The sequence below is a fragment of the Narcine bancroftii genome, chromosome 13, assembly GCF_036971445.1.
Source record: "Narcine bancroftii isolate sNarBan1 chromosome 13, sNarBan1.hap1, whole genome shotgun sequence".
NCBI classification, from domain to species: domain Eukaryota; kingdom Metazoa; phylum Chordata; class Chondrichthyes; order Torpediniformes; family Narcinidae; genus Narcine; species Narcine bancroftii.
This window is the reverse complement of record NC_091481.1, coordinates 78,622,592-78,909,350: the sequence shown is the minus strand read 5'-3', so window position 1 is coordinate 78,909,350 and position 286,759 is coordinate 78,622,592. Positions and strand designations below refer to the sequence as shown.

Sequence of the window (286,759 nt, the reverse complement as noted above, 5' to 3'; positions counted from 1 at the left end):
AGGAGGTAAAGATATATCACTGCTGTTCTTGTCCTGAGCCCTAAGTTATAAGCAAAAAGAGAGAGAATGGTTCAGGAAGGAAGGTGTTAATTGGATTTGATAAGATGTGAGAATTAATTTTGACTCTGTGAAAGGAGTCAGAGGGGAAGGGGAGAGAAAGCAGGAGGAAGAAGAAGGGTATTTCATGGAAATCAGAGAAGATAATGCTAATGTCGTCTGGTCGGATGGTGCCCAGACAGAAGATTAGATGTTCCTCCAATTTGCGGGTGGTCTCAGTCTGGCCATGCATGAGACCATGGACAGATATGTCAGCAAGGGAATGGGATGGGGAATTGAAATGGGTGGCCGTTGGGAGATCCACGCTGTCATGGCGGACTGAGCCGGGGTGTTCAATGAAGCGATCTCCCAGGCTGCGCCCAGTCTCTCCGATGTAGAGGAGACCACAGCGGGAGCACCAGATGAAGTGGACAACCCCCTGCAGGTTCACAAGTGAAATGTTGCTTCACTTGGAAGGAGTTTGGGGCCCCGAGTGGTGGCGAGGGAAGAGGTGTGGGCACAAGTGGAGCATCTCCTGTGGTCACGGGTAGGTTCCAGGGGCATGATTGATGGGGAAGCAGGACTGGACAAGGGAGTCATGAGGGACCGGTCCCTACGGAAGGTGGAGTGGGGAATACGTATCTGGTGGCGGGATCATATGGGAGATGGTGAAGGAAGGCACAGTGGACATGGAGGCTGGTGGGGTGGTAGGTGAGGACAAGGGGAACTCTGTTCTTGTACATGGGGGGTGGAGGGGGCCAGGGCAGATGTTCATGGAAATGGAGGATATCCAGGTGAGGGTCGAGTTGGTGGCGGTAGAGGGAAGCCACGTTGTTTGAAGATCTGATGATCTGCCATGGAAGACCTTATTCCTGGGAGCAGATGCAACAGAGAGGAGGTAATTGAGAGAAGGAAATGGAATCCTTACAAGGGACAGGGTGTGTAATCTAGGTAGCTTTGGGAGTCGGAGGGTTTGCAGAAAATGTCCGTCGAGAGTTTGTCTCCCAATGTAGAGACGGAGAGATTGAGAAAAGGGAGAACCAGAGATGGGCCCAAGTGAATTTGACAGTTGAAGTTGGCAGCAAAATGGATGAAGTTGCTGAGCTCATCAGCACCAAAGTGTTCATCGATGTACTGGAGGAAGAGTTGAGGGGCGTTGCCTGCGTAAGCTTGCCACCTGGATTGCTCCATGGAGCCAATAAAATGGCAGGTATAGCTGGGGCCCTTTGTCTTGAAGAAAGTGGGATGCGCCAAAAGAGAAGTTATTGAGGGTGAGGACAAGCCGAAGTAGGGTGGTGGACTGGTCAGGTCTATTGTCGAGAAAGAAACAAAGGGCTTTGAGGTATGGGAGATGAAAATGTGTAGGGATTGAATGTCCATGGTAAACACGAGGTGATCGAGTTCAGGGAACTAGAAGTTGTTGCAGCGATGGAGCGCATGTGAAGTGTCGGTGGGCAGGGGCTGGAATTGGTAGGGGTGGGAGGGGGTGGTTTGGAGGGGTTTAGATCTGCTTTTTCTCAGCCTGTGACCCAGGTTCGAGCCTGACCTGCCCTTCTGTCAGTGTGGAGTTTACACGTCTTCCCCCAAGACCGCATTGGCTTCCTCCCGCCTCCCAAAGGAAGACGGGCGGGTTGCTGGGTTCCTCCACGCCATGTGGGTTGCTGGGTTAACTGCCTACTGGAAAATCAATGGGATGGGTTGGTGGTGGTGGTGGTGGAATTATTGGGCAAATATGAGAGCTGCAGTGAATTTTGAGAACAATGGGATTACGCTGAGGGACAGCATGAACTCAATGGGCCAAACAGCCTTCCTCCATTGTAAGAAAAGGTGAGGAGAAAATATGGACCCAGGGCAATTCGAAGCACACAGCAGACCAAGCAGCATCTGTGGGGAGAGAACCAAGGCTGATGTTACAGGTAAGAGACCCTTCGTCAGCACTCATACGTTTTTTGTAAATTCTCTGCAGTCGCTGCCTGACAACCTGAGTACTTTCTGATTTATGGAGCAGCGCATTTTCCCTGTGACTACATCAGTTTCCCCCTGCCCCAGAGACATGTAGGTTAATTGATTGACCCTGCTACAAAGCTGTGTGGGAAAACCTGGGGGCGGGGGGGAGTTGACGGGAATATGGGGAGAATTAAAATGGCTCTCTGTGGTGATTAGTGTAGGTGGGTGGATGGTGGTCAGCAGATGGGCTGAAGGGCCTGTTTCTGGGCTATATTTCTCTATGATTATGATCACCTGTCATGATGTGTTTAAGGTGAGCTGGGCGACGTTTAGGGGAAACGCAGAGAGTGGATACAATAGGGGCGTAGTTCGGCATGTGATGTACGAAAAACATTTTGTACTTACTGCAAGGGAGGGGCGGGCTCTATTGAAGGGGAGAAAGTTTATATAGGGTGAGCACTACACTGTGGGCTAAAGGGCCTGTGCCGTGCTGATCTATGTTGTATCACAACCCCTGCCACCTGTAACACAAGGGGAGCAAGAATGGTGTTCTCCAAACAAGTGGCGGCCTATCTATGGAAAACAGAGCCTATGGCAGGGGTGACCGACCTCTCGCAAGAGCTGGACTTGGTGGCTGCCATGTTGTACTTGACGAACGTTAAAACGGATACAGTGAATTTCCGACCGGCGTCCATTTCAAGATGCGACCAGCCGGCCGGAATGGAACACGGTCGTAAGTTGCAGACTCCTGCCTGCGTGGCTGAGTAGAGGAGGACAATTTGCCCGTATCTTCATCTGCATGAGGGCACACATTGGGCCCCAGCTTACCAGCTCAGCCAAGGGAACAGATGACCAAGGGCTCCCTTTGTCTCTGAGGCCTGTTCCGGACCTGAGGTGGCAGGGAGACTGAGCAGTGGGAGAGTGGTGGTGATGCCTGTTGATAATATTGACGAGGATCTGATCTGAACACCAACAGTGTCCTCCACCCTCAATACAGAGAGTGTGAAATCTAAGCTTTTGTTGGTTAACATCAAAGGACAACCATACCTGTTTCATCTCATGTGTATCTGCATAATTCACAGCTGTGAGTTCAATTGATAGCTCCTCGGATGCATTAAATACAGTAAACACACTAACGGTTACTTTCTGCTCCCCACCCCTCTCTCTGGGTCACTGGTCTTAGTGGTCTTCAGCAGCCATTCTTAAGGGCAAAAATCATTAATTTCTTTTGGTTTTTTAAGTAGTCAGAAGTACAGAAGAAACCAACTAAACTAAACTTGACTGTCTCACGGGGAATGGGCCCTGTAAACTTTGGCCATAGCCAAAAAAAAAAAGGATTGAGGATGGCTGACGCAGAGGAGAAAAGCAAGTCCCTTCATCCCACCTGGTCCATGACACTCAGGTTGCCCGCCTAACCTACCGTGATCTAATGTCCCAGCATTCAGCCCAAATCTCTCCAATCTTTCCTATCCATGGACCTGACTAAATGTCTTGGAACCAGAGAACAATTATAGTACAGAAATGCCCCTTCAGCCCTTCTAGTCTGTGCCCAACCATTTTTTTCCCTAGTCCCACTGACCTGCACTCAGCCCATAGCTCTCTCCATACTCCTCCCATCCATGTACTTGTCCAAATTCTTCCTAAATGTTAAAACTGAGCCCCCATTCACCACCTCAGCTGGAAACTCGTTCCACTCTCCCACCGCCCTCTGTGTGAAGAAATTCCCCCGAAACTTTTGTCCTTTCATCCTTAACCCATGTCCTCTGGTTTGTATCTCACCCACCCTCGGTAGAAAAAACCCAATCTACATTTACTCTGTCTGTCCCCCTCATAAATTTTAAATAGCTCTATCAAATCTCCCCTCATTCTTCTACACTCCAGGGAATAAAGCCTGAACTTGTTTAACCTTTCCCTGTAACTCAGTTCCTGAAGTCTGGGCAACATCCTAGTAAATCTCTGCCCTCTTTCCAACTTGCTGATAACTTTCCTGTAGTTTAGTGACCAAAACTCCAAATTTGGCCTCACCAATGTCTTGTGCAACTTTACCATAACGTCCCAACTCCTTCCTGTACTCAATGCTTTGATTAATGAAGGCCGTAGGAATGTTACAATCATTCCTGCCTCTACCATTTCCGTTGGCAGTTTGTTCCATGGACCCACCAGCCTGATGTCTTTTAAACTTTTCCCCCTCATTTTTCTAGATACCCCCCAGTTTTAGACTCCTCTATGTTTGGAACAAGACTTTGTTCCATATCTACATCCCTAGTGGCTTTCAGGGTTCTTTTTATAGTCACATCATAATACGTTAAAAAAATATAACTTTAAACTTATGCCTGACAAAGAGTCACATTGTCTGACACCCTTAACAGTACCAGAGAAAGAGAAGCAAACGAGAGTCCCTTCAGAGTCACCAAGTGCCTGGGGGGTGGGGGGGCGGGGTGGGGTTCACCTCCAGCACTGTAAGACGATGGAGGTGAATCCTACACTCCAGGGAGAAACATTTCAGACCATCCTTTACCTCCTCCACTCCAGGGAGGAAGAATCCAGTGGTTCTCAACCTTTTTCTTTCCACTCACATACCACTTTAAGACCCAACTGTCACTGAAGTATTTTGCTTTTGGAGAAAAATTGTCATTGGTCCATTTCCTTTGGAGTTCCGAAACATAATGTATCAATGATGTACAATCAAAAGAAAAAGTGTATATCATGGCTATTGTGATTTATGGTGTGAAAAATAAAAAATTTAAAAAAAAAAAAAAAGATGTACAATCAAAGCAGTGGTTTTCAAACTTTCTCTTCCCACCCACATCCCACCTTCAGCGATCCCTTACTAATCACAGAGCACCGATGGCATAGGGATTACTTAAAGTGGCACGCGAGCGGAAAGAGAAAGGTTGAGAACCGCTCTAGACTCTCCTCTCCAACCTCTGCTTTATAACTCAAGCAGTGCTGGCAACACGTGGTGAATCTCTCTGCACCCTCTGCAGCTTAACGACATGGCTCCTCTAGGTGGGCGGCCAGAAACTGTGCACAGTACCCCAGGTGTGATCTCATCAGCCTCTTGTGTAGCTTCTGCATTAGATCCCAACGTCTTTACTCAATGCCCTGGCTGACGAAGGCAAGTGAGCCCAAACGCCGCTTCCTCCACCTGCGTCATAAAATTAAAAACACAAGGCTGGAGAAACTCAGCAGGTCCAACCGTGCAGTTTATGTAGCAAAGATAAGATCCAGAACCAACATTTTGGGCCTGAGCCCTTCCTTTATCAAGCAGAGGACATCAGAAGCAGGAGCAGCATTCGGCCTGTCGAGCCTGCTCTGCCATTCAGTGAGTTCACAAGAGAAGTAGGCCACTAGGCCCATCGAGTCTGTTCCGTATTTCCAATCTCCAGGCTTTTCCCCATATCCTTTATGCCCTCACTGATGTCTGTTTCTTGTTTAAATACTCCCAGTGATCTGGCTTCCACTGCTGTATGCGGCAGAGAGTTCCACAGATCCACGACCCTCTGGCTAAACAAGTTCTCTCTAATATCTGTTTTAAATAGATAACCTCTAATTTTCAGACTATGACCCCTCGTCCTCGATTCACCCAACAAGGGAAACATCTTACCCGCACTCACCCTATCTAAACCTTTCAAAATACAAAATGCCTCTATGAGATCCCCTCTCATTCTCCTCTACTCCAAAGAATACAACCCAAGAGCTGCCAAATGCTCCTCATACGTTAGCCCTTGCATTCCGGGAATCATCCTAGTAAATCTCTGCGCCCTCTCCAACAACATAACATCCTTTCTAAGATAGGGGGCCCAAAACTGATGATTGGCTCATCTCCACCTACCTGACTTTTCCCCACATCCTTTAATTCCGCCTACTATGTAAAAATCTATCCAACTTTGTTTTAAATATTTTTACTGAGGTCGTCTCCACTGTTTAAATGGGTAACAAATTCCACAGATTCACCTCCCTCTGGGAGAAGCATCTCCTACCATGAATCTTGAAGCTTTATCCCCTGGTTCTAGTCTCCCCAACCAATGGGAAAACTTACCTACCTCTATCTTATCTATACCTTTCATAATTTGATGGGTTTCTATAAAATCCGCTCTCTTAAATTCCAGCGAGGACAGGTTCTAGACGACAATCTCTAAACTGGACATCTGTACAAAGTGAAGGAGGAAGATTTAGGGAAGACATCAGGGGTATTTTTTTTTACTAGAGGTGGAGGTGGGAACATTAGGGGCATTTAAGAGCCTCTTAGACAGGCACATGGATGAAAGAAAAATAGAGGGTCTGCTAAATAGAGGTTTCCCCGCTATTCAAAAGTAGAGAGTTCCCATGAAACTCTTTATAAGCCGAAATGGAGAAAAGCGAAGAAGCATTAATTTATGTGGGGAAATTTTGTTTGACTGTTCCCAGTCCAGTTTGATACTGGGCGTAACACCCTTACAAGCTCTCGTAGACTTTTCTGATACCTTAGGACACATCTTGCTAACGGATCCACAAAATGGAATTGAGATGAAGCACAGGAGCTCACAGGCGCAGTTCAAAGCTGTGGCGGCTCGATGCTGAGTGGAGTTCGGGTGGAAGGAGCCACTCTCACTGCTCGGGGTGTGCACCGCCTTTATAACGACTCGCTGCAAAGTAAACGCTGAATATGCTATTTTTGCTCATTTTTTTCATAAAAGCAAAAATCCGGATTTCTTTCGGCGAGCGTAAACAGGTACTAATGTAGGTCTTTCGTATATGTGAAGTGGCGCAAAGCAATCTTTCGAAAAGGTAAAGGTTCCGTTATTGTCAGGTAATACTACATTTAGAACGTAATGCACATGAAATTCTTTACCTTTGTCTAATGTAAGGAAGACAGAGAGTCGCCACTTTGTCCATTAATGAGGCCCCAGCGAGGATTGAACTTGTGACCGTTTACAAGGCCAGTGCTCTAACCACTGAGCTATCAGTGCCTCTAAAATAAGGATATCTGTATATTTAGGTCAGCAGAACATCATGGGCCAAAGGGCCTGTACTGTTTTGTAGTGTTCTACGAAACTCAGGCAATCACAGGAAGAATGCTCAAACTCTACACAGACAGCGCTTGAGGCGAGGAACAAACCCTATGAGTCGTCAACTCTAGGAGCAATGCCAGCTTTTGATCTTCAACACGATGAAACATGTGACCATCTCAGAGTTCATGATACATTGGGGAAGCTCCCACCACTGCCGTTGGGAGAGAACCCTATTTCCTTTCTCACCTTTTGGTGAAGAAATGCTTCCCAATTTCTCAAATTCTCTCAAAAATGGTCCAGAGTGAGTTAAGATTTAGTCACAGGATGGAGAGAGAGAGAGAGAGAGAGCAAGAGAAGGATGAGTCCTGCTTCTTTGCAGCAGGGGTACAGAAAATGACAATGAGGTGCAGGACATCCTGCGGGAGGCTGGGAGTGCAAAAGAGGTCATGATCTGCATCAAGACCAGTTGGGACTTGGAACTCGCACCACTGGCTCATTTATAATGGCCAACAATTTATGGCCTTGTGATGTAAGTAGTTGCATGCAAGCTCCCTCTATTCCTTTAAGTACTATCAGATGTTCTGGGAATAAAAGAGCTTAATTAAAGAGTGTCTGTATCTTCTCAAACATTTCCACTATAAGTGGCCTATCTTTCAATCAAAGACATGTCCAATTTTGCAATTGAATAAAGGGTTGTTTACACTTTGACCTCGTTGCTTGGAAACTGGCAATGAAATGTGATCTCTACCACATGATTTTAATCAGGGGATTTCTATCTGCTATTGTGTCTCAGTGGCCTGCCCTCTCAGCTATGGGTCCAAGTGCGTTCCAGCAGTAAATCTACGCTGCTGCGTCTGGTCTTGTCCAGTGGGAGAGCTGACTCTCAGTAGGACTAGCTTTCGGGCCACATGTTCTAGGGCCATTGGTCAAGTTCAAAGAAAAATGAATGGTCCCCCCTATGCTCTGGTCAATATTTGCTCTTGCATTGGGATCTTGCTGTGGCTACATTGGAACAGTGACGTTGCCTCGACTGTGAAACGTTCCAAGTTGTTTCACAGGATATCACTGTACATTTGAGATAAGGAGACTTAACTCTCTCTTGAGGGTCAGCTTGAAAGTGGAGGAAAAATTTAGGGGTGGAATCCCAGAATTCAGGAGCGAGATAACTGAAGTGAAACATCCATTTCAATTCCCCATCCCATTTCTTTGCTGACGTGAAGTAAAAGCACAGCACTGGAGAAACTCAGCTGGTCAAACAGTGAACTTTATACAGCAAAGATAAAGATACATCGGTGGTTCTCAAACTTTTTCTTTCCACTCACATCCCACCTTAAGTAATCCCTAGGCCATCAGTGCTCTGTGTAAGGGATCGCTGAAGGAGGGATGTAGAATAAGAATATTCTTCGCGTGTGAGCGAGGGAAGTGTGCACGTGTGTGAGAGATGGAGGAATTAAACCAGTGATGTTTAGAAATCGGGGAGGGATGTAGAACTGGAAGAGGTTCAAGGTTCCTTTATTGAAATGGAATTAGAAACGGTGCAATATTACACAGAATTTGCTTTTGTCCGCTGTAAGACAGACAGATTCGCCATTGGCAGAAACTGCCTGAAGCGCCTCTTTTACAGTCAGAGAAAGAGAAGCAAAGGAGAGATTCCCCCACCAGAGTCACCGAGTGACCTTGGATTCGCCTCACAGAGACCGATCCAAACCTAGGGTCCAGATCCAAAACTCCTGTTGCAGCCGTAACACATTAAAAGGCTTGTCCCACCCCAGCCGCACCCTCTTCACCGCGGACTCCACCCCCCACCCCCCAACTTCATGTCAGGAAGAAGATTCACAAGTGTGAGATCACTCATCCCCAGGCTCGAGGACAATTTCCTTCCTGCTGCTATCCGACTCCTGAGTGAACCTCCAGATGCTGTGACCAGGTCTCTCTCTGCAACTCTGCACTTGGTCCGTTTGTGCTGTGGACAAAGATGTGTCATCTACCTCAATGACATTCTGATTGCAAGCTGTGATCGGGCCGAACACACCGCTCACATCAGACAATTGTGCTACAGGTTGAGTGAGTTTGGCCTGACAATCCAGCAAAATGCCAGTTTGGCAAAGACTCAATTTTAGGTCACAGGATCGATTGCCACGGGACTGAACCACTACCCGACAAGGTAGAGGTCATTCGAGCATTCCCCAAGCCTACAACATTAAGGGGACTACAAGAGTTCACCGGAATGGTGAATATTTACTGTAGGTTTCTGCCAGGGCCGGATTGTTCCATGAAATCTTTATTCTCCCTTATGACCGGTACATAGAAGATGATTTTGTGGAACCAAGAGGCTTCCAATGCTTTCCAGACAACAAAAGACACCCTGGCTAGCACCGCCCTCTTGATACACCCTGAAGCTGATGCTCCCACCGCTCTCACAGTGGACATTTCTGACCCAGCAGGTGGGGGAGTCTTAAAGCAGTGGGTGGGTGCGTGGACACTGGCAACCCCTTGCATTTTTCAGAAGACATTTGCGGGTGCCTGAATGGAAATATAGTGCTTTTGACAGAGAACTCCTGGCATTGTACCTGGCAATCAGACATTTTAGATGCTTACGTGAGGGCAGAAAATTTCAAATTTTTATAGACCACAAGCCCCTCACCTTTGCCTTCACTAAGGTTTCTGACCCGGGGTCAGCCAGGGACAGAGGCACATTTCATATTTCAGGATTTTCTACTGATGTTCAGTATATTGCGGGAAAATCCAACATGGTGGCCGATGCCTTGTCACGTCCCACATTACAGGCGGTACACACCTCAACATCTAGCACTGACTATAAGGCTCTAACCCCCCCCCCTCTCAGAACCGCCACTGAACCCCTTCTCAGCACCACCGCTAACCCCCCTCCCAGCACCACCACTAACCCCCTCTCAGCACTGCCACTAACCCCCCCCCCTCAGCCCCGCCACTAACCCCCTTCTCAGGGCCACCACTCACCCCTTCTCTCCCCTACGAGGGTTGCTGGCCAGGTTAAGGAGTCATTTCTACTAACAATAACTATAGGGTCATTAAAATAAAGCAGCGATGAATAATCGACACAGTTGGAAAGTAACTGAGAAAAGAACTCCAAAGAGAAAGAAAGTTGAGATCCATTGCAGTCGCAGAACACCTAATTATTTTGAGAGCCTGACATGTCACCGCATCCGACATCCATTGAGTCTGAGTGGGAGGGACAGCATCTTCCCATCTCAGCAAAAATGGCCCTTCTAGCGACAAGGGAAGCAAAGACCACAACATGAGAGTCGGGGGCTGTTAAATCCATCGGCCCACTCATTCCAAAAATAGCAATGAAAAGCCTCGGAGCCAAATTAATATTAAGAGCTGATTTTGGGGTTTTCTTTTCGATGCTTCAGGGGGTGGTCTTTATCCCCTGAAATTACTCAGAGCAAGTCACTCATCGGCTGTGACCAGGTTTCGGACACACAGGGCCCTGTAACTGCCTTAATCTGCAGCAAAAACATTGTTTCCGGAACCCAGCAAGTCAAGGCTGCATTTGGGGACAAAGGGGCAGTCAATATTTTGCTTCAATAAATGGTTTAATTCATGATTATTTAATTATTTCCACAGTACAGAGTGATGGCCCCTTTTATTCAAACAAAACATTTATTTCAACAACATAACAAAACACAGAACTACATCTAAATTAGCTACTTGCATTAATGGGGGGGGGGCGGGGGGTGAAATTCGCATTAAGTAGTAAATCGATTCCGTCCCTCCGGTACATACACTTTACATTTTCAAATTCTTTGGCTTGGCTTCGCGGACGAAGATTTATGGAGGGGGTAAAAGGTCCACGTCAGCTGCAGGCTCGTTTGTGGCTGACAAGTCCGATGCGGGACAGGCAGACACGGTTGCAGCGGTTGCAAGGGAAAATTGGTTGGTTGGGGTTGGGTGTTGGGTTTTTCCTCCTTTGCCTTTTGTCAGTGAGGTGGGCTCTGCGGTCTTCTTCAAAGGAGGTTGCTGCCCGCCAAACTGTGAGGCGCCAAGATGCACGGTTTGAGGCGATATCAGCCCACTGGCGGTGGTCAATGTGGCAGGCACCAAGAGATTTCTTTAGGCAGTCCTTGTACCTTTTCTTTGGTGCACCTCTGTCACGGTGGCCAGTGGAGAGCTCGCCATATAACACGATCTTGGGAAGGCGATGGTCCTCCATTCTGGAGACGTGACCCATCCAGCGCAGCTGGATCTTCAGCAGCGTGGACTCGATGCTGTCGACCTCTGCCCCATTATTCTTATTGAGGACACACTCGATTCCCCTGAGGGCCTCACCGTTCCTGGAACCTGGCCACCGTCCCCTCACATCCCGTGTGCTGCCACGGAAGAGGCAGGCCGTTGGGTCGCCCCACACCCTCCACTGCCTGCCGCCTTGAGCTGTGAATAGCCAGCTTGGACAGACCCAGCAGCGATCCCACGTGGAGATCTACCCAACCCCGCCCCCCCACACATCGGGCGACGTAAATCAGGAGCGCGGGGGCTGAAATGCAGCCAGAACTTAAGGAGCTGCTCCTACAGGTCGGCGAAGTGGGGTTGCAGCCCCTCATGCTCCACGCACATGGGGCACACTGTCTCCTCGCGGCCACGGAAGAGACAGGGGTGATCCGACTCGGAAGCTGTTACACAGCACTGGTCAGTGCAGCATTCTCCACCCCAGGTCCCTGACGGAAAAGGGAGAGAACTCCCTCGTACAGAGCTGCCCCTCGCACAGAGTTACCGCCCCTCCTCCTGAGCTGTTGTGTCAGCCTGGATGGTGTCACTCCGGGAAGCAACGCTCCCACAAGCCGTTGACACAGATGTGTGAGTACTGCCCAATCAACACTGGGCACTCCTGATTGGTTATAAAACCAAATCAACATTGTGAATAAAGTGATCTCACACTTGGCCACTTCAGGAATGTAATGTCATGTAATTCGTCATATGTAAATTACATGACCTTGCCTGGCTGACCTGCTTTCACTGGCCGGCCTGTGACTCCTCCCACTGTCTTCCCCAAAAAGGCGATAAGGCCACAAGCCTGCCCCCCCATCTCGAGTTCGGGTCAGTGTGAGAGACCAACACGGAGATGCTGTCCGTCTCTTGCAAATAAAAACCTTCAGTTTCGGCAACTTTCTGTCTGTGTAATTGATTGCTATACAGTTACACTTAAAAAATAAATAAATGAGTGCAAAGAGAAGGTGGGGCAATGTCTGTGGTTCATTGTCCATTCAGAATTCTGATGGTGGCAGAGAAGAAGCTGTTTTTCTTCCATTGTGTGTTTGTCTTCAGGCTCCTGTACCTCCTTCCTCGTGGTAGCAGAGTGAAGAGGGCAGGGCCTGGGTGGTCGGGGTCCTTAAGGATAAATGCTGCTTTCTTAAGACTTCAAAGGAGTGAAGTCTGTGGCTGCAATGTTGCAAGCCGAGTTCACCACCCTCTGGAGTTTTTTGCGGCCCTGTGCATTGGTACCAGGGGGAAATGCAACCTGTCGGAATGCTCTCCATGGTACACCTGCGGAAATTTGCTAGCCTTCACTGATGTATCGGGTCTCCTCAAACTCCTCACCAAGTCTAGCAGCTGGCGGGCCTTCTTCAGGATGGCATCGACGTGGTGGCTCCGGGACAGATCCTTGGAGATGCTGACCCCCAGGAATTTGACCCTCACCGCTGCCGAGCCCTCGGTGAGGACTGGGTCGTGCTCCCCTGATTTCCTCCTGAAGTCCACAATCGGCTTCTTGGTTTTGCTATCGTTGAGAGCAAGGTAGTGGTTGTGACACCACTTGGCCAGCTGATCTATCTTTCTCCCATGGGCCTTTCAAAACAGCACTTGAAGCATTTACATACAAAAAAAAGTACCACAGGGCAAACACCAGACATGCACCCTTCCCTGCATCAGGAGCCGAGCATGCCCAGTAGAACACACACTTGGAATCCACCCCTGACCTGCTGATATACACCTTGGATTGTCTGACCTCGGAAGCTAAGCAGGCGCAGGCCCAGTCAATACTTGGAAGGGAGACTGCCAAGGAACACCAGGTTTCTGTGGGGGGGGGGCACTGGACAAAGTGGCAACTCTCTGTCTGCCTTACGGTAAAGTTAAAGAATTTAATGTACATTATTGTAACGTGACTGATTGCACTCAGAAACTTGCAAGGAGCACAAACGCGCTTTTAATCACTTACGATCAATACAAGTCTTCAGGTGAATCTGCGGTGCAACGGGAAAACCAGGGTTTATACTGGGGTAGGTGAGGGTGGAGGCAGGCATCTGAACAATGCATAGACAGTGAGTTCCTGTTCACAGCAGTCATATTCTAAATGTAGTATTACGTGGCAATAATGCAACCTTTACCTGACCCACACCCAGTGCATGAGGTGTGACGCTGAGATCAGAAAAGCTGGTGCCCGCCACTGCAGGCAGAAGCAAAGGTGAGGGTGCGGGAAAGAGGTGTTCCAGTGCATTCAGTGCTGTGTTGTCTCTAAGCTATGCGCGGGCAGGCGCACACATGCGTCTTGCAGCCAGCGCAGAAAGGAAATGAATATGCACACAAATTGAACAAAGTAACTTAAAGTATAGAGTAAAATCTTAACTAAACCCTTGTAAAATACGATCATACCTGTTTGATATTAAAACATGCCAGTACAGTTTTATTAGCCGTGAGAGATTGGCTGGTCCAAAATGATCTTGAAGCAGTTTCAAGTTTACATTTGCACAAGCATCCGGTGCACCCAGACTTTTGTCACAGGAAAAAAAATTGCACAACATAAGATTTTTGCGTGCACTGACGACTGAACATTAGAGGGAACCCTGGTGTTCAGTCTGTCCGTTTTGGTTCGACGAGACTGCGAGGTGGGTGAGGGTTTCTGGAGCATCTCGAGACTTGACTACTGGGAATGCCTCACCCTGAACCCTCCCTGTAATGCCTCCTCACCTGTATCCCAGGGACCTCCTGTGATTCTGAAGCACAAGGGAACACACCTGTGCCCATGACAGCAAACAAAACCTCGAATCTGTCACCTTTCCAAAATATCCTGTTGGTTTCCCAATCCCTTGGTGTCTTGACCCCAGCCCACTGCCCCGATCTGCTCTCTGGTCCCCTCACCCTTTCCATTCGGAAACCTCTGCTTTACACTGGACATTGACTCTCCCCTGCCCCACTTTCCCTGGCTCTTCCCATGGAATTCCCAATAAGTGCAGCTCTGGATTTCCGCACATCCCCCCCCCACCCACCAATTCATGCCTTCTTCCTTTCCAACAGTGACTTCAATTGTTGCCAATGGCAACTATCATCCAATCACAGGCCTTTAGATTACGCTTAGCCTGAATCCTATTCGGGCATGATTCCACAGAGGCTAGCTTTGCAGCAGTACCTCTTTAGCACGCCCGAGCCTGCAACTGCTCTCGTATTGAGGATTATTATTGCCATAGCAGATCATCAGTCAGGAAATCTAACCTGTAGCCTCAGTTAAACCAAGAGCAAGCCATGACTGATTTCATTAGTAGCTGCTTTCAGGTGGCCGGAGTATCAGACTGTAAAGCTGCCTATTCTACCCCAATGCGGCTAACGGGTGGAGAACCTGGCCAGGAGGAGCACTTACCTAATCCTCCTCCTGTAGGTACTATTCTCCGGCTTGGAGAATCTCCCGCTGCACCCAGAAGCAGTAGTGGGACTACGGCCACGGTCCACAGGAGCCGGCGTTCGCTCGGACGTGGCTCTCCTTCAGCTGGCGCGCTCGGGTGACGGAAAGGGGTCTACTCCGTGGTCACCTGAATGTCCCAGCTGCACTCCCCCAACCCCATCTGCTGGCGCATTATCCGCGTCCGAGCACCTGGAAGCGGTTAGTGATTGCCCTGCAATGAGTCTCCTTGAAGGTCACATAATTTTCATTCGAGATCCAAGGTCTCACGAACGAGGTCTGAAGCTTTTTGTGTAAGCAGGACACACAAAGAATCCTGTGAATGATGTCCACTGAGTGACCATCGATTGCTTAGGTGCCGTTCGAATGCAGCGCTTAATTATTAAACAGATTCTGCCAATTACCGCAGGACAGATACCGTTTCGGGTAGACAGCGAATGGCCTCATCAAGAAGAGAACGATGGAGCTGGTCGTTGATGCTTCCGAGTTCAGCCCAGATACTGAGAAGATAATCTGATTACTTTCGAAAGAACTCTGATTTAGTAGGCACGAGGGTTTCAATCTCACCTGCTTCAGAAGTTCATTCTGAGTGGTGCGCGCACATGGCGTAATGTTGAAGCTGCATCTCCAGGCAAGATTAAGTCGGTCGCTTGATTTAACCGCAGTTCTGTGGACTGGATTCAGAATTGCCTGGAAGTCAGTGACTAGTGGAAGTCTGCAGGCCCCTGCTTTGTGAATTTTTTATATAAACGACTGGCCAAAGATGTAGAGGGAAGGGTCAGTAGGTTTGCGGATGATGTGAAGGTTGGAGGAGGAGTGGATAGTCCTGAAGGTTGTCATAAGTTACTACAGTGATAGGCTTGATCAATTACTCCAAAGCTGTAGAGTGAGAAACGATAGGCTTCAGCTGGCCCGATTCTAAGTGCCCGGCTGAAGACGGAGAGGGAGGTCGACCTTTATTCCAGGGGTTACAAGGGGAAGAGTTACCAGGGAGCGAGTCGCCAGTGGTTGGACGGGCCACCTCCCCAATGACAGTCACGCCGATACCGGGACAGGGATGTTGGCCCTGCATTCTTGCCCCAGGTCACACAGAACCCGAAAGGAAATCGTCCAGAGCCTCACTGGGTTGCTGTTTTCTCGAGGCCAGGAGGTACCATGAGTAGACTTTGCTTACCCGCTGTCTGCGGAGGTTGTGGAGCTAGGCCGTGGCTACGGAGTAAGTCGTGCAGCCCCTGATTGCCAGGTACGCACGGCGGCCGACCCTCGCTCACAGTAACTTGAGTTCCTTCTCGTCCGAGTCCACAAAGTCCTCAGAAGCTTCCAGGAAGTTGGTGAAGCACTGCTCGTACACCTCTGGGGCTCCAGACGTCTGTGGGTCGAGGTCTAGTCTATTGGGTCATAGCAGTTTGTCCATCCCGTGAGGAAGACTTAAAGTATAATAAATGGATAGACTCTATCAATGACTCCAAAGCTGTAGAGCGAGGAATGATAGGCTTCAGACGTAGCTGGCCCGATTCCAAGTGCTCGACTGAGATCAGGGAGAGGGAGGTCAACCTTTATTCCAGGGTCACAAGGGGAGGCGTGACCAGGGAGCAAGTCACCAGTGAGGGACGGGCCAGCTACCCATTGGCAGTAACCACACACGGGATGTAGAAAGGATGCAGAGTTGGGCAGAAAAGTGGCAGATGGAGTTCAATCTGGTTAAGTGTGAGGTGATGCATTTTGGAAGGTTAATCCTGAAGGTGGAGTACAGGGCTACTGGTCGGGTACTTAACGGTGTAGAAGAACAGAGGGCCCTTGGGGTCCAAATCGATAGATCTCTCAAGGACACTGCACAGGTGGATAGGTGAGTTAAGAAGGCCGATGGTTATGTTAGGCTTCGTGAGGTGATTTTGCAGCTCTGTAAATCTCTGGTGAGACCACCTTCAGAGTGTTGTGTTCCATTCTGGTCCACCTCATTACAGGAAGGATGCAGAAGCTATGGAGAGGGGCCAGAGGAGATTCACCAGGGCATTGCCTGGATTGGAGAATGTACCTGATGAGGTGAGCTGAGCTGAGCTGGGACTTTTCTGTTTGGAGTGAAAAAGGATGAGTGGTGACTTAATGGAGGTCTACAAAGCAGCCATACCTGTGACACAGGTGTGATCGACCTTCCCAGGGCCTTTCTCAATAGGAATGTAGTGAACAAGGTCGAGAATGAGGAGACAATTGGAGGTCCTGCTGGCCTTCCCTTCCCCCCTTTTTTCCCCCCATGTATTTGTATACTGTTACATTTAGTCATTGATTTTCATGTCTTTATTGATGTTGATGCGGGAGAGAGGGGGAGAAAAGAGAGGATTCAATAAAGAATGACATATATAAGGGGAGGAGTGTTCCCTGACATGGATAACATGGGTCTGTAAAACTATAAATACAATTTTCAAAAAAAAAATCAAAAAGATTCTGAGAATCTTTCTCCCGGGGTGGGTATAGCCAACACCAGAAGACGTCTGTACAAAGTGAATGGAGGAACGTTTAAGGGTGACATTAGGGGTACGTTTATACACAGAGAGTTGTAGGTGCCTGGAATACCTTGCCCAGAGGTGATGGTGGAGGCTGAAACAATAGGGGCATTTAAGAGCCTTTCAGATGGGCACATGGAGGAAATTAAAATAGAGGGTTGTTTATCATTTATATTAATGATTTGGATGAGGGGGTGGTTAACTGGGTAAGCAAATATTCAGACGATACAAAGATAAGGGGAGTGGTGGATAGTGAGGAAGGTTTTCTTGAATTACAGAAGGATTTGGTTTGATTGAAAAAGTGGGCTGAAAGATGGCAGATGGAATTTAATGTAGACAAGTGCAAGGTGCTGCATTTCAGAAAAAATAAACCAAAATAGGACATATGCAGTTAAGGGGAGGGCATTGAGGAACGCAGAGGAACAGAGGGTTCTTGAGGTTATGGTACAGAGTTCCTTGAAAGTGGATTCCCATGTAGACAGACTGGTTAAGAAGGCATATGGTCTGCTGGCCTTCATAAATTATAGTGTAGAGTATAGGAGCTGGGAAGTGATGCTGTGACTGTTTAAGGCATTGGTGAGGCCTGGTTTGGAGTATTGAGCTCAGTTCTGGTCTCCAAATTATAGGAAGGATATAGATAAGGTGGAGAGGGTGCAGAGAAGGTTTACAAGGATATTGCCTGGCTTACAGCATCTAGAGTATGGAGAAAGATTAAGGAGACTGGGACTTTATTCATTGGAACCTAGATGGTTGAGAGGGGATTTGATAGAGGTATTTAAAATTATGAAGGGAATATATAGACTAAACGTGAATAGACTCTTTCCCCTGAGAGCAGGGGAGGTTGGAACAAGAGGGCATAAGTTAAGGTTAAGGGGGCAAAACTTTAGGAGAAATGTTAGAGGTGGCTTCTTCACTCAGAGAGTGGTGGCAGAATGGAATGATCTTCCAGAGGAGATACTTGCGGCAGGATCTTCTCTGTCATTTAAGAGAAGGTTGGAATGAGGGGTCTGGAGGGTTATGGGCGGAGAGTGAGGGGGGGAACTAGTGGAGTTGTTCAAGTGAACCGGCGCGGACTCATAGGGCCGATGTGGCCTGTTTCAGCACTGTTACGTGGTAAGGAGGGGTTTTACTTAGATGTATAGGTCAGCACAACGTCGTGTAACATTCTCTAAGATGTCTAAGTCACTAAAGTTTTCCAGGGGCAGAGTGACTTCTTCCTGCCCCTGTTTCATTTCCTTTCATTGGAGAATCCCCATCCTCGAATCCTTCTGCTTTGCTGTCGTTGCATAGACAGCGACCTGGTTTCCATAGAAGAAGCAGAATCTTGCTTGCAGAGATATAGATGTCTCCTTTTGTATTTGTTGGAGGATAGGGGGTCCCTCCCTCCCTCCCTTCCTTCTCTCTCCCCCCCTTTCTCTCCCCTCTGCTCCTATCTCGTCCTTTCCTCAGTCCTTCTCTCTGTCCCAGTTTGGTGATAGGGCACAGACTGCCACACCCAATGTCTGGCCCCAGTAGAAGTGGTGCAGGAGGAGCTGAGGCTGACCTGGATCAACCGTGACCGCATTGAATTGGGAGGCAGGCTCGAGGAGTCTGCAGGGTCCTAAGGGGACCACTGAGTGGCAGTTGTTTCCCAGTGACAGTGTGGGCACCTGAGGGAGAGCACTGGATGGTGGTTCTCCAGATGTGAACTGGATTCGACAAGAGCTGGGCAGGAGGAGCCAGAGGGTAGTGGTAGGTGACTGCTTCTCAGACTGGAGGCCTGTGTGACGAGTGGTGCGCCTCAGGGATCGGGGCTGGGACCATTGTTGTTTGTCATCTATATCAATGATCTGAATGATAATGTGGGAAATTGGATCAGTGAGTTTGCAGATGACACTAAGGTTGGAAGTGCTGTGGGCAGCAAGGAAGGCTTTCAAATTTTTCAGAGGGAGCTGGACCAGCTGGAGCAGACGGAATTTAATGCAGACAAGTGTGAGGGGTTGCAGTTTGGGAGGACAAACCAAGGAAAGATGTCCATGGTAAATGGTCGGGCACTGAGGAGGGCGGTAGAACAGAGGGATCTGGAAATACAGATACATAATTCCTTGAAAATGGTGGATAGGGAGCTTTTTGCATATTGGCCTTCATAAATCAAAATATTGAGTATAGGAGTTGGGATGTTATGGTAAAGTTGTGAAAGCCATTGGTGAGGCCAAATATGCAGTTTTGGTCACCCGACTACAGGAAAACTATCAATAAGATAGAAAGAGGACAGAGAAGATTTGCTAGGATGTTGCCCGGACTTCAGGAATTGAGTTTCAGGGAAAAGTTAAACAGGTTAGGACTTTATTCCCTGAAGCGTAGAAGAATAAGCAGAGATTTGATGGAAGTATTTACCTACATTATGAGGGTGTAGAACGCGTCGAAAGAATCAAAGGCTTGTTGATCCAAACCAAGGCTTTTATTATCTCTTCTTCTTTGGCTTGGCTTCGCGGACGAAGATTTATGGAGGGGGTAAAAAAGTCCACGTCAGCTGCAGGCTCGTTTGTGGCTGACAAGTCCGATGCGGGACAGGCAGACACGGTTGCAGCGGTTGCAGGGGAAAATTGGTTGGTTGGGGTTGGGTGTTGGGTTTTTCCTCCTTTGCCTTTTGTCAGTGAGGTGGGCTCTGCGGTCTTCTTCAAAGGAGGTTGCTGCCCGCCAAACTGTGAGGCGCCAAGATGCACGGTTTGAGGCGTTATCAGGCCAATGGCGGTGGTCAATGTGGCAGGCACCAAGAGATTTCTTTAGGCAGTCCTTGTACCTTTTCTTTGGTGCACCTCTGTCACGGTGGCCAGTGGAGAGCTCGCCATATAACACGATCTTGGGAAGGCGATGGTCCTCCATTCTGGAGACGTGACCCATCCAGCACAGCTGGATCTTCAGCAGCGTGGACTCGATGCTGTCGACCTCTGCCATCTCGAGCACCTCGACGCTAGGGATGAAAGCGCTCCAATGGATGTTGAGGATGGAGCGGAGACAACGCTGGTGGAAGCATTCTAGGAGCCGTAGGTGGTGCCGGTAGAGGACCCATGATTCGGAGCCGAACAGGAGTGTGGGTATGACAACGGCTCTGTATACGCTTATCTTTGTGAGGTTTTTCAGTTGGTTGTTTTTCCAGACTCTTTTGTGTAGTCTTCCAAAGGCGCTATTTGCCTTGGCGAGTCTGTTATCTATCTCATTGTCGATCCTTGCATCTGATGAAATGGTGCAGCCGATGCACCAGCGTTGGTGCAGGAGATGTGGGGGGGGCTGGTAGTCATGGTGGGGAGCTGGCTGATGGAGGACCTCAGTTTTCTTCAGGCTGACTTCCAGGCCAAACATTTTGGCAGTTTCCGCAAAGCAGGACGTCAAGCGCTGAAGAGCTGGCTCTGAATGGGCAACTAAAGCGGCATCGTCTGCAAAGAGTAGTTCACGGACAAGTTTCTCTTGTGTCTTGGTGTGAGCTTGCAGGCGCCTCAGATTGAAGAGACTGCCATCCGTGCGGTACCGGATGTAAACAGCATCTTCATTGTTGGGGTCTTTCATGGCTTGGTTCAGCATCATGCTGAAGAAGATTGAAAAGAGGGTTGGTGCGAGAACACAGCCTTGCTTCATGCCATTGTTAATGGAGAAGGGTTCAGAGAGCTCATTGCTGTATCTGACCCGACCTTGTAGGTCGACCAGTCCAGAATAACCTGGTCTGGCTAGGAGCAACCCTTTAAGACCTGCAAGTAGGCGTGGCTACACTCTCAGCCAATCACAGTCATCCTACACGACCATCTGTACATAGACACATTGGTGATAGAATCTGTACTATCACAGAGGGTAAATGTAGGGAGGCTTTTTCCACTGAGGGTAGGTGAGATACAAACCAGAGGACATGGGATAAGGGTGAAAGGGGAAACACTTTCAGGAAACATTTGGGGGAACTTCTTCACCCAGAGTGGTGGGAGTGTGGAATGAGCTGCCAGCTGAGGTGATGAATGCAGGCACAATTTTATTTAAGAAGAATTTGGACAGGTACATGGATAGGAGAGGTATGGAAGGCTACAGACTAGGTGCAGGTTAGGGGGACGACATAAAAAAAAGGTTCAGCACAGACTAGAAGGTCCAAAGGGGCCTATTTTTGTAATGCCCTATATTGCCCAGTGACAGTGTGTGGGGACCTGAGGGGGCACTGGCCCGTGGTCCTCCAGATGTTGCTCAGTGACAGTGTGAAGTTGAGGGGGCATTGGCCTGTGGTCCTCCAGATGTTGCCCAGTGACAGTGTGAAGTTGAGGGGGCACTAGTCCGTGGTCCTCCAGATGTTGCCCAGTGACAGTGTGAAGTTGAGGGGGCACTGGTCCGTGGTCCTCCAGATGTTGCCCAGTGACAGTGTGAAGTTGAGGGGGCATTGGCCTGTGGTCCTCCAGATGTTGCCCAGTGACAGTGTGAAGTTGAGGGGGCACTGGTCCGTGGTCCTCCAGATGTTGCCCAGTGACAGTGTGAAGTTGAGGGGGAACTGGTCCGTGGTCCTCCAGATGTTACCCAGTGTTCTGATGAAAGTGGAGAAATATTTCTAAATGATTTGTTCACACCACCGACGGTTTCTCATTTACTGCTATCTCCTGATTGCCCCATAATCTTAGAGACCGGGTGTGTCACCCAGGTTCTAGGGTTCAGACCTGAATGAATTTGCAAACTTTAGGAGATTCCAGCAGATTCTCGTTCACCAGTAGTGAGATGAGGTTTCCTTTTGGAAAATCGCCTGGATTTTTATTCAGTTCCTTGGACCTGCTACCTAGATGTGATTTGAACCTACATCCCTTGACCCTGTCTGCTTGACCAGGAAAGGAAGCATCAGTCTGCCCTGACTGCTTACCAGGGAACCATGGCTCCAGGCTCTGATGGTCCAGTTATTAGGGATGAGTTAATGGGGGGGGGGGGGGGAGGTTTGGGTGGGGATGAGCAAGAGGGATAACACTTTCTCTCATGTCCTGCTATCCTTTGTTCCAATCACCAGCACCTGCTGCCTCTTGGTTCTAACCCACTCCATGGACTCAGGGCTGGGAAGCACCAAATCAGTGACATGACACTGGACAGGAGCTATGGAGAGAGAGGAAGGGGAGAGAGGGAGGGAGAGAGAGAGAGGAAGGGGAAAGGGAGAAAGGTGAGAAAGAGAGGAAAGGGAAGAGAGAGAAAAGGGAAGATAGTAGAGGGGGAGGTGGAGGGAGAGAGGGAGAGGAAGGAGAGAGAAGGAAGGGAACGAGGAAGGGAAGAGGGAACAAGGAAGGGAAGAGGGAGAGGGGAAGGATAGAAAGAGGAAGGGGAGGGAGAGGAATGGGGAGGAGAGCAGCTGGAGACGTAATGCCTTCTGTAAATCACGCCTTTCTAAACGTGACCCCAGTTAACCTCAGAGGCACCATTCCTTTTGAAAGGCTTATTGCATCTAAACAAAAAAGTCATTTTGAAGGATTATGGAATTAAAACCTCAAAGATGAAGTAATCTGAAGGCAAAAGTAAAATCCCATTATTCCTACAGATCCCAAGCAAATTGCAGTTTAATATTAATCACTGACTCTGCATTGAAATCCAGGTTCAGTCAAGGGCCTGATCTGAATGAGCACAGAACGTAGAACAGGACAGCTCAGGGACAGGGATTTCAGCCCGCATACTCGCACTGAACATGATGTCCAAATCAAATTAAAACATTCACGGGCTGATGCACTCAAAGACCGAGGTTGAGAAACCAATAGGCTAAAGAACAAAGCCACGTCCAAACTGCTCGACTGTCCTGCGCTCAAGAGGGGGATGTGGAACAGTCATCTTTATACAGGAGGGGCCATAGGTACAATGGGTGTGCCCGACCAGACAAATACCTACCACGTGGGTCTATCTCGAAGCCTCTTAAATACCACTTTTGTATCTGCTTCCACCACTAGTCCTGGCAGCCCGTTTCACTTCCTGTGTAAAATATTTGCCCTGCACATCTCCCTTAAAATTCAACCTCTCGATCTAAACGCGTCCTCTGGTGTGTGAACTAGGTGACGTATTGAGAGAGATGTAACTACCTCTTTGATGAAGCTTTCAAAGTCCCAATATGTGGCTTGGCATTGTGTTCTGTCTGATCTCACCCTTGTGAAGCACCTTGTGCTAGTATAAATACTGTATGACCCCATAAAGCACACATGTCAAACTCAGGCCCGCGGGCCAAATTTGGCCCGTGATATAATTATATTTGGCCCGCAAGATCATATCAAATATGTATTAGAGCTGGCCCGCTGGCCGCTGCGCCAGTATAGCGCATGCACAGCTAATACTACAAATCCCAGAATGCTTTGCAAATGCATTGGCGCCGGCCCGTCAGCCTGCTAATCGCCCCCACCTCCTCTCTTTACTTTCATTAGGCATCTGCGACCTGTCACCTAACTCACATGTAATAAACCCCTTACGAAAAATGGCCAAATGAAAGACAGAAAACAGGACCTTTCAAGACAGGTGGGAGGGAGACTCTGACCCCAGAGTTTGATGAACTTGCATCTAAGAAGAGATGCCAAGTATCTGGTTTAGACCCAGGTGCATCAGAGTAAATCACAGTGGAGCAAGCTAAGCTTGGATTCATATTTTCTTTTGTTCACTTTGGACTGTTCATAGTTGAAAGATTGGATTTTCATTGAAGCAGGTTGTTATTTTTTTGACTTGTTGGCTTGGTTAAAAAAATACATTTAAAAGGAGCTTAAAGGCTATAGAGAAATATTATTTATTGAATATTTTATTTCTCATTTGTTAATCCTTCTTCTGGAAAGAGTTTAACCAAAACTATTATTAAGCATTTATTTTAATAAGAAAAAGTTTACCATTACATATGTTGAAAGAAGAGAAAACATGCAGAGGTTGTTGAAAATTTTCAATAAATATTTAGTTTGGCCTACGACTTAGTCCAAGATTTTAATTTTGGCCCTCTGTGAATTTGAGTTTGACACCCCTGCCATAAAGGGTCTTGTTTGATGGGTATCTATTATCCTTGGCAGCACGGTTTGCAAGTGACGGGGGGTCGAATCCGGCACTGTCTGTACGCTCTCCCCGTGTCTGCGTGGGTCTCCTCTGGGGATCTGGTTTCCTCCCACCGTTCAAAACATACGGAGGTTGTAAATTAATTGGGGTAGCCTGGGCTCATGCCTGGAAAGGCCTGTTATTCTACTGTATGTCTAAATTTAAATTTAAAAAAATAAGTTAACCATTTTTCAACCATTGCTATTGCTACTAACACACTTGTCTGGGCTTTCTCTGTCTTAAAGGGGAAAGTTGAGTCAGAGTGATTTGGGGATGGAATTCCGGAACTCGGGAAGTAATTCATTGCCCTTCCTAATCAGGGGCGTCGATCTCCATGACAACCACTCAATCACTGCATGCCAGAGAAGACGCTGTAGGTGAACTGGTTTAAGTCAGACCGCGATGCCAGGGCAAGATGGTGGCAAAGCAGGACAATTGCCAGACAAGTACGTCAGATGAAAGGGTGGAGTGGGGCGGTGCAGTGGGTAGTGCCACTGGCCCATGGCTCCAGTGGCCCAGGTTCGGCCTTGCGCTCAGGAGCTGTTCTCCCCCGAGATGCGTGGGATTCTTCCGGGTGCTCCAGTTTCCTCCCATATCCCAATGGAGAGAAGGTTGATAGGTTCAAATTTTCCCTGGTGTGACAGGTAGGTGGTAGAATCTTGGGGAGAGTTTACAGGGGAGATTAGAAGTGATATTTAGAATCATAGAACATTACAGCGCAGAATCAGGCCTGACAGGTTTGGGTAGAAATGGCAGCATTATGGTTCAGTGGTAACTGGACAACAAATTTTTATAAAATGTTTGCTTCCTGAAAAACAATTGGGGATTATGATAGACCACTTCAAGCTGAACACAAAGATAATTTCAGATTTTCTGTATCATTTAGGAAGTTGGAGAAACTTTAAATAAACCTAGCATGTTTAATTGCATAATCTTTTTTTCTCTTTGGCTTGGCTTCGCGGACGAAGATTTATGGAGGGGGTAAATGTCCACGTCAGCTGCATGCTCATTTGTGGCTGACAAAGCCGATGCGGGACAGGCAGATACGGTTGCAGCGGTTGCAGGGGAAATTGGTTGGTTGGGGTTGGCTGTTGGGTTTTTCCTCCTTTGCCTTTTGTCAGTGAGGTGGGCTCTGCGTTCTTCTTCAAAGGAGGTTGCTGCCCGCCAAACTGTGAGGCGCCAAGATGCACGGTTTGAGGCGATATCAGCCCACTGGCGGTGGTCAATGTGGCAGGCACCAAGAGATTTCTTTAGGCAGTCCTTGTACCTTTTCTTTGGTGCACCTCTGTTATGGTGGCCAGTGGAGAGCTCGCCATATAACACGATCTTGGGAAGGCGATGGTCCACCTAAAAATGTTTTCCTGCTGATTTTCATTTGTACTCAGCATCTGATGCCTCTCATGTCAGTGTCCAACAATAGTCGGCCGGCATTGGTGGATTCCAGCTGCCCCGGTCGCAATGTCCTGGTGAAACCATTCACCATGTTCATCACTGACGGCACAAAGATCAGGAGGGACGACGTCCAAGTGCGAATGCGGAAAAGGAATATTCAATGACATACTGCACTTTGTGATTTTGTTTGCTTGAAGTAGACTTAAAATATGACTGGAAATCACAAACACGGGTTATATCTAAAAAAGGGTACGTGATTGGAAAATTTGAGGTGATTTTCATGATCAGTAAAATATCCCCAAATTATTCAGGAAGCAAAATCTTCACTGCCCAATGTTATAGTTCTGTGGTAAGTGTTGGGGAGTAAGAGGTAGTGTTCTGGTTCTGTGGTAACCGGTAGTTTACGCTTTGTGTAGTAAATGGTAAGTCATGTTTTGGGTAATAGGAAGTAAATAATGCTTCATTCTGTCCTTCCCTGATTCTATAAAGTGACCTCAGAACTTTTGTGAAAATGGCGGCTTTTACTTTTGGCAAATTAACAGCAATTGCTGCTCTTTCTCGAACATCTTGCAAAATAAACTAAGTACTGAGTTCGTTACCTTTAATTGGCTTGTTGACATGCCAGGAACCAAAGGTTTTTTTTTCACTGTTGCAACTCGAAAAAGATTATATTAGAACAGCAGAGAACATGATGAGTGATGGATGTGCAGCCAGACCCCAGGGGGTTCCATCTCTTGTGTTATTTTTGCAATCATTTTACTTGTCATTTTGACTCTCATCTTTGAAACCTGGGCCCTGGGGCTCTTTCTTCCATCCCAGCTCCCTGGATGATTTCCTGCAGCTGGTGAATGCTTATGTGCCTCTCCGGAACCTGCCGATGAGTGTGCGGGTGACATTATCACCAGCTCGTGCAGATGTGCTGGTTCATCCGCACCCCATCGGGTGGCACAGTCGGTAGCCCGCTGCCTTGCCACTCAATCTGCTGCTGCTTTGTGAAGATCTTCTCCCCGTGACCATGCAGATTTCCTCCCAGTGGGGGCTGGTAAGTGGATTAGGCCCTGGAGTGCAGGAAAGGGGAAGAATCTTTGGTGGGCGAGGGAATGTGGGGAGAATAAAATAGGATGAGTGATGGTTTGTGAGGACTTATTGGGTCAAAGGTCCAAACATGGTTCCTGACTCAGTTCACCGCTCCCTGTGTAAGCACCGGTCACAACTCTTTGAACTTTAGAACAGTGCATCACAGAAAAAGGCCCTTCTACTATCATTCTGCCCAGTTCCACTGACCTGCACCCCATCCATATCTCTCCAATTCCACGTACCCTAACAAATTTCTCTTAAATGTTAAAATTGAGCCCGCATTCACCACTTCAGCTGGCAGCTTGCTCCACATGCTCCACCACTCTCAGCGTGAAGAAATTTCCCCCAATGCTCCCTCTAAACCTCTCCCCTTTTACCCTCTGGTTTGCATCTCATGTCTTTCTTTGGCTTGGCTTCGCGGACGAAGATTTATGGAGGGGGTAAATGTCCACGTCAGCTGCAGGCTCGATTGTGGCTGACAAGTCCGATGCGGGACATCTCATGTCACCTCAGTGGAAAAAGCCTATTTACATTTACTCGATCTAAACAAATCATAATTTTGTATAAATCTATCAAATCTCCCCTCATTCTTCTACCCTCAAGGGAATAAAGTCCTAACCTGTTTAGCCTTTCCCCACAACTCAGTTCCTCAAGTCCTGACAATGTCCTAGTAAATCTTCTCTGCGCTCTTTATTATTGACCTTACTGATATCTTTCCTATAGTCAGGTGACCAAAACTCCACACAATATTCCAAACTTCACCTCACCAATGTCTTACACAACTTCCCAACTCCTGTACTTAATACTTTGATTTATGAAGGTCAATGTGATAAAACCTTTCTTTACAACCCTATCCACCTGTGATACCAGTTTCAAGGAATTATTTATCGGTATGCCCAGATCCCTCTGTTCTGCCACTCTCCTCATGGCCTTGCCATTTACCATGTACGTCTTACCTTGGTTTGCCCTTCCAAAATGCAACACCTCACACTTAAATTCCAGCTGCCATTTTGCTGCCCATTTTTTCAGATGGTCCAGATCCCTCTGTAAGCTTTGAAAGCCTTCCTCGATGAACACTATACCTCCAATCTTTGTGACATCTGCAAACTTTGCTGAACCACTTTACCATATTATCATTCAGGAGTGACCAACCTTTTAAATTTTAATGCCCAATTTAGACACACAGCATGGTAACAGGCCATTTTGGCCCACGAGTATGTACTGAGGGTGTAGCTTAATTGGGTGGCATGGAATCGCGGGCTGAAATGGCCTGTTACTGTGTAGTATGTCTAAATTAAAAATTAAAAGCTTGGCTACCCTTGATAATATGGTGCATTGGATCAGCAAGTTTGCAGATTTCACTAAGATTAGAGGTATAGTGGAGAGCGAGGAAGGCTTTCAAAGCTTGCAGAGGGATTGGTTGACCACCCCTGATAGATCATTCATAGACAGACATAAGTAGTCCTTTTACACAGCACTTGAAAGCCAGGCTTTATCCGCCTTTTGAGCGCTGTGTAAAGCATCGAAGGCGGATTGTGGAGGGGGGGGGGGGTGGTTCTAGACTTGTCCAGCTTCGATCCATCCACATAGATAGTCTCAGCGGTGGAGCGTATTGGACTCGTGGAGCCGGATCTTCTCAGTTCTGTGTGAACAAACAGCCCGGCTTCCAGAGATGAATCATTTACGGCAATAACGCGGTCTTTCAGTGTGAAAATGGCTATAGATGACCCAGCCCCGACCCTTGAGACATACCACCAGTCACCACCCTCCAGTCGGAGCGGCAATCAGCCACCGCTCTCTGGTCTCCCGTAAAACTCTACACGATTGGTTAACCACGCACAAAACCATTCTTGCTAATTTCTCCCATCTTTATCCCCTACAAATCTGCTGATCCCATCACCATGTCCTGACTCATAGCCAAATGCTCGCCTTTGTGTCCCTGACAGCTAAACCTCTCTCCCCTCTGCCATTCCCAACCCACCCTTGCCTTGCAATTCTTGAACCTCTCGGCTCTTGGTCACCCCTGGAATTTATCACTTCCACCACTTGCTCCTAAGCTCTGAAATTCCTCCTCTAACCCTCTCTATCTCCCTCTTCCCTTCCGGATGCTTCCCCTTTTGGTGCACCTCTTCTAATATTGTGACATGTTTCAACTGTTGACAATTCACCGCAGAGTCAAATATGATATCTAACTCAGTCCACTGAACCCCTCAGGCTTCTCGATTTCGGACACCAAATCGAGAATGGTGACTGTAGTATAGGTGTTGCCTACGCTCTCAAGCACATCTGTTTACATAGAATATTACAGCACAGTACAGGCCCTTTAGCCCTCGATGTTGTGCCATCCTATATATTCCTACCAAAAAAAAACTAAACCCTTCCTACCTCACAACCCTCTTTTTCTTTCAACCATGTGCCTGTCGAAGAATCTCTTAAATGCCCCCTAATGTTCCAGCCTCCACCACCATCCCCTGGCAAGGCATTCCAGGCACCCTCCACTCTCTGGGTTAAAAACTTACCCCTAATGTCTCGCCTGAACTTTGCTCCCTTCACTTTGTCCAGATGTCCCCTGGTGTTTGCTACACCCACTCTGGGATAAAAGGCACTGTTTTTTTCCATGACTAGGGCATTGTTTTATACATTCACCAAATCATCTTGGTTTCATTTATAGGCAGCAAGCTGTTCACATAAAACTTAATGCAGCTATTAATTCTTAACGGATGCCTCTAGGATTGGGCGAGATGTCATAATTAGTGAGCCTCTGAGTACCACAAAGGGAGACATATTTTACTTCAGTTGCTTCTTCAGGCTCTCGTATACATGCCTTTGCTCTGCCGCATCTTGCACGCTGCCTCCCTGTGGCCATCAGGCCATTCCCCTTTCCTGCTGACCTCTTTGAGTCATCTCCTCTGTGATATTCGCGCCTACCTTCACAGCACTGGGCCGAAGCTCCTGCTCGCTGGTTCTGCTGCGTCATAAAGACACGTCCGCTGTGACCTGCCCCCCAGGGATATCACAAGGTTTTGCCTCCCTGTTGTACTGCCTTCCTTTCCTGAAGCAAACGACTCAGGATTCGGACCGATGAATCACCAACAGTTCGGCTTGCAGAGTCTGCCCCCTTGCCCAGAACTCGCCCAGTCTCAGCCTTTGCTACCGTCGTGTCCGTGGTACACACGATCGATATTTTACAGCTGCCCTGGGCTGAGTCTTTTGGTTCTTTCTGGATGCCAGTAATGGCATAGCTGTTCTTTTAAAACTCCTGGGAAGAGACACTCTCCTGCTGTTGAAATCTTGGCATCAAGGTTTCTAAAGCTGCTGAATTATGGTGACATTTTAGAGGTCAAGTCAAATTTATTGTCATCTGATTGCACAAGTAAAGCCTGACAAAACAGCATTTTCCGGTCCTCAAAACACACAGACATGACTCACACACAGGCAAATAATACATCTGCAAAGCATTATACAAATAAATATTGTTTTGAAAAAAGAGTTTCGGATGGTTAGTATGAGCAGTTCCTTTAGAAATATTTATTATCGAACAATAAAGATATATTATCAAAATGTCAGTAATCTATCTTTACCTCCCAGGGACGCTGTGAGACCGGCTGAGATCCTCCAGCATTTATTGTGTTTCTTTTTCCCCCACTACAATCACAGTGTCTGCAGTCTTTCGTGTTTCAAGCGGTCCCTTTGGCCATTCAGCGTTCTCACTGCCCGCGGGAAGAAGCTGTCCCTCAGCCTGGCGGCACTGGCCCTGATCCTCCTGGATCGCTTCCCCCACGGGAGCAGCTGGGAAATGCGCTGTGGAAGGGGTCCTCAACGATTTTGCGTGCCCTCCTCAGACGGCGACTTTTATCTGAGATCATCTTCGACTGAAACGTGCATCGCTTGGCTAGTTCACTCTTTGTCAGTCTGTCCCTCAACCTTTTGGTCAACCTTCTGCCCCAATTCTTGGCGGCCTCAGTGGTACATAACCGACCACTTATGGACATGGGGAGGAGGGCAGAATTGAAATTAAATGGGGATGGAGGGGAGCTCTGTGTGTGCAGGGCAGGAATAAGGGAGAGAGAGAGAGACAAGGGGAGCTCTCTCTCGTACCTTAACCCTTCATCACTTTTTCTCCAGCTCCCCTGCCCTATCCTATCCATCTCCACCTCGGGCCTCTTGGCTGTTGGCCTGTGCTCCTCCCCCCTGCCCCTTCCTCCCTCCACCCCCCCCCCCACCTTTGCCCCTTCCTCCCTCCACCCCCCCCCCCACCTTTCGATCATAGATGCCTGCCTCCTGACTGTTCACAACTTGACGAAGGGCTCAGGCCTGAAATGTCGGTTATATATCTTTGCCTCCTATGGACGCTGCGAGACCGGCTGTGTTCCTCCGGCGTTTTTGAGTGTTTACTACAATCACAGCATCTGCAGAGGTTCATATTTCACCTGTTAAATCCTTTGTGAAGTGGCTGCATAGCCAACCCTTAAAGATAAACAGCCCTGCCAAATCGTGGCTCGAGTGTGCTCTCCACTTCTCGTTAGGTATCTTTGCTGATATTATTCATCCTTACTGATGACCTATCTGCGGAAATATCACATTCAACTTTCAACTTCACCCCTTAGCCCACAATCATCTCTCCATTTGCTTAATGTGCAACAGCTGCAATGTTTGGCCAAACACCTGGCTTCATTCCTCTTGAGAAGGTCTCGTGTTTGACTGCCAAGCTCTCCTACCAGCTCGTGCCTCAGTTCTTCCTCAGATGGATGATACTGTCTGCAGTGCTAATGGCTCCTTACCCCTGTCTTCATGGATAAAGTCCATGTCACCGCACCCGTCTTCATGGATAGAGTCCATGTCACCACACCCATCTTCATGGATAGAGTCCATGTCACCATACCTGTCTTCATGGATAGAGTCTATGTCACCCCACCTGTCTTCATGGATAGAGTCTATGTCGCCGCATCTGTCTTCATGGATAGAGTCTATGTCGCCGCACCTGTCTTCATGGATAGAGTCTATGTCACTGCACCCATCTTCATGGATAGAGTCTACATCACCACACCTGTCTTCATGGATAAAGTCCATGTCACCGCACCCATCTTCATGGATAGAGTCCATGTCACCGCACCGGTCTTCATGGATAGAGTCCATGTCACCACACCTGTCTTCATGGATAAAGTCCATGTCACCGCACCCATCTTCATGGATAGAGTCCATGTCACCGACCGGTCTTCATGGATAGAGTCCATGTCACCATACCTGTCTTCATGGATAAAGTCCATGTCACTGCACCCATCTTCATGGATAGAGTCTACATCACCACACCTGTCTTCATGGATAAAGTCCATGTCACCGCACCCATCTTCATGGATAGAGTCCATGTCACCACACCGGTCTTCATGGATAGAGTCCATGTCACCATACCTGTCTTCATGGATAGAGTCTATGTCACCCCACCTGTCTTCATGGATAGAGTCTATGTCGCCGCACCTGTCTTCATGGATAGAGTCTATGTCACTGCACCCATCTTCATGGATAGAGTCTACATCACCACACCTGTCTTCATGGATAAAGTCCATGTCACCGCACCCATCTTCATGGATAGAGTCCATGTCACCGCACCGGTCTTCATGGATAGAGTCCATGTCACCACACCTGTCTTCATGGATAAAGTCCATGTCACCGCACCCATCTTCATGGATAGAGTCCATGTCACCGCACCGGTCTTCATGGATAGAGTCCATGTCACCATACCTGTCTTCATGGATAGAGTCTATGTCACCCCACCTGTCTTCATGGATAGAGTCTATGTCGCCGCACCTGTCTTCATGGATAGAGTCTATGTCACTGCACCCATCTTCATGGATAGAGTCTACATCACCACACCTGTCTTCATGGATAAAGTCCATGTCACCGCACCCGTCTTCATGGATAGAGTCCATGTCACCGCACCAGTCTTCATGGATAGAGTCCATGTCACCATACCTGTCTTCATAGATAGAGTCTATGTCACCGCACCTGTCTTCATGGATAGAGTCTATGTCGCCGCACCTGTCTTCATGGATAGAGTCTATGTCACTGCACCCATCTTCATGGATAGAGTCTACATCACCACACCTGTCTTCATGGATAAAGTCCATGTCACCGCACCCGTCTTCATGGATAGAGTCCATGTCACCGCACCGGTCTTCATGGATAGAGTCCATGTCACCATACCTGTCTTCATAGATAGAGTCTATGTAACCGCACCTGTCTTCATGGATAGAGTCTATGTCACCGCACTGTTCTTCATGGTTAGAGTCCATGTCACCATACCTGTCTTCATAGATAGAGTCTATGTCACCGCACCTGTCTTCATGGATAGAGTCCATGTCACCGCACCGGTCTTCATGGATAGAGTCCATGTCACCATACCTGTCTTCATAGATGGAGTCTATGTCACCCCACCTGTCTTCATGGATAGAGTCTATGTCGCCGCACCTGTCTTCATGGATAAAGTCTTTGTCATCACACCTGTCTTCATAGAAAGGCCCTGTTTTCCCCACACCTATCTTCATTAGGAGCAGAAATAGGCCATTCTGCCCATCAAGTCGTTGAACTATGAGCTGATCCATTTCAGCTCAGCCCCACTGCACGGCCTTCTCCCCATAACTTTGGCTAATCAATCTCTGCCTTAAATACACCCAATGACCCGGCCTCCACAACCACCAGTGGCAACGAATTCCACAGATTTACTCACCTCTGGCTGAAGAAATCCTGATACATCTCTGTTCTAAGTGGAAGCCCTTCAATCCTGAAGTCGTGCCCTCTTGTCCTAGACTCTCCCACCATGGGAAACAACCTTTCTATATCAACTGTCCACGCCTTTCAACATTTAAAATGTTTGAATGAGATCCCCCCCCATTCACCTAAATTCCAATTAATACTGGCCAAGAGTGGTCAAAACGCTCCTCATATGACAACCCCTTCATTCCCAGAATCATCCTAGTGAACCTCCTATGAACCCTCTCCAACATCAGCACATCCTTTCTTAAATGAGGAGCTAAAACTGCTCTCAAAACTCCAACTAAGTGCCTTATAAAGTCCCAACATCACATCCCTGCTCCTGTATTCTTTTCCTTTTGAAGCGAATGCCAGCATTACTTTGGCCTTCTTTATCTCAACATACAAGTGTCCCCACATCTGTCCTCACGGCTAGAGAATGTGACCCAAGCCCATCTGGGCTGCATGGGCTCCCCAAAAGGTGAGCAAATTCTGGATCTCACACTGTCCAATGCTAAGATCCTCCCAAAAAATACAGGTCCTCCCTCCAACTTGGGGAACATTTCAACAGAGGTGTGGCAGAAAGTCTGATGAAAAAGAGGGAGGGAGGGGAAGGAGAGAAGGAGGGGACATCGCGGCCCGACATGGAGACATCAATACCTTTAAGCGTAAAGCCCTGCAAAATATAGTGTGCACAGCCCAGGACATCCAGGCAAAATTCTTGCCACCTTCGAGAATGTCTACAGGGAACGCTGCTGTCAGAGGGCAGCAGCGATCATCAAAGACCCCCACCACCCAGCACACGCTCTGTTCTTGCTGCTGCCATCAGGAAAGGGTACAGTTTTTGGCACTACTGACAAGTAGAACTTCTGCTTGGCCCACAGGTAAAAGAATCCCAGGGGTATCTGTGATGTCATGTCTGCACGCTGAGAATAAATCTGAACTTGGAACTTTTAACTCAGTCTCACCTGTGTCCATGATCTCAGGTTCAACTCCACCCATCCTGTCTCCACTGGCAACCCATCCGTCCTACTCCACCAGACCAGCTTTGCTTGCAACGTCTCATTGGAGGTTTAGATAGTCCCCAGACCTACAGCAGAATCACATGTCTCATCTTGGAGAAGCCAAAGCATAAGGGTTTAATCAAGTCGAGTTTATTTGTCTTTATACCATAACCATTGCAGTGTACAGTGAAAACGAGATAAAGTTTCTCCGGACAATGGAGCTGTTTATTTACCTGGCTAAATTACATCAGAAACTTTTTAAAAATGGTTTCTAATGTAGTTTACCCATGCATGCAGGAAAGTGGTACAGAGGTAAAAGATCTCACTCACAGCAGGTGTCCTAGCTGGATGGACATGTAAAATCAGAGTAATGCCCTTCAGCCCATCTTCCCCATGCCTACCAGCACTTGGTTCATAGCCTCCTCTGGTGGTGCAGGTCATTCTTAGCCATCTGCCTCACCCCACCACCCCCCCTCGGCAAAGGGCTCGCAGGTGGTCCGCCAACTTATTGTGGCGGACATTCCAAAACAGGGTGGCTTGCAGTCTTCCTCCAGACCAATTTCCCACTGAGCCCACGCGCAGCCAAGGGACAGGTCACCCTGCCATCAGCACTCAGCAGTTGTTTACTCATCAGAATCGTGCCCTGGACATTTTTAGATGCCATCTGCTTACCAGAGGCTATTCAGCTCACTTAATGTCTGGAACATTAAATCCAGCCTATCAATGGTGAGGTCAGGCAGCATCAATGGAGAGAAATGGTCAGTTGGTGCTTGGGACCCTTTACTGAGTCTCTCTTCCCCCCCCCCACCCCCCCCCCCCACTCTCCCCTCCTCCTCTCACTGCTTCCCTCTCTCTTTTCCCTCTCCACCCCTCCATCGCACCCTCCCTTTCTCTTTCTCCTCCCTCCCTCTACCCCCTCTCTGCAGCCCCTTTCCTCTCCATTCACATCTCCTTGCTCTCCCTCCCCTACCTCTCTCTGTTGCGCCCTCCCTCCCTCTTTTGCTCCTCTCTCCCCTACCCCCACCTCTCTTTCCCCCTCTCTGCATTCCCTCTTCCCTCCCCTACCTCTCTCCATCGTGCCTTCCTACCCATTCCCCCCTCCCTCCTTTTTCCTCCCCTTCTCCCCTCTCCTACCTCTCTCTGTTTCTGTTCCCTCTCCCCTCTGTCCCCTCCCTCCCTCCCTCTTTTTCTCCTCCCCTTTCCCGCAGAACACTACAGCGCAGAAAGCATCATTCGGCCCTTCTAGTCTGCGCCTCCGCTGGTCCCACTGACCTGCAGCCAGTCCATAACCCTCTCCCATCCATGTATCCATCCCATTTATTCTTAAAATTGAGCCCACATTTACCAAATCAGGGCAACTCATTCCACACTCCCACCGCTCTCTGAGTGAAGAAGTCCCTCCTAAACCTTTCCCTTTCACTCCAGAGCCATTTATTTCTCCTAATCTAAGTGGAAAGAGCCTACTCGCACTTACTCTCTCTATACCCCTCAAAATTTTGTGAACTCCCCTCATTCTTCTTCACTCCAAGGAATAAAGACCCAACCTGTTTAATCTTCCCCTGTACCACAATTCCTGAAGATCATTCTCTGCCTTCTTTCAATCCTCCCTCCCTCTCTCCTTCCCCTCCCTTCTTTATTCCTCTCCCCCCCCCCCCTCCCTGGCTGGTCCTGATGCTTCCCTGGCGGTGTTGTTGAGCTTAGTCTCCGGGAGGCTGCAGCGAGCGGAGGATCGAATCCCAATCCCGCGTCTGGGGAGAAGGGACAGGGAGCAGGGAGTTCTTGTTTCAGTCCATGTGGAGTGGTTGGATTGCGCCAGGAGAGGGGTTCCTTTGAATCAATCTATTTCATGGTGTCTCTGGGGTGTAACTGGAGCAGGGGCGGCTTTGGGGCAGTTCCATTCTGGCCTGGGAGAATAGAATGGGTTGTGCGTTGTCCGGGACTGGGGTCGATTCGGCCAAATCCAGCTCAGAGGTGAACGGCTCGGCACCAGGACCAGCCGGCGGCTCGGCTCCGGCTTCAGCCCCGCCACCCTCCCTGTCCGAGGAGCAGAAGCAGCTCGTTCGAGAGTCCTGGGACGTTCTGCACCAGGACATCGCCAGGGTCGGGATCATCATGTTCATCAGGTGAGGACAGCCCCGACCGACCTGCCTCAACCCCCTCACCCTACCTCCTCTCAACTCCCCTCCCCTTATCCTCCCTCCCCTTAACCCTTACCTTCCATCCCCTCAACCTCACCCTCCCTCCCTTCACCCTCCTCCCATCAACCACCCCCTCCCCTAACCGCCCTCAACTTCCCACCATCAACCTACTCATCCTCCCTCAACCTCTTCCTCCCTCAACTTCCTTACCCTCCCTCAACCCACCAATCTCACCCTCAAGCCCCAACCTTTCCCTCTAACCTCTTCAACCTCCCCTTAACCCGCCAGCAACCCACCTCCCCTCAATACCTCCCTCACTCACCCTCAACCCCCCTCCCCTTGATGTTCTCCTCCCTCAACTTCCTTTGCAACCTCCCTCCATCAACTCCCTAACCTCACCCTCCACCCCCTTTATCTTCCCATCCCTTCAAACCACATCCCCTCACCCCACCTCCCTCAACCTCCCTATTCTCTTTCAATCTACCTCCTATCAACCTCTCCTTCACTCAACCTCAACCCCCTCCCCTCAACCTTCCTCTCCTCAACATCCCTCAACCCCCTGAATCTCACCCTCAACCTTGCCCTCCCTCAGTCCTCATCCCCTCAAACCCTACTGTCCTCAACCTCTTCCTCATTCTCCACCCACTCCCTCAATCTCCTCTTTCCTCAACCTTTCCCTCCCAACTCCTCCCTCAACTATCTCCTTTACCGCCCTCAACTCTGTCACCTTCCCTTGCTCTCTTCCACCCCTTCTCTCCCTAGCTTTTTCCCCTTCCATCTCTCCTACCCCTCTGCTTTTCTTTCTTCCTCCCTCCCCTCACCACCTAACCCCTTCCTTCTTTTCTACTCTCACCCCCTATCCCTGCACCCTTCCATCTCCCACATTCCCTGTCCCCTTCCTTCTTCCCCCTTTACCCATTTTTTCCCTCCCCATTCCCTTCCTACCTCTCCCCGATTCTCTGCCCGTCTCGCCCAATTTCCTGCCTATCCCCCACCTATCCGCCCCATCTCCTGCCCATCCCCCATTCCCTACCTATCCACCCCATCCCCTGCCTATCCTGCCCCCATTCCCTACCTATCCGCCCCTATCCCCTGCCTATCCCGCCCCAGTCACTTCCTATTCCACCCCATTCCCTGCCTAACCCACCCCAGCTCTTTCCCTTTCATTTAAACGGAAATAACAGGTTGAATGACAAATCCTCACCTCTGTGCTCCCTCACTCTCTCTCTCTCTCTCTCTCTCTCTCTCATCCCATCCTCACTGATCTCCAGGATATTGCTGAATGTTCGGGATTGTGATGCGAATCCTTGCACCTGCTGATCAGTATGGTGGGTTGTTTGGGTGAGGAGGGTAGTTATCCATCTGTGTTCCTGGGACAACATTTATAAGACCTTGATCCAAAACTGTTGTGGATCGCTTGTTGCTGTGCCTCTTCTTGGCCAGAGATCCCCCAGCAGTTTGTTTTCTATTAATAAGAGCTCTTTTAGTAAGTAGACAAGGTTCAAGGTGTCTCCCAAGCTTGTGTCAGAGGACCTGATGAAATGGCAAGTATGTAAAAGGATTCCATGGTTCCAGAGAGTTTGTCACCCAACCTGTCAACAAAGAGAGTTCTAAAAACATACAAAATGCTGGAGAAACTCAGCAGGTCAAACAATGCTTTTATGTCGCAATTATCAACGTTTCAGGCTCATAGCATCCACAGGAGGGAAAGATGTATAATCTCCTGGCCGACTGCATCACAGTGTGATACAGTTGCTGCAGACATATGGATCGGAGGTGAATCCACAGGTCCGTAAGAGTGGCAGAGAGGATCATTGGGGTCTCCCTCCCCCCCATCAACATGCATGGCCTACTGGGATCGTTATCTGGAGGGTGTGCAAAATCATTGAGGACCCCTTCTACCCTGCACACAGCATCTTCCAACTGCTCCCATCGGGGAGGAGATCCAGGAGGATCAGAGCCAGCACCACCAGCCTGAGGAACAGCTTCTTCCCACGGGCAGTGAGAACGCTGAACGACCAAAAGAACACCTCACACTGACCCTCTGAGACTCTCATATTCATGAAACAGTATTTGTATACATGTCCTGCACGTGTATTATTTGCCTGTATGTGTGTTATGTCTGGTTGATTTGCACCGAGGACTGAGAACACTGTTTCATCGGGATGTACGTACCATCAGATGACAATAAACTTGACTTGACGATTCAATGATTTGATGATTCGACTTGATGATTAAACTTGACTTGATTTGTCTTGACTTGATGACTGAGATTTCAGGTCTGAGACCTTCTTCAATAGACATGCTGAAGGAGCACAGCAGGTCTACAGTGTCCATCAGAGGTGAAGATATATGGCATTTTGGGCCTCCTTTACTCACACCTTGAAGAAGGACTCACGTGTGAAACATTATTTCTACGTATGTATCTCCAATGGGCGCTGCAAGCTCTGCCGAGCTCCCCCAGAATTTCTGTGTGTTTTTACTATCATCACAGGGTCTGTAGACTTTAGTGTTTTACATGATGGCTTTTTCCATTTGCAGCATCACTGAAGCTAAACAGGATCTAAGTAATTTATTCTGAATGACAAAGTGTTTCTGAAAGATTAAGTGTTTTGAGCTGCTCATTTTGAATGCAATTTGAATATAAACTACCACATTAAGCATGTTCAAGAAACCATATTTTTACCCCAGATGGCTTTGAAACTGCCAAAGATGGTTTGATCACCGTACTTAAGCGTTCTCTATGCAGTGATGTCTTCTTGTCGTGAGTGAAGGGGTGATAGGAACTGAGATCTTGGTGGCGTGCAGGGGAGGGGGTACATGTACAGGTCACTTTTCCCAATGTAGGTCTAGCTGGCAAGACCCTGTGAGGCAATCTCTCAACGTAGCTCAGCAGGCATGCCAGTAAGACTTACTGGCATTACAACACAGAGCGGGCCATTCAGCCTATCATTTACAGCAGCCAATTATCCCACCAACCTGCAAGTCTTTGTGGGAAGAGACTGGAGCAAGCGAGGGAACCCCCAGGAGAACATGCAAACTCCACACAGACGGCACCGGATTGCATGTGGCAGTAGCACTAGTCATCATGCTGTAACACGATTGGCAAACTTCTACCAGTGTTTGGTGGAAAGACTGCTGACTGGCTGCATCACGGTGCGGGTCACCAAAACCCCCGAGCATAAAGCCTTGCAAAAAGTAGTGGACACAGCCCAGGACATCACAGGCAAAACCCTCCTCACTGAGAACATCTACAGGGAACGTCACCAAAGACTCTCGAAAACTTCTACAGGTGCACTGTGGAGAGTATTCTGACTGGTACAGAGATGCTAATGGTCAGGACAGGAAAAAGCTCCAGAGAATTGTTAACTGGGTTGCGACATCACAGACACCAGTCTTCACTCCATCAAGGACATCCTAGTGGTTAACCACCAGGTTGGATCAGCAAATTGTAGCGGGTCCAGAACTTCACTTAGGTATGTGTTCATTCTGGCCATGACCAACCTCTCAAAGCATTTAATCAAAGTAGACTCGAGTGCTACTGGGCGATAATCTCTGAGGCAGCTCACGCCAGGATGGTTGATGCCCTTTCGAAGCAGGTGGGAACCTTCGACAGCAGCAGTGTGAGATTGAAAATGCCCGCAAACGTTTTAACTAGTTGGTCGGCACAGATTTTCCGGGTCCTGCTAAGTACGGCACAGGGCCCGATGCCTTGTGAGGGATCCCCCCCCCCCTCTTGAATGATGTTCTGACGTCGGCCTCAGAGACAGATATCACAGGGGTCCTCAGAGATTCTCGTAGGGCCTGTTGGGTTTCTCTTCTCAAAGAGAACATAGAAGGTGTTCAGCTCCTCAGGCAGTGAACCATCACAGCCATTTAGCTGTTCTCCACAGCTTTGGAGCATGTAGCGGCCTACACTCCCCATCATAGATGGCGAGTATCTGTCTCTGTCTCCAGTTTCCCGGGAATTGTTTCTTTGTTGCTGAGATCACCTCCCACAGGTTGCACCTAGAGAGGTAGAATCAGAATTTATTGTTATGAACAAGTCACAAAATATGTTGTTTTGTGGCAGCGTCACAGTGAAAAGTACCAAAATAAATAAAAATAGCGCCAGAAAAGCCCAAGTAAGGCAGTGATCATTCAGGAGGGGAAGAAGCTCTCCTTAGGCGCTGACTTTAGGCTCCTGTACCTTTTTCCCGATGGTAGCAGAGTGAAGAGGATGTGGCCTGGGTGGTGGGGTCTGTGAGGACAGAGGCTGCTTTATTTTTAAGACACCGCCTCATGTAGAAGTCCTCGATGGAGTGAAGTCTGGTGCCCGTGATGTCACAGGCCGAGTTAACCCCCCCACTGGAGTTTTCTTGTCCTGAGCGTTGGTGCCTCCATATCAGGCAGAATGCTTTTGAGCCCTGGATCACCAGCCTTAAACATCCTTGATCTCACCCTCAGTAGGTTGCGAATCTTCTGATTCACCCAGGGCTTCGGGTTGGGGAACTCCCAGTGTGTGCTGTGGGCACACAGTCTTCCACACAAGTCTTGATGATGTCAGTGACACGTTACATATTCCTTCAGGTCAAAGGGCGAGTCCTTGAATATGGTCCAGTCCACCGATTCAAAGCAGACGTGCAGATGCTCCTCTGCTTCCTTCAACCATACTTTCACTGTCTTTACCACTGGTGCTGTAGTCTTCAGTTTCTGGTTGTTCGCCTGGAGGAGAAGTACAGTCAGGTGATCAGACTTGCTGAAGAGCGGTCGTACGATAGCTCGGTAGGCATTCTTCATGGTGGTGTAGTTGTGGTCAAGTGCGTTGGCTCCTCTGGTATCGTAGGTGACGTGCTGGTGGTAGTTCGTTAGAGACTTCTTCAGGTTGGCCTGATTGAAGTTCCCTACGATGATCAGGAAGGCATCAGGTGTGATGTCTCGGCCACCCCAGTGCTAGTTTAGTGTTAGCCTGAGGCAGAATGTACACTATGACCAGGATGATGGCGCACTCCCTCGGCAAATAGAACGGGTGGTACCTGATCGTCAGATGTTCCAGGTTGGGGAACAGGACTGGGACATAACCGTCACGTCTGGGCACCACGTTGAAGTCGCTGGCCCCGTGTAGGGCCCAGGTCTTTCTGGCATATTTATGAAAAAGAAACAAGCTAGACCCCGTATAAAGCAAGAGTCCGCAAGAGGAGAGGGCAAGCCTCACATTGATTGAAGTAATTGCTATTCAATCCTCCTTAGAGTGCGCCATCCCACGCTCCCCACGTGAAGATGAGAGTCCGAGAGGCAAGCCCTTTATATGGGGGGATGAGAGATCAGAGGATGAACAGAAATCCCCGGATGCCTCATGAACTGGCTCCCTGGCGATCCCCCAAAGCCTCCCAAACTCCTCGAAGGTGAGGCAGAGGCTCCCAGGCCTTCGAGATACCATCGAAAAGTCATCGGCAACTGACCGTCGAGCTAATCAGTGATAAATCGGCTGTGGAGTCATCTCTTAACGAGCAAATTAGGTGAAAGGTAGAAGTTCCGCGGCGGAGTAAATCCACCCTGGCAAACTGCCAGCTAATTGCTCGAGCTGTGTGGTTGGAGACAGCAAGAGCTTTACTCACAAGCAGGAGATCTCTTCTGAATGAGAAGTCTGCCCAAGTACTCCCACACCACACACACAAAACCTCCTGGCTACTCAAAAGTTCATTCTGACTTCCATGGGGAAAATAATGAATACTTTGACGAAAAAGTTGTTGTTTAATTCTTTATAGTTTCCAAAGTAAATTAATTTATTTCCTTCCAGCCCCTGTCAGGGCAACACAATTAACCTTGCGTTTAGCGCAACACTGTTACAGCACTGACGATCAGGATCAGGGCTCGAATCAGGAGTTTGCACGTTCTCCCCACGTTCTCTCACCCTTCAAAATGTACCGGAGTTGGTGGGGGGGGGGGGGTGGTGGTTCTAAGTCAATTGGATGTAATATATATGTAAAAAGCTTTGTGGTTCTTGCTGCAAAATACAGGGCCTGCCATCTCCTGATTGGCATTTTACATCTCCCTACCCCAAATACCACAGGCTCAGGTGTATCCTTACACCTTCCTATCCACACGTTAAACAGGAAACAACATCAAGGGGGAAGACCTGTGGGAAGTACAGCGCAGGCAGTTTCGCCCATCTTGTCGATACTAGCACCTGCCGTCTCATATCACCCTCCGCTCCTTGTAACCCGCATTGACAAGTTTGTCCTTAATCGGGGGTCATAAAGCTCAGAAAGAGCCCCTTCCTCCCATCGTGCCCATCCCAAGCACTAACAAATGCAAGACATGGTGGATGGACAAGAACTGGAATATAAACGAAAATGCCCAGCAGGTCAGGCAGCACCTGTGATGAGCGTCTGTTCCTGTCCTTGTGAGAAAAGATGGACATAGTGTCAGGAAGAACTCGTTCCTCTGTACAGTTTAGAATGTAGACAGACCATTCAGCCCTCAACGTTGTGCAGACATATATATTCCTTCCCAAAAAAATACGAAACCCTCCCTACATTATAATCCTCTATTTTTCATGTGCCTGTCCATGCGTCCCTTAAATCCCGTTATTGTTCCAACCTCCGATGCATTCCAGGCATCCCCAACTCTGTTTCAAAAAAACTTACCCTTGTTGTCTCCCACAAACACTCCTCTCTTCATTTTGCACATAGGTCCTCTGGTGTTTGCTGTTCCCGCCCTGGGAGAAAGGTGCTGGCCGTCCACCCTATGTATGCCTCTCATACTCTTGTAGACCTCTAAGTCACCTCATCCTTCTTCTCGGCAACAAGTCCCAACTCTGCTCGCCTTGCCTCATAAGACATCATTCTCCAATCCAGGCAACATCCTGGTCAATCTCCCCTGCACCCTCCTCCTAGCTCCCCCATCCTTCCGGCAATGAGGTGACCAGAACTGGACACAACACTCAATACGTGAGAGAAGGGAGGAAGGTTTAAGAGAGAGATCAGGATGCTCTACATCAGTGGTTCTCAACCTTTTTCCTTTCCACTCACACCCACTTGAAGTAATCCCAATGCCATCGGTGCTCTGTTGTAAGGTGGTGTGTGGATGGAAAGAAAACCATTGTTTTAATCGTCCCTCATTGACTCGTTATGTGCACGGTTTCATAACTCTGAAGGAAATGGGCCAATGACAATATTTCTCAAGCAAAATATTTCAGTAACAATCGGGTCTAGAGCAGTGATTCTCAACTTTCCCATGCCACCTTAAGCCATCCCTTACCAATCATGGAGCACCGATGGCTGAGGGACTACTTAAGGTGGGATGTGGAGTGGAAAGAAAAAGGTTGAGAACCACTGCTCTAGACTTTCTACATACGATCAGCTTCTGTTGTCCCGAGTTCTCTCATTCACTCCTTCCTCAAGTGTCCCTGATGCCAATGTTGTGTCCCACATTGCCTTATCTTAAAGAGCTTGTGTTCCTGGACAGGAAACACTGATAAGAAGCAGGTCTTTGTATCATTACTGTGCAGACATCAGCGTTGATTACTCCCTGCTCTCAGCTAAGAACCACTCCATCAATCCAGTAAAGCTGTTGACTATGTTGATGTGACTGCCCTGACAAATCAGATTGTCTTGGAGTAAATGACACAACAAAAAACTTGCTGTACTTACCAGTTAAGAGACGGTTAAAAAAAGTCTGCAATACTTTTCTCCTCACAGACCTACTTCAAGGATGTATGCTTAGCCCACTGCTCTTCTCGCTCTACACCTACGACTATGAGGTGCAACTCTTCGCTTATTCCTTGAGGAAGGGCTCAGGCCCGAAACGTTGGTCACATACCTTTAACTCTTACGGGCGCTGCGAGAATTCCTCCAGCATTTACTGTGTGCTTTCACGATTCAAAAGCCATCTACAAGTTTGCCGATGACACCACGGCAGAATCACAGACGGCGATGAGGAAGTGTACAGGGGGTGGTGGGGTGGGGGGGGGGGGGGAGGAGTTAGATCAGTTGGTTGGGTGGTGTGACAACAATAACCGGCAGAACCAGGGAGGTGCAGGAGCCTGAAGACGGACACCCAGCGGCGCAAGGACAGCTTCTTCCCCTCCGCCATCAGATCCTGAATGAACAATGAACCACGGATTTTTATCTTATTTTTCCCTCATTTATTCTTAAAATGTAATTTATAGCAATATTTGCAGTGTGGCTGCCACAAAGCAATGAATTTAATGACATGTTCATGTCAGTAAATTCTGATTCTAAATATAAACCTGAGATAAGGCAGTACTGACAGTTGTGTTGTACCTCGGGTATCTGGGGCACACTGCCACTCCACCAGTCTCTTCCCCTTGAAATAAAACACACCACCTGGGCAGCTCACCCACACATACAGTCATTGTCGCCCAGAAACGGGCCCTTTGATCCAACTTAACCATGCTGACCAAGTTGTCCCATTTGCCTGCGGTTGGTATTCCCCGTCGGCAGTGCGGTTAGCGCAAAGCTGTTACCACGCCAGCAACTGGGGCTTGAATCTGGTGCTGTCCGTCAGGAGTTTGTACGTCCTCCCCGTGCCTGCGTGGTTTTTCCCCGGGGGCTATGGTTTTCTCCCACCCTTCAAAACGTACTGGGGGTGGTAAGTCATTTGGATGTAATTGATGCCAGGGGTAACAAACTGAATCTCAGCGTGGACAAGAAGAAGGTGATAATTGTGGACTTCAGAAGGACCGGGAATGATCACCCTCCACTACACATCAATAACTCTGTAGTGGAGAGCAACAAGGTACTTGAAGTTCACTTAACTAATGACCTATCCTGGACACACATCTCACTTGTCAGGATGGCGCAACAGCGACTGCACTCCCTTTAAAGACTGAAACATCATGTCAACCTTCTACAGGAGCTCTATCAAGTGCATCCTGGCTGGCTGCATCACATGGGGTATGGTTGCTGTGGAGAAATGGGTTGGAGGCCAATCCATAGGACCTAAAGAGTGGCCGAGAGAATCACTGGAGTTTCTCTCTCCCCCCACCCCCCCCCTCAACCATCAACGCAATCTATCAGGATCGTTGTCTGAAGAGGACACACATTCATGGAGGAGCCCTTCCATCCCGCTCGTAGCATCTTTCAGCATCTCCCGTCAGGAAAGAGATACAGGATGATCAGAGCCAGGCTGAGAAACAGCCTCTTCTCACAGGCAGTGAGAACGCTGAACGACCAAAGGAACTGCTCACACTGACCACCCGAGACTCTCATATTCATGAAACCTTATTCATTGATTCATTTGTATATATGAATACTCGTCCTGCATATGTACGATTTGCCGGTATGCGTGTTATGTCTGGTTGTGTGTCTGCATCTTTTGCACCGAGGACCAGAGAACATTTTCTCATCGGGTTGTTCTTGTACAATCAGATAACGATGAACTTGCCTTGACTTTGACAGCCATGTCTGAGAGATTACCTCCTAGGTTTGTCAGTGAAACTTGCTGAGGACACTGTGCCCAGGCCTGTCTCTTGCTTTGCATGAATAAAGATCTCAGGAAACCCTCCTGGCATTTACAAGAAATGATTGGAGACATTTACCTTCTCCATGGTTACACTGGAAGTGATCCAAGCTGACCGTAGAATTCCATTAGTCACCCAGCCCTAATTTCATATCACACATTACATAACGTTGTGCTTTACTTTCTCACTTTCTGTCATGGTGTTCCAGTCTTCCTTGACATTTGGTACTGTAATTTGGTATGTGAACAGTTCCCTTTGTACACAGTGTGTTTTTGTATCCCCCTTGGTCCAGAGAGACACTGTTTCGTCAGATTGTATGTGTACAGTCAGATGATGATGAACTTGAACTCCGGCTGTGTGGTGCACTGTTAGCCAGAATCAGGCACACACAAAGATAAAGACTGTACAACAGGCTTTAATCCACAAAGACTTCCACAGAGCCAGGCTGGCTGTGGCTGCACCAACTCTGAGTGAGGCCTCGGGAGGCCGGCGCAGGCTTATATCCCAGAGGGTGATTGACACCCGACTGGGTGGGGCTTGATCCTTTCAGGCCGACTGATTGACAGCCGGCCAGGTGTGGTCCTGTCCCCTTACACTCCTGCAGGTACCACCACAGGCTGTTATCAGTCTCCAGCTTCATTGCACAGTTTCTCCATTGTGTAGAAAATTTTCCCTCACCGAGCCAAAATCTATATTCCCCTTTCCGCTCGCCATGTCCAATTAGCACCTTTTGCGTGTTGGAGTGGACCAGGCCTGGTTTTAAGCCTATTTGACCAATTTGATCAAATTGGGCCCCGCGCCTCAAGGGGGCCCCGTGCACGTCTTTGAGCCCAGGCCTTGAGCAGAGACCACTGTGACGGACTTTGTTTAAACTGATAAGAAAATAATAATACAATAGGCCTTATAAACTGAGGGATTTGTCAGTGAACTCGTGAAGTTATTGCCCTTAATTGATTGTATTATCTCAGTGAAATACTTTTAAGAAATATGTCTTTGACTAAACTACTGGCTATAGGCCTCCTTTGTCTTCCCAGCCAAAAATTTAATGTTTCGTATTCATTTGACCCAGTAAGATAGATGTATTTCGGAGCTGATGAAGCATCTCTTATTATTATCAAGATCAAAACAGACTATAGGCTAATCAATAAGAGAACTTCTACATTAATATGAGATTAAGATAGCGTCATGGTAGCCTAAGGCCTAGCCTATAGCCTAGGCTTAAGAGTTAGCCTGAACGTAAAGAGCCTAGGCCTAAGCGTAGAATTTCTGACAATTATAGCAATTGTAGATGGAATTGGTGAAGATATTCGGGTCCCATAAAGATGAATAACCCCGAAGTTAGGTTAGTTTAAGTCGATCTTTACTAGGCTAGGTCACTGTGGCGGGGGGGGGGGGGGGGGGGGGGGAGGGTTATAGCCTACATCTTTATGAGCTGGTTTACAAGGTTATTCAGCTCTAGGGGCATGTACTGTACATCTCGGGGTTATTCATCTTTACAAGATCCGGATATTCTTAGCAAGCCTGTCCCTGTCACTGTTTCATAATTTTGCAGTGGTTTGATTTAGTATCAAAATAGTACTGGGCTACTGTTACTGCCAGGGCTTAATATAGCCTATTTCATATTTTTAGTGATTTGGAACAGGTGCAGTTTAGCTTGACCATGCAGAAATTGTTTTCTTCAGGGGCGAATTTCATCCATTACACGCATCAGTTTTTCCGCTGATTTTCTAGCCAAATATCTAGTGACAAACTAACGCTAGACATTTGACTAGAAAATCAGCTAAAAAAAAAAGGGCAAAATTAAAGTGCGTCCCCCCGTTCTGGAATGTAACCTAACCTAACCGACTAACCTAACCCAACTAACCTAAACATTACTTAAAAAAAAGGCAATTCTTACCTTATTTGAAGTTGTCTTCATTCAACAAATCCAGAATCGGTCGCTTGTTTTGCCGTTCGGTGGCGTTCACAAGTTGAGAGTTGGGTGCGTTGTTCCAAGGTCGGCAGCTGACGTGGGATTGACGTTGGTTTCTCACGTTGTCCCAACGACGATGACCACATTGTTCCACTGTTGAAACAACGTAGACATGTTATCGGGGATGTTGAGTCCAATTTTATAGCAAATTGCTAACGTCGTTTTTCATGTAATTTTAAGTCTAAACATTTTAAAATATACTTTTATCTTTTTTACCTTAAAAATATCGCCCAGAGAATTAGCAGCTTAAAATTTGTATGTCATTTTACATGGCAAGCACAAGCAGGGATAGAGACAAAGGGCGTAAGTATTTAAGTTAGAAAAGGATGTGAATCAAATTGAAGACGATCTCACTACATCCCAAGACAGTGTCAAAGCAAAAAGTCCACTTAGAGCCAAAAAAGACCAAGCCCAAACATCACGCAATGACGGATCATCCATGAGTACAGTTGTAATTAACATTTATGATGACCCAGCCAACTGGCCAGCATAAATAAATCAAAATGTTAGAGATTATTTAACAATTGAAGGTCCTCCTATTCCAGTGAACAACTTTCCACGAAATGAAAAGGGATTGTGTTTTTCAAAGTTTCTTCTTCTTTGGCTTGGCTTCGCGGACGAAGATTTACGGAGGGGTATGTCCACGTCTGCTGCAGGCTCGTTGGTGACTGACAAGACCGATCCAACCAATTTTCCCTTGCAACCGCTGCAATCGTGCCTGCCTGTCCTACATCGAACTTGTCAGTCACCAACGAGCCTGCAGCAAACGTGGACATACCCCTCCGTAAATCTTCGTCCGCGAAGCCAAGCCAAAGAAGAAGAAACTTTGAGAAACACAATCCCTTTTCATTTCGTGGAAAGTTGTTCATTGGAATGAAAAGGGATTGTGTTTTTCAAAGTTTCACTCTGAGGAAACTTCCAAATGGGGAGTGTGTTGAAAGACCTTGGATTATATACTCTCAGTCTGCCGATAGAATTTATTGCTTTTGTTGTAAACTTCTTAGTAAGAACACAACCAGGGCATTATCAACAAGTGGATTCAACAACTGGTCTGATCTTCATACAAGGTTGTGTGAGCATGAAAATTCTAAAAAAACAATTGGAAGCCACATGGAGCTTCTGGGAGTTACACCAAAGACTTTGTAGCGGACAGACAATTGACAAAGAACTTGAAATAATCGTCAATGAACATGCAAAGCACTGGCAGCAAGTATTCAAAAGGCTAGTAGTAATAGCCCAGTTTCTTGCTGAGAGAAATCTAGCATTTAGAGGAACAGTGGAAAAAGTTGGTAACGAGAGTGTACACAATGGAAACTCTTTAGGTCTTGTTGAGCTGTTTGGAAAGTTTGACCCTGTTCTTGAAGAACATTTGCGAAAAGTCAAAACCCACAAAATTCAAGATCACTATTTAGGAAAAGATACTCAGAATGAACTACTAGACATTATGGCTACAGCTGTTTTGAATGAGATACTGAAACGCGTAAAAGCAGCTCAGTACTACGCCATGATTTTAGACTGCACCCCTGATATGAATCACCAAGAGCAAATGTCTCTAACGATCAGGTATGTGTCTGATGGTAAGTTGGCTCCTTCAGGTGTTTATGAACATTTCATAAAGTGTATGCAGGTTGAAAGTAGCACAGGAGAAGATTTATATAAAACATTATTAAACACACTGAAGGAATTAAATTTAGAGGTGAAGGACATTCGAGCCCAAGGCTATGACAACGGTAGCAACATGGAAGGTCACGCATCTGGCGTACAAGCACGACTGTTGAAGGATAATTCAAGAGCTTTCTTTGTACCCTGTGCCTGTCAAATTATAACCTTTTACTCGGAGATGTAGCCAAGGGTTGTCCAGATGCTATAACGTTTTTTGGGATCTTGCAAAGGATCTACATATTGTTCTCTGCATCAACTAAGAGGTGGGCAGTTTTTACCAAACATGTACCCGGATTATCAGTGAAACCGTTGAGCGACACAAGGTGGGAGTGTTGGATTGATAGTGTTAAAGCTGTTCGTTATCAGGTTGGAGAAGTATATGATGCACTTGTGGAAATATCAGAGATAACAGATGAGCCCAAGGTAAAAGCAGAAGCTGAATCTTTAGCAAACCAGCTAAAAGACTACAGATGTTTAGTTTCTTTGGTATTTTGGTATGAAGTACTTTTTAAAGTTAACTATGCAAGCAAGGAACTACAAGGTGAAACAAAGGATATTGATGAAGCCATGGAGTCATTTGAAAAACTATTATCATGGCTAAGAATTTATAGAGAGGGCAGTTTTAATGATGTCCTAATAGGTGCAAATGAATTGGCTGAAGCTGTTGAATTACCATTGGAGTTTAGACAATTTCAAGAAAAAAAAATTACGTAGAAGGAAGAGAATGTTTTCATACACTCCACTGAGGACATTTACAAGAGGTGGTGTCTTAAGAAAGCAACCTCTATCCTCAAGGACCTCAATCACCCAGGCAACACCCTCTTCACTCTATGGTCATTAGAAAAAAGGTACAGGAGCCTGAAGGTGAACACTCAGTGGCACAACAACTTCTTCGCCTCTGCCATCACAAAACAAAAGACTCCATTGTTTAACCCCAACCAACTACAATAGAAGACAGCCGGAAAACCAAGATCATTTCCGAATGTGCAATTGTGCCCACCTACTGATGTCTTCAGACTGTTCTACAGATAACTATGTTTAGCTGGATTTTTCTGAAGAAATATTAGAGGTGGCTTTTTCACTCAGCGAGTGGTGGCAGAATGGAATGAGCTTCCGAATGAGCTAGTTGCGGCAGGATCCCTTCTGTCATTGAAGAGAAGGTTGGATGTGTACATGGAGGTGAGGGGGTCGGAGGGTTATTGGCAGAGAGTGGGAGGTTTGAGCTAGTGGAGCTGTTCTAGTGAACCGGTGCAGACTCGAAAGGCCGACATGGCCTGTTTCCGCTCCGTAAATGGTTATATGGTTACGTGAGGCAAAAGATCAGGGTTTAGATGATCCAAAAGAAGCATACAGAGTTCAGTGCTTCAGCTTAGTGCTAGACAAAGCTATTCAATCTTTAGAGTCGAGATTTAAGCAGCTTAAAAGCCATGTAAAATTATTTGGAATTTTAAATAACTTTCAGAGCTTACAAAAGGCGGAAATAAGGAAACACACAGCAGACCTTGAAGCAGCGTTAACCGACACTAGACTAAAACAGAGCACTGATGGAGGGGTAGTTACTGAAACAACTAAAGACGTGGATGGTTATCTGTTGGCCGAAGAACGTGAACTCTGAAAACTTTTCTTCCCTGCAGTGTTGCTAAGCCTCAAGCTCTGTTTGAAATCCTGGTCGAAAACAATCGATTCACGGCATTTCCTCATGTTTTTATTGCTTTGAGGATTTATTTATCAATGTCCGTAACAGTCGGATCGGGCGAAAGAAGTTTTTCAAAACTAAAACTGTTTAAAACATACTTACGGTCAACAATTTCACAAGAGAGACTAAACAATTTGGCGATGCTGTCTCTAGAAAATGACATTACTAAAACCACTGACTTCGAAATTATTTTGAAAGATTTTGCAACTAAAACAGGCAGAAAAGTCTGTTTCTAAAAGACCTGGACATAAAGAGTATGTCTGTAATTGTCTTGCATTAAAAAATTAAAATTTTCATATTGTCTTTCAATATTTAGTATATCAAGCATTTAATGCTTTTTGGCTAAGACTGGCATACTACACAAAATATATAACCATTTATGGAGCGGAAACAGGCCACGTTGCCTTTCAAAACATCAATTTCGACTTTTGTAGAGTAGAGGCCCCGCTATCAATTTTCTAATTGGGCCCCGCAATTCCTAGCACCGGCCCTGCTCCCCACCCCCCCCCCCCCAGCCTTTAATTCAGATGAACGATTTTTTTCACTCATTCTTTGAGGAAGGGCTCAGGCCCGAATATATCTTTACTTCCTATGGATGCTGCAAGACTGGCCGGGTTCCTCCAGCATCAGTGGGAGAGGAAGAATGGCCGGCATTTCGGGCTGAAATTCTTTCTGAAAATGCTGTCTTTATTTTGGTACATGTGTACGTGATTGACATCTACAGGTCCTGACTCAGAATCTGTGGGATAAACAGGGTGGACCATTCTGCCTTATCAATCACCTAAAGCATTGATATTACACTCACACAGCAGTCTGAATGTGAATGTAGAGGTAGAGATGTACGAACAAGAGGGAATCAGTAGGAGAAAGAGAGGTGTGCCGTGGAGAGCATTCTGACTGCTAGCGTTGTAGGGCACTACCAGTTGCCCCAATAATTATGGAGACAAAGATGAAGGGAACGATAGGCTTTATTATACATGAGATTGCTGGCTTGGGTCCAGGCTATGGAAAATGAGGAGAGGGAGAGGGGATTCGATTGGGGCACACCAGGGAGGAGACCAGGACAGGAAGTCACCAGGAGGGCGGGCCAGCCAGTACACACAACCTTATCACCACAAGCGTTTCAGCCTGGTATGGAGGAGCCAATGCACAGGACAGGAAAAGAGTGAAACACGATGGGCCACAGACGCTGTGATTGTAGTAAAGACAACGAAATACTGGAGGAACCTGCCCGGTCTTTTCAGCGTCTGTAGGAGACAAAGATACATCGCCGACAGTTCAGGCCTGAGGCCCTTCTTCAAGGAAAAATCAGAAGCAGGATATATCAGAAAGTCTCAGAATTCAAACCATGGGGGGAGGAATCCAGACCAACAAAAGGTGTTAATTGGATATGATAAGGGACTACGTGAGAATTTATCACATCTGTGAGAAAAGAGAGATGACTGGGGGTGGGGGGGGGGTGTGTGGGGGATGGTGTGCTGTCGTACAGAAAAGCAGACACAAAACACAAAGACTGATCAACAGGCTTTATTGCATTTAAAGTTCCTGCTACAGTTAGCTGTAACTCCCTGTGACTGACCTTGAGGGGGCCGGATGGATGTGGCTTATATCCCGGCGGATGATTGGCAGCCGACCGGATGGGGCTGGGTCCATTCAGGTCGGCTGATTGACAGTCAGCCAGATGTTGTCTTGCCCTCCAGTGCTCTTCCTGCAGGTACACAGGTCACCCCCCTTCATTTGGCTAGTGGTGTATCACCACAGGGGGGGTTTAACAAAAGCCATCCGGTTGGAAGATGAGGTGTTATTCCTCCAATTTACAGGTGGTCTCAGTTTGGCAGTGCATGTGGTCTCTACATCGGAGAGACTGGGCGCAGACTGGGAGATCACTCCATGGAGCACCTCGGCTCTGTCCGCCACAATCGCGCGGATCTCCCAGTGGCCACCCATTTCAATTCTCTTTTGCCGACATGTCCGTCCATGGTCTCGCGCACAGCCAGACTGAGACCGCACGCAAACTGGAGGAACAACACCTCATCTTCCGACTGGGCGCCTTCCAACCAGACAGCATTAATATCAACTTCTCTGACTTTCATTAAACTCCCCCCACCGCCTTTTTCCCCCCATCATCTCTCCATTCCCTCTTTCCTCTCGCACAGATATGATAAATCCTCACGTAGTCCCTTATCACATCCAGTTAACACCTTTTGTTGGTCTGGATTCCTTCCCCATGTTTTGAATTCTGAGACTTTTCTGAGACTTTCTGATATATCCCGCTTCTGCCTTTCCTGATTTTTCCTTGAAGGGCTCAGGCCTGAAACGTCGGCGACGTAGTTTTGTCTCCTATAGATGCTGAAAAGACCGGCTGAATTCCTCCAGGGTTGGGAATTCAGCCAGAACCATCATGGGCATTAGTCTTCACTCCCTTAAGGACATCTGCAAGAAGTAGAAACATAGAAAATAGATACGGAGTAGGCCATTTGGCCCTTCAAGCCTACACCACCATTCAATATGATCATGGCTGATCAGTACCCGGTTCCTGCCTTCTCCCCATACCCCCTGATACCCTTTAGCCACAAGGGCCAAATCTAACCTACTTTTAAATATTGACAAGGAACCGGCCTCAACTACTTCCTGTGGCAAAGAATTCCACAGATCCACCACCCTCTGAGAAAAGAACATTTTCCTCATCTCAGTCCTAAAAAACTTCTCCTTTATCCTTAAACTGTGACCCTGGGTTCTGGTTTTTTCCGGCATCTGTCTAAACCCTTAATAATTTTATATGTTTCTACAAGATCCCCCCTCAATCTTCTAAATTCCAGAGAATACAAGCCTAGTCTAACCAACCTTTCTTCATATGCAAGTTCTTCTATCAGCCTAGTGAACCTTCTCTGCACCCCCTTCATGGTGAGGATGTCCTTCCTCAGATAAGGAGACCAAAACTGCACACAGTACTCCAGATATGGTCTCACCAAGGCCCTGTACAGCTGGAGCAGGATCTCTGTACTCCTGGACTCAAATCCTCTCACTATGAACGCCAACCTAGCATTCGCCTTCCTCACTGCCTGCTACACCTGCACACCCACTTCAATGACTGATGCACAGCAACACCCAAGTCTCTCTCTGCATCTCCCCTTTTCCTAAATAGATATCAAGAAACCAGCATCTATCGGCAATGAACCCCACCACCCAGGCCATGCCCTCTTCACTCTGCTACCAGCGGGGAGGAGATACAGGAGCCTGAAGACGAACACCCAGCGGCACAAGGCCAGCTTCCTCCCCTCCGCCGTCAGATTCCTAAAGGGGCAACGAGCCACAGACACCTCCTCACTTTTCTTTTGCACACATTTAATGTAATTTATCGCAATTTTTCACATAATTCTGCTGCAAAACAATTAATTTTGTGACACACGTTCGTGACCGTAAATTCTGAGAAGGATAGGGAAAGAGGAAGGTGGAACAGACACTAAAAGACTGCTGCCCTCTTGCAGGCTGTTTGAAACACACCCCGAGTGCAAAGACGTTTTTTTCCTCTTCCGTGACATCGACGACCTTCAGCAGCTGAAGATGAACAAGGAGCTTCAATCGCACGGACTCCGGTGAGTGCATGACATTCGTGGCCTCCGCACACTCCCTCCTCTGCAGCTCAGAGGGGTGTGGATGGAGGAGAGAGGGGGAAGAAAAGCAAACTTTTCCTAAATCACAGAAGAAGTTTAGGCTCAGGCCCGGAACGTTGGTTACCCTTTGCTCCTATCTAGAGATGCTGCGTCTCCTGCTAATTTTTCTCCAGCCCTTTTGCATATTGCCTCACAATGGGGTATAAGAGCATGAGGAATAGGAGCAGGAGCCGGCCGTTTGGCCTGTCGAACCTGCTCCGCCGTTCAATGAGATCATGGCTGATCTGATGATGGGCTCGTCTCCCCCTCCCTGCCTTTTCCCCAGGTCCCTTTTCACTGTGCAAAAATCTATCCAATCTTGTCTTAAATATGGGGTCGCCTCCAATGCTTCAGTGGCCAGCAAATTCCATAGATTCCACATTGTTGGAAAAGAAGTTCCTCCTCATCTCTGTCGTAAATCTACTACCCTGAATCTTGAGGCTATGCCCCCTGCATCTTATCTGTGGGAAAGACTTACCTACCACTATCTTATCTATTCCTTTCATAATTTTATGTTTCTATAAGATTCCCTCTCAATCCTTCTAAAATCCAGTGTGTGCAGTCCCAGATGATTTAATCTCTCCTCCCTCCTCTCTGCAATCAACCTGGTGAACCCCCTCTGCACCACCTCCAAAGCCAGTAGATCCTTCCTCAAGTGAGGAGACCAGAACTGCACCCAGTTCTCCAGATGCGGCCTCACCAGGACCTTGTACGGTTACAGCAGAACTTCCCTGCTCCCAGACTCAATCCATCTAGCCGTGAAAGATGCCTGCTGCATCTGCAAACCAACCTTTTGCGATTCATTGGGCTGATGCTCCAATGACAGGTAAGTATTATTGGCCAACTTTAGAACTTTAGAACCCCTCTGCAATTCCCGCTACGGTCACCCCCTTTATCCACCAGCACTCCCCCACCACTGCATTGGGAGATAGCCTAGATTGGGTTCTGCCTGGAGTGACGTTGGTGAGAAAAACGCAATGGCTGCTCTCACAACGAGGAAGAAGGTGCTTCCTGTGGAGTTTGGACGTGCCGTCAGAAAAAGAAAATCACGCAATTCCTCAGACCTGCTCTCCCATCCAATAAGATGATGGAAGAGGAGATCATCCCACCCCTATCTTATCCCCCTCAAAAACCATTCAAAGATACTTTCTTTTCTGACCAAAATGTATTTATTGAGCATCTAAAACAACTTTGAACACATTATTTAATTGTGTATAATTGAATTCAGGAGTCGAGGGGTCATGTTGCAGCTCTACAAATCTCTAGTGAGACCACACTTAGAGTGTTGTGTTCAGTTCTGGTCACCTTGTTATAGGAAGGATGTGGAAGCTATGGACAGGGGGCAGAGGAGATTTACCAAGATGTTGCCTGGATTTGGGAAACAAGTCTTATGAGGCAAGGTTAGCAGAGCTGGGACTTTTCTCTTTGGAGCGTAGAAGGATGAGGGGAGACTTAATCGAGGCCTACAAGATTATGAGAGGCATAGATAGGGTGGACGGCCGGCACCCGTTTTCCCCAGGGCAGGATCCCCAGAGGACATGTGTACAAAGTCAAGGAAGGGAAGCTTAGGGGAGACATCAGGGGTAAGTTTTTTTTTATGCCGAGGGTCGTGGGTGCCAGGAATGTTTTTCTGGGGATGGTGGTGGAGGCTGTAACACAGGGGACATTTAAGAGATTCTTAGACACGTGGTTGAAAGGAAACTACAGGGTTAAGGGGTAGGGAGGGTTTAAAATCTTTTTTTTGGAAAGAATACATGGGTCGGCACAACATCGAGGGCCGAAGGGCCTGTACTGTGCTGTATTGTTCTATGTTCTATATAGATGTATATTAAGCTCCTATTTTCTTTTAAAACAGAAGAGCCAACATGCATACACACAAATGTTCACATACATCCTCCGGTTCACAGCCAAATCCTCACCCCCTGACCACCTTGGCATCTTTGCTGACTGCATCACCAGAATCTTACCAATTATACAGGTACAATTAGTTATTTACTCTGAAAGCACTCAGAGAAAAAAACACACAAAGGGCTGCCAACTGTGTATCTGATACCCTAAAATCCATTGTGTAGGAGAGGGATCCCTATCAGACATCCAGTGTAACAAGATTAGACGCTTAGCTAATAGGGACATAAATGCTCTTTCTCCAGGGAAGGGCCGGAGATTCCAAATATTTCAGTCAATGGCAGGGTTGCAAGTTGACTTTAAATACTTTGGATGATATGCTAACGTTTCCGCTCCAGATCCCTTGTATTTTGGGACACTGATAAAACACGTGACTTAGGTGGCAAGAGGAACCATTACACCGATTGCACTCCAAAGACGACTGTCATCACCCTTTGAACAAGAGGGTTCCAAAGGCAAACTTGTGCTCTGAGAGAAAAAACCTTGCCTCATCTCTGCCTTAAATATTCAACCCCTTAACCCCTTCATTATAAACAGTAATCCCCAGTTCCAGATTCATCTTCCCAAGGAAACATTCTTTTACATCCCTGCTGTCAGGACATCACGTGCGTTCTCCAGTCGATACAGCCTCGCCTGCCCAAAGTTTCCTCATTGGACCACCCAACTATTCCTAATGTTGGGGTGGCACGGTTAGTATTAAGGGTAGCGCAACACCGTTACAGCGCCGGCAACCCGGGATTGAATCCGACGCTGTCTGTTAGGAGTTTGTACGCTCTCCCCATATCTGCATGGGTTTGCTCTAGGTGCTCCATTTGCCTCCCACCCTCCAAAACCATATAATAGGTGTATTTGGGGGTCACGGGCTCATGGGTCAGAAGGGCCTGTTATCATGCTGTAAGCCTGTACGTCCAAATTATTCCAGCAAGCCTTCTTGGAATTGCTTCCAACACATCAATTATCAGGAAAGTGGGGATAAAATTTCTATGGGACACTGGTAAAGCAATATTATTTACTGGAAGCAAACATAATACAATGAAACCCCCAATATCCAGCACCTGTGGGAATTGATAGATGCCAGATAAGTGAATTTCTGGTTGCTTGAGATTGCTGTTGCATGGATTGGCGAACTGACTTTGAGGGGGGGGGGCAAGTTTTAAACTTTCATATTTTTAAAATATTTATTCTCCCCATGATCATAATACAAGCCAATAAATAATATTTTATCCCATATAACCCCCCCACCTCAACCCTATCCCACCTGCCCCTCCCAACACCCCTCTAAACTACCCTCAAAAAAGAATGGACTCGAGGGGCCAAATGGCCTCCTGCCCTATCTCATGCTTTTTTGTGCCCCTTTCAGTGTAATGTCCTTCATTGAGAAGAGTGTCGCAAGACTGGATCAGGAAGAGAAACTGGAACAGTTGGCCTTTGAGCTTGGCCGAAGCCATTGTCGATACAACGCCCCTCCCAAGTACTACAAGGTAAGTCATGGAACTGGTGTGAAACTGAAACCCAAACAAGCCTTCACAAGCAACACTTGTGTATCTATTGCATCCGGGACTCCCTTTGTGGCCTTCTCTACATCAGAGAAACTGGGCGCAGATTGGGAGGTCGCTACGCTAAGCACCTTCGCTCTGTCCGCATTAATGACGGGGATCTCCCAGTGGCTAACCATTTCAATTCCGTCCCTCCACTCCCACGCTCACGTGTCTGTCCATGCCCTGTTGTGCTATCCCACCAGTCCCGCCCATGGATTGGAGGAGCGGTACTTGGTTTTCCATCCGGACACGGGTGGCACTAACGTCGACTTCTCCGGTTTCTGCCGGCCCACTCCCCGTTCGCCCTCTCTCCCCGGTCCCTCCATCTCCTTTCCTCCAGCTCTCCGCCCATTCACAGACCCATCCCCCCTCCCCCTGTTTGCTGGTGTGCCCTCCCTCCCCTATCCACCTATTACTGCCTGTCTGTGCTCCTCTCCCCCACCATTTTGTTCGGACGCCTGCTTATATTTTGCTCATACCTCGAGGAAGGGCTCAAGACTGAAACGCCAGTTCTCTACTTTTATCTTTGCTACATAAAGTATCCTGTTTGACCTGCTGAGTTTCTCCAGCCTTGTGATTTTGTTTTAATTTGGGGGGTCTCCAAAGTGGTCGTCATCAAAGGGGTCGATAGAACCATCCAAGGAGTTGCTCCGTGTCCGCATGCGTTTTCCCCGGGGACTCTGGTTTCCTCCCACCCTTCAAAACATCCTGGGGGTGTAGGTGAATTGGGTATAAATTGGGCGGCATGGCTTGTTAGCATGCTGTATGGGGATACAATATAGCCGCTACACCCTCAAATGGAGGGCAAATTAAGGACTGAAAGGGCCCTTACCCGCTGAATGCAACATCCCGGGGTCCGCGGGGGGGGGGGGGGGAGGGAGGTGTTGGAGTCGATTTAAAACAGCACCTCCACACCCAGCACAAGTGGGTGGGGGAGGTTTACCTCCCATGAACCTTCGTGTGCTGCCATTGACCTGGGTTCAAATCCGGAGCTGCCTGTGAGGAGTTTGTACATTCTCCCCCTGTCTGTGTGGGTTTTCTCTGGGGGCTCCTAGTTTTCTCTCCCACCCTTGAAAAGGTAAAGCATGGTAACAGGCCATTTCAGCCCAATGCTGCCTAATTTACACCCCGTTAACCTACACCATTTTCAACCGCTACGCCAACCATGTCTAAAATTTTTTTAAACATCTGTTCTCCTCCCCTCCAATTGTACCCCATTTCTGACGGTGTTAAAGGCAGAGCTGATCTATAAAAAGCCTCCTCACATAGCTCCCCTGGTGTTCAAGGTGGGTCAGTGCAGTGTGGAGAGCAGTGGCAACCTGTCTTCCCTGTAGGCAAACTGATATGGATCAAAGGTGGGTGGGAGGCTGATTTTTAATTGTTGCAAGACCAGCCTCTCGAAGCCCTTCATGATGACTGGTGAAAGTGCTACCGGACGGTAGTCGTCAAGGCCGCTGATGACATTCTTCTTCGTCAGTGGCAGGTTTCAGGCAAGGCGGGATGATGGATTCAGACAGGGACAGGTTGAAGATCTTTGTGAAGACCTCGGGGAGGTGGTACACCCACTCCTTTAGCACCCTTCCTGCCGCGCCATCAGGGCCGGCGGCTTTCCTTCGATTTACCTGCGCAGTGAGAACATGGCTGTTGCGGAGGGTGTGGCGTTCGTTTCTGCTGCCTTTGCCTCACATCGAGCAGAGAAGCGGTGAAGATCCTCGGCCAGTGTGGTGTTGTCACCAACAGTCATACTATTGCTGGTTTTGTGATGGGTGAGATGTTGGATGCCCTGCCATACTCACCATGGATCGTTATTGACAAAGTGCTCCCCAATCCTCCTTTTAGAGGCTGCTTTAGCATCCCTGATGCCAGGTTGGCTCTAGCACCGCTAAATAGTGGCTCTATCACCAGACTTGAAGGCGGCATCATGGTCCTCGAGAAGAATTTTGACCACCTTTGTCATCCAGGGTTCCCAGTCCGATTACGTTTATTGACGCCGTTCTGAATGTAACCGAGAACAGCTGATGTGTTTATCTCCAAATCCTGATCTTCAAAAATGTCCCAATTAGTCCTTTCGAAACAATCCTGAAGTTGCATGGAAGTTCCTTCCAGCCATATCTTAACAGTCTTTAGAGTGGGTTGAGGGGAGTGTATGCTGGGATTAAGAGAATGGATAAGTGATCCGACTGGTCCAGCTGTGGTAGTGGTATTGGCCTAAAGCTGTTCTTAATGTTTGAAAAAACCTTTACCTAGTGTGTTTTACCCCGGTAGCACATTTAATATGCCGTTCAGATTTCGGGAAGACTCCCTTTATATCTGGGTGATTAAAATCTCCAGCGATAATGTAGTCTGCTTCAGGGTAGGAGCTCCATTCTAAATTAATAGAATTGAAAACAGCTGTAATTATGACAATAATAAGCTCCCATGGAAGATAAATAGGCCTGCATTTAACTGTCAGGTACGCCAGCTCAGGAGAGCAATGTGCTCAAAGCCTTCCTTTAGACCAAAGGTTCTCAACCTTTTTCTTTCCACTCACATCCTGCCTTAAGTAATCCCTACACCATTGGAGCTCTGGGATTGCTTAAGGTGAGATGTGTGTGCGAAGGGAAGGTTGATAATCACTGCTCTAAATCCAATTGTTACTGAAATATTTGGCTTGAGAAAAATTGTCATTGTCCTGTTTCCTTTGGAGCTCTGAAACCGTGCACATAATGAGTCAATGAGGTCTGATTAAAACAGTGGTTTTAAAACTTTTTCTCTGTCCGAGGAGCACTGGAGGGGTTTCACAAGGATGGCTCCAGGAATAGTTAGCTATCTGGACATTTCCATCATCTGGGGTGCTTCTCGATTTTTTTTTTAGTTTTTATGCACACAGGCCCTTCCAGCCCACCTGTCCGTTCTGCCCAATTGACCTACAGGACCCCGGTACGTTTTTGAAGGGTGGGAAGAAACCAGAGTGCCTGGAGGAAACAGGCACGGGGAGAAGGTACAAACTCCTTACAGAGCGCGGGACCCAAATCCCAGTCGCTGGTGCTGGAACAGCTTTGCATCAACTATGCCACTGCAGGAAAAAGCACTGAGAGTAAATGTGTTGAATGATGTCTACGTCTTTTGTTTTGCTGCAGTACGTTGGAGTGCAGTTCATGGCCGTGGTGAAACCAATACTGAAGGAGAAGTGGACTCCCGAGGTGGAAGAGGCATGGGAGGTAGGGCTCACTAGTACACAGGATGGAAGCAGCTGAGGCCATTCAGCCCCTCCATCTTTCTCCTCCATTTAGTGGATGATCTGATCCCAGTCTCTGCTCCACTTCACTGCATCTCTCACATTAAGCATGAGGCCTCGAGACCCCTGATCCCTAACTGCCTTTGGGAAGGTAGTCTTCCTGAACCACTGCTTCCATTGATGAAAGTTCTCTAATGGTGCTACCAGAGTGAGGAAATTCCTAGATGGACACGGACACCATGGAAGTCTGGCAAAATATTTCCCAGACAGGATGGGCAGGGGGTGGAGGGCGCAGGAAAGTAGGGTGGGGTTGGGAGTCAGAGGTCAATCTGCAGGTGGCCCCTTAGAGTTAGGGTAATGGTTTGGGTTCAGGTTAGGATTAAGTTTCGGGTAAGGGTTAGAGTTCAGTTCTCAATAAGCGGGCGGCGGGATAACCATCCCTCTTGTGTTCCCTTGGTTCCTTTTCCCAGAGATTTTGTGACACTGTAAACTTCCATTTTTTGTTGGCCTGTGCCTTCATTACCCTGAGCCTGTTCCTGGTTCTTCGTGGGAACAGAGCCATACTTCTTCTCCCTTGGTTGTGGTGTCTCCTGAAGAGGGAGACCCTATTTCTGCTCTTTAGTCAGTTCCTTCGTGGTTTAAGTTGTGTGCCCCTCCTGGAGGTGGGGAGTAATGGGGAAAGATATGCATGTCCGGTGGTAAGTCTCTGTTTCTCGTGAGTGATCCTTCCCATTTCAGGGGTCAGGGGTGTGGTTCGGATTGGGGGTCAGGTTTGGTTGGGGGGGGTTCAGTTTCGGGTTTGGCTTGGCGTTGAGGTTTGAGTTAGGCTCTCCTGCACCTGTGTCTGGAGCTAGAGGTGGTGGACTTGGGAGGTGGTTTCCAAGTTGGTCGAGAATAGACCTTCCACACTCGGGTGACGGTGTGTTGGGTGTGGAAAGAGGGAGTGTTTCATGGAGAAGGCAGTCAGTCTGCAGCAATCATGGCCTGATGAACCATCTCTCTGTGTAAGTGGCGGTGAAACCGTGGAGATGAGCAGTGGCAGTCGGAAGGAAGGTGATAAGAATAAAAACATAGACGCTGGATAAATTCAGCAAGTCAAACAACTTTCTTTATGCAGCAAAAGATAACTCGGATTTGAGCCATTCATCGAGGCATGGAGAAATGTTGGTAGGCGCCAAACAAAATGGTGGGGAGGGAGGGGCAGGAGGAGAAGCACAGTCCCACGGACAGGAGGTAATAGGCAAGAAGGGAGGGAGGCCCCACAGTGGAAAGGGGGGTATGATTCTATGAATGGAGAGGAAAGGGGGAGAAAGGGAGAATGGGGGAGTGGGCTAGCAGAAACTGGAGGTAGGAGAGCGCTCAGTTGGAATATTAGGTGCTACTCCTGCAATTTACGGGAGGCCTTGGTTTGACGGTACGAGGCCATGGACGGACACATTAGCGTGGGACGGGGTGGGAGTGGGGGGCGCAGAATTGAAACAGTTGGCCACTGGGACATCCCTGTCACCAGGAGTGTGAGGCAGGTGGACTAGGCAGAGAAGGGGGTCTTGAAGGAGTTGGGGGAGTGTGGCAGGTGCAGTGAAGGGGCAAGGGTGGATGGGATGGGGAAAGGGGTGCCAGGATAGGACTGGGGGTGATCGTGGACTAATCACAGCCTCTTTGCTCACAGTGCCATTTTGACTACCTGACCACAGTGATGAAGAGGGGTTACCAGGAGGCGGAGCTGAGAAACGGCCAGGCCAGCTATTCAATCCAGAGAACTGCACCCAGTAATACCAGTCAGAATGTCATCTAAAGGATGGGAGGCCAGATGGTTCACACCTGGGGCAGGTGGACAAGATCTGTCTGTTTGGTAATGGAGAGAGAAGTCAAATTAAAACGTGTTTCTGTCAAATTTCAGACAACCATAATGATTGTTCTTTTATTGGCATGTGACACTTTGCCTACCCCAACTTCAGATCCTCCCGACCCTCACCCCAACCTGACCTCTCAGCCCCTTGACTCACACACACACACACACACACACACACACACACACAACCACTAAGTCCAGACCCCAGACATAGAGGGAAGGGGCATGGAAAGGCTCTCGTTCCAATGCGGGGAGATGGGACCTGCCTCGGACAACTCCAGGTCAGGGACCTATTCTGACCTCAACATGAGTTTGGTGCTTAACTCTTCCCTGACTGTGGAGGAGTCAGACAAATGGAAAGGCTCTCGTTCCCAATGCGGGGAGATGGGACCTGCCTCGGGCAACTCCAGGTCAGGGACCTATTCTGACCTCAACATGAGTTTGGTGCTTAACTCTTCCCTGACTGTGGAGGAGTCAGACAGAGAGGGGATGGGGGGAAGGGGAAGTAAAAGGAGGGAGGGTTAGTATGGAGAGAAGGAGTGAAAAACATCATCCCAATTTTGCACAGAAATCATGGGGTCCAACAGCAAATGGCCTCCACAAGGACGTATGAGCACCCCGTTTCCTCAGGCAGCAACAAGTCAACATTATAGTCCCCCGGCTAAATATTCGACCCAGTGTATTCAAACTTTTGTTCCATGTGCAACAAACACTGGTGTGAGAAGGGTTAATTTGTGAAAGTGGGCCACACAGGTGGATTGTTTGCAGATTTGGCATAAAAAGAGTTTGCCTTAGTTGAGTTTCTTCTGAGTTGGAAGAGAGATCTTTCATGCCTCTCTGGGCCTGGATTCGAGGCTACTGGGTAGCCTTCTCTTTTGTAATGTTGGCTTTTTTTGATTACTTGAGCAGCTATTCCATTCCTCTATGGTCGCTGGTGGTGTCAAGAGTTACTGAAGACTCTAACTGTAAATTGTGTTGAACAGCATGCAATGGAAACAGGTTGTCTACATGAACAGGTCCCAAGTGCCATTGTTGGTCCACATATCTGACAACCCATATAAATGGGTTGTTTTAGGTGGGTAGATTGTTTCTCATTGGGTGTCAGTGCTGGAACCTCTGCCACTAAGTCACCAAATAAAATGTGCAACACTCATTGTGGAGGAAATGGACAAGCACTGGGTGCAGCTTTTACACGAGGAGGACCATCGCGCAGGACAGCACGGTTAGTGCAATACAGTTACAGCGCCAGCTGCCCGGGTTTGAATCGGTAAGGAATTTGTACGCTCTCCCTGCGTCTGCATGGGTTTCCTTCAGGTGCTCCAGTTTCCTCCCACCATTCGAAACATACGGGGGTTGGAGGTCAATTGGGCGGCACGGGCCAGAAGGACCTGTTACCATTCTGTGCGTCTACTTTTAATAATGTAAATTATCATTTTATTTGGTTGGAAAAGTGGAAGCAATGTTGATGTGCAAAGAGCTGATTTATTTCAAATGGTGAATTTGGGATGCAAATGTTTTATTGGGATGGGTTTACAAACAAAAATTAGTCTTGATGACTGACCCTGAGTTTTAAACAAGAACATAAAGTATAGACTGGCGTTTGTAAGCTAGTTAAGAAACGTGCCTCAGCAAAGAAGGAATAAATTAACTCAATGAATTGTTGCTACCATAGTTGATTGGAACTATATAATGGGGGGGGGGGGGGGAAGGAGGGGAGATGAGAGGGCATAACTTCACGATTGAAGGGCCTCCGCTTAGAACAGAGGGTAGTGAATCTGTGGAATTTGTTGCCACAGGCGGTGTGGAGGCCAGGTCATTGGGTGCATTGATTAGCCAGGACATCAAAGGTCATGGGCAGTGGGCCTGAGTGGGAAAATGGATCAATTCATGATTAAATGGCAGGGCAAACTTGATGGGCTGAATAGCCTATTTCTGCTCCTGTGCCTGACGAGAGGAGAGAGGATGGTCACTATGGCATTGCAGGTCTTTGGACTGATGACAAATACAATGTGCATGAAAAGAGAATTTGCAAAAATAACACACTAAAAACAATGATGAAATCATTTCGTAGTAGTCTTGCCTCTGGGGAGATACCATGACACACAACCAATATGTACTGGGCTCAAGAAACACCCACTCATATCAAATATTGACGATAGTACGAATCCAGTTATAAAGAAGCCAGGGAGTTGCCAAAGGAAAGAGTTTATTTTTTAGTTAAATTTCAACAGGAAACTCTCTATCTGCCTTCCGGTAGAGAAAAGTTAAAAGAATTTCACGTCTGCTACATTCTAAATGGAGGATCACTTGCCAATAATGGAACCTTTACCTTTACCTTTGACACCCAATTGACCCCCAACCCCGGGTACGTTTTTGAAGGGTGGGAGAAGCCCCCAGAGGAAACCCACGCAGGCATGGAGAGAACGCACAGACTCCTTATGAACAGCGCCGGATTTGAACCCCAGCCGCAGGTGCCCTAACAGCGTGGCGCCACCCATGCCGCTCTGAGGAGAATGGCGGAATCAGTAGGAGACCAGCATTGAATCAAACAAATATCAAATGACTAGAAGAATCCTGACAAAGGGTAGCTGAAGCTAAATTGCTTCTGGGGCATGTTTCTACATAATTAGATGTATGAATTTTAATACTGTCATAAATTATTACACAATGACCGAAAGACAAACAATTGAAGGCTGTAATTACCCTGGTGGATTACATGTACTTCCCTTCGGACATCCACCACTCTCCAGCAATGTGTCCTCCTTCTCTAAATTTTTTAATTTAGACGTACTGCACAGCCCACGAGCCCGCTCCACCCAATTCACCTACAACCCCTGGTCCATTTTGAAGGGTGGGGGGGAACCAGAGCACTCGGTCAAAACCCTCATAGACACAGGGAGAGTGTACAAACACCTTAACGGATGGCGCCGGATTCGAACCCCGGGCCGCTGGCACAGTGGTCGTGTTGTGCTAACCGTTAGGCTAGCTGTGCTGCCCCAATAAATAATGTAGAGTAAAAGTCCTCGAATCCAGTCTGCTCGGCCTGGTCTGGATTTTCCAGATTCTCGGAGGTGGTACTTTTAAGATTCAAAGAGGAATAAAGAAGAGATGAAAATGTCAATTTTGACAGTTTATTCACTGGCAAATACTGCACAGTTTATTTATCAAAATGAGCACTTTTAAAGAAAACAAAACAAACAATTGACAAAAATGTAAACCATGTTTTTTCTTGGAACAAATATAAGAGGGCTGAATATATATGAAATATATGGGTTTAGTAATATAGTAAGGTTTTTTTTCCCGGAAAGAGATGGCACCCAAAATGGCAATAAGTAAATGAGCTAAAGCCATTTTATTTTGTTTGGGGTAGTTTTTAGGGGGGGGGGGAGGGATGAAGAATAAACAGGTATATTTTCATAGTTGACCAACTAAACATTTTTCATATAAAATACAAAAAACCTGGATAACTCTTTTTTCTTACATTTCCGCAACTTCAGCGTGGTCGCCTGCTACCGCTGTGCATCTGCGCCGTAACCCATTCACCCACACAGAGTTTTCGAGGAGTCTAGATTCTTGGGTGGTCGGGATTTCCGGCTTCTGGATTTTCGAACTTTTAAAGCAATGACGTCACAGAGTTGCAAACATCCACGTTCCACAGTGTCCCAGGTCAAAAATTGTCCCTTCCTCACACACAGACTTTGTGTGTCTCATTTAACTGCATTTCCTTTCAAGCCCTCATTCCATTTGGAAATTAACTCAGCATCATCTGGCTGACCCTCATGTCATATTTCATATCTGAAGTGGGTCAAATTTGCAGCTGGCTCCAAATGGTAAAATAAGTTGACAGCGTTCTCCCAGAACCTCAGTGGAACAAGTTCTCCAATTAATTCTGGTCCCTGGCCTGGTTGTTTCCCCACAACCTGACTTTTATCAGATAAAATCAGAATCTATTGTTGTAGCATCACATTGCAAACATTCAAATAAACCACCTTACAAAATAAATACAAGTAGTGCAAGAAAAATCAAACTAAAGCAGTGTCTGTGGTTCATTGATTATTCAGGAATCTGATGGCGGAGGGGAAGAAGCTGTGCCACTGAGTGATCGTCTTCAGGCTCCTGGATCTCCTTCTCGATGGTCGCAGAGTGAAGAGGGTGTGGCCTGGGTGGTGGGGGCCCTTGAGGATACAGGCTGCTTTTATAAGACACCGCCTCTTGTCGATGCCCTCAATGGAGTGAACACTGGTGCCCGTGACACCGCGGGCCGAGTTAACAACCGTCTAAAGTTTTTTCTTGTCCTGAGCGTTGATGCCTCCGCACCAGACAGTGATGCAACCAGTCAGAAGGCTCTCCACGGTCCCCCTGTAGACGTTTTTGAGAGCCTTCGAAGTCCACAATCATCTCCTTGGTTTTGCTAACATTGAGTGCAAGTTTATTGATGTGACACCACTCAACGAGCTGATCTCTCTCCCTCCTGGGCGCTTCCTCATTGCCGCCTATGATTTCGCCGACAACCATGGTGTCATCGGCAAACTTGTAGATAGCATTAGAATTGTGCCTGGCCACTGTCGTGGTTGTAGAGTGAGTAGAGCAGGGGGCTAAACACAAATCCTTGAGGGTGTACCTGTGTTGAGGAGGAGCTATTGTTTCCAATTCATACTGAATGTGGTCTTCCGATGAACAAGTCAAGGATCCAGTTGCAGGGGCCCAGGGTTTGGAGCTTGTTGACTAAGGGAATAATGGTGTTAAAGGATGAGATGTAGTCGATGAAGAGTGGCCGTATGCATGAGCTGCTGTTGACTTGGTGACCGAGAGCTGAGTGGAGAGCCAGTGATCATTGCATCTGTGGAGCGATTGTGACGGTAGGCGAATTCCAGTGGATCCCAACCTTTGCTTAGGTACATGTTCACGCTGACCATGACAAAACCTCTCAAAGCATTTCATCATAGCAGATGTGGGTGCCACTGGGTGGCAGGCGTTGAGGAAGCTCACTCCTCGTGGTTAAAGTTGTACCTTGAAGGACCTTCAAGACTGGAAATGCGAGAAAACAACTGGGGTTTTCAAGTTGTGGAGAGGAAGAATAAGATAGCCAATTCTTTCTGGGTAGACAAGGACAAGAAATAGGAGGAGAAGCAGGCCACTCAGCCCATCAAGTCTGTACTACCACTAGGGGGGACTACAATTACCACCTTTTCAAAACTATTATGAAGCAGCTCAGTTAAAATTTATGAATAGGATGTTTGATACTGATCAACCTCTGATATGGGCTAAAGTGGAGATGGCCCAGCTTTTCGAACAAAATGTCGATCAACTGATTTATAAATGGAATCCTCGTCTCTTACAAAATAATCATCGGCCCGTGCTAAAACACTTAATGGAGATATGGTATAATAGAAATCAGATTGTTGGAACTAAAGGTAAAATTTCTGCCAGGACTCCATTGTACCAGAATAAATTGTTTTCTTTATCAATGAACAATCAATATTTGAAATCATGGGAACAGTAAGGTATCAAGTTGGTTCAAGACCATTATGAAACTGGTTCTTTTCTTTCATTCAATAGACTTAAAGAAAAATTTGGAATTATGTCACATAAATTGTTTGCATATTATCAAGTTCGGGTTTTGTTGTTAGATAATTTTGGACCTGAGTTAAAGTTACCTAAGTGAACAAATTTGAAACTTTACTTACAGATGGAGGCAAGAAAGGATTTATTTCAGAAATGTCCGCTTTATTACAACGTAAAATGAGGAAGTCAGATCTGTATAAATCGAGAATGAAATGGGAGAAAGACTTAGCTATTCCAATATCTCAGGAAGAATGGATAATTATGTGTGAAGACAGTATGACTAAATTAATAAATGTGCAATATCGACTGGTTCATTATAGCTTTCTTCACCAGCTGTATTTAACTCCTGAGAGGTTAAAGAAATATAAATTTAGTTCTACAGATTTATGTATTCGATGTGGTAAAGAGACCGGCTCTTTCCTACGCTCAGTTTGGCTGTGTGAAAAGGTGAAACCTTTTTGGTGTAGAATCTTGGAATTTTTGGAAGGTTTAAATTGGAACTTGACCCGATGTTGTTTTTGTTGGGATACAATGCAACATTGATTTTGGGGTTAAAATTGGAGAAGTCCCAACTTGTGCTTATTCGACTGGCTTTAGCGGTAGCCAGGAAGTGTATAGCTATTGGAAAAATGAAATTGAGTTGAATACTTAGAGATGCTGAGTTGCGATCGTGTATTCCATTGGAAAAGATAACTTACAACTTACATGATAATTATCCTTTTTATTAAGGTGTGGGACCCATATATGAAATATATGGGTTTAGTAATATAATAAGGTTTTTTTTCCCGGAAAGAGATGGCACCCAAAATGGCAATAAGTAAATGAGCATATATATGTTAATGCCATTTTATTTTATTTGGGGTAGTTTTTAGGGGGGGGAGGGTATGAGGGTATGTCAATCTCTGCCTTAAATGAACCCAACGACCTCACTTCCACAGCCGGCCGTGGCCACAAGCTCCACGGACTCGCCGCCTTGCATCTCCTGTCATTGAAGCCGGCAGAGAAGGGAACAGAGGAGCTCGCTGACCACCTGCCTGGGTTGACTCTGGGTCCTGAGGGCCAGTTTGATCTGATTCCAGATGCTGAATCATCTGTGGATCTGGATGGAAGATGGAGGCTCCCTGGGTTTTGGAACGAAGGAAAGGATCTGCCCTGCCTGGCGGGGGGATGGGATGGAACCAGGGTTTACCCTAGAAAGACTGATCATGTGACTCAACCATTAGAAATGCCCCCCCCCACCACATTAGACCTGTGGCTGGCCAAAGTCACCCCCACATCATTCACCCCTCAGCCCCAATGATCTTAACCCACACCTTAGAAACATTGAACAGTATCGCACTGAAACAGGCCCTTCAGCCCATCTAGTCTGCACTATACTATTTTTATACTTAGTCTCACAGCCCTCCATCCCCTCCCATTCATCCAGTATCTATTTAAAGATGTGCTGATGAGACTCTATGGGGCACTGGTGAGACCCCATTTGGAGTAACTGTGCGCAGTTTTGGGCCCCCTATCTTCGAAAGGATGTGATGTTGGAGAGGGTGCAGAGGAGATTTACTAGGATGATTCCCAGAATGCAAGGGCTAACGTACGAGGAGCATTTGACAGCTCTTGGGTTGTATTCATTGGAGTAGAGGAGAATGAGAGGGGATCTCAGAGATATTTCAAATATTGAAAGTTTTTGACAGAGTGAATGTGGATAAGATGTTTCCCTTGATGGGTGAATCGAGCACAAGGGGCCATAGTCTAAAAATTAGAAGTTATCCAATTAAAACAGAGAGGAGGAAGAACTTCTTTAGCCAGAGGGTCGTATATCTGTGGAACTCACTGCCGCATACAGCATTGGAAGCCAGATCACTAGGAGTATTTAAACAAGAAATAGACAAATATCTCATTAGTGAGGGATATGGGGAAAAGGCTGGAAATTGGAACTAGTGTAGAGTAGCTTTGTGTAGATTTATGGAACAGACACAATGGGCCGAGTGGTCTGCTTCCATCCCTTTGTCTTGTGATTTTGTGAAATCAAATCCACATCAACCGCCTCTTCTGGCAGTTCACCACCTTCTGAGTGATGACGTTCCCCTTAAATGTTTCACCTTTCACCCTTGACCCATGTCTTCTTATCTCACCCAAGGTCGGTGGAAAAAGCCTGCTTGCATTAACCCTTATCTGTAGTGACACACAGAAATGCTGGAGGAAGTCAGCAGATCTCGCTGTGTTTATTGGAGGTTATATACTTGATACATTGTTAATAATTCATGGATATGTACACAAAGATGATACTGACAATATTGAAATTAATACGCCTACTTGTGTAGAAACGTGCTCAGAAGCAATTTAGCTTCAGCTACCCTTTGCCAGAACTCTTCTAGTCTTTTGATATTTGCTTGGTTCATTGCTGGTCTCCTACTGATTCCACCATTCACACACTTATAATTTTAATTACCTCTATCCAATCTCTCCTCATTCTCAGGCGATCCAGGATTCCTGTTCCACAAACCCCCTCCATTGCCTCGCTCCTCTACTCTACATTCAACCATCCATCCCCCCCAGTCTCTACATTACCCCCAATTCCACCCTCTTGGCAGAATTATAGGCGGCAATGAGGACATGCACAGAAGGGAGATAGATCAACTCGTTGAGTGGTGTGTTATAGACTGACCTTTTGGATGGTCGCTTTAAAAAAATTGGATCTCTAATGAAGAACTGTGAAACTCAGGGTTGGGTTGCCAAGGACAAGCTGGGCAACCCTTGGGGGGTGTGGGGGGGTTGTGGACCACGCTGGGTGATGCCATCAGAGGGGGATATCACCAAAATGAATCACATGCTTTTGTCTCCACACATGATAAGCACACATGTTTGTCTGAAACGCTGGAGGGAGGGGAAGTGTGACGGCACGGCGGACTGAGGATGTCCACAGCAGGTATGGTACCCGCTCCACCCCCTCCGAGAGTTCTCGAATTACAGTTTGTGCCCCACCTTCTGCAGTTACCCTAAACCTCACCACCCCCCCCCCCCCCCCGATTAGAACTCTTCTGATGCCAACTCTGCACAGACATGACCTCATTTTATGCTATTTTCTTACGTTACTTAGATTTAAGATTTCAGATTTATTGTCATGCCGGGGGGACGGGTAAGGTCTGGGCCTGATATCCCGCTCACCCAGGGAAAGTGCACACATAATCCATCATCTCACCTTTCTTGGTGCGACGATTGCCGCGTGGCCACTGTCTGGCTTGGCCAGGCAGGAGGTCACTGAAAATGGCCATTCCTACATTACTGCATCCATAGCAACACCTTCTCGTCAGTGTCCCCGTTTCCACTGAGTTTTATACGTCATGAGCGACCAAGTGTCCAGCGGTATAAATGGAGGGTCGGCTGGGCTTGTTAGCTTGGTTGGCAGCTAGCCTAAGAGAAGGATGATTCTGATTTCAAACCCGGGCACATGGGGCGCGTTGGCCTCGTCAGGCCATCCATGTAGGAGAAGGGTCGCCAAACTTTTTAGACCATCGATCTCTTCATGGAATACTTGTGAAGCACTATCGAGCAGAAAAGCAGACACAAAACATTAAGACTGTTCAACAGGTTTTATTCCACATAAACTTCCACAGAGCTGGCTGTGAGAGTAGCTGTGCTGGCTCTGAGACTGACCTCGAGGGGCCGGATGTGGCTTATAACCCGGAGGGTGATTGGCAGCCATCCAGGTGGGCTGGGTCCATTCAGGTCAGGTGATTGACAGCTGGCCAGGTGTTGCCTTGTCCTCCAGTGCTCTTCCTGCAGGTACACAGGTCACCCCCTGCAGTCGGCTAGTGGTGTATCACCACAATACTTGATCCGTCATCAACCCCCAGGGCTTGGAATCCCAGTGCTGGATGGAGGGGATGTGGTAGTGGCACTGGACCGGGGGGAGGGGTGGCAGTGATGAAAGTGGGGGAGGGGGTGCTACCGAAGGTACACGGAACACGTACATCTTTCTTCCATGCTCAGTCCATCCTCCCGTTCGCTTGTAACCTATTCAAATACAACATGCGGTCACCATAGCCCACTCTCTCGCGAGAGGTTGGCCGCCTCTGCCACAGGTGCTATTTTCCACTGATCCGCTCCTGCTTTCACTGCAAAAGTTCAATCGACACCCCTCCCCTCCCACCCACCGCCCCAACATTTATCGACCCCTTGGATAGTCCCATCGACTTTGGAGGCCCCTGATCTCGGAGAAGGACGTCACACCGAGGACCTGTCTGCCCCAGCTTGCTCAGCCATGGCAGATAAACCCCCGGGGTTAAAGGGTGGGGGCCAGTACCGTGCGCCACCTGAAAAGATCCATTGCGCTGGCTCGAAGGGTATGCCCACGTCTACGATCCTTTCCTAAAAAGTCGTCGTCGGAGAAGCCGAGCCACGACATCATGCACAACCCCAAGATTCGTTGTCTGTCAGCGGACTTACTTGTAGGGCAAAACTCTGTCCAAAGTCGTCAAATTAAAAAAATGCAAACAAACTGACTGTGCAACAGAGAGAGAAAAGAATAAAGTACAAAAATAAGATCCTTAAACGAGTCTCAGATTTATTTATTTTTGAAATGTGGTTTTTATAGCTGCAAAACAGCGAATTTCGTGCATAATAAATCCGGATTCTGATCCTCCCATTGATGCCACCTGCCCATCTCTTCCTTGCCCCGCTCCCTCCAACTGGGGCAGGGGAGTAGAGGGGAGGGGGGGTGGGGGCAGGGGAGTAGAGGGGAGGGGGGGTGGGGGCAGGGGAGTAGAGGGGAGGGGGGGTGGGGGCAGGGGAGTAGAGGGGAGGGGGGGTGGGGGCAGGGGAGTAGAGGGGAGGGGGGGTGGGGGCAGGGGAGTAGAGGGGAGGGGGGGTGGGGGCAGGGGAGTAGAGGGGAGGGGGGGTGGGGGCAGGGGAGTAGAGGGGAGGGGGGGTGGGGGCAGGGGAGTAGAGGGGAGGGGGCGTGGGGGCAGGGGAGTAGAGGGGAGGGGGGGTGGGGGCAGGGGAGTAGAGGGGAGGGGGGGTGGGGGCAGGGGAGTAGAGGGGAGGGGGGGTGGGGGCAGGGGAGTAGAGGGGAGGGGGGTAGGGGCAGGGGAGTAGAGGGGAGGGGGGTGGGGGCAGGGGTGGGGGACGGGGGCAGGGGTGGGGGACGGGGACGGTGGTTGCTATTTTCGACCTCCGAATTTCTGCACGCTGTTCCCCAGTCAACTTCCTCCTCCAGATCGCGGAGAGGGAGTGTCCTCGGTGGGCGGGAAGCGGGCGGTACAAGAGTTTGCGGGGCTGGGGAAATTACCCCCCACCCCGACCACCACCACCACCACCCTAGCGTAGCCAGAGTTGTCCCCCCAACCCAGCCTCCCCCGGCTCCGGACACATGATCGCAGCCTGGCTGGATGCGGCGAGGGGTTGAATGAGTGTCCTTCCTCGCCGGAGGAGCCACGCCGAGGCGGGTCCAGTGTGAACGGCTGAGGGTAAGTCTCTGCCGCTCCGCCGACGGCTGCTCTACCTGCCCAGCGCTTCGTTGCGACGCGTCTGCGAAGAAGGTCCCGAGATCATTGCTCGAATTTCCAGTTCACGCCGCTGCCGAATCGACCGAAGTCCACAATATTCCCGCCCCGCGGCGCGTATCCTCCTCTCCGGCGACCGTTCGGCCTTCCCGCTGGGGACTAGCCCATCCCTCCCTCCCTTCCCGGCGTCCCATTCCGGCCACTCAATTCATGCTGGGTAGCCGGCGATGAGCTGCTTTGTGGACCCCGATTCTATCCCCCAGGTGCTCAGGACGATTCTAGAGAAAGACCCGTAAGACCTTGGAGCAGAAATAGGTGATTCAGCCCATCCACTCGACCTTGCCCTTTGATCACGAGCTGTCCCATTTCCCCACTTCCCATCAGCTTTTGCTGCCCTGGCAGGTCAAGAACCTAGCAATCAGTAGCCGCTTTCAGGTGGCCAGATTACCTGACTGTCTTCTTTCTTTGGCTTGGCTTCGCGGACGAAGATTTATGGAGGGGGTAAAAAGTCCACGTCAGCTGCAGGCTCGTTTGTGGCTGACCAGTCCGATGCGGGACAGGCAGACACGATTGCAGCGGTTGCAAGGGAAAATTGGTTGGTTGGGGTTGGGTGTTGGGTTTTTCCTCCTTTGCCTTTTGAGGGGGAGGACGTGGAGGGGGAGGACGTGGAGGGGGAGGACGTGGAGGGGGAGGACGTTGAGGGGGAGGACGTGGACCTGTCCTCGGGCCTGCGCAAAGGAGCTTTTAGGTGGAGTGCAGTGCGCGCAGTACTGGCCCCACCCTTTACACCCATGGTTCGTGTGCCATGGCCAAGCAAGCTGGGACGTGGCAGCGAGGTCCTTGGGTCGTAGGTTTTATATCGTTACCTGACTGTAAAGCCACCTATTCTACCCTGATGTGGCTGTCGGATGGAGATGGAGAACCCGGCCAGGAGGAGCACTGACCTGACCCTCCTCCCATAGGTATATTCCCCGGCTTGGAGAATCCCCCATTGCACCCGAAAGCAGCAGTGGGACAATGGCCGCAGTCCACAGGAGCCCGGCGCTCGCTTGGATGCGACACTCCTTCAGCTGGCCTGCTCAGTTGACAGAAAGGCATCTGCCGGTGCATTATCCGCGGCTGAGCACCTGAAAGTGGCTTCTGCCGTAAACGCACCCAACGACCCGGCCTTTATCACCGCCTGTGGCATCAAATTCCGCAGATTCACTGCCCTCAGGCAGAAGAAATTTCCTCTGCATTTTTTTTAAAAGATCAAGCGCGGCAACAGGCCATTTTGGCCCACGAGTCTGTGCCGGCCACTTTGCACCCCATTAACCCCCCCCCCCCCCACTCTGATATGTTTCAAACGGTGGGAGGAAACCTGAGCCCCCACACAGAACATACAAACTTTTTACAGAGACTCAAACCCTGTTCCCGATCGCTGGTGATAACCCACTACGCCAAACCTGCCACCAATTTCTGCTCTAACCAGATGCCCTTCACTCCTGAAGTGGTGCCCATTTGACCTAGATTCTCTCACCACGGGAAACTGCCTTTCTCCATCTACTCTGTCCATGCCTTTCAGCATTCGAAATGCTTCATTACTACCTCTCACCCCCCATTATTCTCCTAAATTCCAATAAGTAGGCCAAGTGCAATCACACACTCCTCATCTCATAACCCTTTCAATCCCGGAACCATCCTCAGTGAACCATCTCTGAACCGTCTCTCGTTTCAGCTCTCTGGCTGAAACAATCCCTCCATGTCCCTGTTCTAAGCGGACGCCCTCCCATTCTGCCAAGCACAAGTTGTGCCGAAGGGCCCGGATTGGATGACTCCGACCCGGGCAGAGCCATTTGGCCCATCATGACTGTGCTGGCAACTCCCACCTTGCACCCCTCGTTTCCGGAGACTGTGCAACGTTTTGGATCACCAGTCCCCTGGATGTTGGGATGCCACCCCTGCAGACTCTGAATTCCAAGCCATGCTCTGCCCTTGATTCCTTTCCACTCTCTGGACCTCAGCCCCACTCCCCACCAAATAGGACCTATCTCCCTTTCTCCACCCTGTCCGGGCCTCTCCTGGTTCTACATGTGCTTCCTGCCTCCCCTTGGCTCTCTCTCCTCCAAGGGACACTCTCCTCTCCCCTGATACCTGTATTTACTATATTGGGCCTCCTTTGGACCTTCTCCAATGTATCTAATGAAAGAACAAGAATTTTCACCTTTCTCATAATGTAGTAGGCCATTTAGCCCATTGAGGCTCTGCAATCCCACTTGAATTTTTTTTTAATTTAGACATACAGCACAGGAACAGGTCCTTTCAGCTTATGAGCCCATTCTGCCCAATTACACCCTACACCCCCAGAAGGTTTTGAATGGTGGGAGGAAGCCAGAGCGTCTGGAGGAAACCCATGCAGACATGGGGAGGACGTACAAGCTCCTTGTAGACAATGTGGGATTCGAACCCCCTGGTGCCAATCTCTGGCGCTATAAAAGTGCTGCGCTAACCACGACGCTAACCGTGCCACCCCATTTTGCCTGCCACATTTTCCTCATGCTCTAACAGCTCCCCCATCACCCGCACTAGGCAATTTTGGAGGATCTTGGATCACGCAATGGAAGATGGTGTAAATCAACCATTCTCAATGGGGGGGGGGGGGCGCGGCTACAGCTCCCCAGAGGAGCCACTGCATAAAAGCCTTGTTTTCTTTTCACCTCATGTAACCTAAATATTAGACAGACATAGGAGCAGAAATAGGCCATTCAGCCCATCGAGTTTGCCCTGCCTCTCAATCATGAGCTAATCCATTTTCCCACCCAGCTGCTCTTCCTGGCCTCCTCATAACCATTTATGCCCTGGCTAATCAAGAACCAATCAATCTCTACCTTTCCCCCCACCCCCCACAGTCGCCTATTGCAACAAATTCCATAGGTTCACCCTCGAGCTGAAGAAATTCCTCTGCATCTCTATTTTAAGTGGACGTCCTTCAATCCTGAAGTTGTGCCCTCTTGCCCTCAAGTCTAGGTGAATGGGGGGAGGAAAGGTTGCTCCAGACTCAGTTGTCTCTTAAATGTTTTGCTTGAGAAAAATTGTCATTGGGCCCATTTCCTGAAACTGTGCCCATAATGAGTCAGTGAGGTACGATTAAAGTGGTTTTCAAACTTTTTCTTTCCATTCACATCCCACTTTAAATAATCCCTTCCTTCAGTGCCTCCCTACTTACGATGGTCCGGCCTATGATTTTTTTTCAAAGTTACGATGGCTCGAATCTGTACTTTCAAATTCAATTTCTGATCTGTTCCCCGGACTTGCGATATGCGGTCCATTACTCTCTCACAATGCTGGGCCATGGCAGCATCGTACTGCGTACTCTATCATGTTAGTGGGATTTTTTCAGAGTGGATCGTCGGCTTAAAAAAAAACACAGGAGACAGGATAATTCATCTGAAGCAAACACTGAAGTGTTTTCTTGGGAAGATTCTTCCATGACGCCTTTTATATGGACGGTTCAGTGTAAAGAAATGATGCAGCGGGTCTTCCATTGCTGCTAGTCTTCGTCAGGTAAGTGTGTGAAAAGGCTATTGAGGAAGATGGACTTCTTTGTGAAACACAACTGGGGAAATTTTTAACTGGATCAGTAACTACATTCATTCCGTGGCAAATGTCTGAACTTGGCCAAATCTGCTGAGCGTTTCCTGTTACCATTTTCCACGAGTTACATGTCCAAGTGAGGCTGGACTTTCATATTATTGCTGATGATCCTGTCATTAGGATACAACTATTTGATACTGTGCCCAATGTTCCGAGGATCTGAGAGAACAAAAAGCAATTCCATCTGTCCCATTAAATGTAAATTAGAGGCGATGAGCGGAGAATGGTGAGTATATTTACTTGCTTGTGTATGCACCAGGTCTTTTAATCTGAAATTAATGGCTGGGGTTCCGCAATTTCCAAGTGCTCCCCAAAAGGGAGCTAAAATGTTTGGGAAGCCCTGGTCTAAAGCAGCCATCCTGAATGGGGGTCTAACAGCCCTCCTGGGGGGAGGGGGCACAGCACATTTAAGTAAAAGCCTTGTTCTCTTTTTGCATCATGTAACATAACTATTTTTAGATGTTTTTTAATGTCATTGGTAGGATATGGTCAGCGCAACGCTATTACTGCGCCTGTGACTGGGACCAGGGTTCGAATCCCATGCTGTCCGTTCTCCCCATGTCTGCGTGGGTTTTCCCTAGGGGCTCTAGTTTCTTCCCACCATTCAAAATGTACTAGGGTGTCGGTTAATTGGGTGTAAATTGGGCATCATGGGCGTGTGCTGAAGGGGTCTGTTTTGCATGGAAGGGGGCTCATAAACCTTGAGCAGAGTACTAAGGTTGGGGAGGGGGGCATAGCCAGACAACAGGTTGAGAATGGCTGCTGGAAAGGACCACTTTAGGAGGATTCTATAACTCCAGCTGATCTGCTTGGAGCTGTGAAATCACATCAAAATCTTGCTGGCCAAATCTGCTTGCAAGGCTTCGCAACCAAACCTGGAACCCTCGAAACCCAAGTAGTACCAGCGTACCCTGCCACTTTCAAGGAGAGACTATTATATGGGTGCACGGAACTGAGAAAAATTCAGTTGGGAAACTCTACGTGGAGTAAAACCCGTGGTATCCAGCACCTACGGGGATGGGTAGGTGCCAGATAAATGAGTTTTACGGTTGCGTGAACTAATGGCGAGGTGCACCACATATTTTGGTATCCATTTATATTTACGTGAAGTAATTTTGTGCACACATCGCCCTGGCTCGTCTGCTCCTGCAGCACGTTGCACAGCAACACTTTGGATTGTTGTTCCTCATCTTCCAACCTGCTTGGCGTGGAGGTTAGTGCGACGCTATTGCAGTGCCAGCGACCTGCATTCAAATCCAGCGCTGGCTTTACCTTCTCCCCGTGTCTGTGTGGGCTTTCCCCACCCTTCAAGAGGCATGGGGTTGTAGGTTAATTTAAGTGTAATTGGAAGGCATGGGTGGAATTGTATTCTTCTGTGCTGTGAGTAAAATTAAAAGAAAGAATATAAATCAATGCACAATGCTGGAGAAACTCAGCTGGTCCTTTAGATAGCGAAGATAGATACATAACCACCGTTTCAGGCCTTGAGCCCTTCACCAAAGTCGGTGGGACTAGAGGAGATCACTTAAATCGGTGCGGACTAGTGGGGCCAAGATGGCCTGTCTCCGTACTGTGATTGTTATACAGTAATATGTATCTTTACCTTTGCTATATATTTCTCCAGCTTTGTGTTTTTACTTCAGCCGTGGTGTCTGCAGACTTTTGTGTTTTACACTTGCAGAGCATGAAGTCTGGCTGGTTCGCTGTCGCCAATCGTTGGTTCTGTGTTCTGGCTTGCTTATCTCATGCTTTTTTTTCTCTCTGACTGAAGGGACAAAGTATTTCATAAAGCAAACTTCGATCAATGAGACATTAATATAAGTGAACAGGCATGTTTATTTTCCCTGGCTAGTATTTCTAGTGATTTTATCGACTCAATGCATCGTGACAGCTCCATCGCTGGCGTTCAGATTTCCATGCCTCCGACTGGAAGTAAAGGGGTGGTCGGTGGCTGTAAAGTCCAGTGGCTGAACGTAAATCACTCTCCCACGGCACACAGGCGACAGAGTTAACTCTAGTGCAAGATCTTGCTTGGCGGCTTGAGAGCTGGACTGCAGATGCTAGAATCTGAAGCCACAAGCAATCTGGAGCGATTCAGCTGATTAAGCAACATCAGGGAGTTGAAGAAGGTTGGCCACTGTTTGGAAGAAAAGTTCTTAAACAACTGGAAGAACTGTTAGTAATTCTCTTGCTTGTGTTTAGTAGAATGGCTGCTACTTTTGTCATGGCTTGCCATCGCACATTTTCTGTCTAAGCGTCTCTTGTTCAGTGGAAGCTATCGTTCAGTCCTTGGCAACATACTGCTGTTGCATGATGTGTATGGTGCCTGGAGTCAAACCAAGGTCCAGTAATCAATGTCAGCCATCTAAACAGTCTATCTCTTCTGCCTTACCCCCCTCGTCCTCTCCCGCGGTTCCCTGAGGGCCACACCCCCAACTCTGCTGCCACATGTTCTATGCTCTTTCTCAGCCGGAGTTCCTTCACGGCCGCTGATCTGAGCTTTGTTCCACCCTCCCTTTGTTCCTGATTACACCAAGAGAGAGACCACACTATTATTGATGTGGGATTGTAGGCAGAAGCCCTAATGGGCCGAATACGCCTGGGATTGTCTAATCTCGGAAGGTAAGCAGGCTCAGGCCTTGTCAGCACTTGGAGGGGAGACCGCCTGGGAACTCCAGGTGCTGTAGGTTTATGGTGGGGGGAGGGCACTGGACAAAGTGGTGACTCTCTGCCTACCTTACAGTAGACAAAAGTTAAAGAATTTCATGTGTATTACATTCTAAATGTAGTATTACATGACAATAATGGAACCTTTACCTTAGTTGAAGAGGGGTCTGGGAGTTGTACTTGTGGGTAAGGCTCGCAGTGGGCATATGTAGTGGTGCAGTGCTGCCAGACCTCACTGGAGCGCTGCTCCGGCACCTCATGGGGGCCACTCCGCTCTGGGCCCCGCCCCCAAGCACTATTCAGGCATACAAGGAACCTGTTTGTTCCACGACCAATATACCTGTCTCAAGTATACAATGCCAAACAGAACATGGCGGCCTCCAAGGCCAGGTTTCGTGAGGCCTCCTTGTCGCCATTTTTGGTGAACTCCGGCACTGTACCCCTGGGTGCATGGACCTGGTGTTGCATGTCCTGGTGGGCTATGGTGTGCGGTATATCTGCTGCGGTGCAGGGAAGGGGGCAAAGGAAGGGCCCATCCCCACTGCCAAACAATATCCTGTGGCCCCCAAAATGATGCTGGTGACTGCCATCGAGAGGCTTCTGCCACTTGAAATGTGAATAAACTATTAACTTAGACGACATGCAAGTATAATGCACTATTAGACGTTGAGTTGTACAGGACTGAAACAAGCCATTCAGCCCATCTGTAATAACTGATTCTATTTGCCTGCATTATCGCAAGATCACAGGATAAAGGAACAGAAGCAGGCCATTTGGCCTGTCGAGTCTGCTCCACAACTCCACCCTGAGCTAAACCGTTTTCACATCCAGATCCAAATTCCCCACCTCCCTTGATACGCTGACAAATTAGATACCTATCAATCTCCCCCTTCAGCTCCCTCTCGGAGGGTTAGTGCGAGCAGTTCCTTTGGTCGTTCAGTGTTCTCACGGCCCGCGGGAAGAAGCACTTCCTCAGCCTGGTGGGTGCTGGCTCTGATCCTCCTGTATTGCTTCCCCCAAGGGAGCAGCTGAAAGATGCTGCGCGCGGGGTGGAAGGGGTCCTCACTGATTTTGCGTGCCCTCTTCAGACAACGATACCAGTAGATCACGTCGATGGTGGGGGATGGGAGGGGTGGAAAGGAGACTCCAGTGATCCTCTCTGCCACTCTGCGGATTCCCTTCCGATCCTTTTCTCTGTAGCATCCATGCCACACTGTGATGCAGCCGGCCAGGGTGCTCTTGATAGACATAATGGTGGCCAGTAACCTTGCCTGCTCCATTCTTATCAGGAAGTGCAGTCACTCTGGTGCCTTCCTGACAAATGAGGAACTGTTGAATGTCAACCCTGAATTTGAAAACTCCTGTGTCATGGGGTCTGGGTGGGTGACGGGAGCAGTTTCAGGAATCGATCTGCTGGTTTAGTGAAAGGGGCAGAGACTAACAGAATGAGATGATTTTTCAGTAAGGGGAATGGAAGCAAAATGTTATTCGTTGCCTGTGAACTGAGAATTCTTAATGAATTGGAAGTAATAGCTTAATTTGCTCGTTGAAGGATTCAATACTGGGCTCTTCATTGTATTTGGCCTTTAAGATTTAAAAAAATCAATTATCAATGAATGTTAAAAGGTTATTTAAAACCAAATTAATTTAATATCAAATCATCTGTGCTGTTTTCTCATGGAAGCTTATTATAGCACAGAAACAGACCCTTCAGCCCTCTGTGTCCATTGTAGTGAATTTTATTTCTTTTAATTCACAACACGGTGGAAGCCGATTCCGGCCATTGACACTCGTGCCATCCAATTAACTTACAATCCCGTGTGTTTGGGAGGAATGCGGAATGCTCGGAAGAAACCGGGCAGACCTGGGGAGAACGTGGAAACTCCTAACTGACAGGGACAGATTCAAATTTAGGTCACCGGCGTTGTTACAGCATGGTGCTAACCACACCTCCCATCCCTTTCCTTGTCTTCCCGACACTCGTCCCCTCCACCCTAAAGCTGCCCGGCTTTTGTCTCCATATCCAAAGAGAAATGTACTGACTTGTGAGATTTAGAGCATGTCAGCACAGTACATGCCCTTTGGCCCTCGATGCTGTGCCGACCCATAAATTCCTTCCGAAAAAATAAAGTACTAAACCCGCCTTACCCCATAACCCTCTTTTTCTTTAATCCATGTGTCTATCTTGTGGTGATCTGCTAGTACACCACTAGGTCACCAGGGGCCACCACCTGACGACCTTGTATATATAAGCCGATCGGAGCGCATGCTCCTCCATTCTGACCTCGGCTTGCACGGAGGCAAGACCTAGCTGTATGTATTAGTCTATTAAAACTAGCATTTAACTATTAAATTGATGGCGACTAGCATCAATCACACGAGACAGAGGGCACATTAATGTGCTGGAGAAACTCAGCAGGTCAAACAGTGCCTTTATGTAGCAAAGGTGAAGGTACATCACCCACGCTTCGGGTTTGAGCCCCTCTTCAAGGTGTGGGGGAACAGAATTTTCAGTCATCTGTTGGGCACAATTAACTGTTACTAAGTGGAGAGATACGCACGTTTTTCAAGCCTATTCTAAAGAGACGGGAAATTCCGTGCATGGGAGTGTTGCCCTATTGGTATGACCCATAGATTCTTCTGGTGAACACAGTCTTTGAGAGAACCTTGAAGATTATATTGGAATTGAATGTTTTGCTCAGAATAGGTTGGACGGGTTCAAAGAGAGTGAAGGCTGGACATGTGTTATTAACAAACAGTGGTCTTTATTTATGCACAAGGAAATTCACAAAAATAATACATGCTCACACAGACTGACCTGGAATAATATACAAATAACTACACATCTGGTGTAAATAAATCATTGCTAAACATTCTCAACTCCCGATTGGAAATGCAAGGTTTATACACAACAACCACCACCCCTCTCTATCTCTAGCAGGCACAGCACCCTAATACGCAATAAATGAATTACAACTAACAAGAATATCAAATGAACCTGATCTCCAGCATTGCCCTTGGCTTTGGAGCCAGAATGGGTCCAGTGCAGTCAGCCCTCCGGAGCGGCTTGTGGCCTGCAGCCTGGAGTTCAGTGATGGTCTCCGTGCAGCAGCAAGGACCAGAGAAGCTCCACGTACTAGGGGCCGATGAGGACCAATCGTGTGCCAGCCTCAACTCTGTGCATATCTAACCATTTGATTTGGCACTTGGAAGACCAATCACACGTCAGCTGCAAGGGACCAAAAACGCACCAGCCTCACAGATGGGCAGATGTAACCCTTGATTGGCAGGTGAGGTGACTTCCGGCTACGTTCCAGCCTGAGAGGCCACCTGACCCTCTGCAATCTACATTCCAACCAGGTTCCAGCCAGTGAGATCATATGAACCCTCCACAATCCACCCTGCAGAAGGTCACAGCCGATAAAGCACTGAGCAGTGGACAGACGAGAGTATCAAAGATGTGGGTTTCTGGGTGGGCAGGATTGTGCAAGAGGGAAAGATCGAGTCAAGTAAGACAGAAAATGCTGGAGGCATTCATCCGATCAGTCTGCATCTGTGGGAGAAAGGGTCAGAGCCTCTGCATCTGAGCCAGTGGAGTGCTGCACCACTGGGGCTGTGTGATGCATGGCTGTTGCAGCAGGAAGCAGACACAAAACTTGAGAAAGACTGTACAACAGGCTTTATTCAGTTAAAAGTCTCGGCTACAGTGGTAGCTGTACCAGTGGCTCCAGAATGACTGGCTCAGGATGATATCCCAGGCGGTTGAGTGACAGTCGGCTGGGTGGAGTTTGGCCTATTCAGGTCGGCTGATTGACAGCTGGCCAGGTGTGGTCTGTCCTTCAGTGATCTGCAGTAGGCTAGTGGTGTATCACCACAAGCTGCTAGCTTGGTGAAAAGAGGGCCATTGTGTGCTCGATATTTTGAGCGCCTTTAACATTTGTTTCAGGATATCCCAAGGTAATTTAAAGATCATGAAGTATTTTAGGAGGTCAGAGGGGAGTTAAAGAAACCCCAGGAGCCAATGACCCCTCAACCAAACATGAAACGAGCAGTTATCACGCTCCTGAAGTAAACACATCAAGGCTGGAGAAACTCAGCAGGTCAAACCTTTATATGAAGGGAGGGGGACATTTATATAGCAAAGGTAAAAATACAGAACTGACATTTCGGGCTTGAGCCCTTCAAGGTATGGAAGATCGCGGACGACCCTCCAATTACGATGTAACAAACCGTATTAATAATAAAGGAACAACAATGAAAAGTTTGTAGATGCCATTTGAATGGTGCCTGGCCACACAGTCATGAGTGTAGAGTGAGTAGAGCAGTGGGCTAAGCTCGTATCCTTGAGGTACGCCCGGGTTGATCGTCTTGAATGGCGCCTACTTGACAACTTGCTGGGGTAGTGCTCAACCCATTTGGGAAACCGTGGCCTACCAGACAACAGCAATTCACCAGACAATGGTAAATTCAAAACAATTCACGAACGAACGACACTCACAAACGAGGTCAGGTTTATTAGGGCTCAAGCCCAACTTTTATATCGTTCCAGTTCCCGCCGTTTACCCCGATTACTGGCCTGACATTCTGCATGACACCCTTGCATGACAATACCTTCTTCCCCGCGCACTACCCCAGTCTGTACAGCGACGCCAGCACCATTTTACGGTCGCTGGCCCTTGAGGTTACTTTAGCCATTCGTCCGCCAGTTTGCTTGGTGGGGCCCGTGGCTTTAGCCGCAAGTCTTTATTAAACTATTAATAACATAACATTTCTTATACTTATTCCTAAATCAACTCTAATTTTAACCCCACTATGCGCAAATGTAAATGTGTGTGTGTGTATTGAAGTCAAAAACCATTACAGTTTAAGTTTGATTCTGAAAAAGTCCATTTTAAAGTCTAGTTTCAAGCTTCTTGTTGAACAAGATCTTTTTAAATTGTGGTTCAGACATAATTACGAAGCAAGCGTGAAGCACCCGATTTCTTTCAAACTCGCACATCTTTTGATGAGTTGTTATTCAGAGTTACATTCTTCTCACAAGTTTCCCCTTTTCTTGTTCGGGTTGTGGAACTGTCACAGTGAATTATTTTTTTAAACAGGAGTGACCATCTTCTGGGCACATAAGGCTGCCTCTCTTTTCTCAAAAGAGCAGTCGGAAGTGGTTTTACTTATTTACAAGCCACATGTTGTGCATCTCCTATAACAATAAGGATAATACAATTCAGACAGCGTCTCCCTCTCTTTTACAGATCACTGCCCTTGTCCTGTCTTTGCAGGAGCTCATGTTTCTTCTGTTTTTTTCAGTCTTCTGTCTTCAGTTTTCTGAGTCAAAATGTCTCTCTGCCTTCAGTATATAGTTCACTGACATCATGTAAAGTGACATCACCACAGTTTTAGTTTCATGTCTGCAAAACCTCTTGCCTTTTCCAAACTACTTACATCCATAAAAAACATCTGACCTAATCTTAGTCCAAGAGGCTTAAATTGTTTTGTTCCAGAAAGTCTAATGACCACAAGTAAAAAGCTGTTTTGTTACACAGATGGCCTCCATCAGCAGTTCTTCTTGAATACTTCAATTTTTAATAAAGCAAACACTTCATTGTTCTTGAATCTTGAATCAATTAAAATCCACCAATTTCATCAACTGTGTCCCCCTCCTCCACCTCCACCTCCCTTTCTCTCTCCCTTCATCTGTCTATCCCTCCTCCCCTTGGTCACTGCTGTCCCCCTCCTCCACCTCCCCCTCCCTTTCTCTCTCCCTTCATCTGTCTATCCCTCCTCCCCTTGGTCACTGCTGTCCCCCTCCTCCACCTCCCCACTCCCTTTCTCTGTCCCTTCATCTGTCTATCCCTCCTCCCCTTGGTCACTGCTATCCCCTTCCTCCACCTCACCCTCCCTTTCTCTCTCCCTTCATCTGTCTATCCCTCCTCCCCTTGGTCACTGCTGTCCCTCCACCTCCACCTCCCCCCTCCCTTTCTCTCTTCCTTCATCTGTCTAATCCTCCTCCCCTTGGTCACTGCTGTCCCCCTCCTCCACCTCCCCTCCCTTTCTCTCTCCCTTCATCTGTCTATCCCTCCTCCCCTTGGTCACTGCTGTCCCCCTCCTCCACCTCCCCCTCCCTTTCTCTCTCCCTTCATCTGTCTAATCCTCCTCCCCTTGGTCACTGCTGTCCCCCTCCTCCACCTCCCCCACCCTTTCTATCTCCCTTCATTTGTCTATCACTCCTCCCCTTGGTCACTGCTGTCCCCCTCCTCCACCTCCCCCCCTCCCTTTCTCTCTCCCTTCATCTGTCTATCCCTCCTCCCTTTGGTCACTGCTGTCCCCCTCCTCCACCTCCCCCTCCCTTTCTCCATCACTTCATCTGTCTATCTCTCCTCCCCTTGGTCACTGCTGTCCCTCCTCCTCCACCTCCCCTCTCCCTTTCTCTCTCCCTTCATCTGTCTATCCCTCCTCCCCTTGGTCACTGCTATCCCCCTCCTCCACCCCCCCCTTTCTCTCTCCCTTCATCTGTCTATCCCTCCCCTTGGTCACTGCTATCCCCCTCCTCCACCCCCCCCCCTCCCTTTCTCTCTCCCTTCATCTGTCTAATCCTCCTCCCCTTGGTCACTGCTGTCCCCCTCCTCCACCTCCCCCTCCCTTTCTCTCTCCCTTCATCTGACTATCCCTCCTCCCCTTGGTCACTGCTGTCCACCTCCTCCACCTCCCCCTCCCTTTATCTGTCTATCCCTCTTCCCCTTGGTCACTGCTGTCCCTCCTCCTCCACCTCCCCCCTCCCTTCCTCTCTCCCTTCATCTGTCTAAACCTCCTCCCCTTGGTCACTGCTGTCCCCCTCCTCCACCTCCCCCTCCCTTTCTCTCTCCCTTCATCTGTCTATCCCTCCTCCCCTTGGTCACTGCTGTCCCCCTCCTCCACCTCCCCCTCCCTTTCTCTCTCCCTTCATCTGTCTATCCCTCCTCCCCTTGGTCACTGCTGTCCCCCTCCTCCACCTCCCCCTCCCTTTCTCTCTCCCTTCATCTGTCTAATCCTCCTTCCCTTGGTCACTGCTGTCCCCCTCCTCCACCTCCCCCCTCCCTTTCTCTCTCCCTTCATCTGTCTAATCCTCCTCCCCTTGTTCACTGCTGTCCCCCTCCTCCACCTCCCCCCTCCCTTTCTCTCTCCCTTCATCTGTCTAATCCTCCTCCCCTTGGTCACTGCTGTCCCCCTCCTCCACCTCCCCCCTCCCTTTCTCTCTCCATCTGTCTATCCCTCCTCCCCTTGGTCACTGCTGTTCCTTTAATCCCTTCTCCATCTATCACCTGCTGGGTTTCTCCAGCATTGTGTTTTTCTTCAACCATGGTGTCCACAGATTTTCTATCATGTTCCTGAATCTCACTGTGGGCGGGTAGGCCACTGTTTCCCAAATGGGTTGACCTCCACCCCAGCAAGTTGTCAAGTAGATGCCATTCAAGTAGATGCAGATGAATTACACATCGCACCTCAAGGATTACGTGCTTAGCCCGCTGCTCTACTCACTGTCAAGGTGGAGCCCCACCGGTGGGGCGTGGGAATACTTTGGTGGGGCATGGGGCTTAAGAATATTTTAGTGGAGCGTAGGAATATTTTGGGAAATAATTAAAAAGTTGGGTTGAAAAAAATAAACTTGTTGGTGTGAAAGTTGTGACTTGACAACACTGTCAGGACAATTGTGGTCACTTCCAAGTAAAATCACTCTGTTTATTTTCATAGCGTGCTTTTGCTCTTCCGAGGTTTCTCTTATTTTAACTGTTGTTATCCTTGGTTGACATTATAATTATATTTTTTTCTGACCGGTCTTATTATCGTCCACTCCATTGGCAACGAGGATTCCAAATGAACTCCACAAGAAATTTCAGTCAATTCTATTAGTGAGGTAACTAATGCTGCTACAAACGACATTGTTGACCATTTGAAAATGTTGGTCACCGACTTCGATGATAGATTTTGTGATTTAAAGGCAGTGGATTTTCCCTCTTGGTTAACTCAGCCATTGCTGGTGGGCTTATCTTAAGTTCCAGTGCAATACCAAGAGGAGTTATCTGAGTGGCCTCATGATGAATCTGAGAAAACTCTGTTCCAAGTGAAAGGAACCACGATGTGGCCGTCTAATGAGATCGAAAAGAAAGACCCAAACTCGACTACTTTAGCAAGGGAACCACTAATACACTTTCCATCATCTTATTTAGTAGAATGTGGCTTCAGTGCTGTTAATGATTTGCAACAAGCGAAGAGAAAGCGACTGGAAATTACAAAACGTGGAGATTTAACAGAAACTAACAAAATTAGTCCCTCAAATCAAAAAAATCTGTACCTGGCGTCGGGGGCGAAGTTCCCACTGAAGTCACGACAATTGTTAAATGTGTGTTTGAGATGGTTGACATATTGAACCAGTGGTTGAATATGAAATGTGTGTTCCAGTGTATTCCTCACCTTAATTGCATTGAAATGCACTTGCAGTAAATGATTTAATTAAAACTTTTTTTGAATATATAACTCTTCATTGCTAATGGTGAGGGCGTACATTTTTAAATAAAATTAAAGTGGGGCCTAGGACAAAAAAGGCTGAGAACCCCTGCTCTACACTCATGACTGGGTGGCCAGGCACAATTCAAATGGCATCTACAAATTTTCTGATGACACCACAGTTGGCAGAATCACAGACATCAATAAGGAAGCGTACAGGAGGGAGATAGATCAGCTTGTTGAACAACAACCTTGTGCTCAATGTCAGCAAAATCAAGGAGATGATTGTGGACTTCAGGAGGGGGAAACCAGGAGAACACGAATCAGATCTCATCAAGATGTCACCAGTGGAGAGGGTCAAGAAGAACTTCAAATTTCTGGGTGTTAACATCTCTGAAGATCTGTCCTGGAGCCTCCACATTGATGCAATCATGAAGAAGGCTCACCAGCATCTGTACTTCATGAGGAGTTTAAGGAGATTTAGTGTGTCATCAAAGTCTCTTGAAAATTTCTACAGGTGTACCGTGGCGAGCATTCATCACTGTCTGGTACAGTGGTACCAATGCACAGGACAGGACAAAAAGCTTTAGAAGGTTGTTAACTCAGCCTGCGACATCACGTTTTCACTCACTCGAGGACATCTGCAAGAGGCGGTGTCTTAAGAAAACAGCCTCTATCCTCAAGGACCCCCACCACCCAGGCCATGCCCTCTTCACTCTGCTACCATTAGGAAGGAGGTTCACGATGCTACCTAGCTGCTCAGTCGAGGTTCCTCGCATCCATCTTTGAGGAGGGGGAACCACCTGCTTGGGTGCAAATGGGATTGCATGCAATGGGGAAGGGGGGTGAAAATGGCAAAAAAAATTCAAATACAAATGGGATGCTAAATTAATATGGAAAAAAACGGATAACCCCATACTGAAACATCTGGTTAAAATCTGGCATGAGATCAATGAACGTCTTGAGAGAAAGTGGGAATATCGCTAAAGACTTCACTGACTCAACAATAAATTGATGCCCATGAACATGGGTAATAAAATCCTGGAGATTTGGCCTCGGCAGGGGAGCTGATATATTGAGGACTGCTATGAGAGGAGACAGCTTATGTCCTTCGAGCAGCTAAAGGGTAAATAGGATTTGTCTTATGGGACCTTTCACTGTTCGCTCCAGTTAAGATCGTTTCTGAGGGACAGGTGGGGCCCTACAATGACCCCACCTACACCTAGGTTGAAGGGAAGCTTCGACTGGGAAACGCACCCAAATTTATTTCAAGAATGTACCCGGTACTCCAAGGTGAGAGCCCCAAGCAAGGGACTACACAGATCAAGAGAGAGATGGGAGCCAGACCTGGGCATCACAATTGACGAGAGATGCTGGTTGAACTGGTGTAGAGACAGTGTGACCACAGTTATTAATTCCGATACAGACTGGTTCAATACAACTTTCTGCACCAGCTCTACCTCACACCGCAAAAGATTCACAAGGCAAAACCGGAGGTGCCAGAGGCGTGTTTCAGGTGTGGAGTGGAGCCGGGAACATTAATTCACGCAACCTGGTCCTGCTCAAAGGTCACCCCATTTTGGCAGGATTTGGGCCACATACTAACCAAGATAACGAAGGTGATCTTCCCGCAGGATCCGACATTGTATCTGCTGGGGAATCTCATGGATGTAAGTTACAAATTAACCAAATTCCAAATTCAATTCATATTTATTTCTTTGTCCATAGCAAAAAAATTGTATAGCAATGACTTGGAAATCTGACTCTCCTCTTCTTATCAGTCAGTGGATGACCGAGATGCATAACTGTATCCCCATGGGAAAAACAATCATGTATAATCTTAGAAACCGACACAGGACCTTTGTTAAAATATGGCAGAATTATCTGATGTACACAGGAGTGCAGCTGTAGCCAAACCCTGACAAAAATTACCAATAGGTGGATTAATAATAGATAAGGGGACGGCTCCACGGCCTCCCCGTCAAAAGTGCCGACACCGCACCCAGCCTCTGTAGGTCTTTTCTCTCCCTTCTCTTTTTTTAAGGGGGTGGGAGAGGGAGGGGGAGAAACATGCATGCAGATTGTTTGGGGATCTCTGTGTATTTTGGAACAGACTGTGATGCTATCGCCTTGCTTTATTGATGGAAAACGAAAAAGGAAGGAGGGCCAGGAGCTTGGAGACGGACGCCCAGTGACACAATGACAGCTTCTTCCCCTCTGCCGTCAGGTTCATAAATGAACCTCAGACACGACCTGACTTTCTATTTGTTTCACTGCTTATTCATTTTGAAATGTAATTTATGGGAATTTTGTACTGTAATTGTGCCGCAAGATAACATACGTCATGACATGCTGAGTCAGATTCTTCTGTTTATGGTGTTGACCATTAAAGCAAAGTCTAATTAGACAAAGCAAGGGAAAGGGTCTATATACAAGGCCTTTACGTTGTATCCAATGTTGGAACGCAATATAGCACAGGTCCTTTGGCCCATGATCTGAGCTGAACATCATGCTCAAATCAGCTTGCACACGATACACATCCCTCTGTCCCCTGTCCATCTGGAAGCCTCTGTAATGTCCTCATCATGTCTGCTTCCACCTCTAGCCCTGGCAGTCTGTTCTAGGCAACTACCCTCTCGCGTGCCTGTGTGTAAAAGAACTTGCCCCACACAGGGGTGGCGCGGTCAGTGTTGCGGTCAGCGCAACGCTCTAACAGGTCTGAAGTTCGAATCCCGCGCTGTGTGTAAGGAGTCTGTGCACACTCCCCGTGTCTGCGTGGGTTTCCCCCGGGGGGGGCTCTGGTTTCCTCCCACCCTTCAAAAATCTACCGGAGGTTAGAGGCCAATTGGGTGGCACGGGCTCTCATGGACCAGAAGTCCCTGTTACTGTGCTGTAATTTAAAAATGCAATATTTAAATTTAACAATTTCATTTCAATCTCTATGCTGGTCTGCTTTTCAGAAGATGACAGTACTTGTGGGCACGAAAAGGCTGATTGGAGCAGCGGAACCCTTCCCCAGCTCACACCTGTGCTCATCGTACAGCTCAAGTGAGCCCAGACATGAGGAGCTGCTGCCAACTTCTGTGTGTTGTGATAGTGATGGTTTGTGGCAACGAGGGGTGTGTGGACCACGCCATCTTCGATCTGACTGCTCTACAGAAAATGGTGGTAAGATAGTTGGAGTCTTTGATTGATTGCTTTGAAACAGTCTACGTGTATTTCATTGTAATGTTGAGTATCTGGCAGAGAAAATAGGCCTCTTGGCCCAGCCAGCCTATACTGGCAGGTCTGCTTCCATCTTTCCCCAACTAAGTCAATTATTGTGTCCTTCTTCCCCTGTTTTTACTTGGGTGCCTCCAGACTCTTTGCCTCGAATGCTTCGGACATCCACTACTTCATTGTTATCCAAGGACAATTTATTTCTCAACTCCTCACTGGCCTTTCTGGTGACCATTTTGGATTGTTGACAGCCATTGGCTATGGTCTTTTCCATTAATGCAAACCTCTCTACATCTCCCTTGTAAGACCTGTCTTGGTCACCTCTCAGCCGCTTTTCCTCAAGGAAAGAACTGCAGAATTTTCATCCTTCCCTGATGTAAATCAGTGTCCCCTCTCCAAACGCTGCAATATTACTTCTAATAAGTGACCAGACTTGATGCATTACTCCCAGGAATTGAGGGTTGATGCAGATTTAACACAGCCTCTCTTTTTAATTCTATCCATTCTGATGTTCACGCCAGTGTGCCACCTGTGTGTTGTACTCCCTTTGCAACTAAGCCTGAGGGTTTGGGTCAGACTCCAGGAGCTAGAGAAATCAAATTGCCGCACACACACTGGAAATCTGTATAGAAACAGGGCAGCACGGTTGGTGTAGGGAGGCATGGTTAGTGTAGGGGTGGCACGTTTAGTGTAGGGGAGGCACGGTGGGTGTAGGGGAGGCACGGTGGGTGTAGGGGAGGCACGGTGGGTGTAGGGGAGGCACGGTGGGTGTAGGGGAGGCACGGTGGGTGTAGGGGAGGCACGGTGGGTGTAGGGGAGGCACGGTGGGTGTAGGGGAGGCACGGTTGGTGTAGGGGAGGCACGGTTGGTGTAGGGGAGGCACGGTTGGTGTAGGGGAGGCACGGTTGGTGTAGGGGAGGCACGGTTAGTATAGGGGAGGCACGGTTAGTGTAGGAGAAGCACGGTTAGTGTAGGGGAGGCACGGTTGGTTTAGGGGAGGCACGGTTAGCGTAGAGGAGGCACGGTTAGCGTAGGGGAGGCACGGTTAGCGTAGGGGAGGCACGGTTAGCGTAGGGGAGGCACGGTTAGCGTAGGGGAGGCACGGTTAGCGTAGGGGAGGCACGGTTAGCGTAGGGGAGGCACGGTTAGTGTAGGGGAGGCACGGTTAGAGTAGGGGAGGCACGGTTGGTGTAGGGGAGGCACGGTTGGTTTAGGGGAGGCACGGTTAGTGTAGGGGAGGCACGGTTAGTGTAGGGGAGGCACGGTTAGTGTAGGGGAGGCACAGTGGGTGTAGGGGAGGCACGGTTAGTGTAGGGGAGGCACGGTTAGTGTAGGAGAAGCACGGTTAGTGTAGGGGAGGCATGGTTAGTGTAGGGGAGGCACAGTGGGTGTAGGGGAGGCATGGTTAGAGTAAGGGAGGCTCGGTTAGTGTAGGGGAGGCACGGTTAGTGTAGGGGAGGCTCGGTTAGTGTAGGAGAAGCACAGTTAGTGTAGGCGAGGTACAGAGGTGTGGTGGTTAGTGAAACTCTATTACAGTGTCAGTGACCTGGGTTTTAATCCAGCGATGTCTGTAAGTAGTTTGTACATTCTCCCCATATCTGGTTGGATTTCCACCAGGGACTCCGGTCTCCTCCCACCATTCCAAAATGTACCGGGGGTTATAGGTTCATTGGGAGTAATTGGGCGGCATGGGCTCGTGAATGGGAAGGGCCTGTTACCGTGCAGTATGTTTAATTTTTTTTTAAAAAACAAGTGGAAATTCACAGCAGGTTGGGCAGCGACTGTGGGAAGAGTAAGAGCTACCGTTTCGTGTCCAACCATCTGATCTGTTTTTGCAGATGCTGCCTGGCTGACTGAGTGTTGTTCCAGAATTTTGTCTTGATATTCCAGAGTAAAGGGCAGAATCGAGACTGATGCTCTCTGGCCGCAGGGGATTGTTGCAGTCCCTCAGCATGGACAATGAATGGAAGTATAGACAGGCAACTGAGGCAGACAGCGTTTTCTCTTTCAAACCCTCATAACCTCAGGTCGAGGAAGTGGTTCTGAACTGCAGCTTGCAGGCACAATAACCTGTGCAGATCCAATGGCAGATGCTGAAAATCTACAATACCCCTGGACATGGGTTTGAATCCTGCGCATCTGTAAGGAGTTTGTCCGTTCCGAGTCTGAGTGGGTTTTCTCTGGCTTCTTCCCTCCTTTGAAAAAACTTACGGGGTGTACATTGGGCGCCACAAGGCTAATAGGGCCGAATTGGCCTGTTACAGTGTTGTCTATCTAAAATTATTTAAAAACATTTTTGAAAAGTCAGGGAATTGATGACTGGGGTACTAACACGGAAGAAGAGATGAGGCTTGGGACAGATCAGCCGCAATTATATGTGAAGGGCCGGAAAGGGTTTGAGGGCCAATCCTGTTGTCTGTTCTTGTTTTGGGCCTACGAGCTTTTGGTTAGCAACAAGGCCTGGATGTAACGTGACCAAGGGCTCAGACCCAGAACGTTGGTTAAATATCCTTTCCTCCTATGGACGCTGCAGGACCTGCTGAGTTTCTCCAGGTCTTTTGTGTTCAGTTAAAGTCCTAAAATCAGGACTGCTCGGCGATTAGGTCAGTCCAGATTTTTCTGGATTCTCGGGCAGTACTTTTAAAATTCTAATTTAAGGAGGAATAAAGTCAATTGTGACAGTTTATTCATTAGCCTAATACGGCGGCTTCATTTATCAAAATGAGCACTTTTAAAGAAAAATAAAGTCAGCTCTTGACAAAATTGTAAACATAAATTTTGTTTTACTGAAAAAAAAGGCATTGTAATGCTTGAAATTACAGCCATACCTCGACTTACGCCCGATCAAGTATCGTCCGATCACAGGTATGTCCGAGGTCACCATCAGGGCTTAATAAGATTTTAAGATTTATGCCGGACGCTAAGACACGCATCACGCATTCGACACATGGGCTCAAAAGCCAAAACAAAGTGATTGCCAGCTATATAATGGTGCACAGTATATACCTAACATCTAGTACAGCACATGTATGTAATTGAAATCTATAATATGTACCCTGTACTGTACATTAGAGGAGTACTGTACTGTCCCTACACTCTGCATCTGCCTTCACATCATACAACACTTCAACACCAGTCCTGTTATGTGAACTAAACAAACATTCATATTCTTATCATTATCTGTTTAAATACTGTACAGATTTACATTTTGTTAACTGTGGGTTTTAGACATGTGTATGCATAACATAGAGCAGTGATTCTCAACCTTTTTCTTTCCACTCACGTACCACTTTAAGTAATTGTTATGCCATCAGTGCTCTGTGATTAGTAAGGGATTGTGAGTGGGAAGGGAAGGTTGAGAATCGCTGCTCTAGACCCAATTGTTACTGAAATAGTTTGCTTGAGAAAAATGTTCATTGGCCCATTTCCTTTGGAGTTCTGAAACCGTGCACATGACGAGTCAATGAGGGACGATTAAAACAGTGGCTTTCAAACTTTTTCTTCCCACCCACATCCCACCTTAAGCAATCCTTTATCAATCACAGAGCACCAATGCACAGGGAATACTTAAAGAGGGATGTGAGTGGAAAGGAAAAGGTTGAGAACCACTCATATAGAGGTTTAGGTCAATATGTACTTGTGTCATGGAATCTTAAGTTGTACGGTATATTTCGCCCATAATGATCGACTTACGCCCAAATCGATTTGCGGCTCCACTTCCAGAACGTAACTCGGACGCAAGTCAATGCACGGCTGTATGTTTGAAATGAACATTGCAAAAGAAAAATATACAAATGAATTTCTTTGCGTTAAGATTACCTGCATTAAGCTTGGTCGTTTGTTGCCGCTGTGCATCTGTGGCGCTTACGTGCGCGTGCGCCCACACACAAATGTCTGCTAAATTTAAAAACTTTGAGAGGCAGGATTCTCGGAATTTCTGGAATACAAATTTTTGAACTGAAAAAAGGCATACAGGCGTTCATTAGCTGGGTTATAAAACATGAGCACATACCACGTAGCATTTGGACATGACTACTCTGACCTCTCAGTACAAAGATAGCTTCTTGAACATTTCCTCTCTTCAATTTAAAACCACCATATACAGTATACTCAAGTAAAAGTCAAATTTTGCAGACCATTTTTTCATGTTAAATTTATGGGGTGAACTATTACATGGACACTACTTATGAGGGGTGGAATTTCAAACTAGAATCCAAAATACTATATCAGTAGCAGAAGTCCAAATAATCTCTAAATCACACATGTCAAACTCAGGCCCGCGGGCCAAATTTGGCCCGTGATATAATTATATTTGGCCTGCAAGATCATATCAAATATGTATTAGAGCTGGCCCGCTGGCCACCGCGCCAGTATAGCGCATGCACAGCTAATACTACAAATCCCAGAATGCTTTGCAAATGCGTTGGCGCCGGCCCGTCAGCCTGCTAATCGCCCCCACCTCCTCTCTTTACTTTCATTAGGCGTCTGCAACCTGTCACCTAACTCACATGTAATAAACCCCTTACGAAAAATGGCCAAACGAAAGACAGAAAACGGGACCTTTCAAGACAAGTGGGAGGCAGACTATATGTTCATCATTTTTGTCATTGAAGCAAGTTGTTATTTTTTTGACTTGTTGGCTTGTGAAAAAAAATACATTTAAAAGGAGCTTAAAGGCTATAGAGAAATATATTTCTCATTTGTTAATGCTTCTTCTGGAAAGAGTTTAACCAAAACTATTATTAAACATTTATTTTAATAAGAAAAAGTTTAACATTACATATGTTGAAAGAAGAGAAAACATGCAGATGTTGTTGAAAATTTTCAATAAATATTTAGTTTGGCCCACGACTTAGTCCAAGTTTTTAATTTTGGCCCTCCGTGAATTTGAGCTTGACACCCCTGCTCTAAATGAATTTAAAAAAAAACAAAAACGCCATGAATTAAAATCATAACACAGAACCTGCGCATCAAAACACCCGTCCCACCACGGGGGAGGTCGGGACTGCAGCAAGTATCTGCGTCGTCGGAGGCATTGGGAACTCTGATGGGCGGGCGACCAGGGCTGAGGTGAAAGTCCGCGTTTGGACTGACGGGAGCTCCGATGGGGCCGAGGTTAAAAAAACTAGGGTCAACTTTTGCATGAGACAGATGGAAAATCTGGCCATAAATAGGGGGGTCGACCTCTGCACGAGTAGAACCTGTTAACTTGGTTTCTTTTCCAGTCTTCAACCTGAGTTGTTAACTTTATCTCTCTCGCCACAGATGCTGCCTCAGCTGCTGTTTCCGGCATTTTCTGTGTTTGTCGAAGTTTGAGAAATTATTCTAAAATGGTTAATATTCATGTCTTTCAGGAAAACTGGGGTGACATCCTTCTGTACTCCCCTGATCTGCAAGTTATTGAAGTAAGTCCTTGGGAACAGTTTGTGGGTCACATTGGCGCTTCTCTCCCCCACCAGACTCCATTTATTGCCCTTATATTTATTTTGCCACAGATTTGTTGGAAAGAGACGCTGGAATGCTTCAAGAGTGAGCTCAAAGTCTTGGATTTTGAATTTGATGGGGCGCAGAAGAAGAATGTATCTGATGTTGTACTCAAGCTAAATCTCATTTTTGAACAATTTCTTACCCACCTGGTAAGCATTACATCTGTCCATGAGCTCTTGTTGATATAAACCTCTGTTAAGATTTTGAAATCGTTCCAATAGTACCTGTAGAAACAAATGTAGCGAATCACTTTAAAACAGTCCTCTTAAATTCTGCAAAGAATTGATAAGGGTTTAGCAATATTCTTGAAATACACCGTGAAACCCTGCTATCCAGAAGTCAACCAGTAACGTCAAGCAACTGGCAAAAAAAAAGGTGAGGAAAATATATAAATAGATGGAAATAAATCAAAAGTTAAATGAATGTTTAAAATTATAAAAACCAAATGCTCTCTGAAGTAACACATGAAGATGAGCAGAGAGCCTTGGTCGTGGCAGGTGTTTGAATGAAGTCATGTGAAACAGCAATGCCATTGCCCAGGGAGCTGGTTGATGCCGCTCGCCGTTGGGGTGACTTTTTTAAAGTTTCTCCTTACCCCTGGTTAGTAAGAGTCTTTATCTTTATTACCAAATTATTAAGTATATTAGTAAGGCTTTATCTGTAAACTTGGGGCAGAGGGGGTTAATTATCTACAATGTTATTGTTCTTCTTTCAGGCTGCTCTGTGAAGGGGGAGGAACCTGCAGATGCACCGACAGCTAAATGTTTTCAAAGAATATGACTAAAAATAAAATAAAAATCTTAAAAGGTTTATATGTTAATGCAAGTGAAGTTTGTCCAGTATTCTTGTCTTTTAAACAGTTTATTCTTAATGCGAGTATATTAGTTAGGCCTTGTAAGAGTGAGTCTCAAGCAACCGGAAAACTTGGTTATCCACTATCTACTAATCCCCGTAGGTGCCAGAAACCAGGGGTTTACTGTATTATGCATTGTTTATCTGATTATCTGATTACAACTCCAGTGCTGTGTGTCTCTTCTGTCATTCTCGCATTTCAAGCTAAATTTCAAGAATGTGATATTATATAAAATGTCCTTTAGCCTACCGTTAGGCAGATAAATATTTGCCATTAGCGGAGGTTGTCTGGTGCCCCTTACAGCTGTTTCATCTTGTATTTGTATGTGTGAGTTCTTAGACAACACATGGATGAAGGAAAAGGTTCTTTACTTTAAAGTTGTTGTAAACAGCACCATGAGGTAGGCCATGAGGATGCAAGTCTCCATAACAGATCTGCATACTGTGTGTCTTCTGCTTGGTGTCAGCCCCTGGTGGCAGCCAAGTCTAATCAAACAGTCTTGCAACCACAGTCACTATCATTACATCTCCCTTTCTTAAAACAAAAGTAGCCATTTTTAACTAACATGCTTTCTTTGTATAAATCTGCAATTTTAACGTTAACACCAAGAACTTACATTTTCATTATTATCAACATTTTTAAAACTTGTTTTGTGTGTTCATATTTACATACACTAAAACTTGAAGAGCAAATAAGATAGCACTACTTCATTCTAGAACAAGAGTCTTTAAATTTGCTCAGTGAGTCTCTGAGGAGGATTCACATGTCTTGACGAGCTCCTGATTGATTGTCCTGGAATCTCTGAGTTGTTGCCTCAGTTGATGTCTTCTTAGTTGTGTACTCAGGTTGTCTAGCACCTTCATCTGTCTGAATGGTGTATAATCTTGGTTGGACAGTTCCCTTCTGAGTCCATAAGTTTGTTTTGTCTTTTAGCCTTACTTGGTCACCAGTGTAGAGTTCCGGTAGGTTTTTTGTTCCTCTGTCAAAGTAATACTTTTGCTTTTCTTTCCATTTTCTTTGAACTTTCTCACTTTCTCCCCCTCTTTTGTTTTTAGGATGTTCTCCTGAATGGGTAGGTTTGATCTTACGTCCCATATGGAGTTGTACTGGTGACAGACCACGCTCGAGCGGCATTATGCAGAATACTAGCATGTTCTGGTAGAAGTCTGTTCCACTGTCTTTTGCCTTGTTCATCATTCTTTTCAGTGTCTGTACTGATTTTTCCACTAGACCACTGGACTATGGAAAATGAAGACTTGACGTGGTGTGTACAAAGTCCCACACTTTGGTAAACTGTCGGAACATTAAATTGCAAAACTGGAGTTCAATGTCTGTGAAGACCTTGCTTGTCTGGAGAATATAGCTTTCATACCTGTTATTACAGCATCTGCAGTGGTGGTGTTCAGTTTACACACCTCTGGATACAGGAAATATTCGTCTGTGACTACCAGATAGACCTTCGAATAGGTCAGCGCCTACCTTCTGGTAAGGTCTGCGTGGTGCTGAGTGTGGCTTTAGTGGTTCTGTAGGATTGTTTTCTTGATATTTCTGGCAAATTGTACAGTTTGACACTTCATTTGTTATATCATTGTTGATCCTTGGTCAGTACCTCACCTCTCGTGCTCTTTTCTTACACTTTTCGATTCATGGATGTCCTCCTTGGATCCTTTTTAGCACCTCTTTTCTCAGACTCTTTGGGATGAGGATTTTTCTTCCTTTGTAGATAATGTCTTCAACCACTGATAGTTCCACCCTGCAGTTCCAGTATTCTGGAACATCAGGTGAGCAGTCCTGCTTCATGTTGGGCCATCCATCCAAGATGTTTTTTCTCAGTTGTCTCTGACCTTATGAGTTCCATTTTTGCATCTGATGTGGGCAGTGCACTTGTGAACATGTCCATGAAGGCATTTGCATCTTCATCCATTTTGGTGTTTGCAGGCTCTCCCATGTCAACAGCTCTAGACCACGTGTCTGCTGTGTACATTAGCTTACCCAGAGTTATGCCACATTCAGTGTAGAGCGTTGCAGCCTAATCATCATTCTTTGTATTCTAAGTGGACATTCATTTAATGGCTTTTGGAACAATGCAATCAAGGGCTTATGGTCAGTCTCTACAGTGATTGCTTGTCCAGACACAAACTGATGAAATCTTTCACAGGCGTATGTGACACTGAGCAGCTCCTTTTCAATTTCATGTCTCCGCGTCTGTCATTGAATGTGATAAAAACGCAATGGGTTGCCAGTCATCATATTTTTGCAGAAGAACTTCGCTACTCTGATGCATCTAAATGATGGGTCTCTCTGAGTTGTAAAACCCCAGAACTGGCTCCTCTGTGAGTAGTTTCGTTAGTTCGTTCCATGACTTTTCATGTTCATGATTCCACTCCCATTCAATGTTCTTTTCTGTTAGTCTCCTCAATGGAGCCATCTTTTCTGAGAGGTTGGATATGAATTCACCCATATAGTTGACCATTCCATTAAACCTCTGTATGTCCTTTTTGCATTGTGGCCTTGGCATGTTCCCAATGGCAGACACCTTTCTGGGATCTGGTCTGATGCCCGCACTGCCAATAATATCTCCCACAAATATTAGTTCTGTCACCCTGAGCTGACATTTCTCTCTATTTAGCTTCAGGTTTGCTTTCCTTGTTGCTTCCAGCACTTTCCTTAGTCTCTCATCATACTCCATTCTCATGGTTCCCCAGACTATGATGTCATTCATTGAGATATCAGCTCCATCCAGGTGCCCATAGACCATATGGATAGTTTTGTGATACACTTCAGGAGCTGAGGAAATTCCAAATGTTAACCTTAGGAATCTGTATCTTCCAACAGGACTATTGAACGGGCACAATCTTGAATTTGCTTCATCCAGATTTAACTGCCAAAATCCTTTTTTTAAAATCACTGCCTCCACCTCTTCCTCCGCCTCTCACCTTAAGCTGCTTCCCCCAGTTTCGGGGAGTCACGTGATGGAGTAGTGGCCAGACGGGAAAATCAGCCCTCTCTAGGAAAATAGAAAAAAAAGTCAGGAAAAAGCAAAGCAGAACAGAAATAAAGTACAAGAAATAGAAGATAAAGATACAGAGAAGAGAAAAAAGATGACTTCCAAGAAGGAGAAAGTACGAACAGCTGGAAAAAAGAAGTAAAAAAGTCGCCGGAGAAGAAGGAAGAAGACCTTACCTGCAGGAAGGAACAGGACGCTGTGGTGACGAGGAGTGCCCGACCCTCGAGATCAGTACCTGTCAAGACCCACCAGCCGGTGCACCAGAAAAATGGCTCTCGGAGCCAAACAAAAGTGTGCAATCAGAGGAGAAAGAGGACACCGGCGGGAGGGGGGGCTCAGCAGAGGAGCGGGCTGTCACAGACCGAGCTGCTGAGGGATGCCCGACACCAGGGCTCTCAGCTGGAGGATAAGGAAGACAGGAGAAGAGGAAGCAATGAAACAGACGTGGAAGACAGACACAGGGAAGATCGACAAGAAGACCAATGTCAGGAAGCACAACAGACGAGCAGCCCAAGAGGGGAGGAACATCAACAAGAGGCCCAGCAAGTAGAGGCCCGACGAAGATACAAGCAGCTCATCAGGAAAAACAGAAGAGACACAGACACAAAGAAGAGAAGAAGACCAAAATCTTCACAGAGAAATAGAAGGTAAAACTGATGGACAAAGAGAAATAAAAGGTATAACTGATGAATAGAATATAGATAAAGTTTTTTGAAGAACAAATGAGATCATTAAAAGAATGGTTGTCATTAGAATTTAATGCAATTAAAAGGAAAATGAAAAGAACAGAAGATAAAATGCAAAGGTTAGAACTGGTAATGACAGAAATAGGGAAAAGAGTAGAGAATGTGGAAGAGCGGGAAACGGCTGTAGAAATGAAAATAAACGACTTGAGAAAAATTGGAAGAAAGTGACAAAAAAATTAGAGACACAAGAGTTGTTATCTCAGAAAATTGATATGTTGGAAAATTATAGTAGGTGAAACAACATAAAATAGTGGGCCTGAAGGAGGGTGAAGAAGACACAGACATGAAGGAATTTATAAAAGGATGGATCCCGAAGGTCCTGGGAATGACAGAAATGCAGGAAGAAATGGAAATAGAAAGGGCACACAGAACATTAGCCCCGAAACCACAGGCACATCAAAAACCAAGATCCATCTTAGTAAAATTTTTAAGATATACGACAAGAGAGAATATACTGGAGTGGGCAAGGAATAAAGTTAGAGAAGACAATAAACCATTGGAATACAAGGGTCAAAAAATATTTTTTTACCCAGACATAAGTTTTGAACTCTTAAAGAAGAAGAAGGAATTTAATACAGTGAAATCAATTTTATGGAAAAAAAGATTACAAATTCATATTAAGACATCCAGCCGTGCTTAAAATATTTATACCCGGGGAGCAAAACAGACTGTTCTCGGATCCAGAAAAAGCGCAAGAAATTGCAGAATGTTTGCAAGACAGGAGAAGAGATGAAGAGATGTAACAAGAATGAAGAACGGCAATAAAGTATATATAAAGATGTAAAGACAATGTATATGTAACAAACTAAAGAGAAGGGAAGAAAGGGAGTAAGGGGGAAAAAAGGAGAGAGCTTTGTTATATGTGTTAAAAAAGTGTTTTCTGGAGAGGGCTGGGTGGAGGGGGAATAACCGTCAGTACAAAATCAGTTGACGCTGCGAACAAGATCGCAACCCAAATGAAAAGGGGAGTTGTGGTTGCCTGGCAACGGGTATGGGCCAACTCAGAGAGGGGGGGGAACTTTGGGGTTAAGGCATTAGTGGATGTGGGAACTGCGGGGGTACTTTATGTCTTAAATGTGTTATCGTATGTTAAGTGTAATAAGAGAAAAGAGAGATGAAAATGGGGAAAAGGGGGATGGAGGTGGCGAAGAAGTGGAAAAGAGATTATGCAACAACGGTTTGGGAAGAATTAAATCAGATACTAAATAAAATTACAAAAAATAACATGCCAAAAAATCCAGAGATATTTCTTTTAAGTAACATAAGAAGTAGAGAATTAGGCCTTAGCCTTAGCGATAGCAAAAAAAATGTATAATGTCAACTTGGAAAATGGAAGAGAGCCTGAGAATACAGCAATGGTACATGGAAATGAATAAATGTATTCCATTGGAAAAAATAACATATAACTTAAAAAATAAAGTCACAATGTATGAACTAATTTGGGAACCGTACATGGAACATATCAGAGAGAGCTTGCCTACAACCTCCATCCCCTAGAATGAGAATGAAAATGATAAGAAGACAAAACAACGAGATTCAGTGTGTAATAAATAGATGATGCACTTTTCTTGTTTGGTTTCCTTTGTGTGAAAATTTTGTTTTATGGTTTTATTGTATTGTATATATTGAATATTTATGGGTATTGGAGCGGGATGGGTAGAGGGGAGGGAGGGAAGGTGGGGGGGGGGGAAAGGGGAGAAAAGACCACTGTGTAAATTTAATGAGATGCTTTTGTACATATTTTGGTTGATATGGTTCAGAGTGTGAAAAATAAAAAATTATTTAAAAAAAAAAGCCGCTTCCCCCCAACTTGTCCACTCATCGAAGTGTAAACGAACACCGCTCTAGCTGCTAAAATCCTGATGATGCATTTAACTTGCTGAAAAGCTTTGCATTTGCAAACTGTGACATGATCCCTTCACGTGTCGGAAGTTTAAAGTGATCTCTCTTTATTGCTCTGTTTAGAGCTCTTGGATCCAGGCAAATTCTAAGCTTTCCATTCTTTTTTGTCCACAACAATCAAAAATCAATAAAAATATTGAAAAGGAAAGGGAGACCACTTGGAGAGCGACTTCACTAGCTTTTGTTAAACCCCCTCCCACTTCTTTTCCCGTTGCCTTCCCCCAGCTGTGTCTCTCCCTTCCTGGTCTCCTTTCGCACAGACTTGATGAATTCTCACCTCGACCCTTATCACATCCAATTTTTGTGGGTCTGGATTCTTCCCCCCAGCCACGACTGTCTGAGATTTCCTCCTTTTGGCTCATTCTATTTATTCCTTGAAGAAGGGCTCAGGCCCAAAACGTCGGCGACATCTCTTCGCTTTTTATGGACGCTGAAAAGACCGGCTGAGTTCCTCCAGCATTTCGAGATGGTTTTACTACCATCTGCAGACTTTAGTGTCTCACCCTCATTTCATCTCCAGTTCATTTTCATCTTTTCAGTCCAGGAACGTAACTTGTGATTTAAAAGAGTTGCATCACAGGGAAAGCATTAAATTGAAATGGATCTGACATCAAAGAGGTTCAGTTTGACCTGAGGCAATTTTGAAGACCTCAGATGGGGAAAATTAAACAGTCATATAATGACAAGGAACTGACAAGATGAAACTGAAATGGACAAGGAATGGGGGTGAGACACTAAAGTCTGCAGATGGTAGTAAAAATATCCCGAAATGCTGGAGGAACTCAGCGGTCTTTTCAGCGTCCATAAAAAGCGAAGAGATGTCGCCGACATTTTGGGCCTGAGCCCCTTCTTCAAGGAATAAGTAGAATGAGCCAGAAGGAGGAAATCTCAGACAGTCGTGGCTGGGGGAGGAGTCCAGACGCACAAAAATTGGATGTGATAAGGGTCGAGGTGAGAATTCATCATGTCTGTGCGAAAGGAGACCAGGAAGGGAGAGACACAGCTGGGGGAAGGCAACGGGAAAAGAAGTGGGAGGGGGTTTAACGAAAGCTAGTGAAGACACTCTCCCAGTGGTCTCCTTTTCCTTTTCAATATTTTTATTGATTTTTTGCAACAAATAGCAACTGTACGACTCTACGTTTTCTGGGCTGGGGGCCCTGAGTGCTTCTGGATGAACAAAATAAACTAATGAGGATGTTGATCACTAATAAGCTGAGGTTGATTCTGCCTTTTCTCCCAAGAACGTGTCCAGTGGTTGCCAACACTGTGAAATCTACAATGAGGAGTCTGCAAGTATATTTCTCCAGAATCTGCTAGTATTTCTGCAGTACCACCATCGGCACATTTGTCCTGGGCTGGATGTTTGACCAGCATGATGGATAGCGCTCCGTTCGCTTTGTAACTCCCTGAGGATGTGAGAGGTGCTACAAAAGTTGAGGTTCATCTTCTGTGAGAGGATAGATTTTCTGGGAAGGAGAAGGAGAAACTTTCAGGGACAGAGACGTCACTCTACACGTACTTGCTGAGTAAGTCCAAATAATTGCACCATATGTTCCGTTGAAAAACACTTGTGCTGAAATTGTCTTGCCCCCTGGACCTCTGCTTCCCTTCGGGAACAAATACCGTATGTACAGTGTAATAGTCAACCCTCCCCCCCCCTTTACTTTGGCCCAGAAATCACGTGTTTTGCGTATGACTCATGTTAAAGTCAACCCCTCTATTTTTGGCCCCGACCGTCTGCATCCCGATGCCCTGACTACAAACCCTCGCCTCGACCGGTACCCATCTGGGCTCCAGACACCACAACCATGGATTCTCGCCCCTGCCGCCTGTCCATCCCAGCTCACGGCCCCCCTAACTGCCTGCCTGTTTGAGTTCCCAAACCCCCTGACCACCCACCCGTCCAAGCTCCTGACGCCCACCCTGACCGCCTCCCCATCCGAGCTCCCAACTCCCCAACCGCGGATCCTCGCCCCGGGACGCTCACCCACCAGAGCTCCTGATGCTTCGGCCGCCCCGCCTGTCTGAGCTCCCGACGTCCTGACCGCCTGCCCGTCCAAACTCCGATGCCCCGACCGCAGATCCTCGCCCCACCCACCCAAACATTAGAGCACCCAATGCTCCAGCTACAGATTCACTCCCAGGCCCCAGCCCTCCCCCCAAGCCATTGAGCTCCTGATGCCCTGAATGCAGACTTACTACCCGATCCTGACACCATGAACGACACGGGTACTCAAATTTGACCTGAAAAATTGGTTCAAAATCTTAACTCAAGTATAAACAGTAATTGATTTCTAAGATTTGTATTAAATAGGAGAAAGGGAGGGGGCACTAGTGAGCGGTACATTTCAGAGCTCTCGCAAATACCATTAGTTTATGTTTAGCGGCACGTCGTAATTACAGGTGTTGATTTTGAAGAGCTGAGATGCCCAACAAGAAAGCAAGAAGTCCACGCAGTTGCCCCAGAAGCCTACCCCACAGACACAACCCTCAACCTTGCCTGATCCCAGTGGGACGTCCGACCAGGAAGAACCGGTTATTGTCATCGAGGTGTTAAAGTTCTGGCTGAACTTGGTAAAGACTATTAAAAGTGAGATGTGGCAAGGAAGTATCTGCAATTAAGGTTGAAGTTACTGTGGTGGAACACTATATAATACATGCATGTACTGGCTGGCCTGCCCTGATACTGTAACTCCTCCCCCTTGGGATTCCTAATAAAAGTGGTACCACCCGATTCCCCTCCCTCAGTACTGCCTTGGAATCAGGCCAACAGCATGTAAGATATTCCTGTCAGGTCTGTCGGGTTTAATTGATAGCACTACAGCAACAGGCCGTAAAATCACAACTCACTACTGATAAAGTGTCCACCGACATCCGACTGAAAGAAATTAAAGATACCGTCGGTGAAGATGGCTGTGCAAAATTAAATGCAAAAGAAAATTATAACTCTTAAATATGGGGAAAAAAGCCAGTGGTTCTCAACTTTTTTATTTCCACTCACATCCCACTTTAAGTAATCCCTGTGCCATCGGTGCTCTGTGATTAGTAAGGGATTGTTTAAGGTGGGATGTGAGTGGGAAGGGAACGTTGAGAATCACTGCTCTAGACCCAATTGTTCCTGAGATATTTTGCTTGAGTAAAATTGTCATTTGGCCCATTTCCTTTGGAGTTCTGAAACCGTGCACATAACGAGTCAATGAGGGACGATTAAAACAGTGGGTTTTCAACCTTTTTCTTCCCACCCACATAACCACCTTAAACAATCACAGAGCACCAATGGCATACTTAAAATGGTATGTGAGTGGAAAGAAAAAGGTTGAGAACCACTGCTCTACCTATTTGCCACAACCGGTGCTTCACTATAATCCCAATTCAGAGAAAATTGTAACCTGGTAACATAGACCAGGAAGTTCTGAATTAAAGAACAAACACAGTAGCCATCCATATGCAAACGTCAATCTTTAACCAGATTGGCCCCTTGCATTGAGAAATTCTTGGAAGTGTATGAGCCACTTCCTATTGATTAACCTCTGACTGTCAGGAATAAACCTTTCACATTGAAACATGTAACATTCTCAATTATCTTCCCAGGCTGAGAAGTCAAAAACTGTCTCAAAGTAAGTAATTGGCCGTTCAGTACGCGGCGGAGAAATCTCTTAACCCAGGGGATGGTAAGTCTGCATAATTCTCTGTCCAAGAAGTAGCCTCAGTGCTGGGGGTAGATTCAATGCGCTTTTAGATTGAGAGAATTGCACAAGAGTCACTGAAATATATCATGTTGAGCCATGAATGGCAAAACAGACCAAGGGTCCTAAGGAGTATTGTGTTGGGAAGGGTATCAGGTTCGACAGGTTCACAGAGAGACGAGTCTGGACACAAGTGTTACAATCATATAACTTTAATGAACACACAGGAGACAAACGGGGGAGAACGTCAAATAGAGCTCGATTACTATATTACTTAAGCAATGATATAGAGCAGGCTTTCCAAAACTGGGTTCCGTGGAACCTTGGGGTTCCATGGAGAGGCCTGGGGGATCCGTGGAAGAAATGGCAGGGATCTATCTGTTTTTCTTTGTTACTTTTTATCTCTTGTCTTTGTTTCCGGGTAGAAAGTCAAAACGAGTATTGAGTACCAGGAGCTGGGATGTTATGGTAAAGTGGTGAGGCCCACTTTGGAGTATTGTGTGCAATTTTGGTCATCTAACAATAGGAAAGATATCAATAAGATTGAAAGAGAGCAGAGAAGATTTTGCCCGGGGAGGAGTCACGTGATGGAGTAGTGGCCGGACGGTGAACTCCAGCCCTCTCCAGAAAAGTCGGGAAAAACAAGAGAAAATACAAAGGCACAGAAATACAAGTTAAAGAAAAGTGAGTATAAAGGTGGAAAGAAGATGGAGACAAAAGGAGAAAAATCAAAATCAACGGAAAGAAGAGAGGAAGAGAAGACAACGGAGGAAAAAGGTGAAGGCCTTACCTGTCCGAAGAGGCCCGCTGTGGAGAGAAGACCCCACTACCTCAGGTCGGTAGAAAGAGAACTACAACAATGGCTCACAGAGCCGAGTAAAAGTGCGCAACCGCGAGGAGTCGCGATGCGCATGAAAAAAAACACACCGACGGGAGGGGGGACCAGCTGGGGAGTCGATCTCCACAGCCGGCAACGACAGCTGCAGAACACCTGCAGCAAGAAGAGACCACAGAAGACAATGGAAACAAGAAAGAAGAGGAGGAAAGGGCAGCAAAGAAACAACAGATGGCCAACCCAGAGGAAGAAGAAGAGGAAGAATACAGTGAAATAGATAAAGGGAAAGGCAAGGTAAAGGATATACTTGCTCTTGTTAGAGGATACATGGAGTCATTTAAAGAATGGCAAACACAGGAATTCAATGATTTAAGAAGAAGAATAAACAACACAGAAGAGAAAATAAATAAAACGGATATGACCTTAACAGAAATGGGGAAAAAAATGGACAAGATGGAAGAACGGGCAATAGCAGCAGAAATGGAGGTAGAAGACTTAAAAAAGAAATTGGAGGAATCTAATAAAAAAACTAAAGAGACACAAGAATTACTAGCCCAAAAAATAGATATAATGGAAAATTATAACAGAAGAAATAACATAAAGATAGTGGGCCTTAAGGAAGATGTAGAAGGCAAGAATATGAGGGAGTTTATAAAAGAATGGATCCCTAAGGCCCTAGGATGTCCAGAACTACAGCAAGAAATGGAAATAGAAAGGGCACATAGAGCATTGGCCCCTAAACCACAACCACAACAAAAACCAAGATCTATTGTAGTAAAATTCCTAAGATATACTACAAGAGAAAAGGTACTGGAGAAGACAATGGAAAAAGTAAGAGAGGGCAACAAACCACTGGAGTATAAAGGGCAAAAAATCTTCATTTATCCAGATATAAGCTTTGAACTCCTAAAGAAGAGAAAAGAGTTCAATGCAGCAAAAGCGATTTTATGGAAGAAAGGATATAAATTTACACTGAAGCATCCTGCGGTATTGAAAATATTTATTCCAGGACAACAAAACAGACTATTCTCGGATCCAGAAGAAGCACGAAAATTTGCAGAACAATTACAAAAATAGACTGAGGGATGAAGACGGGTAATGAGAGCAAAAATTATCATGATTGATATGTATGTGGGTAAAGACAAAAATAGACTGAGGGATGAAGACGGGTAAGGAGGGTAAAAATGACCACGATTGATATGTATGCGGGTAAAGAGGTATAAGAGTGAATAGAGACAATGGGCATATGTGAAAGTATCTGTAATTAGAGGAAAACATAGAGAGTATAGACAAGAATTAATAAGGGAAGGTAATGGAATAGAGAGAATAAGGAGGGAATTAAAAGAGTGACCTTTGTGACATATAAAAAGCGAAATCTTTTCTGGGGGGGCTGGGTGGGGGAAAAGAGCGGTCACTGCAAAATCAGTTGACGCTTGCGAGTGGATTCGCAAATCCAAATGGAGAGGGGAGATGTGGTTGTCCGACAAGGGATAAAGGGCAACTCAGGAGGGGAAGGGGAGATTGGGGATAAAGAAGATAGAAATAGGAGAATAAGGAAAATGTTGGATGTTGTAGGAATGTTGTCTGGTAAAGAGTTGAAAATAAGAAAACAGAAATGGAAAAGGAGGAAAGGTAATGATGGAAAAACGGAAAGAGAAGATAAACAAAATATAAAATGGCTACGCTGAACTATATGACTCTAAATATTAATGGAATACATAACCAAATTAAAAGGAAGAAACTACTAAATTTACTGAAAAAGGAAAAAATAGATATAGCATTTGTCCAAGAAACACACTTAACTGAATTGGAGCACAAGAAATTAAAGAGAGATTGGGTAGGACATGTAACAGCAGCATCGTATAATTCAAAAGCAAGAGGAGTGGCTATATTAATTAGCAAAAATGTGCCATTTAAAATAGAAGAGGAAATAATAGATCCAGCAGGGAGATATGTTATGATAAAATGTCAGATATATTCAGAGCTTTGGAATCTACTTAATATATATTCACCTAACGAAGAAGATCAAAAGTTTATGCAAGATATCTTTTTGAAGGTAGCTAATACGCAAGGGAACATACTAATAGGAGGGGATTTCAATCTGAATTTGGATCCAAATATGGATAAAACGGGGAAAAAAATTAACAGGAAGAACAAAGTAACCAAATTTATAATTAAATCAATGCAAGAAATGAAACTTGTGGACATATGGAGGAAACAAAACCCAAAAGAAAAGGAATACTCATACTACTCGACTAGACATAAAACATACTCAAGGATAGACCTATTCCTGTTATCAGCCCACGTTCAAGGGAGAGTTAGGAAAACGGAATATAAAGCTAGACTATTATCGGACCACTCACCCCTGTTATTGGCAATAGAGCTAGAGGACATCCCTCCAAGAATGTATAGATGGAGATTAAACCCCATGCTACTTAAAAGACAGGATTTTAGAGAAGATTTTGCCCGGACTTTAAGAACTGAGTTACAGGGAAAGGTTAAACAGGTTAGGACTTTATTCCCTGGAGCATAGAAGAATGAGGGGAGATTTGATAGAGGTGTTTAAAATTATGAGGGAGATAGACAATGTAGGCAGGCTTTTTCCACTGAGGGTGGGTGAGATTCACACCAGAGTTCATGGGTTAAGGGTGCGAGGGGAAGATGTTTGAAACGTACCAGAGGTGGTGTTAATTGAGTGGCATGTGCTCATGGGCCGAAGTGGCCTGTTACGGTGTTGTACGTCTAAATTTTAAATTTAAATGTAAATAAATTTTTTTAAAGTTTAGGGGGAACATGAGGGGAACTTCTTCACACAGAGAGTGGTGGGAGTGCGGAATGAGTTGCCAGCTGAAGTGGTGAATGCGGTCTCAATTTTAATATTTAGCAAGAATTTGGATAGGTACATGGATGGGAGAGGGTATGGAGGGCGATGGACTGGGTGCAGGTCAGTGGGACGAGGAAGAATGATAGCTCAGCACAGACTAGAAGGGCCGAAGGGCCATTTTCTGTGCTGTGATGTTCTATAGTTCTCTGGCACATGGTACTGGTGACACATCTGTGTACCCTGATGGGATGTCAGAGCACAAACCAAAATGGCGATAAAGAGGTATTGCAAGGCCTGTCCTTGGTGGCCGCCATGTTGTATTTGCCATTGTATAATTGACAGCGAACTGCAGGACTACGGAGCAGGACGACAGGTCGTGGAAGAAACAGGTATATTCAGAATAGAGAACAGAGAATAGTGCTTAACAGGGTGGGGGTGGTGGGGGGGAGGATACCTGAGTGGCCCAGTGCTCCGGGAAATTCTGGCAACACTGCACCCCTGGGGCAAACTGATAATGGTGCAGAGAAAACAGTGGAGATTCTGCAACATGGCCATCAGGCACATCAGCTGGGTCTCGTTGACCAATGCAGTTCAAGGATAGAAAAAGGTGGAGATGCAAAGGGGACACGTCGTCAAAAGAGGAAGAATTAGAGAGGCAAAGAAATTCACAACTTTTCAGAAAGAGTCTACCATTCAGGATCTGAGGAAACAGCTTGGGTGCCAAACTGAATACAATTAGTTTAATTGTGGGGCATTTGTAAATCAAATCTTTGCTTGTGTTCAGGAAAGGAATGATCTTGGTTTGTGGTTCTTTTGAGAAATATTTTTATCCTTGGGGCAAATCTGGGCTTTTCATGTGGAGAACATTCCAGATTGTAAATTGTCCATGACCAAACATTTCTACTTTGTTGGGAGGTATCCATGAGCAACCATCAAGTTTGTTATTATCTGATTGCACAAACAACCTGAGGGTAGCAGTGTTCCCCAGTCCTCAGCGCAAAACACACAGGCATACAACCAGTTATAACACACATACAGACAGAGAGTACATATGCAGGACAAGTATTTCATCTACGTCTGTGGTTCTTAACCTTTTTCTTTCCACTTTAAGTAATTCCTATGCCATCAGTGCTCTGTGATTAGTAAGGGATTGCTTAAGGTGGTATGTGGGTGGAAAGAAAAAGTTTGAAAACCACTGTTTTAATCGTACCTAGTTGATTTGCTATGTGCACAGTTTCATAACCCCAAAGAAAGTTTCCTCAAGCAAAATATTTCAGTAATAATTGGGTCTAAAGCAGTGATTCTCAGCCTTCCCTTCCCACTCACATCCCACCTTAAGCGATCCCTTACTAATCACAGAGAACTGATGGCATAGGGATTACTGAAGGTGGGATGCAAGCAGAAAGAAAAAGGTTGAGAACCACTGGTCTATGCAAATAAATAAATATGGTTTCATGAATACGAGAGTCTCGGACGGTCAGTGTGAGCCATTCCTTTGGGTCATTCAGCGTTCTCGCTGCCCGTGGGAAGAAGCTGTTCCTCAGCCTGGCGGTGCTGGCTCTGATCCTCCTTCATCTCTCCCCCGACGGGAGCAGCTGAACGATGCTGTGTGTGGGAGGGCGGAAGGGGTTCTCCATGATTTTGCTAGGGCTACCCCACACCTCTCTGCAACTAGAAAGAACGAGGCCAGCAGCCACAGGGAAACACCACCAGCCCTTAGCCGCTCCCACAACTTGATGCGGGAAATATATTACTAATCCTTCTGTGAACACAATACAGGCTCTTCCGCCCACACAAAAAAAAACACCAAACCCTCCCTACCTCATAACTTTCCAATTTGATTTCATCCACATGCCTGTTTAATGGCCCTTTTATACTGACCATAAAAAACAGGAGTTGTATATTTATTATTGAAATGTAACTACTGGAAAGAGGTACTTTGTACTCTAATTCTTGATATCAATCTGACTCCAGACCCTTTTATTGCTATTTTTTGGAGTGAGTGGACCAATGGATTTAATTTTGACCCCATGTGTGCCCACCTTTGGTACCCTGATCACTAGACAGCTCATTCTGCTGTGGTGGAAATCTCCCCTGCAGATTATCAGATTTGATGGCCTCCCTCTCTCTGGAGAAACGTGGGTGCTAAATGACTATGACAAATATTACCTTTTCTTCTCTTTGGGGCTCTTTTGTCAACCATTTTGATCGATTATTATTGACCCTCAATTATTCCCCCCCCCCCCCACTTTCCCCTTTTTACTTTGAACCTATTGGTATCGAAATTAGTAGCTGATGTCTGACTTGGCCAGCAATCACTTAGGTGGGGGTTAGAAATTAGATTTGTAGTAATAGATGTGGTTTTTTTCCCTTTCTCTTTTTTCATCAGTAACATGGATCATATATTTATTATTTGTGATTCTATTTTAACTTTACTTGATCATTATATCATATGTATGAATGCAACCTGATAGATTTTTTTTTCAAAAAAAAGGGATTTAACCGCCTTTTAACCTGTGTGAACGTGACGAACGTGGGTGGGGGTATGTCATTTTCATCTCGGTGCTTGCTCAGCGAGGTAGGTAGTATCAGAGCCAAACCGTTTTGCGTCGAATCCTGTGCAAAAAGGCTTACCTGCCTTCCTGGGACGCCGAGGCTGTAATGCTGCAGGTCCCGCCTCCTTTTGCCTCCTGGGATGCCCCGGGTTCCTATGTAAATGGTGGCACTGACCTGGCTTTTCTTGGTTCAGTGTGAATGATCTGAGCTGGTTTCAAACAAGGGTCGTTCGCGTGCCAGTTAGATAGGATCGCTGTGTAAAAGGGGTATAAGAGTCTCTCTCCGGAGGCTCTGGTTTCCTCCACCGTTCAAAACCTACTGAAGTTTGTAGGTCATTTGGGTGTAAATTGGGCGGCATGGACTCATGATCCGATATGACTTGTTACCAGGCTGTGCGTGTAAATTTAAAATTTAAAAGCACGTTTCAGTTCAGTGGTAAAATGACCAAAATTTAAAGCTCAGAAACTATTGAAAGGTGAAATTAACTCCATCAGAGCCCAAAATAAACAATGATACATTGGAAAGGGAATTCTTGGAAACAGTCATCCTGCCTTATCAATGTTAGGCAAGTTCGTACAATAAGTAAATAATATGCTCTCTTAACACATATAATCTATACTTCTCAACGCCTGAATGCTTGCCAATTCTTACCTTCATTTCAGTGCTTGCCAACCTCTAATGCTACTTCAGTGAATCTCAATGAAACCTTGAGGATGGCAGCCTTCCCAGTGGGAAAAAAAACGCTTGTGATATCCTGCAGGTCGGACAGCATCTGTGGAGAGGTGAACAGTCAAAGACCTTTAATCAGAATTGGGAAAGCTAGAAAACAACCTTTTAGATGGAGGAAAACTGAGAGGTAACCTCGCCCCCCCCCCCACCCCCCGCGTCTACACCTACAACAGCACCATCTACAAATTCACTGACGACTCCATGGTTTTATAAAGGAAGGGGATGAGTCAGCGTACGGGAGGGAGATTGAAAACTTGGCTGAATGGTGCACTAACGACAACCTCGCACTCAATGTCACCAAACCCGAGGAGCTGATTGTTGACTTCAGGAAAGGAAACCAGAGATACGTGATTCAGTGATCATTGGGGGATCCGGGCTGGTGAGAAAATTTAAGTTCTTGGGAGTCACCATCTCAGAGGAACTTTCCCGGACCGAACACACCAATGGCATCATGAAGAAAGCACGTCAGGAGTTTTCACAGGTTAAGTATGACATATGGCACATTTTTACAGATGTGTGATAGAAAATGTGCTGACCACCTGCATTACAATTTGGTATGGGGACACTAACACCCTTGAGCGGAAAAATAGTGGGCCCAGCCCATGACCTCATAGGCAAAAGCCCTTCCCACTATCAAGAACATCTACAGGGAACGCTGCTGTCGGAGAGCAGCAGCAATCGACAAGGATCCACATCACCCAGCACACGTTGCCGCCATCAGTAAAGAGGTCTCAGTGTCACAAGACTCGCATCTCCAGGTTTGGGAACAGCTGCTCCCCCTCCACCATCAGACTCCTCAAGGACAAACTCAATCAGGGACTCATTATTGGTTTGTTTTTCTCTGTATCGCACAGTCAGTTTGCTTACATTTTGCAGAAACTGCCAAAATGTTTGGCCTGGAAGTCAGCCTGAAGAAAACTGAGGTCCTCCATCAGCCAGCTCCCCACCATGACCACCAGCCCCCCCACATTTCCATCGGGCACACTGAACTCAAAACGGTCAACCAGTTTACCTACCTCGGCTGCACCATTTCATCTGATGCAAGGATCGACAAAGAGATAGACAACAGACTCACCAAGGCAAATAGCGCCTTTGGAAGACTACACAAAAGAGTCTGGAAAAACAACCACCTGAAGAAACACACAAAGATCAGCGTGTACAGAGCCGTTGTCATCCGCACGCTCCTGTTCGGCTCCGAATCATGGGTCCTCTACCGGCATCACCTAGAACACTTCCATCAGCGCTGTTTCTGCTCCATCCTCAATATTCATTGGAATTACTTCATCACCAACATCGAAGTACTCGAGCTGGCAGAGTCCACAAGCATCCAGTCCATGCTGCTGAAGACCCAACTGCGCTGGGTGGGTCACGTCTCCAGAATGGAGGACCATCGCCTTCCCAAGATCGTGTTCTATGGCGAGCTCTCCACTGGCCACCGAGACAGAGGTGCACCAAAGAAGAGGTACAAGGACTGCCTAAAGAAATCTCTTTGTGCCTACCACATTGACCACCGCCAATGGGCTGATATCACCTACAACCGTGCATCTTGGCACCTCACAGTTCGGCAGACAGCAACCTCCTTTGAAGAAGACCGCAGAGCCCACCTCACTGACAAAAGACAAAGGAGGAAAAACCCAACACCCAACCCCAACCAACCAATTTTCCCTTGCAACCGCTGCAACCGTGCCTGCCTGTCCCGCATCGGACTTGTCAGTCACCAACGAGCCTGCAGAAGACGTGGACATACCCCTCCATAAATCTTCGTCCGCGAAGCCAAGCCAAAGGAAAAGGAACATTTAGAATGTAACATACGTGAAATTCTTTAACTGTCTACTGTAAGGCAGACAGCGCTGTGTACAGTTTTTTTTACTCTACCAGTAAGTGGTAATTTTCACCCACCCGCAGGAAGGAGAATCTCAGGGTTGTACGTGATGTCATGTATGTACTCTGACAATAAATCTGAACTTTGAATCTGAAGTTCAAGTTTATTATCACCTGATGGAAAAAGTATAACCTGACCAAACAGTGTTCTCTGGTCCTTGTTGTAAAAGCCTGCAAACACACAATGAGACATTATGCACCTACAAACAAGGGATACAAATGTAGTACCCAAATAAAAATAATTAAACAGTAGAGACTATGGTGGTACACCACCAGCCTACTGCAGGGGGCAACTTCTATATCTGCAACACTGTAAGGGGGAACAGGACTATACCTGGCCAGCTGTCAATCAGTCAACCTGAATGGATCAAGCCCCACCTGGTCAGGTGTCAATCACCCTCCGGGGTAAAAGCCTGCACCGGCCTCCGAGGTCTCAGTCCGAGTTACTGCAGCTACAGCCAGCCTGGCTCTGTGGAAGTCTTTGTGAATTAAAGCCTGTTGTACAGCCTTGACCTTGTGTGTGTCTGGTTCTGTCTAACAGCGCACCACAGAGACATGAAGGGATTGCATGTCATTCTGTTGCCCTTGGATAGAAGTTGTTCCTCAGCCTGGTGGTACTGACTCTGATACTCCTGTATCTCTTCTCGATGGGAGCAGCTGGAAGATGCTGTGTGTTGGGTGGAAGGGGTCCTTGATGATTTTGTGTGCCCTCTTTGGACAACGATCCCGGCAGATCACGTTGATGGTGAGGTAGGGGAAGGGTGGAAGGAGACTTTTCTGCTGCTCATATAGTCCTGTGGATTGACCTATGATCCAATGCTCTACAGCAATGGTTCCCAGACTTTATCGGGCTGCCACACCCCCCGCCCCCCCGGCCTCCAGGCCACATCCCAAGTGCCCCCCCCACTCCCATACAACGTTGCTGGTGGGGGGTAATGGCGAGGCTGAGCGGGTTGGGGGAGGTTAGTGGTGGTGCTGAGTGGGGATAGGGAATACTTAAAGGGGTAAGTGAGTGGAAAGAAAAAGGTTGAGAACCACTGGGTTAGAAATTGTTGGAGATGAATTTGTAGTGAAGAAAAAACTGAATCTGCTCTTCTGTAAAGTTCAAAAAAATCATTATCTGAGAAAGGTAGAATTGACTTGAAAAGAGATTGGGTAGGACATGTCATTGCATCATACTTTAATTCTAAGGCCAGGGGAGTAGCTATTTCAGTAAATAAAAAGTTACCTTTTATGTTGGAATTGTTCTCTGCCAATGCTGGTAGAGTGTTGATGGTTAACTGTAAAAAAAATTTCAGAAGCCTGGACTTTGATGAATGCTTATGCTTCGAATATAGACGATGAAGAATTTGTAACTGAAACATTTTTGAATTTGAATCAGGCCAATGAGAATATTTTAGTAGGCGGTGATTTCAATTGTTGTTTGGATCCTTTATTGGATAAATCTCCAAAAACTCTGAAGAAAACAATAATGGCTAAAACAATTGGCAGTATTAATGAAAGATTTGAATTTGGTCAAAATTTGGAGAAGATTGAATCTGACTGAGAAAGATTTTTCATTCTATTCGGCAAGACACTATTCATTTCCGAGAATTGATCTATTTTTAGTGTCAGCACAATGTCAAGGTAGAATTACTCACGCTGAATATAAAAGTAAGATTTTGTCCGATCATTTTTTAAAAAGTTTTTATTTTTCACACCATAAACCACATTGATCAAGATACATACATTTCCCTTTTCAAATATATACAGTGTCATTTTCTCCCCCCCCCTCTTCCCATCCCACCCTCCCTACCTCCCCTCCCATTCATTTAAAGTACAGAATCTAAGATACATTAAACCAGTCAAACAATGTTGTCACTCAATAAAAATAAACAAGAAATTCCACTGAGTCAATTCTTTTCATTTCCTTCTCCTTCTGTCATTTTAGGTGGTAGATGTCCCCGGTAGGTTTTCTCTATTGTGTTTCATGTATGGCTCCCATATTTGTTCAAATATTGTAATATTATTTCTTAAATTATATGTTATTTTTTTCTAATGGAATACATTTATTCATTTCTATATACCATTGTTGTATTCTCAAGTTATCTTCTAATTTCCAGGCTGACATAATACATTTTTTTGCTACAGCTAGGGCTATCCTAACAAATCTTTTTTGTGCACCATCCAAATCAAGTCCAAATTCTTTATTTTTTATGTTACTTAGGAGGAAGATCTCTGGGTTTTTTGGTATACTGTTTTCTGTAATTTTATTTAATATCTGGTTTAGATCTTCCCAAAACTTTTTCACTTTCTCACACGTCCAGATTGCATGAATTGTTGTTTCCATTTCTTTTTTACAACGAAAACATCTGTCAGATACTGTTGGGTCCCATTTATTTAACTTTTGAGGTGTAATGTATAGCCTGTGAATCCAGTTATATTGTATCGTACGTAACCTCGTGTTTATTGTATTTCTCATCGTTCCAGAGCATAACTTCTCCCATGTTTCCTTCTTTAACTTTATGTTTAAATCTTGTTCCCATTTTTTAGTTTTACCATTTGTTTCCTCGTTCTCCTTTTCTTGCAGTTTAATATACATATTTGTTATAAATCTTTTGATTATCATTGTGTCTGTAATCACATATTCAAAATTACTTCCCTCTGGTAACCTCAGACTGCTTCCCAATTTGTCCTTCAAGTAGGATCTCAGTTGGTAATATGCCAACACTGTATCTTGAGTTATATTATATTTATCCTTCATTTGTTCAAAGGATAGTAATTTATTTCCTGAAAAACAAATTTCTATTCTTTTGATCCCTTTTCTCTCCCATTCTCTAAAGGAAAGGTTATCTATTGTAAAAGGGATTAACTGATTTTGCGTCAGTAATAGTTTTGGTAATTGGTAATTTGTTTTATTCCTTTCTACATGAATCTTCTTCCAAATATTGAGCAGATGATGTAATACTGGAGAATTCCTACGTTGTACCAATTTTTCATCCCATTTATATAATATATGTTCAGGTATCTTCTCCCCTATTTTATCTAGTTCTAATCTAGTCCAATCTGGCTTTTCCCTTGTTTGATAAAAATCTGATAGGTATCTTAATTGTGCGGATCTATAATAATTTTTAAAGTTTGGCAGTTGTAAGCCTCCTTGTTTATACCATTCTGTTAATTTATCTAGTGCTATCCTCGGTTTACCCCATTTCCATAAGAATTTCCTTTTTTTTTAACTCCTTGAAGAATTTCTCCGTCAAGTGTATTGGCAATGCCTGAAATAGGTATTGTATCCTTGGGAAAATGTTCATTTTAATACAGTTTATCCTTCCTATCAGTGTTAGTGGTAAGTCTTTCCAATGCTCTAAGTCATCCTGTAATTTTTTCATTAGTGGATAATAATTGAGTTTATATAGATGGCCGAGGTTTTTATTTATTTGTATACCTAGGCATCGTATTGCTTGCATTTGCCATCTGAATGGTGATTCTTTCTTAAATTTTGAGAAATCCGCATTATTCATTGGCATTGCTTCACTTTTATTTGCGTTAATCTTGTAACTCGACACTTCTCCATATTCCTTCAATTTCTTATGTAATTCTTTTATTGATATTTCTGGTTCTGTTAAGTATACTATAACGTCATCTGCAAATAAACTGATTTTATATTCCTTGTCCTCTATTTTTATCCCTTTTATTTTATTTTCTGTTCTTATCAATTCTGCTAGTGGTTCTATAGCTAACACGAACAATAAGGGTGATAGTGGGCATCCTTGCCTTGTTGATCTGCTTAAGTTAAATTGCTTTGATATATATCCATTTACTGTCACTTTCGCCAATGGCCCCTTATATAATGCTTTAATCCAATTAATATACTTCTCCGGTAAACTGAATTTTTGTAATACTTTGAATAAATAATTCCATTCTACTCTGTCAAAGGCCTTCTCTGCATCTAAAGCAACTGCTACTGTTGGAGCTTTATTCCCTTCTACTGCATGAATTAAGTTAATAAATTTACAAATATTGTCTGTTGTTCGTCTTTTTTTAATAAATCCAGTTTGGTCCAGATTTACTATTTTAGGTACATAGTCGGCTAATCTGTTTGCTAATAGTTCAGCTATTATCTTATAATCTGTGTTAAGTAAAGATATTGGTCTATATGACGCTGGTGCGAGTGGATCTTTCCCTGTCTTTGGTATTACTGTAATTATTGCTGTTTTGCATGAATCTGGTAAGCTTTGTGTTTTATCAATCTGGTTGATTACATCCAGGAGGGGAGGAATTAATAAATCTTTAAATGTTTTATAGAATTCTATTGGGAATCCATCCTCTCCTGGTGTTTTATTATTTGTTCGTTTTTTTATTATCTCTTGTATTTCTACTATTTCAAATGGTTCTGTTAATTTATTTTGTTCTTCTATTTGTAATTTTGGTAGTTCAATTTTAGTTAAAAATTCATCTATTTTGTCTTCTTTCCCTTCGTTTTCAGTTTGGTATAATTGTTCGTAGAATTCTCTGAAGTTTTCATTAATCTCCGTTGGATTATATGTGATTTGTTTGTCTTTTTTCCTTGTTGCCAATACCATTTTCTTAGCTTGTTCTGTCTTAAGCTGCCATGCTAGAATTTTGTGCGTTTTTTCTCCTAGTTCATAATATTTCTGTTTTGTCTTCATTATGTTCTTCTCCACCTTATATGTTTGTAGTGTTTCATATTTTATTTTTTTATCCGCCAATTCTCTTCTTTTAGTTGTATCTTCCTTCATTGCTAATTCTTTTTGTATATTTACTATTTCCCTTTCCAACTGCTCTGTTTCCTGATTGTAGTCCTTCTTCATCTTGGTTACATAACTTATTATTTGCCCTCTGATGAACGCTTTCATTGCATCCCATAGTATAAACTTATCTTTCACTGATTCAGTATTTATTTCAAAGTACATTTTAATTTGTCTTTCAATGAATTCTCTAAAATCCTGCCTTTTAAGTAGCATGGAGTTTAATCTCCATCTATACATTCTTGGAGGAATGTCCTCTAACTCTATTGTCAATATCAGGGGTGAGTGGTCCGATAATATTCTAGCTTTATATTCTGTTTTTCTAACTCTGTCTTGCATACGAGCTGATAACAGGAATAGATCTATTCTTGAGTATGTTTTATGTCTACCTGAATAATATGAATATTCCTTTTCCTTTGGGTGTTGTTTCCTCCATATATCCAAAAGTTGCATTTCTTCCATCGATTTAATTATAAATTTGATTACTTTGTTCTTTCTGTTAATTTTTTCCCCAGTTTTATCCATGCTTGAATCCAAATTAAGGTTGAAATCCCCTCCTATTAGTATGTTCCCTTGCGTGTCTGCAATCTTCAAAAAAATATCTTGCATAAATTTTTGATCTTCTTCGTTAGGTGAATATACATTGAGTAAATTCCAAAACTCCGAATATATCTGACATTTTATCATTACATATCTCCCTGCTGGATCTATTATTTCCTCTTCTATTTTAATTGGTACGTTTTTACTGATTAATATAGCTACTCCTCTAGCTTTTGAATTATATGACGATGCTGTTACATGTCCTACCCAATTTCTCTTTAATTTCTTGTGCTCCATTTCAGTTCAATGTGTTTCTTGCACAAATGCTATTTCAATTTTTTCTTTTTTCAGTAAATTTAGCAGATTCTTCCTTTTGATTTGGTTATGTATTCCGTTAATATTTAAACTCATATAGTTCAACGTAGCCATTTCATACTTTGTTTATCTTCCCTTTCCGTTCCCTCATCATCACCTTTGTGAGAGATGGGAAAATTGATCTAAAATTATGAACATGGAAGAAACTAAAGTTCATCAGTAAAATGGCTGTAACCAGTTCAAACAGGATAAGCTTGGGGCTTAGGATGCAGGAAAGCAGAGTCAGCACGATTAACATAAGAATCTTCTAGTCTTTGTGACAAGACCATAGGACTAAGATAAGGAATGGTAAGGTACAATAGAATGTAGGAAGTGAGGTAGTCTGGATCAGATAAGGGTCTCCTAGCCCTGGACAGAAGTACCAAGTCATACATTTCTAATTAGCTAACCATACACAGATTTATACATATGAAATTAGCCAACCCTAGATAGAATGAGTCAACTCTGCATATCAAGAGACTGTAGCCCAGAGAATCAGGAAGGTGTGAATAAGGACAATGACATGATGGGGCACCCACAGGATACCCCCTGGTCCTCCAAGTGTACTGAAACTGCACGTAGGCAGGAAGAATTACCTATGCCAAACCCATCCAGGGGGCAGAAGAATGTAAGGGGGAGGGCATTCTGATACTGAAATTGACTGTATAAAAGTTGGGTGAGCCCCAGTATGTGTGTGTATTCCCAGGGTAAGGGGAAGCACCCAACTTTGCATTGTTGTAGTAATAAATGTTCTTTGTTCTCAATTTTTGTCTCGAGCAATTTCTTTAAAGGTACTTTAATTCCTAACAAATGGGGGCTCGTCCGGGATCACACTCCCTCCACTGACAGAGTACCCCGACGACGAGAGTAGGTGCACCCCGGCTGATTCAGCTGGACTCACGGGCGACGGGTGGCTGGTCAGTGGAAGAAGCGAGTGATATCCGAGAAGAGGCATTGAGAACAAACGGCGGAAGGACGCGCGCTAGAGCAGTACTGCCAGAACTCGGTAAGAGTATTTTACTTGTTCCTAAGCATGGGAATAGCGGGCAGTAGAGATGAGAGTCCTGACACAGGACGTGACCACCAGATAGCTACGTACAGCCCGCTTGGGTTGATGTTATCTGAGTGGGGCACAGGAAAGACCCGCGGTAAAGACAAACTGACGATGGTCAGGTATTGTTGTAATGAATGGGTTAAATACCCGGTTAAAGGGAGCTCCGTGTACTGGCCAAAATTCGGATCCGAGGATGAATGGATGTGTAAAGCTTTGAACCTATGGCTCTATCAAAACCAGAAAGACAATGTTGAGAGCAGGGAATATGCAGCCTGCTGGCTCAAGGGATCCATTGAACAGCTGGTTTTGAATGAGAAAGAATCCAGGGATAAGAGAGAGGAGGAACCTCTTGTCCCTGAATCACAGGGTTGGGATGTGTTACATTCCCTCCCTCCACCCTATGTTCCTCCTATGCCAGCTCCTATCTTTCCTTCCCCTCCTATGACCTACCCTTCTGCACCTTCCCCACCTCCCCCACCACTAGAGAAGAGAGAAGAGAGCAGGAGTGGTATGATAACTTGCTCACAAAGCACTCGATTACCACCTCTGTTGGCAGGAGAGAGAGGTAACTTTAATTCAGAACAGCGTGAGACTCTTCAGGAAGAAAGGGCAGAACCCTTTGATTCATTTCCCAGGGAGCAGGAACCCAGACCTAATAAGCCAGAAACCAATTGGATGAGACCACTGCGGGAAGTTCCCATGGGAGAGGGTCTCGGTTTCGTAAATGTGCCCCTGACCAGTACTGAAGTGTGTAACTTTAAGAAAGAACTGACCTCCCTGATAGAAGATCCCCAGGGATGTGCTGAACAGTTAGACCAATTTTTGGGACCATATATATACAATATGGGGGTCTCGACATAGAATCCCCAGCAGGGGAACAATTGGTACTAACAGGTTTTGTTACCAACTCAGCCCCAGACATTAAGAGAAAATTACAAAAGACAGAAAATTGGCATGAGCAGGGAATAACCCAGCTTCTACAGATCACACAAAAAGCATTTGTCCAGACATCTGAGGATAAGCAGAAAGCAAAGGCTAACATTTTGATGCAAGCAGTTAAAGGAATAGTAGATGAGTAACATGAAAAAAAGGCAGGGACTGTGTGCCAGCTCCTGAATGTTGGGAGAAGTGCAGGGAGTGGGAGAGTAGAGACCAGAGATAATTTCATAAATCACGACTTCCCACTTCAGTCACTGACCAATATTGATTAAAATTCATGCTAAAAATTAAATGTCATAAATGATCGTTTTTCAATACTGTAGAATTAGCGAATTTAACTACCAGTTAATTCCAATTTATGAAATAAATTGTATTTAAATGTGATTTTGCACAGGGAGTACCTGAGAGTTGAGTGATGTTATAACATTTGCAGGGAGAAATGTTTGCGCAAATAGGGTGAGTTCTATACATCTTAACTTTAAGTGTATGTGAGATAAAGAAAGGATCTGATGTGTAAAGTGGCTGGATCAGCCAGTTGAAGGGGGAGTGTGCATGTCCCTTTAAGTGCACTGTGGCACTTGAAATTGAGGCTTCAGGCTCTTGTCTTGCAGTTAGAGGTATGGAGCCCTATCAACACATTTAATACATTTCTTCTACACATTCAGCAGTCAAGGTCCGTGAGTTTAAAGATCACCCACCTCTGGAGAATAAAGATACCTCTGGGGATTCCTATGGGGATTCCTATAAGTTTAATCATTCATTTCTCTGGTGCATTTTCCTCTGGCGTGAAATTAATGCCTCAGCACAATTTCTCTGTATTGCCGCTGTTATTTAATTCATGATAACTTTCCCCATTCATCAGGTTTATATTTAAATCCGGTAGTGCGGAAGTTACATTGTAAATAATCACGGAGGTAAACCCTGCGCGACTGGATTCAGCTTCTTTTCTTTGGCTTGGCTTCGCGGACGAAGATTTATGGAGGGGGTAAAAAGTCCACGTCAGCTGCAGGCTCGTTTGTGGCTGACCAGTCCGATGCGGGACAGGCAGACACGATTGCAACGGTTGCAAGGGAAAATTGGTTGGTTGGGGTTGGGTGTTGGGTTTTTCCTCCTTTGCCTTTTGTCAGTGAGGTGGGCTCTGCGGTCTTCTTCAAAGGAGGCTGCTGCCCGCCAAACTGTGAGGTGCCAAGATGCACGGTTTGAGGCGTTATCAGCCCACTGGCGGTGGTCAATGTGGCAGGCACCAAGAGATTTCTTTAGGCAGTCCTTGTACCTTTTCTTTGGTGCACCTCTGTCACGGTGGCCAGTGGAGAGCTCGCCATATAATACGATCTTGGGAAGGCGATGGTCCTCCATTCTGGAGACGTGACCCATCCAGCGCAGCTGGATCTTCAGCAGCGTGGACTAATGGAGAAATAAACCTGCGAACTGGTCTATGGTGGTGTGTGAGTACTGCAATAGGTGGAATATGATTTACATTGGTGGCATCGTTCAGAACAATTGGGCGCATAGGAATAATAATAGCATTAATTACTCACAGATCTTGTACCTGATACTATTCACTACGTCCCGGCTTCAGGACTGGGAAATTGGCATGGTACAGAGAAATTGGCATGGCACCAATATTTCTTGATTCACTAATGACTCCACAAGCTCCAGGATTCATGCAGCTAAACTTTAAGTGCAATATTATAGAAACTAGCCGGTACTTAAATGATTGTGTGTGCAATCAACATTGGAAAAATATGAAAGGTAATACAGGTGCTCCCCTACTTATGATTTTACGATGACACAATAGCATGACTGTCATTTACTTTCATATAATGTGTTAAAGGTCATCACAAGCATCGTTGATTTTTCCAATAAACTTTAATAATTCCTCTAAGGTGAATTTTTTGTAGCCTCGTTGGTTAATCACATTTTCGGAAAGCTTACAGGGACTGTTGGGAGAGAGCAAGGTAGTGGGGTCCGTATGGGGACTGATACAGCGCTGTCGTTAGAGAGTGGGGCAGCGGGATCAGTATGAGGACTGATACAGTGCTGTCAATGTTAGACAAGGTACGTCTCCAATTAAGATTTTTTTCAACTTATGCTGGGTCTGCTGGAACGCAACCCTATCGTAAATTGAGGAGCACCTGTGATGTTCTTCCATCTAAAGCCAGCTTTAGATAAACTCTTATCATTCTGACAAATCCAGGTCTAAATCTAATTTTCCTCCAGTCTTTGAGCAAGCGCTTCCACTGCTGCATCTTACTGATCACCTCCTCACCAATGAATCAGAAGACCATGGTGTATGGCACTCACTGCACAAGCAGTCTGAAAATGTGTACAAGCCTGTTCAACTTCATTTTACAAAATCAACAATCAGTTCCAGGCTCCCCAATGCTCTCTGTGGAGAGAAAATTGCCAGATTTTTACCCTTTTAATGCCCTTGGTTATGTTACATGGATGTAAGGGGGTTGGAGGGTTATGGGCAGGGAGTAGGTAAGTGGAACTAGTTGGAGTTTCATGTAAATCAGTGCGGACTAGAAGGGCCAATATGGCCTGTTTCCGTACTGTTATTGCTATATGGTTATTATATGGAATATGGTTGTGAGCTGTGGCACAAGGCATTTTACTTAAGGCAGAACTAAAGGTTGAATATGTTTCAAGTTCTCTTGCAGAGGCTCTTGTGCTACAATGTCTGTTATGTACTCTAACAAATTGGAGGGTTGTGCCCCATACAGACAAGCAGCTCCAACTGCATTTTAAAAAGGTCTAACATATTCAAAACCCATGCAAATATGGTTTGTGTTTCATTTTACAATTTTTACACTAACACAAAGGAAAGTCAGATTGTTATTCATTTTATTAAAATCTAGTGATTGGTTATATGTAAAAGCATGGCAAGAGGATCAACTAAAACCTGCCTGGGATGGTCCCTGCTGTGTACTTTAATTACAGACACCGCAGTAAGAACAAGAGAGAAAGGCTGGACCCACATTCAAAGAATTAAACCAGCTTCTGAACCACAACATCATGACACACAGATTCAAACCCCAACCTGGCGTGCAGTTCCTCATCCATCAGACCTGAAACTTACACTGCGCCGTGACAAAGTGCCGTAATGTTACATTTTTTTCGTTTTTTTTAATGGTTTATACAGTTATTGTTGTATTCTTTATTGCCGTATTTTTATGGGTTTTACATTTATTTTCGTGCTTTAATGGTTTATTCAGTTATTGTTGTATTTTATTGCTGTTTTCAATGAGCTTTACATTTTTTGTGGTTTATTCAGTTATTGTTGTATTTTATTGCTGTTTTCAATGAGCTTTACATTTATTGTGGTTTATTCAGTTATTGTTGTATTTTATTGCTGTTTTCAATGAGCTTTACATTTTTTGTGGTTTATTCAGTTATTGTTGTATTTTATTGCTGCTTTCAATGGGTTTTACTTTCATTGTTGTTTACTCATTTTTTGGAATATTGTTCGTTAATGTTTTAAGTCCCCCTGGAATAGGGGCAGCAGAGGTTACAATTGTGCTCCTTTAGAATGTAGACAGGGCATAGATTTAATGTATAGTCATAGTGGGGTATGGGTTAACAAGGGATTCCAATACGGACCAGGGGAACTGAACAGCTTTAGTGGAGTACATCTAATTTGTATCTTAGCCTACACAGGTATTAAAGACAGGAGTTTTGAAGCGATAGCACAAAGGACATGGTGGGACAAAGACAGACAGAATGGTAGTCAGGATTGTACATGTAACAGAGAGAGAGAGAGTTAATACATATGCTAATGTACACAGACAGGCTGCAACTCACAAGTTCAATGATACATATGCTAATGTTAGCAGACAAGCTGCAACACACAGTTAAATCACAAGAAACAATCCCCCCCCAGCTTGGTCACTTTTCATCACCCCATGAAAGGGAGCACCAGTTACCAACAATGTGAGCTGCTTGACACTTTAATATCAGGCTCCAGACAGCCTTCGGAGATCGGTGGCCCTAGGGTTCGGGGCTGAAGAGGACATCAGATACGAGCCACAATTCAACGGAACCGCCTGACTACTGCTACTCGTTCGCTGCTGAAGGCAGCGTCTCTCACAGACTTCGTCGGGACAACACTTACAAAAGTCGTGTGCTTCAAAGACACTGCTTCAATATTTCAACGTATGGGATGGACTAGACTCTTTACTGAGAACTGGAGCCTGATACTCGAAACCCTAATAAGCAGCTGGACTCGCTACTCTGACCTTCATGGTGCTCCCCTACCTAAAGACTTTACACAGACATTACAATTCGGTTATTGACCAGCTGGGTAAAGCTACACCTTACACTTGAAAGATCAGTGTTACTGATCTAAAAGAAAAGTGAGGAAAGGGGGGGGGGGGGGGGGATCAGTCACACTGACACTAGTAACCAAAGATCAGTAACACTGATCATGGTGAAAGATCAGTATTACTGATCTAAAAGAAAAGTGAGGATTGTGAGAGATGGGAAAATTGATCTAAAATTATGAACATGGAAGAAACTAAAGTTCATCAGTAAAATGGCTGTAACCAGTTCAAACAGGATAAGCTTGGGGCTTAGGATGCAGGAAAGCAGAGTCAGCACGATTAACATAAAAATCTTCTAGTCTTTGTGACAAGACCATAGGACTAAGATAAGGAATGGTAAGGTACAATAGAATGTAGGAAGTGAGGTAGTCTGGATCAGATAAGGGTCTCCTAGCCCTGGACAGAAGTACCAAGTCATACATTTCTAATTAGCTAACCATACACAGATTTATACATATGAAATTAGCCAACCCTAGATAGAATGAGTCAACTCTGCATATCAAGAGACTGTAGCCCAGAGAATCAGGAAGGTGTGAATAAGGACAATGACATGATGGGGCACCCACAGGATACCCCCTGGTCCTCCAAGTGTACTGAAACTGCACGTAGGCAGGAAGAATTACCTATGCCAAACCCATCCAGGGGGCAGAAGAATGTAAGGGGGAGGGCATTCTGATACTGAAATTGACTGTATAAAAGTTGGGTGAGCCCCAGTATGTGTGTGTATTCCCAGGGTAAGGGGAAGCACCCAACTTTGCATTGTTGTAGTAATAAATGTTCTTTGTTCTCAATTTTTGTCTCGAGCAATTTCTTTAAAGGTACTTTAATTCCTAACACCTTTCCTTCTTATCCATTTCTGCTTTCTTGTTTTGAACACTTTATAAGACAACATTTCTAAAACATCAAACATTTCCCTTATTCTCCTATCTAAAATTTTTTTAACCCCATTATTCCCTCCCCTTCCTGTGTTGCCCTTTATCCCTTGTCGGGCAACCACATCTCTCCTCTCCATTTGGATTTGCAAATTCACTCGCAAGCGTCAACTGATTTCACAGTGACTGTAACTCCTCCACACCCAGCCCCCCCCCAGAAAAGATTTCAATTTTCATATATAACAAAGGTCACTCTTTTAATTCCCTCCTTACTTCCTCTCTTCCCTTTCATTCCCTTATTAATTCTTATCTATACTCTATATATTTTCCTTTAAATACGGATACACTCACGTACACACATATATACATTCACACCTATATATATATATATATATATATATATACCCATATACACACATACATATAGTTCGTGGTCATTTTTACTCTCGTTACATGTCTTCATCTCTCTGCCTGTTTTGTAGTTGTTCTGCAAATTTTCGTGCTTCCTCCAGATCCGAGAATAGTCTGTTTTGCTGCCCTGGAATAACCATTTTAAGTACCGCTGGGTACTTTAGCATAAATTTATATCCTTTTTTCCATAGGATCATTTTTGCCGTATTAAATTCCTTTCTCTTCTTCAGGAGTTCAAAACTTATGTCTGGATAGAAAAAAAATTTTTGACCTTAGTATTCCAGTGGCTTTTTGTCTTCTCTTATTTTCTTCATTGCTTTCTCCAATATATTTTCTCTTGTTGTATATCTTAAGAATTTTACTAAAATGGATCTTGGTTTTTGCTGTGGCTGTGGTTTCGGGGCTAATGTTCTATGTGCCCTCTCTATTTCCATTTCTTCCTGTAATTCTGGTCTTCCTAGGACCCTGGGGATCCATTCTTTTATAAATTCTCTCATATTCTTGCCTTCTTCATCTTCCTTAAGGCCCACTATCTTTATATTACTTCTTCTATTATAATTTTCCATTATATCCATCTTCTGAGCTAACAGCTCTTGTGTCTCTTTAACTTTTTTATTAGATTCTTCTAATTTCTCTTTTAAGTCCTCTACTTCCCTTTCTACGGCTGTTTCTCATTCTTCCACCTTGTCCACTCTTTTTCCTATATCTGACATGACCATCTCTATTCTATTCATTTTTTCTTCTGCACTTTTAATTCTTCCTTTTATTTCACTAAATTCTTGTAATTGCCATTCTTTTACTGATTCCATATATTCTTTAAAAAAAATATATCCATTGTCTTGCCTTTCCCTTCTTCTTCCATTTCTCTATGTTCTTCTTCTTCTTCCTCTGGGTTGGTCTTCTGTTGTTTCCTTGTTTTCTTTTTACTCTCTTCTTTCTTGTTCTCTTTATTTTCTATGTTCTCTTCCTGTTGTTGTGTTGCAGCTGTCATCCTCAGCTGTGGAGATCGACTCCTCAGCTGTTTCCCCCTCTCGTCAGTGTGTTTTTTTTCATGCGCGGTTGCGCACTTTTAATTGGCTCCGCGAGCCATTTTTGTAGTCCCGAGCTCGGGACTTCCACTGACCTGAGGGAGTGAGCTTCTCTCTCCGCGGCGGGCCTCCTCGGACAGGTAAGGCCTTCACCTTCTTCTTCCGACGTTCTTCTCTTCTTCCCGTTGCTTTCGACTTTTCTTTCTTCGCTGCCATTTTCTTCCCACCTTTACTTTTACTTTGTTTTAATTTTTATTCTTGTACCTTTGTGTTTTGTGTATTTTGTTTTCCGGAGAGGGCTGGAGTTCCCTGACCGGCCACTACTCCATCACGTGACTCCCCTGTCCGATCATTCTTTACGATTAATTTCTTGTGCGGGTTCGAAGGTGGTTGAAACCTCATACCGTTGGAGATTTAACAAGATGTTATTAAAAAAAACCTGAATTTATTCATTATGTTAGGGGTCACATTACATTTTTTTTTACCATCAAATGTGGATTCAGTACAAAGGAAGTTTATGAGATGCTTTAAAATCGTATTTAAGGGGTCAGATTATTAGGAAAGTTCAAAGATAACAGGAGCATGATCAGATAGCGCTATTCTCTTGATTTGGTCAATGAAATCAATTGATTATCTATTAAAAATAATCACTCTCTGCATTGTTACAATGCATGTTTGGGAAAAAAAATGGAATATTCTCTGTTGTTAGGATATAAAAAGTGCCAAATATCTGAAATAACAAAGTTTGCTTAAAGAGAATAATGAATTACAGCTGCAGATTTTCTGAGAGCACCGGGTTTAGAAGAAGAACGATCTCGAACAGTATTTAGCCAACAATTAAAGTGTCCTCCCCTGTCCCAATGCCAGTGAGTATTGACTTAAATCAGATAGGGCTGAAAATAAATATTTTCAAAGAATTCCAGCTTGGCAGAATTCACTTGATAGGGGTTATGAAATACAACTGAAATGTATTGATACATTAAAATGGAAACTCCCCTGATTTTAGCATCAGATGAACAATAGAGACATTGTCCTCTCGATTTGGAAAAGGGTCAATTTTTATCAGAATACCTGATATGGGTTCCTTGAAGAAAAACAATATCAGCCTTTAAGTAAAAGGAGAAGGGACTCAGCAGGTCGAACAGTGTCTGTCATGATAATGAATATGTATGAGAGAGAGAGATAAGAGCACAAGCAAGAGAACAAAGGGAAACGGGAAAATAAAGCCACTGAGAAGTTTACCTGATAAAACTTGTGTTTAATGTTTTATTAACTTCACATTTCGGGCCACAAATGTGACAGTGTCCTCTTTGTAGCAAAGGCAAGAGATGCAGAACTGACCTTTCGGGCTGGAGCCCTACCCCTGTCAGCAAACCCCGACCAGGCCAGCTCTGGAGGATCCAAGACATGCTTGCTACCAGCTCGAAAAATACATTTTAACCCTCACACTTCTACTGTACATCTTAATATAGCTCCTTATATTCAAAAAAGCACATCGGCCTAACGAGAGGTAATTGGAAATTCATACCCCTGATATTCCAAGATATAAGCTTTAATGAGAATTAATGCTACAAAAATGATCCAACTGTGTCCGCTGCCTTGAAACCACGCTGTAACACAAAATATGTAAACTATGAAACAAAAGTAACCTTGCAAATCCAATAAAAAGCCACACAAAAACCCTGACTAGCCAAGCTCTGGAGGATCCAAGTCACGTTTGCAACCAGCTCAAAAAATACATTTTAACCCTCGCACTTCCACTGTAAATCTTAATATAGCTCCTTATATTTCAAAAAAAAAATTAATCATTTCTTCCCCCCAATTCTATAGAAAGGAACTTTAACCCAAGTGAAAAATACAAAGTTAGTAGTAAAGATCGACAGTATATGCAGTAGAAACATGTGTCATTCCAAATATCAACTAAAATGAAAGAAAAACATTCGCAGAAGCGTTAACATAATCAAAAGTTTTAAACCTTAAACCTTCAGAATAATACCAAATCATGAAAAGACCAAACCCAAACGCAACATGGTGGCCACCCAGTCCCGCTCTCACGAGACATCCTTGTCGCCGTTTATTTTGATGCATGCAATCTAAATAATGCCATAGGCGCTGTCTTACGTAGATACAACCCTGGCCAGTTTTCTGCTTCCCCAACTCTGCAACCCCTTGTGGATGCTGCCCTACATGGGTGCCGCCATCTCGGGCCCGGAACCTGCGTTTGCAGGAATTAAAAATAAATCACAGTCAGCTCCTTTAACAGGGCCGTCTAATGCCTGCACAGAGCCAATGGCCGTCAGACTGGGCAGTTGGACCCCGCAGAGTAGCGACTTGCTCTTTGTGGGTTGGGACCCTCTGACAAGCCTAAAATGGGTGGGGCGGGATGGTGGGCTCGGAGATTTGAGATGAGAAGAGGTAATATTTTGAATTAATTGAATTCTTTGTCAAATCCTTGTGTTTGAAAAGTGCCCATTGAGAATAGATGATATTCGTCAAGAATACAGTAAATTGCCTGGAATAGTGATGGGAAATTGGGAGTAGGATAGAGATGCACCTGGAATCTCAATTATCCGTGCAGACTGAACAGAAGTGATTTGTAAAGCAGTCACCTGATCTAGGTGATCTACCATCCTCTATCACCTATTGCGTGATCCCACCACCAGAGATATATTCCCCTGCCCGTCCACCTTCAGTGGGATCCATTCTCTCCATGACTCCCTCATCCACTCCTCCCTCCCCACCAATTGTCCCCCGGCACCTTCCCCTGCGGCCGCAGGAAGGGCTACACTTGTGCCCACATCTCCTCCTTCGCCATCGTTCGGGGCCCCAAAACGGTCCTTCCAAGTGAAGTAACATTCCCCTTGTGAATCTGCAGGGGCCGTCTACTGCATCCGGTGGTAACGTCGCAGAGATCGGATGCATTGTTGAGCACCTTGGCTCTGCCCACCACGATAACATGGACCTCCCAGTGGCCATCAACTTTACTTCCCATCCCCATTTCCATGTCTGTCCATGCTGAGACCTCCTGCAAATTGGAGGAACCACACCTCATATTCCATTTTGGGGCCCACCAACCAGATGGAATTAACATCGACTGTCTGATTTCCAACATCAGAGAAATCACTCAACAACCTTGATCTTTCCCCAGTTGAGTTTTACAGTGGTAACAGACTCCAAGTCACCTTTATTTACCGTTCATAATGTAGTAAAGACGAGATAACATTTCTCCAGGACCATGAAGCATATTTACCTAAATATAAGTTAGAATAGAAGTTAAATACATTGAGATATTAAAATATTAAGACATTAACAGTAACAGCATAGCATTCTCCATAGTTTCTGTAAAGTCACTGAATATGAATTCTTCAGTATTTCAAATAAGATCTGTTTTAAAGTGTGAGTATGTATGTAACCTACTCTAATTTTACCAATTTGTCTCCCAAATACATCTACAAATATAACATAACAACATGTGTGGTGAATGTCTGCCAAGCTGCCTGTCTCCCCTCTGGCGAGCCTTGCTGTACTAACGTTGGCTGTGCATTATCTTGACTGTTAAGGACACTCCCCTTGGGTATAACTGTTTATGCATCTATTGTCTTTCATTATTGTACCATGAGTTTTTGCTAATAAAAGCCATGATTATTGTTTGACCACCTCGTCTTTGTCTACTTCATCAACTGGCACTTCAATTTTATTAACAGAAATGGATGCCGCACTCAAGCCAGAGCGGGTGATAATCGACCAGTCTGCCCCGAGGGCCAGAGATATTTTCAACCACTGGATTGCTTGTTTTGATTACTACATGGCTTGAAACAACGTGGTCGATGAGGCGATACAGTGGGGCCACCTGAACTCTCTGCTGGGTGAGGTCCCTTTCACCGTAACGCAAGGAGCTACCACTCTGGCTATAGCCCGGGAACGACTGACCGCTTACTATGCGGTGCCACGGAATGTGGTGCTTGCTCAACACCAGTTGCTGACTAGACACCAGAAACCTGGGGAAAGTGATGCGGCCTATGCACTTGGCCCTCGACTCGCTGGGAAATGAATGTGATGTCAGGGCAGTCAATGTGCAACAACACCACAATGCCTTGAAGCTGGACGCTTTAGTCAACGGGATTGACTCCAGTTACATCCGATAGAGGCTGCTGGAGACAGAGCCCTTAAACTACGACCAGGCAGTCACTCTAGCCAAAACACTGAGAAGTGCCATGCGGTCCAGTGAAATGCTAGGAATCGAAAAGGAAACATCCAGGAGTGCTGGAACCCCGAAGGAAAGAAAAGGGCGAAACCCTGAAAAATGCTACTTCTCTGATAAGAGCTGGCACCCCAGACAGAAGTGCCCGGCTCGATTTGCTATCTGAAGCTATTGTGGGAAACTCAGTGACTTCACTAAAGAGTGTAAGACGGAAAGTACTCCCACTGATAAGAAGAAGTAGAGAAGCACCAAGAAAATGTGTCCTGGAGCTGGAGGAATGGAAGACAACTGTGGAAAGGGGGAATCTTCAGACGAGCAGGCTGAATCGACTTCAAGTGACGGCAAGGTGAGATCCCCTGTGATAGCCCAATTGACTCCAAAGCTTGGGGGATGTTATGGACTGGAACAGTCAACTATGAAGGGGGAGGTGAATGGTGAGACTCTCGATTGTCTAATAGACTCGGGGAGTGCTGACAGCTAGTTGCCAGAGCCTTAAATTTGCAGAGATATCCAGCGAACTGAAAGATATCAATGGCTTGTAGTGAACTTACAAAAACTGTAAGGGACAAGTATAAAGTTACTTTAAATTTGCAGGGACATTGCCTGGCTGATGTGTGGCTCCTTATTATGCCAGAGCTCTGCGCCCTGTGTTACTGGGGTTAGATATTCAATCTCAGATGAACAGTGTAGTGTTAAATTTCGGTGGGCCATTACCCACACTTACCATCCCCCGTGCTAGTTACTGCGGTCTGTCCGCATTAAAGATCAAAGCTCCTTCCCTTTTCAGTGATTTATCCCCTGAGTGTCAGCCGATTGCCACTAAGAGCCATTCTTACAGCAAAGAGGATTGTGAGTTTATCAAAGGTGAGACCCAGAGACTGCTTAAAGAGGGAGTAATTGAACCTAGTAAGAGTCCATGATGGGCCCAAGTGGTAGTCGTGAAAAATCACACTAAGAGACGACTGGCTATTGACTACAGCCAGACAATCAACCGTTACACAAACCTAGATCCCTACCCCCTGCTACGCATCAACGAAATGATTAATCAGATAGCACAATACAAAGTGTACTCCACTATCGACCTCAAAGCAGCTGATCACCAAATCCCCATTAAGAAAAGGGAATGGCCCTATATGGCTTTTGAGGCTGATGGAGGGGGGTTATACCAGTTTAAAAGGGTACCTTTTGGGGTCACTAATGGTGTGTCCATGTTTCAGAGGGAAATGGATAAGATTGTTAGGACGTATGAGTTACAGGGTACGTTTCCCTATCTGGATAATGTCACTAACTGTGGGAAAACACAGGCTGAGCACGACAACAACTTAAAGAAATTTAACGAGGGCGAATGTGTGTTCAAAGCTACAGAGCTACCCATTCTGGGCTACATTGTCCGCAAGGGCGAAATCCACCCGATCGCGGAAAGAATGCCCCCCCCTTAAGAAGTTACCACCCCCCAAACTCAGCAAAAGCCCTTAAAAGGTGTATGGGATTCTTTTCCTACTACTGCAAATGGGTTCGGGACTACGCCACGAAGGCACGCCCTCTGTTTGACACTAAATTTTTTTCCTCTCTCTCCAATGGCCTGAAGGCTTTTGAGAGAATTAAAGCTGATATTGCCAAAGCTGCACTCTCGTCCATTGACGAGGGTGTCCCATTCCAAGTGGAAACTGGTGCCTCAGATTGTGCCTTGGGAGGAACCCTTAATCAAAAGGGCAGACCTGAGGCATTCTTCTCCCGCACGTTACGCGGACCTGAACTTAAACATCCTGCCATTGAAAAAGAAGCCCAGGCTATTATTGAAGCTGTTCACTACTGGAGACACTTTCTAGCCGGCAGAAAATTTATTCTTGTCACTGATCAGAAATCTGTACCCTACAAGTTCAGTACTAAACACAAAAGTAAAATCAAGATCGATAAGATGGCACACTGGGGAATAGAACACTCAACTTATAATTATGAGATCCAGTACAGACCGGGCAGGTTAAATGATCCCTCTGACGCATTGTCACGATCTGGTGCTCAGCTGGAGGGGCTAAAAGAGATCCATAGCCACCCAGGAGTCACGAGATTCTTCCACTACATAAGGGCTAACAACCTTACTTACTCTCTGGAAGAAGTCAGGAAACTGACTAAAAGCTGTCCTGTTTGCGCAGAATGCAAACCACAATACTTCAAAGCTTCGAAAGCCACTCCCATCAAGGCAACCTGACCTTTGGAGAGGATTAGCTTAGATTTTAAACTGCCGTTACCTTCCAACAACAAAAATGTATATTTCCTTTCTGTAATTGATGAATATTCCAGGTTTCCTTTTGCGATACCCTGCCCTGACGTCTCATCAGCGACTGACATTAACTCACTTGACAGAATTTTCAGTATTTTTGGTTTTCCCAATTACATTCATACCGACAGAGGCTCAACATTCATGAGCGCTGAACCGCGACGAGCCCTACTACGAAAGGGGATTGCCACCAGCCGTACCACGAGCTACAACCCACAGGGCAATGGGCAGGTTGAAAGGGCTAATGCTACAGTCTGGAAAACTGTTAATCTTGCTTTAAAAACACATGGTTACCCTGTTACCCGGTGGCAGGAGGTGCTGCCTGAGGCACTACATTCTATTCGGTCATTTTTGTGTATTCCAACAAATCAAACACCTCATGAACGTATGTTTGCCTTTCCTAGGAAATCAGGAACTGTGATGGACTGGCCAGCCTGTTTAGCTGAGCCTGGAACCGTGCTGCAGATTTATAGTGAAAACAGACCCCCTAGTCCAACCAGTTCATCTACTGCATACTCACCCCAACTACGCTCATGTTAAATTCCCAGACGGGAGTACTGACTCTGTACCCCTAAGAGATCTGGCCTCACTTGGTTCGCCCCTTCCTCGCACCCCTACTCAGAGGGAGCCTGAGAAGTTGGACTCACCTCCCCCCCACCCCAGCCTGTGACCCCTAGTAAGCTTTCAGATGGCCATGCTGAGGCTCCACTGCCTCATGTTGGCGATTCTGGAGCGGGTCTTGAAGCCAGTCCTTCCCACACTACAGACCCAGGACCTGTAGCAGTTCCCAAGGTTGCAAAGGAGCCACCTGTTTTGAGACGAAGCACCAAAATTTGTAAACAACCTGATAGGCTGACGTATTCATAAAACCTTTCATTATATTTTGATTGCTTGCTAGATACTAGCATATTTTGGCTGTTAGAGTATCTCAAGGCCAAACATGGTATCCATGTGTCGCTTGCTTCAGTTTTTCCTAGCAGCTGTCCTTTTGATTTTAACCCTTCTTCTGCCGGGGGAGACTGTGGTGAATGTCTGCCAAGCTGCCTGTCTCCCTCTGGTGAGCCTTACTGTGCATTATATCAACTGTTAAGGACACTCCCCTTGGATATAACTGTATACGCACCTATGGTCTTTCATTATTGTTCCATGAGTTTCTGCTAATAAAAGCCATGATTATTGTTTGACCACCTCGTCTTTGTCTACTTCATCAACTGGCACTTCAGCATGTCAACAGACCTTTCTGGCCCATCAGCCCATGCTGTCTGAAAGGTGGCAGGAAACCGGAACACCAGGTGGAAGCCTGACACTAATGCTGCCCTTGGCCTTGAGTATACTGAGTGACCAAGCACATAGCTTCCAGGGAGAGAATTCCAAAGATTCACAAGGCTCCGATTTTGATTTTTTAAATCCGATGATCTTGAGGTCAATTATATGCTTGTAACTGAGTTCTGTTTAACTGAGACATTTAAAAAAAAATGTAATCCAAATGAAGAAATTCAAATGTTTTCACTATTGCCTAATAACTGTAGGGCCTCTATTCAAAATGAAAACTGTGATAATGTAAGGCATTATTTATGATTTCTCCATGGTGGAGAAACATTTCTGTCATTCCCAAGCCAGGAATAATGTAATGTGAAAACAATGGTTAGTTAAGGCCAGCATATAAATTATAGAACCATAGATCAGTACACCACAAAAACAGGTCTCTTAGGCCCTTCTACTCTGTGCTGAACCATTTTTTTTGCCCAGTCCCACTAACCTGCACCCAGTCCATATCCTTCCATACCTCTACCATTCTCAACTAACCGGAAATTGCCATTGGCAGTCAGCGAGATAAGAATTACTCATTAGTTAGGGAAAGTGCAGTATAGCCCAGTGTTGGGCAGAAGGTGAAGAATGGGGGGGGGGGGGGGGGGGGGGCGATAGAACGAAGCTGATTGGCGGAAGACCAAAAAGTGATGTGATGAAAAAAATCGAAGCCCAAGTGTTTAGCGTCATTAGAATGTTAATCCCTGGAGAGGAAAGAGGTGTCGGTGCCACAAGACTCGCACCTCCAGGTTCAGGAACAGCTGGTCCCCCTCCACCATCAGACTCCTCAATGACAAACTCTTTCAGAGACTCATTTCAGGACTCTTACTTGTGCACTTTGTTGATTTTTTTTCCTCTGTATCGCACAATCAGTTTGTTTACTCACAGTTCGGCGGGCAGCAACTTCCTTTGAAGAAGACCGCAGAGCCCACCTCACTGACAAAAGACAAAGGAGGAAAAACCCAACACCCAACCAACCAATTTTCCCCTGCAACCGCTGCAACTGTGTCTGCCTGCCCCGCATTGGACTTGTCAGCCACAAACGAGCCTGCAGCTGACGTGGACATTTACCCCTCCATAAATCTTCGTCCGCGAAGCCAAGCCAAAGAAAGAATACTATCTCTAATTCTTGATATAAATCTCTCCCTGAATGAGCCCTTTTATTGTTATTTTAGGAATGAGTGGACCAATGGACTTAATTGTGACTCCATCTCAGTCCCACGTCGTCGCCTTTGCTTCCCTAGATGGCTAGATGGCTCATTCTGAAAGATGTTGACCCTCCCACACATACACAACAATTATCGGATTTGATGGCCTCCCTCTCTCTGAAGAAAATTAGGTGCTCAACGACTACGAGCAAAAACAAATTTTTCTCTTTGGAGTTTTTTCAATTGTTCAAAATTTATAGATCAATTATATTTGCTCATTATTAAAATATCTTTTCATTTTCTTTTTCTTCATTTTTTTTGAACTATTAGTATTGAAATCAGTAGTTGATACCTGGTTCAGAGAGTAATTGCTCAGATAATAGGTTGGGGTTAAAAATTAGATTAGTTATAAGATTTTATTTTATTTTTTTAATCGACAACATTGATCTTGTTTACTGCCTGTCATTTTAATTTACTGTTACCTGAACTTTACATCATGTGTATGTATGTATCTGAATGTGGCGATTCACCACTGTATACCGTTGGCACTGTGTATATGTTTGGTTCAGATGGATTGACTCCACCCGCCCCGGAATCCCCTAAAAAAGGCAGTTAAGCCAAGACCCTCCCTCAGTACGAGTCCTGGGTTCGGGCCAGAACAGGACCATGGTCCAAGTCTTATGGTATTAAAAGCCTGTTGTTCTGCACCTCTAGTCTTTTGGTATTATTAGATAGATTATTTTCTCCAAAATCAATAAAAAGATTGAAAAAGAAGCTTGTTTACATTTCTTTATTTGTTTACATGTGGGCATATCTTATTGAGTACAGTTTTTTTGTTGCACTACCCATAAGTGGTAATCCAGCCTGGCCCGCAGGAAAAAGAATCTCAAGGCGCTATGTTATGTCATGTATGTATTCTGACCTAAATCTTAACTCTTACTTGTGCACTTTGTTGATTTTTTTCCCCTCTTTGTATCGCAGTCAGTTTGTTTACATTTAAATATATTGTATACTATCTCTAATTCTTGATATAAATCTCTCCCTGAATGAGCCCTTTTATTGCTATTTTAGGAATGAGTGGACCAATGGACTTAATTGTGAATGAAGACTGAGTTGGTTGTAGCTTTCAAAAATAATTTGGACTAATATATAAGTAAAAATATACAGGGCTTGGGTACGAAGATGTGACAATAAAAAGTATCCTCTAATATCTTGTAAGTCCTAAAACCTCTAAGAATTGGTATTAATTATCCATTTCCACACACACACACACACACACACACACACACACACACACACACACACACACACACACACACACACACACACACACACACACACACACACACACACACAACATTTTTACACAGTTACAAAATAGTTCACATTATCCCGGCTATATAACATCCCTCCTTCTCAAGATAAATCTTTATCACTTTATTTCCAGTGCAACAAATAACTGAACTTGTTCACTAATTTATTTACACGTCTTTTTAAATAGTTCTTATCGATATTGCACTGGCGGCAGTATGTTCCTTCGCCGTCTTGTGGATTTGGCTGCGACTGTTGGGCTGTGTGTTGCTGGTCCACGTGACAACTGCTGTGTTGATGTTTCGGGATTAGTGGTTGTGTTCTCTTCACTTGATACCTCACTGGATATTGGTATTGCAGGCTTTACTGGTATTAAAGCTTTCTGCTTCATCACCTCTTGTGTCGGCCGGATGTGAATTCTGTTTCTCCTCAGCTGATGGCCAGAGTCTGTCTCAACAATGTATGATCTTGGTGTCTCAGCTTCTCTGATGACCTTTGCTGGGTCTTGAATACACACGTCCTGCCCTCTGAAGAGTTCTGGCCATGTTTGTGCCTGTTTGTCATAATGCTGGCGTCCTTCTTCTTGCGTGTCAGCCAGTCTTCTACTGGTTTCCTCCTGGTCTTTTGGAGGGTGTATTTTGCTCGACAGAGTTGTTTTATATCTCCTGCATTTAGAAGTTCTGCCGGGGACTTCATGTTATCCCTTAAAGGTGTTGCTCGTAATGATAGAAGAGCGAGGTCTGGGTCTTCTATTGTTTTGCGACACTTAACTATTGTGTCTTTCAATGAACCCATGACCTTTGGGGTAGCGTGGGGATGATGTAGTGATAACAAACTCATATTCTGCAGCCAGCTTTCTGAATTCTTGTAACTTGAACTGTGTTCCATTGTCACATATTTACTTGCTCAGGTATTCCTTGTTCAGCAAGGCGGGCTCTCATTTCTGAGGTGATCGTTGATGCTCTCGGGTCTTTCATCGTTTTGACGAATGGAAACTTAGAGTAGTAACGGGCTACTATTAAATACCACTCTTGATTCTCGGTGAACAAGTCAGCTCCCACTGTGTGCCGTGGCCTGGCAGGTACTTCTGTGGAAATCATTTCCTCTTTTTGTTGTGTGTTTCTGTTGATGCTTTTGGATATCTTCTTCATCTGGATCTCATGATTGACAGAGATCAACTGCAATTCCCAGCAGCTATCCAGACCTAGAATTGCCAGAACATACAGAGGACGTTCTTTCCCTTATGAAAGCCATTGATCTTGGCTCTCCCTAGCTGCTTGATCATGGGTCCACCTTAGCCATTAATGTGACATTTGCTGTTTCCAATACACTTTTATTATGTTTCTGGGACCAGCTGGAGGTAAAGTCTGAGTGGAAGAATGTTGCTTTGTTATCCAGTATCCAGCTTCACCTTTACTTTAAATATCGTAGGCTTGTTCTGGATTGTCCTCTGTATTTGGATCCTTGTGTGCAACTTGCTTCCATCTTTCATCTCACCCAACATCTCGTGAAGGTGTAGGGATTCAATGTCCAGTATCTGGGTGTCGGAGTCCTCATTATTGTTTCCTTTTATGTTGTGTATCTTCTCCTTGTCTTTTCTCTTCACTTGGCACATCTTCAGCTCAAGTGCTCTTCGAGCTGCAGAGCTCATTCTCGCCAGTCCCAGTCAGGGCATCAGGGAATCCAGTTCTGGAGGAAAGTGCATCCCCCTCCACCGTAGAGCCGGAGACCCCGCAAGCCACTCCTCCCTCACAAAAGGGACCAGGAGACCCAAGGCTCTCCTGTGCTTAGGCGTTCCACCAGAATCTCCAGATCCCTTAAATTTGTAAATAACTTAATTTTTTCAAATTTTTTTCTCAATCAGTTTTCTTTGTCTTCATCCACAGACCCTAAATTCTGCAGGAAGGGGTGAATGCAATGAACTGAGATTCACTGGTGATGTGTTGTACTGATGGCTGGCTCTGCCTCCCAGTTATGCTCCCATCTACCCATATATAACCCAGGTTTCCTGCCTAAACCCTGAGCCCTTCTGAAGACCATTCTAAGACTCTACTCAGTTATAAGCTAATAAAAGCGTATGTTCTCCTCCCAGTCCTGAGAGCTTATATTCACGCTACAATGCCCCACAGTGGTGCTCTACAATTACTACAGTATTCTCACGCGGTTCCAAAATAGTTCACATGATCCTGACTATATAACAGTGACCAAAGCGGTGGACCAGGGAGGGGCTCTGTGTCAGAAGATCACACAGAGGCGACTCCAGGTGAGGAATCCACGCAAGCTGCGGGCAGCTGGAGACTGCGGTAAAAGAATTTGCACCAGGCTGTGGATTGCTGGAGACTGGCTGAGGGGGTACCAGGCGCTGGAGCCGGGGTGCGAGAGGGCGCCGAGGGTGTTGCAGGGTTCCCGAATGTGTCAGAGGTCCAGATCTGGAGTTTGGGCTGCAGATGGTTTGGTCTGAAGGCTGTGGGGCTGCGGGCATTGAAACCACAGACACTCAGTATGCCTTTTCATAGATGGCCTCCGCATGGAGGCCGGCTTAAAAGCCGATTGAAAAAGTATTTCTTACCTTTTCATGCAGGCTGGAAAAGCCAGCTCCGATGTGCCCTTTCAGCTGGGGCGTTGATGCAGCTTTCAGGAGGTGCGACTACCGTACATACATGCCGTGTAATGGCCGACTTCGTTACCCATATCCCCCACACACCTGGATCAGCTCTGCGTTTCCCAGAACAGTTCCAGCTGTGTGGGGGATTATGGGTAAGATAGACAGCCATTGCTCTACTGCGTATTGAGGCGCTGGTGCTGAAGAGCGGCCCGGTGAGGTGCCGGAGGCCGGAGGGATTGTCACAGACCACCCCGGCCGCCCCTGCCCTGATTGCCGCCACTGGCTGAGGAGGTCACGGAGGGAGGGGGGGGGAGTGAGATGGGTCATGAGCTGACGGCTCACCCCGCCCCTAACCAGCCACTTGCAGTGGTACTGCATTCATGCTAGGCAGCAGAGTGCTGCGCTCTGCCAGTGACCTTTCCCCTGAGAGGGATTGCAGTCAACACCTTGGAGCCGGCCAGGGCGCGTTCTTGGAGGTAAGTCTCCCACTGTAAGGGCAGAGAATCTCCACCTTTACACCCAGGTTTTTGCCTGTAGGAAAGGGCCTAATTACTCTGGGGACTCTCTCTTGCTTCTCTCTCTCTCTGACTGTCAGAAGCATCCGGCAATTTCTGCTGATGGCGAATCCATCTGCTTTATAGGCAGATTAAAGGCAATTTTATGTAATATTGCACTGACAATAAAGGAATCTTGAATCTGATAAGGAAAAGACACATCGGCCAACTAAGATCAGTGGATGACACAATGACACCCGAAGCCGGAAAGGATAGTGTTTTCAGTGAGGGGCCGACCCAGCTACCAGTAGAAGCATCTCCACCACAGACACGGAGAAGGGCCGAGACCACCGATCGAGGAGATACCATCAAGAAGGGCAACTGAAAGCAGAGACCAGGCAAGCAGCACGCTGGGTCTTTGCACCCCAACTCCAAAAAGACCGCCAAGATCATCTTCTCCACCGCCCAGTTATATCCTGACTGTTGAACCGGAACATATCATACCTAGAGCTCTTTTACAGACACGGACCCCACCTTAAAAACTGTTACGGGGGAGGTTTTGGAAAGTGTAATGCTCACGTTAAGTACAAGGTGAAAGCACTAGCCAGGATGTATGTCTGGCGGCCTTCCATTGAGAATATAGTCAGGTGCAGTACGTGCCAGGAGACACAACTCAAAGCACCTCGGACAGAAGTAAACCCATGGAAATGGCCATCAGACAAATAGGATCTGATGCCATGGTAGCACCCCAACTCCGTAAAGACTGCCAAGATCATCTTCTCCACTGCCCAGTTATATCCTGACCGATGAACCGGAACAGATCGTACCTAGGGCTCCTTTACAACAACAACAAAGTGCCGCGACTGATAACATCCCTCTCCGTAGATCCAAACGAACCACACACCCACTGCGGAACGTTTTAAAGATTGTGTGTGCTGGGTGGGGCTGGATATGACACTATTACTTGTCCGCAATGACATGGGGAACAGATTTATACTGAATGCTCCGTATTAATGCTTGTAGTGTGACAGAGTATACAGAGGTGTTTGGGAGATAAATTGGGAAAGGTTTGATCGAGCAGGTCACACATAAACACTTTAAAACAGAATTTTTGCAGGAACTTTTGCAAGAGTGTTCAGACTCATGAGGACTGTCATTTGCAAACAGGGCAACAAATGTCACAAGAGGCAGTCGCAGCTTTGCCTGGAAAACAGAGCTTGCTGTCTGGAAGGCCATGTGATCTTTGCAGACAGAGAGGAGAAAACAACAGGCTTTGCTCTCAGAGAGTGAGAGAGAAGAGACGCAGACATCGGTTCCAGAGGGACAAGCTGGCAGGCTTTGGCCTGGTCAAAGGAGAGGACTGGCTGTCCAGTCTTTCCCTTGGAAGAGGAGAAACAGGAAGGGACTCTGCGATGACCTGAAACAAGAAACGCTCACTCTCTCTGAAGACCAACGAGAACCCCCCCCCCCCCCCCTCCCCGGAGCGGTGACCATTGCACCTGTTGAAGCCCCAAAGTCTGGTGACCTGTTAACTTCGGTGCACAGTACAAGAATTGCCTGCAACCAGTGAGATTGGACTGAACTTGCCCACACTTGGGCTGAGCATTAGAAGGGGGGGGGGGGGGGTCGAGAACGATAAGTTAAAGTTTGATTCTGTTTCCATGGGCAAAGATGATTAAAAGCAAGTGGTTTTGGGGTCCTCTGGTCTGGACTGAAGTTGTGGCTGGTGTTATTCTTGGGCTTTGCTTGTGGAAGGGGCTCAGTCCGAAACATCGGAGCGAACTTCCGCGTCTCGCCCCGGCCGACTTCCGCGTTTCGCCCCTGTGTGACGTCACCGCGTCGGGGCGGGGCGCCGCGATGACGCAGTCCAGCGCGCCGGTCGGGGGCAGCGAGCGTCGCCATGGTGGAGAAGGACGAAGCGGTGATCAGCGAGGAGGAGGCGGCCCAGTACGACCGCCAGATCCGCCTGTGGGGCCTGGAGGCCCAGAAACGGTGAATAGAGCAGTGGCGCCCGGGCTGGGGTTGGGCTGCGAATGGGGTCAGGGCGCCGCCGCCTTCCTTAAAGGCGCCGCCGCCTTCCTTAAAGGCGCCGCCGCCTTCCTTAAAGGCGCCGCCGCCTTCCTTAAAGGCGCCGCCGCCTTCCTTAAAGGCGCCGCCGCCTTCCTTAAAGGCGCCGCCGCCTTCCTTAAAGGCGCCGCCGCCTTCCTTAAAGGCGCCGCCGCCTTCCTTAAAGGCGCCGCCGCCTTCCTTAAAGGCGCCGCCGCCTTCCTTAAAGGCGCCGCCGCCTTCCTTAAAGGCGCCGCCGCCTTCCTTAAAGGCGCCGCCGCCTTCCTTAAAGGCGCCGCCGCCTTCCTTAAAGGCGCCGCCGCCTTCCTTAAAGGCGCCGCCGCCTTCCTTAAAGGCGCCGCCGCCTTCCTTAAAGGCGCCGCCGCCTTCCTTAAAGGCGCCGCCGCCTTCCTTAAAGGCGCCGCCGCCTTCCTTAAAGGCGCCGCCGCCTTCCTTAAAGGCGCCGCCGCCTTCCTTAAAGGCGCCGCCGCCTTCCTTAAAGGCGCCGCCGCCTTCCTTAAAGGCGCCGCCGCCTTCCTTAAAGGCGCCGCCGCCTTCCTTAAAGGCGCCGCCACCTGGGATGATGTTGGCGGCATCTTCCTCCCACTCAGAACGTGGAGTCATTGTATGTCCATGGGGCCGAGGTTGGTGTGTTTAATATACAGACAGAGCTGTACTGCAACCCAAGTGCATCACCAGTGGAATCTGTACTGCATCTCTATGCATTCCTTGCCTCCATTCATGTCCTCTTGCATTTCCTTTCACAACCATTCCCCAAATCTTTTAGAGCAATTAGGCCCTTTCAAGTGGTCTGAACACCCCACGGTAATCTTCCCCCCACCACCCTTGTGGCCAAAGACATACTCGCCTCAATGCAGCAGAAGTGCCTCCGAGGTGCCAATGCCAACCCTCCCCCTGGGAGGGATAATTGGCGGAGTGCCGCGCTCCGCCGACGCACTTGAATGTGAGCGGCTGCCGGGGGGGGTTGATAACTCAACCAGCCGACGACCCAATTCCCTGCTGCTTGACAGCTGCCCGCTGCCTGACAGCGCCCCACTGCCTGATATACCCTGCCCCATTACGACAGCCCGCCCCTCTGCCTGCCAGCCCAACCCACCCTGCTGCCTGACAGCCCACCCCACCCCGCTGCCTGATCGCCCACCCCACCCCGCTGCCTGACAGCACCCCCATCCCACTACCTGGCAAACCCTGCCCCACTGGGGAGGGGAGATCGGCGGGGGATGTTGGGCGGTGGAGGCTGTCACATTCCAGCTGGCCGCTCCTGCACTGGTGCTGCTCTCTGCGGCTCAAAATGCAGCATAGCAATGGCGGTCTTCACTACCCATAATTCCCCCACGCAGCTGGGACTGTTGTGGGAAACACAGAGCGGTTCTACCAACGTGGGGGATTATGGATATGGAAGATGGCCATTTCTACGCCACATATTTATTACAGTGGAGCTGTGGCACCAGTCGCCCCGCCACCATCAGATCCGGAGGTGCTACGAGGCACCTCTGGATATGAACAGGCAGGTGGACCAGGCGACGCTGCAGCAGCCTTTTAGGGCTGGCACCTGAAAGATGAGTCTGCAGGTTAAGATCAACTCCTGCTGCCGCCCTCAAGGTGGAGGGTCCATCTGAAAGGGCTTATTGATTGAATTTTAAAGATTTCTTGCCTGCATTCTTTATTGCCATGTAATAAAGGCAGAGCAATATCACACAGAATTTGTCTGGCGTAGGGCAGAAGACCAATTCTCCAATGGCAGAAATTGCCTGAAGTGCCTCTTACAGCCAGGGAAAGTGAAGCAAAAGAGAGACCCCAAATATCTGTGGATTCGTCTCCAGCGTTCCCGCTCTCACACAGACTCCAGTCCAAATCATCAGTAGACTGAGCTCTAGATCGGAACTTCCAACATGATCAGGAACCGTTCAGTGCTCTCGCATCCTGCTTCCGATACCTGGTAACCCTTGAGGCAGTCTCCAGCAGTCCGCAGCCTGATGTGAATCCCTCGATGCAGTCGGCAGAGGCCCACAGCCTCCGTGGGTTCCTCGCCTCGAGGTGCCCACAGCCCGCCGCCGCCTGTGAGTTCTTCAGCTTCAGAGCCCCTCACTAATCTTCTTGAGAGCCCCACAAGGTACTGGAAAATGCATTTTCTTTCACAACCAAAATCTTTTTGAGCAATTGTCTTCTAAAGATCCCTTGCCTGCATAACTGACTATTGTAAGGAAGACAGAGAGTCATCACTTTGTCCAGTGCCCCTCACAAAGCCCTCAGCAAGGGATGAACTTGTGATCCCTGGTTTACCAAACCAGTGCTCTAACCACTGAGCTATCAGAGCCTCAGAATCAGAATTTATTGTCATGAACATGTCATGAAATTTGTTGTTTTGTGGCAGCGTCACAGGGCAAAACATTTACGTGAACCACTTTACAAAATAGCTAAAAATAGTGTAAGAAAAAAAATCCAAATGAGGCATTATCTGTGGTCATTGTTCATTCAGGAATCTGATGACAGAGGGGAAGAAGCTGTCCTTGAGCCATTGAGTGTTCATCTTCACGCTCCTGTACCTCTTTCCTGATGGTAGCAGAGTGAAGAGGGCATGGTATGGATGGTGGGGGCTCTTGAGTATAGAGGCTGCTTCTTAAGACACCCCCTTTGGTCAATGTCCTCGATGGAGTGAAGACTAGTGATATCGCTGGCCGAGTTAACAACTTCCCTAGAGATTTTTCTTGTCCTGAGCATTGGTTCTTCCATAGACAGTGATGCAACCAGTCAGATTGCTCTCCACAGTACACCTGTGGAAGTTTTCAAGAGTCTTTGGTGACATGCCAAATCTCCTTATGAAGTCTAGCCACTGGAGAGCCTTCTTTGTGATTGCATTGACATGGAGGCCCCAGGACAGATCCTCAGAGATGTTGACACCCACGAATTTGAAGTTCTTGACATTCTCCACCACTGAACCCTCGATGAGGACTTCCTCCTGAAGGGTGCAATCATTTCCTTGGTTTTGATGATATTGAGTGCAAGGTTGATGGCGTGACACCTCTCAAAGAGCTGAGCCCTCCTGTATGCTTCCTTGTTCCTTTTTGTGATCCTGGCGGCAACCGTGGTGTTATTGGTAAACTTGTAGACAGCATTTGAATTGTCCCTGTCCGTACAGTCATGGATGAAGTAGAGCAGTGGGCTAATTTGATGGCAGTTTTCTTACCCACTGGACACATGCAATCGGTGCAAGAGAAGATTGCCTGCATGGTGTTCCCATATTTCATGCACACTGGTGCAACTTGAAAACCTATCGCTGCTTTTTTATTTTTGCAGAGACCAAATCCTGGAACTCCTTCCTCCAAGTACACCGTGGTTTTCAAACGTTTTCTTTCCACTCACATACCACCTTAAGTAATCCTTATGCCATAGGTGTTTTGTGATGAGTAAGGGGCCACAAGGTGGTATGTGAGTTGGGGGGGGGGGGGGAAGGTTGCGAACCACTGTTCTAGGCCAATTTGTTACTGAAATATTTTGCATGAGAAAAATTGTCATTGACCCATTTCCTTTGGAGTTATGTATCTGTGCACATATCGAGTTAATTAGGTACGATCAAAACAATGGCTTTCAGCCTTTATCTTCCCACTCACATACCATCTTAAGTAATCCCTTACTAATCACAGAGCACCGATGGCCTCTAGATTACTCCCTTGTCCACTCATCCCTTCTCTCTGATTGCCCCCTTGGTATCTACCCCTGTGACTGCAGGAAGGGCAACGCCAGTGCCCACACCTCCTCCCTCACCACCATTCGGGGCCCCAAGCAACATTTCCTTGTAGTTCACTTAACTAGTGACCATTTGTGGTCACACTTGTCACTCAAATGTCATGAACTGTGACTGCACTGCTTGAGAAGACTGAAGCGCCCAAGTCTACTGGCCACCATTACGTCAACCTTCACCAGGAGCTCTATTGAGAATGTCCTGGCCGGCTGCATCAAATTATGGTACAGTTGCTGCAGACAAAATGGATCGGAGTTCAATCAACAAGTGGCAGAGAGAATCACTGGAGTCTCCATCTACTCCCCATCAGCGTGATCTGTCGGGATTGTTGTCAGAAGGGGGCGCTCAAAATCATTAAGGATTTCTTCCATCCCGCACACAGCTTCGCTCAGCTGCTCCCGTCGGGGAAGAGATCCAGGAGGATCAGAGCCAGCACCACCAGGCTGAGGATCAGCTTCTTCCCACGGGCAGTGAGAACGCTGAACGACCAAAGGAACTGATCACACTGACCCTCCGAGACTCTCATATTCATGAAACAATATTTATTTATATGTATATATAAATACTTGTTCTGCATATGCATGGTTGGTCTGTGCATGTGCTATGTCTGGTGGTGTGTCTGTGCGTTTTTCACCGAAGACCAGAGAAAGCTGTTTCATCCGCTTGTTCTTGTGAAATCAGATGACAATAAACTTGGTCTGCAAATGCTGTGATTGTAGTAAAACACATCGAAATGCTGGAGGAACTCAAACGGTTTTTCCAGCATCCATAAAATGCAAAGATATATCGCCAACATTTTGGGCCTGAGCCCTTCTTCAAGGAATAAGCAGAATGAACCAAAAGCAGAAAATCTCAGAATTCACAGGTGTGGCTGAGGGAGGAATCTAGACTAACAAAAGGTATTAATTGGATATGATGAGGGGAGAGGTGAGAATTTATCATGTCTGTGCGAAAGAAGGGAGAAACAGAGCTGGGGAAGATGATGGGGGAAGAAGTTGGGGGGGGGGTGGAGGTTTAAATGAAAACCAGAAAAATCAACATTAATGCCATCCAGTTGGAGGTTGCCCAGTCAGAAGATGAGGTGGTGTTCCTCCAATTTGTGGGTGTCAGTGCATGAGACCATGAACAGATATGTCAGCAAGGGAATGGGACAGGGAATTGAAAAGGGTGGCCCCTGGGAGATCCACGCTATTGCAACAGACAGAGGTGAGGTGCTCAACAAAGTGACCTCCCAGTCTGTGTCCAGTCTCTCTGATCCAGAGGAGGCCACAACGAGAGCACCAGATGCAGTAGACGACCCCTGCAGATTCACAAATGAAATGTTGCTTCACTTGGAAGGACTGTTTGGGGCCCTGAATGGTGGTGAAGGTTCAAGTGTGTCCACAAATGGTCACTAGTTAAGTGAACTACAAGGAACTAATGTGTGCAGTCTAGTCCCAATAGTGTAACAAGAGGAAATGGAGCTTCTCCTGTGTTCACAGGTGTAGGTACAGAGGGGACAATTGGTGGGCAGGGAGGATTGGACAAGAGAGTCACGGAGGGACTGCGGTAGGCCGATAGGGAAGGACAGGGGAATGTGTGTCTGGTTCCTTACAGATTAGGTGCCCCACTGACCAAATGTGATGTCAAGAACAAATCTCGCCATCCAATAAAGTTTTCAAGAACATCATAATTTCCCGAATTTCTGATTGTTCACTTTCAAATTATTTTTTGTCATTTAATAAAACTCATCTTGACTACAGACTACGCCAGAGGATGCAAGATCTCAATTCCTCATTCCCGCTGGATCTGTGGGATGAAATCGGGCTGAAGCATCTTTGGAACGTGCACAGAACCCGAACCCAATGGTGGAGGTGAAAGTCGACACAGAAAACATCAATTGGGAGTAATTAGGCAGTACAGGCCTGTGGGTTAGGCCTGTTACCGAACTGAATATCTAAATTAAAAAAAAAAGATTTATAAGAAAAATTATTAAATTTATGAATGGTGCTTGGCCTGCAGGGCTTTCCTAGCATATTCTGCTTTTATTTCCGATTTTCAGCATCTGCGTTTGGCTTGCTGCCTGCTTATTTTGTTTCTGTGGTGTTTAAGCATTGTGGCTGTTAGTAACGAATGAAAGGTCAATATTTCACAGGCTTCGTGGCTCCCGTGTGCTGCTGGTGGGGATGAAGGGGCTTGGAGCTGAAGTGGCCAAAAATCTTATTCTGGCAGGCGTCAAAGCACTGACTCTACTCGACCATCAGCAGGTATTCCAGTGAAGTTTGTCACATTAATGTTTGGTACTCCTGCAACAACTGGCATCTGTGCAAGGCATGTTAAAAGACAAAATGATGCAAAGGCTCATTAGGATAAATGGCCAAAAGCTCGATTAAAGACGTAGGTTTTAAGGTTTGTTATAAGATGAAGAATAATTCCTCGTCTTCGTTCCTAAAAGGGGATGCATTAGAGGTCAGATCATTGATGGGAAGAGAAAAGGAGGGGCGAAGCTTTGTTGGATTCAGAAATAAAATTAATATACATAATTGAATTATAGAATGATGCAATGCAGAAAGCAGTTATCTGGCCCACTGATCCTGAGTTTTGACCCTTTGTACTCTGGCCATTTTTAACCTTTCATAATATATACTCCGGACTGTGTCCACGACAAAACTACACTATGAACAGCAGTACGAACCAGCTGGTGGTTGGGTATAAAAATGGTCCCAGAAAACGGGGACATGGGAGCATGTGCACTTGTTGGTAGTCCCTGCAAACAGGGACACGGAGTCCAAAAGGTTTAAAAAAAAATGCTGTAAGTCTGCTGATGTGATTCATTAAATGGAAGTCCTTCAGATGTTACAACCTGACAAAAAACAAAATGCTAAAAGTACTCAGTAGGTTAAACAGCATCAGTAGGGGTGAGAAAGAATTGATTTGGATTCAGGACCTTCGGTAGAACTATTTCTTTCCATACTGATGCTGACCAACCTGATGAGTATTTCCTGAATTTATGTGTTTCAGGGTTCCAACATCTGCAGCCCCTGTTATAATCTGTTAGCTTGGTACATGCTTTATCAGGTGTCATCCCTTGTTTCATTCTTTGGCTTGGCTTCGCGGACGAAGATTTATGGAGGGGGTAAAAAGTCCACGTCAGCTGCAGGCTCGTTTGTGGCTGACAAGTCCGATGCGGGACAGGCAGACACGATTGCAGCGGTTGCAAGGGAAAATTGGTTGGTTGGTTTGGGTTGGGTGTTGGGTTTTTCCTCCTTTGCCTTTTGTCAGTGAGGTGGGCTCTGCGGTCTTCTTCAAAGGAGGTTGCTGCCCGCCGAACTGTGAGGCGCCAAGATGCACGGTTGGAGGCGAGATCAGCCCACTGGCAGTGGTCAATGTGGCAGGCACCAAGAGATTTCTTTAGGCAGTCCTTGTACCTTTTCTTTGGTGCACCTCTGTCTCGGTGGCCAGTGGAGAGCTCGCCATATAACACGATCTTGGGAAGGCGATGGTCCTCCATTCTGGAGACGTGACCCATCCAGCGCAGCTGGATCTTCAGCAGCGAGGACTCGATGCTCGAGATGGCCCTTGTTTCATAGCAGTGAGTGAACTAACACTTGCTCTTTCATAAGAACCAGGGTCGGCGCCAGATTGAGTGTTAGAGGAGGCATTAGGGTAACCGGGTAGGGCACAGTCCGACAGCCGTCAACTCGCTCAGTGTGGGGGGGGGGGTGTTGCTGGCGGTGGCCTACCTGCTGAGTGGACGTAAGCTTCCTCCGTCCCTCTGACATAGCAGCCGAAAGCCCTGCTTTTATTGTGCGGAGCCAGTTAACGCTTGAGGCATGCTAGTGACACGGGCGGGGATGGGTCTGATGGCGAGGGATGGCCGTGAGCATAGTCCCACCTCCCCCACCCACTTTGGCGCCGACCTGGGAAAGTTTGGAATATGAAACATTCAGACATGTGAAGTACTCTCACCGTTAGCAGCACGAGGGAGTCAACTATTCATTAGCTGTGATTCATGGCAGTAGTTAAACAGCATCAAAACACTGCATGATCGGCATGTGCTACCAAACATGCTCATAAGGAAAACAAAACCTGGAGCAGGCCATTCAACTCCGATCTGCACAACTGTTTATTAGAGCTTCATCGTGTTTTTTATAATTTAGAGATACAGCACAGCAACAAGCCCTTTCGGCCCATGTGCACGTGCCAACCAAATACAGCCATGTGACCCAATTAGCCCATTCACTCCGCTGCAGTAAAAGTCGTAAAATCCAAACTGCGTGAGGATTGGGTCGGTCCAGACTTTTGGATTTTCCGGATTCAGGCAAAACATTTTGTTAACCCGAAAAAGCAAGCATGTGGAACAGTCACAGATCAGTTGAGATCTGAATGGTGAAACAGAGCTGATGGGCTGTATGGTCTCTCTGTTCCATTGTAAACTGAGGATTCCTTACAGATTAGGTGCCCCACTGACCAAATGTGATGTCAAGAACAAATCTAGCCATCCAATAAAGTTTTCAAGAACGTCATAATTTCCCGAATTTCTGATTGTTCACTTTCAAATTATTTTTGTCATTTAATAAAACTCATCTTGACTACAGACTACGCCAGAGGATGCAAGATCTCAATTCCTCATTCCCGCTGGTTCGGTGGGAAGAAATCGGGCTGAAGCGTCTTTGGAACGTGCACAGAACCTGAACCCAATGGTGGAGGTGAAAGTCGACACAGAAAACATCAAAGTCAAGCCTCAGGAATTCCTTGCCCAGTATGATGCAGTGAGTATCCTTTGATATTCTGTGTGTAGAGGGTCATTTTATCTTCCTTTGGCCTGGGCCAGTTTAGTTCTACCTTGCCTGAAACTTGCAGTGTCCAAAAACAAAACTAATCTGTGTCCTGACTGCTCCCATCATGGGACAGTTTGAGGAAAAAGCATTAAAATATTTCTCCTTGTAGTGGGGGTTGGGTGGGGGAAGGGGTGGGAGGGCGGGGCTTCACGTTCGAATTGTCCCTGTAATGCCGGCCAACCACGAGTCCAGGGGGCCTGCGCTGAGATGCCACTGGACCCCCTGCATCTCGGGAACGAAACCCACAGGCTGAGAAACACAGCGGGATCGTCATGACGTCACTTCCTGTTTTGGAATGGTTAAACCAGAAGTGACTTAAAAATGGTCTAAAAATGAGATTAAAACAGTTCTTTGCTGATTACAATGCGAGACAGTGTTTTCCTTTGCAGTTCTGCCTTAAAAGGCACCACACTCCCCTTCACCCCCCCACCCATCAATCTTTATTGACCATGGAAAGGGATTCCATGGTCTGTATATTCGTGTTTCTTGTCAAATCAATTTTTCTTTCTCTGAACCTTCACAGTGATGGTCTGCATAGAGACAAGCTAGATTCTATCTTGATAGTACAAGTTGTACCTCTCTTATCGGCGCTCTGTGGTCTGGTAACTCCCATGGTCCGGCATGGGAGTTAGCAGAATCTGCCGCTGTTAGTACAAACTCCTTACAGACAGTGTAGGACTTGAACCACAGTCCTGATCCCTGGTGCTGTAAAGGTTGAATCTGCCGCTCTTGGTACAAACTCCTTACAGAAAGCGTGGGACTCAAACCGAGGTTCAGATCATTGGTGCTGTAAAGGCATTCCGCTAACTGTGCTGGCCCACAATATTATTTCCTGTTTTAAGTTTTGTTCTGCCTTTGATTTGTTTACATAGTGGGTTCCCTTAGGGGTCAATTTCTGTTTTCTGGTAGTTTCTGTGGTCTGGCAATGGCCAGGTCACAACAGAAAAATATTCATTTTAATACAATTCACAACAGAAAAATATTCATTTTAATACAATTCACAACAGAAAAATATTCATTTTAATACAATTCACTCATCCTATTAACGTTATTGGTAAGTCTTTCCATCTTCTCAAATCTTCTTCCTACTTTTATAATAATGGCAAATAATTAAACAAATTATTAATATTTTTATTCCCAAATATTTAATTGCATCATTTTGCCATTTAAATTTTGTCAATCTTTTACACTGAGAATAATCCATATCCACCATAGGCATCACCTCACTTTTGTCAATATTGACTTTATTAACCTGATGCTAATCCATATTTTAATCTCTCGTTCAACTTACTTGACGATATTTCTGGTCTCATTAAATATACTCTTTACTTCATCTGCAAATAAACTAATTTTATGATTTTTATTACCTACTTCAAAACCTTTAATCTCTTTATCAGTTCTAATTATTTCTTCTAATGGCCTAATTGCTAATGCAAATAATAAAGGTGATAATGGATAACCTTGTCTAGAAGACCTTTCTAACAAAAAGGGTTTTGACATTTGTTTATTTGTAATCACTTTTGCTTTTGGCTGATCATATCCAATTTATAAAAGTATTTAGAATTCCAAAAGCATTGTGTTTCAAATAAAAAGTCCCATTTCAATCTATCTGCGTCTTTGTTTTTTTAAAATTTACAGCACAGAAAAAGCCAATTCCAGCCATTTAAACCTGTGCTGACCAATTCTTCTTTCTTTGGCTTGGCTTCGCGGACGAAGATTTATGGAGGGGGTAAATGTCCACGTCAGCTGCAGGCTCGTTTGTGGCTGACAAGTTCGATGCGGGACAGGCAGACACGGTTGCAGGGGAAAATTGGTTGGTTGGGGTTGGGTGTTGGGTTTTTCCTCCTTTGCCTTTTGTTAGTGAGGTGGGCTCTGCGGTCTTCTTCAAAGGAGGTTGCTGCCCGCCAAACTGTGAGGCGCCAAGATGCACGGTTTGAGGCGATATCAGCCCACTGGCGGTGGTCAATGTGGCAGGCACCAAGAGATTTCTTTAGGCAGTCCTTGTACCTTTTCTTTGGTGCACCTCTGTCACGGTGGCCAGTGGAGAGCTCGCCATATAACACGATCTTGGGAAGGCGATGGTCCTCCATTCTGGAGACGTGACCCACCCAGCGCAGCTGGATCTTCAGCAGCGTGGACTCAATTACACCCAAATTAACCTACAAACCACATGTTTTGGAGGGTGGGAGGGACCTGGGGAAACCCATGCAGACGTTGGGAGAAAGTACAAACTCCTTATCGATCTGATCAGGCCCAGGAGATTTGTTTCTGTTCATATGCGTTTGGACTTTCAGTCCCTCTTCATTCACGATACTGAATATTCTCAAGAATAGACCTCAAGTTCCTCAAACCTCGTGTCTTTCTCCACAGTAAAAGCAGAGAGGTACTTGTTGAGGACCTTGCCCATCCCCTGTGGCTCCATGTGGAGTTGACCACATTGATTCTATGGGTACCCATTTTTTTCACTGGTTATCCTTTTTTTTTTCTCTTTTTCCCTTTATGTACTCAGTGAACTGCAGAAAATTAAATTTTTTCAAGATATTCAAGCAAAGATGCTAGGATTTCAGTGACCTGATAGTGAAAACTCACTAACAATCCTGTAACAATCCTGTAACAATCCTTTCTTGTGCCTTCAGCCATCTTGGATCAAAGGATTGAAAATTATGATGGACACTTTGACCCTACTACTTTAATAAATGCTACTGTAACTCCTCTTTTCTGACCTTCTCTTCAATTACATTTCATTATTTTTGGTGTCTGAACATTTGTTGATCTGTGTATTGAATAAAATATGATTGGAATTCCTCCACTGAACTATATTTAAATTTTAGACATTCAGCACCGGGCCCTTTCGGCCGACGAGCCCTTGCTGCCCAATTACACCCAATTGACCTACACTCCCGCTATATTTTTGAACAGTGGTAGCAAACTGAAAGACACAGAGTAAACCCACACAGACACAGGGAGAATGTACAAGCTCCTTACAGAGCACGGGATTCAAACCCCGGTCCCGATAGGAAAAGTATTGCGCAAACCACTACACTAATTTTCGCCCGTCTCATTTGAACTTCTAAACCCTCTCTCTTTTTCTCTCATTCCTTTCTCTTCCTCACCATTGTTCCCTCTCATATCTTGCTCTTTCTTCTTCCTCTGTCTCTCTTTGTCCCTCTTCTCAACCTAATCCCCTGCAATTCTTCCCTTCAATTAAGAACTTGCATCTTTGTCCAAAATTTTGTCCAATATTTTATTTAATAATCACTAATGTTATTGGCTCTGGGGTGGTTAAACTGAATATTTCAGGGTCATTCAATAACTGTAAAGATGGGTTGGAATCGGGCAGATTTTTATTATCCATCAAGATTAGGTGAATGATTGCATGAAAGTTTGATTTCTTAAATTTTTGTGGCTCTTTTTCTTTTACTCACTGATGCGAAGTGAATCTAGGTAGGATGAGTTGGGGTTTAAATGTAAACTAATACTTCTGGGATAAGACTCCAATGTAATTTCTACTTGACCTTATTGTGTTGAGAGTATTTTGAGCTCTCTCAGATTGGGTGGAATGATTTGAAACAAAGAATTGTTTTGTGTAAAACTTGTCTTGCAGGCATTGATATTAGTTGAATATGTGGTGTTGGAATATGGACAATTCCAGCATTGAAGTTAGTAAATTCAGCTGGTGTATCGATTTAACTGAGTTTCTTCTTCAATCAACTTGTTGATAGAGGGCTCATGTTCAACCAGTAGGTATTTCATTGAAACATTTAAATTGTTGAAAAGCACGGACAGAATAGATGTAGAAAGATTGTTTCCCATGATGGGAGAGTCCAGGACTCTCTTCAGGGCACAACTTTCAGGATTGAAGGGCATAGAAAGGTTGTTTCCCATGATGGGAGAGTCCAGGACTCTCTTCAGGGCACAACTTTCAGGATTGAAGGGCATCTATTTAGAACAGAGATCCAGAGGGCGGAGGAATTTTTTTCAGCCAGAGGGATGTGAATCTGTGGAATTTGTTGGCACAGGCAGTTGTGGAGGCCAAGGTGTATTTGAGACAGTGATTGATCGGTTCTTGATTAGTCAGGGCATCAAAGGTTATGGGGAGAAGGCTAGGCAGCGGGGCTGAGTGGAAAAATGAATCAGCTCACGATTAAATAGTGGGGTAGACTTGATGGACTGAATAGACCATTTCTACTCCTATGTTTTATGGTATCTCAACCATGATCTAGTGACACAAGGTGGCAGGAGTAGTCTATTACATTAACCTCATGTAACACTGTCCTTCAGACATGACGAAACCAGAAGGAGATTGTACATGCTGGTGTGTCATAGTTATTTCTGTGTGATTAACTGCACAGAGGTAAGACCCAAATAAAATTTAAATTCATATTGGATTTTATTGGAGGTTGTTAATAAGTTGGTTAAAGGGCACACATGCGCAGATTACATTAAAGGCTGTTGTTTATTGACTTCAGCTCCGTGTTTAACACATTTCTGAGAGGCTGGTGGACAAACTGTCCTTGCTGGGCTTCAACACCCCTCTCTGCAAATGGATTCTGGACTTGCTTACGGAGTCTGTCCAAGTGGACAGCAAATCCTCAAGCTCGCTGCTGTTCACGCTCTTGACTCATGATGGCACTGCTCGATTCATTTTTAACAGACTCGTCAAATTTGCGGATGTTGGCCTCATCAGCAACAATGATGAGTTGGCTGACAGAGGGGAGATTGAAAGGCTCATAAAATGGAGCGAGAATGACAATCCGAGTCTCAACTTGGACAAGACAAAAGATTTGTGGATTTCTGGAGGTCGACGGTTGACCATTCTCCACTACACAGCAATGGTTCTCTCGTGGACAGCACAAAGTTCCTTGGCGTACCTATAAAGGATGACCTGTTCTGGACTCACGACCTCTCATTAGTCAGGAAGGTGCAGCAGTGCCTGCACTTGTTAGCTGCGAAACAGCAGACCGAAAGTCTGTACAGGATCATGTAATCAGCCGAGAGGATCACTGGGGTCTCTCTTTCTGGAGGTGTGGTCAAGAAATTAAACTCTTTCCATCCAATGCACAGTATCTCTGTAATCCATTAGATCAAGAAGGCAGTGCAGGATAATCAAAATCAGGGCCGCCAGCCTGTGAGATTGATGAACTGTATTCTGTAACCATCATTCCAAGTGTTTACAGTATATAAACTTATTTTTGTGTCTCTATGTGATCACTATGTACTGTGTATTTTATGTGTGCAACATGATCTGGAGAGATGCTGTTTTTGTCAGGTTATATAGGTACAATCAGATGATAATGATAAATCTAATTACTGTTCAGCTGAACTGTGGTTAGATTTGCCCGAGTCAAGAAATAGTCATAAATGGAATTCCAGTTTGCACTACAAAATGATTGAGTAATGCAGCAAATGATTATTCCATTTGTGATTTCAGTATCAAGTCTGGGGTATTAAGTGCTAGGAATAGTTCACTTCTATTAGTTAGTGATGGTACAATAGTTGTACTTTTTGTGTCAAGTAGAAAATTCTGCTTTTCCCTACCCTACCTACAAAACCCAGAACCCTAACTTGAGGTTCTGTGCTTTTTCACATTTCTGAAGCCTGGCTATGGTGTCGATACCTTCTAATGCAACTTGTTTTCTACCATAACTTTGTTGCATGTTCTACAATATTGGCACTCTTCCCATTGCGTGGTTTTTTTCAAAAGATTTCCTACCATTGTGTAAACACTGCAGCCATAGGAACAAATTGGCTTATCCCAGAAGTGATCAGAGATTGTTATATGAGAAAGACTTCTAAAAACGTTAACCCCTGGAGCACTGTTTATTTTTAGATGCCCCTCTTGTGCCTTTCAGACACTACTTTTTTGTTGTGTTAGATGATCAACTTGACATCTATTGTTGGGTACCAATTCAAGGAGAAAAATCAAAGTCTAAGTTGTTCAAATTCCCCTTTGCTCTTCAGGAGGGACCAAAGTATTTATGAAAAAAAGTTTTTGAGAGCTAGAAAGTGGAGAGCAAAAGGATGACACTTTGCGACTAATTCACTGACCTCTTCCCATGTTGTAACTATTTGGTGTTTTGCAGGTTGGACTTGGAAACTAGATGTACTTAGAACTAGGTGGGCAATCTGAGCTATGGGTACACTGGACAACAAAATTTGCTTCTTGAAAAATAGTTGGGGATTACGATAGAAACTTCAATCTGAACACAAAGATCATTTCAGATTTGCTGTGTCATGTCGGAAGTTGGAGAAACTTTAAATGAACTTTGATTGAATTTAGCCTGTTTAATCGCATAATGATCCTGACTCATTGCATTAGTTCAACTGACCTAAAATGTTTTCCCGCTGATTTTCATTTGTACTCACCACCTGATATCTCTTGTGTCCAACAATAGTCGGCCAGCATTGATAGATTCCATTTTGCCTTTCTTTGGTGGCAATGTCCCGGTGAAACCTTTCACCATGTTCATCACTGACTGCACCAAGATTAACAGGGAAGAGGTCCAAGGGCAAATGCGAAAATGAATTTAATGACATGTGGAATTTCATGGTTCAACTTACTATATTACAGAAAATCACAAAAATAGGTTTTAATAAAAAAAATGAAGGTCATGTCATAAAAATCTTATTTATTCAGACACAGGCTGTAGGTGTCATTGTCAAGCCCCAAGGTTTAGCGTGCATCCCTAATCACCTACAACTGCTCGATCAGTTCAAGAGTTAACCAGGTTATAGTTAATACAGGCCGACCATATCTTCCACGTGCGCAATGGTCTGTACTGATAATGTATGGGACAGGAAAATTTTAAGGGAATTTTCTTGAAGAGCTACCCAAAATCCATAAAATATTCCCAAAAGAGTTCAGGAAGCAAAATTTTCATTATCCTCTGTAGTGTTAGGTAAAACATCATGAGATGGGAATGTGCAGGGCTGTAACAAGATGTGAATGCATCCTTGTACTTACAAGATAAGAGAGACATTGATGGATTGAGAGGCAGGAAGCTAGCAGGGAAAGGATAGCAACAGTTTTAGTCATTGGACAAGTAATGATATGATGATGTTCTAAGCACATATCCAAGGGTATAAAAAATCACCATTTTGCTGATAACGGCAGAATGCATTCTCCGACTAACATGGTTAGTCGCAAGTGTTACAATCCGGTAATAAAGAACAAAGAACCCTGATTTCGACTCAGCCTGGTGTTTGTCTCACTCATTCATGAACAAAGCAGACCTAACAGTAGCCAATAGTCTGAATTGGAAACACTTTTTTCTTCATGATACATCACACGGCAACAGCACACCTCAAGGTGATGCTAGACAATTCATGGGCATGAACTTATGGCAGTGGGTAGTCCATAGGTTTATTATAGGTGGGCCACTTTAAGTAAAGGAGTATATAAGCAGGCCTGTGGGTGAAGAAAGGCTGAGAACCACTGGTTCTTGAAGGTTTTTTGTAATGTTCAGTGAAACCCCTGATATCCAGAATTCAAGCATCTGGCAAATAAAAAAATCAAGGAAAATAAATAGGTAAAAAAACGTGCGTTTAAAATCAGTGTATCTCACCATTAACTTGTCAATCCACGCAATCTCAAGCTTATACACTTATCTAGCATCTATCAGTCCCCATTGGTGCCAGGTAACCGGGGGGGGTTTCACTGAACAGAAAAAAAACACAATAAATTATTACTTTTAAGATTAATTTAAAACTGATTCAAGGTTATGATAAACATTAAATATATGCAGCTTTTACCAGATCACAGTTTCTAATAATGGGAAGGAACTAATCCTAAAGTATCATATTGAACTGTGAATCTTGTTTGTTTATCCAAAGGGCCAACAAAGGGTGAAGCTGGGTGTTCTGTGTGTTTTTGCTGTGGTGGCTGTGGCTCTTTCCATTGCCATTCTTATTTTTTTTTAAAATGGTTAGCTTGGGTGTAATGCTTGTTCAGATCAATTTAATTACATTCATAATCCAAACAAAAATGAAACAACATTTTGTAAATAAGGGTAGGTTTCTTGGGAATAAAATTGTTATGATTAAAATGTGAAACCGAAGTCACACTAAAGCTTGTAAAATGTTGCACAGTCTGAAGCTTTTAGTGTAATAACCAGTGGCGCAACTGTTTACTCTTTTGTCGTTGTTTATCAGTGCTCTGTTCTAATTAACTACATGGATGAATCTTTTGCTCAAATTGCGTGACTCGAGGTTGTATTATTTTTTAAAAAATAGCCTCAAGCAGTTTGAACACTGTAATCTTATGCTTGAGTTGAGTGTTTAAAAACTGCACAGTTTCACTCTTGGGGTTTGACATCTGAACACCTTGATACGAATAATGTTTGTATTTGCTCACACACATAAACTATAATAATGCTCTTGTGGGTTTTTTTCTTTTTCTTGGTAATGTAATACCTTTCTCTTCATGGACTCAGAATTAGAGTGTGATATAATGTTCCCCGGCCAAAAGTGGTAAAATTAACCCGGATTTCTGATCAAGAAAGTTTTGCTTTTCCGTAGTGCCTTGTACCTCCTTTTATTGGCTCTCTAGCGCTTACTAGGTGCAATGAAACCCCCGTTATCTGGAATTGAAGCAATCAGCAAAAAAATTTAGGAAAATGGCTTGCCTCACTCTTCGTTTGCCACCCAATCTCAAGCAACCGGAAAATACACTTATCCAGCATCTACCAATCCCCATAGGTGCCAGATACCAGGGGTTTTACTGTATTTGGAATATAGTTAATGTTATAATGTTGTTATGGAAACAGCATTGAGTTAGAGATGATATTGATTTAGGAAAACGGGCCGAATTCCCTTGAAAATAGCATTCTTTGGGGTGTTTAGGTGCTCGTGGAACTGGCAGGACCACCAAGGTTTTACCCAACCGATAGATCTCTAACAATGAGATGCAGACGCTCTATTATACTAAAGTGGCAGATGAGATTTTGCTTGTGAAATCTCTGGTAACTGATTGTAGTCGTTGGGATTGCATTGGCTGTGATGACTTCTGAAGTTGAATAACCCATCCTAGATATTCATGAAGATCAGCTGATTGAATGAGATTCACTCAATAAATTCCAACGGAAGACCAAGATATTCAGTTTCAACTTTATTGTCATCTGATTGTACATATAAACCTGACAAAACAGCAGATCTCTAGGTCATCTTTAGTGCATAGAAGCATGCAAACAGCATATATACTGTACATAGCGATGTAAATTAAATATTGTGACGTGCTCCCATTTTTCAGTTCATTTCCATATGTGTGTGACTGCCAGGAGAACAGATTGAACAAAAGCCTGCAGGTTTCAGAAAATGACTGTGAACTGACAGCAGGCTTTGAAGTATGTTCCTAAATGGATACATTTGTAGAGTGTGGAGAGAAGCTCTGAAAATCCCGGGTGCAGAGACTATGTGACCAGCATATTGAAGAAACAGTGCACAGTTTTGCTCAGGGGCTATTTTAAGGAGACAGTGCAGGAGCCAACAGCTCTCTGAAGAAGAAATACTGTGCTGGATTGGCCTCATATGTGGTTATAGTCAATCTGTTAGTTACAGAGGACAAAAGACCACTCTGTGGCCAAAAAGAATGAAGGTCACTTTTGTTCAACTGACCCACGAAAAGGGTTCTAGTTGCAGAACAAATACTGTGTTTGGGTGATGACTAGTTCGGCTGACCCACGAAAAGGGTTCTGGAAGCTTTGTGAGCATCACTTGCTTCGTATCCCCTACGCCAAAGAAGAGGGTTGGCTTGGTTTGCACTCGTCCAAAAAGAATATTTTGTTGGAAGCACCTCAACAAGGGTTTCTGACACTCCCAGTTAATTTAAATCCTGTATGTTGCATCCATCTAAGGCCTGGTGTCTGATCCATCGAAAGCCTCTGTGTCGCATTTAACTAAGGCCTGCGTGTCTTACCCATCTAAAGCCTGTGTGTCGCATCAATTTCAAGCCTACCTGTCATCGCTGAATTTCTGGAAATGAGCTTTGAACTTCTGAGAATTGGGCCTTGAGCAGTGGTGGCTTGGGGTACTCCACACACAAACCAGTATATTTGCACGTAGTTGGAGGTTGTTAGATAAGTGTAGATAAATTTATTTTAGTTTAGGTAAGTGAAAATAAATTAGATGGTGTTATATCATTGTTAGTTAATAATTAAAAATATTATTTTAAAAATAACACCATCTGGGCTCATTTCTATTGCTGCACCCTGGTACATAATTTCTTTTTTCTTTGGCTTGGCTTCGCAGACGAAGATTTATGGAGGGGTAAGTGTCCACGTCAGCTACAGGCTCGTTTGTGGCTGACAAGTCCGATGCGGGACAGGCAGACATGGTTGCAGCGGTTGCAGGGGAAAATTGGTGGGTTGGGGTTGGGTGTTGGGTTTTTCCTCCTTTGCCTTTTGTCAGTGAGGTGGGCTCTGCGGTCTTCTTCAAAGGAGGTTGCTGCCCGCCGAACTGTGAGGTGCCAAGATGCACGGTTTGAGGCGAGATCAGCCCACTGGCGGTGGTCAATGTGGCAGGCACCAAGAGATTTCTTTAGGCAGTCCTTGTACCTCTTCTTTGGTGCACCTCTGTCACGGTGGCCAGTGGAGAGCTCGCCATATAACACGATCTTGGGAAGGCGATGGTCCTCCATTCTGGAGATGTGACTTACCCAGCGCAGTTGGATCTTCAGCAGCGTGGATTCGATGCTGTCGGCCTCTGCCATCTCGAGTACTTCAAAATAATTTACGAGTTTCTATGGTACAGAGGATATGCAGAAAGTAGAATGCAGTACTTTATTATTTAAAAGAATTGAGTGACCTCGACACTTTATAGTACCTCGGGTTTATTGCCGTAACAAGTCACTTGCCTAAAAGTAAAGTGATAAATAATTTAGAGGAATAAGTGGACTGTGTGAATAGGAGGCTTTCACTTTTTGGCTGCAATAACAGCCAATTGGCAATATTGCCTTTGGCTTTTTACTGAAGAGCGAGGAGAGAAATCTTACCCATTGCAGCTTGGCAAATCTAGAATCAGGGTCCAAGGACACCTGACATCAAATTTGAGATGCACAAGAGATGAATGCTAACTACATTCTTTGACTTGCATTGGTTTTGCCACAGTTGTATAATAGTCCATTCACACCTGACTTTTAGAAGTTCAGTATTGCAATATCTTTGTTTTTATGGACTGATTGGAGGATTTCACCTTTTTCAATTTACAGTAAATGCTCCACTATGATAACCCTTCATTATTTAGTGTAACTGGCAAGGTATAAATCTCAGTTTCTGTTAGCCTCGTAATGCAATTCGATTTTCTGCACCACTCATCCCCATTGACTTAAATAATAATCAGACATTTAAATCAGGTTGAGAGACTACAGCCTTGGTTCTTTTCTCCAGTCTGGAGGATCTCAGCAGGGTCTCAACCCAAAACGTCGACTTTATTTTCCTCCTGAAATTAAAATTTAGGCGTACAGCACGGTAATAGGGCCTTCTGGCCTTCTGACCCACAAGCCCTTGCCACCCAATTGACCTTGTATGTTTTGAACAGTGGGGGGAAACCAAAGCTCTGGAGGAAACCCATGCAGACATGGGGAGAATGCACAAACTCCTTACAGACAATGTGGGGTCCAAACCCCGGTCGCTGGTGCTATGACAGAGTTGCCCTTGGTGCACCTCCTTGGTTTTGCTAACGTTGAGTGCAAGGTTGTATGGAGTATCGAATAGGTCATTCAAACATCATGATTGCACCGGCTCTTTTGACACCAACCAATCGAGCCAACGTGACTTGCACTGTTTCCCGCATCCATGCAATCCTTCTCTATATTATAGAAAGATGCTGCTTGACCCGCTGAGTTCTTCCAGCAATTTGTTCTTTCCTCCAGGTTCTAGCATCTGCAGTCTCTTGTGTTGGACATGGTTATTGCTTGCATTTTGTGATTGTTATTTACCACTTGTCAACCTTGCCCAAATCTCACTGCATTCAGATAAATGGCTGTTGGTCTTCTTCGCCTGTGCCTGTTCTGGGTTTTTAGTTGACCTCTGTTAATTGGCCCCACTTGCCCATTCCCCAAAGTTCTGCCATGACTCCTCTATTGTGTATCTGATGCGGATCCAGTTATCGGATACCTCTTTCTCCCTCCTCTTCCCTCTGTTCCCGCTCCTCACCTGCACGATCCAATTAAGCCTAGTTGTGTTTCAATTTTTGGATGTATTATTTCTCCAGCTAAATCTGTGATTTCTTCTTCTATGGCATTCAGCACTTGGCTCTGTCCCTGGTACTGGAACCAAGTAAAAGGAGGTTGTTGTTGAGTAATGTTTGATGGTATGAGTGATAATAGCTTCTGCTGTTACTTTGTTGATGACTGGCAGGAGACTAATGGAGCAGCAATTGCCTGCATTTTTATGGGTGATTGACTTACCTGAATGTTATATGTTCTTGTACAATTTTGTGAATTGCAGGCAAAATGGCATTGCTGCCCTAGAATATCTGGAAGGATAGGCAGTCCTTTAGTCCCTTTACATTTCCATGAACCCAATCCAAGAGTCTCCATTCGTCCATGTACTGGGTACTACTTCAAGTGGCCAATTTACCTTCCAACCTGCGCCTCTTTGGATGTGCGAGGAACATCCAGTGGAAACCCAGCAGTCAAACGAGGTACATGCCAACTCCACACTTGCAGTTGCCAGCAACTCTCCTGCAGAAAGCTCCGGTAAATTGGCCCAAAACAAAATCGTTCTTTCACAAAACAAAGAAGTCTTTCTATAATATAGAGAAGGATTGCATGGATGCGGGAAACAGTGCAAGTCACATTGGCTCGATTGGTTGGTGTCAAAAGAGCCGGTGCAATTCGATACTCCATTCAACCTTGAACTCATTGTTAGCAAAACCAAGGAGGTGCACCAAGGGCAGCGTGGTTAGCACACCAACGACCGGGGTTTGGATCCCTCGTTGAGCTTTGGTTTCCCCCCCCCACTGTTCAAAACATACAAGAGTCAATTGGGCGGCAAGGGCTTGTGGGCCAGAAGGGGCCCTGTTACTGTGCTGTACATCTAAATTTTAATTTCAAGAGGAAATCAGGAGAACACGACCCAGTCCTCAACAAGGGGCCAGCAGTGGAGAGGGTCAAAAACTTCAAATTACTGGGTGTCAACAGTCCTGGAACCTCCATGTTGATGCAATCATGAAGAAGACTTGCCAGAGGATATACTTTGTAAGGAGTTTGAGGAGATTCGATACGTCACCAAAGATTCCCGAAAGCTTCTACAGGTGTATCGTGGAGACCATTCTGTCTGGGTGTATCAGTCTCTGGTACGGAGGTAACAACACTCAAGACAATAAATAAACTCTAGTGGATTGTTAACTCAGCTTTGGACATCACCAGTCTTCACTCCATTGAGGCAGTGTCTTAAGAAAGCTGCCTCTATGCTCAAGCAAACCCACAAGCCACATGCGACCCTTTGACATATAATGTGTGGCTTGTGGAAGTACATTGGCTGATAGGAATTGTACTAGTCGGGGCTTCACAATGGTAGGTTTAGTGGGCTGGCTTGCGATCGCGTGATCGTGGCCCTCAAACATCTGAAGTTTATCGTATGTGGCTCTTATGTCAAGCAAGTTTGGCCACCCCTGACCTAGGCCATGCCCTCTTCACTCTGCTACCTTTGGGGGAGCACTTAGTGGTGCAAGGACAGGTTCTTCCCCTCTGTCATCAGAGTCGAACAATGAACCACAGACACTGCCTCACCTTGTTTTTTTCTTTTCCTTGCACTATTTTATTTATTTCAATTCATTTTATTTTAAAATGTGGTTTGCACTGTGATTCTGCATATTCATGACATTAAATTCTGATTCACATTTCTAATCACTAGCAGAATGTACTGTAATATTAATATCTTGTCTGTGGAGATATTGGTTGAAAGCAAAGTTTCCAGAATTTAAAATGACATCTTCTTTTGAGTCTTTATTGTTGTGACATTTCAACATGAATCTGCCCAGACTCTCTGTGAAAGGAGTTTAAATGCGGTGAGTCTGAGCTCTATCACCACTGCACACTTGCAAAATCCAGAGCAGACTAATCTCTTGACTTCTGGGTTTATAAATGTGGGATAGTTTCCCATAACAGCATGCTCCATCTGTTTCCTCAAAAGTCTAGAATGTGTTCACTACTCTCGACAAGTTGCAGACTTCAGATGTTATTTCCCCTCCCCCACCTGTCTAAGTATTTGACTTGAAAATAAAATACCATTAGGAACCAAATGCATAAAAATTCTGAGTTCCAAAATAAAAAATGTGCACAGGTATTTACAAAGCAACTTTCTCACTATTTTAATTTTCCTCGAGTTCCTTTGATATAAATCTCTGGCTAAATGCAGGAAGAAAACAAAGTTGGGAAAGAATAAGTGGTTGAACAAAAATCAGGAAAATGTAGCATTAAAAAAATTAGCTCAAAAATTAGTTGTTTCCCATGGCTGAGGGTCGAGGATAAGGGGGCACCTTTAGGAAACAAAGAGAGCTGCGGAGGAGAATTTCTGCAACCAGAGAGCGGTGAACCTCTGGAATCAGCCGCCATGGGTGAGTGTGGAGGCCAGGTTGTTGGGTGTATTTAAGGCGTGGATTGTTAGGTATCGAAATAGTTGGGGTATCAAATGTTATGGGAAGAATGGGGCCGAGAAGGAGAGTGGATCAGCTTATGATGGAATGGCAGGGCAGACTCAGTGGGCCGAATGGCCTACTTCTATATCTTATGGTCTTCTGATAATAGGGTCAAAATATCTTGACAAAATACTTACAATTGGGGAAGCCCTGCATTCTATCCGTTTTCAGTATGTTAGATAGCATGTGCTGCATCAAGTGGGAAGAAATGTAAATTTGAATATTCAGGTTATGAATGAAACCGGATAAGATATTAAAGTAAATTAAATTGAATTTTTATTGTCATGTGTACTGAAATGAAGTACAAAATGTTGCCTGCTATCTAGACACATCAGCTCAGACAGCAGGTAAAGCAATAATAACAAACAAATAAAATTACAGTGTAGAGTTGTGTTGGACAGTGGTTTTCGAACTTTTTCCTTTCCACTCACATTCCACCTTAAGTAATCTCTATGCCATAGGTGGTGCTCTGTGATTAGTAAGGGATTACTTAAGGTGGGATGTTAGTAGGAAGGGAAGGTTGAGAGCCACTGCTCTAAACCCAATTGTTACTGAAATATTTTGCTTGAGAAAAATGGTCATTGGCCCATTTCCTTTGGAGTTCTGAAACCATGCACATAATGAGTCCATGAGGTACAATTAAAACAGTGGTTTTCAAACTTTTTTTCACTCACATAGCACCTTAAGTAATCCCTTACTTATCACAGAGCACCACCTATGGCATAGGGATTACTTAAAGTGGTATGTGAGCAGAAAGAAAAAGTTTGAAAATCACTGGTGTAGGATATAGAGAAAAATATAGTTTAAAAAACACAGTTCAAGGGCATCATCTTTTGCCAATGTGAAATCCATTTAGGAGTCCGATATTTTCAGAATTTCTCATAATCAAAAGTGAGTTGCAGTTTAACTGTGATGGAGCCAATCGGTTTGTTTTCTGTTCCCTGGGGCATTCCCTCTCCTCTGCCCCAGATGAACTGACTTTTGGTTGACTGGTGTAAAGCAGTATTTCACATTGTGACGCCTCCCTTGTTTCTGAAAGTTAGGCTTGGATAGCCCCCTGCCTCCAAAGCAACAGGACCATACCAGATGTTGAATGTTAAATTTAAGGCAACTGTTTATTGAGATCCAAATGTCATCTGGATGTTGATAAATTGGCTCTGTGCTGTATTTCTGTTTGAGTTGATAGAAGGCACAAGGGACTTTGGAGAAAGAACACATCTCTTGTGCAATTTTTGAATTGTTCAGTTAAACAGCTTCAGGCAACTAAGTCAGTGAATTGGCCTTATTTCTCATGTTCTTGTTTTTTTAAAGACAAATTAAGAAGCTTGCAAGCATACAAAATATGGACTCCTTGTGTTACTTTAAGGACAAAAAAACTTTTCATTTGAGACTCGTTTGCTGATTGTTGAAGTGAATGTTTTTGAGCACTTGTGTGCCCCCCCTCTCCCCCCACCCCTCTTATGTGCAGGGATCCCAGCTTGAAAATGTGCAAGAGACTCTTCTCAGTGCGACCTCTTGCCTACTTGCCAAGCAACTCTTTTGTGAATGTTTAAATCAGTGGTGCTCAACCTTTTTCTTTCCACTCACATCCCACTTTAAATATTCCCGATGCCTTCGGTGCTCTGTGATTAGTAAGGGATTGCTTAAGGTGGGATGTGAACGGAAGGTTGAGAATCACTGCTCTGGACCCAATTGTCACTGAAATATTTTGCTTGAGAAAAATGGTCATTGGCCCATTTCCTTTGGAGTTATGAAATTGTACACATAATGAGTCCATTAGATACAATTAAAACAGTGGTTTTCAACCTTTTTCTTTCCACTCACTTACCACCTTAAGCAATCCCTTACTAATCACAGAGCACCTATGGCACAGGGAATACTTAAAGTGGTATGTGAGTGGAAAGAAAAAGGTTGAGAACCACTGGCTTAAATTGATTTGAAAAAAAAATTCAGTTAAATCAGGTGGCTGGTTTAAACGAATAAAAGGGTGATCTCATGGAAATGAGATGTGTCTTGGCAGAGTAGATGTCCGGCTGATATGTAGCAAGTACGGTTATAGCGGTTAGTACAACGCTGTTACAGCGCCAGCGATCTGTAAGGAGTTCGTACATTCTACCCGTGTCTACATGGGTTTTCCCCAAGGGCTCTGGTTTCTTCTCACCCTTCCAAGTGTACTGGCGCTGTAGGTCACTTGGGTGTAATTGGGCGGCATGGGCTCGTGGGCCAAAAGGGCATATTACTGTGCTTCGTCCGCGAAGCCAAGCCAAAGATGTCTAAATTTAATATTTTAAATTTAAATTTCCTCCAGTTGGAGTATCTAGAATCAGAGGTCACAGTTCCAAAATAAGAAATGGACTATTCAGGACTGAGGTAGAACATCAAACTGTACAGCACAGGAACAAGCAGGCCCTTTGGTTCCAATTCTGCATCCAACGATTCCCAATTTAAATATGAGAAGAAATTTTATGATCCTTGGAGACTCGTGCATTTTGTATATTCAAGAGAGAGTTTAATAAATATTTGGATATTTATGAATTCAAGGAGTAAGGGGTTTTTCCTGGAGGAGAACATTACTGAAAAAGATACACACCCAGCATTACAAAAAATTAGCTTCTTACCCTCCGCCATCAGTTTTCTGAACGGACGATGAACCTTAAGTCGCTACCTCACTGTTATCTCTTTTTTGCCCTAATTATTTATTTTTAAATATTGTATTTACAGAATTGTAATTTGTAGCAATAAGGGAGACAGGGAATGAAAATGAGAGATGGATTAAACATCATGGTTAGAAACAAGGGAGGCAACGACTACAATTTAGAGGGTCGGAGACCGTAATGGATGCAGAGACATGATTGCCTTTGCTGAACGGCAAGGTGCCTGATGAGAAATGAATGCACGATGCTGATTTTGCAAAACAACACATTTTGTGACACATGTCGTAACAATAAACCTGATTCTGATTCTAAAAATATTAGCTGTGACAGATCTGATGCAAGGATCGCACTCTTTCTTGCATTCATATCAGGTTTTGAATCCATATTAAGGAGCATGTGATCAAGTAAAACCCCGCATGAAATATTAAAGTTATAAAAATCTGGGCACATGAATGTGATGCCAGCGTTGAAGTAAAAGTTTTCAGCCTCTTTCTGTGTACCCGTGTGCAGGGTTCCTAAAATGAAACGGTCTTAAATGAGTTCCTACATCTTCACAATTGGGACCTTAAGTATGTTTTTGTGTAGTTATCTCATTTGAAAAACATGGTTTGAAATTAGGAAGGAAATGTCTGCTTTCCTGCATATTTAGCCTTCAGTATTGTGCAAGATCAATCTGGTTGCGAAGGGTGAAAGGGATCAACAATTAACTCAGGGTTGAACCTGGGTGGAGTTAAGACAGAATAGGAGAAGATCTAACATAGTCCAAGTTTAGAAAATCCTGACAAATATATGATAAAGCACTTACAGGGTTTGGGGAGAGTGGGGGGGGGTTGTTCCTCCTTACCTGCCACCTCAAAGAACCCCACTGAGAGATGGAGATCAGAAGTCATAACTGCTGGCTGTCTTGCTTGACCGATTGGAGTCCGTATCTCAGTTTTCCAGGACTGGTTTTATACTTTACTTCAGTACTGTAAAAGTTTGCCCATGGACCCAGTCTGGAGTATATTTCTTCTTTGGCTTGGCTTCGCGGACGAAGATTTATGGAGGGGGTAAAAAGTCCACGTCAGCTGCAGGCTCGTTTGTGGCTGACCAGTCCGATGCGGGACAGGCAGACACGATTGCAGCGGTTGCAAGGGAAAATTGGTTGGTTGGGGTTGGGTGTTGGGTTTTTCCTCCTTTGCCTTTTGTCAGTGAGGTGGGCTCTGCGGTCTTCTTCAAAGGAGGCTGCTGCCCGCCAAACTGTGAGGCGCCAAGATGCACGGTTTGAGGCGTTATCAGCCCACTGGCGGTGGTCAATGTGGCAGGCACCAAGAGATTTCTTTAGGCAGTCCTTGTACCTTTTCTTTGGTGCACCTCTGTCACGGTGGCCAGTGGAGAGCTCGCCATATAATACGATCTTGGGAAGGCGATGGTCCTCCATTCTGGAGACGTGACCCATCCAGCGCAGCTGGATCTTCAGCAGCGTGGACTCGATGCTGTCGACCTCTGCCATCTCGAGTACCTCGACGTTAGGGGTGTGAGCGCTCCAATGGATGTTGAGGATGGAGCGGAGACAACGCTGGTGGAAGCGTTCTAGGAGCCGTAGGTGGTGCCGGTAGAGGACCCATGATTCGGAGCCGAACAGGAGTGTGGGTATGACAACGGCTCTGTATACGCTTATCTTTGTGAGGTTTTTCAGTTGGTTGTTTTTCCAGACTCTTTTGTGTAGTCTTCCAAAGGCGCTATTTGCCTTGGCGAGTCTGTTGTCTATCTCATTGTCGATCCTTGCATCTGATGAAATGGTGCAGCCGAGATAGGTAAACTGGTTGACCGTTTTGAGTTTTGTGTGCCCGATGGAGATGTGGGGGGGCTGGTAGTCATGGTGGGGAGCTGGCTGATGGAGGACCTCAGTTTTCTTCAGGCTGACTTCCATGCCAAACATTTTGGCAGTTTCCGCAAAGCAGGACGTCAAGCGCTGAAGAGCTGGCTCTGAATGGGCAACTAAAGCGGCATCATCTGCAAAGAGTAGTTCACGGACAAGTTTCTCTTGTGTCTTGGTGTGAGCTTGCAGGCGCCTCAGATTGAAGAGACTGCCATCCGTGCGGTACCGGATGTAAACAGCGTCTTCATTGTTGGGGTCTTTCATGGCTTGGTTCAGCATCATGCTGAAGAAGATTGAAAAGAGGGTTGGTGCGAGAACACAGCCTTGCTTCACGCCATTGTTAATGGAGAAGGGTTCAGAGAGCTCATTGCTGTATCTGACCCGACCTTGTTGGTTTTCGTGCAGTTGGATAATCATGTTGAGGAACTTTGGGGGACATCCGATGCGCTCTAGTATTTGCCAAAGCCCTTTCCTGCTCACGGTGTCGAAGGCTTTGGTGAGGTCAACAAAGGTGATGTAGAGTCCTTTGTTTTGTTCTCTGCACTTTTCTTGGAGCTGTCTGAGGGCAAAGACCATGTCAGTGGTTCCTCTGTTTGCGCGAAAGCCGCACTGTGATTCTGGGAGAATATTCTCGGCGACACTAGGTATTATTCTATTTAGTAGAATCCTAGCGAAGATTTTGCCTGCAATGGAGAGCAACGTGATTCCCCTGTAGTTTGAGCAGTCTGATTTCTCGCCTTTGTTTTTGTACAGGGTGATGATGGTGGCATCACGAAGATCCTGAGGCAGTTTACCTTGGTCCCAACAAAGCTTGAAAAACTCATGCAGTTTGGCATGCAGAGTTTTGCCGCCAGCCTTCCAGACTTCTGGGGGGATTCCATCCATACCTGCTGCTTTGCCACTTTTCAGTTGTTCGATTGCCTTATATGTCTCATCCAGGGTGGGAACCTCATCCAGCTCTAGCCTTAGGGGCTGTTGAGGGAGCTGGAGCAGGGCGGAATCTTGGACTGAGCGGTTGGTACTGAAAAGAGATTGGAAGTGTTCTGACCATCGGTTGAGGATGGAGATCTTGTCGCTGAGGAGGACTTTGCCGTCTGAGCTGCGCAGCGGGCTTTGGACTTGGGGTGAGGGGCCGTACACAGCCTTTAGAGCCTCGTAGAAACCCCTGAAGTCGCCAATGTCCGCGCTGAGCTGTGTTCGTTTGGCGAGGCTAGTCCACCACTCATTTTGGATCTCCCGGAGTTTGCGCTGAAGATGGCTGCATGCGCGACGGAAGGCTTGTTTCTTCTCTGGACAGGACGGCTTTGTAAGGTGAGCCTGGTGGGCAGCTCGCTTCTTTGCCAGCAGCTCCTGGATTTCCTGGCTGTTTTCGTCAAACCAGTCCTTGTTTTTCCTGGAGGAGAAGCCTAGTACCTCTTCAGTGGATTGCAGTATGGTAGTCTTCAACTGATCCCAGAGGGTTTCAGGGGACGGGTCCGTGAGGCGGGTTGCAACGTCGAGCTTTGCTTTGAGGTTTGCCTGGAAGTTTCCTCTCGCTTCGTCTGACTGCAGTTTTCCAACATTGAACCTCTTTCTGGGGGCTTTATTGTTCCTGGGCTTTGGCTTGAAGTGAAGGTTGAGCTTGCAGCGAACCAGCCGGTGGTCAGTGTGGCATTCCGCGCTAGGCATGACCCTGGTGTGGAGCACATCTTGTTTGTCACTTTCTCGCACCAGGATGTAGTCCAGGAGGTGCCAGTGTTTGGATCGGGGATGCATCCAGGTGGTCTTAAGGCTGTCCCTCTGCTGAAAAAGGGTGTTTGTAATGACAAGCCGCTGTTCTGCGCAGAGCTCCAACAGGAGGCGCCCATTGTCGTTGCACTTGCCGACGCCATGCTTGCCCAGGATTCCTGGCCAGGTTTCTGAGTCTTTGCCGACACGAGCGTTGAAGTCGCCCAGGATGACAACCTTGTCGGCTGTAGGGGTACGTTGGATGAGGTTGCGCAGGTCGGTGTAGAACTTGTTCTTTTCTGCTGGTTCCGCCTGGAGGGTTGGAGCATAGACACTGATGAGGGTGATGTGACGCTTGTTTTGAAGTGGGAGTCGCATGGACATGATTCGGTCCGAGAGGCCTGTCGGAAGGTTTTCGAGTTTGGAGGCAATGAAGCTCTTGACCATGAAGCCTACACCAGATAGGCGTCGTTCATCTGAAGGCTTGCCAGACCAGTAGAGTGTGTAGCCCGCGCCGCGTTCTTGGAGGCTGCCTACATCTGCCAGGCGGACTTCACTGAGAGCGGCTATGTCGATGTCAAGTCTGAGGAGTTCATGTGCAATGAGGGCAGACCGACGTTCAGGTCGGTGGCTGTCAGTCTTGTCTAGCATGGTTCTGATGTTCCAGCATGCTAGCTTGAGTTTGTGAGCATCTTTTGAGGGGGAGGACGTGGAGGGGGAGGACGTTGAGGGGGAGGACGTGGACCTGTCCTCGGGCCTGCGCAAAAAAGCTCCTTTGGAGTATATACTGAATGATAAAATGATAAAAGGTTGAAAATGGCCAGTGTCCGAAGGGTTAATGTTGTTTGACATTTTCTCTTTGAAATGAATGGCAGCTTTCTGGAGTTTATGGCTTCCACCATTAAGAACTGTAGGAATTGCTATTTCTGAGAAACTTGTGCTACTTTATGATGGAGGGAACAGAGCATCAGGGTAGCTCAGAAAATGCAGTCCTTAGGATTGGTTTGCCATCCACTGTTTTAGATGCCTCGTATATAAAAATAATGTTTTTACTCATTTTGAACCATTTTCCCCTCTTCTTTTTTTCTCTTACTCAGACGTAGCATATACACTTCCAAATATACTTATCCTATCACTTACATCTACCAATCAAATAGAAGCTCATGTAACCTGCTATACACAACCAGCGCATCCTTCCATTTTTATTTTATGGACACAAATCTAGGTTTGGTAACTGATATGATTAAAATGTGGTCAGTGACTAGTCGGTAATAGGTCGAATGACCTACTCCTGCTCCTCTCTTCTATGTTTCTAATATTTATTCCCTCCTGAAGGTGTGCCTGACTTGTTGTCCACGGGACGTGATGATCCAGATTGATCAGTTCTGCCGAACGAACAATATCAAATTTTTTGCTGGCGATATCTTTGGCTATCATGGTTACATGTTTGCTGATTTGGGAGAACATGAATTTGTAGAGTAAGTACAAAGGATTAAATTCTGCACGCGTATATCTCATTGCTGCTTCAACAGATTTTCTTGGGTGTAAAGAATTACTAATGAGATATTTTGTTCCCTGCTTCCTCCCATTGGAAATAATATCTGTAGGATAATGTTCCACGATTGTTATCCATTGTCCCACAGTTTCTACCTTGTTGGCCTTTCTGCAGCTTTCACCACAACATGTTGGGCTATAGAAAGCAACAGAAGAAATACAGGGTGCTGCTCAACTTGCGATGGGGCTACGTCCCAGTAAGTTGAAAAAGAGTACACGTATCCCCTGTGTAACACCGACTGCTCTGCATCAGTCCCCACAACCCTTTATCATTCCCGACACTGATTCCACTGCCCCATTCTCCCCTGACAGTGCTGTATCAGTCCCTACACTGACCCGCTCTCTCCCGACAGCACTGAATCAATCCCCACACTGATCCCACTACCCTGCTCTCTCCCGACAGCACTGAATCAATCCCCACACTGATCCCACTGCCCTGCTCTCTCTCGACAGCACTGAATCAATCCCCAGACTGATCTCACTACCCAGCTCTCTCCCGACAGCACTGAATCAATCCCCACACTGATCTCACTACCCCGCTCTCTCCCGACAGCACTGAATCAATCCCCACACTGATCCCACTACCCCGCTCTCTCTCGACAGCACTGAATCAATCCCCACACTGATCCCACTGCCCCGCTCTCTCCCGACAGTGCCGTATCAGTCCCCACACTGATCCCACCGACATGCTCTCTCCTGACAGCACTGAATCAATCCCCACACTGATCCCACTACCCCACTCTCTCCCGACAGTACCCTATCAGCCCCCACACTGATCCCACTGCCCCGTTTTCTCCCAACAGCCCTGTATCAGTTCCTGCAAGCTTTCTGACTGAACTAAAAGAAGTGATTGACCAAGGAGGCTACAAAGAATTCACCTTAGAGAAATTATCAACATTTAATGGAAAAATCAACAATGCTTACGATTACTTTAACATATTACATAAAAGTAAATAACCATAGTCACACTACTGTACCATCGTAACTTCGAAAAATTGTAAGCTGGACCATCATAAGTAGGGGAGCACCTGTACAATAAAATCCCCATGATCCAGAATTCAATCAACTGGAAACCCAAACAACTGGCAAAAAAAAATATGGAGGAAATAAATAAATATTTAAAATGAATAAGAATAAATAAAAATTTAAATAGAAGTTTAAAATTGTAAATGTTCTCCGAAGCAACACAAACCCTTGGTGAAGATGGGAGCAGACATTCGTTCAGTGGAGCACCCTGGACATGCCCGACTTGCAGCAGCCATTTCAATCAAGTTCCAATAAAATTGTGCTTGAATAAAATGGCAGCGCCCCGGATGAAGAGCCGGCTGATGCTGCTCTGCTGGGACGACTTTCCCAAAGTGACTCCCTAATGCTGCCTAGTAAGAGTCGTTTCCTTTATTAGTATTAGGTACGTTAGTAAGGCTTTGTCTGTTAACTTGGGGAAAGGGGTTAATTATGGCAGTGGCATGGTTAGTGTAGCGGCTAGAGCAACACTATTACAGCGCCGGTGACTGGGGTATAAATTAAAATTATGTAAGTTATAGGTATTACCTAATTAAAGTTAACTTTACATTTTTAAATACTACAATACTGATTTTCAGATTTAAATTTTGCATGGTCTTTTGTCTTTTATATTAGTCAGGCATTGTAAGAGTGTGTCTCAGTCAACCAGAAAATTAGTATATGCGGCATCCACGATCTCTCCATAGGTGCTGGATACCGGGGATTCTTCTGAGGTTCGTGATCTTTGATGCAAGCTCATTGAGTTGAAACATTAACCCAGCTTATCTCTCCTCAGATACTGCTGAACCTTTTTGCTTTCAAATTTAAATTTTTAATTAAACAAAATTTAGACAAACAGGCCATTTCGGCCCATCAGCCCGTGCCACCCAATTACAGCTAATTAACCTACGACATCCAGTATGTTTCAAACGGTGGAAGGAAACAGGAACCCCTGGGGAAAACCCACGCAGACACGGGGAGAATGTACCAAGACATTACTGAGCGGGATTCGAACCAAGGTCCCGATCGCTGGTGCTGCAAAAGTGTTACACAAACTGCTGAGATAACATCCTGCCCCAAGTGCAGCTCCGTGTTATCGTCCTCACTTGGTTTTGCTGATTGTAGCCAGTGCATGTCAGGGAATCACCCTATTATGAATCCTCCATCCTCAAAACAAAATAGGCTTTGATTGAATTTTGTTTTCATAATGGTGGTCACATCATTGTGGTCTATTCCTGAAAAGAACTGCTTGGAATATTGGAGAAGTAAAGGTTGTTCTAAAGAAAATAATTCATCTGGTTTTGGACAGAGCCATGAATGCCTTGTGCATGTTGCTGTGGCAGAAGGTTGGAAATGTAACATGTAAAGTGACTTTAATCTGCAATTAAATTTTCAGAGAGAAACAAAAGGTGGTAAAACTTGAACCAGGTGAAGAGGAAGGATCTAAAGCTAAAAAAGTCAAGATCGATCCAAATGAAACCATCATGATCAAAAAGGTATGTAAACCGGCAGCCTTTTCCTAAAGCAGGGCTACTTTTTAACCCTTAAGGATCTGGCTGCAGAGAAATGGAACTACAGTATGTAACCCGTAGAGGCCAGGTGCTACTGGTTGCTGTTATTCTGCACTGCCTGGAAGTATGGAGAAATATCCTTTGCATAGCATATTGAGATTTATACTTTATAATTTACTTCAGTTAACCCTCAGAAAAGGTTACGACGCAAAACATTGACTAACCGTTTCTGTCCGTGGAAGGTATCTAACTCAGAGTCCCTCCCACTTCTCATGCTTGCTCAAGATTCCACAATCTGCACCTTATTCAATCGTTAATTTATTCATGAAAAAGGAGTCTTCTTTAAAGAGGAAATCAGTCATCTCCTCTTGTTTCTTCTGACCACTGGCTCATGTAAAGCAGTGGATTTCAAACTTTTTCTTTCCACTCACACACCACTGTTTTAATCGTACATAATTGACTTGTTATGTGCATAAAATAGCAATTTTTCTCAAGCAAAATATTTCGGTAACAATTGGGTTGAGAGCAGTGACTCTCAACCTTTTCTCCCCCACTCACATACCACCTTAAGCAATCCCTTACTATTTACAGAGCACCCGCTGGCATAGGAATTACTTAAGGTGGTATGTGAGTGGAAAGAAAAAGGTTGAAAACCACTGATGTAAAGGATCAACCGAATGCAGAACAGTTAGACCAACCATTCTCAACAGGATCCTACAGTTCCCCTGGGGGCAGCAGCAAAATTAAGAGGGGGGCCTCGGACTGAGATCATCAAATTTTTTTTGTTGCTTTTCATGTACTTGGTAGGAGAGAAGTATGGAAGAAACCAACTTGACATGACTGCTTCATGGGGAAGGAGCCCCATAAGCTTGAAGCAGAGTCTTAAGGGGGGGGCCAAGGCCAAAATAATTGAGAATGGTAGAATTAGACTGTTGTTCCCATAGATATAGCTGCACTTCATGAGTGATGTGCTCCTGTCTTGAAATGATGCACACCGCTCTTGCTGTCTGAAAAAAACTGTAAGAGATTAGAGAGAAAATATCAATTTGTTTTAAAAATTGCCATCCCACATAGCCTGTGAGCCATAGTTTTTCCATTACTCAGTACAGGTATGATTATTTGAAGTGAGAGATAAAGCAGGAAACAGACCCTTTAGGCCGTGCTGAGAATCAGACATCCACCTCACCCATTTTATTCTCTCCATTTTCCTGTCAATTGCCCCGAAAACACCCACTGGCAGAATTTAACACGTGTATGCATGAGGGTCAATTTGCAATGGCCCATTAGTCTGCATGCCTTTGGGGACATGGGAAAAAAAATCTGAGCTCTTGGGGCTGGGGGGTGATCAAAGGGAAAGCATGCAAATTCCACATCAATGCATTGGAAGTCAGGACTGAACCTGGGTCGCTGGAACTTTGTGCCAGGTGTTGCCTCACAGGTACACATTAGTGAAACAAAATGTGAATATTTGTGAGAAAAAAAACTATCCGTCTAGATCTTCACAGATAAGTTTGGTTTATGGGGGTGTAAAAATTGATTAAAACAAGCTGCACACAGCAGGATATCCCCAAGTTACAGGCAATCCCCAAGTTACTGACCACTTGATCAGCATCCAGGACAGGAAAGAGTGTTAATGCTCATAATTTCCACTGAGACAGCTTGGTAAGATGAGAGCTGTGGCTGTTCCAATATGACACAAGCGCTGTGACAGGTTTTGAGTTCTGAAATGGTGGGAGAGAATTATAATAATTGAGCTTAAGAAAAAGCAGCAGGAGTAGGTGGCAAGGCCTTTCAACCTTGTCTCGCGTGCAATAATATTGCAGAATAATGGGCAGAGTGTAGACAGTGCAGCCCAGCATCACCCTCTTCAACCCACAATGTCTGCGTCGAACGAGATGTCAAATTAGAGATCCCTGGTACTTGTACACAATACATATCCCCTTTTTCCTTACAAGTTTGGATTGTTGCCTCAACTTCACTTTTCCTCCATGATTCCCACAAGTCCTTGATTCAAAACGTCTATCAATTTCACCCTCGATGTATCTAGCAACTGAATATCTATAACTCTTTGGAGCACAGAATTGCAAAAATTCACCAACTTTTCTGTCAAGGAATTCCTCCTTATATCAATGGATGATCCTTCATTCTGAGCATAGACTAGTTCCGGACCTTTCAACATCTTCGCCATCAAGCCATGTGTTTTTGATATTTTAAGTCAGGATGTGTGTTCAGCTTGAGTGGAGGAGAATACTTTAAACATCAAAGATATGAATCTGGGTCGATGCAATTTAAATTGCTCGTTGCGGGACTTGCTTTGCCTTGCTTTCCTTTATAGCAGTCTTTCCTTAAATAGGGAGACCAAATCCTGATGTAGCAGGATTCACCTCCTTCAGAATTCCAACTCCTCGCAATGAAGGGTAATCGGGTATCTCTTGCAGTTAGGAATGTATGATGTAACTTCAAAATCTTCGATGCTTGAAGCACCTTCCACCAGTTCCCAATCAAGCACAATTCCTCACTTTAAAGTTCTTCTTTGGCTTGGCTTCGCGGACGAAGATTTATGGAGGGGGTAAATGCCCACGTCAGCTGCAGGCTCGTTTGTGGCTGACAAGACCGATGCGGGACAGGCAGACACGGTTGCAGGGGAAAATTGGTGGTTTGGGGTTGGGTGTTGGGTTTTTCCTCCTTTGCCTTTTGTCAGTGAGGTGGGCTCTGTTCAATTTTTCAATTTTTTAAAAATCCACTTACTTGGAGATGGTTTTTTTTAAACTTAACTGGACACTTGAGATCTTTTCATGAAATATTCTGATTAAAGTGTAGAGAATGTCTGATGGAGATTTAAATGAAAATTACTGTAAAATCACTATATGCATGCAGACCCATCCATGTACATTTAAGTATCAACTTGTATTCTAATAACTTTTTTGATGGTGTGTTTCCCAGAAGAACAAGGAAAAATGAGTAGAAGGAGGCCATTCAGTATGACCTGCTCCAGGGCTCGCCTCTTCGGTGGCAGTTTCCCCTGATTCCCAATTTCCTGATCAATCAGAAATTGATCTTCTTCAGCCCGGTTGGTGCAATACCTTTAGAGCGCCAGCGATCATGACGGGAGTTCGAATCCCATGCTGTCTGAAAGGAGTTTGTACGCTCTCCCTGTGTCTGCGTAGGTTTTCCCCAGGGGCTCTGGCTTCCTCCTCCTGTTCAAAATGTCCCGGGGTTGTAGGTTAATTGGGTGTAAATTGGGCACCACGGACTGGTGGGCCAAAATTTTTTTAAATCTAAAAACTTTTTAAAAAAGTTTCACCAATAATTAATGTGTTTTTACATAACTTTTAAAAAAAGCACATCGAATGCTTTAACTTTATTGGATCTGGATTTTGCACTGCATACTTTAATATTAATGGCTGTGGTCAATTTAACTCAATTTTTATAGGGAGATGTTCACTGGTTACAGGTAGTGATCAAGTTAGTTTCTTGTCCAGATCTGCTCTGTATATGGCCACATGTAGTCCATGTACCTTTCTCATCAAAGATCAGGATTATCGCTGTGCGCCAAATTTCAGAATCTTTGGTTATATAAGGCAAGCTGCCTCTAGTTATGTATTATGTATAAATTATAGTCATCAAGCTTCCATAACGTTAATAAATTCGGAATCTCATGTTTGTTTCTATGAACAGAAGAAATAGTTTCTTCTTTCCACATTTAGTAATTGATCTTTGTCATCAGCCATGTCCTTTGATACCATTCATTACAACAGTCCTGAGCTTTGTATAATATAGAGTGATTTTTGTGTGTTTTTCCAACTTAAAGAGAAAATAGTATTGGACATTTGTAAAACTGGATTGAACCAGAGACGGCGTGTTATCTCGCATCTTTTGTGCTGTTAGACTGATCAAAACCTCTGTGGTTTCCAGCAAGTTCAGCTTCAGGCGGTTTCTCAGGATTTTTTTTTTTTTTTTTGTAATTCTTTATTTATCGCACTATGAACCATATCAACCAATATATTTACAGATACATCTCTTTAAATATTCACAGTGGCATTTTCTCTTTTTTCCCCCCCCCATCCCTCCCTTCCCCCCTTCCCACCCCCCTCCAAAAACAGTAAATATTGAATGTATAAAATACATTAAAACAATATCTTTATACAAAAGGAATACAATCAAAAAAGACATCTACTTATTCACATTAAATCTGATCGTGTTTATCTTCTTATCATTTTAGGTGGTGGTGGTCCGAGACCTGCTTTCTGTTATGTTCCATATATGGTTCCCAGGTTTTTTCATATATTGTAACTTTCTCTTTTAAATTGTATGTGATTTTTTTTCCAATGGGATACACTTAAACTTGGTTATATATTCCGTTAATGTTTATAGTCATATAGTCCAATGTGGCCATCTTATATCTTTATTTTCACTTTTCCGCCTCTTCACCACCTCCATCCCCTTTTTTTCCATTACTGTTTTTTAAGTTTTCCTTTTTAATCTCAATATATGACAACACACTTAAGACATGAAATACCCCAACAATCCCCACGAACAATAACCCTTTAACCCCAAATGAACCTCCCCTCCTTGGATTGCCCCTTGTCCCTTGATGGCAACCACAACTCCCCTTTCCATTCGGTTTGCGAACTTACTCGCAAGTGTCAACCGATTTCGCAGTGACCATTATTCTCCCACCCCCAGCCCCACCCAGAGAACACTATTTTCCTATACTTATAACAAAGTTCTCTCTCTTTTTTTCCCTACATCCCCTTCTCTTATCCATCTTTAAATCTTTATATACACATTATCTTTACTTTATATTTTTACATATTTTTGTATATTTTCTTGCCAGTCATCCTTCTTGTCACTCCTCCTCCTTTCTTCTGTCCTGCAAATGTTCAGAAAATTCTTGGGCTTTCTTTGGGTCTGAGAACAGTCTATTCCATTCCCCAGGAATAAATACTTTGAGTACTGCTGGATGTCTTAATATAAAGTTATACCCTTTCTTCCATAAGATTGTTTTCGCCGTGTTGAATTCCTTCCTCTTCTTTAAAAGTTCAAAGCTTATGTCTGGGTAAAAAAATATTTTTTGTCCCTTATATTCGAACAGCTTATTGTCTTCTCTAACCTTCTTTCTTGCCTGCTCCAGTATGTTCTCTCTTGTCATATATCTTAGAAGTTTTACCAATATGGATCTCGGTTTTTGATGTGGTGGCGACTTCGGTACTAGCGCTCTATGCGCCCTTTCGATTTCTATTTCTTCATGTGAATCTATCGTTCCCAGCACCTTCGGGATCCATCCTTTTATAAATTCCTTCATATCTGACCCTTCTTTTCCTTCTTTCAGGCCCACTGTTTTTGGGGTTTCCAATTTGGGAACCGCAAGAATGGTTCACAGGTAGGACAGGGTGTGCCTGATGGGCTGGCCAGGTGGGTGGGTAATTTGTGATTGGTGCCCATCATCCTCAATGCTCCTTCTCTGCTTTCAGCAGGTTATACCCTGGAATCAGATGGCTTGTTGCCAGGAGGATTTGGGCACATCCTTGAATCTTTTCATTCGCCCTCCTGGTAATCTTTCCCCATGATGGAATTAGGAAAAGAATAAAGGTTCCTGGCCCAAACCATTTCTCTCCATGGATGCTGCATGACCCATCCAGCTTCTCTTTGTTTACTTAAAATTCCAGTATTAGCAGTCCCTATTTGTATTGAAAAGGAGATGTTTCAGCCTTCTATTCAAAAGAAAGTCAGTCACTTCTTTGTTTCTTCTGACTGCCAGATGATTTTAAGGCTACCTGGCCGCCAGATGATTTTAAGGCTACCTGGCCGCCAGATGATTTTAAGGCTACCTGGCCGCCAGATGATTTTAAGGCTACCTGGCCGCCAGATGATTTTAAGGCTACCTGGCCGCCAGATGATTTTAAGGCTACCTGGCCGCCAGATGATTTTAAGGCTACCTGGCCGCCAGATGATTTTAAGGCTACCTGGCCGCCAGATGATTTTAAGGCTACCTGGCCGCCAGATGATTTTAAGGCTACCTGGCCGCCAGATGATTTTAAGGCTACCTGGCCGCCAGATGATTTTAAGGCTACCTGGCCGCCAGATGATTTTAAGGCTACCTGGCCGCCAGATGATTTTAAGGCTACCTGGCCGCCAGATGATTTTAAGGCTACCTGGCCGCCAGATGATTTTAAGGCTACCTGGCCGCCAGATGATTTTAAGGCTACCTGGCCGCCAGATGATTTTAAGGCTACCTGGCCGCCAGATGATTTTAAGGCTACCTGGCCGCCAGATGATTTTAAGGCTACCTGGCCGCCAGATGATTTTAAGGCTACCTGGCCGCCAGATGATTTTAAGGCTACCTGGCCGCCAGATGATTTTAAGGCTACCTGGCCGCCAGATGATTTTAAGGCTACCTGGCCGCCAGATGATTTTAAGGCTACCTGGCCGCCAGATGATTTTAAGGCTACCTGGCCGCCAGATGATTTTAAGGCTACCTGGCCGCCAGATGATTTTAAGGCTACCTGGCCGCCAGATGATTTTAAGGCTACCTGGAGTGCTGTTGACCTCTTTGTTCATTCAAATTCCAGCACTTGCAGTTTCTTGCGTTTTCCCAGGAAAAGAAATGTCTTATCTGAGGAGCCAGATGTCGGTCATTCGATGACTCGGCCTGCCACCGGAGCTGGCCAAGCGTAATTAGGGGTCAGTGCACAGTTGCACCGTCAACCCATCTGACGAGGAGAGAACTGAGGGCTGGATCGAACCAAACCAACAGATGGCAGCTTTGCTTTATAATTCTGTCTGCCAGTCTGCCACTTTTACAATTCAGTTATCTTGTAATATTTTGTTTTTCTAAATGTGACCCATAAAAGGTTGAAAACGTCACTGCCTGTTTACCAAGTGCTTACTGTAATCTTGCAATGGATGGTGATTAGATTTGTACCTGACTGGCATCGTTGAGAGAAGGAGCAGCAGAGATAAAGAGCGATTGTGTTCAGCTGATTTGGTTGGCAATGTTTCTGCTCTCCCTCTCCTAAAGATCTGATCTAGCTCCAGTTGTTCTGAAGTTGCCATTGTAACTATATTTCTGGCCGTATGCCATCTTTTCTTCACCAACAGAATATTAACGGCTGAGCTTAGTTTTTGCTTCAGAGGAGGCTCTTCATGTTTGCCATTCAGGAACCTCTACAATATAAAAAAAATTGATGTGATGGTTTGAAAAGGTCACATGAGGCACGGTGCCTCTTTTCTCTTGAGAAAGAAAAGCTGAGGTGATCTAAATGAAGTGTTTGCATGTTTTTATGTGGGTTCAAGGTATTCAAGAAATCCAGTTGACAATTCTGACAAATTAAGCAGACTGGTGATCTTAACTTGCACAAGAGAGAGAGATTGAAACAAATAATATGGGTACCTTTATGGGATGTGGAAAAGCACTTAAAGGAGAAAGGGCACAGAGAGTTAAACAGATAGATTTAAATGCGGAAAGTCAGAAGGAGGCTCAAATTGTGTCAAAATGGGCTTTTGGGCCTGAGGCCCTGTTTCATTTCCATATCTCCTGGTAAATGCGAATGAAACGCTGATTGCATGGCTCCAGGTTGACTAGGCTAACACCTGGAAGTATCTACAGTTGAGGAACATATTTTTTAAAGGGGCTTTGGGAGCCAGACTCTTGTATCTCTGGAACCACAAACTTGGCTTGTGATGGTTGCACAAACCATCTCAAAATGCCTTAAATTATAAAATGGTATCCAAAACATTCCCACAATCTTAGGAAGATATCGTCTGTCCTAAATCAGGGTCTTAACTGGTAGCAATAACTCAAGTGCTAGGCATCAGTGTTACGGACATTCAAATGAATGGTACACTGGGTCATTCAATTATCCCATTGGATTCAGGAAAATCCCATCCCTTTGTTCATTATGTAAGATGAATTGGTCACAGGGAACCTGCTGTGTTTTGTCAGAAATTTGCATGGACCCCCTCCCCAACTCATTGATACCAGGTAAATACAGACATGATTAGAACTCTGAATTAAGAGTGCTTTAATCTTTCAAGGAGGGAGGATTCTCAAAATATGTAAAACAGGATTTTTTTTAATTTGCTTCTTTTACCATTGGGTGCAGAACATTGTGAGCTGCATGTAGTTTTACTGGAGTTTCTGTTCAAGCCTAGAACAATCGTTCTGTATTTGACGGCATACAAAATCCACTTTTTTCCCCAAAAAAATGGGCTCAAAAATATCCCCTGGGTCTTGTATGCCAAGTTGAAATTTCATTACCATGTCGCGGCTCCTGTCTTCCGGCCACAGTTGCCCGGCAGACCCTGTGGACAGCGGGCACTGGGCGCTGAGCATTGCTGGGGAGCAGCAGCGGCCTGACCCGGCCTGGAGGCAGATGAGCTGGTCGCTACACCTGGTCATGTATGCCATGTCCAGAGGTGTGGGCAGCGCTGTGGCTGCATTGCTGCTTCAGCAGAGAGGTAAGGAGCTGCAGGTGACCAAAGGAGCACGGTTGCAGCGAGGGCGCAGAGGGACCGCAGTGTTTTGCTGCTGGGCGATGCTCCATGTGGTATTAAAAGTGAAAACTACGATTCTGATCTGTTGTGTGAAATTAAACTGCTTTATTTTGAAGTGTTTTACAGTGGCTTGTGCAGGTGGGTTGAGGAATTGAGAGACATTTACCCATAAATACCGTATATACACTAAAAAAATACTTAATATTCCCTGCTGAAATGGAGGGTGGTCGTATATATCCGTGGGTCTTATATTGTCGTCAAATACGAAAATTGAATTTTTTAAATTAAGGTGTAGCACGGTTACCTTAGATCTTTGGGAGTGCCGTGCAATTACTGTGTCAGCAACCCAGGTTCATATCTGGCGCTGCCTGTAAAAAGTGTGTATGTTCTCTCTGCAACCTCCAGGTGCTCTGGTTTCCTTCCGGCCTCCAAACGTGAGAGGGATGTAGGTAGTTTGGGGTATTTGGGTTCACGGGCCAGAAGAGCCTGTTGCCGTGCTGTATGTCTAAATTTAAAATTGAAACGGAATTTTCATTTATTGAAAATTAATTGTTAATTGATATTTTAGTTATTCTAATCTTACTACAACAGATTATGGCAAGGTGACCACTGTTTTAGATGACATGGAAGGAGTTCCATTTTTTACTACTTTGGCATCATGCAAACATAAAACCAAAATGCACTTGAATTTGAGGAAGATGTTTCATCATCCCTTCTGACTTTAGTAAGGCCATATACAGAGAAGCTGGCTGCTGTTCCCTGGATTTTTCCATCCAGTGAATAGGACAGTTGCACGTAGTTAATTACTTCTGGTGCATGCTTGTTATGTGGATAGCAGAGTGTATAAGAGCAAACACTAATGAGATAAATTGGCTAAATGCCTCATCCAAATAAGGCCTTGGCAAGTAGGATTAAGGAAACCCCTAAAGTATTCTGTGCATATTGAACAGAATGATGACTAGAGTGAAGCTAAGGGTGAAGGAGGGAACTCGTGCCTGGAGGTACTAAAAGAATACTTTGCTTCCGTGCTCAACAGATTGAGGGACTTGGTAAATGTGAGGTCACCTTAGAAAAAGATTATGTGCGGGAGCATGTTGAGATTAAGAAGGAGAAAGTGCTGCAATCTTCTTAAAAACACTTGGATTGATAAGTCACCATGACTGGACGAGATATACCCCAGGTTTCTACAGGAAGCTTGGGAAGAGATTGCTGGAATGTTGGTAATGATCTGTGTGCCCTCTCTTGCCAGAAGAGGTACCAGAGGATTAGAGAATGGCAAATGTGATCCCCTTGTTTAAAAAAAATAATATGAGAGATCCTGAGAATTATAGACCAGTGAGTTCTACATCGGGCGGGGGAGGGGGGGAACACTTCTTAGGGACAGGATTTAGAGCAGTTAGAGAAGCATAGTCTTCTCAGGGATGGTCAGCATGGTTTTGTGAGGGGCAGGTTGTGCCTTGCAAGGTTAATTGAGTTTTTTGAGGAAGTAACAAAAGAAATTGATGAAGTTAGGGCAGTAGATATGGTGGATATAGATTTTAGTAAGCCACTTGACAAGGTCCTCATGGTAGACTCATTCAGAAAGTCTTAAGGAATGGGATCCATGAAACCATGGCTGGGCGGATTCAGAATTGACTTGCCTTCAGAAAGCCAAGGGTAGTACTAGATGGAATGTGTTCTGCCTGGGAGTCAGTGAGAAGTAGAGTTCCACAGGGATTTTTTCCGGGATGCAGGATCTTTCTGATTTTTATAAAGAACCTGGACGAAGAAGTAGAAGGATGCGTCTGTAAATCTGAAGATGACACAGTGGGAGGTGTTGTGGATAGTGTAGAAGGTCGTTGTAGGTTTTAACAGTATATAGGCAGGATCTGCCTGTCCCGCATCGGACTTGTCAGCCACAAAACGAGCCTGCAGCTGACGTGGACATTACCCCTCCATTAATCTTCGTGCGTGAAGCCAAGCCAAAGAAGAGTTGGGTGGAGAAGTGGCAGATGGATAAATGTAAAGTGATCCATTTTGGAAGATTGAACTTGAAGGTGGAGTACGTGGTTAATGGCAGAACACTTAACAGTGTGGAAGAATAGAGGGCCCATGGAGTCCAAGCCCACAGATCTCTCAGAGTTTCCGCGCAATAAATGCCAGAGAACATCTGTTTAAGGTGAGGGGAGGAAAATTTAGGGGAGATGTCAGGGTAAGTTTTATTTTATACAGAGCATAGGGAGTACCTGGAATGCATTGCCGGGGTGGTGGTAGTGGTGGAGGCTGGTACAATAGGAACATTTATACAGGCATATGGATGTAAAAAAAAATAGGTGTGGAAGGGAAGGTTTAGATTGTTGAGTAAGTTGAAAGGTCAGCACAACATCATGGGCTGAAGGGAATTCTGTGTGTTGGAATGTTCCATAGTTACAAGATGGAGTTGTGCAAGAGGCCAACTTGGTCAAGGTAATTTTTCAAACAGCTTATAACTACAAGATAAACACAATACTGTGTTAGAATTTTGATGATTCTACATTTTTCTGCTTGGATTTGACTAACAACAAAGTTTTTGTTCTTTATTTGCCTGACTCCAATCTTTTGTTGGCCTCTTTGAGTTTTGTTTACCTGTCAGGGTGATTGAATACAGCAGTAGGAAATTAGATGGACACGCTGATGTTGGCAATCAAACAATCAAAATGGTGGCGCTGCTGCTAATGTGGACCAACAGAGGGAGTGCAAAGAGATGAGACACAGCGCTCCTCCACAGGATTCTAGCGCCCAGTCCAACTTCCAGCGGCACCGTACAGGCTTTAAACGGCCCGCTGAAAGATGGTGGTTTATTTAAAATCCTGCCACCACAGGGTCTGAGATGGTGTTGCTTATGTTTAGCAGCGGCCACGAGGGGTTACAGACTCAAGGGAAGCAGAGGACTGGCACGGGGCGTCAGAACAAGGGGACACCACCAACCGTTTAGAAGTAGAAGAGGTGACCTGAGGGTGACCACAGCGCCCATCCATTGGGTAGCTGTGCGGCCGAAGAACACCGAGGCGGTGGTCTGTTGGCAACTGCTGTCAAAGGAGTTACACCAGGCTGCGGACTGCTGGAGTACGTCTCAAGACTGGTTGAAGTGGTACCAAATATCAGAACCAGGATGTGAGAGGGAGCTGAAAGCTTCCTTGCGTGTCAGAGGTTCAGCTCTGGATCTCAGGTTGCCGATGGTTTTGACCAAAGTCTTTGTGGTTCTGAGGGCTGTGGGAGCGTTGGAGGAGAATCCACGGACACTCAGTGACTCGGGGAAGGGGTGGGGGGGCGGGGGAACACTCCTTTGCTTCTCTTTCTCTGACTGTAAGAGTCGCCCAGCAATTTCTGCTGATGGCGAATGGCAGAATAAAGCAAATTTTATATAATCATCTTTCTTTACATCTGTTTTATTACATAACAAAGGAATCTTGATGTTAGTCGTCAGTGAAAGGCTGTCTAAAAATAAGATTAACAACAAAAGTTTACATCACTTTTCTCAGCTCATGTACCATTCAAGAACAGCAGTTTAGCAAAATCTGACCATAAAGCGCCAGCGATGATCTGATTCAACCAACAAAGGAAAGAACCAGTTCACTCACATGCATTATTGAAGATCTTTGACTTGCAGATCAGAGCAAGTAGAAGCTGACCTTTCACACACATAAGAGTTCTAGCTATTGCAACTGAGAGTACACAAACCACGAATAAAGACTCAAAAAATATGATGTTCTAATTATTAATTTTCTAAATTAAGCTGCCCTCCACTGCACTGAAAAATAAGCATAAGAAAAGTTCACTTGCCTGGTGGCAGCAGGTATTGTTCAGTGTACTTCAAAGACAAACTGACTACTGTGTCATAATTATACACTGCGTTTACAGGTCTTGGCAAGAGAGGAGATTCAGGGCATGGTTAGCGTAACGCTGTTACAGTGCCAGTGATCGGGACTGGGGTTTGATCCCTGCACTGTCTGTGTCTGCATGGGTTTTGCCCAGGGCTCCGGTTTCCTCCAACCCTTCAAAACGTACCGGGGGTTGTAGGTTAATTGGGCGGCACGGGTTTGTAGGGCAATGGGGTCTGTTACCTTGCTCTATGTCTGTTATTTTTTAAATTAATAGTTGAGGTTCCTGTGGGAGTTGGTGAGTTTGTAGATGATCTCTGTCAAGAGTTTGCCTCCCAAGGTGGAGACAGAGGTATCGAGAAAAGGGAGGGTGTTGCTAGAGATGGACCAAGTGAATTTGTGGTTGAGGTGGAAGTTGGCAGCAAAGTGGATGAAGTCGACGAACTCATCGTGAGTCCATGAGGCAGCACCAAAGTAGTCATCGATGTCGCGGAGAAAGAATTGCGAGGCTTTGCCTGTGTAGGCTCTTTGCTTATTCCTTGAAGAAGGGCTCAGGCCCAAAATGTCAGCAATATATCTTTCTCTCCTATGGACACTGCAGTTCCTCCAACATTTTGGTGTGTTTTTACAGGTCTTGGCATGTATGGATGTTTGATGGGGTTGGAGAGAGGAACGCTTAGCTCTGCGGGATTAGGAAAACTGAAAGTAAATTGGCAGCAGTTCTTTGTCCAGGATCATTGCCCTATCATCTTACTAGAAACTGTGAATGTAATCAGTGCTCTTCACAGTGGAATAGCCTGCTAACTAACACATGAATGGGCACTTATGAGGGTTTAATTAACCCACTTCCTTCCCCATTTGGAGTATTTTGAGCACTTTTGGTCTATATATTTAAAAAATTTAGACATACAACATGGTAACAGGCCATTTCAGCCCATGAGTCTGTGCTACCCATTTTACACCCCTGGTACATTTAAAACGATGGGAAACCGTAGCCCCTGGGAAAAACCCATGCAGACACGGAGAGAACATACCAACTCCTTGTGGGATTCGAACCCCAGTCCCGATCACTGGCGCTGTAAAGGTGTTGTGCTAACCGCTACGCCAACTGTGCCACCCAACTAACTACAGGAACGATATCAATAAGATCGAAAGAGTAGAGAGAAGATTTACTAGGATGTTGCCCAGTCTTCAGAAACAGTGGTCCGGTGTGAATGGCAAAAATGGCTTCTTTAGTTGATTCATTTACTGGTTAGCCAGTGTGAAAAGGGTTGAGTTACAGGGAATGGTTAAACTGGTTAGGACTTTATTCCCTGGGGTGTAAAAGAATGAGGGGAGATTTGATAGAGGTATTTAAAATTATGAGGGAGATAGAGTAAATGTAGATGGGCTTCTTCCACTGAGGGTAGGTGAGATACAAACCAGAGGACATGGGTTAAGGGTGAAAGGAGAAAAGTTTAGGGAAACTTCTTCACACAGAGAACGGAGGGAGTGTGGAACGAGTTGCCAGCTGAAGTGGTGAATGGGGGCTCAATTTTAACATTTAAGAGGAATTTGGGCAGGAATATGGATGGGAGGGGTCTGGTGGGCTATGGACTGGGAGCAGATCAGTGGGACCCAGGCAGACAAATGATTTTGAACAGACGAGAAGGGGCGAAGGGGCTTGTTTCTGTGCTGTACTGTTCTATGTAGCGTTATCTGGTAATTTGATATTTAGCCTTTTATTTTCATTCTGAGTGATTTGTGTAGAAGAGGATAATGAAAGTGAATCAAAAGTTTGAGTTGATGGTTTTTGAAACTTGTTAATCTGAATTTTTGAGTCCATAGCTATTTTCTGCAAAATGTTACCATGATCTGATTTGACTTTTAGAGTAGTGTTTAGGCTGAGAAAGCTAACAAAAATCCTGTGTGTGGGTTAGATTATTTTTGTTCTATTATCTAGTTTAAATAGACCAATAGAAGCCATGCTACAGTGTGGAATGGAATATCTTGTGGTATTGGTTCAAAGACTATTATTAGGTGTGTCCACAAGTGGCCACATTTTCCAGGAAATGTGGTTTTTGTGGATCATTCTCCTTTCAGAGAAGACTTCTGTATATGCTTATCTGAAAATCTAGTGAACTATATTTTTGTTCTCTTTCTCTCCAACTGCTTTATCTAATGTTACTTTATGTAAATCTTGTCAACTTTCTTTTCGGAACCATCCTAAAAGAATACTGCACTATAACATTTGTTAATGTGATACTGTCTTTAAATAGAATTCTCCAAAGATAAATTGGACAAAGATAGCCAGTATGGAACTGAATGGTTTGGAGAGCGCAGCTTTAGTATCTAAATGATTTAATAAGCTAACTAGAGTGACTTCTGGTGTCTGATATCTCCTTAGCTGTCTTAACCATTGGGCAGTTGAATAACAGGGTTCAAGCAATTAGTAAAGGATGTTCCGTACTTTGGAACAGCATAACATTAGAAGGCAATAATTGAGAACCATGTTAAATAACGTTTATATGAATACACCGTGATGGTAGAATCTGTAAAACATGTGGCAGTGTAATTCCTTTTGAGTAAGATTCCCCTTGGGAGAAGGGTGGATTGAAGATTCTTGGTAGCAGCAACCTCCTTTGAAGATGACCGCAGAGCCCACCTCACTGACAAAAGACAAAGGAGGAACAACCCAACACTCAACCCCAACCCACCAATTTTCCCGTGCAACCGCTGCAACCGTGTCTGCCTTTCCCGCATCGGACTTGTCAGTCACCAACGAGCCTGCAGCAGACGTGGACATTACCCCTCCATAAATCTTCGTCCGCGAAGCCAAGCCAAAGAAGGAAGGAAAACTGGCTCCAGGATGTTCAAAAGTAGCTCTTCCCTTTAATTAGTATTTTTATTCCCACAAAGAAAATGTCCAGTTTGTCATTTAATTTGAGGCACAGAAAGATAAAATGGTGCATTTGAACGGAAAAAAATAGTGGTGCCAACTTTCTCAAAATGCATTTTATGGCCTCAAAGAACATTGGAAATGCACTCATCAATGTAATGTACAAAATACATAGCAAGCTCCCCAGAACAGCGATATGAACAGGAATAGTGATATTATTGTGCCGTATGTCAAAAATATTTTTAAAAATTAAATAAGAATCATGGACTCACGATGAGTTCGTCGACTTCATCCACTTTGCTGCCCACTTCCACCTCAACCACAAATTCACTTGGTCCATCTCTAACAACACCCTCCCTTTCCTCGATACCTCTGTCTCCACCTTGGGAGGCAAACTCTCGACAGACAAACTCACCAACTCCCACAGCTACCTCAACTATTAATTTTAAAAATAACAGGCATAGAGCAAGGTAACAGACCCCATTGCCCTACAAACCCGTGCCGCCCAGTAATTTGTTTTACTGGTATTAAAATTTTCAAAAAATGTTTTTTGTTTTAATTAAGATCTGAAGGTATAAGACTCCACACATTTGTAAAAGTTATTTTTTAGTGGAAGAGAGCAATAACAAACATTTATCCCTGCTTTAAAATCTCAACCATTTTCTAGCACGTTTAGCAAGCACGTTCCAGCTTCATGTTTGTAGTCCCCTCTGCTAAGTCTCTTGCTGAACAACGCGACGGTTGTTCATTTCGTATAATCATTCATTACAATACTGAAGGCCATTCAGTTGATTGAGCCCATGTTATTTTTTTTGTCACGACAATTCTGTTAATCTCCTAGCTTGGTTCTTCCCCTGCAGTTATACAGTTTATTGTTATTCAGTAACTTGTCTGTGTGGTGAATCTTACTTTTGCACTTTATTGATTTTTTTTCTTCTCTGTATGGCGCAGTTCAGTTTGTTGACATTTTTTATTTGTTTAACGCCTCAAACCGTGCATCTTGGCGCCTCACAGTTTGGCGGGCAGCAGCCTCCTTTGAAGAAGACCGCAGAGCCCACCTCACTGACAAAAGGCAAAGGAGGAAAAACCCAACACCCAACCCCAACCAACCAATTTTCCCTTGCAACCGCTGCAATCGTGTCTGCCTGTCCCGCATCGGACTGGTCAGCCACAAACGAGCCTGCAGCTGACGTGGACTTTTTACCCCCTCCATAAATCTTCGTCTGCGAAGCCAAGCCAAAGAAAGAAGAAGACATGTACAGTTTTTTTTTTGCTTGACCAATAATGGTAATTCTGCCTTGCCCGCAGGAAAAAGAATCTCAGGGTTGTATAAGAGATAAATATTGACCTGATGCAAGTGAATTTCTCTACAGAGACCCGCTAGGCCACAGGCGCTGATGGTTTACACTTTTAGAGAATCAGGACCCTGGGTCGAGGAGAGCAGGCAGCCGAAACCAGGGATCTAGCTTGATGTCCTGAGGAGCCCCTGACACTGGAACAGATAGTGGGGGCGATGGAGGAGGTGTCGTGATCCTTGGCCACTCCCTGACTCTGAAGGGACGTTCTTTTTGTTTTTCGCAAGATGCCACTGGAGAACAGCATCTCTTTAAATGGCACCCTTAAGAGTTTTTCACTGTATAATGGTACTTCTTCACTAACCTTCTGAGTTGGAGGCAGAATGTAAAAGTAAACTGATATGGTCCACTGCTAAAAAAAAAAAGTGGCCAAATCTGCAAGAGAGGGAGGGCAAGGGGGAGCCACAGAAGAGTTGAGAGCAATTTTCTATTTTACCATTTACTGCTTGAAAATGAAGTCGAAGCAAATTCAGTATGATCCTCCAGAAAGAAAGGAGGTAAAAATTTGAAAAGGAAAATGTCGCCTCACAGACTATGAACAGGCTTGCACTAGGAGGAAATATCTGCGCGTGTCAAATACTTCATTACCAAATCACAGATATTTTTTCCCTGGTAAAATCTGGAGTAGGGCATTAAGTCACTCATGCTCATTTAGTTTGCAGTGTTCAGAGTAAGAATTTATTGTCATGAACAAGTCATGAGGCTCGGTGTTTGGCAACAGCGTCACAGTCATCTTCTAACCATCTTACAACATGACTATAAAAAAAATTAAAATAATCGTGCACGAAAAGTAAGGCCGTGTCTTTGGTTCATTGCTTATTCAGGAATCTGGTGGCAGCAGGAAAGAAGCTGTCCTTGTGCCGCTGAGTGCTCGTCTTTTGGTTCCTGTACCTTTTTCCCGACGATAGCAGAGTGAAGAGGGCACTTGGCACTTACATTACAAATTGGTCTGATTATCAATTTGCTATGTAAGTAAATTCACGGACTGAACAGTACAGAATCAAATCAATTAGGGCAAGTTGGATGGCAAATTCGACTGCACTTCCTGAGAAGACTGAATCGGGCAAGGCTACCAGCCACCATCCTATCAAATTTCTACAGGAGCTCTACAGAATCAATGGGGTCTTCCTCCCCCACCCCACCCCTCCCCCATCAACGCATAGGCGTATCTAGGGTATGGCAGCTGGGGCACAGAACAAGGGTGCCACTTGCAGGGGGTGCCACTGTCCTCACCTTACCAACCCAATATCTGAGTCCCTAGCCAAAGATGGGCCGCTTCAGGGCTATTCCAACATGCAAACGGTACCTGGCAGTGGTTCAATGCAGGATCAATGGGCAAAATGGCCATCTTCCCTACCCATAATCCTCCACTCAGCTGGAACCTCTCTGCTAGTGCCAGCCAGGGAAACACAGAGCGGTTCCAGCTGCATGGGGGATTATGGGTAGGGAAGATGGCCATTTTGCCCATTGAACCGCTGGTGCCGACGAGCGGCCCTGATGGCCCCACTGGCTGCCCCTGCCAATAGCCCCGACCCAGCCCCTGACCGCCTGCCCCGGCCTCACGCTGACTGCTCTGCCGACCGCCTGCCCTAGCCACGCGCTGACAGCCCCACCGACAGCCTGCCCCGGCCACCTGTGGAGATTTTCCAATTAAAACCTCACTAATCCCCCTGCAGCCTGCTCCATGTCCCACTCCCCAAACAAACTTATGACAGTCTTCCATTGCCGAAATGTGGGCTGGCGGAGGGAAGGGGTAAAGACAGATTGGCGTCTCGCAACCTATATCCATAACCTGTGTGTGGTGATGGTGAGGGGCACTTAAAATGAAAACTATGTCAGGCGGCAGCTGCACGGTTAGTGTGTGATGGGTTTTTTTTAAAACGGTGGGAGGTGACGATATCAATGGTGGCCCTAGGGTGCCACTTGACCTAGATACGTCACTGCTTCAACATGATTTACCAGGATCATTGTCTAACGAGGGCTCGCATAATTAGTGAAGGCCTCCACCGCACCGCGTGCAACATCTTCCAGCTATTTCTGTCAGGAGTATCAGAGCCACCACAGACTGAGAAACAACCTCTTCCCACGGGCATGAAGACTGCTCATACAAACCCTCTGCGATTAGTATTAATTTAAAATAATATTCATTTATTTGAATGGTTGTGTATACATATTGCATCATTTGTCTGTATGTGTGTTTGCAGCGTTTTACACCGGAAATGCTGTTTCGTCAGGATGCATTTTTTACAATCAGATGATAAATGAATTTGAACTAGAAACACTTGATTATTTCAATTTATTGAACTATTTTAATGAATTGTTTTTCCTGTATAGTAACTGGAAATAAATGTGTAAATAAGTCGTGATCTGTCTGACGTGCATAGATGTTATAAAGAAAGGTGAGAGTGTTATGGAAAATAATAGCTTCAAAATACGTGGGTATAACTTTAGAGTGACCAGTTTAACTGGATTTATTTGATGTGGCCACATCAAACTGCAAGCTGATGACAGGGGCTTTCAATTCAGTGTTAATATGAATAGAACTACATCGACCAATGCTCTTTGTACATAGGATGTTTTCAGTAATGTTTCCATAGCAGCAAAAAGTTGGAATGTGTTGTCACATTTTTTAAAAATCCATATAGAATCCCATAGCACAGAAGGCTACTCGGCCCATTGTGCTTGCACTGGGTTCTTAGAAAGTTTTTTCTGTTAGTCCCACTCTCTTCCCTCAAAATGCCACAAAAATCGTCAGAAGACAGTTACCAGAAGCTCGAAGGGCTCAACATATTGGACAGTATCCATGGGGAGGAATGGTCAGTGTTTTGGGTCAGGTCCATTGGCAAAACTAAAGTGAACATAGGAAGAAAGGGGGGGGGGGTAAAGTGGCGAAGAGCCATTACGTGATCGGATACTGGACAAATCAAGGTGGAGATAGGAAAATGGGAGGGGAGTTCAGGGAGGAAAAACTGAAGAGAGACAAGTAAGAGTGGGAGACTTCCCTCTCACCACTGTCCATCAAGATTCGACAGGGTTCGAATCCGGCACTGAAAGGAGTTTGTATGTTCCCTCCGCGTCTGCATGGCTTTCCTCCGGGTTCTCCCACCTTTGAAATCCTTCCAGGGTTAACTGGTGTATTTGGACACCAGTTGGAAGGGTGGTGTCTAAATAAAACTTTATCTTGCCAGAGAGGAGGCTTTTCCTCGACTCTGCCTTGAACATCTTGCTCGATTTTCTTTGCTCGAGAAGAGGGTAATCACGGTTTTTTTTTCTATCTGTCTATGACCTAGGTGCCAAACCTCATAATAATCTCTCCATGCCTCTCTCATGGGTTGTGATTTGGTAGCTGATAAAAGCTTTCTGTCAGCTCACCATTGCAGCCACTTCTGGCCTTGAATGGGTTGAACTATCTGGCTGAAGGGAACACCAGTCAACCTGGCTCTGTCCTTACCTGACTTCATACAGCACTTTTCTGTTCTGTGATGAGAAAGCGACCAATTGTACTTGCATAAATGGATTGCTTACCATGTCATTTTAATGAGCTTTATAAACTCTTGTCTCTCAAGTACAGTTTGGCATTGACACTGTAATTCACAGAGTTCCTGACAGAATTGAAAACAAAGAGCAACTGTTCATAAATCAAGTGTTAAGCTGGGGCCACTATGAACCAAAATCACGAGTTTATAAAGCTCATTAAAATGACATTGAACTCAAAGTGATAAACTACGCAGCTAAGCACTTGGTATCATTTGACTGGAATGCCACGATGGATCTGCACAGACATTCACTAAGACGTTGAGAAATAAAACGATTGCAGGGAGCCCACCCAGAATATGATAGGCCCCATATAATTTACAGGAGAATTACCGTATGCTTCTCCCTCAGGTGGAATAGAATTAGAGAAAATGCCAGCAACCAAGGTTCAAATCCAGTATTTCTACATTCTCGCTGCGTCCACATGGGTTTCTTCCAGTTGCTGCGTTTTCCCCTCACCTTCCAAAGGTGTAAGGTCATTTGGGTGGCAAGGGTTTGCTTATGGGCAGCAAGGGCTGATCATCGTATCGTAAATTAATATTTACCTTCAGAATTTAGCCTATTCAGAAGATTAAGAAAATACATTACAAGGTCTCAGTGATTGCATATTTGCTCTATCTGTCGATCTATCTCACTCATGTTTTTTACATAGAACTTACCTGATTTTTCCGTTCTGAAGTGTCTCCCTACCACCCAGGAGTGGCCATTCATACAGAAATCGCCTAAACTCCAAATAACCATCTCATACCCCAAGCTTAGACAGAATACCTGACGTGCGGTATTTAAGGAACCGTTGTTCAGGGATTGCCTGCGGTCGAAAGTAAACTGCAGGCAAGCGTTCCGGGAAATTGGGAATCATTTCCTGGAATGCAGTGGCTATGTAAAAAAAAAAACATACATTTCTCTCTCCCTCTCCATCCACCCCCTCTCTCTCTGCTCTTTTGTTAGCTCCCGGTCATAGTAATGATCCTTCTTTTGCATGGAGCTATTCACAAAAGTTCCACCTTCAAAAAGTTAAACCGTATAATTTCACTGGGAAAATGTGGCCTTGTGGGTTCAAATGCTGGAAACGTTTGGGATTTGGCATTTTACTGAATTTTCTGCTTCTATCATTTGACAGTGCTGCCATTTTCAATGTATAATCAAATTAACCTCTTATCTAAAACAACTGCCTCAACATTTTAATGACAAGTAAGCATGTACATTGTGAAAGATAGAGTAGCTGGCCTGAATCCTTCTAGATTAATATTTATGTTGGAATGAGTTAGTGCAGATTATTTAGTAAATTCCAGAACTTTGGATAATGCAAATAAAAAGATCCAATAGCAACCCCGGTGTTCCAGCCAGAGGTGAAAAGCAGAAAATGTCGGAAAGACTCAGCCAACCAGGAAGCACCTGTGGAAAGTGAAATAGGTCCATTAGCTGAAACAGGTCCTAGATTCTGTCTGATCGAGTGAGTCTTTTTTTTCTTCTAGATTTCTAGCATCTACGGGTTTTCATTTACTTATGAGGGAGATTGAAAACTTGCCTGAATGGTGCACCAACAACCTCACCCTCAATGTCACCAAAACCAAGAAGCTGATTGTTGACTTCAGGAAGGGAAAACCAGAGCAATATGATCCAGTGATCACTGGAGGATCAGGGATGGAAAGGGTGAGCAAGGTGGAGTCACTGACTTGGAGGATCTTTTCTGGACCCACTACATTAATGGCATCATGAAGAAAGTATGTCAGCGCCTCTACTGCCTCAGGAGTTCGTGGAGGTTTGGTATAAATTGGATTGAGACATACATGCTTCCAGCCCACAAGCCTGTGCCATCCAATCACACCCAATTCACCTACAACACCTGATACCAGGAGACCCCAGAGAAAATCCACACTGACACAGGGAGAACGTACAAACTCCTTTCAGATAGTGCCGGATTCGAAACCCCGGTCCCGATTGCTGCCTGCTTGTTGCAGCGTTGCAATAACCACTAAACTAACTGGGCCACATCAGAACCTCAGAAACCCTGGCAAATGTTGACATTTGTGTGGTGGAAAGCGTGCTGACCGGCTGTATCACGGTCTGGTATGGGGACACCAGAGCTCCTGAGTGCAAATCCCTGCAAAAGGTAGTGGGCACATGCCAGGACATCACAGGCAAAACCCTCCCCACCATTGAGATCATCTACAGGGAACGCTGGTGTTGGAGAGCAGCAGCAATCATCAAGGATCCACATCACCCATCACACGCTCTGTTCTCGCTGTTACCAGATAGAGGTGTCACAAGACATGCACCACCAGGTTCAGGATCAAATGCAACCCCTCCCACCAATAGACTCCTCAACAATAAACTCTTTTAAGCGCTTTATTGATTTTTTTTTTCTTTCTCCGTATTGCATAGTCGTTTTATTTACGTTCCTTTATTTGTTTACGTGAGTACATCAAGAACATTTTTTTTGCACTACCAATTAGTGATAATTTTGCCTCGCCGGGAGGAAAAAGAATCTCAGGGCAGCACGGTTGGTGTAACGGCTAGCACAATGCTTTTACAGCGCTAGCAATCGGGACCAGACTGGGGTTCAAATCCCACACTGTCTGCAAGGAGTTTGTACGTTTTCCCGATGTCTACATGAGTTTTCTCCGGGGGCTTCAGTTTCCTCCCACTGTTCAAAATGTACCGGGGATGTAGCTTAATAGGGTGTAAATTGGGCAGCATGGACTCGTGGGCTGAAATGGTCTGTTACTGTGCTGTATGTCTACATTTTTTTTAGTTTTAAATCAGGATTGCATGCGATGTCATGTATGTGGTGTGACAATAAATCTGAAATCTAAGGTGTAGTTATTGTTGCAGGGAATGTAACATGGCCAGGTAGTATTCCAGAATGAGTCTTGCCATTGCAGTCACCGAGCAAAATGCAGGGTCTGTGACATCCTTGAGGCGTCAGTCAGTGATGTGCTCTAATGGTTGGCAACTGTCAGGACCGAAAGATGCAGAAACAGGACTTGTCATTGTGCTTTGCTGCCACGTAATGTGAGGCTGAAGATTCTAATACTTAGGACTATATTAGCCGCAGATGTTGTGGGTATAAATCGCAGGGACGAGTAATGAAGCTTGCTTGGTATTAATTCTCCAAAGGCTCTCTTATTCAAAAAATCTATACTCACTAACCAGCTGGCTTCCAGCTTTAAAACTGATGCCATTGCTTGAAAATTCCTAACTCTTTTCCATATCTGTTTTTTCTTCTAGTCCTGCAATCACCATCTCCAGCTCCACTCTCTGTTCCTCCAGTTAGTGTCTCGCACATCCCTGAATTTAGTCGCTCCAACTAGACCTATGCTACCAAGGCCCCAAGCTCTGAAATTCCCCATCTCAACCTCTACTTTCTGCTTTTAATAAGGATCTTAAAATTTACCTCTCTGATTGTGTCCTGATATTTACAGCTTGATGGTGGAATTTTGATAATCATCCTCAAGCACTTTGGAGACATAGATGTTTGGAAATGTTACAGGACAAAATCACATCAGTTTATCTTCAGTCTACATTGCCCATTTGTTGATTTTTCAATACATTTTATGTCGGTGTATAAGATGGTATTTGAACCTTAAAAAAGCCACCCCAAAACAATAGGTTGTCTAATATGGCAAGTATAAAATCCAAACTTTAATAACCTGTGGTTTAGAGTGGTTTCCCCCCCCCCCCCCCCCCCTCACCCCCATGGCGATGGAGAACAACACAAAACACTTCCATAACTCCTCTGGTCCTACCATTAAAGATTTTTTTCCACTGGAACTTGCATTTGGAAAGCTGGATTAATAGTAATGTTATATTAAAACAATAAAAATGCATTATAAGCCTGTCTAACATACCTTAAAATAACAGCACAGCAAGCCAAGCTAACAGCATACACCAGTCGCCAACGTCTCAGCGCACCCCCATGGGGTCCATTCGCCCAGTCCGACTGCTGTCAGCTTGTACAGGCTTTAAATGGTAGTTTACTTTAAATGATGCTAATAAAATATAAACCTTTACTAGGTAAAATATTGTGACAACATCACACTGATGTTGATACGGTTGGTAAAGGTATATTGGAGCAGTAAACTCTCAGTCTTACACGGCGAGTATAGCTCAAAATCTACATTTTAAGTGGAAATTCTGGGGTTGTCTTATACGCTGACGTTAATGGTATTTCATGCTTGCAGTTAATTAAATGTGGTTGATGGATTTCTAATCCAAGAGCAGAATTTGCAGGCTGATATTAGACATAATCAGTTTCACCCATTATGTTTGATCAGATGAAGAGCACCGCACATTGGTGGAGCTTTGAAAATTAAAAACAGCATCCAAGATGTTAATATCAGGTGGAGGGGTCCTGAAGAATTCAGTAATATTGCACTCCTAATTTGTTAACAGTTTTGGTCATTGTAATTGTAGAGTGTAGATTTCAGCCAGTGTTGCACAACCGTAATGGGTGTGTATAATTTAACTTGTGTATAACTGCATTTATTTTGTACTGAAAAAGGAGCTCATTGATCCTTGCATTGTGTATGACTAGTATTGTACGGAAGGGCTCTAATGTGACCTTCTGTACAATACCTGTACTTCAGGTAATTTAGATTAATAACTTTTAAAGACATATTTCAAAGAAAATAAGTCCAAAGAATCAAACTGAAGGCGAAAGACTCTAGTGTTGAATACAGGACCCACTGAGATGGGTACAACACAATCTCTGATTGAGAGATTAAAACGATGACCTATATAGCAGACAGCAAAGCTCACAACAGCTATACGAGCTCAGATTTGGTTACAAGCTCATGGCCACTCCTTGGATTTCTGTTTAACACAAATGCTGACTTTAAATCTGAATTCTGTCCTAAATCTGTGTCTGTACACCTGCAGTAACTTTAGGTGTAATTTGTGTTTTCCATATTTTTTAACTGTTTTCGGAGACAGCAGGATTTCTTTGGAGAGTTCGGATAATGCTCCATGTACAAAGTGAGATTATGGCCTTGAGATTAATACTGTGTATTTCCTTTTTACTTTGTTTTTCTTCATGTTGGCAGAGGGAGATGCCAATAGCCAGTGCTCTCGATTTATATTCCAGGTCAGGTAACTAATGTAATCACATGGTGTTGGCGTAAGTGAGGTGTTCGAGCGGGTCAAAGTCTGCAGACTTCCGAAGAATGTTCAGTGTTGTCACTTTGCTCTGAGGTCAGCCAAGTGCTGTCCTTTGGCTCGTTTGGGTTGACCATCCCTGATTCTCTGCATGTAAGCATGGATGGTATCGTCAGTCCAGACCGAAGCCTCAGGTTTTCCTCGCCTTCACCTCCTAACCCTACCACCAGTTCCATACGTCACTGTCAGTCAGCTAATGCAGCAGAAACCCTGGGATGTTCCGGAGTGGTGTCTACAATCTCTGCCGGTTTCATTTTGAGATTTCAGGCCTCTTGGCTCCATTACTTAGTGGCACCTTCGATTGAGGGCTTTTGGTTTCATCCGTTCACGAAAGACTTCCTTGCTTCAATTCTTAGGGAGTGTGAGTGTGCGATGCAAATGTGCCCATAATTTATTATATTTGCAGCATTAAATAGGTAGAATTTTGCACATTTACATCTACCTGACTGCTTTGAAAGAGCAGGGAGCACATTTGTCCAAAATAACTTTGGCAATAAATCTTGTACATGTATAGCACATTTAACATGTTAAAAGTAATCACCAGAGATGCACAGGAGCATCATGAACTTGAGTCTGTTGATCAATGGTTGTGTGACATCATGTCTTGTTTTGATATGGAAAAGATTCGTTATTCAGTTAATAATTCAGATATAAGATTTCAGACACTGCGGGAGATCATTTCTGACTCACTTTCTTATTTTATAACTTCACTTCAGTTGTCTGACTTGTATCTCTTGCAGGTTCTTTTTCACATTTTTTTCTCTCCCTTCGTTTTTCCTTTAATGTTAATCATATATGACATTGGGCAATGCTGCAAGGGAGGGCTATTGAGCGTTTTCTTTTGTATCTCCTTTGTTATTTTCCTTTTTTCTTTTATTAGTTTGTCTTTTCAAAAAAAAATTATTTGGATTGTGAATTACGAATATTTTTTACAATTTATGTTTGCTTTTGATATACTGATTGTTTTATTAATTACGTGCAACTTTCCATTTTATTGTGTTGTATTAGAATTAAAAGCTCTTCATTAAAATAAATAAAAAATATTTTAAAAAGGAAGAGAAAAGAACTTGATGCTAGAGGGAAGTGACTAAGACCTTAGTCAAAGAGAAAGGTTATCTGGAGTATTTGGAAAGAAAAGATGGAAGCATGGAGATTCAGGGTCACGGTGGGGCTACCCACTAAGGGTGTAGTGAATTAAATTGGGGTATGCCAAAAGGAAAAGTTAGAGGAGGGCGATGCGATGTTCCAGAGGCAGGGAGGAGTGAGACCACAGGGAGATTTGAACAAAATTATGAAACTTTTAAAATTGTGGCTTGTTTTATGGGAGTCATTGATAATAACAGTAATGAATTTATTGTCATATACATTGTACAATGTACATATGCACTGAAATTCTAATTTTCTTTAGCTGAACAGGTACTTTGTTTAAAAAAAAACTATGGTAACGTTGATGAGTTTATTGTCATACACATTGTACAATGTGCATGTGCCCAAACTTCTTACTTGCTGCAGCCAAGCAAAAGAAAAACTATTATATAGTGAACTGATTGAATTAAAAGGTGATAAATAAATTAATAAGGCAGATAATAAATATTTTCAGTAATCTTAGTGCAAAAAAAGTAATGCAATAATGCAGTCCATGATTAGTGTAGCAAGGAGATACAAATGTCATGGTCTGAATTAAAAAGAGACAATAAATTAAAAAATTGATAAAGGTGCCTTTGCCACGTTAAACAATTAATGGGCATTTCTCCATTCCTACACAAATCAGTCTGATTTTCTACTACATCTCTTCAAACATGAGTCCAAAAAATAGACAAGTTGTGCTTTGTAGGCTGCTTTGTTCATATGAGATTTGAACGTATTTAACATGAATTAGTTGGACCTGATGTTCATCACCATTCTGGATATCTGGATTTAATTGGCATTCGCAGGACTGTACGAATTCTGCTTGTGGAAAATTCGAAAGTTATCTGTTTCAAGATTGGATCCTGCTTCGGGATTGCCACTAAGCAAAAATGGAGAAGCTTCTGCAAAATGATCATTTAAATAGAACATCACAAATTACACACTATAATGAAAAAGATTGCTCTCTAATTTATGCCCTAATTTAACTACGGCCTCTTCCTGTACTTCCTGCGCCCACGCTCATTCTCATTCCACCTCCTGACTTGTTTTAGATTCTAGATCCCATAAATTTAAAAATATTTTGACTCTTGATTTTCATGAATATCCACACTGTCAATGGAAGCCAGATTTCTAACTGTCTAGTTCACACCCATTAAATATCCTTCTTGATCTCCTCCATCTCTCCATCCACAGCTCCTTAAAACTCCACCTCTTTGGTCACTAACATCATTGCTCAGTGCCATTTTGCTGGTAACTCAGTGAGGAGACGAGACAATTTTCTGTGTCTTAAGTCTTGACGTAAAGTTTTTTGGCTGTGTTTAAAAATGTTGGAGGTGATATTTATATTGCATTTTGCGTTCTGCTGAAGTAGAGCATTAAACCTCTCCCCAGGTTACTGAATATCACAGTTTGTCCAGCTTTTTCATCCTTTTAACATTTGAATTTGAACTGCAGAAACATGACCATCTCGAAATTCAGTGCCTCCCTGACATATTGAAATGCGTGTTTTGGCTAAGTTGGTTAGATAATTGAAAGTTCAAGATAACTTTGCAGTTGGTTGATAATTACCTGCCATTTCAGTTTTTCACATACATGGTTCTAGCAGGAATTTACAAGATATCGTATCTTGGTGACATTGCAGATGTTGATAGAATCAGCCAATTAGGCTGGGAGAGTTCTTTTGAGTTGATCAGGTGTCTTAATAGAGGAATATGTCCACATGGATTGTGCGTGATTTGGTTATCTAATCTCATCCCACACTTTATTTCAATCATCTCTTGGTCAAAGAGCGGGTTAATCGGCCCATGGATATTATTGAGTATATTTAAACAGATTAGACTTGAATAATGCAAAACAAATCAATGCTATATTTCAGGTAAGTTAAATAGATTCTTGCAGCTTTTTATTTCTAATGATGCTTGCACAGATCACTTGTCCTGCTCCTCATATCCTAAACTGATTTCTGGGATGCCTTCCTTAAACAGGATTTTACATTGTACAAATCAACTCCTGCCAATTTTACAGATTCTTTACATTTTAAATTTGGACATACACTCTCTTTTATTTTTTTGTTTACCTTATGCAAGCAGAAAAGTTGTATTTAAAGATGAATAACAAAGCTCTTAAATAATTCTCAAATTTCCGTAGGCTTCAAATCTTCAAATGTACATTTCTTATGTGCAACTTAATTTTGCTATGAATCAAGATTACAAACGTGTGTCTTTGTTGGTACAGGGCATTCGCATTATCTCAGATTTTGAAGTACATTTTAATAAGGCTTCATCTGTTTTTCCTGACTTTCCTTACCTGATCTTATTTTCATTTGGGATGTTTGTGCTAGCAGCCGGCCAGGGCACTTCTGCACAATTCAGTTTAATAGCCCTGCTGTTGTGTTTAACCAGCATTAAATAGCTCATTTCAAATTTGTGACTTGATACACCTGCAGAAATCTGTAAGATTGGAACTCAAAATGCTTATTCTGTATTTCTACATGACCTTAAGTAACGTTCATTTAATTCTTGGCTAGCATGGTGAGACTGATGACCAGATATTGGGGGGCTAATAAGGTACAATAGATACCGCTTTCCCTGGTGGAGTCCAGGACTTGGAAAACTCTGCCTAAAAGTTACCATGCAGGAATGTTTGGAAACAATTCTGCACTGAAAGCGGCAGACAGTTGGCACTTTGTTCTGTAAACAATTGTTTCTGGGTAAGTTGCTCATTTTATATCTGAAATTGGTAGATTTATTTTTTTAAGTGTTACAGGGCAAAATTAGTTAGTTGGAGATGAGGCTAGAATCTGTTACAGTGTCATTGAAAGGTGGAACCAGCTCGGGGATAAGTCGACCCCATTTGCTTATATGTCTTTGATATAGATGTTTTTGAATTCCCTCACCTCTCCGATTGGTTGATTGGTGCTATTAATTTGTTTCATTCTGTTCACGGGCTTGATTTCTGCTTTCCTGCTCTTTCCTCGTGCAGACGGTGAATTTTTGCCACCTCAAAGAGGCTTTAGAAGTGGACTGGAGCAACGAGAAAGCTTCCTCTCTGAAACGGACTCCAAGCGATTATTTCCTCCTTCAAGGTAAAAAAAAATAGCTCGTGCAGTGTGTAGCTGGACAGAAAGTTTATTTTAACCATCCCGTTGCAGAATAGAATGTGTTTGCTTTGAACCCTTTTCTGTACTTTGCAGTTTGATACCTAATTTTTTTTTTTCTGCAGCTGCATATTTATCCCTTAATTCTAGGGTTCGAACAAACCGGCAAAAGTGTGGTTGCCTGGCCGAATGATTTCTGTTGCCCTTTTTACACAGAGATCCCGCAATACTGCATCAAGGAGAGCCGTCATTAAGTCAGCGTTGCTTTTTTACACATAACGCGATTCGGAGCTGTGACTTACCCCTGGTGCTGCTCAAAGGTGGGACTACAATGTTCGTACCTTTTACACAGAATGCCACAATAAAGGCACCATATTCTCACCTTGAGGCTGTGTAAAAGGGGCTCATGATGTGTCAATCTTAATGCAGCACCGAAGTCACATATAGTGGCACTGAATGGTAATGGCTGGATGAGAAATTAGGTTTGACTGAGAAACCATTCAAGGTGATCTGCCCATGTTGGCTGCCATGATGTGCCATGGAAAACCTTGGGCAAGGTGTGGGAGGCTGCCCACCACATGGTTAACCTATACGCACAGAGTCAGTGGGCCTCACAATGGAATGAAGAGAGAAAGTAGATTACCATCTTTTGGTGTGAAATTAATAGGTTGGATCTACTTAAAGCACATTGGAAGTAAAACACAATGCTGGAGAAACTCAGCAGATCAAACAGTGCACTTCATGTAGCAAAGATCAATATACATAACCAACGTTTTGGGCACAAGTATTTACAAAATGTAGGCAGGCGCCCGAACAAAATGGTGGTGAGGTTGGGATAAGGGGAGGAGCACAGGCCCTCAGGCAGGAGTTAATAGGTGGATAAGGGAGGGAAGGCACAGCAGAGGGGATGGCTCTGTGAATGGAGAGGGAAGAGGAGGGAGAGCTGGTGGAAAGAAGACAGAGAGATGGGGAAGAGAGAGGAAGAACAGGGAGTAGACAAGCAGAAACCGGAGAAGTTGATCTTAATGCCATCAGGTGGGAGAGTGCTAAGATGGAAAATTGGGTATTGCTCCTCCGATTTACGGGTGGTGTTGGTTTGACCGACTTGTCAGCCATGGACAGACACGTCAGCGCAGGAGTGGGGCACCGAATTGAAATGGTTGGCTATTGGGAAATCCCTGTCGCTGATGCGGACAGAGCAAAAGTGCGCAACGAAGTGATCTCTCAGTCTCCATCAGTCTCTGTAATGCACAGAAAGCACATTGGGAGCACCGGAGGCAGTAGATGACACTTGTGGATACACGTGAAGTGTTGCTTCACTTGGAAGCATTGTTTCACTTGTTCAAGCCCCAAACGCTGGTATGTATCTATCTTTACTTCATAAAGTACACTGAGTTTTTCCTGCTTTGTGTTTTTACTTAAAGCAATTTGGAACTTGATTATCATTAATGAATGGATAATTAGAAAAGGGGGTTGAAGATTGTTGGCCTTGCTGCGATTTGGATTAAAAGGAGCTTTCAATCTGGTCTCTGGGCTATTGATTGTAATGGAGATAGCTGTAGCTGAGCTAAAGTCATTGAAATTATACTATGTCTGGCCTGCAACATTTCTACGTTCCCAGTCTGAATGCATCAGGGTAAAACAGCACCATGAATAACTGAAATGCTTCATTTAATTTAAGATTTTAATTGTGTGTCTGGTCAGCAAGTTTCTTTGGATCCATAAAGCATTTTTACATCTGTCTTTATTTTCCCTGCTATCTTCTAACTAAGTGTGTATGTAAGGAAAGTAATTAATGTCCACAATATTTTGTTTTAGATGTATATGCATACATAAAATATTACAACACAGTACAGGCATGTTGGTTTATTTTCAGTTCTAGCTCTAAGAATTAATTATAAATAACTGAAGCCCAGTTTCCTGCTGTAGCATTTAGTTTTCCATTGTCATGTGCTGCTTGGTTGTTCAGCTGTACAGAGACGGCAGTCAGCAATCCCGCCATCCCACCTGCCTCGCCACAACTTTGCTGCTTCCTTCCATAGAAATACTTCCAAATGACCAAAACACCACCTGTATTAAAAATAAAGGATCTCCGAAGTTTCACAAAAAACAACACTTAACAACACCTCAGCCTGATATTTTTGTTGAGTTTACACAGCTGCTTTCCTTCTTGCAATATCTTGCGTGACTGTCAATGAACATTGTGCTTTTCCTGGGCGTGTGCCCTTAATGGCTTCCACTGAGCTGGAAAGATGCAAATTGTCCAGTAGTTGGTTGAAAATAATTTTTTACATTTCCTTCATCTCCTTTCTTGCTATCCCTGCCTCCCTTGCATTTTTATTTCCTCAGCATTTCGCTTTTTGCCTGTCACTCTTCTCCTCTACTCATTTTGTCTTATTTTTGGTTCCTCTTCCTCTCCAGTCTTTGATAAAGATATATTCATATTTTTTTTTAACCTTCGTTTTCCTTTTAATACTAGTCATGTTGTTGTTGTCGTATGTAGCATCTGGTAATGTGGTTAGGTAAGGGGTTTGAGTTATTCTCCTCAAATATTTTCTTTCCTCTTTTTGTTGTATTATAGGTTTTTTTCCCTAAAAAGGTATATATCATTTAGAATATGAATTATGGATATGATTTGCAATTTATGTATGTTAGAATATCTTTTTGTTTGTATGTTCTTTATTAAAATTAATTAAAATATTTTAAAAAGAAAATAAAGTAAAAACTCAGGGCTGGAGAATCTCAGCAGATCAAACAGTGTACTTCATATAGCAAAGTTTCGGGCTAGAGCCCTTCATCGAGGTTTGAGCAAAATGTAGGCAAGTGTCCGAACAAAATGGTGAGGGTGGGGCGGGGTAGGGGGAGGAGCACTGTCCCACAGGCAGGAGGTGATAGGTGGATAAGGGAGGGAGGGCACACCAGCAAACGGGGAGGGGCAATGGCTCTGTGAATGGAGAGAACAGGGGATGGAGAGCTGGATGAAAGGCGGAGGGATGGGGAACGGTGAAGGGGCCAGCAGAAACCAGAGAATTCATTGTTCATTTGGGCTTGTCAATCAATGGAGTGGTGTTTTGAAGACCCTCCTACATTCTACTGCACAGGGCATCTCCTGGCATTGCAGAGAGAGTGGAAGGAGCGAGACCGAGAGGGGATCTCACAGGAGGTTGGGTGATTCAGAAAGAGTGCAATGTCACGCAGATGATGCAAGAGGGGATTGCACGGGGGACGGGATAGGGTTTGTTTGAGGATATTGTCCGTGAAGGGGAGAGATCTGGGCTGATAAGTAATGAAGAAGCTGAGTGGGGTGGAGACTTTACACCAACATTAGTTAAAACATGTTTGAATCTGAATATCATGCAGCTTGTGGCTAGACGGAGTGGAAGGATATTTTGTGATGTCAAGCAAGCAACGTACGCACAGCAGATTTGTCCAACTGCAGCACTGGTGCATGAGTTGAGAATATTTTTAGTTCACTGCATTCTGCTGTGACTAAAACTTGCCCTCCAAGCCCATAGGTTTGACTTCCAATAGTTTAAAACAAGTGAGGTAACTTGTCTCAGTATGGCCTAGAATGCGAGTACAGTAAAACCCCTGGTGTCCGGCACCTATGTGGATTAGTAGATGCCGGATAATTAAATTTTCAGTTGCTTGAGATGGCATGTTACATGAACTCACAGCAAGGCATGCCAATTTTAAACCTATTTTGTACCTATTTATTTTCTCCTGGTTACTTGAGGCTGCCGGTGGCTTGAATTCTGGATAACAGGGTTTTATTGTATTACATTTGGCATGAGAGCAGAGTGTCAGCATTCTAACACAGTGGTTGTGCAGGAAGTGAGAAAATCCAATTATGGAACTTGTAATATCTCACTGAAAACATGCGACTCAGAAGAAATTGTTCAGGTTTTTGTGACTGCTCTAAACTACGTACACATTGATATTTTTTGACCAATTAGATGAACGGTCAATTAGATTCTGGTGGTTTTCCGAGATGGGCATAGATCAGGTGATGGTTGCCCTCAATCATCTCTCTGGGGTCCTGAACCATTGACAGCTCTCTGTTAATATTATATAAATTTTAAATTTAGACGTACAGCACAGTAACAGACCATTCGGCCCATGAGTCTGCGCCGTGCAATTTACACCCCATTAATCTACACCCCAGTACATTTTTTTGAAGGCTGGGAGGAAACCGGAACCCCCAGAGAAAACCCACGCAGACACGGGGAGAACGTATAAGCTCCTTACAGACACCGTGGAACTCGAACCCCAGTCAAGTCCCAACCACTGGCGCTAACCGTGCTTCTGACTTAGCCCAGATTAGGTAGTCAAGACTGGCAGAGAGTTTTGAAACCACATTGCTCTGAAGCGAAGGATAGATTGTGAGCCAAGCTGATTGACATTACAAAAAAAAGTGCCTCTGAGTCTTTGTTGAACAAATATAATCTGATCCAAGCTGTAAGTGGTTTAAATATATCAAGTATATTGATCTTGGGCATTGTGTGCGCCACCAGGGCACAAAGAACATTGTGTCATCCATCAGGATTCTAGTATTCCCTCAGTTGTCTTATTGCCAGCGCCCAACCGAATAAAAAGACATAATAATGCCTCAGTCACATCAAGCTGTCATTGGATTTCTTGCCCAGACATGTGAGGCAGGGACCCAGCCAGGAGCAAGGACAGATAGTAGCACAAAAGACCAGATGGACTGACTATTGAAAGACTCTGTGTGTCGTGATATGGACCAAAGCAAAACTAATGGCTTTGAGCCAAGCTATATAGACAAAACTTGTACTGATAGCCCGCTCTGTACAATATACAGGCCAGTACAGAACACTTGTGTTGTAAGCACAGCTTCTCATTTCTTTCAAGAGGTGGTATGAATACTTTGGATTATGTTTCGGTGGGTGTAATTTGAGAAAACTTTTTTTGTATGTAAAATCACTATAGGGTTGAGGCATGTCAATGGATTTTAACTTTCTTTTTCTTTGGGGTGCTTTTCTCAATTACTGTCAAAACTTGTAGATTATTGGTCTTTTTTTTTAATCCCATTGCTATTATAGGTAGTGGACTTGGCCAGCAACCCTCATAAGGTTGGGTTTGATTCTTCGTTTAGAAATATGTGGGGTTTTTCTCTCTCTTTCCAGTTAATAACATAGGTTCTCTTTTTAACTGCTTCATTTGGTAATATTAATTTGTTCACTGTTATTTGATATTTGTAACTAATTATTAATTTACTGCATCAATATTATCATACCTATATATTTAGCATATGTTAAAACCAATAAAAAAGATCGAAAAAGAAGGATGGACACCTGAAAACCAAGAGGTTGCAGTTGATTCCTGGCCTGCATTGGGTCAGCTCAGCAGGTACTGATTTCCCCCCCCCCCCCCCCCCGACTCATTATGATATAGTGACTTCTTAAAAGGTTTCATGTGGAGACAAGCAGTATCCCATTATTTTCAAGAAAGGAGAATTTTTAAGGAATTTCTATTTCATGTTAAAGTTGCCACAATAATACTTGAGAATCCTCACTGATATCCTGGGCAATATTGTGTTTAATCCCTGCAGTTTAGATTAGAAACAAGGAAAAGTTAAATAAACTGCGGGTGTTAGAAATCTGAAATGAAAACAGAACTGCTTGAAATAGTCTGATAGTCGGGTAGCATTTGTGAAGAGAAAACGCACGCTTCACTGCTCCTGCTCCATAATCTTTCATCTTTGGAGATGTTAGAAATTGACATATATCTTACATTGGAGGGACGAGGGAAGCAGCGGAGAAAACAAAGGGAGTGTCAGTGATGAGGTGAGGACCAAGAGAATATGAATGACAAATCATGGTGGTTTCAGTTGACTGAGAGTGGTGAAGCCTTGTTAGTTGCAGCCAATCCGTCTGGAGGAGGTGCAAATAGAAAGGAGATGAATGAGTGTAGAAGAGAGAGAAAGAAAACAGGCAGTAAATAGGTAACAAAATGCTGCAAACATTTCCAGCTGAAATCAAAAGAGTGCTTTAAATACCTTGATGGTGAACACAACTTGTGGGTGATACTTCATCAGAACTAGCTAGCCTGGATACAAGCTACAAAGACTATCTGAAATTGTTGAATCCCAAGGTTGAATGTATCAAGCTGGAAAGGGAGGTGTTGCTGCTTGAGTTTACATTCAGTTTCATTGGAACTGCTCAAGAGACCAAAGACAGAAAGGTCAGATATCACTTTAATTCTCCATCCTGTCCCACTGGGACCTCTAGCCTTTGGCCCTTTTCAGTTTCAGATAACCACTCTGGCTCATTCTGATGAAATGTCATCACTTGCAATGCTGCCTGACCTGCTGTGTATTTCCAGCCACGGCAATATTTTGTCCCTCAAGAGTTCCAGTACTTTTTCTCTCCTTTCTGTATTCTCATTCATCTCGAAGTTACACCTCCTTTCAACTACTCCCTCAGCTGACACCACCACTCCCTGTGTCGTTCTCTCTCTCTTGGCCTCCATCTTTTTTCTTCTGTCCACTCCTCCTTCACCCCACACTCCTCTCTCCAACACATCTCTCTTCACTTTAAAATACTTTTCCTAATACTCAGGTACCTCACTCTACATTTGGGGCAAGAGGTAGGAAGTTTATAGGGGATCTTTTTCAATCCAGAGGATGCTCACTTTGCCTGAGGAGCTGGTGGAGTTAGTGACTGTCACAATAGTCTAGATGAGCACTTAAATTGCTAATGCCTCAAAGGGCACAGAAAAAATGCAGGTAAACAGGTCATATTGATGTTCAACATAGACCTGAAAAAACACACAAATGCTGGAGAAACTCATCAGGTCAAACACTGCCTTTATGTAGCAAAGGTTAAGATACAGAACCGACGTTTTGGGCTTGAGCCCCTCATCAAAGCACTGTTTGACCTGCTTTCTCCAGCATTTGTGTGTGTTTTTCAGGTCTATGTTGAACATCAATATGACCTATTTACCTGTCAACAAAATCTTTCAACATAGACATGGTGGGCTGAAGGGCCTTTTTTTTTTGCACTGTACGATTGTACGACTGTGAAACACAAAAGTCTGCAGATGCTGCGTTTGTAGTAAAAGCACCAAAAAGCCGGAGGAACTCAGCCGGTCTTGCAGCGTCCATATTGACATATTGCCAAGACTGTGGCCTGAACCGTTCTTCAAGGGATAAGCAAAATTATAGGAAACCTCAGAATAAAGGCAGTGCTGGTTGGGGGAGGAGTCTAGACCAAGTTAATTGGATATGGTAAGGGGAGAGGTGAGAACTGACTTTGTCTGTGTGAAAGGAGATAAGAGTTTGATTGTGTTGACTGCGTTTGATTTCTAGCTGTTCCTTATTCTGATGGATCCTGGCCTACGGATATTTCTAGTGTTATCTTTTTAATGATCATCTGGCCTTTGTGGCTGTCACTGGAAGCTTGCTACGTGCAAATTTATAAGTGATTGTACAAATGAAGAAAAACAAACTCGGGATCTTCGTGGTAATATTGGGAAATCGCTTTTTTTTCCACTGATCTTTTTGAGATTTCATCAGCTTAAATGCTACTTCAGATCCAAAGAGAATCGACAACTATAAGCAATTAAATATTTTTGGGCACGTTGTTAGAAAGTAGAGGATAAATTCCAATGCGTACTCTTTGCCTATCCAAGGATATTTTTGACAGATGGTAGAGACAACATTGGAATATAAATACCAATAATGAGGTGCGGACTCTTTCGTTAACCAGTTTTGTCCTGAGATGAATTGAAGTGCAAATGGTAGCCCTATTATTTAAAAAATATCGGTTCGGTAATGATGAAGCAGTAACCCACTGTTGTTTGTAAGTTGTCCTGTGGAAAAAGCTGTGGGTGTTGCAGCTAACAGCTTCAAGGTTGAAATGCACAGCCATCAAGCAGCCTGGAGGAAACCAACCTAGATTAGGTGAGGTATAATTTGGAAGCTGATTGGGGCAGCAGTATAGTGATTGACATCTAAAGACAACTCTCTGGCTCATGTCATTGTTCCATGATGTTACTGTTTAACCCTGTGCACACCTACAAAAAGAAATAGCTTGCTGATCAGAATCAGGATTTATTGTCTTGAACAAGATTCATGGGGCAGATTGAAGCCAATGCAATGAACCAGATTATTGTTTGGGTTCCAGTGCTGGAACTGTGTAAGAAATTCAGGAGTCTTTCTTTTGAAGAATCCAAAAAGAACATGAACAATTTTTAGGGTTGTGTTCAGCTGGTATTCATTTCTGTCTTCAGATTTTCGTGTTTCACTGGACAACCGATGAAACAGCCACATTCTGTCTTGTAACCATTCTGTGGATTTTGCTTGGAGGGTATTGGTTATATCTTGTTACATTGTCCTTCCGTTAAAAACACGGGGTGGAAGGTCTTGATGGGGTTGCTATGTGCTCATTCTGTCATTTACATTGGGATAAATAAAATTACTGATGGGCTATCAATAACTCCAGAAGTTACCTGACTGATCGGCTTTTATTACCATAAACAGAAGGCATGGCTCATGTTGCTGACCCGAGACCTGAGCTTGTTCTGGAGTAGGGGTTATGGTGTAGCCGCCTTTATTAGGGGAACTAACGGGGAGGAGCCAGAGGTACAATTAGCAAGGGGCGGGCCAGCCATACACATACAAACAGTAGGTGCTTTTCAACTGCCCTGCAAAATGGGGTTAACCGGGCAATTATCCGGTTAGCTCCCCATTTACAAGGCAGCTTAGGGGTCTGACCTGGTCAGCGTCGTCCAAAGTCAACCAGGTCTCTGCCCTACCTCGGAAGTAGTCAGGGAACCCAGTTAAACGGACCAAAGACGCCTGAACAGCAAAATGGCCGACCCGGTTACCCCTGTGATGATAGCGCTTACGCGCTGGCGTCACAGGGAGACCCCAGCTGAAGTGTCTGCGGTGATCGGAGGGGAGAGAGGGGTCGCAGCCAGGACCCCAGGGTGGAGAAGTGGGGGAATGAGAGGTCGCTGCCATGTGGCAGAGGTTGATGTCGCAGGTTGGGTGGGGGGCAGAGGGATCGCTGCTGCAGGGGAGTGAGGAGAGGGGTTGTTGCCGCAAGGGAGAGAGGAGAGGGATTGGCTGCCGTGGGTTGGGAGGAGCATGATTTATGGTGGGAGGAAGACTGACAGCCGGTGGGGGAGATGGGGGAGACTAGTTTGTGTGACGCATCACCGTGTCATCATGGGGGTGGGATTCCCCCTGCAATTTACTGGGCTATTCTTCCTCAGCTTAAAAGATGCTGGAGCCACCTTTGCCCCACTAATCACACCTGGGTCCCAGGAGGGCTACCGAGATGCTGCAGTTTAATAGCACCCAGTTCCACCACACATGGAATCTGTGTTCTGATGAGTACTCCTCAATTTTATGTGATCAAGGGCAAGGAGCTCACAGAGGCCAGTGCTGATGTTTCACTTTTTCAAACAGGTTTTGAAAATACATTTATACCACTGGTATAGGTACCTATGGAGATTGGTAGATGCCGGATAAACAAATTTTACAGTTGCTTGAAGTAGAGTGTGATTGGTGAACTAATGGTGAGGGTTGCCAATTTTAAACACGCATATTTTTTACCTATATATGCAATGTTTTGCCAGTTGCTTGAATTCCACATACAGGGGTTTTACTGTATCTTTCAGAATCCCTTTATCCACCTTGGGGGAACTCAAGACAGCTTGTCTGTTTCTATTGTCAAGCATGGTGAACAACATTGAAATGCCCTTTGGTGCTAATGAGTATAATTAATCCTGGAAGACACTTTGCGTGGTGCTAGATCACTTATTCTTGCCACTGGATTTGGAAGATTTTATAGAATCCGTGTTGGTGTATAATGTGGTGATCTGTGATGTACACTGTAAGTAAGCATTGAAGGGTTCACTGCTGCCTGATAGACCATTGGCTTTGTATTAAGTTTGCTGTCTTGGTCTTCAAACATTCTCAGATGGCCAAAGGCGCTCTGTGTTTAGTTTTCAAACATCTGAGGAAAGGAACGTCTGAAGACCAAGTCCTCGAACTCAGCATGTGGCTGTTGGTAAATTTCATCTTCAGTTCTTTGACGAATTAAGATTTGGGAAGCAGTCCATTTTCCAGGGTCTTGTCATGAACCTATTGGAGAGATAGGTTGTTTTTGCAGGGCCAGACAGGTTGGTGAAGGACTTGCATTTTGCAGATGTAGAAGGTAAGGCCAATTCTCTTATACACGTCATTGATATACACAGGCAACATCTTCTACTCTATTGACATTAGTTGAGCAGTTTTCCATTTATCCTGTTGATTTGCAGTTATGCTTATTGGAAGTGAGGTGAGATGCTGCAACAAAAATATTGGGATAGTAATGCAGCCTTGCTTAACTGGCATGGATGAATTGGGCTAAAGTTAATGGGGCCATTAAAAAAAAACAATTCAAAATTTTAGACATACAGCATGGTAAAAGGCCTATTCAGCCCTCCAAGTCCGTGTCGCCCAGTTTCCACCCCATTAAATTACAGCCCCGGTTCATTTTTTGAATGGTGGGAGGAAACGGAGCCCCCAGAGAAAACCCATGCAGACATGGGGAGAATGTACAAACTCCTTCCAGGCTGCGCGGGATTGAACACAGGCCCACCCCGATCACTGGCTCTGCAAAGGCATTGCACTATCCACTACGCCAACCGTGCCACCCTTTTTGAAACAGAAAACCAGGAACTAAAATTAGTTTCTGTGTAGCTTTTTGAGCTTACACCAGACTTACAAAACTGCTTGGTTCACATTTCCACATTGTAAGAGAAGTTCTACGGAGAGTATATACATCCCTGAGATTCTATTTTACTGTGAGTGCGGTAGAATTACCACAAAGTGGTAGTGCAAAAAATTAACATGTAAGCAAACTGACTGCAATACAGAGAGAGCAAATTGAAAATCAATAAAGTACAAAAGTAGGAGTCCTTAAATGAGTCCCTGGTTGAGTTTGTTGTTGAGGAGTCCGATGGTGGAGGGGGAGCAGCTGTTCCTGAACCTGGTGGGTGCGAGTCTTGTGGCAACGATGCCTCTTTCCTGATGGCAGCAGTGAGAACAGAGCGTGTGCTGGTCTGGTGAGGATCTTTGATGATTGATGCTGATCTCCGACGGCAGATGTGCTCAGTTGTGAGGAGCATTTTGCCTGTGATGTTCTGGGCTGCGTCCACTACCTTTTGGATGGCTTTACGCTGGGGTGTTTCCATACCAGATCATGATGCATCCGGTCAGCACACTCTTCCACACATCTATAGAAATTTGACAGGGTTTCTGATGTCATACCAAACCTCTGCAAACTCTTGAGGAAGTAGAGGAGTTGACGGGCTTTCTTCAGAATGCCATTGTCACGATGTCAATAATTTATTGTCCATGAATTGATGAGATAGTTAACCAATCCGAAATGACCCCAGCCAGGATGGTAGATTTAATCTCCTGAAGAATGTTAATAAACCAGGTGTATTGTTACAACAATTTGGTAGTAACACAGTGATTTACAGTTGAGAGAATAACATTGATTCAGTTCATAGGAAGTTTGATAAGTGAATGCAGCAGGAAGGAATTGGTGTGTATGTGGTAGGAGATGGTGAAGTGGATTCGGAGGAAGTATGTAGACCAGAAACAGCATGTGATTGTTGGACTGAAGGGCTAGGTTTAGGGCTCAGGATCTCAGAGGAGCTCTGGGTATACAGGAATAGGAAGCATTATAAGGATAGAAAGAAAAGCATACCTTTTACAGCCTTGCGGTCCCAAGGTAATGATGCATTATCATTATTGTAATGTAGAGAATGGAGCAGCCAATTTTGACCTATCAAGCTCCCACATTCAATGAATGACCAAATACTCTGGTTATTTTAAATGATAATTATTGAAAAATGAATTGGCCAGAACATTGGGGAGAACTTGCTTGGTCTTTGAACTAATAGGGCAGGATCTATAATGCCAAACTCTGAAGGCAATAGAGTCTCCGCTTAACATCTCATCCAAAAGAGCACTGCCCAGTGGAGCACAGGGAGTATGTATCCTGTGGTTCTGTCTCAGATAAAGTAGTTGAATTCATGATTGTTTGAGCATGTATGCAGTAGCTCTTGATCAACTCAGAAGGGTGATTCATCGCACAGTGTCTTTGGAGCCATGCCATAACGAACATTTTTTTTTTCTCTTCTTGGCTGTCTCTTCAGATTGTTTTATTTGTCCCAAAGTCCAGGGAGTCGATTGTTCTGTACGAGCGCAAGTCATAAGGAAGTAAAGGTAGAAGTACTTTGTGGATGGGTAGAACAGACGCATGGGATATCTTGTACTTTCAAGAGATTAAATTCTGACCACATGGGATATCTTGTACTTTCAAGAGATTAAATTCTGACCGCAGCTTTTAAAAAAAAATACTGTTTTTCAAAGTGCTGAACACCTAAAGCCGCAGATCTCGAGATCTAAGCTGAGTTTGATTGGCTGATCTGTACACTGAAATGTGCCTTGCTGAAACCGCAGGCGCTTGGAGAGGAAGAACACACACACATCCGAACAGAGGGGAAAAGCAAGGATGACAAAGCAGGCTTGGGGCAGGCTTGGTTTCTTCCTGTTGCTGATGTTCTTCTATTCCCTGACAAGAATGGTGCCAAACCCGCCTTTCATGAAATAATATTGTTAAAATCCTCCTTTAATTAGGTTGTCAATGTAAAACAGTTCTTCTAATGTTTAGTCATAACAGCAGGTTGCAATAAATGCAAAACATCAAGCTGTGATTGCAAACTGTTGCTTAATGTATATTCTGATTGTAGCTGCCTGATGAGAGCACTAGACTAGAAACCTAGCACTGGGAGTTATGGACGATAATGCAAAGGCATTTAAATATGCCGTGACGTACAGTAAAATCCCTGGTATCTGGAATTCAAGCAACTGACAACACAACCAACCAGCAAAAAAAATTCTTGAAAATAAATAAATGTAAATTAAGACAGCTGAGAATAAATAAAAATGCTGTTAAAAGTTTAAAATTGTAAAAGTAAATGTTCTCCGAAGTAGCGCGCAACCCCTTGGTGAAGATGGGAGCAAACAAGCAGCAGTGGAACGCCCCGGTCGTGCCCTGCCCGCAGCCGCTGTCTCAATAAGGTTTCTATGAAGTTATGTTTAAATAAAATGGCGGTCCCCAGGATGAAGAGCTGGCTGATGCCACTCACCACTAGGGCGACTCTCGCAAAATGTCTGCCTAATAAGAGCCTTTATCTTCATGAGTATTAAGTATTTTAGTAAGGCTTTCTCTAAGTTTTTTGGGGGGGGGGGCACGGTTAGCGCAACGCTGTTGCAGCACCAGCCGCCAGGGTTCGAATTCAAATTGAAATTTTGTAAGTTATGGGAATTACCTGATTAAAGTGAACTTTGCATAATTAAGGACTACAATACTGATTTGTTTCAAATTGCTTTACATTTTGCACTCTTTTAAACTATGTGTTCTTAATGCAGGTGTATTTGTTAGGCTTATAGAAAGATAGAAAATAGGTGCAGGAGGAGGCCATTTGGCCCTTCAACCCTACACCACCATTCTCCCCATACCCCCTAATCCCCTTGGTCACAAGGGCCAAATCTAACCTACACTTAAATATTGACAGGAACCGGCCTCAACTACTTCCTGTGGCAAAGAATTCCACACATTTACCACTCTCAACCATTAGGCTGAGGAACAGCTTTTTCCCATGGGCTGTGAAAATGCTGAATGACGAAAGGAACTGCTCACACTGACCATCCAAAGCTCTCATTGGCACAGTCAATATTTATTTATTTTTATAGATAAAATACGTTCTGCATCTGTATTATTTGTCTGTATGTGTTATGTCTGGTGGTGTGTCTTTATCTTTTGCACCGAGGACCAGAAAATGCTGTTTCATCGGGTTGTACTTGTGCAATCAGATGACAATAAACTTGACTAAAGATACACATTACCAACGTTTTAGGTCTGAACCCTTTTTCCTTGAAGAAGGGCTCAGGTCCAAAACGTCGGTCCTCTATCTTTACTTCCTATGGACGCTGCAAGTCCGGCTGAGATCCTCCAGCCTTTACTGTGTGTTTTTAACCCATGACCCCACCTATTATCACATTGAATTGAAACGTTTCAGCCCAACCTGCTCTCTTGCATCCACGTTGAAATATGCCTAAGGGAGATCACTTGAAAGAAATTTGTATTTGATGATTGGCTACATGTACAACTTGAGTATCTGCCATCAGCCATGCTCATCTCCACAGGTTCTGTGCCATTGACTTCAGTCATTAGGAGACATTATCTCCTGTCAAATCAAATTTGTAACAGTTATAAGAGACAGCTGATGCTGTCAACCAAAGATTAATTTCTGCCCCTTATAATTTAGTTAGTGAAATGATGTGCACTTGGGACAGATTCCATTGCAACTGACCTCTTCACTTAACCAAAGAATCCGAGCACAAGTCATCTCCGTTTGTTTCCCTGCAATTATTTCATTTGCTTAGATTCCAGAGCAGTTCAGAGTTCTCTTATACGTAAGTGGACGAGGGCCCCTATCCATTTAAGTCTGCCAAGTTCACTGGTAAGAATGCTGATGCGCACAGGTGTCTGACTGCTAACTGGTAGATTTAGCTGTGGTTTTTCGGTTTATATATTGCCCAAACATGCAATGGGAAATTTTCACTAAAGCCAAAAACATTTAATATGTGTAATGTTTTTGTCGTGTAAGGAACTTGATTCATCATCTCAGATTGCATCCCTCGTGCATAAGAGTTGTGCAGCCACCACATTTGAAGGTGATCCATGCAATTTCTCGAACTGGCCTACATTTGGAAGACAGAGCTTGAAACTTTATCTTATGACCATCTCAAGCACCCACAATGAAATCTTCAGATTTCAGATTTATTGTCAGAGTACAACCCTGAGATTCTTTTTCCTGTAGGCGAGGCAGAATTACCACTTATTGATAATGCAAAAAAACTGTACACAACGTACACGTGTAAGCAAATAAAGAAATGTAAACTGACTGTGCAATAGTGATTTTTTAAAAATTCTCTCTATAAAAAGTGCAAAAGAAAGAGTCCTTAAATGAGTCCCCAATTGAATTTGTGGTTCAGGAGTCTGATGGTGGATGTTGGAAAGAGAGTGTGGAGTATAATCGCTGTTCCTGAACCTGGTGGTGCGAGTCTTGTGGCACTGAGACCTCTCTCCTGATGGCAGCAGCGAGAACAGAGTATATGCTGGCTGTAGAGGGTCTTTGATGATCGCTGCTGCTCTCTGATGGCAGCGATCCCTGTAGATGATCTCGATGGCGGTGATGACCTAGGCTGTGTCCACTACCTTTTGGTGGGCTTTACACTCAGAGGTATTGGTGCCCCCATACCAGACCATGGTGCACCCGGTCAGCACACTTTCCACCACACAACTGTAGAAATTTGCTAGGTTTCCGGTGTCATGTCTAACCTCTGCAAACTCCTGAATAAGTAGAGGTGCTGATGTGCCTTACCATCTTACCAAGTCATTTTTTGACTCCTCCGGTCAAATATATACTCAGAGAATTTTCTTAGTCAAATTGGGTTTTATTGCCACATGCACCAAGATATAGTGAGGAAAGTTTGTTTTGTGAGCAGTCCAGCTAGTCGTCACATTGTATAATACAGTAAGTAGTACTTAGCACTGAAATGCAAACTTAGAGAGATCAGTTAGAACAGAGGTCTTGCACACCACTGCCCACATGTCCTTCTCATACCTCTCTTTCCCTCTGTTCTCCATATTATATGCCTTTACTCACCCTCCATGCAGTGCCTGAGTACATCTCATTCCAAGCATAGGTTCTGTTCCATTTATTCATCTAACTTCTCCATCAAAGCATCGTGCTATTCACTTGAACCACTCCCTGCGAGCGAGAGTTCTGTTCTCTCACCAAATTCAGATCATGTTCAAAATTCAGAAAGTGTGCCATGTTCAGTTCAAATCTCCACTTATTGTACAAAAGAAAGTGCAGAAAAGATATACTGATTTGGTGCAGGAACTGAGCAGATGTTTGTATTTTTTTAAAAAGAAGCTGAGGCTCTTTTCCCTGGTGACCTAAAGGAGGCCGCAAATAAAACTGTGTGGTAGGAAAATATAAAGACAGCGTTTCTATTTGACAGTGAGGTTCAAAACTAGAAAATGGAAATAATAAGATGGTTATGAAAATTCAGGAGAAATCTTTTACCCAGAGACAATGACCCATAGGTTTATTCCCTTGGGATTCTTCAAGTGAACAATGCCAATGTTTATATAGGGAAAATGGAATGGAATAGAAAGGGATGTTGGAAAGAGAGTGTGGAGTATAATCGTTGATACAAGCCAATTCAGTTGAAGGACCAGTTTCTGTGCTGTGGAATCCTTGATTTTAATACACAAGGTTGCATTTTAAAATATCGAGGCACTCATTTTTGTGAACAGGTCAAAAGGTTCCATTCCTTTTCTTCTGTGGATTATTTGATACCAGCTAGTCCAGAAGCCAATATTTTAATTTATTTTGCCCAATGTTTGGCCCATAATCCCATAAGCAAGCTCAATGTCTGATGGTACCTGCTGGAAAATACATTTTGCATGGGTGTCAAGAGAGGAAGCAGTAGATTCCAGCGTGCTGCCTGTTTGTGTCAAATAGTCGACTATTATACATTCTATATTTGATGGTCAGGTGGAGAGTTCAATGGAATTTTGAAGAGAATTCTGTTTTACTTTGCTGTGAAATTTCCTTCCTATATGTTGTAGCTGTAATTTTGAGACCTCTGTTTTTGAATTCTTCGCCAGAAATTTATCAAATCCATTAAATGAGATTGTCCTTCAAGGGAATAAAAGCCATTTTTATTTAACCCTCTGAGCCCCAGTATCATTTTGCTGACAACACTGTACAGGAGTAAACCTGAATGAAGTCTTCCCCATATTGTTTGACTGTGGGTGAAGACAACTTCCTTTTGGTATGTAACTCGAACCTCCTGAGAGATTGGCCAACATCCCATCTTCCTTTGGATTACCTTTTTTTTTTCACTCAGCACACGCTCTGTTCTCGCTGCTGCCATCAGGAAAGAGCTATCGGTGCCACAAGACTCGCACCACCAGGTTCAGGAACAGCCGCTCCCCCTCCACCATCAGACTCCTCAACGACAAACTCAATCAGGGACTCATTTAAGGACTCATATTTGTGCACTTTATTGATACTCTTTTTGTTCTCTCTGTATTGCACAGTCAGTTTGTTTATGTTTGTTATATGTTTACAGTTCTTTATTTTTTTTAACACGTTTACACTGTGTACATTTTTTTGCACTACCAAATAGTGGTAATTCTGTCACACCTGCAGGAAAAAGGAATCTCAGGGTCGTATGTGAGGTCATGATGTACTCTGACAATAAATCTGAAATAAGTTAATAAAATGAAGTTTCTGCTCACTTTGTTTTCATGGACATTTATTTATCTATCTTTTCATATGTATTGTTTTGTCTGTGACAATTTAATTTTTGCTTTTATAGTTGGTATACATATGTCGTTGTGTGGCAAGAATGAATCTTGTAAGAATTTTGGTACATTGTCCTTCGGTATATGACAATCAACTCTCATTTCATCTCATCTAAATTTCTGACCAGTGGCAGTCACTAGATTCTTGACCTTTAGAAAAATACTCCAGTTTGTCTCGGTACAGACTCACGACATCCCGCTGGCCATTTCTGGCGTGGATGCTGCCTTAACTGCCCAACTCCTCCAACTCCAGTTTGTCTTTCCTGGATCTAAAGTGGGTGATGTCAGATTTGTTCAATTTAAACTTCTCTGCCTTGATATTCCCCATTCTGAAATCTGATGTCTCCATACATTTATCTTTTTTTAAAAATGCTAATTTAAATTCTAGTCATGTTTTTGTTCCTTAGTAAGAAATGAGAAATTTGGATCCAGCACTTAAAAACATTTAAAACATTTGTGATCTTTGATGAAAAGTACACCATGAGAATGTGGAGAATTTCGGTAGCAGCTTTCACATCTCCCCACCCTCCATCCAGTATCCTTTTTCTTGGGAATGAAGGAAGCTGCTCAGCCCTGGCTCTTTGCAGTCCCACGAGTCTCACTTCCCCTCCCGTGACCCTGAGGTAACTCACATTAGTCAGTCAACCTACTGGCATGTCCTTGGGCTGAGGCAAAAAAAACCCAGTACCACTTGAACCCTGTGAAGTGGCAACTATATTTTCTCTATATCCTAAACCAGTGGTTTTCAATCTGCCTCCACCCCCAGCCCCCCCCCCTCACATTTCGCCTTAAGCAATCCCTATGCCATAAGAGCTCTGTGATTAGTAAGGGATTACCTAAGGTGGTATGTGAGGGGAAAGAAAGTTTGAAAAACACTGTTTCAATCATACCTCATGGACTCGTTATGTGCATGGTTTCAGATCTCCAAAGGAAATGGGCCAGTGACCATTTTTCTCAAGCAGAATATCTCAGCAACAATTGGGTCTAGAGCAGTGGTTCTCGACCTTTTTTCCCCACTTACATCCCACTTTAAGTAATCTCTTACTATTCACAGAGGACCTATGGCCTAGGGATTACTTAAGGTGGAATGTGAGTTTGGGGGGGCAGTTTGAAACCATCCTCTCTCTGTAAGTGGAATAATGTCTTGTAATGTAGGAAACCAAGCAGCCAATTTGTGCACAGTAAATCCTTGCAATCAGCATCCTGATGTTGACGTGACAAAGTCAAAATACAGAGATTAATTACGCGTGGAGAAAAGAGGTTCAATGACCTTTCACCAGGACTCTCCGTAAAGTCTGCTTGCAACTCATGGATCTGAGCATTAATTCTGTTTTATCTCCTTACATGCTCGAGGATTTCTAGCATTTTCCGGGATTTCTTTTTGTTCAAATTTCCAGCATTTTCAATATTATAATTTTCAGACTGATTGATGGGCAATGCAATGAAGTTATAAGATACTAATCCTGAACCATATGGTCTTGTTTTGTCATGGGAGACGGAGTGCAGCTCCAAAATAATGAACAATGGAGTAATTTTACTGCCCCAAAACCAGCTTTTCATCATTCTTAATTATTTATTTCCTATTTAAATAAGATGCAAATGAGATTGTAATTCTTATTGACATGTGATCCTACTCCACAGACAGCTCTGTTAACAAACAAAATCTGACCATTGAAAATTAGCCCACCCTTCCTCCCATGAACACTAAACACTCCTATTTGTATTCTGTCTCATCACAAAGACTGCAGTCTTAAAAAATCTTCTGCTGATCGTTGTCAGGCTTTGTTATGTTTGGGCTTCTGCAGCACATGGACCGTCATGCTTCCACCTCGTGCTGTCTGCTGACGGCGCAGTCTGGCCAAACCTCCGTATCCATTGTAATCCACTTCTTTATCAGGCCGAATCGGAGCACAAGAGACAGCGCTTCATCCCACTGTGCTTCTGCACCCTGCCCTTTGTCTTCTAACACTACATTCTGCGGTTTTGTTTAATTATTGCACTACTTGCTGTATTTAAGTACGAGTTGACTTGCCTGGATAGCACGCAAACAAAGCTTTTCACTGTATCTCGGTACTTGAGACAATGAACAATTCAAATGTTAGAGTTATGGCATTTATCTTTGCAAGCCACGTTAAAGCCCTGTTAGAGACCTTTATGATTGAGATCTCCCATCTTGATTCTGGGGACATTTAATACAGTTAACTAGCTGGTGTTGACAGATCATACCCTCTGATCCTTTATAAGCTGTACTCAGCAGCACATGATCGACAATACATTGAGAAGTGGCTTAATTGGAATCTGGACATCCAACACAAAGCATGTATTTGTCTTTCACAGTTGCTTATGGACCTGTTTTTTCAACATTTTCCATTTTTATTTCACTCAGCAGTTCCCAATACTTTATAGACCTTTGATGTTTTAAAAAAAAACCTGCAGTTTCCTTTGCCACACCAATGAGTTTAGTAGCAGGTGCCTCCTGTAAATACTTGCATGTTCATTTATGATTGCATGAATTCAAAAATTGCTTTGGAAAATCCATTGTTCTAAAATGGTAAATTGCTTTCTAATAGAGAAGGGGGACAGTCTGCATACTTCGATGAAGGGCTCAAGCCCAAAGCATTGGTTATGCATATAGAACAGGCCCCTTCGGCCCTTCCCGTCTGTGCCAAACCTAGTCCCACTGACCTGCACCCAGTCCATAACCCTCCATGCACCTCCCATCTATGTACCTCTCCAAATTCTTCTTCAGTGTTGAAATTGAGCCCGCATTCACCACTTCAGCTGGCAGCTCGTTCCACACTCCCACCGCTTTGGGTGAAGATGTTCCCCCTAGACTTTCCCCCTTTCAACCTTTACCCATGACCTCTGGTTTGTATCTTACCTACCCTTGGTGGAAAAAAGGCTGCCCACATTTACTCTGTATAGACCCCTCACAATTGTAAATTCCTCCCCTCATTCTTCTACGCTCCAGGGAATAAAGTCCTAAACTGTTTAACCTTTCCCTGTAACTCAGTTCCTGAAGTCTGGGCAGCATCCTAGTAAATGTTCTCCACACTCTTTCAATCTTATTGATGGCTTTGCTGTAGTTAGGTGACCAAAACCGCGCACGGTACGCCAAATTTGGCCTCACCAATGTCTTGAACCTTATGAAATGTTGATGATGTATCTTTATCTGTGTAATATAAAGTACACTGTTTGATCTGCTGAGTTTCTCCAGTGTTGTTTTTAACGTGTCCGCAGGCTTTGGTGTTTTACTACAGCCTGCATCACTTCTTTTTAATCCAAAATTGCCTCTGACTAGAAGGCTCTATAGGGAATACGCGAGAGTGTTCAACCTCTTTCAAATTATCTTGTTTTCAAATTAAGAAAATTAAATTACTAAAAATTGTGCAACAATCTTGTTTGTCACAGGCTCGGTTTGATAAAACAAATGGCATTTGAACCTATTCCCATCCCTTTAATGCAATTAGCAAAACCAGTATTGGCTTATTTGATGCTAATCCAGCCTTCCCCTAAACCCAGATGAGTATTTCCACATTTTCACCACTCTCTGAGCTTTATTCCTTAGTTCCCTATCTGAAATCTTGGTCCGTTTCTCATCTTTTTAGTCACGTTTCGCTTCCGCAGTTCTGTCAGAGCTTTCCTTAAATGCGAAAACCTCTAATTTCTCCTTTTAACCAGGATCCAACTTGCTGCTGGTCATCAGCTGAAGGCCATAACCTCAGATTTAGTGAGCCCTTTTTTTGCACCCAAAGGTTCTGAAAGAGACAGTATAAGTAAGTGCTAGCTGAAAATCGTCAGCTGGAGGAACTCAGCAAGTCTCACAGCGACCATAGGAGGTAAAGGTTTTATGATCACACCATGAAGAAAAGTTCAAAACATATTTAAGCCCATTCCTTGAAGAAGGGCTCAGGCCTGAAATGTATTTAATCCTTTCCTCCGCTCTGCATTCACAGTGACACCTCGTCACCCATCAGTTCTCAATGGTGCACCTTCAGGCTGTATGCTCAGGGCTGCTCTTGACCCAGGTCAAGAGCTGCCACTGACCCAAGTCTGCAAGATCCAGCTCCAACAACAGAGTCATGTTTGTAGATGATGTTGACAGTAGATGGCTTCATCATTAGTAACATTGTTGAGTTGCACTGCAGAGGTGGAAAATCTTGAGAAAAGCTGCAAAAATTACAACCTGAGTCTCAATGTGGACAAGACGAAGGAGATGATTGTGGATTCCAGGAGGACCAGGAACAACCAGCCTCGGTAGTGGAGAAAGTACATAGCTCCAAGTTCCTTGGAGTCCACTTAAGAAATGACCTATCCTGGACACAAATCATCTCATTACTTGTTGGGAGGGCACAACAATGACTGCTCCCTAAGACTAAAGTAGGCACCATCATGTCAACTTTGTACAGGAGCTCTACTGAGAGCATCCTATCTTACTACGTCACAGTGTGGTACAGTTGCTTTAGAGCATCAGATCAGAGGTCAATCCACAGGACCATAAGAGCGGCAGAGAGGATCTCCATCCCCCTCATCAATGGGATTTACCGGAATTATTGTCTGAATAGGGCTCATAAAATCACCAAGGACTCCAACCACCCCACAAAGAGCATCTTTCAGCTACTCCCATTGGGAAAGAGATACAATAGCCAGAACTACCAAACTGAGACGCAGCTTCTTATGGCCAGTCTGGCCGCTGAACGACTGATGAACTACTCATACAAACAATTTATTAAGAATAATATTTGAGTACAAGTACTGTGCATATGTATTGTTTGTCTATATGTGCGTTTATAGTGTGTTGCACTGTCAGGTCATTCGTCAGAGTGCTACTGGTACCATGTAACCTGTTGCGTGGTAGGGTGGTCGGTGACTAAACCGGCTCCCCCACCAGGCTTGCCTGGTGCGGAGGGTGGCTAGACAGCCTGCAGGATGAAAAACAAGGCCTGTCAAAGGGCAGACGAACCCTCTTGTAGGGTCAAAGGGCATCCCTTGCATCAAAGCTTGGTCTGGCCATTCACTGCAACGGAACTTCCCCCAGCTGTCTTGGACCTCACTATACCGCTGGATTCAGGAGGGTGGGTCTGGACCTATGTAACTCCCTACTCACCTAAATCCATTCACGACACTCTTCCTTTCTGAGGAGTGACGTATCCTCATATCAAACCCCACAAACTGACTGAAAGGAAACATCAGCCTATGGAATGGAGAGGCAAAAGTATGTTGCACCAAGGACTGGAGAACGCTATTTTATCGGGTTGTATTTGTACAATTAGATGATAAGCAAACTTGAGCCTTTCCTCTCCTGTCATATCCATGTCCAATTACACTGGACAACAATTTTTTTCAAAAGGTTTGCTTTCTGAAAAAAAATTGATGATTATGAAAGACAACTTCAAGCTGAACACAAAGATCATTTAATATCACGTAGGAAGTTTGGAAAACATTAAATTAACTTTTATCGAATTCAGCATTAAGCATTTACTCGCCACAAATGGAACAGAATGTATCGCAGGAGTTGTGACATTGACGAGAGATTTCTGCTGCACTGAATCTTCCTGAAGACAATTGATGCTGTTGCCTGAAGAACATGTGCATCAACATGCATTCAATCTAAGATCAATGTAATGCACAGCATCGGTATATGTGAGCTGCTTTGATAGCCTGTCTGCATCTATCCTGATGAAGCATACCCAGGCCTAAGACAACATTGGCATAGCACCTGCACTGAGCCCAAGGCATGTTTGGATGGACCAAAACTGCTTGCATTTTGGGCAATATGCTAGCGGACTTAAAATTTGACAAGAAATCACAAAATAGGTTATATTGTTTTAAATGGTACGTAATAGGAACGTTTTACTGTAATGTTTTTGATTAGCCCACCCAAAATCCATAAAATACACCCGAATGTGTTCAGGAAGCAAAATCTTTGTTGTCCAGTGTTATTGCTCTTTTTTTCCTGTTGGCCTGTGCTCCTCCCACGGCCCTTTCTATCCTTCCTCCCAACCCTTTTTATTCAGGTGCCTGCCCGCTCTTTGCTCATACCTTGACGAAGGGCTCAGGCCCGAAGCATATTTAAGATTATATATATCTTTACCTCCTATGGACACTGCGAGACTTGCAGAGTTTCTCCCACGTTCATGGTTTTTTACTTCAATCCCTGCCAACTTTCTTATTTCACTCCCAAATCAGATTGTTAGTTGTTTGTTTTTCTGCTAAAAAAGAAAGCGTAGCACGATGAAATCGTCCACTCCTCTCTACGTAATGCCATAGAATCCCAAAGGATGAGATAGGTAGGCATCAGTTTAACGTTTTGCATTCCTGCAGTAATATTTTGGTGGAATTATCAATCTGAATGGAGATTGAACCCATTTTATGAGGATCGAATATCAGAAAACAAATATTCTTGAAATCTAAAACACAAATACCGGAAATAAAGCAGCAGGTCAAACAACATCTTTGGAGAAAGAAATTTAACGTTTGGGTTTTATCCAAGTCTACCTTTCTATGTTTCAATGCCCCTAGGGACATTGTTAATCACTTTGTATATTATCAAAAGTTTTGTAGCAAGGTAAGAGGCTATTCAGCTCATTGAGGCCATGCCAACTCCCAGACCAATTACACCACACCTACTTATTTCTCTGTCAACTGTTTTCCCTCATTTCAGATTTCAGGTTTATTGTCAGTGTACGTACATGGCATCACGTACAACCCTGAGATTCTTTTTTTCCTGCGGGCCAGGCAGTATGACCAAAAAAAACTGCACTCAAGAAGATGCCCACACATGCAAACAAATAAAGAAATGTAAACAAGCTGTGCAATACAGAGAGAAGAAAAATCAATGTAGTGCCAAAGTAAGTGTCCTTAAATGAGTCCCTGATTGAGGGTTGTTGAGAAGTCTGATGGTGGAGGGGGAGCAGCTGTTCCTGAACCTGGTGGGTGCGAGTCTTGTGGCACCGAGACCTCTTTCCTGATGGCAGCACTGAGAACAGAGCGTGTGCTGGGAAGTGTGGATCCTTGATGATTGCCCTGGTTCCCTCCATACTTTTGGCAGCCATCCCCCTTAAGCATTCATTCCTTCCAACCCCTGTGCCTGCTGGTTACAGTAAGTTCCATCTTTAAATCCTGTCACCTACCCAGGCTACTTCCACAACACCTCACAAGTCCCTGCTCCATACAAGGGCAGCAGGTGCATAAGAGCACCAGCTTTTCTCTTCCGGAGCATCCAGAAGAAACCTGCGCAGGCACAGGGAGAAATGTACAAACTCCTTCCAGACAGCGCTGGATTCACACCCCGGACTCTGGTCCTGTAGCAGCATTTTGCTAACCTCTACACTAAGCGTGCTGCCTGGATTTTGAAACTTCCCTGCAAATGTCAATTAATGTGTCAGTTGTTCATTTTAAATACGACGTTGATGAGATTCTGTTGTCTAAAGGTTTTAAGGGATGTCGGGCGAAGGGGGTAGGGTCTTGAAGTTAGGTCAGCAATGATCTCAGTGAATGGCAGGAAATGCTCAAGGGATGAAATGATTTCCTCCTTCCAATGCTCCTGTCCCCACAATACAAAACAGAAGTTTACAAGGAACGTCCTTGAATCAATATTCAATGTAAAGGAAACTGCGCTGATAACTAAATATTTATTCAACCTTGGGCAGCATGCTTGTTTGCTCTGCAATAATTTAATCCTGTTTCTTACTTGAAATTCTCCAAATAACTTTAAGTGTGTTGCTGCAGTGTGCCATAAAAGAAACAGAAGGTTTATTCTATATCCTCTGAAGAGCCAAAGTTGGACTCCCAAGGTTAATGTTCCCAATTACAATAAGTGAATGAATATTGGGGAAAGATTAAGTAGAATGTATCTTCTTCCAATGGGAGTCTGTTGATTCTTATTTACGCCAACTCTTTGCAAGAGCTATCTTTCTAAGTATTTCATTATAATTTTTTTTAATGTCCTTCTCTCCACTTACCTTTTCCCAAGATTAGAAGAAAAATCCCCTGAAGCCTAATTCTTATTGCGAGCTCCAATTGACTTTGACACCACTGCATTTTTTTTCTCCAGATCACAACAATTCCATGTGAATTTTCATGTTGCCTGTATCTTTTGGAGTTGCTTAAATCTGTGGTACCATATAACACATTTTCTTTCTTTTTATCAACCCATTCAAATTTCCACATAAAATTTAATACGTTGCCTGTATCTTTTGGAGGTGCTTAAATCTGTAGTACCGTATAACACATTTTCTTTCTTTTTATCAACCCTTTCAAAATTCCACGTAAAATTTAATACGTTGCCTGTATCTTTTGCATGTGCTTAAACCTGTGGTACCATATAACACATTTTCTTTCTTTTTATCAACCCGCTCAAAATTCCACATAAAATTTAAATTTATAAATGAAGGCGTACAGGACGGTAACAGGCCCTATTAGCCTGCGAATCCGTGCCACCCATTTAACCTACAATCCCGGTACATTTTGGAGGGTGGGGGAAAGAAACCAGAGTACCCAGACAAAAACCACACAGACGCGAGGAGAACGTACAAGCTCCTGACAGACAGTGCCGGATTTGAACCCTGGTCGCTGGCACTGTCAGAGCATTGCGCTAGATGCTACACCAGCCATGCCACCCACTTTGACGTTGAGGGCCTTTCCTCTGATCCCAGCCAAGTTATTCCCTGCATCTCGTTTCCTGGTTTGGAAATCCAAGCTCAAGCTTGCTGGGTGGAAACCTCAACCTGGGATCTACCCAGTATTTCATTAAGGTTTGGGATCCCTTGGTTAGTTTCAGCTTTGAGATCTAGTTGGCATCTTATAATCTAAACCCTGCCTGTAACTAGACACCTATTGGCTGGGATGACCCCTGAATTGCATTATCATCGAGAGCAACAACATCACTTTTTGTAGCTTTTCAGGGACCCCTTCCGAGAAGTTTGTAAATGCAGCCATAGAGAACACAGTGGGTTTACAAGATCTGTTGTCGGGGAGGGAGTACAGATCAGTGCCCGAGTACGAATACTCTGGTATTTTAAATATATCCCGAGGAATGGAATTATTAGATGGTAATTTCATTCTGATGATGTTCAATATGAACATACTTTATAAACGTATCTGCTCAAAATTCTAAGCGCAAGTTCATTCAATCGAATGTATTAATCCAATAAATATTTTGTAAATGTTAAAAATATATATCTTTGGCAGTGAGCCTGCATTTGTCTGCAGCTGATGAGACTAAAATATGATGTACATTTTCCAGACGTTGTATTTTGCTGGTTTTGTTTATAAGGATTAAAAATCTTTTCAGCTCTACCAAAGCCTCCCTATCCATGTGACCTTTTAACAGTTAGTAAAGGTCAATGTTTGCAGAACCATCATATTAGCTCAGAACAGCTTAGAACAGCTTAATCTGCAGCCTGAACAGGCACAGATCTAATTCAGCTGAAAACATTTCAAAATAGTTTTCCATTCCGTCCGGTTGGTGGTTCAGCAATCACAGACTAAATCACTACATCACGCAAATGATCTCGCAGCAAATGTCAGGGATGGGGGGGGCGGGGGGTGGTGAGGCTGGAATGTGGAGCCAGATGTGAATACGGTTTATCTCAGGGTGGAGTTGTGGAGCAGACTCGATGGGATGAATGGCCTGCTTCTGTTCCTTTATCTTGTGAAATGTCATAGATGTAATCCAACACCCCATAATGCACATCCATGCTCCCCCTGAATCCTCAGTATACTAAGAATGGTGGTTAATCTTTTTCACTAACCCATTTAGATGTTATTCCCATGTTCAAATTGAATCAATTTTTTCCCCTTCTTAAAGTGCTAAATATACAGACAGTTCAATCCAGCTGTAAAGGATCATTTATTAATTGAGGGGGTGGGGGGGGGGAGTTGGTTACACTTATTTTAGGCCACATTTCAGACGGAATGGTGGAAGAATATTGACCTTGAGTTCATTGGGTCTTGTTGACCACCCTAAGTCCAACATTGGCATTTTATTTTGAAATAAAATTCCTTTCTTTCACAAATACAGAACTGGTCATTTCAAACATATTCGTAGATTTCTGTCCCGCTACTCACTTTCTAATGCAGTGCTTCCCAAACTGGGTTCTGCGAAAAGTTGCAGGAGTTTCGCAGAAGAAATGGGGAGTAATAACTAAAACTTGTAATAACTGTTTTTATTTAACTTAAATTTAAAATACCTGTTGCGTGCATTTCTAAACAGTTGCCTCAACGCTAACAAAACAAAATGGCATCTTGAAGCCTGACATCAGACTTGGATTTCTTTTGGCGTGAGGCTGACCACATTTTAAAAAATTAACTGCCTCTCCACCACCTTCTGAGGTTAGTCAGCATGGGCGCCAGAATGGTGTAGACCTGCATCGACAGAGGTGTCGGGGGCTATGGTGTGTTTGTAGTTGGGGTCACCAGCAGAGGCGACATTGGGTCCAGCACCTGGTCGGTGGGGACAGGGGGTAGCAATGGAGGTGCTGGAAGCTTTGGGCTGTGGGCAGCAGGGCCTGGGATGCAAACCCACATCGGAGACATCAGGAGCTCCACCTGCAGGCAAGGTGAATACCTGCATCAGAGGCATTCGGAGATCCAGCCCGTGGGCAGCTGGGGACAGGTTGGAAAACCCACTTCTGGAAGGTTAGGTAGGCATCTGGGGTCCGGCAGGTCAGTGATATTTATATTTGCAATTTGGTTAATATTCAGTTGACACAAAATAATCAAATTCTGAAGAAATGGGATTTTGCAACCACAGCCTCAGAACGCTTACTGTTTAAGAAAAATAATTTAATTTAGATTAGACTTAACCACACTCAAACCAGAAATTGACCCCGTTCTACTTCTGATCGGCTTCCAGTTCATAACTCTGGGGTTCCGCGATTTCCAAGTGCTCCATTCTGCGAGCTAAAAAGATTGGGAAGCCCTGCTCTAATGTATTTGAGCACATTCTAGCTGGAGGCTCAACAAGAATCAGACTCAGGTACAATAAAGCTTGAATTATGGTCTGAATTCTGTTGTCCATCTCTGAACATATTAAGCCAATAGTTCCTTTCCTATAGCACTGTAAGGGGGGGGGGGGGGGGGTCATCGAGGCGGTAGTTAGCCTTTTACATCATTGTACGCTCAGAATTCAGTCACACAGCAGCAGCAGGTGATGGGATAATTGAACCTAGGTGGGATTGGATGGTGTGGGGGTGAGGGGTAAGTAAATTAATAAAACCAGGAGGCTGTAATACAGATGTCGGATAAGGTTATGTGAGCCTGATAGGCAGCATGAGAAACTATAGCTCTGTATCCACAAAATGGTTTAATGGATTCCGATCTGTAGAAAAATTAATGTAAATACAAACTTCACTTTTCTAACCTTGTCAAATTTTGAGCAGAATTGGAAGTACAGATAGTATCCGACTTACGATGGTCTGACATAGATTTTTTGAAGTTACGATGCTTCGAATCCAGAGAATTTTGGCTCGGCTCTGACGTTCAGTGTCTCCCGACAGCGCTGCATCGGTCCCCACACAGATCCCACTGCCCCACTCTCTCCCGACAGCCGTGTGTCGATCCCCACACTGATTCCTCAGCCCCCTGCCGGTCCCCACACTGATCCCACTGCCCTTTTGCGACTTACGACTTTTTTCAACTTACGATGGAAATGCCAGAACGTAACCCCATCGTAGGTTCAGGCGGTTAACAGGGGCACTGTAAATGAGGTATCAAAGACCATGTCCAAGGTTGGTTAATAGATTGGTGATTCATTAATCTATCTAAAAAGCAGCACCATGGCTTAGAAGTAGCTCCACCATGCCGGGTTCAATTTAGACCTCTGGTGCTGTGAGTGAGGAGTTCTCCCTCTAACACTGTGGATTTCTCCAGATGTTCTCATTTCCTCCCATATCCCAAAAGTGTGCTGGAAATTTAATGGGCTGCTGGAAATTAAATCAAAATTAATTTTCGTGAAGATGTTTTGCGGCAGAATCGCAGGGCAAACATTTAGAGAAACCACCTACAAAATAAATAAAAATAGTGCAGGAAAAGTCAAAGTAAAGCAGGGTCTGGGGTTCATTGATCATTCAGGAATCTGATGGCGGAGGGGAAGAAGCCGTCCTTGTGCCGCTGAGGGCTCATCTTCAATCTCCTGTACCTTTTTCCCGAGGGCAGCAGAGTGAAGAGGGCATGGCCTGGGTGGTGTGGATCCTCTTTTAGATGTCCTCGATGGACTGAAGACTAATTCCCGTGATGTCGCAGGTCAAGTTAACAACCCTCTGGAGGTTTTTCTTGTCCTGAACATTGGCACCTCCATACCAGACAGTGATGCAACCAGCCAGAATGCTCTCCGTGGTCCACCTGTAGACATTTTCAAGAGTCCTCAGTGGCATATCAAATCTCTTCAAACTCCTCACAAAATTGCCCCTTGTTTGTAGTTAAGAAGTAGAATCTGGGAGAGATGGGTAGGTTGATAGATGTGTGAGAGGGAATAGGTCACAGGGAAATGTGGAGTTATAGGACTCATGGGATTGCTCCAGGAAGTGGTTTAGACTATAGACTCAAAGTAAAATGGCTTCTCTCAAAGTCATGAGAAAACTTAGAGACTTCTTGGCATTCTCTTTTCCTAATGTTCAAAGTTGCACTGAATTGCCCAGAAGAATGCAGATAAATGTGAGTCCTACTTTTCTATTTCCTTCTAGTTTTGTCTAAAGTCCTGTCACCAACTTGATTTAATATTCTCATCATCCTTGTTTTTCATGCCTCTTCATTCCCTTGCCCCTCCCTATCTTGCCAAGTTCTCAGGGCCTCTTCAGATTCTGGCCATTGGCTCTTCCCTCCTTTATTTACTCCATTGATTGTGGAGGCCATGCCTTCAGCATCTGGAGCTCTATAGTTTCCTCTTTCTTTAAACTAACACCATCAAGAAGCTTCTTGGGGATAAGGTGGAGCACTACAGCAAGAGCAATTATGAAAGGTGTTCGAGTCATTGCTTGAGACCACACTGCATTCAGATTGTGTCTGTTGTGGATCAGCAGGTTCCATAGCAAGATCCTGGAAAACATGCACGGCTTCCAGATCTTGGGATCCACCTGTCAAATAAGACAGACGCCTCAGAATCCAGAGATCCCGAGTGGAAACAAGTCATCCATGATCCTGAGGGATTGCCCCTGGTTTACTTTACTGGGGTAAAATGTGAGACAATTGTTAATTGAAGATGTAAATCTCAATAGATGAAAAGGCCAACCTCGTTCCTAGTTTGATGTGAAGTTTTAAAATGAATGTGAGTTTGACTTCTGCAGAAGCAGTCCTTCAGATTAGTTTGTCCTGTGTCCACAGGGGTCTCATTTTACTTTCTAGTCTCTCCTCTACCCGAGAGAGAAAAGATATTTTTCTTATTTAGGATCTTTTCACTTAATCTCTGTAGATTTTACCAAAAAGATCACATTTTAACCAGAGGAAATTGAACAAAATACTTGCAAATGGTCTGAGAAGAGTTTAAGTACAGAAAGTCATAAACAACGAAGAGAAAAACAAGTGAGCAGTTAAGTTGCAGCAGGAATGTACAGGCATCACAGATCATCTATAACACTGGGCAACAAATATTTTCTAAAGGTGGGTTTCTTCCTGAAAAAAAATTGCGAATTCAAGCTGAACACAAAGATCATTTCAGATTCGCTGGATCACGTAGGAAGTTGGAGAAACATCGAATTAACTTTTATTGAGTTTAGCAGGTTTAATTGCATAATGACGCTGAGCCAAGGTTTCAGTTTGACTGCACGTGTTGCACAACAGATGTGAGGGTTTGTCTTGGGCAGCAATTTTAAAACCAAAGTAGATCTCTTAGGCTTCTTAATGAGTGCAGTCATGCAGCATCTTTGAGCCTTAAGCGAATACTCGGCACAAATGTAACAGAATGTAGAGCAGCTGTTGTGACTTTGACGAGACATTTCTGCTGTATTGAATCTTCCTGAAGACACTAAATACTATTGTTAAGTACACTCACTCTGCTATTGCCTGAAGACCGTGCATCAAATCAACATGCATTCAATCTATATTAATGTAATGCACAGCATCTGTATATATGAGCTGCTTTTATAGCCTGTCTGCATCTATCCTGACTAAGAATGTCTGACAATATTTGCAAATATTACAACTATATTGTACTGAGTGTATGCCCAGGCATTCTTGGACTGACCAAAACAGTTTGCTTTGTGGACAATATACTAGTAGATTTAAAATATAACAGGAAATCACAAAAATAGGTTATAGCGGAAAAAGATACGTGATAGGAAAATATTAAGTGATGTTAGGCAATCCAAAATCCATAAAATACACCCAAGTGTTCAAGGATTAAAATCTTCATTGTCCAGAGTAATTAACCTGGAACTGAAGCGACTCTGTGGACAATTCAAAGCCGCCTTATTGCTGAGAGTCTGCATTCCAAAGTCACCTTCAGATTCAGGTTTCCTTTTAATGGTCACTGAGATTGACAACGTTGCAGACCCCAGGGGAACAGCAGACCAGCACAGGGCCAGCAACAAGAAAATCTACCATTGAGACGGAAATCCATGAGACAACTCTATAAGGAAGGCGACCATGGCAGTGGACCAGCGAGGGCTCAACAGCTGAAAGACCCACGCAGGCTGCGGGTGTTTGGTGACTTGCCGTTGAAAGACTCGCACAGGCTGACGGCAGCTTGCAGCCAAAGTACCCATATGGGCTGTGGGCTGCTAAAGACTGACATGTGAGTCAGGTATCAGAACCAGGACGAGAAGTGCTCCTGACGGGCCTCGGGAGCTGAAGGCTTCCTGATACTACAGGTGCACTATCCTTTATCCAGACATCTAAAATCTGGAAAGCTCCAAAATCCAGCAAGTGAGGAGAGAGACGGCAGCACGAGTCAGGGAGGGGGGAGAGACCGGCAGCGCAAGTCGAGGGGGTGCGAGGGGGAGAGACCGGCAACGCAGCTTGGGCGTGGGAGAGACCAGCAGCGCAACTCGGGCGGACGAGGGAGGAAGATTGGCAGCGCGAGTCGGGCGGGCGAAGGCCGAGAGACTGGCAGCATCACTCGGGCGGGTGTTGGGGGGGGGCGCGGAGATGGTAGCGTGACTGGAGGGGGGTGGGGGTGGATTCGAGTGGGCTTAAATCTGGCTTTCCGAAATCTGGAAAAATCCAAAATTCGGAACACACTCTCCCCCAAGGGTTCCGGATAAAGGATCATGTACCTGTAATGACATAGTGAAGAAAGCACGTCAGCGCCTCTACTTCCTCAGGAGGTTGCAGAGGCTCGGTATGACATCAGAAACCTTGTGAAACTTCTGCAAGATAGTGCAGTAAAGGACAAAAGTCTGCAGATACCATGGTTGAAATAAAGACATGATGCTGGAGATGAAGGGCTCATGCCCAAAACATTGGTCATGTGTCTTTATCTTTGCTATATACACTGTTTGACCTGCTGAGTTTGTCCAGCAATGTGTTTTTTCTTCAGATGTGTAGTGGAAAATGTGCTAAATGGCTGCATCACAGTCTGGTTATTGGAGTACCAGTACCTCTGAGAGGAAGTTAGTGAACACAATCCAGTACATCACAGGCAAAACTCCCTATCATTAAGAAAATCTACATGGAACATTGCCATCAGAGAGTAGCAGCAATTAGCAAGGATCCACACCACCCAAACCGTGCTCTGTTCTTGCTGCTGCCATCGCGAGAGAGGTGTCACAAGACTCATGACACCAGGTTCAGGAACAGTTGTTACCCCTCCACCATCAGACTCTTAAACCACAGGTTCAACTTGAGACTCATTTAAGGACTTTTGCTTTGTGCATTATTTATTACTGAATATTTATTTTTATGTTGTAGCAGCTCACCCGAGGTTTAATCGAACCGGCTTGGGAAGTTCCGAATGACGTCGTGACGTCACAGTGCGATGACGTCATTTGGAGCGCGCGGGGTTTTCTAAAGCTGCGTTTCACTGTTTGAGTAAACGACTTTCACTGAACTTCAACTCGACTGCGTCTGATCATTTTCTCGTTCTTCATTTCACACTGCGACACAGTTGCTACATTGGTGACCCCAACTGGCCCAAATGGATTTTGCACCCAACATGGACAACGTAGTGGTTTCGCTCAAACTGCCTGTCTTTTTGACCAAACTGAACTTCGGTTCAGGCAGGCTGAGGTGCAGTTCCACATTCTCAAGATAGAAGTGGACGCCATGTGGTAATCGACCTCGACCAGGACACAGCTGATTGAGTAGAGGATTTCTTTCGGGACCCACCAGCTCTCGGCAAGTACGAAACCCTAAAACCTAAAAGCCGTCCTCCGGATTTACGGTCTCTCACGATGCGAGCGAGCTGCACAGCTGCTCCATATCGACAACCTGGACGGCTGTGCCCCTTTGGAGCTAATGAATGACATATTGGCACTGGCAGACACCTATAGGCCTTGCTTGCTCTTCGAGCAGTTGTTTTTAGGCCATATGCCAGAAGACATCCGCCTCATGTTGGCTGACGAGGACTTTGATAACTCTCAAACAGTGGCTGCCCATGCAGGAATTCTATGGTGTGCAAAACAGCAAGGCACAAGGCCCACAGAAATTAGTGCTGCGTCACACCAAAAAGCCCAGATTCCATGTGTACCAGCAATGAGGACGCATGTTTCCCCCAGACAAGCATGACTCCGTGACAATGTCTACGGCGGCTGACCACTGTAAAAGCCCACTCTACAACTGGGAAGACGTGCACGGACTGTCATTCTGCAAAAGTCCAAAGGCACATGAAGGTGTCACTTCAACCTTTCCAGCCACCTCAGTGCCGATTCGTCCATGTGCATGTCGACATTGTTGGCCTGCTTCCGGTGTCACGAGGGTCTAGGTACTTGACAGATTCACTAGATGGCCAGAGGCAGTTCCTATGACGGACTCATCAACCAATTCATGCGCCAGAGCTTTTATTTCTGCCTGGGTATCTTGGTTCAGCCCACACACATCACCTCTGACAGAAGTCCACAGTTTACCTCCGCACTCTGGGACGTGCTGGGAACGCAGCTCCACCACACCACAGTCGAATGGCCTGGTGGAGAGATTCCATAGGCAGATGAAAGCTTCACTGATGGCCAACCTCCAGAGACCTGATTGGGTGGACGAGCTGCCCTTGATCCTCCTAGGAATAAACAGCACCCAAGGAGGATCTCAACTCCTCATTGCAGAGATAGTTTATGATAGTCTATCATGGCACCTGGGGAGTTGGTGCTCACAGCACGCGGACAGGAGGTGCCACCGACTGAAGTCTTAGGCAGACTGCGGGAGTGTCTTGGAAAATTGGCCCCTGTTCCCATGTCAAGGCATGGAATGTCACCCTTCATCCCAAAAGTACTCCGGGTCTGTGAGTTTGTGTTTATGCGTAGAGGTACACACGGGCCACTATTACAGAGGCCGTTTAAGGGCCCCTTTAGAGTGCTATAAAACAATTGTACAACTTGTGTACTGGACATTGGCATCCAGAGACATTTACGATTGACCGTCTAAAGCCCGCTCATCTCGACCTTGATCAGCCCTTGCCACGATCCCAATGCAAAGGCATGAACGATCGCCCAAGAGCGGTGGACGGTAATGGAACCAGAGGTTTAACCTGTTATCGCCGGTTCTGGGGGGGAGGGGGGGGTGCGGAGTGGGCATGTAGCATCTCATTGGAGGCTTAATCGAACTGACTCGGGAGGTTTCGAGAGACGTCAGGACGTCACAATGCAGTGACGTCATTTGGAACGCATGGGGTTTTAAAATGCTGTGTCTGACTAAGTAACTAAGACTTTTACTGAACTTTGGCTCAACTACCTGATCATTTTCTTGTTCTTCATTTTGCACTGCAACACAGTTGCTATGTCTTGCACAGTTGGTTTGTTTACATTTCTCTCTTGTATACGCAGAATTTTCCTGAGTATCTTTTACAGTTACTGATAAGAAAAAAATCCAGCCTGGCCAGCAGGAAAAGGAATCTCAGGGTTGTATGTGACGTCATGTTTGAACTCTGGACAAAAAGTTTGAACTTTTAAGTTTTGGACCCAGATCTCGGGTTACCGATGGTTTGAACAGGAGTCTGTGCCACTGCAAAAGCTGCGGGGGCACTGGAGGCAAATCCTTGAGCACTGTGTTTCTGAAGGGACTCTTTTGCTTCTCTTTCTCCGATTGCTAAGGGCGCCAGGCAATACTAACGGTGGCTCTTTGTTTGCCTTATAGCAGATAAACATTGCGATAGGGCTGCAGGCGCTGTGATTGTAGTAAACACACCGAAATGTTAGAGGAACTCAGCATTTATAGGAAATAAAGATATATTGCTGACATTTTGGGCCTGCGTCTTTCTGGAAGAGATCATAAGCTGGCTGGCAGTGACTCCTTCCTCCTTACCGCCAGACATTTGTATTCTACTCAATTCCCTTCTTTGACAGAATTTCGTAAAGCTTCGACTTGGATTCACCTTCACTGGGGGAATAAAAACATTTCTTGTGCATCACTCTGCATGGATCTTAAGATTTCTCACGGAAGGTGCTGACTAGGGCTGGATGAGTTTTTGCTGCATTCAGTCATTCCACTGGAACTTGAAGCACTGTAGCATGTCACGTGACATTATGCATATCGTTGTGTACTAGAGCACAGTTGGCATAGCGATTAGCGCCACACCTTTACAGCACTAGTGATGGGGACCGGCCTGAGGTTTGAATCCCACGCTGCCTGTAAGGAGTATGCACGTTCTCCCCGTGTCTGTGGGTTATCTCTGGGAGCTCTGATCCCTCCCACTGTTCAAAAAACGACCCAGAGGTGTAGGTTAATGGGGTGTAAATTGGGTGGCACGGACTCATGGGCCAAAATGGCCTGTTACAATGCTGTATGTCTAAATTTAAATTTTTTTAAAATTATTTTGCTGGCAGTGTGTGATTTTGTTGAGCGTATTCTCCTTTGTGTACACAATAGGATATGTATTACATGTTTTCAATAAAAAAGTTTGTTCATACCTTCTTCCACATTCTGCCAAAGTGAACTTTGTAAGTTTTCTTAATTTATGGGTTAGAAAGAAGAACCCACCTCTCTTGTGTCTTTCAAATCCTTCCAGGACATACCATAGTGCTTTACCCGAAACATTTAATCCTCACGTTGGAAACAACGCAAGTTTTTTGCACCATTACAAACAATCAGTGTGATTCTGATAAGCAATCTGTAATGATCGTGAACTTAGTGTCGTAATACAGACACCGAAAATCTTGCTGCCACCAAACGGGTACTTTGTAAAGAAATAACTGCAATACAGCTATATTTAATTTAATTAAAAAGAGACAGTAAATGATAATAATCAATAATCTCAGTGCAAAAACCATGACTTTGCATAGATCAGACAGTCCTTTTGTGGAGTCGGAGTAGTCCATGATTAGTGTAACAAGAGCCTGCTAGCTGTTGGAAAGAAAGGGTCTTGCTGGTTTTTGTAGATTCTGCATGAAAGTCGCAGTGAGAAGAGGTTGTCACCAGGGTAACTGGGGTCCTTTATGGCGTTGGCTGCTTTCTTGAGGCAGCGCCTCAACTGGATCATATTGAGTGCACATAAATGTTGACCAGTCTACTATTTTCCATTTCATGGAGCTGAAAGCAAGGAAGCAGGAGCTTCAGCCCACCTTGTCCATGCCGACCAATTTGCTTGTCTGAATTAGTCCCATTTGCCTGTGTTCATCCCTTTGAACCTTTCCTATCCACATGTGTGTCTAAATGTCTTTGAAACATTGTCATTGTGTCCTCCTCTGGCAGCTCATTCCAAATATTTACCACCATTTGTGTAAAGAAGTTTCCCCTCAAGTCACTTTTAACTCTTTCCCCTCTCACCTTACACCTGTGCCCTGGGAATAAGATGATCAGTGTTCATCTTATCTACGCCCCACAAGGTTTTATAAGTCATTTTTTAGGTCATCCCTCGCTCCGATGCGCCAGGGAATAGCTCAGGAGGAAACAGTCACGGCCTACCCTTATAACAGAAGCCCTCTATTCCCTGAAACATCCTTAAGAATCTTTTCTGCTGGTTTTTGTAGATTCTGCATGAAAGTCGCAGTGAGAAGAGGTTGTCACCAGGGTAACTGTGGTCCTTTATGGCGTTGGCCGCTTTCTTGAGGCAGCTATATGTTTTATAGCTGGGTGACCAGAACTGCACACAGGATTCCAAATGTGGCCATGTTCATCTGCACCATAATGTCTCAACTCCTGTACTCAGAGCCTTTACCAATGAAGTTAAACATCTTCACTGTCCTGTGTTGCCACTTTTGGGGAAACATGACCTGATAGCTTAGGACTCTTTATTCTGCAACCCCCCCCAGGCCCTACCATTTACTGTGTAAACCCTACCCTATTTTGACATTAAATCCAACACCTTACACTTATCCAAATCAAACTCCATCTGCCATTCCATGGTCCACTGCTTAAGATCCCATTGTAATCTTGGATAACTTAATTTGCTGTCCACCATTCCACCAATTTTAGAGTCATCTGTAAACGCACTAGTTGTGCCACCTGTATCTTCAGCCAGTTAATTGATATGGATGATAAACAGCAGTGGGCCTAGCACCAATCCCTGTGGTACACCACTGCTCACAGATCTCCAGACTGAAAAACAATCCTCCACTACCACCCTCTGAACTCCTCCCTCCACCAGTTTTGTATTTCATTTATAGTCCTAGTAATTACATCTTTAAGTCTCTACTCAAGAGACGGAATCATAGGACTCATGGTCATCTAAGAATAAACATAGAACCTAGAACAAAGCAGCATAATATGGGCCCTTCAGACCACAATGTTGTGCCGGCCTGTACAACCCTACTCCACATCAATGTAACCCTTCCCTCCCTCCCTCACAGCCGAAAACTCGCTCCTTGTTGGATTTGGTGTTGTGAATGTGGGAAGATGGCCTACAGTGTCTCCTGAAATGCAGATGGAATAGGTGCACGGTGAAAATCAAGGCAATCACGAATCGCCTAACCCACTGTTGTGCCCACTTAACTTGTGTGCTGTGACTGGAACTGCGACTACGACACGGTAAAATATATTAACTGAGCCACTGGCAAGTCCTAGTGGTGAATTGTCAGAGAGTGAAGAGTGTGAGGGATGATGTGTGGACTAAACCTCTCATACCTCCTTTTCCAATCATTTGCCTGATGGAGAAAATATATTATTGGGAATGGCAAAAAAGCTGACATTAAACGAACTAGAACAGATTCTACTGGTTGGTGGCAGAATGAAACACTGAATAACCTGGACAGGAAATTAGTATTGATGGTACTGATGTGTAAAACTTTCCTAAACCTTGCTGTTGATTGAACTGATAACCATTTTGTTTCCATGATTGAAAAGTGAGCAAATCTAGCAAACGGAGTCACAGGAAATAGTTGCAGAAAATAAAAGTTATCAAGGTTTGTTGGGTCTGTACTTGTGCAGCTGTCTAGCAGTAGAGCAATGAGAAATGAATAACTTGTCTAACATTAGATGATGCAGTTTATTGTTGCCAAAGAGTGACGATTAACAGTAATCATGAGTTAGATTTACAACAAGGAAATTTTGTTCTTCGTTGAGAAGAGGAATTCTCATGTAAGCAGTTAAAGCTGCTCGGGGCCTGAATCTATAAAGACAAAATGGGTCTTTGCATAATTCTGGCAGGCTTTTTTTTTTGCATATCCTATAACAGCAATGTTCTCATTAAAGTGTGCTCCAATCCCAAAAATGTGAAAGTAGCCCAACGTCTTGCATTAAGCAAAACCTGTGAAGCTTTCCTTGCATTGAAATTGAAGATACGGGTCACGGTCACATGCCACTACTCAAGACTGGCTAATTTAGCACTTAATCTAATCATATATCTTGAATCTTGTTCTTGCTTTGTGGCTGTTTTGTAGAGTATTTTAAAACAATATTTAATCCGTTCAATTTATTTCTGTTTGTAAATTCTAGTACTTTAGAGGTCTAAGTGGAATGCTGTCAGTGGATTTTTGTTTATGGGGAAGAAATTATGCTGGGCATAAATTAGGTATCATTTACAGTGCAACTCCGATTATCTGAAATCGGATTCTACAAAATCCATAAATGTCCAGCCACTGCAAGCGGCTGGCTAGGGGCGGGCTGATGACACCGTCAGCCCGTGACCCAGGATAGCTTAGTGAACGTATTATGCCAGATTATCGCAGAATAGTCACCATCGGTGTGGCCGCCGCTGCTACCCCCCGGGGCCCCAGACTTGCCGCTCCACTCCCTCGTCCTTCTCAATCTACTGGTTGCGGTGGGTCAGGATGATGAAGCCAGGGACCCGAAGGTGCTGCAGCGGGTGGTGGCGGCGGCGGCCATCCCGATGATGACTATTTTCACTGATGATTTGCAATATCCAGAACCAAGAAACTCACAGGTGAGTGAGAGTGAAATATAAACACTGTAAAAATGATCAATGGCCGACTTCTTTGCCCATAATCCCACACGCAGCTGGATCCGCTCTGCGTTTCCCAGAGTGGCTCCGGCTGCTTGGGGAATTATGGGTATCAAAGTCGACCATTCTGTGACGGTATTTATTACGGGGGGGGGTGCCGCGGCTACGGCTCCGTACAACGCACCGAGGCACCGCTCCACATTAAAGCCTTTTAGGGCTGCTCTCCAGAAAGGTAAATTAAAATTTTTCTCCAAGGATGGAGCTGGCCTTGAAGTGGAGGCCCTCCATAAAAACGCCTTGAAAGAGTCACCCCAACGGGTGAGTGGTATCAACCAACTCTTCATCCTGGGCGATGCCATTGCTATGTCACACAACTTTACTCAAACAGCTGCTACGAGCAAAGCACCACCCAAGGCTCTTCACTGGCTGAATATTGCTCCCATCTTCACCAAAGGTTCTTGTGTTACTTCAGAAAACATTTACTATTTTAAACAGCATGTTTTTACCTATTTATTTTATTCTTGTTTATTTTAATTTTCCTCAATTAATTTTTTTTTGGCCAGGTGCTTGAATTCCAAAATACAGAATAAGAGGTGAGCTCTCAATGAATTTGTATGAGAAAACGATAACCATAAGCAAAAAATATGAAACGAACCGTAAATTTTGTCAATGATCTGATTTTCAGGAAAATTGTGATTTTTCTAAGACCTCCCCCCCCCACCCCCCCCCCCCCCCCCCCCCCCGAACCCTCTAACATTGAGTGTATTGAACTAAGTCGTTTTAGGCCAAACACCCACAGGAGGCGGAAGACGTTGGAATCTAAAGCCAAGCACAATCTGCTGAACCAAATTCAGTTCTGGAGAAGAATTTTGGCACCAAGCCTTGACCCTTCTTTTTCTGCCACTGACGGACCCTCCCAACAGCTTCTGTAAATTTGGACTAAAATGGGCAGAGCATTGACAGATGATACTTTTTTTAATATACAACATAGTAAAAGCCGATTCTGGCCATTGATCTGTCCGTCCAATTACACCCAATTTAACTACAAGCCCATATGTGTTTGAGGGTGGGAGGAAACCGAGCCCCTGGGAAAACCCAAATGGGTAAAGGGGAAATCGTACAAACTACTTACAGGCAGCGTCACATTTGAACCCGCTTCGCTGCTGAAGTAATAGCGTTGCGCTAACCGTGCCACCCAACCTAATCCTGTTGAGCATGAAGTGATACATTTGGAGGGACTAATAAAGATAGGATGTGAACAAATGAATGGCAATCTCTTCAGAGTACAGTACAGAGGAATAGACGGACTATTATATACAAGCCCAAGGACCCCTGAAGGTGTCAACACAAGTGTATAGTGAATAAGGCATGCAGAATACTTGCCTTAATTATCCTGGGTATTATGTAAAGCAGGAGTGGCCAACCTTTTAGTTTTTAATTTAGATATACAGCACGGTAACAGGCCATTTTGGCCCACGAGTCCGTGCCACCCAATGAAGTTAAACCCCCGCCCCGGTACATATTTGTAAAGCATTGGCTAGGCCACAGATGGAATACTGTGCAGTTCTGATCACACTATTGGAAGGGATTGATGATACTAGAAAGGATGCAGAGGAGATCCACCAAGGAACGGTGTATTTCAGTGTTTAAAGTGAGACTGGAGAGGCCTGGTTTTTGTGGATTTGTTTTTCTTGGAGTGGAGTGGCCTGTTAAATGTGTTCGTAGAGTTGATATTAAGAAAATGTTCCCTAGAGTAGAAGGTTTGGGTTTAAAATAAGGAGTAAGCAGTTGAGGAAGTGCGAGGAGTAATGTTTTTACCCAGAGGGGTGGTTAAAACATGGAATGTACTGCCTGAGAGGATGGTGGAGGCTGAGTCCTTTACAACATTTAAGAAGTATCCAGGCAAGCACTTGACTCACTAAGACATAGAGGGCTTCAGGACTTTAGCATTTTTTGGTCTCCAATTGGTATCATTGAACAAGTCTGCCATTTTATTCATTTAATGTGCAATGAAAAACTCATTGAACATAGAACTTTACAGCACAGTACAGGCCATTCAGCCCATGATGTTGTGCCGACCCATATATACCTACCAAGAAAAAAAACTAAACTCTCCCTACCTCATAACCCTCTGTTTTTCTTTCATTCCTGCAGCTGTCTGAGAGTCTCTTAAATTCCCCTATTGTCCCAGCCTCCACCACCACCCCTGGCAATGCTTTCCAGGCACCCACAACACCCTTATGTCTCCCCTAAACCTTCCTCCCTTCACTTTGTACAACGACCACTAGTGTTTGCTACTTCTGCCCTGGGAAAAAGGTGCTGAAAGATTAATGATTGTGCCGTGATACGTATTTGACATGTATTGTCTATGTAATCCTCACATGAGAATCCTCAGTACAGATTTCTTTCTTTTCCTCTTTGGCTTGGCTTCGCGGACGAAGATTTATGAAGGGGTAATGTCCACGTCAGCTGCAGGCTCGTTTGTGGCTGACAAGTCCGATGCGGGACAGGCAGACACGGTTGCAGCGGTTGCAAGGGAAAATTGGTGGGTTGGGGTTGGGTGTTGGGTTTTTCCTCCTTTGTCTTTTGTCAGTGAGATAGGCTCTGCGGTCTTCTTCAAAGGAGGTTGCTGCCCGCCGAACTGTGAGGTGCCAAGATGCACGGTTTGAGTCGAGATCAGCCCACTGGCGGTGGTCAATGGGGCAGGCACCAAGAGATTGCTTTAGGCAGTCCTCTTCTTTGGTGCACCTCTGTCACGTTGGCCAGTGGAGAACACGATCTTGGGAAGGCGATGGTCCTCCATTCTGGAGATGTGACCCACCCAGCGCAGTTGGGTCTGCAGCAGCGTGGATTCGATGCTGTCGGCCTCTGCTATCTTGAGTACTTCGATGTTGGGGATGAAGTCGCTCCAATGAATGTTGAGGATGGAGCGGAGACAGCGCTAGTGAAAGCGTTCTAGGAGCCGGAGGTGATGCTGGTAGAGGACCCATGATTCGGAGCCGAACAGGAGCGTGGGTACAGATTAATCTTTTTGCTATTGGATGTTTCCTGGGTTGCTAACAGGGATCCTATACTCTTGCATGGGTGAAAGGGTACGTTGGACAAGATCAACACCCTGCTGAATGGATATCCATGAGGATGGTTGAAGCTTGGCAACTCTTTCTAAGAGGCATTCCACTCGAGCACGTTGATATCAAGAAGTAGATGTTGTGACTCTTGAACGACAAACTAGGAAATTATAGTTATAGTTTGGATCTCCCAGTGGCCACCCACTTCAATTCCCCATCCCATTCCCTTGCTGACATGTATGTCCATGGTCTTAGGCTCCTCTCGACTGAGGCCACCCGCAAATTGGATGAACAACACCTCATCCTCCAACTGAGCACCCTCCAATCAGATTGCATTAAAATCGATTTCTCTGGCTTTCGTCAAACCCTCCACCCTTGCCTTCCCCCAGCTCTGACTCTCTCTCTCTCTCTCCTTTTTTTCCCTTTGTCTCCTTTCACACCGACAAAATCAATTCTCATATCTCACCTTATCATATCCAATGGACACCTTTTGTTGGTCTGGAATCCTCCCCTAGCCACCACCATCTCTGTTCTGAGATTTCCAGGTTTTTTTTTACTTGTTCCTTAAAGAAGGGCTCAGGCCAGCCTGAAATGTCGGCATTATATCTTTATCTCCTATGGATGCTGTAAGACCGGCTGAGTTCCTCCAGCATTTCTGTGTTTTTAGTCAGAAATTATAGGCCAGTGGGCCATATAACAGTGGTAGGCAAATTATTGGGAAAAGATTCTTAAGTAGACCCTATCCCTAAGAATATTCTCCCAATAATTTGTATTGAAAAGTGTGGAATTATTAACGATAGTTGCTGTGATTTTCTTAGGGAAGGTGTTGAAGAGATGACACAGATGATATTTTAGGGTAGGACAGTGGATGTTTAATTTAATTTAGGCATACAGCATGGTAACAAAGCACTTCCAGCTCATGAGCCTGTGCCACCCAAATGCCCCAATCAACCTACAACCCCTGCAAGTTTTGAAGGGTGGAAGGAAACCCACGCAGACACGGGAAGAACATACAAACTTCTTACAGACAGTGTCGGATTCGAACCCAGGTCATTGGTGCTGCTCAAACATGGTGTATACATGGACTTCAGTAAACCTTTTGACAAGATTCTTCATGGTTGACTGATCCTGCATATTAAGGCTCATGGGATTTATGGAGAATTGGTAGATTGTCTTCTATGACTAAGCCATTTTAAATCCAATGAAGGAGGGGTGTTATTCTGACTAGACGTCTGTGACCACTATTGTTCAGCAGGCATCAGTACTGGGATCCCTGTTGTTTGTAATATATATAGCATATATTGTTATATGTAGGTGGGCTGATTAGTTGTAAATCACAAAATCTGTAGACACAGTGGTTGAAGTAAAAACTACAGGCTAATAAATCACTGGGAGAAGATGGATTTCCACCTGAGTTTTGTAGACACTTCAAAGAATTACTAATGCCCCTGTAAATGGATGTCCTGGACCAGTCAGTGGAAACACAGGCCCTCCCAGCATCATTCTCAACCACAATTATTACAGTTACGAAAAAGGATAGGAACCCACTAAAAACTTTGTCTTACGGACCAATATCCCTGTTAAATGCTGATCATAAAATACTCGCGAAAGCATTGGCTAATAGGTTAGGACAATACTTGCCAAAACTGATACATACAGATCAAGGAGGATTTGCTAAAGGGAGGCATTCCTCAAATAGTCTGGGAAGATTATTTAATATAATGCACATGGCAGAATCTGAAGGAAAGCCCAGTATTACAATCTCCCTAGACACGGAAAAACTATTTGACCTTTTGGAATTTCCCTTTTTATTTAAAACTGGAAAAATTTGGTATAAGCAGAATATTTATAAATTGGGTAAAAACTTTATACCATAAACCACAAGCTAAAACAATAACAAATAATCCGATGTCAGCGGTGTTCCCCTTGAGTAGATCGAGTAGACAAGGATGCTCTCTGTCCCCAGCACTTTTTATTTTAGCGATTGAACCACTGGCAGAGATAATAAGAAGAGATTTGGATATAAAGAGCTTTAAAGTCAGGCAAGAAGAAAACAAAATCAGTCTATTCGCTGATTATGTGCTATTGTACCTATCAGACCTGGCTAAATCTTTGGAAAAATTATAAGGAACGCTAGAAAAATATGGAAGAATATCAGGCTACAAAATATATATAGATAAAAGTGAGATAATACCATTAACAAATTTTGAATATGAAAGATACCAAAAAATTTAAATGGAAGCCAGATGGAATAAAATATCTTGGAACAGCAACTGACAATACCTCGCAAAATCTGTACAAACTAAATGATCTTCCTCTTCTTGGAAAGATCGAAAGAGACCTACAGAAATGGAGAGACTTGCCGATTACTTTAGTGGGAAGGGTTAACTGCATCAAAATGAAAGTGATGCCAAGACTGCAATACCATTTTTTAATCGCTGCCTATTCCATTACCTAAAAAATATTAAGCTACTAAACAACCATATCAGACAGTTCCTATGGAATAATAAGGTACCAATAAGGTACCATTGGAACAACTGAGATGGGACTACAGGCTGGGAGGACTTAGACTTCTAGATTTCAAAAAATATTACCTAGCTGCACAGGTTAAACTTCTCGCAGCCTTCTTCACTGAAGATAACTCCCCGTCTTGGGTTCAAATGGGGATGTACTCAATGGAGGAGGGGGAAGCAAAGGATTTTATCTATAAATGGAGTGTCAAAGAACTAAAGAAAAAGACGGATAACCTTATTTTAATACATATGATTAGAACATGACAAGAAATCAATGAATGTAGAGGGAAAAAAAGCAGGGATATCAATAAAAGCACCATTGTGTAAAAATGTGTTATTGCCTATGAACATGGGCAATGGAATATTAAATTCATGGTCTAACAAAGGTACAACATATATTAAGGACTGTTACATAGAAGGAACTCTTGTGTCCTTTGAATAAATAAAACATATATACGGAGTGGCCAGTGGGACCTTCAATTTTCTCCAGCTTAGATCATTCTTAGAAAGATGGTGACCCCACCTAAAAATTAGTGAAACTGAACAAACGGTCTGAATGGGGAATACACCCAAATTTATAACAAAGATGTACTATGCTCTCCAGAGCAAAAGTGCAAAACCAAGGAAAGGATGGGAGTCGGACTTGGGGGGTGGTGATTTCAGAAATAAGCTCATCAGGTTGATGTAAGGACATCAGTTATAAATGCAAAATATCGATTGGTTCAGTATAATTTTTTACACCAATTTTATCTTACCCGTAAAAGTTACACCGATCAAAAGCCGAAATTTCAGAGATGTGTTTCAGATGTGGGACTGAAACAGGAGCTTTTCTTACATGCCATGTGGTCATGAGTGAAGGTGAGGCCATTTTGGCAAGAAATCGCAGGAAAATTAACCAGGATAACAGGAGTGACCTTCATAGGCGACCTGTAGCTACTAGGTAATTTCTTGGAAATAAGTGACAAATTGACCAAATATCAAATCTCATTTATAAAAATAGTACTGGTGGGAGCCAAAAAATGTATTGTGATCACTTGGAAGTCCGACTCCCCTCTACTTATTCACGATGGACTGTGGAAATGAACAGCTGTAAACCTACGGAAAAAATCACATACAACTTAAAGAACAAATATGACACTTTTGTAAAGGTCTGGCAGCCACACCCGGACCACATAGGGGCCCAAATACAGTAATAAAAAAGGGGGAAAAAGATATAAAAGTAACTATTATATATGCAAAAATGTAGTTTCCCCAACTCTATCCTATATACTTAAAATATATGTAAGTTCTGACAGTGAACAGATCAGTATGTATGGAAGGGGGAGAGAGGGAGGCACTTGTAAGAAAATGTTTAATGTATATCAACTTTCCCACCATGTTTAAAAATTGTCCGCTATTGCTATTTATTGCTAGCATTTTCCCACAGTCCCTTATAAAGATTTATATAGGTCAACATAACAACAGAGGCTGAAAGGCTCCTACTGTATTGCACATAAAGGTTAACCGTGTTATAATTAGGCATGATTAATTTTGTTCAAATATAAGATCATAATACATTGATCAGAATTTAGGGGAGGTCACCAGTAGAAGGTAGAACAGTCCTAATCCCGGGGATGGCTCCTCGCAAGTGTGAGAGCGTTCAGCGTCCCAATTAGGACTGGTCATGTGTGAAAAGCCAAACCCCCATTCCTATCCCGGGACACTGAACGGCCAATTTAGTGGGACACAAGTGTAAAAGGGGTTCAAATTATGATTAAGGAAAGGATGTAGAAGAGATTACCCAGGATGTTGCCTGGATTAGAGAGCATTAGCTAAGAGGAGAGATTGGACAAATTTGGATTGTTTTCTAGCGTTAAAGGCTGCTAGTTAATAAGCTTATGAGAGGCAGAGCAATTGGGTCGAAAGTCGGTCTTTTTCCCAAGGTGGAAATGTCAAATGCCAGAGGCCACGTGAGATGGGTGAAAGTTTAGAGGAGAGTAAAAGCAAGGTAAGCAATTTGTTGCACAGGTTGGTAGGTGCCTGGAATACACTGCCCAGGAAAGTGGTGGAAGCAGATACATTTCCAATATGTAAGAGGCATGGAATGGAAGACTATAGACTATGTGCGGCAGGTGGAATGAGCTTCAATTGGCATCGTAGTTAACCTCGTCATGATGGACCAAATGTGTTCTTCCTGTGCTGTGTTGTCTGGTCATTTCTATCATTACTTTTGGTCTAGATTAGATTTAATCCCTTTCTAACCACAGAGCACCTATTGCTTAAGGTGGGATGTGAGTGGGAGAAAACGAAAGGTTGAGAACCACTGCTCTGGACCCAATTGTGACTGAAATATTTTGCTTGAGAAAAATAGTCATCGGCCCACTTCCTGTGGAGTTCTGAAACCATGCACATAACGAGTCAATGAGGTACGATTAAAACAGTGGTTTTCAAACTTTTTACTTTCCGCTCACACACTACTAATCACAGAGCCCCTATACTTAAGGTGGTATGCGAGTGGGAAAAAAAAGTTTGAAAACCACTGGCTAGATCCTTGTCAGTAACTCTGGCAAATAAAAAAAAATAACTTGAGGAATATGGCAGTGTTTGAATCATCCACAGTAATTAGTCAGGTCATGCAAACTTGCGTAATCTGTAGTTGCATCTGCATTGAATGCAAGGGTTGTGTAACTCCAGGTCGCGTGTAATGCCAGTCACTTTGGGCTCAAAGTGAACTCTTGTTCTTTCGTCTCCTAATGACTTGAATCCTCCCACCAGACTAGAGGAGATGGAGAGACGAGATAAAGGACAACAAGAGACGCGGTTGGCTGGAGGAGTAACAGTGAAACTGTCATTTTTGCATGATGTTTGTACTCAACATTAATAGCTGTCCTTGTGTTCGCAAGAATGCAACCACCTACATGTACAATATACATTTGGAGTGTTGGAGATTATTTTTAACATAAAAGTCTTGAGGGGGAAGTAACAGACCTCTAAATATTACAGCTACTGTGGATCATTAAAAAAATTAGGTATATCTGATTCAGGCCTTGTGGGAGTTTGTTAATTTGCTGTCTGGATTTGAGTAGGAGTACACTTGGGGTTTGTGAGAATGAAAGCTTGACTGAAAGGTTGGAGCGCCTGGCTGGTGGCAAGTGGAACAAGGTAGCCTCACTCACATTGCAAATCTAAAGGGCAGAACTTCCAAACAAGCAAAAAATACTTGCAGTAAAAGACCCACTGGTTCATCTGTCCCCAATAAAATGGAAAAATATAACTTTACATGAAATTTCTTTTTAGTCTACTGTAAGGCAAAGATTTGCCATCAGCAGAAATTGCCCAGATCCCCTTATGGTCAGAGAAAGAAGCAACAAAGAGTCTCTCTCCCCCCACCCCTGGAATGTCCATGGCTTCGCCTCCAGCCTCCACAGCCAGACAATCAATCCTAAACACTTTGTTCCATGCCCAATCTCATTGTTGTACACTCTCTGTGAAAGGAAAAAAAGTAAGCTCCTTGGCCAAATAAGGCTAAAAAAAACTGTCTACAAATATTTCTCAATCTCCTCTCTGGTATGGGCATACAGTTGTGTGCAAAGGGGCAGCCTTTCTTGTGATATGATTGATCCCTGTCCCAGTAAATGGTATTGCAGATAGGCTGGGATCTAGTGACTTGCCACTATTCTGTAACCTTTATGCAGTAAAACACCTCGTATCTGGCACCTATGGGGATTGATAGATGCTGGATAAGTGTATTTTTCAGTTGCTTGAGTCGTACTCTTAGAATGCCTATTACACCTGCATTAAGAATAAATAAAAGATGAAAATACTAGACTGTACTTACAGTGAACAAACTTCACTTGCATGAATATATAAACAAAGCATTTAACTTTATTTTCAGTCACATTCTTTGAAAACATTTAACCGTCACTGCATCTGCAGGTTCCTCCCCCTCCACGGAGCTGCCCAAAAGGTGAACAATAACATTATAGATAATTCCCCCCCCCCCCAAAAAAAAGTTTAGAGATAAAGCGACCAGGGCGACGCTTACTAAGCAGGGATAAGGAGACACTTTAGAATGATCCCAACGGCGAGCAGTTCTTCATCCTGTGTGACGCCAAAGCCGTTTGAACTTTATTGAAACAGCTGCTATGAGCAAAGCACAATCAAGGCACTCACTCCGCTGGCTAAATATTTGCTCCTATCTTCACCAAAGGTTTATGTGTTACTTCATAAAACATCTACAATTATAAACTTAAGTATATTTTTAATCTATTTTATTTTTTAAAATCTTATTTATTTTCCTCAATTTTTTTGGTGGTTGCTTGAATTCCGGATACCAGGGGTTTTACTCCATGGGTTCTTGACAGCTCTTTTATTTTGAGGAACTGGGAGACTATGAGTAAATTCTATGGAGTGGGCTGCAGTTACTATGAAGGGAAAGAAACTTTGTTCCGGGAGTGTATTGATTCCATAATGGAACCTCCACCACCCTAGCTGTCTATTTCTAAATCTTGGTACAGTATAAGGGTATTAAAGGTTACGGAGAGAAGGCGGGGACGGGGTACTGAACTTTAAGATCAGCCATGATCTCGTTGAATGGCGGAGCAGGCTCGAAGGGTCGAATGACCTACTCCTGCTCCTCTCTTCTATGTTTAAACACTGATTTAACGTGATGAGTCATTGGACTTGGGTGTTGGGTCCCGGCAGGAGCAGGGGACATTGGGCTCCCAGCAGGAGCGGGGGTTGGGGGGGCCGTCGGGCTCCTGGCAGGAGCAGGGATGTCGGGCAGTTCCAAACACAGACGCAAACATGTTTATACTTCATACACAAGTACTGGATCATAATGGTTTACTAAAAATTAATTTGTGTTTTAATTTCCACTGTGTAACAACAGGTAGAGCAGGAGGTTAAAAAGGCAAATGGTAGGTGGGCCTTCATATCAAGAGGGTTTGAGTCTAGGAACAAGGATACCTTACTGCAGCTGTACAGGGCCTTGGTGAGACCCCACCTGGAGTATTGTGTGCAGTTTTGGTCACCTGATCTAAGGAAGGATGTTCTTGCAATGGAAGGAGTGCAGAGGCGATTCACCAGGCTGATACCTGGAATTGCAGGAATGACTTATGAGGAGAGATTGCGCAAATTGGGATTGTACTCGCTGGAGTTCAGAAGATTGAGAGGGGATCTCATAGAGACCTATAAAATTCTGGCAGGACTGGACAGAATGGATGCAGACGGGATGTTTCCAATGGTTTCCTGGAGCCATGGTTCGAGGATAATAGGCAAACCATTTAGGACCGAGATGAGGAGGAATTTCTTTACCCAGAGGGTGGTGAATCTGTGGAATTCATTGCCACAGAGGGCAGTAGAGGTAGGTTCATTGAATATATATATATATATATATGAGGGAATTAGATGTATTTCTTCAGTATAAGGGAATTAGGGGTTACGGAGAGAAGGCGGGGACGGGGTACTGAACTTTAAGCCAGCCATGATCTCATTGAATGGCGGAGGAGGCTCGAAGGGCCGAATGACCTACTCCTGCTCCTATCTTCTATGTTTCTAACAGCAATTTATTGTTTAGCGTGACCCTGCTTTTTCCACAGTGAGATTTTATGGACCCCAATGATCATGTTATAACGGAGCCATTGATCTCTGGGAATATCATCGAGCAAAGTTAAGCATCTCAATTTGTAGTTTAATGACCCATGATTCTTTTCAACAAAGGAATAGATATTCCAGTTGAAACAATCCATCCATAACATTTTTAATTTCACCTTTCCCCTGGATCATGACTCATCCATGTGCACACATTGTATCATGAATAATCTTTAAGTGGTTGTACATGAATGATGATTCAAAGGTGTAGTTCCATTGCTTTTTAAATAAAAATATTTTCTGAGGGTGTAAAAACACGATGTTGGAGAACCTCAGCGGGTCAAACTGTGTCCTTTATATAGCAAAGATAAAGATAGGTAACCAACATTTCAGGCTTGAGCCCTTCATCAACTTATGAGCAAAATGTAATTGGGTGCCTGAATAAAATGGTGGAGGGGAGGGGCAGGGGGTGGAGCACAGGCAGGAGATAATAGGTGGACAATGGTTAGAGTACACACCAGCAAACTGGGAAGGGGAGGTGGCTCTGTGAATGGAGAAAGAAGGGGGTGGAGATCTGATCCCCCCCCCTTCCCCCTCCCCCTGTTTGCTGGTGTGCCCTCCCTCCCTTATCCACCTATTACTTCCTGCCTCTGGGACTCTGCTCCTCCCCCCCACCACCACCACTGTTCATTCAGGTGCCTGGCCACAGTTTGCTCATATCCTGATGAAGGGGCTCAAGGCCAAAACGTCGGCTATGAATCTTTTATCTTTGCTATAATAATGTTCAACCTGCTGACTTTCTCCAGGATTTTGCTTTTACCTCAATCACGGTGTCTACAGACTTGCGTGTTTTACTCCTGCTTTTCTGGGGATGGGCCTCGTGGCTGGGAGAGAGTGGCAGTTTAACAATCGTGAAGAATTCTTTCCCTTTCCCTCCTGTCGGCCCACATTCCCCCGAAGCCATTTTTTGGGCAGCCTGCGCGAGTGGTGGCTTTCATCAGAGCTTGTGTCACTTTCTCTTGTCAGTTCTGCTGAAATTCCGAAGCGTGAACGCCCGCGACCCATCGCCCGACAGCTACGGAGATGATTCTAGTCTGCTGCTTCAGCTGCGGGACCACCTGCTGGATTCCTTGGGAGTGAAGAGCCATCTGCTCACAGATGAGTTCACCAGGTGAGTTGGGGCCCCTCTGTGGGTTGATCCTTTACATGGGCCTCAGTTTGAACACTGCACCGGGAGGGATGTTCCATCCTTTTCTAGTTCTGACCCTGGACAGAGGATACAATAAAACCTCTGGTATCCAGCACCTATGGAGATTGGTAGACGCCGGATAAGTGAATTTCCCACTTGCTCGAGATTATCTTTTGCGTGAATGGAGAACTAACCTTTTTTTTGGTGGCGGGGGCAATTTTACACCTTCCTGTTATTTACCCCCACAATTTTTTGGGGGCCGGTTACTTGAATTCCGGAAAACGGGGATTTTACTGCATCCCTGATATTATAAGGCTCTTTCCATGTCAGGATCCAGAATTAACATCAACACTCATAAAGGAAGCGCACTGATGTTTTTCTCTTTCCCCCATCAGAATTGCAATAAGTGGACAAATAAATAAATTTCCCATCTGAGGAACGAGTAACTAATGGAGAGGATTACTTGGGGTGATCATGTTGAGGGGTGGGAAGACAAAACTCGGGAGGAAGCCATTTGTAGCAGATTGAGAAGCCCTATTCAGAAACGAGGGTTCAGAAAGTATGAAGCCTGTCAGCCTTGCGTCAATAGATAATGTTGCAGTTCATTATTAAGGAAATAGAAGCAGGACAATCAGTAGATCATATTTCAGTCAAGTATAATTTTGTGAAAGGAAATGGTGTTTGACAAATTTATTTGTGCTCTTTGATGATGTAATGTTGGGTGTCAATAGTGTATTTGCATTTCCAAAAGGCATTTAATAAGGTGACCTCAGTGATTACTGCTTAAATGATCATGGCATTGAGGGAAAGAATTGCAGCTGTATCACCTCTGTCACATGCGGGCCACTGGCGAAAGGCTTAGCTGTGACAAAGCTGCAAAACCTCTGAATACAGGTTCGCACATTAAGATTAGTAAAGAATTCCTGATAGCTTTGAAATCTCAGGACGTCATCAAAACTGACAAGAAGAAAAATCAACCTTCTTTTTTTTTAGTTATTTCCACGACTAGGCAATCCCTCTGCATTATATTTATCAACCTTATCTCTGCTTCCCCCTTAGCTCCTGTTTCTCCGAGTTGGCGCCGGTGTGTGCTGTTGTGGGCGGAGTGCTCAGCCAGGAAATTGTAAAGGTACGCTGGTCATTTATCTCACACACACGGGGCTCGCAATGGTAATGGATGTAGCCATGGCAAGTTTGGATGTATTTAAGAAAAAGTGAAATAGGCAGGAGGAAGATCAAGTGAGGTGCAAAGATGAACTGTTGTCTGCAATGACCTGGTGTGAGGTGTTCTCAAGCCTCTGGATTTCGCTCATCAAGTAGTTGGTTGTGCACTTGCCCACAATAAATATATGCTGCTTGGCAGAATGATAGAATCATAGCTGGTACAGTTTGGAAGCATCCATGCTGACCAGAGGGCACTCTTCCATATTACTCCCATCAACCCGTGCTTGGTTCACAGCCCTCTGTGCCCAAGTGTTTCAAGTACTCATCTGAACCCTTCTTGGGTGCTGTCAGTGGCAACCACTCTCTCTCTCTCTCTCTCTCTCTCTCTCTCTCCCTCTCTCAAAATGTATTTCAGATACTCCCATTCTGGAGTGGAAGAAGGTCCCCCACATGACCCCTCTAAATCTCTTTGCTCTTACCTGAAACCTGTGACCTCCAGTTTTATCGACCTCTGATGTGGGGGAAAGTTCCCTTCATTCTACCCCAGTGCTTCTCAACCATTTTTTTTCCCCACTCACACACAACTTTAAGTGCTCTGTAAGGGATTACTCAAGGTGGTGTGTGAGTGGGAAGGGGGAAAAAAAGTTGAGAACCATTGGTCTACTCTATCTCTACATCATTTTATATTCATGATTAATGACCCAAAGCTTGAGTTAATTTTCTAACCCAGCTGGTCGATGTGGAATCTGCCATTTTATGAACTGGGAGATAAGTGACCATTAAAGCAATCAGGTTTTTGTAAGAACTTCTGCCAATAGCCTACACACATTTAGTGGCCAGAACACAGCTTAAATCCCCAAAATGATGTACTTGACCCTCAATTGCATTTTAAATTTAAATTTAGACATACAGCACAGAACAGGCCATTTCGGCCCACGAGTTCGTGCCGCCCAATTTATACCCAATTCACCTTCACCTCCGAATCATTTTGAATGGTGGGAAGAAACCGGAGCCCCCGGGGGAAAACCCACGCAGGTACGGGGAGAACATGCAAACTCCTTGCAGACAGCGCAGAGTTCGAACCCAGGTCCCGATCGCTGGCGCTGTAAAGGCGTGGTGCTGCCTGTGCCACCCAAACCGTATGTTTTGCATAGCTAATGGAGAGAAGATCAGATACTTCAAAGATGTATTTTTGTGCTAGACCGAGTTGCCTTCAGGCATTACTTATTTGGGGCGTTACTTCATTTAGTCCCTGAATTGCAGGTTTTTACCTTTCCATAGTCACTGTCCATTAATTTGACCAAGAATACAGTCTTCCTGAATTACTCAGTTGGTGGTTCTGCATCTGGTATCTTTTTGGTTGTGGGTAAGAAGAGAAAGAAATGTTGGAGAGAGAAGCAGATGATTTCTGGAGTTAGGTTCTTCCCCAGGAGCTGCATTGTATCCTAACAATAATGTGAAGCAATAATGTTCCATCCAACAAGGAGCTGTAATTCTAGACTAAGCTAAGATCTCCAAATCCAAATCCAGTCACCATGGTCTGGCACCTATGGGGACTGTAGATACCGCATATGCAAATTTTCCGGTTGACTGATACAATGCCTAACTAATATACCCGCATTAAGAATACACAGTTTAAAAAAAAAAAATAGTGTATATCATGGCTAATGTGATTTATGGTGTGAAAAAATAAATAAAAAATAAAAAAAAAAGAATACACAGTTTAAAAGACACATTGTAATTTGGAAAAAAAAGTGTTGTGGTATTTAATTGTATAAAGTTCACTTTAATCAGGTAATTCCCATAACTAAACAAAATTTAAATTTGATCCCTGGTTGCTAGCGCTGCAACAACATGGCGCTAACCGTGCCACCGTCATAATGAACCCCCTCCCCCACGTTTACGGATTCTTTGGCTTGGCTTCGCGGACGAAGATTTATGGAGGGGTAATGTCCACGTCAGCTGCAGGCTCGTTGGTGGCTGACAAGTCCGATGCGGGACAGGCAGACACGGTTGCAGCGGTTGCAAGGGAAAATTGGTTGGTTGGGGTTGGGTTTTTCCTCCTTCGTCTTTTGTCAGTGAGGTGGGCTCTGCGGTCTTCTTCAAAGGAGGTTGCTGCCCGCCAAACTGCGAGGCGCCAAGATGCACGGTTTGAGGCGAGATCAGCCCACTGGCGGTGGTCAATGTGGCAGGCACCAAGAGATTTCTTTAGGCAGTCCTTGTACCACTTCTTTGGTGCACCTCTGTCTCAGTGGCCAGTGGAGAGCTTGCCTTGCTAATATACCTAATACGAATAAAGATAAAGATTCTTACTCGGCAGGGATAGGGAGACACGTTGAGAGAGTCGCCCCAGCGGGGAGTGGAATCAACTGGCCCTTCATCCTGGACGACACCATTTTATTCAAGCACAACTTTATTGAAACTATTCAAACAGCTGCTGCAGACGGGACACGAATATTTGCTCCCATCTTCAACTCGGAGAATATTTATTTTACAATTTTAAACTTTTATTTAAAATTTTATATTTTCTTATTTTAAATGTTATTTATTTAGTTATTTGTGTTTCTGGATGATTGAATTCCGGATAATAGGGATTCTACTGTACTTAAAGAGTAGTAATCTCTTCTGTGTGATGCCATTGAATATATCTGGTAAAGCTTAGTTCTGTGCTATTGTGCGAGGCCAGGGGTGGCCAAACTTGCTAATGTATGAGCCACATAGGATAAACTTAAAGTTGTATGAGTGCTGCAACAATCACACAATTGTAAACAGCAGCTTGTACATTTCCTGTCTCAGACAACACACCTTCTGTTCCGGGGTATAGGACGACTCTGTAAAGGATGATCCCCAGAAATTCCACCCAGAATGTGGTTTTGAGCGATACCCTTTGTATAAGTCGCCCCCCATAAAAATAAAATATGGCACTTACCACTAACCAGTGGATGCTGTTAAAAGCAAATCACAATTTATCATTTAAAGGTTTAAATTTTATTTGGAAATTTTAAAATAAACCACTGTCGGCTCCTATAGAGGCTGTTTAAAGCCTGTACAGACAGGGTCGGCGTCAGAAAAGTCTTAGCTGTGGGGGGGCATTAGGGTTGCCACAGGGGGCACAATCTGACGTTCGAAAACTCACTCGGGGGTGGAAGTGGTGCTGTCTACCATAAACTTTCCCCCTCCTTCCCATTTAACAGACAAATGCTCTGCTTATATTGTGTGGAGGTTAGTGACGCTAGTGGTGGGGGGGGTAGGTCACAATACCTCGTTTGGGGGTCAATCCCCCTCTTGACGCCAACCCTGTTTACCGGGACTTTGCGAATAACTAATAGGACGTGCGCAATATTGTATCGGAGCCGGCAGGAAGATGGCGGCAGTGTTGCGACTTCGTCATCAAGGTACGGAGTTTAGACCCTTTATATGGGACGACCACAATTTTAAGGTGAAAATATTAGTTTGAATTATCCTACACAATCCAATATATGGTATTGCGCACATTATATCTCAGAGAGCCACATGTGACTCGAGAGCCAGAGTTTACCCACCCCTGTACTAGGCTATGACATCAGTTAAACCTTAAAAGTTTGAGTCAGCCATGGTTGCCTCCTTTTGCCCACTGCTGGATTTGTGGTGTAGTAAATGGAGAGCAGTGCAGACCCTCTCTGGAGCATCATAAGTTTCAGAGGAAGGTTGTGACTGGAAATGTGACTCCAATTTGCTACTCTTTCTGCTGTTGCAAGTACAGAGGGAATAGCTCACAGTGAATGTGTGTGTTCTTTGCAGGCCTTATCCCGGCGAGACCCTCCTCACAACAACTTCTTCTTCTTCGATGGGCTCAAAAGTAATGGGATTGTGGACTGCATTGGGCCTAAATGAGGAAGATCAGATGCGAATAGGGTGCCCTAGTCTTCACGGCCAATAAAAGTAACCGCCTGCAAGCAGCGATGCTTAGAACAACCAATCCATGTTACCATGTAAAAGAAAGTGACATCATTTAGACAAATTGGATCATAAATATCCAAGCAAATGCAGCTGTATGGGTTTTCACAGATACAGTTTATCAGTGAAACCTGTCCCTCATGTAGATCTACTTCAGAACAATCTATCTGGTCACGTTCCTGTTGCTTGAAATTAGATAATTTCAGTGTCCCTATAAAGGTCACATACCTACCCCTTGATATCCATGCTAGAAAATACCCATCTACATCACTGAGGCCTACAGCGTGGCAAGCTATTTACTGATGTTTACCATTCCAGCTGTAGAGTAATTAATCTTAGTGCATTGATTAATATTAAGCAGTAAACTCGTCATCTCACCTTTTTCCTAGCCCATGCTCCCTATTCTTTGCAGGATCATGCTTTTGACATTCGTATTTGATTAAATACCACCTCGAACAACAAGACTGCCAGTCCCTTTGTTTTCCTTAAAACGCCAAGGCATCAATGAGCAGCTCTGCTGAAGTCCGTTTGGGTCCATCCGACCTCAGTCCTCCAGTGTGCCAACTCCTTCAGCTGTCATTGCTGGCTGCAACTCATTCAGACCTTTTTTTTCACCTCAGAGTCAACTTCAAGTTCCATTCCAGCGACTCAACCAAATGTATAGACTGCATTCCCCAGTGCCTAGGGAGAACTGAACTGTCAGAGATGATCATTTTTCCAATGCTCATGTGCTGATTATAATAATAGCCCCATGGTTTAAATATCTTTTTTTAAAAATTGTATTTAAACATACAACACGGTAACAGGCCCTTTTGGCCCATGAGCCTGTGCCGCCCAATTACACCCAATTGACCTCCAACCCTGGTACATTTTGGTGGGAGGAAACAGAGCATCTGGAGGAAACCCACTCAGACACAGGGAGAGCATTGACACCCCGGTCCAAATTGCTGGCACTGTAACAGCATTGTGCTGACCGCTACTCTAACCGTGCCGCCCTCTCTCTCTTGAACTTCTAAAACTTCTCTCTCTGGTTAGCAACCATCAAAAGTTCTTTGCCTCTTGTCAGTTCAGCCCTCCATGCACAGGGTTGTTTCAAGGCTAACACATCCTAGGTGTGAACTGGCTTAGGATTGGAAGAATACGAGGCTGGAAATGTTCAGATGATGAGTCCCAGGAACATGAATTTATGATTTGCATAATTACCAACGGATGATGGTCATACTTGAGGCCTGAAGCATGCCACACAGCTGGTTTCCTTTCGGAGGTATTCTCGCAGGAGTCGCCATCTTTGCAGAGAGGAAGGTTATTCGCGATGTCCATTTGTCTTAATGAAAAAAAAATCACATCTCCAGCAGAAATATTAGGAAATTATTGTTGCACCTGAAGCAGTGTTGTTCAGGATTCTGGATTGCTTTCAAATAAATAATTGAAATGATGGTTAACTCAGGATTCCAGACACTTCAAGCAAGCCTGATGGCCTTGGAAAACCCATAGTGGAGTCGAGAGACTGCAGGAATTTGGGCCAGCAAAGTAACAAGTTAAACAGGATAGTCTCCAGATGACGGGATTATAGCGTACACAGAAAAACTCAGCAGATCACGCAACATCTACGGGAGGCAAAGGGTGACCATCATTTTGGGCCTGAGCCCTTCTCCGAAACATTGTTTCTATCGATGCTGTGTGACCTGCTGAGTTTCTCCTGCCTTTTTGAGCATTGCCAGCAAAGTAATATCAATATTTTTTTTTACTGTTGGATCCCTTTTGAGAACTTGGCAATTATGCAATTGTCACTGAACAAGCCAGTGTGTGACATTGAAAGAACTCTGTCCTCATTCCAATGAACTTCATTGATGACCGGAGGTGAGAGGATTGTTGTGACAAAGGCTGCCAGGAGAATTTTCTGCAAAACCAGTTCTTCACCCTGTAATAGCTGAAAGATCACATAATTGTACCACACAACCAGGTAATGATTATATTGCTTATTTAAAGAAGAGAGGCCTTGGGAAATTCTGTCTTTCTTGGGTACCATAATGAACTCTGTGCTTATGGTCTTGATCAACTTGATAGTTGTATCATTCTCTGAGAACAGTTTGTTAAACTTTTGTCTAAAAACATATTTCTCAGGTATTTCCAGGCTTTGCAATGAACTCTGGGCTAAAGGTGTTACTGTTTAGTCACATTGTCAGTTATGAAATACATGGTTGGCATTCACAGTACAATGCACACATAAGGGAATGTTATGTAACAGTGCCTGTCTTTCAAAAGATAGATCTCAATATGCGAAGAGATTTTTTTTTCCCCCCCAAAATGACCCTCAACTCTTCAGCATTCAGTCCATGCACAAGTTGTTTCTTCAGTCAGGTTTGAATGCAGTAATAACTTTGTGAGAGTCTTCTGCGTTTTGCAGTTTCTTGAAAGTTTTGTAATATTGCAGGGCAGTTTTTGCTCCATAAATAAAGTTGAACTTTTTTTTTATTAAAAGTGCCTTTTCTTACCTTGACCTGAGCCTAAGCACAGAGATTGGGATGTACAGGAGTGAATCTCAGTGCTGTCCCATGCTTATTGTTTCCATAAAATTACGACTGGAACGCTACTATTAACTTGTTACACTGGATGTGTACTGGAACTTAAGAAATGGGAGAGACATTGAAACATGCCGTCCCACAATCTGGCTCCACCGTTTAATAAGACTATGCCTTGATCTGATCATGTCTCAGTAACATGTTCCTTATTGTCTCTTGTAACCTTGTAGACAAAAAAACCTATCTCAGCATGAATATATTCTGTGACTCAATTTCCACAGTTCTCAAATTCAAGTATATTTGTCTTCCGATTGCACCAATACAACCCGACGAAACAGCGATCTCTGGTCTACAGTGCAAAACTTGAGTACAGGTAAAGACTTTGCAACTGAGAGGAGAAATTCCTTTTGCCCTACTCTGAAACTGCTCCTGGTTGGTTCTTAATTTCTTCTGAGGGAAAAGAAACATCCTCTCAGCATCCCCCTTGTCAAGCCAACTCAGAAATATACGTATGATTCAATAAGAACGTTTCTCATTCTTCAAGACTCCGGTGAGTATCAGTGCAACCTGCTGAATTTTCCTCATAAGTCAATCCCTTCATTCCAGGCATCAACCTTGTAATCGTTTGCTGAACTGCCTCCCAATGTATCCATGGCCCTTCTTAAGTGAGAAAAAAATGAACAGTGTGATTTTCATTTAATTTGTACATTGTTTTGGGAAAGTATCGGGTTTGGTGGATTCACAGAGAGACAAGTAGACAAAAGTCTCACAATCAAGGGTAACTTTACACATGAGAATGAAACAGGGGAAGACATCAAATGGTACTTAATCACTCAACTAATAACTACTGGTATATAGGTATTCACTTCGGATCCAGGTGGGACTTCTCTACTGGTGGCCGCCTACCCTCTACACGGTACTAGACTTAAATTCTATAATGGTGTAAGCGGGCACAAGGGTCTTCGACACCAGCAGCTACTTACCCTACCTCACTCTCCCACACATGTACAGACTCACATGTAGGGACTTCCAAACAGTCTCCCGATTCCCTGTACTAATGAGGGTGCGGCTCTCTGCAGGCACTGATCTATTGCAGTTCCACTAAGTGTGGTGCACACCTTACTCATGACTCCGCAGTAGTGACCCGACGTGGGGTGCTGTTTGTGGCTTGGACCAAGAGGCGGAGAGAGCATTTGTTATAATTTATATGCCTCTGAGCTGGGTGTCTGACCCATGATGACACTACATCATTCAAACGAACCAGCGGAAAGATGTATTCTTAATGGGTGGGAAGAGTCCAACCTTGTGGCAGGTGATGCGACCTCCGACTAGGTTCCAGACAGGGAGGTCATTTGGTCCTCCGCAATCCAGACATACAACACGGTAACACCCATGAGCCCATGCCACCCAATTGACCTATAGCCCCAGTATATTTCGAACAGTGGGAGGAAACCAGAGCACCCTGATGAAACCCACACAGACGTGGGGAGAACGTACAATCTTACAGACACCGCAGGATTTGAACCCTGGTCCCGATCGCTGACGCTGTAATGGCGTTGTGCTAAACACTACTCTAACTGTGCCGCCCTGATTCAGATCACGTTGCAGTTACGGCAAAACAGATTCAGTGGGCGAGGTTCCTTTATTATGTACTACATGAAATAGTTCAACGTTGCCTGCCATAAAGGCAGACAAAGAGGCTCCGCTAGCATTGCCAGACACACCCAACAATAAGAGAGAGACTTACTCTAAGGTCTCCAGCTCTGATATCATGCCAACTCCCAATGAAACTCTGAAGCAAAGGTCACAGGATAAGGCACCATCTTTCATATGTTGTGAAACCATGGCTCATCTGGTCTCCAGGTGCACCTGTGTGAGTTTTTTTTAAATTAAATTTAGACATACAGCACTGTTACAGACCAATTCAGCCCACAAGCCCCTGCTGCCCATTTACGCCCAACCTACACCCCCACTCCGGTATGTTTTGAACGGTGAGGAAACCAAAGCCCCCGGGGAAAACCCACACAGACACGGGGAGAATATACAAACTCCTTGCAGACAGCGTGGGATTCAAACCCAGGTCTGGTTCCGATCGATGCCCTGGAGCTATCTCTGGTTGAGGACACTTCTGCTCAGGGTGCACGGTTAGTGCAACGCTAATATGTAGCCAGCAACCCCAGTTCGAATCCAGCGCTGACTGTAAGGAGTTTGTACGATCTCCCCATGTCTGCGTGGGTTTCTGGTTTCCTCCCACCATTCAGAATCTATCGGGGGTTGTAATTGGGGGCATCATGAGCTTGTTGACTGAAAGGGCCTATTCCCAAGGTCAATTTTAAAATTCAATTAAATTATGTCAGTGCTGTTTGAGAGTTTGCGATGAACATTAAGACTGATTATGTTTCAAAAGTATTTCACTGGCTTGAAAGCATTTTGGAATATCTTAAGGTCATGAAAGGATATAGGTACAGGAGTTATGGTTTCACCATCTTGTGGTTTACACCAGTGCGCTTTCAGAAAATTATGCTTTTTTTTTTAAATCACACAGCACTTCCTTGTAGGAATTTATTTTAAAACGGGTTTTATATTTTGCTGGGTGTTCCTCTGCACTGAAACCTGCTTTGGTTCCAGACATTGCGTTCATTGCTGTTGCCATGAGATAGTCCAAACACTGAGGCAGGCTTGTGGCTTGCCTGCAAAGTAAACAACTGTTAGAAACAAAAGTGCTCTCTCCACGTGCCCTCGCTCTGTTTACCGATCAGAATCAGAATTTACCAGAATTCATGGGCATGAGCATGTCGTGAAATTTATTGTGCAAACATTTATATAAACCACATTTCAAAATAATTTTTAAAATGCAAGTAAAAGACATGGTGAGGCAGTGTCTGTGGTTCATTGTTCATTCAGGAATCTGATGATGGAAAGGAAGAAGCTGTCCTTGTGGCTTCAGACTCCTGGACCTTTCCCCAAGAGTGAAGAGGGCACGGGCTGGGTGGTGGTGGGGGGGGGGGTCCTTGAGGATAGAGGCTGCTTTCTTGAGACACTGCCTCTTGTAGATGTCCTTGATGGAGTGGTGCCCATGATCTCACAGACCGAGTTAACGACGGAGTGAAGAGGGCACGGGCTGAGTGGTGGTGGGGGGGGGGTCCTTGAGGATAGAGGCTGCTTTCTTGAGACACTGCCTCTTGTAGATGTCCTTGATGGAGTGGTGCCCATGATCTCACAGACCGAGTTAACGACCCTTTGGAGTTTTTGCCCTGAGCATTGGGACCTCCGTGACGCAACCAGCAGAATGCTCTCCAGGGCCCACCAATAGAGGTTTTTGAGAGTCGTTGGTGATGTACCGAATCTTCAAGCTCCTCACAAAGTAAAGCCGCTGGCCAGCCTTCTTTGTGATCGCATCGATATGCGGGCTGGTTCTTCTGTATTCCTAGCAGCCAGTCAGACTTAACCCCTTTGCTGCCTTGATGCATCAGGATCTCCCCTGCCAGTTGTCAGGATTTCTGCTTTTTGACATTTTTAGCACCGAACCAGGCCACTAAAAGCTGCAGGGAAGATAGAGTGCCAATAAGTGCTAGGTGTACTGAGGACGGGTGATGAGTGACAGGCAGAGACCATAAGACATTGCAGAGACCTGAAAACAGCTAAGGCCATCACACATACCAACTCCCCCCCCCCCCCCCCACTGCCCATCAACTCTGCCTTTGCCTCCCACTGTCTCAGAAAAGCTGCCACCCTAATCCCAAACAAACTCGTCTCTAAATTTCGAGATTGTAGGCATCGCCATTCCCTTCTGTAACTGGATCCCCGATTTCCTGCCCTATGAAGGTACGAGGAGAGAGATGGCTGCAGTTGAATGGAGGGTCTGCGCAGTCATGGATGTATGTCGCAATCGGGAATTGGTGACAAAGCCTTCCCAATAATACTCAATGCCGGTCCCTGTAAGGCTGCATGTTTTGCCCCTTGCCATAGCCCCTGTATGTTCGTGGCCAAACATTTGCTTGAGCTCCATCTAGAAATTTGCAGATCTCAAACAATGAGCTGGGAGAATAGGAAAAAGGCAGAGACTGGTGACATGGTGTCAAGTGCACGGCCTCTCCCTGAATATCAGCAAAATAAGGGCACTGATCATAACTTCAGAAAAACAGGGAGGAGCACACAACTCCCTGGGCACATCAACGGTGCTGAGGTGGGGAGCTTCAAATTCTTAATAGCGACAGCGTGCCCTGGCCTAACTGCATCAGCAACGGATGTGGGAATCTTCCAGTGGTGGATCTTTTGTGCCCACCAAAGAGATTGTGGTTTATTGTCAGAGTAACGTGCGTGTCACCTTGTGGTGGAGAAGCTTGTGTGGTCCTGAGATCCCGAGAACGATGCCGTCTGGAGCTATGCTCCTGGTCGGGTCACCCATGGCGGTAAGGTCGAGGGTGAGGTCCCTGACAAAGAACACTCCAGCCACGTCCTCAATGGTGGGGCAGGCTCTGAACTCAACAGCTGTGAAGGTGGACGAAGCCTTCAAAGAACCTACCATCTCCATTCATTGTGGTTTTCCTGCCATTGGAACTAGTTAGATAGTTCATGAAGTATCGTGCGCTTCTTGGAGCGCAACATCAAGTACACGTTAAACAAATACACGCACTGGCGTCTTCGCTCTGTGAATCAATGGAACGAAGGCCATCATCCTCGACCATGAAGGATAGTCATGATGAGATACGTGACATCACATCCAACTTTGAGATCCTTTCTCCTGCAGTCCAGGCAGAATGATCACTTACTGGCAGAGCAACAAAACTGGACTCAATGTTTACATGTAAACAGATAAAGAAATGTAACCAAACTGACTGTGCAATACGGAGAAAAAGTCAAGAGTCCGTAAACGAGCCCCTGATTGAGTTGGTCGTTGAGGAGTCTGACAGTGGAGGGGGAGCAGCTGTTCCTGAACCTGGTGGGTGGGAGTCTTGTGGCACCGAGACCTCTTTCCTGATGGCAGCCACGAGAACAGAGCGTGTGCTGGAGGGTGTGGAGCCTTGATGGCCGCTGCTGCCCTCTGACGTGCAGCGTTCCCTGGAGATGCTCTCGTTGCTGGGGAGGGTTTTGCCGGTTGACGTTTTGCCTGGGCCGTGCAGATTCTTCAATGCAGTTTCCCAATCAACTGCAGCCAACTCTTTCCTCGTACCTTCATAGTATTTGTTTATATATCGCCCAGATTCGGATTGAACGGTGTCACCTAAATTGCAATTATGTGCCCAATGTTTGCTGCCCAATGCTTATTCAGAATTCCACCCAAATGAGTTTGAATTCTAGATCTTGATCTGTTGAACCACTTCTGTACGGATTGGCAGTTATTATTAATCAAGCAACCTCGTCGCCCTTTCTCATTTACTTGTTTTTCCTCAATGTCAAATGATCCTCATCTTTCAAACTTGCATCCATCAATTTCCTTGGTATCCTATCTAGCCTTAATATAGTCAGCATTTCACCAGCCATCATCTCTAGGGTAAAAGAATTCTGAAGATTTCTAAGCAAAGTTTCTCATTTCACTTTTAATTGCACGGCCCCTTATCCTGTGAGCATGTCCTCAAGCTCCAAACTTTACAGCTAGAGGAAACCATCTCCCCGCATCGGCCCCATTCAATCCTCTCAGCAGGAGCTTGGAAATATAACCACCTGCAGGTTTCCCTTCAGAGTCTCAAGTCATCCTGGCTTGGAAATTTATCACCATTCCTTCACCATCACCAAATGTCAGTGGTGTGTAAACTATTGGAGAGGATAGGATTTATAACCATTTGGAGAAGTACAGTCTACTCAGGGATAGTCAGCATGGCTTTGTGAGGGGAAGGTTGTGCCTCATGAGCCTAATGGGCATTTTGAGGAGGTAACAAAAGAAATTGGAGGGTAGGGTGGTAGAAGTGGTTTATGTGGATTTTAGTAAGGCATTTGACAATGTCCTCCATGGGAGACATTCAGAAAACCATGGGATCCTTGGAACCTTGGGTCTGCAGATTAAAAATTGGCTGGCATGTCGAAAGCAGAGAGTGGTAGTGGATGGAAAGTATTCTGCCTGGACGTGAATGTCTCATGGAATTTTGCAGGGTTCTGTTCTGGGACCCCTGCTCTTAATTTATTTTTAAATAAATGACCTAGATGAAGAAGCGGAAGTATGGGTAAGTAACTTTGCGGATGATATGAAGATTGGAGGGGTTATGGGTAGAGCTGAAGGTTCCCGTAGTTTACAAAATGATATAGACAAGATGCAGAGAAAAATGACAGATGGATCTCAATCTGGATAAGTGTGAGGTGATGCACTTTGGAAGGTCAAGCCAGAAGGCTGAGTACAAGGTTACTTAAGAGTGTGGATGAACAGAGGGACCTTAGGGCCCAAATCCACACATCTCTCAAGATTTCCGTGCAGGTTGATAGGATAGTTTAAAAGGCCTATGGGATACTGGACTTTATTTAATAAGGGGATTGAGTTCAATAGTCAAGGGATCACGTTGCAACTCTACAAATCTATGGTGAGGTCATAGTAATGTGTTCAGTTCTGGTCACCTCATTAGAGGAAGGATGTAGAAGCTATGGAGAGGGTACTGAGCAGATTTACCAGAATGTTACCTGGATTTGAAAATAAGTCTTGTGAGGCAAGGTTAGCAGAGCTGGGACTTTTTGGAGCAAAGAAGGATGAGAGGTGATCTAATAGAGGTCAACAAGATTCTGAGAGGCATAGATAGGGTAGACGGCCAGCACTTGTTTCCCAGGACAGGAGTGGCAAACACCAGATGAAATCTGTACAAAGTGAAGGGAGGAAATTTTAGGGGAGACGTCAGGGGTAAGTTCTTTTTTACACAGAGAGTTGTGAGGGCCTGGAATTCATTGCCGGGGTGGTGGTGGAGGCTGGAACAATAGAGGCATTTAAGAGATTCTTAGACAGGCACACAGATGAAAGAAAAATAGAGGGTTATGAGGCAGGAAGGGTTTAGTAATTTTTGGTAGGAATATATAGGTCGGCCCAACATCGAGGGCTAAAGGGCCTGTACTATGTAATGTTTTACGTAATGTAAGTGGTGGGGAGCCAAAACATGGAAATGCTGGAGGAGCTCAGCTGGTCTCATGGCGTCCATAGGAGGTTAAGATATAGAACTGATATTTTGAACCTGAGCCCTTCTTTAAGGTACGAGTTTAAAAAAACACAGGCAGAATTGAGGGCTGAGGAGAGCAAGGGGGAAGAATGGGAGGGGGAGGAGTCCAGACCAACAGGCAAAATCTGATAAGAGGAAAGGTGAGAATTAATTTTGGCTCCGTGAAAGGAGACAGAGGGAAAAGGAAGAGAGAGATAGAGGACGTTTAACTGGTCCTTTACAGACTGTATGGAGCCATGGGCAGGCGGATTAGGCAGTAAGACCTCGCAGGGGAGCACTATGTCTCCATTCCCCACTCTCCCTGGGACTGCACCAGTGGTAGCCCCACCTTTTCTTAAATTCTCATCAAATCCCTTCATATTAACCCTTCTTGTGTCTCTCCAATCTCCCACAAACTTCAACCCTCTTTGCTCTCTTCCCATTCCGGCCTCTTAACTGTACTCAAATTTGACATTTTTTCCCCCATTCTCCACAGTGTCTTCGGCAGCTTGGCACAGGGTTCTGGAATTCCCCTTCCTAACCTGTCTCCTTCAGGGCGCTTCTGCACCTCGGAGCTTTTGGGATTGGTACAGTGGCACAACGAATAAAGCTGCTGCCACACAGCTCCGGGGTCCCTGGGTTAAATCCTGACTCTCGGTGCTGTTAATGTGGAGTTCACATGTTCTCCCGATGTTTTCTGCCGTGCTCTAGTTTCCTCCAACATGCTGAAGACACACAGGTTGTTTATTGGCTCTTGTATGTTGGTTGTGTGGCAGAATCTGAGGGGAGATGAATAGAATATGGGAAATACAATTTTGGAAGAAGAAATAAATGGGCAGATTATTATTTGGATCAGAAGAAAATTCAAAATTCAGAAGTGCAAAGGGGGTCCTCATGCAGAATACCCTAGAGGTTAACCACCAGGTTGGATCGGCAGTAAAGAAGCATTTATTTGGCATTTATTTCAAGAGGAATAGTGTATAAGGGTAAAGAGGTGTTGAAGACACTGCATTTGGAGAACTGTGTGCAGTTTTTGGCCCCCTTATCTTAAAAGGACTGTACTGATTTTGGAGAGAATTCAGAGAAGATTTTCCAGGATGATTCCTGGAATGGAAGGGCTGACGTATGAGGAACATTTATCGGCTCTTGGACTCTATTCATTGGAGAGTAGAAGAATGAAAAGGGATTTCAGAAACATTTCGAATGCTGAAAGGATTGGACAGAATAGATGTGAATAAGATGTTTCCTTTGGTGGGTGAGTCCAGGACAAGAGGGCACAGTCTGAGAATTAGAAGATTCCCATTTAGAACAGAGATGAAGAGAAATTTCTTTAACCAGAGGGTTGTGGATTTGTGGAATTTGTTGCCACGGACAGCTGTAGTGGCCAGATCATTGGGGGAGTTTAAGGAGGAGATTGATAGGTATCTAATTAGTCAGGGGATCAAGGGATAGGGGGACAAGGCCAGAAATTGGTACTAGAGGTGAGAATGGTTTGGCTCATGTTGGAGTGGTGGAGCAGATACAATGGGCTGAATGGTCTGCTTCTGTTCCTTAATCATGAATAAAATAGTTGGGGGTGGGATGAGTATAAAAAGAGTTGCTGGATGTCAGTGTGGGCTGAGAGTCTGCTTCGGACCTGCACCTACCCTCCTCCCTCTCTCTTCCTCTTTCACCCACTGTTGTGTCGGAACTTTTAATCATCTGACCTAATACTTTCTCATGTGGCTTTGCATCAGATTTTATTTGATGCCAACCACTCTGGGTTACTTAACAAATAAGAACGGGAGTTGCTGATGTTGTCTTTGGCTGGCAAGGTACTCACTAAAATGAACCTGCCCCCAGCGTGTGACCCTTCCCATTGTTGGAATTGGCAGAGTGTTACGGAGTCCAGAGGACCCCAAAAAACCAGCAGGAATAGATATGCACCACAACACAGGGTTACTTAAATAAAAGTAGTTTTTAATTATATTTGAACAAGAAAACAGAATTAAACTCTAACCTATTACCTAACCTACTTAATTCCCCCCCTCTAATACTAAGTGCAGGTGTGTGTAATATGTATAGAAGCTTAGAAAATTTCTTTGGATCACAGTTCAATCTCACTGGTTACAGGCAATTCTTGTACTGTGCACAGAAGTTAGCATTAACAAAGTTCACCAGTCTTTGGTGCTTAACAGGTAAATGGTTACCACTCAGGAGGGTTCTTGTTGGTTTTCAGAGAGAGGGAGAATCCTTTTGTTCCAGGACATCCACACCTGATTCCTGTTTAATCAGTCTTGCTGACGAAACCAGCCCCCTTCAGGGTTCTCCAGATGATCCTCCTTCTTTCAGGTCACCTTTCAGACAGTCAGTCTTCTCCTTTGACCAGACAGTCTTCCAAAAGTCTGCCAGCTTTGTCCTGGAACTGTTTTCTGTCTCTTCTCTCTCTGAGAGCAAAACTGTTCTGTCAACCTGCAAAAATCACATGCTCTGCCGGTCCAGCTGTGTGCTGCAACTTTGTTGCTCTTTTTGCAAAAAGCACTCTGCAACAGTCCTGCAACTATTCTGTGTTTTAAAAGGTGTGTGTGCAACCTGCTCTACTAATCCTTCCCAAAACCACTGTAAGTACTCTGTCACACAGAGGAACTTCTTTTGTTTTGCAAGGATAAAGTGAAGGTCCCCAATTTTCACAGATTCAGTCACACTATTGGGTGGTTACAATTTGTTGTGTGTACCTTCAAGAATTACTACAGTTTTGATTGCGTGTGGTATGCTTGCATCTGAGTGTGAGAGGTCAAGGAGAGTAAAGTTCGGACCAATTTAATTATCATTGCCGTCTGTTGACCACAAGTGCTGGAGGGATATCAAGGAAAGAACAGGTGGTGTACACCTGAGATACCTAAAGACCTGCCTTTTTCTAAAGCATCTTTTACATCTCGGGGTTCTGAAGGATAGATTAAATGGACGGCCAGCACCTTTTTCCCAGGCTTCAGTATAAATACTAGAGGACATCCATGCAAAGTAAAGGGAGGAAAGTTTATGGGAGACAGTGGGGGGGGGGCGTTCTTTTTACACGGGGAGTAGTGGATGCCTGGAATGCATTGCCGGGGTGCTGGTGGTGTCTGGTACAATAGGGACATTTAAAAGAGACGGGCACATAGCTGCAAGAAAAAAAGAGGGAGATGGGAGTGAGGAAGGGAAGGTTCCAATTGCTGAGTCAGCTTTTAAGAGTCAGAACAACAGCAGAGGCCGAATGGCCTGTACTGTGCTGTAACCTTCCAGGCTTGCGACCATTGTGGGGAGTATGGCTCTCAGTGTGCGGTCAGCAAGCGTCCTCCTGAAGCCTAGGAGCAATAGAAAAGAGCAGCAGCATCTGGTGGGGAGAGGAGTCACGGCTCTCCCGCCCACGGGGTCCAATGCCCAGGCTGACGGCTGTCAGCTCTGCACAGGCTTTAAACGGCCCGTTAAAGGACCTGACGGTGGTTTATTTCAAAGTCCCGCAACCATGGGGGTGGGTCTGGGCCCAAGGTTACGGCGTCTGTAATCGGCAGTGGCCTCGAGGAGCAGCACACTGCAGGGAGGCGGAGGACTGCCCCACCAGAAAATCAGGACACCCACCCCCCCCCCCCCCCCCCTGAACTGTTTGAGAAGGAGAAGACCCACGGGACGGTGACCGCAGCGACGGGCCTGCAAGGGGCTGAAGAACACACAAGCTGCGGGACTGTTGGCCACTCGAGGTGATTAACCCACACGGCCTGTGGGCTGCTGGCGACTGCGGTCGAGGGGCTCGCACCAGGCTGGAGACTGGCTGAATGGGTGCGAAGGGGCACTGAGAACTTTCTGATCGTGACAGAGGTGTGCATCGGGTTGCCCTGAAGGCTGTGCAGCCGCTCAGGTTGCAGAAGCACTGGAGGCGAATCCGCGGACACTCAGTGACTCTGGGGGATTCTCCTTTGCTTCTCTTTCTCGGGCTGTAAGGGGTGCTGGGTAATTTCTGCCGATAGCGAATCTTACGGCGGGTAGACGAAAGCAAATTTCGTGTCACATCACAATTTCTGTTTTATTACACGACAAAAAAATAATCTTGAATTATCTATTTCAGTGATAAATGTTAACCAGGGCACAAAGAAAGGCCGCCTGCTCTTCATGAGGCAACAGTTTAATGTCTCATCTGAGCAACAGAATTTCTGGCCGTGCCGATCTCTCAGGGTTTTTTACACAGAGAAGCCGTCTCATTCCCCAACTCACGATCCATGCAAAAGGGGAACCAGAAAGGTGGATTCAGTGTTCACGCTGAAAGGGGATCGCTGAGTCCTTTCACATCTCAAACATAAATCTGATGATATTAAATTAAATCTTTTTAATTTTTTGAGGAGTTAAATATAATTGATATAAAAAAATTGTACCAATCTATATCTCGCATTAATAATTTTGGTCATATTATCTTTACATAACATTCTCCAATCATTTTTTAAAATTTATTGGCACATGTAGAAAATGTATACATCGCCAAATGCTATGTCAAAATTAACACATACTATTTTATCATTTTTTCTCCCACCCCCCCCCCCATAGAAAAGCCCCAAAGAAAGGAAAGAAAGTGAAAAAGATTAATTATATAAATGATACTGGATGTTATCTTATAATTGAATTGTAACCTAATCATATTATCCTCTACAACTATGAATATATCTACTGGAGATAAGATATGCAGGTACACAATCTGGAACCCGTGGGGGACAGTGTGTTCCGAATTTTGGATTTTTCCAGATTTCAGAACAAAACCCAGCTGCCCCAGATTTCAGCCCACCCGAATTGTGCTGCTGTATCCACCCCCTTCCAGTCGTGTTGCCATCTCTCTCTCTCTCTCTCTCTCTCTCTCTCTCTCCGACCCGCCCACCCGAGTCGCACTGTCCTCTCTCTCTCTCTCTCTCTCTCTCTCTCTCTCTCTCTCTCTCTCTCTCTCTCTATCTCTCTCTATCTATCTATCTCTCTCTATCTCACCACAAAGTGGTGACTCTCTGCCTGCCTTACGGTAGCCACCCGAGTCGCACTGGCATCTCTCTCCCCCCGCCCCGCCCACCCGAGTCACGCTGCTGTCTCCCCCCCCGCCCAAGTTGCGCTGCCATATCTCTCTCTGTCTCTATCTCTCTCTATCTCTCTCTCTCTCCCTCTCTGCTGTACCAGCACCAGGAAAAAAATGCCGGTTTTTAGAGCTTTCCGGATAAAGGATTGTGTACCTGTATAATAAACAAAAGCGCAACCATATAATATATACTACTTGATCAAATTCATATAAAAGAATATTATAAATAATTTAGCAATAATAAAATAAGAGCTTGAGATAAGGTGAGGCCGGCGAATGACGTGCTCGAGCTCAACACTACCAATTAACTTAGTGTAGATCTTTATAAAGTTATAACACCAATCTGTTGCATCCAAATTCTCAAAAAAATTATCATATTTGTTCTTTAAATTATATGTCATCTTTTCCAAAGGTATACAACTTTACATTTCACCATACCATCTATCTAATACTAAGTCAGTGTCCATTTTTCAAATCATTTTCATCTGTCTAATATTTCATCTAATTCAAACTGTCTTGGTAATCTTAAATATCAATTGGAAAAGCTTTAACCTGATAGTAACAAAATAAAGTATTATTCGGGACGTTATATTTTCCCTTCGTTCGTTGCGATAGGTGGGGAGGGAATGAGTGCACGAGGGAATCATGGAGGGAGCGGTCCCCGCGGAAGGCCAAGAGTAGAAAAGAAGGAAAAATCGGTCTGGTGGGGGGGTCATGTAATAAGTGCTGGAAATTCCGGCAAATGAGGCGTTAGATGTGGAGGCTGGTGGGGTGGTAGGTGAAGATGAGATTCAATGTTATTTGTATCTGGGGGCAGAGAAGGCCAGAGAAGATGGGTGGGAAATGGAGGAGATGCAGGTGAGGACTGAGTTATGGTGGGTGGAAGGGAAGCCATGTTTGTGGAAGAAGGCAGACATTTTGGAAGATCTGGACTGGAAGACCTCATCTTGGGAACAGATGCAGTGGAGTCGGAGAAATTGAGAGAAGGGGGTGGAATCCTTGCAGGGTGACAGGGTGTGAGGAGGTGTAGTTGTTGGAGTTGGTGGGTTTGTAATATATGTCAATGGAAAGCTTGTCTCCCGAGATAGAGACAGAGAGATCCAGGAAGGAGAGAGTGTTATCGGAGGTGGACCAGATGAATTTGAGATCGGGGTGGAAGTTGGCCGCAAAGTGAGTGAAGTTGACAAGCTCATCGCGGGTGCATGAGGCAGCCCCAATGTTGTCATCGATGTACTGGAAGAAGAGTTGGGGGGGTCTTCCTGTGTAGGCTTGCAGCATGGATTGCTTCACAAAGCCCACAAAGAGGCAGGTGTAGATGGAACCCATGCAGGTACCCATGGCTACTCCTTTAATTTGGAGAAAGTGGGATGAATTAAGGGAGAAGTTATTTAGAGTGAGGACAAGTTCTGCCAGGTGGAGGAGGGTGGTGATAGAGGGTAACTGGTCGGGTCTTTGGTCCAGGAAGAAGCGAAGTTTGTTCAGACCTTCTGCGGTCGTGTCTTTGGTTCAATCTGAACCAGTGCTGTCTGTGTGGAGTTTGCATGCTCTTCCCAATGCAGAAGCATGAGAGTGTCTGATCTCGGAAGCTAAGCAGGCTCAGGCCTGGCCAGAACTTGGAGGAGAGGCTGCCTGGGAACACCAGGTGCTGTAGGTTTCTGCGAGGGGAGCTGGACAAAGTGGTGACTCTCTGCCTGCCTTACGGTAGACAAAAGTTCAAAGAATTTCATGTATGTTCCATGAAACATGATTGTTCCTGACAATCATGGAACCTTTACCTTTTAGGTTTCCCCACATTCCAAAGTGTGGGTTGGTGGGTCAATTATAACTGTTGTAAATGGCCTCCAGTGTGGGGGTAAGGGGTAGAACCTTGAGGCAGGTAATGAGAGTGTGAGGAGGAAAAAAAATGGGGTGAATGTAAATGGATGTGGTGGTGTTGGTGGTTTGTACCCCATTCCCGCTTCTGAACCCCAAGCATTGTCAATGGGAGTGCGTGACAGGATTGGGATCATTAGCTCATTTATTCCTTCCCCATCCCATTACAATTGCTCTCCAGTCCTGACAACCTAAGAGAAGGCAACTCTCTTGCCCAAGCAGTTCTGAGTTGAAGCCCTTACTTCCCAGTCCTGAGGGCCACCGCAGCCTTTTACTGTGAGTTCCGATATATATTCCCAAATTTTGAATGCCGATCCTGTCACGTGTACTAATCTGCCATGTCGTGAGACAAAGATTGATAGATTTTTGATTAGCCAGGGGGCATCAAAGGTTATGGCAAGAGGGCTGGATCAGTGGGGCTGAGCGGGGAAATGGATCAATTTTTTTTTTTCCTGTTTATTAAATTTTTTATTTTTCACACCATAAATCACAATAGCCATGATATACACTTTTTCTTTTTCACACATTTACAGTGACTTTTTCTCCCCCTCCTCCCGAGCCACCCCCCCACCACCCCCCCTCTCATCCATTTTAGGTATACAATCTAGGTTGCATTAATTCAGTCAGACAATGTTGTCATTCAACAAAAATACACCAGAAATTCTACTGAGTCCATTCTTTTCTTTTCTTCTCCTTCCATCAACTTAGGTAATGTTTGTCCCCGGTAGGTTTTCGCTATTGTATTTAATGTAAGGCTCCCATACTTGTTCGAATATTTCAATATTATTTCTTAAACTATATGTTATTTTTTCTAATGGAATACATTTATTCATTTCTATATACCATTGTTGTATTTTCAAATTATCTTCCAATTTCCAGGTTGACATAATACATTTTTTTGCTACGGCTAGGGCTATCTTAACAAATCTTTTTTGTGCATCCTCCAAATCAATTCCAAATTCTTTGTTTTTTATGTTACTTAGGAGAAAGATCTCTGGATTCTTTGGTATATTGTTTTCTGTTATTTTATTTAATATCTGATTGAGATCATCCCAAAATTTTTCTACTCTCTCACATGTCCAGATTGCATGAATTGTTGTTCCCATTTCTTTTTTACATCGAAAACATCTATCAGATACTGTTGGGTCCCATTTATTTAACTTTTGCGGTGTAATGTATAGTCTGTGTAACCAATTATATTGTATCATACGTAGCCTCGTATTTATTGTATTTCTCATCGTTCCAGAACATAATTTCTCCCATGTTTCCTTTTTTATCTTTATATTTAAATCTTGTTCCCATTTTTGTTTAGTTTTACCATTTGTTTCCTCATTCTCCTTTTCTTGCAGTTTAATATACATATTTGTTATAAATCTTTTGATTAACATTGTATCTGTAATCACATATTCAAGGTTACTTCCCTCTGGTAAACTCAAATTGCTTCCTAATTTATCCTTCAAGTAGGATCTCAGTTGGTAATATGCCAGTGCTGTATCTCCAGTTATATTGTACTTATCTCTCATTTGTTCAAAGGATAAGAATCTACTTCCTGAAAAACAATTTTCTATTCTTTTAATCCCTTTTTTTTCCCATTCTCTAAAGGAAAGGTTGTCTATTGTAAAAGGGAGTAGCTTATTTTGCGTCAATATTAGTTTTGGTAATTGATAATTTGTTTTATTTCTTTCTACATGGATCTTCTTCCAAATATTGAGGAGATGATGTAATACTGGAGAAGTTCTAAGTTGTACCAATTTTTCGTCCCATTTATATAATATGTGTTCAGGTATCTTTTCCCCTATTTTATCTAATTCTAATCTCATCCAGTCTGGTTTTTCCCTTGTTTGATAAAAATCTGATAGGTATCTTAATTGTGCGGCTCTATAATTTTTAAAGTTTGGCAATTGTAAGCCTCCTTGTTTATACCATTCTGTCAATTTATCTAGTGCTATCCTCGGTTTCCCCCCTCTCCATAAAAATTTCCTTATTATTTTCTTTAACTCTTTGAAGAATTTTTCTGTCAGGGTTAGGGTTAGGGTTATTTCAATGCCTGAAATAAGTATAGTATCCTTGGAAAAATGTTCATTTTAATACAGTTTATCCTTCCTATCAGTGTTAGTGGTAGCTCTTTCCAATGCTCTAAATCGTCCTGTAATTTTTTCATTAGTGGATTGTAATTGAGTTTATATAATTGGCCTAGATTTTTGTTTATTTGTACTCCTAGGTATCTTATTGCCTGCATTTGCCATCTGAATGGGGATTCCTTCTTAAATTTTGAGAAATCCGCTTTATTCATAGGCATTGCTTCACTTTTATTGATGTTTATCTTGTATCCCGACACTTCTCCATATTCCTTCAATTTTTTATATAGTTCTTTTATTGATAGTTCTGGTTCTGTTAAGTACACTATCACATCATCCGCAAATAGACTGATTTTATATTCCCTGTCTTTTATTTTTATTCCTTTTATATTATTATCTATTCTTATCGATTCTGTTAGTGGTTCTATAGCTAGCGCAAACAATAATGGTGATAGTGGGCATCCCTGCCGCGTTGACCTGCTTAAGTTAAATTGCTTTGATACATGTCCATTTACTGTCACTTTCGCTAACGGTCCCTTATATAATGCTTTAATCCAATTAATATACTTCTCCGGTAAACTGAATTTTTGCAATACTTTGAACAAATAATTCCATTCTACTCTGTCGAAGGCCTTCTCTGCGTCTAAAGCAACTGCTACTGCAGATGCTTTATTTCCTTCTACTGCATGAATTAAGTTAATAAATTTACAAATATTGTCTGTTGTGCGTCTTTTTTTGATAAATCCAGTTTGGTCTAAATTTACCATGGGAAATGGATCAATTCATGATTAAATGGCAGGCCAGACTCAGTGGGCTGAATGGCCTATTTCTGCTCCTTGGTCTTGGAGTTTGAATAAGAAGGGACTTTCATTATTTAATATTAGTTTTGAGATACAATGCAAGGCAGGCCTTTCCAGTTCACGAGCCTACGCAGCCCAAATACACCCGTGTGACCAGTTGTCTGACTAACCCCGTGGGCCTTTGGAATGTGCGAGGAAACCAAGCACCCAGTTCTTGTTAATAATGGGGTAGAACACTGTTACAGCGCCAGCCACCCGGGTTCAAACCCAACGCTGT

General features: G+C 44.6%; 2 protein-coding genes across 2 annotated transcripts; both read left to right on the top strand.

Annotated features, from left to right (window-relative positions):
* Positions 1-36,052: 36,052 nt before the first annotated feature.
* Positions 36,053-63,535, top strand: xgb (x globin). Its single transcript, XM_069910121.1, has 5 exons — positions 36,053-36,501; positions 54,801-54,908; positions 58,231-58,351; positions 61,528-61,608; positions 63,295-63,535. The coding sequence occupies exons 1-5, from the start codon at positions 36,296-36,298 to the stop codon at positions 63,418-63,420; spliced, it is 642 nt and encodes a 213-aa protein (XP_069766222.1). The 5' UTR covers positions 36,053-36,295; the 3' UTR covers positions 63,421-63,535.
* Positions 63,536-146,514: 82,979 nt separating this feature from the next.
* On the top strand, positions 146,515-269,514 carry sae1 (SUMO1 activating enzyme subunit 1). The gene is made up of 9 exons (XM_069907933.1): positions 146,515-146,648; positions 152,600-152,711; positions 155,043-155,216; positions 177,480-177,622; positions 180,097-180,196; positions 209,581-209,683; positions 261,771-261,915; positions 262,993-263,062; positions 266,878-269,514. Exons 1-9 carry the CDS (start codon positions 146,557-146,559, stop codon positions 266,968-266,970), a joined length of 1,032 nt encoding a protein of 343 aa, XP_069764034.1. The 5' UTR covers positions 146,515-146,556; the 3' UTR covers positions 266,971-269,514.
* Positions 269,515-286,759: the final 17,245 nt, after the last annotated feature.

What these genes read in the sequence shown, in the direction of transcription:
- xgb (XM_069910121.1), top strand. Translation starts at nt 36,296, where the DNA reads ATGGGTTGTGCGTTGTCCGGGACTGGGGTCGATTCGGCCAAATCCAGC. An exon ending in GGGATCATCATGTTCATCAG is followed by an intron (nt 36,502 to 54,800) that starts GTGAGGACAGCC and finishes GCCCTCTTGCAG; the next exon opens with GCTGTTTGAAACACACCCCG. An exon ending in CTTCAATCGCACGGACTCCG is followed by an intron (nt 54,909 to 58,230) that starts GTGAGTGCATGA and finishes TGCCCCTTTCAG; the next exon opens with TGTAATGTCCTTCATTGAGA.
- sae1 (XM_069907933.1), top strand. Translation starts at nt 146,557, where the DNA reads ATGGTGGAGAAGGACGAAGCGGTGATCAGCGAGGAGGAGGCGGCCCAG. An exon ending in CGATTATTTCCTCCTTCAAG is followed by an intron (nt 209,684 to 261,770) that starts GTAAAAAAAAAT and finishes TTCTCTTGTCAG; the next exon opens with TTCTGCTGAAATTCCGAAGC. An exon ending in CTCACAGATGAGTTCACCAG is followed by an intron (nt 261,916 to 262,992) that starts GTGAGTTGGGGC and finishes CTTCCCCCTTAG; the next exon opens with CTCCTGTTTCTCCGAGTTGG.